The following is a 235,000-nucleotide window of genomic DNA, read 5'->3' as shown; positions in this document are numbered from 1 at the left end:
TTTTTGCAGAAATGTGAAAAAACACATCAGTGAGCCACAGTGTTGCACTGGGTGTCATGTTCCTTCATTAGCATCCGTCACATAAACACAGTCCTGCTACTGTAAATACTCACTAGAGCACCAAATGTGTATTCATCCGCAGCTGAAAATAGTCCCTAAAAATAACAAATGCACTATTTCATCCTGTTTGAGTAATGTTGGCTAAAAAAAAAGAGAAACTATATATTTGTGACATGTTTCTAAAGATGTAGGGCTTTCAAATAGCATTAAACGTATTGAGACATTTGTTGACAATAAGAAAATAGAGATGATCGGCCATTTGCCAGAAACATCCTTTAATTTAACGCAGTAATGGACATAGTGGGTCGATTTCAATTTTGATCATGATGAGGAGCAACAACAACCAAACACCACCATTACTTGGAAAAGGCACTCTGAAGTCCATTACAAAGACAATTTGTCACATTAACTGCAGGCTTTTTCAGCACAGCAGGATGCCACTCCTCCCATGATTCTGTGCAACGAGGCAAAATGAAAATCAAACCCCAGTCGCACTCATTCATAAACACTGACAAACTAAGAGTACGGTGAGTTCCTCTTACAGCGGCCTTAAGTGCAGACAGGCCTACGACTGACTGAACACTGTCTTTCAGTTTGGAATGGACCCTAAAGATTGATCGACCCAAGGATTTATTCGCATTCTGCATGCAACTTCTGTTTGTGGCTGAGCTCAGCCCAGCTCAGCTCAGATGTGCATCCTTCTACTCCTGACACTCACAAAGTTATCTATTAAAAGTAATCTCTGTGGTACGAGAGGATCCTTTTGCATAGGAGGGGTGTGAAGAAGCTCATGAACTTGGAGACACATCAGTGACACCAGCAGCTACTACTAATAATATAAAAAACTGTTTAGAGTTTGTTCCCTCTTTTTCTTTGGCCTTTAGCAAATCTTTTGATCTTAAAAATTTTTTAGAGACAATGTCGACTTTTTTAAAAGTGCTTCTTAAGATGCCGAATGTAAATGAATGCAAAGATGGTTGCAGCTCCCATTAAAGCAGCCAGCATTCCCAGAGAAGATCCAGGAGATTTGGGCTCGGGTTGTGAGCCTGTTGGTTCGTTCACATGATGGGGAAACTGCAAGACACAGAAAAAAAAAGAAAAAGGATAAATATGAAATCTGCACTGGAGCTGATATTTATGTAGAAATGCACCCGTGCTTATCTGCTTAAATCAAAAAAGTAGACAGAGGCGGAGTCGTCCACTCGGTTTGTTTGGATTACGTTCTGGTGTTGGACACACGGATAACGACACATGCAAATGAAATAAGTTCAAAATGGCCGTGCGTTAATGTTGGCTTTGGAAAGTTTTCAGGTCGTCGGCCGCAGCACCTTAATCCCACCAATGATAAGATGCTGTTGGACGATTTGACAAGCACTTTGTTTGAGGCACTCTGGCCCCTTTATTAACTCTCTCAACTAGAATTAAATACACAAAACTATGGATAAAACATACACTTGTAGGGCTTCCAGAGTGAAAATCCAAGCCTCCACAGCAAATACAGTGACGGCATAATATATGTGGTACAGACGCATCACATCACGTCAGTGGGGCACAGCAGGTTTTTTTTCCTACCCCAGAGACAGTGTGCAGCTTCGTCCCAGCCTCACTGTGTGCACTGAGTTTTGTCAAGTGTTTGGAAGTGTAGGTTATATTAAATTACTGAATTATTTAAGTGGACCGTGTTAACAGCAGGATCATGGATAAAACATTGATTAAGGATTGATTTATTTTAATGCGAAATGTAAAAACACCCACCCAGATGCCTGCATCTGGTACGATGAGGAAATTTTGTTCCGCCTTGACTCGGCCTAGCTCCACTCAACCATTTGGGACAATCCATAGGAAAGTGATTTCAGATGGTCGAGCCAATCAGGACCGCCGGGCGGGGTTTTATAGATGTGACATAGCAGAAAAACGACTGTGGCGGCCGGCATAGAGGAAGCAGGCGTCAACATGGATGCTGCTATTTCATCCGTATTGTCCAATCTAGAGAATATTTCTTCTTTAAAGGAACACCAGAGAACGGCTCTGGAGGCTTTTGGTGGAAACCATGTCGGCTGTTCTGTTGGACTTTTCCCTGCGTCGCTCTCATCAGCGTCACAGGTTGGTTTTAATGTGAGTGGTTGAAGTAGAACGTCAATAAAGAAGACGGACAAGTGGTTTATCCAGTCACTTCCCTATGGAGCGATCCCAGATGGATGAGTGAAGCAAGGCGGAACGAAATTCATTTTGAGAGAGTCAGGTTAGAGTAGATGTGCATAGAGTGAAAAAAAATAGACAAGCTAATACACAGATATAATTGGATAACATGGATGTGCTTTGTTGCGGGCGTGTCGCGTGGACTCCCCAAATCTGCCGCCGAAAGCTTTCGATTCATTCCATTAAACCAAAAGAAGATTTGTGAGTAGATTTGTCCGTTACTCATGGTATCTGTTCCACTTCCTGGCAAAACACCAGTGAACCCAATCAAACTACAACATAAATGTCATCTTCAATAAAAAAGTGAGCTTATTCAACCATTAAGGACGTGTGTTTTCATAGGTACAATAAAAACACTCGATATATACATCATGTATCCGTGTCAACTACAGGTACATCACACACACTTCTTCTCTCTCAGAATTGTCTTAGTGCGATCATAGTGTAAATATATATTTGCTCATGGTGTGGCAGTTGTAAACAAACATCAGGTGTTTATTTATTAAGTCTAGCTATTAAGCTATTCTCCCTGGCTTCCAAGTTTTCTGTTGATGTGTCTTCTTTGGGAAATGTTGGCAAGAGGAACTACAGTGGTCTGATGTAGAAAGAGGAGCTGGATGCAGGACGTACTATGTAGTTGACTGATATTAAAGTATTTGATCTCTCAGGGCTTCCCATAGTGTTTCATAGTGAAGGTGGGCCACCTCACCTGACTCAAAGACCGCCTCTAATAACAATAAACAAATTAATACACTTTCTGAAATAAACCAGTAACCTTTAAGAGAAAATAACACAAGTGTTATTTGGGTAATCATCAAAAGCCACTATATTAAGTGTGGATGCTGTTTAAGCCACTGTTTCTGAGAATTGAAGAAAACATTGGGTTATAGTTTAAACGCTTTATTCATCTTCAGCTTTACTTGCTGTGACTTGTATACAGTGAGGGTGAGAAATAAAGCTCTGAGCATCCTCACAGACAGTTTTCATATTTTATTTTGTCAGTTTGAGACTTAAAAACCAAGTATCTCTTTACTAGTGTGCTGCGATTTATACTTTGATGGTATTTCATTACTATATTTGTTCCATATCTTGCATGTTCTTGCGCTGCTTTTACATTTTTGTGAGCTTAAAGACAGTTTTCCATTGTGGTGGACTATAAAGTAAACGATTAAAACCTGCTGATAAAATAGGACATTATGATATGTAGTTAAAAGCTTTGCTACAAAAAAAAAAACCTGCTGACTAAATAGGCACAAAGCACAAAAATCCACAAAGCACTCGAACATCTGAATACCAGAACATGTTTTAAAGCTTCATGCCTCCCACCTTTTTCAGGACACGGAGCTCCACGTCCTCCCCTGCGGTCCTGAAAAGATCCACTGTGGCTTTATGTGTCAGATCCTCCAGCTTCACTCCGTTGATCTACAAAACCAACAAGGAACAAAAACAAAACTGAGGAAGCGCTTTTTCATTCACTTCCACCTTCAATCAAATGACTGAACTTCAGTGAGGGCTGCAGTTAATCTGCTGCAGTTACATCATTTCACTTCGGATTCATACAATTACTGTTTCATAAAATGTTAGAAAATAGAGACAATGACCTAAATGTCTGTTTTGTTTGACCAGTGCGCCAAACCCTGAAGACTTTGAGTTTTTCACTTTAATACAGAGAAAAGCTTCACAACTGAGAAGCTGACACAGGGGAATGGTTGGGATTTTTGCTTCAAAAACAACGTTACTACAGTTAACGGATAATCCAAACAGTTGCAACTTTCCATTTTAATAAGCAGTTCAATCGGTGGGTAAATCAGTGTGGTGGAAAGTACAATTTACTCAAGTACTGTATATTTTTGAGGTACTTGTATTTCCATTTTACTCTAATTTACTCTTTACTTTTGCTCCACTACATTTATCTGACAGCTTTAGTTACTTTGCAATTTAAATAACGATTAAAAGATATAACCAACTAATAAATTATGTGTGATTATAGTGGTATATAAAACCATTAAAATTAGCCCTACCTTTACCAGCTGCAACATTAATGTTCTTCCACCTCTGTAAATAAACGAGGTCTGGGCGAGAATCTGATATGATCATTTATCGTCTTTCAATGGACTCGTGTCGGGATGAAATCACATATCAAGATATCGTGATACACAATTATGTCTTCTAAACTGATAAAAAGCACATGCTAACTTGAGTTTGTCAGAAAATCTGATGTGAAATGTTTTGAGTTTATATTTTTGCACTAACAATCCTAGAATGAGAATGATTTTTTTAATATTAAATTCACACAGGAGTATACAAAAATAGGCTTCACCATGTGGTAATTTTATAGAGAATATGATTGAGAATAGAGATATGAAATGATTTATATCGGGATAGAAGATTTTTTAAATATTTTTTTTAAAGATTATAGAGATGACATGTACAGAGTATCAAAAACACCCTAAAAGTCAACATGTATTACCGCCAGGATCTTGTCCCCCTCTTGGAGTCTTCCGTCCAATCCTGCAGCTCCATCGTCTTTTATTTTGGACACGTATATGCCACTGTCATTCACTACATACTGCTGGTCCACACCCCCAACGATATTGAATCCCAAACCTAAAGAAATAAAAGAAGAATAATCAGGCAGTGGCATGAGATAGAGGTTTTTGAGTATAAGAGGTATACCGATGAATTGGCTGCCAACACATGAGCAGGTAAGCAGATTATCACACAGGCACATCTGCTTAGTTTATTGCACGCTCATCACATGTCTGCGCACATAGAGCGTTTGATATAATATATATATTATTTCTTTTTTCAATCACTTCCGTTACGGTTTTGGTAAAAGCTTAAAATGTTTGCAGCGCCATACTATTACTATAAATTATTATGTAACTTAGGCCAAACATTTCCACAAATTCCCTCAGTCATCTGTGTTTTTTTGTTCAAAATATGTTTGATTTTAATTTAATCATAGAATCAATCAATTAAAAAAGATTAAATACTAACCTTGTTGTTTTCTGTAGTTGTTTTTTAGTAGGTGAATAGTTGGCTGAGAAATCTACTCCCTGATTAACTGATACATTTTTGGATAATCTGTTATTGTTAAAGGTTGAATATGTAGAATGAGCAGAACACAACCATCTAGTGTCTCAAGATCGTAGTCGCAACAACAAAGAATAAGTTAAAGCAGTTGCATTGCCAGGTTGGTCAGACCCGGCCCAGTAGCCTAGAGGAGACCAGAGTCTGTTTGAGCCTGTTTGAACCTGTCCTCTCCGACAAATCGCACCATAAAAACAAGTATTAGAGGAGTTTGACTGACAGTTAGCGTTAGCTGCTACAGCTAAGTAAATATGAAAGTTAGCTTACCAATCAAGGAGAAACGTAGCTATTTCAGCGTGCGTTTTAATGCTGTTGAACTCATTTATCTCAGTCCATGGAGTGAATGCCTGGCCTTTATTGACTCTGGTTTTTGCCCGTCTCCAGTCACTCAGCTGCTGGGACAAATAACGCCCCCTTCACTGAGGCTTTCACCGGTGCCAGCCTACAGTAGCTGCACCCAACAACAGACAACCCTGGAAACCTCAATGCCGGCTGCTATTGGCTTTACAATGTAAACAGAACGTGACAGAAAGTCGTTGTCAAACCCGTCAAAACATTTTTTAAATATTAATTCAGACTTAATATATTTTTCATGGAAAGGCAATACCTTCATTCTGTACCCCTCAAAACGCTCTGGGGGTGTATTTTTATTAACTTTTATTAATCTAGCTTTCGATAAAGATTCTACATATTCAACCTTTAAACTGTTTTATAAGATGGAGGGAAATAAGAAAAATCGGTATCGGTCAAAGATAAACCATATCGGTCGACTTCAATTTCCAGTCACAAATCCAATTGTTTACCTGGACAGAAGTCGCTGATTCAATCCTGACATGTGTCTTAGTGGATCAAAGTACAGCTGGACTCATCCCTGATCATCATGGATGTTACATAAGTGTACATCAGACATTTACTCTCTCATGAAGCGAAAGAAACCGTCCAACTAACACTGGCTTCAATCTGACAGGCCGAAAAGTATCGTTACTTTTAAAGATTTCAGCAGCTCCAAAGTGCATACATTATCGTTTTTCTACATTAAAGCTAACTTGTTAGTGCTCAGTCGGCTTCCACGACCACATTCCTCCACTTGTACTACACGATAACACACAGTGAGAGGAGGTTTTGTCATTTTTGACGAGCATGTTAGCCGTTAGCTTTGACAGTGTTGACTTTTGCTGCTAGCTAGCTTAGCTGCTAACGTGCTAACCGTGCGTCAAGTTGAGCCCCGTCCTCTTACCTGCCGACCCTCGCTTCAGTTTTATGTCCACCACGCTGGGCGAGGGGTGCAGAGAGCCATTCATTTTGTTCCAGACGGAGAAGTCAGTCTTCAGAAGAAGAGGGGCGACAAACTATTTATCTGAAGGTGAACTCATTTAGGAGTTTCGATTTTGCTTCCTCCGGTGCAGTCGGTGGTTTTGTGTTTGTGCCGCCCCCTGTTGGGATGAGGCGGAACTGCAGGCCGACCTTTGAATCACAAGGCAGGGAGGGAAACTACTGCACTCCTATCTTTAGATATCCATAACACCATTTCTCCAAAAGTCAACTATTACTAGTCAGAATGATGATTAAAGATATCCGCAACGCCATTCTTACGAGTGCAAATTACGTCACCTTTGCCATTCATGTGTACTGGGTTTTCAATTCTGAGGTACAGAGCCTATAACAGGCTGTGATCCCCCTTTTAAAAGTCACCTTTTTTTGTTTTACCGCCTGAAATGATAATACATAAAAATTATATTTTTCCAGCGTGATTTACACATTTTGACTTACAACATTCAAGTGAAACTTTATTTTTCAAAATTTCTGAAAATTAATAAAAACTGAAAAACTAGAATAGCAGGATTGGAAAAGTGATGAGTCCCTTCAGAAAAACCATTATAAACATTGTCAGGTATAACCTATCACCTTCCAGATCACACACCCAGTTAATTGGCCTCCACCTGACATCAACTGTGGTGTTTTTGATTTTACTTCAGAATAAAATCAGCTGTTCTTGAGGGTTCATCTCCTAGTAGAGCACTGTAACACAAATAACTCACCATGGTTGGAAAGATGCTTTCAAAAGAGCTCCGGGATAAAGTTGTGGATTGGAACAAGTTAGGAGAAGGATATAAAAAGATAAAACCCTTGTCCCTCTGTCAGACACTTGAAAATGAGCAGGTGGTTCACCTTCAGCATGACAACAACCCAAAACACACCTCCATAAAAACAACACAGTGGCTAAAGGACAGGAAGGTGAATGTCCTAGAGTGGCCCAGTCAGAGCCCTGACCTTTATCCTACAGAACATCTGTGGATGGACTTGAAGAGTGCCGTCCATCAGCGCTCACCACAGAATCTGACTGAACTCCAACAGTTCTTCAGGAAGAATGGGGAAATATTTCCCAGTCTAGGTTCACAAAGCTGGTAGAGACAGATCCAAACAGACTGATGCTGTAATTAAAGCAAAAGGAGCCTCCACAAAGGATTAAATCTGGGGACTCATCACTTTTCCAACACTGCTATTCTAGATTTTAAGATTTTTATTATTTTTCAGAAATTTTGAAAAGAAACATTTTTCACTTGAATGTTGTAAGGCAAAATGTGTAAATCAAGCTGGGAAAATAAAAAAATATATATATTTTTTTATATATTATCATTTCAGGCTGTTAAACAGTGATAATTTCAAGAGGGTATCATGACTTTCTATCGTTATATTTCTATAGGCACTGTACACACACACACACACACACACACACACACACACACACACACACACACATTATGAGTAAATAATCATATTAAGAAGGCTGTACAGTCCATACGTTAATAATTTGGTGTGCAGCCTAATTACTATTCTAGATATCCCCAATTACATTTTAGATCTGAAATGTAATCCTTGCTAGTAAAACTGCAGTTGAACAAATCCGTAATGACATCTTTTACAAATCAGAGATTATTTTGAATAGTTCAAAATTACATTATGGATATCTGGAATGTTTTTTGACTAGTAACGGTTGGATTGTAGATATATGAAATGGGAGTTTTTCTAGTAAGAATTACATTACATATATCCACAAAGTTCATTCTAGATATCTAAAATGTAATTGTGGATATCCAGAATTGAAAGCCCAACACACATGTACTATTTTATTGTGGATGTTATTTTTGACAAGAAGGATTGAATTACACATATCTGCTTTATATATCCAGTCTAGCAATTAAATGTTAAAACCGCTCGCCATATACACCCACAATGATGTGCTGTACTTTTACTTTAAATGCTAATGTTAAATTCTCAGGTATATGTGGTTTGAGATTGCACACTGGACCATACTTTGCACTACATCTGTGAAATATGGATTAATAAGTCTTATCTGTTTTATTAAATATTCTTCTTTATACCAAGCTAACGTTGTTCATATTGCACATGTATGTTTTCTTTGTATACATAAGGTTTATATATACATAACTGCATATTCCCCTTAATATAATTACGTTTCCTTCATAATCCTTCCTTTAGTGCTATTTTTATATGCTTTACTTTCTATGGGCTTGTTATAACTTAAATATTTGTTCTTTAAATTACATTTTATTGTGCAATTCAGTATTGCATAATAGAGATACAGCTGAACCTTGAAAATCCTTACCTGTGGTGGAAGAAGTATTAAATATTGTGCTTCATAAAAGCCCAACCAAAGTGTTAAAAGCCTCCCATTACAAGAAAAATCCTGCATTCAAAATGTTACTTAAGCAAAATCTACTTTTGATACTTGCAGATACATACATCAGTTATTTTATTGGCTCCATTTTAATATTTTAGATAAATAACGTATAAACACAATATATATTTAAATTTGAATTAAATAGTTTTTACCTTATCAAGCTTTCTCTCAATTTTTTAGGTTTTTTTAATCCCGTTTCCCCTCCATTAATTTCAAATTCATTGTCAACTTTATTTTCATGATTAATTTACTTTATCTTTAATTCTCTGTCTTTTTTCTTTAAATCACTTTGAGCTACTGTCAATAAATGAATTGTTATACAAGTAAAATAATATTAATATACTTTCTACCACTGTGATACTTAAAAAAGCATTAGCACACCTTATAAAACCCTGACATTTTGACGGCTAACGTAGGATTCACTCTCTCCACTTTGGGATAAAACAAAGAATGGGAACAGGGAAACTAGTATTTATTATGTGCACAGGCAGTCAGCTCATGGAAAGTGTACAATATTATGAATCAAACAGAATTATCAGTCATTAATTGTTTGTTGCCCTTTATTTATGAGCACGTCATCTCAAAATACTGAAACACTTTTATCTTTGGCAACAAACCAGAGCCCTCGTTCCCTCCTCTTATCAACATTTGACTTACTAAGTAATTTGAGCCTCACTTTTTTTGATCATTAGATTCGACTTCAACATGAAATCATAATTCGTAAAACATTGCGACCCTCCAGTGTGAGAGCTCAGGAGGATTAATAGTGAGCAAAGGAGGAGCTCGTAGTCGGTCTATAAATACATTTTTCCAAACTTCATCTTGAGCTTACTGAACGGGGACAGGCCAGCGAGTTTTGCGGGGGGTCGGCCAGCACTGAAGTAAGAAGAGGAAAAGTTGATTTTCAGCATCACTCTCATGCATTACAAAGGCTTATCAAGATCTTGATATAAAGGATAATTAACATACACGTACTGTAAACAAAATACAGCATACTAGTGGAAAATATGTTCCACTCGGCCTACAATCTTTTCATTAGGTATAAATTAGTGTTTCCTTAAAACGCCTGTTTTTAGATGCACTTATTATCTCATTCACTACTTTGATACTGTTATGTCATAAAATATATTGGACTGTGAGTGGCAAAAAAAAGAGTTATCATCCAGCAAAAAAAGAGAGGATTATAGTGTGCAGACCTGCTATCGGGTCTGTAATAAATGACGAAATACCAGGTGGGCAAAGATTGCACTTTGCTGACTAGTGTGCCTCAAAAACTCCATCAACGTAATTGAAAGGATTTCGAACACAGCGGTAAAGTGTGACACAGGTCTCCGGTTCAGCTCTGAGGTTCAGATCATGTTCGGGGCTACACTGTGGAGGATGATGTCTCCAGTCACTCGCAGCAGGGTCACTTCCTCCAGCCCGCCCACTCTGTGCTCGTACTCCAGCAGGTGGGTACCGTCCACCGCCACTTTAAATGAGTCCTCCTCCACAAGGATCTTCAGCTGCAGTTGGATCAGAACAAACGTAATGAACAACGAGCCAAGCTATCACAGGTTACTGCAAGTGGAGCTGAAACAATCACCCTGCAATACTTTTGATGATCAATTAGAGCTGAAGTTGGTAAAAAAATACGTTTTCATATTTGCTGTTTTTGTCACTATATCCTGACAGCAAAATGAGCCGGACGATCTGCGAAAAAGTCATGTAGCTCTACCTCCACCTTCTGCTCAATGGCATCAGCTAGATTCCACTGCACCCAACTGACAACCACTGAGACTTACTTTACTGAAACACATTTACCTCTGTACTTCCCGTCCATCCCCTATATGTTACCCTCTTAAATCCACACACACAAACATGTTGCTATTACACTTCTGCCCTTACTACAAGCCTGACTCAGAAGTTGAAAGTTCCTGACAAACTGCTGTCAGCAGCATCACTAACATGGCGGCATCTTCACATCTATAAATGTCGCCACAGACAGATATTATAATACTCAGCAAAAAGGCAAGTAGATGTGTTTTCATTAGTGGGTCACATGATGGCCATTGCTTTAACTCACTCTTTGATACATAGGAAGTTAGAAGACAATTAAATAGATGAAAAAAGCTTACGGAGTATAACTTTAAAGCTCTATTAACACAGTTTGACATCTGGAAGATTAATACTCCTTTATACTCACCCAAGGGCTTGAAAACCTGTTTGTCACTGATATGAATGGGTTAAAGGTGGAGGCTAAGATTGTAGATATTTGACCTCAACACTTACACACAAACACAGCCCCTCCCACCAGTGCTCCATCTTCCCATCCCTCTCGCCCCCACTGCCTTTCTCTTTATACATCCATGACTTTTCAACTGTTCTGTGCACGAATGGAATCCCATGTACGGAGCTAGGACTGTGTTTAAACACCCGGTTATTTTTCATCACACAGAGAACAGATAGCTAGAGGAGACCGTGTGTAGAGATGTGCTGAATTTGACAAAAAATGTATTGAATTAGAGTCAGACTCCACCTTTGACATAGGTTTTACAGACCTCTGACACTGCTCCCGACAGATTAAATACGTTAAACACATGTCACAGTGTTACTGTAAATACTGGAGTAAACCTGAGCAACTACAGATAATACTTCAGATGATTTATTCTTGCTGATTAGACCTCTTCTTGTACTGGTTAATTTCAGCGTTATCACAACTAGGAGATTCCTACATGAAATAGCATTCATGACATAGAAATTAAGTCATGTCTGAGAAACGTGGTGCTTCATAATACAGACATTTCTGAAAATCAAGGAAAAAGGGGCGCCTCATGTCAGCGAAAGTGTGAGGTCCCATCCACATTATTTTTAAACCCTCAACTTGACCAAGCACCGTTATGTACAATCTCTTGAGGATGGAAAAAAACTAGTGATTCAAGAAAAGAAACAAATCAACAAAACTCCAAAATGTGACAGTAAAAGGCTCAATTGTGTATAAAATATGGCTGTTTGAGTTTTTTTCTAAATCTTAGCTACAGATCCATTACTATTACACTTCACCTCAAAACGCCGTCCCTGAACAAACGGGAACCCTGCTTCCCGCTCCTCTGGTCCCCAACATCCACCCAGGTTGGAGTTTCTTACAATAGTTTGCTCATGAAATCGAGGATTGAAGTGAAAGACGACGTCCGGACCTTTGATGAAGTCAACCTGGAACCTGCAAGAAAAAAGTCAGGACTGAGTGCTGCTGACAACTAATCATTCTTCCAATGCCAAATGAATAAAAGATAAATAAATATCAGTAATGATAATTAATTTTTGGCATCTTTCAAGCCTTTTATTAGATAGGATAGACAGGAAATGGGGTTAGAGAGAGAGGGGGAGACATGCAGCAAAGGGCCGCAGGTCGGAGTGGAACCCGCAGCCGCTGCCTTGTGGACCTTCAGCCTCTTTACATGGGGCGACTGCTCTAACCACTCAGCCACCCCGATAATTCATTTTAGAGAGAAACATAACCCGAAGTCACGCTGTTGTGGCCAATGCGATCAGACTTGTCACAGTCCTTTGAGGCGGGGTGAGATTCCCGTACAGTGAGCAGTAAACATACTTAATCAACACCGTAAGAACATTTTTAAAAACTAAGCTAAAAAAAACAAAAAAAACCACACACAAGCACTTTACCGCCCGAGAGTTTGTGTAGCAGCTGATTGTTTCCTGCAACAAGCTCCAGCACAGTCACTCAGTCCCTGCGTTTCTTTTCTTTCTCTGTGAAATGAAGCTGCCTTCCTGTGCGTCAGGAAATATCGAGATCATAGCAACGATCTGACGAAAACAACAATTGTGAAATATAAAGTCTACTTGTGCTAGATTAAGTGGTTAAAGAACACAACAGGACGTCACACAAACGGGCCATAAGTGACACTCCCAACGCCGGACGACTCTGTCACAATTTGCCGGAGTTGCCTGTAGAGTTGTTATCAGGCAAACAGTTATGTCCTTCAATCAGATAGAATCACTGACAGCAGAATTAGATGATAAGTGTTGTACATACCTGTCTGCACCAGGAACAGCCTCCCCATCTATTGTGATTACAAGTCGAGGCATAATTCCAGCGTGTAGTTGGAGATCATATGGCACCATCTGAAAGACATATTTAGATTTTAAAATCATGAAAATACAATCATCAATACCAATTTAGAAAATAGGTTGAATAATGCAAAATGAGAACTTGCGCTTGACTGTTTATTAAGCAAAAAAACACAAATAAAACAGAGTTCATGCTGTTTATTATATCACCAGTGGGCGACAGAAGTAGAATTGCTCACACATGTTATCACTAATACTCTGAACGTGGTGATATAAAAGACAAAAAAGCAAAGGGTATTTTTTAGTTAAACATTATTCAAAACTGTGACCCTGCCCACATTCCTAATGTAACACCCCAATGAGTCACCATCTCCATTTAGTTCTTATGCAGTTCACAATGACCTGTCAAGATAACGACAGAAAAACATTCTTACGACAAGTCATCAACTGTACAAACTGACTTCTGAGCAAAATGACAGAAATACTTTTCATTCATAACCGTGTACAAAAGTGACAAGCTAATGTGGCAATAGTGATGAGCATACAAACTGTAATCAAACTGTGATTTTTATCAGAGGATATAAAAGTGTCTTCAAACATTAAACAGGAGTGTAAAATCATATTGCACTTAATTTAAACAATACATTGCCCAGACAGATTGAACATAAACCCTAACTGTAGTAGATGTTTATAGTCTTTGCCACATGTAGCCTAATCAAACCATGAAGTTGAGTCTGGAAGCGATGTCCTTGTCCGACTGAAAAGTTGAGTTCATTGCTTTCAATTATATGGTGGATTATATCTGGGCTGAAAGACAAGAATACATTTTTGATAACTACTTTTGAATATTTATCGATTCTGCTTTATGTCATGCTTTGCACCGCAGCAGAGCCCAAGATACAGAAAAAGAATCCAAATGCAGCCCTCCCTGAAAGTGTACTATCCTGCAGAAAATCCCAACAAGGCAGGAAACTCTGGCTTTCTTTTTCCACCAGCAGTAGTATCAGTATTCTAGAAGAAGCCCTGTACTGAACTGAATATCTACCTGATAGCAGGTGACTGCTAAAGTTGCTAGCAGTGTAGATGGTGACTGTTTGTAATTTCCCACCCTGACTCCCAAAGACTGTGCCAAAAAGGAAGATGCTCCACTGCACACCAGAGGAAAGAAATGTAGCAAGCAAGCGAACTAATGTTAGTGTAAACAGTGCAAGTACTCACCAGCATGCCTCCTGGAGCAGCAGGCCCACCGTATGGACCCATAGGCCCAGGGCCAGGACCAAAGGGACCAGGGGCAGGAGGGAAGCCTCCACCTCCTGGTGGTCCCCATGACCCAGATGGTATTGGGGGGAAGCCTCCAGCCGGGAATGCAGGGAAAGAGCCAGGGCCAGCTGGAGGTGGGAATGCACCTGGACCACCTGGACCGTACATCCCATTGCCTCCTCCTGGCTGACTTCCTGGGTAAGGCACATTTGGATAAGGCCCAGAGGGAGCTCCAGGGCCAGAAGGAAATGGTCCAGTTGGGTAAGGAACAGGGCCTCCAGGTAGTTGCCCTGGAGCTCCCTCAGGTGGGTATTGCCCAGGGAACTGCCCGGGGTACTGCCCGGGGAACTGCCCAGGTGCTCCAGGGCTGGAGGAGGGGAACTGCCCTGGAGCTCCTGGTGCAGGTGGGTATTGTCCAGGTATTCCTGGACCAGGGTGCAACCCACCAGGTGCTGAAGGAGGTCCTGGGTATTGCCCTGGTGCTCCAGGACCAGAGGGAAATGGGAACTGCCCCGGCGCCCCTGGGCCAGATGATCCACCAGCGAAGTCACCCGGGGCGGAGGGCTGGGTGGGAGCTCCTGGAGCTGAACCTGGCCATCCTGGGTTTGCAGGCGGTGGAGGGTTACTGGCAGGAGCAGACGGGTTAGTGTTCCCTATTTTGCTTGCCTTGCTTGGGGCGTCATCTCCTAAAGCATCTGACAGCTAAAGCACAAGAGAAAGGGAAAGTGACTCTCTCCGTATACAATAAAAGATTATTTTAACCACAAAATTATGCAACCATTTGAACTCACCGAGAAATCTGCCATGATCTAAAAAATAAAGAACAAGACGAACTATTAGTTTCATTAGAAGTAGTCACACCCCATTATAACAAGCTGTCAAACACTGGAGGGCTTGTCACACAGAGGCTGTGAGTAATAGCAGAGTAAATGTTTCCATCCCCGGCTGGTGAGCAACAAAATCCATTTGGGCAGAGTCGAAACATCTTGACCAAACTTAAATATCATTACGACAAGTTACACAGATGCTACGCTGACTTTATCTGCATATTAACGGGGGCATAGAGGTTAAAATATCTACTTAACTGGTGTTACATAGTTGGCTATCGACCTAGCTAACAGCAGCTAACTGTTAGTTACCGTTTAGCTCGTTTGTTTATTTTTAGGTCCACGGTGTCAAAAGAGAATAAAACCTGGTGTTTCCTGCTACCTCTCCAGAACACGGACTCCTCTCAGACGATAGTTGGATAGCAGTGAGGGTGTATCCAGCTGTCGGAGCAGATTAGCCAGCTAATTTAGCCTGTCGGGGTGTAAACTACAAGCTAACGTTGGTTCTGCTCCCACACAACTACAACTCTGGACGAGGAAGGGCGCACACGCGCTTCACTGATGACGTATCTGAGGCGTGAGCGCGTTCCGGAGCACGAACACGCGCATCTTTATTGTGTCTTACCTCCTGGAAGGACTTTGTGAATTAAATGGTATCTGATACAACACATTTCTTTTTTATTATCTTTAATTCTTTACTTTATCATTTTTCACTATGCAGAGAGTAAAGACCTTTTCAAAGTTGTAAACATAAACATTCTAAATGTGTCCCAGTTTATTTCCTGTTCCAGTGAATGTGAATGACATCAGCTGACAGGAAGTTAACAAGGACCAAGGCTGTTGCTTAGCAATGGGATATCATTACAAATATCTGTAGACAAGACAATCGTAGGAGTACCATAACAAAAAGTGAAAAACATTAAAGAATAATATTACTATTTTTATGTCCATGTAATGTTTGAATATGATATTATGTTGTGGTGTCTCTTAGTCCATGTTGTATTTGTGAATCAAACATTTTCCATATAAAATAAATAGATTCAAAATATACAGTTTTTGTTTTACAATCAAAGTCATTCCTGGTATAACAAAACAAAAAATCTCTTTTTTCTAAAGAAAAACCATTTGAACCAGTCAATGTCTTAAAAACATATTCCATATGTAACCAAAATAATTTAACACGTAAGCATTCATAAAAACAATTGGCATATAGTCTCAATATCGTTATTACGAAATACACAGTTCCCATCAGTATCATCTCTGAATCTTTAAAAGAATCCTAAATGACACTATTGTGACTTCTAATTCAACACATGCATTCACAAAGCTAAATGCTCTAAATCAGTCTCATTTTTACAATTATTCTTAATTGAAATGTCTCTTAAATTTGTAACAAATAAAAAAGGCATTTCAATAAATAACATCCACTCAGAACTATTTACTTAAGAAGCACCGGCTGTCACCACTTTTAAAGAAGAAGAAGTTTTAATTTCTCTTTGATTTTCCTTATTTATTTATTTGTTTTACCATCATATGTGAATTTTATCTGGATGTATATCATATCCGTTCATGAATTGAGATGACATTGAGTAGTTTACTGTGCCAGACTGTATTTATGCAGTTAGGATTTAAATAAAAATGTTATGAAAAGAGGGCTCTGCTAGTGTTATATCAATATATAAGTGGAATGGTAATATCAATGTGTTAGTAGCTCATTTTATACATCATTTTGTCGGAGGTTTCATCAATACTGAGCATATATTTTCCATATAAAAACATACTCAAAGAGAGCAGAGCAGTTATTTCCCCTGTACAACAATTAAATGTACAAGATTATAATAAAATATGAACCACTGCTCAGACAATTTTGTCCGATTTTAAGTTTTGTCTCAAAATTCTTTGACAAAAATATCTTAATAAAGTCATTAAATGAAGCAAAGTTATTTTTAAATATCTGGATACTGCAAATATTTACTTCATTGGGCTACAAGTCAAAATCATGCACTTAGTATCTTACTTTAATAAAAGTACAGTGATACTTTCAGCTCAATGTACGAAGCAAAATGTGACTTGCTAGTGTTTTACACACACACACACACACACACACACACACACACACACACACACACACACACACACACACACACACACACACACAGGATGGTTAATATCAATGTGCGAGTAAAATGTTTACTGTCATAAGTATATTCTGTATACATTGGGGCTATTTGTTCTATTTGTATATGTATATATTCTTGTCATTTTGTATATGTATATATTGTTTTTTCTATCCACTTTGCTGCTGCAACAATATAAATATAGGTGAGACAATACAGGACTATCTGATTTTATCTTAGCATCCTATTTAATGCATCACTTTGTGTGAAATGTCATCAGTACTGAGCATATATTTCCCATTTAAAAACTAACTCAAATAAACTAGTAACACCCCACTGACTGAAGCTCTGTGCCGCCTCGTTAACTGCTAAATGCAGGAGGCCGTCGGACAGCAGCGGCAGTGACCGACTTTGAAAGGAGGGGCGCTTGTTTGGGATTGGCCAAACAGTCAGTCACAAGATGATGTGAAGTAGAAAAAACGCGTCTCTACCATTCAGAGCAGCAGCTGCAGCTTCAGGGATTATTTTAACTCTACAACAATGGTGAGTTGTTTGTTATTGTCGCGAGAACGCGGCCGATATTTCTCCTTTCTCCTTTTTAAACAGTGAGCTCTGAACAAATGTGGAGTCGAGCCGAGTGTTGAGGGAGAGTGAGGGCAGACTGGGCTGAGCGTTAGCATGTTAGCCTAGCATGAGGTCCGCCCTCCGTTCAGTGGTCAAGCTGCTCAGAGTGGGAACGATGGGTTTCCGGTTTACGATTTCAGAATAAAGTTACTATGGTAAAATGAAAGTAAGATAAGATGATCCTTTATTAGTCCCACAGTGGGGACATTAACAGTGTTGCAGCCTATGTACACAGTAAAAAACAATTAACAATTAAAAATAGACTCAAAAACTGTTAAAACACAAACGTGATAAATAATATGGGAACAGAGACATGTTGTTTTATTCTCTTTTCTTTTCTACTTGTTGATTTGCAGCTCATTTTGATGTTTTTCACATTTTGTTCTTTCTTTGTTCTTGGAAATAATTAAAAATAACTAATAAAAATATTGATGTTTAAAATATATATCGTTTATATTTACAATGTATTATATTGTCAACCAATTCTGAATGAACATTTAAAAAACAAATAATTTGTTGACAATTTAAAGAAAGAATTAATAAAATAAATAGCTAAATAGTTATGTATGTTTATAATCGGTCGATTGTGTAATACAAAAAAAAATATGCTATGGCCCCATTTCAAAATCACCCCAAGCAGTATTTAATGTATAATATGTTCTGTAGAAAAAGGGAAAACACGATAGAAATTACACAAAAGTGATGTACTTTGATATTTCTGTGATGGGCCAAATATATTTGATATAGCACCTTTTTTAGAGAAAAAGTCACAAAATGCTTCACATAAATAAATTGTTAAAAAATGACCCAGATAGTTAAATGAGCAAGCTACAAATAAATACCAGCTGAAATAAAGATACAAACTTGAGACAAAAGCAGTTTTAAACAAGTGATATTGTCCGATAATATTGGTATATCTGGCTCTCAAATCTTCACACGGGAGACTCTGAAACCACAGAATGGTTCAGAAATGTTGGTGCTGATTAGTTTTCCTTTAATGGACGAACCATTACAGCTCTTTGCTCCACTTCTCAAGTTCTTCAGACCTGTATATGCTTTTATTTTGAAGGCCAAGCCAGCGTGCTTCCTGTAACCGTGTAGCTCTTGCCTGTTAAACTCTGCGGTGATGTGTTTCAACATGTCTGGGTTTTGGGGAGCTGTCTCGTCTGCGTATCTCGATGAAAAATGTCTTTTTTCTGACTGCGTGTCATGACAGCTCGGCTGTCTCCAGTGTGGAGCAACATTTATCTCATGTCTCAGGTGTTTTATAGTTTAACTCTCTCATTTCCTGGTTGGAAAAGCAAGTCAGTGACTGCAGGAATTTATAACCAGAAGTCAACCTGTGGCCACGTCCGGCTTTTACTTTACTGCTCCCCATCATCCTCCTCTGCATCCTGTTTTTCTAACTCCCAGCCTCCGCAGACACCCCAGTGTCTCCTTAATCTGCACAGATCTCTCTCTGAGCTCAGTGAAATCCCGACTCCCACCCGCCATCTGTGCAGGGAGGTGTAATTATAGATCACAGACTCTTTTAAGAGTTTATGCCTTTGTGCTGAAGTTATGTAATCTTGATCCTGTGCGGACCTATTGAGCCTGCGTTATTGTAGTCTTACTGAATGAGACCTGCTGGTCAGATTGGGCTCCTGCAGAAAAAGATGAGAGGAAGTTTTTGCTTTTTTTGGTAATTAAGGATACTAACACATTGATTTACAGCTGAGCAATAAAATGCATGGAAACCAATATGTGACTGCAGCGTCTGCCTTACGTATAAACCCTCTGCAAATATCCTTAAAACACGAGGCCAAATTATACACAACTTGTATAGAATCTAGAATTACAATGAATTAATGTTATTTAAGTTTTCATTTTATGATGAGAAGCAAAAAAACAAAAACAAACGACAAATGAAATACTCCATTGCTGCTGCACTCGTATGTTATTGATTATGACTTTATGTTGGGGCTGGGCATTATATCAATATTATATTAGATTTGGGATATTGTAATATCGCATGTGTTGTCTTTTCCTGGTTTTAAATGCTTCATTTCAGCAAAGTGGTGTCATTTTATGAACTTACCAAACTGTTCTATTATGTGCCTTCACCCACCCAGTAATTATATCCACATTACTGATAATTGAACTAAATTTAAATCTCCTCTTGTAAATATTTTGTGCAATCGTCAACCCTACATTATGGATAGAGGTATAAGGTCAAAAATATTGTAATATTTGGATTTCTCTTCATATGTACCCACAATTAATTTTGTCCAGTATGATATGCTACCAGCTATTTGTACAAAAACACAAATAAAGAACATTAAACATAAATAAAGAAGGGTTTAATCGTTATACAAGTGGCCACACTGATGCATTTGCATGTTTCACCTGTTTCCTTTCACCAGAGTGAATCACTGGTGGTGTGTGATGTGGACGAAGATCTGGTTAAAAAACTGAAGCAGTTCCGTTTCCGCAAGGAGACCAATAATGCGGCCATCGTTAGTGAGTATTGGGCACATTAATTTCCCCTCATCTACATGTATTTTGATAATGTGTTCAAACAGTTATAGAGAGATGATGTGATGAGTCACAGGTACAAGTGGAAACATTAAACATCACCGCCATATAATCTGTTTAATGTGAATCTTTGTTTTTGTGGTATGAAAGTCCTTGGCAGTGTGCAGACTTACAGAAGAGGTAACATGATATTAGATTGTGCAGCTACAGTGTGTATATCTGGAGGACAGAGGGAAGAGTAGCCTCCAAATACAGCAGGTGGTGAGAGTGTAGTGTTGCATTAGTATCAAACTCAGCTTAAGCTTTATCCTCCACTGTCTCTGGATCAAAATGTCATTGCTGCTAAATTGGATCAGGAGTGTGTTAGCACGGCGTGGAGTCTGAATCAAAAGCACACACACAGGTTTTTACACAAGTATACTTGTAGTTGGAAATATGAGCAAAAATATAACTTCTGCTTAACAAAATTTCAAATGTTTTAAGAGCAGTGACGTTCTTGAAACGTCTCTGTATTTGTTCCTGGGAGCGTAATCAAGTGTGTGGTCTTAAATGTTCTTCTGTCCAATACTTGTTTATTTAAAAATTGAATTTCTTATCACCTGCATGTGAATGCTTTTGTAAGCTTTTTCATAAGCTCTCTTAATCCTCTAAACTCAGTGTTTTTGTTTTTCCCCTTCAGTGAAGATTGATAAAGACAAGCAGCTGGTTATTCTTGAAGAGGAACACGAGGTAAGTTAGCTGTTAAACTTGTCATTATAAGATCATGTACACGCTACACTTCATCAGTTTTAAAAATAATGATCTGTTGAACGTTGTGTGGTTAAACCCAGACAACCTCTCTAGATAAGGAGTAACTTAAGACATTGCACAACAACAGGGACCAGACTGAACTGCTCATTACATGCGTGTCTTTGTTCTTTTAGGATATTTCCCCTGATGATCTAAAGGATGAGCTGCCCGAGAGACAGCCCAGATATCCTTTGAATAAGTGACCTGTATTTAAATTATTTCCCCTCTTTTTGCCCTGACTCTGTTGTAAACATTGAGTCTGTGATGTTAATTCACGCCAGCAGCTCCTCTAGTTTCCATTTAAGTGTTGATATATATTTTCCTGTGTTTTAAGGTCGATTTCTACGTGCAATAGAGATTTTTATTTAAAATGCTGTCTTAAATCAGTCTTTTCGCTCTTAGAAAGTGCTGTTGTAGTTTTGTTTTCTTTCTGTCTTGAATGCGCTGATGTGAAATATGTGAACCGTCCTTAGCGCCGGGAACATTTATCGTCTACAGTTATAAATACCAACACGATGATGGACGCGTTTCCTATCCTCTCTGCTTCATCTTCTCCAGTCCCGTTGGTAAGAACACGTTTGAATTAACGCTTCATATTGTTCACTGCTCTGTTCTATTACGAAGGGCGTTTTGTTCATGTGGGCATATTTGTGTTCGGCAGGTTGCAGACCAGAGCAGCAGATGATGTACGCAGGAAGCAAAAACAAACTGGTGAAAACTGTTGAACTAACCAAGGTTAGTGCACTCTAACATTGATGCTAAGTCATAATTAAGTAGCACTGAGGTGTAATTAATGCACCACCGTAATCAAATCTTGTAAAAATCTAATTAGCAAATATTAGCATGCTTTAACACTAAACTAGGATGGTTAACATTATAGATGCTAAACATCAGCATTAGCATCGTAACTGTGAGCATCTTTGCATGCCGATGTTAGCATTAAGCTCAAAGCTTGGTTGTGCCTACATTAACCTCACAATGCTGCTATACGGCCATGCCACACTGTACGCATCCGCAGCGAGTGCAATGCCGTACCTGTTGCTTTTTGCGCGGCTGCGTGTCAGCTGCAGCAAATCTAGAGAATAGAGGTCACACCTATGTTTCCCACGACACACGAGCGGTTCACAGCTAAATGAGACAGCGAATGGTGTTTTGACAGTCATATCAAAATCATAACAGCACTTTCACTCCAGTTTCGATGTGTGTGTATATGTAGAATATGTCAAAATGTAGATATGAACTCAGCGCTTTAAGTTTCTGTGGACAGAATCTCAACCTTCTCTGTCTAAAACAAATATAAATGACATTTGCAAGGAAATTAAATGAAACGATATGTTATTTAGATATTAGTGTGACCATAGCAGCTCATGCATGCAGTCTGGCTCGGCGTTATCTAACGTCTATTACACAATTGGCTTGTAACGTGCTTTACACTAAACACTCTAAATGTTTGCTCCTTGTGATGCTTTTACAGGTGTTTGAGATCAGAAACACAGAGGACCTAACGGAGGAATGGCTCAGAGAGAAACTTGGGTTCTTTGGCTAAAGTCATCTCAGCCAGTGGTCTGGGATGTGAGGAGGATCCAGATTGCACATTCCCTTGGGGAGAACACCACAGTTAATGTTTCCCTCCTCTTTGTACCAGACCTCATTTAAATAGTGTTTAAAAAAAATACCTTCTGTACTCAGTTTCAGGCCTCTTTGGTAGAGTTATGGCGTATTACATGTTAGTGTGGCACTGCCTAAACCTCACCCATCTGGCAGCCTAAAACTGAAAATACTATTTGACGCAGGTCTGATGTCGTCTCCCATACAATCTCTCCATGTGCCAGTAATGCTTCTGTATTCAAACAACACTCCCACAGCTCTTAATAATCAGAAATTGATAATACTCATCCGCCCTTCCTAAGCGTGTTCATCCAGGAGAATTTAAAGGCATTTCAGTTTCCTTGAGTAGTTAACACTCTTTAAGTTTCACCTTTTTATGTTAAATAGGTTTTCATCATTTGAGGGAGTCTTACTTTTGTTTTTTTTTGTTTATTTTTGATGTACGTAGGGGTTATGTAAGTATGTACTTTATAGCAGTAATTTCCTTTTGTTGTGTAAAACAAGCAGTCTGCCAGAACATACACTCAGCGGCCACTTTATTAGGCTCACCTGGTGCTTAATAAAGTGTCAGTGTGGTCTTCTGCTGCTGTTCCCTCTCTGCTAGAAAGTAGGTCGTGTTGTGTGTTCACAGATGCTCTCCTGCATTCCTCTGTTGGAACCAGTGGAGATTTGAGTTACTGTGTAGATGTCTACATGCCTAAATGCATGTGGTTGCTGCCATGTGATTGGCTGATTAGATTAGAAATTTGCGTTAAAGAGCAGTTGCACAGGTGAACCTTATAAAGTGGCCGGTGAGTGTATGAACAATCAGTTTCAGTCAGTCTCTCCGTCAGTATTCATTCAAGGGCATTTCAGATGTTTAGCTGAAAAAAACTGTCATCACTCCAACTTACAAAAGGAAAATAACACTAAGACCATTTGACAAGTGGCATTCCTAAGCCGAAAACCCACCAAGCAGTGGCGAATATGAGCGGCTTGTTTTTGTATTTACAGGAGTCACAGGATTCTGTTACTGATTGGCTGCGGGTATTATCTGGCCGCACTTTGCCGACAAAGGTTAAACTATCCCCAACTTTTAGTTTTGCCGCCAGCTGCACTTTGCTGCTGCTTGGTGCGTTTGTGTCTTACCTCCTCCTTTGCATGAGTCAAGTGGTGCTCAACACACTGCAGATTTGCCCGTCGGTCCATCCTCAGATCACATCTTTTCATCTGTTTGGAGCAAAAACAGTGTGACTCGTGGGTAAAGCTGCATCCTGCCTTTGACCTGCATATTTATCTACACTCCTGAAAACATTCCAGACATAACAATTTATTACTGACAGCAAACCGTGTCCGTCTCTGGCGACCACAACAGTCTTGAGAACACTGCACACAGGGTGGGCATCACTTGCCCTCTTTTTTAATCCACTGGGCTACTCGGTATAAGTGGGTCACTGCGTCTTTAGGGAGATTGTTTGCTAATATTGTGCATTATAGTTATTGCCGTTATTAGTGTTTATGAATGTTGTGCTTTATTCTGATGTAAACGCCACTTTGATTGCTAAGTTGTCTTTGCAGCCTTGAGAATGATGGCTGTGATTTCTCCAAATGCCAGTTGTGCTTAATATTTAGAGTTGGTAGGTAAAGGACGACATCGGGGCAATTTACATTTTCCATACATAGCAGGGGTGCGACCAATATAGCTGACACTGAATACCTACAGTGTAGTCGGGAAGTAAAATAACATAAATTGTGTCACTTACAGACTCTATTGGATGTATTTGGCTATTTTTACTGCCCAAAAGTGACGGCTCTTCCTTGTTTCCTGCTGAAGATCTTCTATAAACGTTATTTAAACCAATCCAACACTAAAACTCCAAACCAGTTGTTAATACTTAAAGGATTAGTGGCGCTTAACAGCAGGGCGACAAGCCTCAGATCGTTAAAGCTACATTAAATGACCTATAAAAGCTGCATTAATTGTATTGCCAGTGACACAGGCTGATTTTTTTTTTTTATGTGAGCCAAGAGAGAAACTTCTATTCCACTTAGGGTTGATAACTCAGATTCTCAATAAAAGTGTAATTATCAGCTATATACTGGTCTGACCCTAATAAAGAAATATAGGCACAAATCAATTCCACATGCCTGCTCCTCTCTTATTAAGAAAACGGATAAGTGAGCGTTGTGGCTGATGTAAAATCACCACCTACAGTAATGTATGTCATACTAAGTCTACCATACCAATGCCTTGTCCTCATTTTTTATATTGTTATTTACGTCTCTTTAAATTGATAATAATGAGGCCGAAATGTAAACACACAAATATGTTTTGGAGAAAAAAAAAGAAGGCAAATGGAAAAGTTTTGTTTGGGGATTATGTTTTTTTAAGCCAGTTTTTTTCTCTAACTTCCTGATCTGTAAAATCCAAAAGACCTCATCATTGTTTTCTATTTAAGTGTTATCTTGGTGGAGATCTGACGCGATAAGATGTATGCACAATCAAACCATTTAAAGTGAATCGTAAAATGTCAGGACCGGATTTAATCCAAGAGGAACAATGGGGTATAACTGTAATCATGTATTTAGCTGTTTACTAATACCATCAAAGCTAAGATTTACACTGTCAGCTTGATAAACGTATAATGCTGCTGTTTGTGGGTGATTCTCATGTTAATGATAGTTTCTGTGCTTACTTGAGTTAAAGCTACTTCCATGAGCCTACGACCTGCAAAACCCTTACAAAAACAGTCAATTCAAAATTAAGGATGTCTTGAAATGTGCAATGTACTGATTTCACATGTGAATATAAAAACATATTCAGCTGTTACCTTTCTATAACAAAATCCTTAAGACCTGTGAAATGTGGGGAGCTACTGTAAAAGACACGCATGTTTTTAACGTATGTCTGAAAGGTTTTCAGAAGCCTGAAATACTGAAGGACATATTCAAGAATGTGCTGCTCTGTTGCATGTATTTGAAATGACTTTATTCACGTACAAATTCTTTATAAAAAGGGGGAAAACACTTGCATCTTAAACATCTGGTCTCGTCTGTGTTCTTACTCTATCTGAAATATTTACATATTGGCAGGACTTTCTTTTAAGAACCCCTCTGCGATTGCTATTTTCCAAGGAAATGGGTTGTAATAGACTGTCCATTGATCATGTATCAATCTCCCCAATATGTGGTCTACTTAAAACTAAGTTCCCTTTGGTTACGTCCTGTGGATCTAGTATCTTCCCCTCCTATGTGGTTAACCTGCGGTAAATTTGGCCTCTTGTGTCTTTTACTTTAATGTGCAGATGTGTCGTTCAGCTCTTGGTGTCCTCTTTGATCAAATGCTTACTGTTTTCTTTCCTTTTTTAATAAAAAAAAACACCCAAGACTTGTATCATTACCAGCTGCCTCATGGCATCAGTGAAACTTGAGATATCTGTATTTTCCCATACTTTATAAAGGTATTGTATTGTCCTGTGTCCAAATAAAATGACAGTGATGTTTACCCCCCCTGGTGTCTGGAGACTTGTTTCTAAACTGTCAGTGTGTGTGTGTGTGTGTGTGTGAGAGAGAGAGAGAGTTGGCAGATCTGGTTCAGCATTATGTAAAAGCAACACCATTCTTTATCAGAATAAATCAATAACAGAACAAGTCTTTTATGGCTAATGCATCTGCTGTACTTCTACAACAGAATCAGATTCAGCTTTAATGACCAAGTAAGTGTGAACACAAACAAGGAATTTCACTCTGGCTTTGTGTTGTTCTCAATATACAGACACGGAAATAGACATAAAAACAAGGAAAACAAAATGAACAAAGATAAACATTTGACTACTATGGTTAGATTTAAATAGAAGTATAAATATAAAACAAATGACAATGAAGTTGTAAACATACAATGGTTTGTTCCTGGAATAAATATGAGAATATTAATGTAACAGGTTGCTTTATAGTGGTTTATATTATTGTTTAGATTTACAGCCTGCTTTGAATTTGTATATTCAATTATAATTTGTACAGTAGTTGTTTTGGTAGACTTGATGGAAAAAAGTCGACATGTTATTGTACAGTATGTTATATGGGATCACTCTGGCTGTATTATTTGTTTTGTGTTTCACTGGGACCCTTTCTGCGCTGCAGAGTCAGCAGGAGAGTTGGCGAGTTTTACTGGTAAAGCCGAGATAAATGACTTAATATATATCACCATGACTGGTAAAACTGCATGTTTAAATGATATGGACTCTGAGGACTGACCCCAGAGCATGCTGAGACACTGATGTACTATATGCTCTCTTCTTGTACAAGAATACATTTTTGTTTTTTATTATAACTTGATTCTGGTTCCTAACTGCTCCTTGCGTCACAAGTTTTTCTAACAATATTTAAGTTAAAAGGACATTTTTTTTAATCTTTATTGAACACGTTAAAAAATAATAATAATACAAACTAAATAAAGCGAATGAACAGTAAAAGGAAAGCAAAAAAAAGAAAAACAAGCAAATGGGATCCTCAGAATCCTAATCGATAAATACATGACTCAAATAATATAGTTCATGTTTAAAAGGGACAGGAGGAAGTTAAAAACGTTTCTGGTCCTACCACCTCTTATTTGATTTAATAAATATTTATAATTACTAATAATAAACAAAGTAAAAAATTGAATTAATTTGAATCAGTTGGTATCTGATATTTGGCTTGTGGGTTAAAACAAATCACAGCAAAACAGTAACAAAGAAAAGAACAAGAGATGAAGAAAACAAAACAAACCAAAACAATAGAAATTCAGTGCTCCAGCTCATAAGAATTGAATGTTTTGTCTGTAAAGAGTTGTCTTAGTTTTGATATATTGGTATATTGTTTCATCATCACAGTTGGTCCACAGACTAACAGCCTTCGTCGTAACACAATGCAGTTTTGCTTTGGTTCTTATTGGTGTGTCTTTTGAATATACAGGTTCCTCTTAACTGTATTTGCTTTCTCTAAGTTGAAACAACGAGGATGCCATGAGGCAATTGGTGATTATTTGCTTCGAACATTATTTGTATAGTTTTATAGCAAATCAGATCAAGAAATTTAAGTGTTTTTAGTTCAATAAATAATGGATTTGTTGGTTCTCTGTGAGTGCTTTTATGTATAATTCGTATAGCTTTTTTTGCAGGATGAAGATTGGATGTGTATTTGCTTTGTATGTGGTTCAGTTCAATTCAATTCAATTTTATTTACAGTGCCAAATCATAACAAAAGTTATCTCAGGACACTTTACAAACTAGGTAAAGACCACACTCTATGATAAACATAGACCCAACAATCCCTCCGTAGAGTACGGTGGCAACGAAAACCTTCCCTATAACAGGCAGGAACGTCAAACAGACCCAGCTCTGTGGAGGACGGACATCTGTCTGCACCGGTTGGGAAGGAAGAAAAAGGAGAGAGGAAGAGAGAAAAGACGGACAGATGGACAGAGAGAGACAAAGACAGACACAAAGACAGAGACAGACACACTTCCAGTAACTATAATAATATCTATAGTAATGTGAATATGACTTATATGTTATGGCAGTTAATACAGCAGAATAGTAGAAACAAGCACAGCTAAGGTGATAGATTATAGCAGTAGAAGGAAGCGTCATGCAGGACCAGGGCAGCAGGCACCACCACGATCAGCAAAGACCTGTGAGACGACAAAGCACAAACAACTCCGGGGAAGAAGTTGAATGAGTAACATGCATGGATGAGACATGAATGATACAGACAGAGAGGAGAGAAGCTCAGAGGATCTGGAAAAGTATTAATCCCCGGGCAGACTAGGCCTATAGCAGCATAATTAAGTAGAACAAAATCAGCTTAAAAATAACAACATTGCTAAGGGCTCGTAAGCCCTAGCTGTAAGCTTTATCAAAAAGGAAAGTTTTAAGTTTACTCTTAAATATGGGGACAGTGACTGTATTCCGAATAACACTTGTGGTTCCCCATATCTCCACACAGTAGGTCATATAAGGAAGTATGAAGGAGTAGTACAATGTGTGTTTGTGTTCACACTTACTTGGCTTTGTGTTGCTCTCAATATACAGACACGGAAATAGACATACAGCTAAAAACAAGGAAAACAAAATAAACAAAGAGCATTTGACTGCTATGTATAGATTTAAATATAAGTATAAATATAAAACACAGGACAATGGAGTTGGAAACATACAATGGTTTGTTCCTGGAATAAATATGGGAGGTTTTTCTCAGTAGGTCTTTGGTTGGTTTGACATATCCTGATAGAAACGTTGGAATTGTTGGGAGAAAGGACTAATGCGAAGACACAGTCTGAAGGACACACACTACTCCAGAAGATGGCAGTAATGCAACAATAAGTGTACCAGGTAGCTGAATACTGAAGAAGAAGACACGCCGACAAATCTCAAATCGGTTGCGAAGCTGCCTGCATCATCTGCCGACCGAGCCAGGAGCGGACTCGCTGCGGAACCGGAGAAAAATGGCGTTCACATTCGCGGCCTTTTGTTACATGCTAGCTCTGCTGCTCACGGCGGCGCTTATCTTCTTCGCTATCTGGCACGTAAGTACAACATTGGGACACAACTTTAAAGGGAGACAGCTGGCCTGCCACTATAATAAAAGTAGACGGAAGAGGCGAGGAGGAGGGCTGGCAAATACCGGGGCTAAAGCTAACAATAAGGCCAGCTTTAGGGCTCTGGACGTTTTAAGGTCCACTCGCTGCGTATCTAGGCAACGTCTGGGACAGAACGTCCAAAGCTAAACTACCGCGAGCTCATTATACGTAAAAATGGAACGCGTCCGTTCTGGAATGAATGGCGCACACAACCAACGGCTGGTAACGGTTTGCTAAGGGGCTGAAACAGTTAGCTGGAGTTAGCTGTTAAAACACCAACACAGACACTATTTTTCTTATTATGGTTATCCCCCTTACATCGTTCACCTCTTTATTAACCTTATTCTGACTATAGCAAACGTCTAATAACGTGTCAGCCATGTCAGAATGATGAGTGTTGTTGAGCTATGAATTAGCCAGCGTGTTAGCAGGCTACCGTTAACGTGCCCATGAGTCAAAAAGTTACGTCGTTAACGTTACTCGTGTTTACCCCACAGATGACGTCATAGTTAGTTGGCGTTAGTGCGTAATTATGGTCTAATATAATACACGATTTTTTTCGAAGAAATTAGATTTTGTAGCCTACCTTTCAAACCATTTTTCAAATTATTATTGTTTTATTTTTACTTTTTTATTTGTATTTTGTCACATGATGTTTGTGAGAATTGGGAAATAAAGTTGTGAAACAAGAAAAATTCAGAATAAGTGACGTAATAAAAGTGATCATACACATTCAAACAAACAAAACAATGCCAAGTGCAGTGCGATGCGGAAACATTTATTCATTTGTTTGTCAATTAGAAAAAATTAATTCAAAACAATTTTGATAATGAATATTTGCAAAGCATTATACGGTTTCAGCCTCTAAAATATCAGGATTTGCATTCATTTAGGGTTTTAGACAAAACTTAACAATTTGAAGGCTTTTCTTGTCCTGGAAACTTTTTAATGGCTTATTTTCTGACATTTTGTAGAATAGTTAATAATTGTTTGATTAATTGAAGAATAAAAATGAAAGAGCCTGACAATGAAATAATAATTTGTTGCTGGCAAGTTAGAAACAAGGACAATATACATAACAAAAGAAATTTGTTTTGCAAGAAGGGAGTGTAACTGTGTTTTTTGATTGTTTGAAATGAGTGTATAATTAAATCATGTTGGGTATAAAGTACCTCTCCTAGTGAAAGATGTGGTATGAAAATAAAGTGCCGTACCGATGAAAGACAAAATGTACATTTCTGTTGCTCTCTGTAGTTGTGACATTGCGATCATCTTGTTCCTTCAGATAATAGCATTCGATGAGCTGAAGACTGATTACAAGAATCCTATAGATCAGTGTAACACTCTAAATCCGGTAAGTGACTCCACCGTACCCGACACACCTCCCCTGCCTCTTTGACTGCATGCAGAAATGCAATTTATTTCAGAACAACTTTATCCGCCTCTCTGTTTTTTTCAATCATTTCTCTGCACTGTTATGCTAAATAACCTGCCTGTTGTGAATTCAGTGATCTTGTCAACTGTCAAACTCTAACGCCTTTTGTTGTTTTTTTTTCCCTAATCTGCTTTTTTGTTTTTTTTTACACACTTTGTTAACGGCAAAAAAGACAGTTGAAAAGGTCAAAAAGATTAAAAGAGTCAAAATTGCAATAAAGGTTTGTACCAATCTTTAAAATGCCCGCTCAGTTCGACTCAGTCTTGTCATTTTGCACGGTGAAGTGTTTGCAAACGTCTTTTCAGTTAACTAATCTCAGAGTTAAGGTGAGAGTTTAGCTCGGGATTAGACAACATGCCACCTGTGCTTCAGGTTTTTCCCTCCCGTTGTAGATTGTTTTGAAAGGTTTTTTTCTTTTGATGGCTTTTGTGACTCAGCAGCTTTTAAGGGTTTGAGCATTGACTGAAATAATGGATTGTGCATTGACTTCTATTGTCCTTTTTACACACTTAAATTGACTATGCGTTAAGATGCTCATTTAGGTACAGGAGCCACGGCGTGTGTGTGTGCAGCAGTGGACAATATTAACTGGATAAAATATCCAATGTTATTTAATAAAAAAGGTTTAGCTGTTAACTGAAAAGACTTGCAAATGCTCAAAACATGCATGATCTTGATTACAACCTACCCTTTGTTTGCAAATAGTGTTACAGTTACTGGTACAGTTCCCAGTAAACTCAGTCAGGAAACTAGTCTTGAGTTTGACGTTACACGACTCTGTCACAACAAAACCTTTCCATTACAGCATTATTCATGGGGATTATGTTGAGTCAGATCAGGTTATCGATTTTGTAGCAAAGCTGAAGCTGTGGATCAAGGCGATGTTTGATTGGTGTTGGAGAGAACTGATTTAATGTTCCAGCTTTAAGTTAAACTTTTCACATCGTTTTCTTATGGGGTGCAGGCGGCTGCAGTTTGATTCAGCAATTGGCAAAACTGAGCCATATTATGAGTTCAGTTGTTGGCTGTAACCTCCGTCACATGTGGTTCAGAACAGATGGCTGCTGAATCCCAACACTCTCCAGCTCAGCAATATTTTGGGGGCACTGATTGGTTAGTGATTTCAGTAGTAGGAGGAGTTATTTCAGGTAAAGGCACAGATCCATGATGTCCTATCTGCAGTTTTCACCAGTGTTTTTGCGTGTGGATTGTCAGCTCAGTTGGCTCCTCTCTTATTCTGTGAAGTTGTTTTTGTATTTGGCAGCACAGTGCAGGATTTCCACTCCTCTATAGCCCCTCCCCAACCTTTCCTGCACCTTCCTCTTCCTACACACCCCTCATCTTTCCCATCTGTGGGCTGTTGGTTCGCCCCCTCCCGCCCTTTCACGCCCTCTGCTCTTTTTGAATGCATGGCTTCCATGTGGTGCCTCCATCTGCCCCCCTGAACCCCGCGCACCACATCGAACTCTCACCCCGAGGCACGCTGCTGCATCAACAGTGCTAGTGCTCACAGCATGGTCCTGACTCCAGTGTGTTGCCCTTGTCCGTTTGTCAGGGAGGGGGGGATAATCTGAAGGTTTGCCGTCACTGCATAAGACGTTGATGTTGCGTGAATATTCTCCAGAGCAAGTTGTTGATGAGTTTCCCCCCCTTATTTATTTATTTTTTTATTTGTGGTCGGATTTGATGCATGACATGTAACCAGGGTGGGAAATTAATTTCTAATCCACTTGCAACATTTAGTAGATTTCTAAACTCAACAGCCAGTCGCATGATTTACAACAATTACAAGTCAGTGGTAAAGGCTAAATGTGACACTAAAAACAGTCGCACAATGTTTTGCCACATTAGATAAAGGACATTTGAAGGTAATGCATTTGTTCGGACTAACACATTAGCGTTCAACTCGCTCAAATTTTGCAGTTGGCAGGTCAATTTTTCACCCTGTTTATGGTGTTACACCCTGTGTCAGATCAGTGCATGTTAAAGCACTCGTCCATGTATTTTACCAGCAGCGCAGCGGCTTACGAGACATTTTTCTGCACATGTAATAATGTGTAGTGATAGAACATCCAGCACAGACATTTAAGCACATTTATGTATAAAGATGCATTGTTAAAATAAGCATCTCACTGCAGCTCATTAGTATTTCACTCCCGTCTTTGGCTCTCTGTGGAGCTGACTAGAATTTTAAGATGTGGCTCTTTAAATAGCTCAGCTTTCTCTTTGTAAAAAGACCCCATTGTCTTTGCAGCTCTGTATCAAACGTTTTTGTCTTCTGACCAGCTTTTAACTTTCAGATTTATTCCATGTGACTCCACACTTTGTGATTAAATATTTTGTGGGGACAGTTAAATAAGTTGTCTGCGTATATTACTGACAGCTGGATTGATTGTGTGGACTCTGACATTTTTCTTTCTTTTTGCTCTTTTCAGCTGGTTCTCCCAGAGTATCTCATCCATTTCTTCTTCTGTGTGATGTTCTTCTGTGCGGCCGAGTGGCTCACCCTCTGCCTCAACTTGCCGCTGCTGGCGTATCACGTCTGGAGGTGGGTATCTCGTATACGTCCAGATTACCTGACACCTCTGCTTTTCATGACAGAGTAATCGGACTTAACACACCACTTTTACTGTGATGCAGGTACATGAGCAGACCTGTGATGAGCTGTCCAGGGCTGTACGACCCAACAACCATCATGAATGCTGACATCCTGGCCTTCTGTCAAAAAGAAGGCTGGTGTAAACTGGCTTTCTACCTCCTGTCATTCTTCTACTATCTCTACGGGTACGAAATATGCTTTTCTGCCTCGTTTCTTTGTTGTGAGCGCTCATGTTTTGATTGTACCTTTTTTGTTTATTTAAAAGAAAAACAAGGGATTAACTGTAGTCTTATAAGTACTTTTATGCTTAATCTGGGGAAAGCAAGTCTGGAGCAGTTAGGGAAATGGTTAACTTTTGTGCAAACCTGCCACATTTCTAAAGTAATAAGTTGAGAGCAAATTAAGTATTCTAATTAAAACAAAAAATGATGAAATCTCCTGATAATACTGACCCAGTGCCAACTTTAATATCATTAAAGGAACCGTTTGAAATTTTGGAGGTATGACCTAAACATACAGACCAGATGGTTTTTTTGTACCAGGCCATAAATAAGTTTAATTATGCTGTGAAAACGGCCTGTTTAACATGGGGGTCAATGAGAAACTGCTCTGTTATGAAACATGCCCCTAGTGGACACCTGGAGAACTGCAGTTTTGGCACCTTCTAATTGGATCAACCAGGAAGTCACTGTTGACTGTAACTCAAGAAAGCATTTGTATTTTACAGAATGCTGAACTGTTCCTTTAACGGACACTACGTATTCCAGGTCATAGGGACCTCATTTAAACCCTGTAAAATCAAGTGTGTAACTCCACTTTCTCCTCTGATTTCTAACAGGATGATTTATGTTCTGGTGAGCTCTTAATCCGGACGATGAAGGAAAAGGGACCTGCATGTACAGTCGACGACCAGACGCTATGACCTTAGTGCTGGAAACACTGGACCTGTCGGAGACCACCGTTCAGCAACACAAGACGCCATTTCAAGCGGACACACACATACACAGCGCAGAGTGACATTTCGGAAACCTTTAACCCGTTTTAAGAGAATATCGAGGTCGCAGCGTTCCTCTCATAGCACTATAGTTTAGATTTTATGGAAAATGAGGACAAATGGACAAGTGTTTATTTTTCTCCCTTTTTTTTTTTTAAATTGTGTGATTTTGATGCTTGGGATTTAAATAAAGTTTTTCTCATCTTGGTTCCCAACTTTTGAGTGTTTACAAATTTTAGGTAGACATTTTCAGGTGCGCATTATCTGTGAGTCTGAGCTGTGTGCTGAACTGCGTTAGCTTCTGCTGTGAATTAGATTCTGGGCTTTAACAGCTAATTTATACCTGCAACGTGAATTATTATCATGACTAAATCGAGCAGTTAAATGCAAACTAGACTTCTGTTAGAGCTTACAGATGCATACAGTCTTTTTTAAAATGGACGTTTGTGGGATTCGAAGGTACAGTTGAGGGCTGTAGTGCATGGGGTTTGTTATCACTTAGTGAAACGTGTTGCACAGGGACAATCATAGTCTGGTTGTCACATCAGTTTAAAAACTGTTACCATCCTTCAGACTTATCATCACATAGACATGTAATCCCTGTTGAAATCAATGGCAATATTTGTTTTAAGTGGAACTCCAGAGTAGCCAGTCCTGTGTATATGACCCGTATTTATCGCCCCTTGCAGCTGTCTATAAATGAAAAGGTAGACTCAACAGTAAAATAATATATTCAGCATTAGGGAGCATCAGAAGTTCTGCGTTGTGCTTTGCTGATGTGCTATACTGTTGAATGTATCTTTTTCTTAAATGTTTTTGTCATTTGTGTGTTTGTTCATTTCAGCACCAAATATTCCACTGCGTTAGGAACTCCAGTGTTTAATTTATTCAATGTTTTTGAATTTACTTTCTGTGTCCTAGAGATCAAGCACTCCTCGCAGTGTCGGGTCATTTTTAGGAATCAAATCTGGAAAGTGATGTTTTTTTGTTTCCTTTAGAGTCGTGGCCATTAGACAAAACATTTTCATAAACACTAGAGTATTTATTGCCATTTTCAAATGTGTACATTATCAGGGAAAGAGATGGTCATTAGTTACCACTGTGTCACATCTAGGACAACAACTTCAGTTTATTTGAATAAAACTATCCCACTCTGTTATGATGGACTGGACTCTTGTTTTGACTCCACACCTTTAAAGGAAATGGGTACGGGTGCGTGCAAAAATACACATTTTTATTAGCCATGGCACTGTGTGTTTGCAGCAGCACAAAACATTTGACCTTCCTAACAGGTTAACATCTGATCCAGTTTAATTTATTCTCCAAGTGACCTATTCAAATTCAAGTATCAATACAGCAGACCTGTTCTCATTTACATCAACATTTATGACCAAAAACATTTTAAATGTGCTATCAATGCAAACAACATTTTAAATCTATGAATAACACCCCAGGATTACAGCTGCAACATCAGTCCATTTACTAGTTGGCAATTAATCAATTGAGTCATTTTTTAAAAGGAAAAAACGCTCAAATTCTCTGATTTCAGCTTCTTAAATGTGAATATTTCCTTTCCTCCTCTAGGACAGTAAACTGAATATCTTTGAGTTGTGGACACAACATTTTCACCATTTTATAGACCAAACAACTTATCGCTTAATTAAGAAAATGATCGACAGATGACTCGATAATGAAAATAATCGGTAGCAGCAGTTCTACCCAGCATTTGATTATTATGAGGACAAAAAAAGCAACATATAGGAGTATTCTGTTAAAGTGCAATCATCAGAGAATACAATTATATCACACAACCGCTGACGAGTGAAGTTTGATCACCGAGACACTGAGCGCTCTGTGGAAGCCTCTCTGCTTTCTTGGTGGGTCGCGTACCTTTCCCGAAACTCGTGGAGGAAGTTGTATTGCTACGGGAAAGTCAAATTTAAGTTGTGAGTCAACATGTTCATGAAATATAACAGCAAAGCAATAACTCACAGAGAACTCACAGCAGATCCTACTGGTGGTGTTTCATGTTTTAGCCAAATAAATACAATTGAATACATTTCACAGTTTTTCATTCACACCTTAGAGATATAGAGTCATAATCAAACAACTGTTGAAACTTGCTTCGTATAACAATGGGTTTAATATTGTCATTTAGGATTTCATTAAAAGTCATCAGTGCATGGTAATGGTCGTCTGTGTTAATGTAAAAATCCACCACATTCAATTTCACTGACCAATACTGAATATTTTAACACCCACTTGATGTTTGAGATTTTTAAACATATATCACCCAATATGCGTTTTATTTTTCTTTATTTAAGAAACATTTTTAACAAGGGTAACTCAAATGTGGCTATCAAAAAATGATGACTAACATATGTACATTTGACAAGAAAAAAACGAAGTGGAAAGATAGATACCGTATTTTCCAGACTATAACACACTATTACACTGTCCTTTTTCATAGTTTGGCTGGTCCTGCGATTTATACTGTGGAGCCGTTTATAGTCTGGAAAATATGGTATTTATTATCTGAAATTACAGTTCTAGTGATTTATTGGCTTATATTGCGGCCATTCTGACTTTGCCAAAATTGCGTAAAACTTGATAACATATGCTACCGGGATAAGCCCTTAGCTAGCTTTACTGAGCAGGCTAACCAAACACCTGCAGAGGCAGTGAGTCAATGTCAATTTTGTCGAAGTAGCAGGAAACAGAATATGTACGTCTTTACATGATTGTCATTTCACCGTATCGGCAGACCATATTTGTTATGAACACGAATATACAGACAAGGAACCGAATCAAATGGAAGAATTTAATTTTGAATGTACCACCAGGGAAGATATTTTAAAAATGACAACTTCATTATCACTCAACACTAATGAATCATTGGTAAAAGAAAATGGCAGTAAAATATTCAAAGTTTTTTTAAATTTGATCTCATACTGGATTAAAACAAATGCCAGTCTAGAAGGTAGGAAATCCACAACAACACTTGTGATTTTCAGTGTAAAATGGTTGTCACGGATGCTTAATATGTACATGTTTAATGAGGGAAACATGCAAAGCTGCATTATACTTCGATGCTACAGATTCATAGAGAAAAAAAAGTGACCCCTCACCTTCACAGTTTGTATGGCTCCTCCTCCTCGGTGCTCCCTGAGGATCTCGATGGCTTTGTTCGCCGTCATTGTTAGAGAGAGCTGGAGCAGCAGACAGGCAGCGACTGAAACCACCAGGCCGTTGTGATCAGAGCAGTGAAATAAAACTATTTTCACAAAGGTTCAAACTTTTCAACATAAAATGACAATTAAAAGGAAAAGCACATCGATCTTAGTTGATAAATGACACAAAGCACAATAAACATAAAGTAAAATGTTCTTACTTAATCCAGAGCGTCCCAAGCCTCCGTAACAGCTGAAGGGGGAGGAGGGAAAAACACACAATACCCCATCAAAAGCTGGAAGCAAATTATTCAGTTATGTAACGAGAGGAGTCCCGAGGGTGACTGGACGCAAATAGAAGTCTCTGTGGTGAGAAGCAATGTCTGGCACTTCAAATTTTTAAAAATACTTCAAATACTGAAGAACACAAAAGGGAAGATCTACCACAGAAAGTACAGCTGCAAGGACAGACCAGTACAACCAGTTTGGTCCTGTTGGCTGGTTTATCAGCTCTCAAAGTGAAATCAGCAACACTCCTTTTACTGCTCAGGGGCCGTATTCACAAAACATTCAATCTTAGCACTAAGAGTTCTCCTGAGGAGCACTGAAAGCTCTTAGTTCACTGTAATTTCTTCAAACCCATTCCCAAAGCCTCTGAGACCAACTTTCCCTAAGGAGTGTGAGGGACTTCTAAACTAAGACTAGAGGACGGGGTTGACCCTGTTGCTATGGATGACATCATGTTCATCCCTTTTATGCCCAAAGTGGCACAGCTGCATTTTTCCGTGGTCAAACAGCGGAGAGTAGTACCAACTTTAATCTCCAGTGATATTGGGTGGTTTTTATTGGTTGATGATGTGATGCAATCTCCATTAAGGCAACCTTTTTAAAAGCTCACCATCATTTAATCTCTCCAAAATGTTGACTGCAGCAACCACGTTAGTTCACTGCTCATTTACTCTGAGTGATTTAGGAGTATTTTTTTTATACCTCCCTTGTGTTTTTGTAGGCTGCTGGAAACTCAATTCCCTTGCAGCAGTCATCCTAAAGGACCAATAAAGAGAAGTCTAAGTTTAAGCCCTCTCAAGGACTTCTACGTTTTTAAAAATTTAGGAGCTACAGTGCTAAAGTGTTTGTGAATTACACTTATCTTAAAAACTCCTACAATTAGGAGTGAAAATCAGCAAGTTAGGACACACTCTAAGCCTTAATGTTTTGTGAATACAGCCCCTGTTTGTTGTCTGTGTGTTGAGGCTGCTGCCAGTTTATATGAAGCTTTTTACACCAAAAATCATTAGAATAAAATTACTTCATGTAAACAGGTTCAAAAGTTTCGTTAAAACAGAACATCATGTTATTATTATCTTTTTAAAATGTATTTAAGCAGGCGGAGATCACTGAGAGCAATGCTCTCTTTTTCAGGATCGCCCTGATCACATTCACACCTGGAAGCTGCCCAGTACAACCGCAGACTGCTCTGCTGTTCACTGAGCAGCTCCACTGAGCGGTGTGCCACTTCATTTCCCTATCCAGATTGATCCTGCCGGTCCCAGGGATTGAACCCTCCGGTCACAAGTACGCTTCTCTAACCTTTAGACATTAAGAGAAGCTAAGCAGATTTTTTGTGCCATATAATCCATTCAAAGGATGATAATTTGCTATTTAACATCTCCGATTACTCTCTATCTTAGTAGTTAAGTTAGATATCTCAACCAGAAGGCTTAGCTTGTGTCCACTAGTTAAATTTATGTATTATTAAGTATAAATGAGCTGTATTGTATGAAAATAACAACAGTCAACTGATTGAAGAAGTATCAACATGTATAGAGATTGTGGGGAACATCAAGCCAACTGGCAGGAAAACAAAACTCACTGTCTCTCTCTCTCTCTCTCTTTCTATCATACTGCTTTACTTGCCCAAACATGAATACCTCTTTTGACAGTAATTTGGAAACTAATCATACTCTGAGTACTTCATCGGGAACAAAGAGGATAAACTGTGAAGTGGAAAATACGCTACGTGATTAATAGAAGGGTTCTCTTTGAGTGTATTTTGTATAGAATCTCATCTGTTCACTTACTGGATCACAGTCCTCCGGTTGCTCTCAAGGCTGACCTGCAGCTCCTCGAGGATCTGGCAGCACTGCTCCAGCTCAGGAGCGTCTCCGTCTGGGAAGGGCGTGTGGTGAACTGTGAAGCCTCGCTGCCGGTAGACCTCCAGCAGCGAGGGGACCCTGTACTTGCTCAGCTCTCCTCTGGTGCAGAAAACAAACACTTCCTGCACCCCCTGGTTCTGGAGCTCCTCTGTTGAGAAAAAGGAAGCCAAGATCTAAAACAACAAATCTTACAAACAGCTGCTATCTGGTTCTTGAGGATTTAAACTTTATGTTGGTGTCACTGCAAATCTATGTATCTTTTTATTCCTATTTAAAAACACATGAAAGTATTGAACCTCTAACACGGCCGTTGGACTATGACACACGCCTGATAATCAGACTGAAATACCATTTAAGTTTATTTCTGTTCCATTAATTTCAACTGAAAAATGTGAGTGAATTTAATGTTTGGAGCAAAGCTATCAAAACCCACACATAAAAGCTGTTTTGATAGTCTGATTAATTGTATTTTTTAAGGAAAGATTATAAACAATATCTAGTTTAGCTTTTTAAATGTGATGATTTATTTTTTTAGTCTAAAAAAGTGATTTGTAGATGTTTTTTTTAATTGTGAGAAATTGTAATTTTGTCTCAATTTTCTTACATTTTATGGACCAAAAGATTTAATAACTAAGAGAAAAAAATCAAATGAATGGACAATGACAATAATTTTTAGTTGCAGCCCAGGTTTTCAGACGCTTTAAGATCACGATCACCACTATTTCCAAAAAGATCTACATGTGAATGTTAATATGCCCGTTTCCAGAGTATTTCATTCAAGCACCAGTTAGGACCGAGATCGTCTTACCAACGTCTCTTGCCAGACTCCTGCGGATATCTTTGTATTTGCACCCTGAAGACAGATGAAGTGAACATGTTTTAGTGTCAGATGCACAAAACCTTAGAATTAAAAAAAAAGGCAACATTCAGAAATACTAAACATTATAAATTATGACTATACCTGGTAGTGCACATATCCCAAGAAACTGTGAGCTCTCCACTATAGACAGAGGCAACCTTAAAACCAATCAAAATATAATGTGCATGAACACAGTGATACTTGTTTTTCATTTCACCATTTAAAAAGAAACGGACTTTCGTTGACACACTTTTTTGTAGGCCAAACAAATAAAAGTGCTGAAACTTACCAGGAGATGTGGAAGGGCGTCAGCTGCTCCTCTCCAACATCCTCCTCTTCAGACGAGGAGTCAAACTCACTTGTCCTCATGGCTTCAGCCCAAAACACTGCTGAGAGAAAACAGGAAGGACGTTGAAACTCACAGAACAAACTGAGCCTTTGAAATGGCTTATAACCTACTGACTTCACATTGTGGACACTTTTATCAGCATTGACATAGAGTATATCCACTTCCCTGCTTGTACTGCTCTGTAAATTCTAATCCTTTGACATTCTTAGTCTTATTTTATTTTAAATGATTTTATTTTGCTTGTTTGCATTTTATTTGTAGTAATTCTTCTGTCTGAATGTCATTTTATATCTAAATGTAATTTTCCCTGACTGTTTCTTTCCAATGCTTTTAATGTGTTATGTAAAGCACTTTGAATAACCTTGTTGTTGAAACTTGCCTTGCCTAATGAGCTAACGTCTCAGCAGGCAGCTAGCTTACACACCGACCTGTAAACTATGAATAATCATGCTGTACTCTGCCTTTTCCCTCCACTCTCCAAAAAGCAATAATATCCAAATGAACGACAGCACGTTATTCCACGTTAGCATTAAAAAACATTTGTGTGCATGTGGATAAATACACGGTGTATCTTTGAGTTAGGTCTCACCAGTTACGCTCTGCTCAGTCGGCTGTTTTGACAGCGGCTGATTTGAAAACTCCTTGAGCCAAGCAGCCAATCAGATTCGAGCACGGCCCCTAACCACGCCCCTCACACAACAAAACAAGTGCCGGTGCGCTCGGTTTATCTGCGGGCGGATCCACGCGGGCGGAGACAACACATGTGAGAGATAAAGGGGATGCTCAAAGTGTTCAAACAATGAATATGCATAAACATGTGAAGAAAACAATGTATATCCGGCTAAATATATAGCCTACAGCACATACATTTAACTCTATATTTAATTCATTTTGAAGTGTACTGAATTTCTTATTCATATACATACACTCACCGGCCACTTTATTAGGCACACCTGGTGCTTAATAAAGTGTCAGCGTGGTCTTCTGCTGCTGTTCCCTCTCTGCGAGAAAGTAGGTGGTGTTGTGTGTTCACAGATGCTCTCCTGCATTCCTCTGTTGGAACCAGTGGAGATTTGAGTTACTGTACAGCTCCAACCAGTCTGGCCATTCTCCTCTGCCCTCTGGCTAAAACAAGGCAGAACTGCCGCTCACTGGATCTTTTCTCTTTTTGGGACCCCTCTCTGTGAACCCTAGAGATGGTTGTGCGTGAAAATCCCAGTAGATCAGCAGTTCCTGAAAGACTCAGACAAACAACCATGCAACTTTCAAAGTAAATCACCTTTCTTCCCCGTTCTGATGCTCTCTGAACTGCAGTAGATCCTCTTCACCATGTCTACATGCCTAAATGCATTGAGTTGCAATGTTTATTTGTTTTATAAATATAATAACAATTACACTTTGTCTTTTTCTCCTGTCTTATATTATTAATATTTCACTATTTCTTTTAATTACTTGAACTGTACTGCTGACAAAATTCCATATTTCCATAATAAAAACCCTACACTACTAAATAACAAAAATAATAGGCTAAATGTTTTTTGTTGTTGTTGTTTTTAGAACGTAAAGAAATAAAAAACCCAACAACCTTAACAGGAGTTGGAAAAGTAGAGTTAGTAATAACTATTATAAAGCAACCTATCCATTAGGGCACAGTGACATGTGCATGTGAAGCAGACGTCCTCAGTGATCACAGAGCTGCTCACTGAGCGTCGTGCAGGGCATCTGCTGTCTGCACAGAGCGGCGCGCAGCTCAACACAACACCAATGACTCAAACCAAGTTTCAACACATGAAGAGGAGTCACCTTTTTGGATTCACTGCATCTTTGTCAGATGGAGAAGCGATATTGAAGAGCTTTAACTGAGGTGGGTCTTTAATATATCTTGCTTCAGCAGTCAGTCTTTCATTCTCTATTTCATGTTTTTGTTGGATTCTTTGATATTTGGACACCTCTGACAATATTACATTAAGAAATATTATAAAATGCTTTAAAGTACCTAGAATCATAGTATTGCAACCTACAATAACAATGGGATTTCTGTATATTTTAAAAGTGATCAGTTATTAATCAGAGTTACAAGTTATTTTAAATGTTGCATTTGCAGATCGAAAAATAAGGCTACTGCATATTCCATATTTTTTGCCGATGCGTGCCTGTCCTTCTGTCAGCAGACGTATAAGGAGGGATCTTGGCTCCTGCAGCCATTTCCCCTGCAGGGCTGAGCTCTTTGGCTGGCGAGTCACTTCCTCAGCAGAGGGGCTGCTGGCAGGGGCAACATCTGAGCAGGTACCACAAACAAACAAGGTCATTCAATCTGGTTTAAATGATATTTTAATTCTTCTAAATGTAAAGGCTCTAAACCTCTACTCAGATAATCCCTTTTTTGTCTGTTTTCGGTGTGCATTTGGTTATGAAGAGGTTAAAGGTTCACTTTGCTGTGAAAAACAGGTTGACTTCCCTGCTTTGTCTCTATTGTGTGAATGCTATCTGATCCATGTTGGAGTGAATTACACGAACATGCTCTCTTCTCTGCATGGTGGACCTAAACTCAACTTTACCCTTTACAGTCTCTTAGCTGCGAATATGAAACGGGTCACTGCACGCTCCGCAGTTTGTTCACATTAACAAGTGAGTGTTTGCCAACAGCTCTGTTTGTGTCTCTCTCTGTGCAGGTCATGAAGCCTCAAGAGGCCGAGCTTGCCACTGAAATCTCCAAGGTACTCTGGTGCCTTTCCCTCATTAGTCAGCCCTGGTTTTGTTAAAGAGACGGTTCACTTTAAATTTAAAGCTCTTATTATTCACTAGATAAATAAACTCCCTCTGATATCCAAGAGTGCAAACTGGGATTAAAATACAGTTCAGACATTCAATGATGTTATCTCCCTCAGCTCACAATCATTAAAACTACAAATGTAAAACTCAGTGCTGCTGTTGATCTAACTGTAAATATGACACCTGCTTTCCCATCAGTTGCAATGCATGGTCTCAGAGCTGAAGGCGGGCTTCACCAGCGCCCTGCTGGAGCTCAGTCAGATCCAACACGGAGACACGTACCTGAGGGAGGAGTTGGAGGAGAACAAGAGGAGCTGCCAGAAGAAAGCTCTTCGCCTGGAGGCTCTGGTCGAGTCTCTGAGGGTGAGAGTCAAAATTAGTTCAACTGCTGAGACAAATCTAATGTAGAAACCTTGGTTAACAGTGTGTGTTAAACAGGATAATACACAGAAAATGAAGATACTCACTGAGCTTTAGTCAACGTCTTGTCCCACAGGAAGAGCTTGGGGTGTTGCAGTGTCAGATCTTACAGCTGTACAGTAACAGACCGAGACCTTCACAGGATGGAAAGAGCAACACATCCAAACACAGAGAAAGGTAAACAACAGCAACAACACCACACACATTAACTACAGAGCTGTACAGAAAATAATCCAAAGTATTAGAACTATTTAAATAAACAAGATCACAGAGTTCATCTTTCTCAAAGTTAAGACCACTGATTTGACTTTTTCACTTCTCAGACAAAGATAAACATGTTTGAGTGGATATTTGCATCAGATTTACTCATGACTTAACCAACTTTACTTAAGACTGACAGCTTTAAGTCCCCTTATATCTTGACCCCAAAGGACAAAACACATACAGTACAAGAGATAAAGTGCAAACTATGAGACTACTGAGAATAGCTATTGAAATTAAAGCATTTATGCAAAAGTATTAAGGAATTTTAATGAATAGAATTAATATATTTGCAATTTCCTTATTTCTGTACTTTGTTCTTAGGGGCCAGAATAACTATTTCCTGATTTGTGCCGTAAAAAACTTCAAAGTACAAAGTGAGAAATTGCAGAGTACAGATTCCAGTCTCCTTATGTTTTTTTTGTTTGTAACAGGAAATCCACATGTAAAATATCATAAGGCAACAGCAAACAATTACTCATAAAAAAGTTCAGAATCAACTTTAATGCCTAGTATGTGTCATATTACATACTAGGAATTTGACCTGGTGTTTTGTGAATTGCGTATACAGAAAAATACACATAGAATACACAGAAAGAATGCACTAAAAATAAAAGTTAAACACAGGAATAAGGACAATATAAATATATAAGAAAAATAACTATAACAGACATGTGTCTACTGTTGTGCAGCAGTGATCCTTCAGAATCATCCTGTGAGCGGAGTCAGTGTGACTGTTCGTCTGCTCCACCAGCCTGTCTGTCCAGAGGGAAGCTGCTCCTCCACTGTTTCCTGCAGGGCCTCAAAGCAGGACTGAGTGAAGGCACAGGTGAGCAGTTTATCTTGAAAAGCTGGTTTGAAATTGAAGTGAAAATGATGGTTGTTATAACACAATGGTGATTCAACCATCGATAAGAACATTACTGCTGCTACCAGAAGCACCTGCTGCAAGGGAACTGTTGCAAATTTCCTCACTTGGCTTCTTAAAACAGTAAAATACTTTCAAACTTAACAAAAGTGATACAAATCTTTGGACGTTGTTGTTGTTACTGAAGCCACTGGAGGTAAAGCAACTTCCTTGCAGCACTTGAGCAGTACACATAAGGCATTTATTGTTGTTAACTACATTTAGATGATCAGATTGTTGATTAAATGTGATGCTCAGTCATAAACTGTCACATTATTTGTTCAAAAATTATGAATGAAGCTTCATATTTTCTTTTTTTGCTCAGATGCAAGACATCAGGTGGCAATGCAGCTTCTGCATTCTGAGTGGGAGTATGTGTCGACCTTAAACCAGCTGTATGATAAATACAAAACACCAACAGCTCACCAGATGACCGTGGAGCCATAGTAAGTGCTAGTTTATATATAACATGGCAGAAAAACAACAGCACGTCTTTTCAGCAGCAAATTCTTCCTGCTTGTAACGCCCTAACACACATTTGAATTGCACAGATTGTTTCTCTTACATATATTCTACAACACAGATGCAAAAACTTCTCTTTCCACTGTTGAATTTCTTGTTTTTTGTGTCGTGATCCAGTCAGACATATGTGAAGTTTGTGGAGCAGCTGTTACAGCGACATCTGCTCTTCAGAAACACCTTGCAGGAGCGATTGTCTGCTGAACATTGGAAATCTCTGGTTGGAGACATCCTAGTGCAGCTTATCGGACAAAATGATGTAAGTTGATTATCTTTTAAAAAAATTATTTCAGCCCATTAACACTTAACACTGAAGGTCACAATTGCTCTTCTCTTGGGTTGTCCAGACAGCCTTTACAGATATGTACCTTGGATACACGACTACCCTGGCGTCCTTCCTCTCACTGGAGTTCAACAGACTGAATCATTTTGAGAAAATGCAGGTATTCTAAGTGTTACAGGATTAACATTATTAAGCCGTCATGTACCTGAGAAACCAGACATGCTGATGGATGTTTTCCGTTTACATTTAACAGAGCGGCCAGATGGAGAGAGAGGAAATGAAACTGCTCTCCCTGCTGTTGGCGCCTGTGTCTCGCATACACAGCTACCTGAGCCACATTCAGGTGAGGCAGCAGCCACGGGGGTCCCCTCTGTAGAGCTGCAGCTACACAAGACAAGTGACACTGCAGGTTAACACTGAACCTAAAGTGGAGGAGGTAAAACCAGACATCCAACATTATGGAAGACGAAGAACAACAACGATTCAGAGCAGAAAACAAAGACCATGAGGATGTTTCTTGAAGGACAGTAGAAAGCCACAGAGCAAAAGATGAAAAAATGTACAAAACCTTTAGAAACATTACAGGTTTATAAACATTTGAGTGGTTTTAGAAATACTTTTAGAGCAACTACAGAACAAAATACATGTAGTTACCAGCTTTTTGTTCAAATCAACAAGCTGGGGTTTAACGGAATTGCTTAATTTTCCCCTATTTTCCTTCTCTAGAACTTACTGCAGTGGACGGGTAAAGAGCATCCTGATTGCAGCCTCCTGCTGGGAACTGAGCGAGCACTGAGGAGCCTTTTGTCACGCTGTCATGTGACCCTGGAGAAAGATGTCCGATGGGAGGAAGGAGAAGGAGCTGGACAAAGGTTGATGCCTTTTATATCAGATGAGATGTTACAAAGTTTTTCTTTGTGTCTCTGGTTCATTAATAAATCCATAGATTAAAATTTACAATCATTCTTTCCATGAACAGCAGCTGCTCTCTCTCTGCAAATTGTTGCACAAGAAGCCAACACACCAGAGAGTCTCAGCGTGAGTCCAACACTGCAGCTCAGAGGTGAGTGTTACCCTCTGCTTACTTCAGTCAGAACTGCAAAGCAAAGGCAGCACCTGCAGTGCAAAAGTGACTTTTTCAGTGACATTTACGAAATGTTGCATGACATTAAATGGCACATTTGCCTTTAAACCAGCTATGGAGGGGGCAATCTAATCATTTTAGTAAACATACTAAAACCTTGGCAGGAAAAGGAATTCAAGTATCCAAGAAAGTAAGGAATGAAGGTAGGAATAAAAGAAAGTCAGAAATGACAGAAGGAAGAAATGAAAGGAAAGCAATAAGGAAAAGGACAGAAAGATGAAAAAAAAAGGTTATAATAATAATGAAAAACTATATTAATATGAGCTCATCTAATGTTAAATGTAAAATATGCAAAGTCACAAGTAACCTGGAACTGTCGGAAAAATGTATTGGAGTAAAAAAAAAAAAAAAAACTCAAGTAAAGTAAATACCTCATAATTGAACCTGAGAAAAATGCCACTACCCACGAGATAAAGTGGGGATTCTGGTTATTGACCTCCACTCTCCTTCCCACAGAGATGACATGCAGGCTGTCAGCAGGGTCGACGGCTGTCACTCGATGCGTCTCGAGTGTTTGTCCTGTAGTCCAGTAAGGAGGAAGGGCTGTGAAAGAGACCGGACCCTCCTGAACCACGCAGCCCGTGACTGTGGACACGCCTACTGCTCCCTCCTCACTCCTGACGCCGCAGCATGGGGAGAGAACAGCGACTCAGGCCAGGGCACTTACAGCCATCGCACTGGGAAAGGCACCAACGAGCTCGAGGCACCTCACGCCAACCACAGCCTTGAGGACGGCGAGACAGACCCAGATGACACCTCAGCCTTCGACTACTCCTCTGTCACCTCCTGCAGCCCTGATGGCACCCTGTGCAGGGAGATGATGGGCAGCAACAGTGGGGAGGATGAAGAGGACAGCCAGGTGCCAGTGCTGTTGAAGCCCTCACAGCAGCAGCAGCAGTCGAGGGAGGCACCCAGAGAAAGGACTGTGTGTTTGAGGTGGCAGATTCCCAGATTAACCCCTCACCCTCCTCTGAGGAACACCGCAGGGCCGTGTGTGGATGGGCCAAAACCGTGTCTTGTCAGCACCTACGGGAAAAGGCTGGTCAATGTCAGGAAGGGGTCGCCTCCTTTACATCCGAAAAGTGCCTTCAGGCCCATCTGGGATGATCCATCAAAACAGGTTTTTTGATTTTCTGTTACATACAAAAGCACCATACTCTGTCAATACACGGCCTCCTACTGGTACATCAGCATCCTTTGAAAGGAGGTCAGATGAATTAATGCCAGTGTGGTGTGGTAGGATGTACGCAAAACATGAGGAAAACGCAAAAATACTTAGGAAGCACATACCTCTGCCAAGGCTGCACAGACCTCTAAATTTGTGATAATAAAACTACTGAGTAGAATTCGAAAATGTTACTTTGGCACCCCTCTGTGGTACACTGGTACTGCAACACAGACTGCAATTTTCATTGGGAGTCTCTTTTTTTCTTTTTCACACTCAGACAGAAAAACACACATGCAAAACACACGTCATTAGAACATATATTTTAGAACCCATATTTTTCTGAGACCTGTGTGCAGTCCTGTTTGCCTGTCAGCCAGTTGCTCAGACCTGCTCTCTGTGTATCCACATCACTTCATGTACCAGGCTGATGCAGCTCCAGAGAAAGACAACAGACAAGGCTTCATACCAATTCAAACCCCAGCGAGGCAAAGCTTTCAGAATTTCAACTCGAGCAGAGAAAACCTGAGGTAAGAGACTTCAGATAGGATTAAGACAGTGCTGACACTCTAAACACAGGTACACAAATGCACTAGCTGCTTTTACTGAAATGTGAAAAATCATACTCGCATTGTGGCCATTAGTGCAGATATAATGTAAATATTAATGAAATACTTTTACCTGGTGCATCTCTTCATCCTTTCAGACCAGGCCCGTCCCAGCAGAGAGGTACCCATGCAGCAGCGATGAGCGGTGGAGGACTGTGGGACGACAGTGAGGACAGCGAGGGGCCCTGCAGCACAGTCTGACCCGACGGACAAGACGACTATCACTAAAACTGCTGCACACAAAACTTTGAAGTTACAACCAAATGTGTAAAACCAAGTTGTGATTAATCTGACTCCCCCAAAAGGCCATGGCGACAACGTAAATGCATGAATGACGAATCAGTTTTTGTTTTCCGGTTAAAGCTGAACCTTTTGTGAACATGTTCCTTTTTATTTTTTAATGGTTACATTTTGATATGTGGGGTATAAAAAAATCAGAGGGCAACATAAAGACTAAAAACTGAAGCATTTCCTTACAGATTTACATTTTATTTTTAAAAAATCAATTAAATATAACTTTACCAGACCATATTGTTTTATAGCTGTAGTGTAGGTGAGATGCTAACATCAATGTAGTTAGCTAAAGAAAAAAAAGAGAATGTTACCAAGTTATATTAAACGCATTTGCTTTATAAATGTGAGGAATAAAGTTAGATTTTAAGATATTTAAGTGAACGTTAGCTTGAAAGGAAACAGGTTGACTTAACGGCTATTTTCGCGCTCTGGTGGATACTTGGCTCAAAGCTAACTAGCTAGCTAACGTTAGTTGCCTCTCACAACTCTTCGCTAGCAACTAGTGAGCTTATAGACACCTAAGCGACAATTGTGGAAAATGCCTAGCCTGTCTCTATTCAATAGTAACAAAATCAACATACCAGCGTTTATAAAACTCTCTAATTGAAACGTTGTATCTAGTTTGTCTTAAACCCGAGGTATAAAGCTGCAAGACGGCGTAGTTTCTGTTGGTTGCCTAGCAACTACCCATAGCCAAGGAGGAATAGTCCGTTAACGTACCGTTTTACCGCGCCACCCGAGAAAATGTTTTTAGCTTTGGTAAAAAAAAAGTTGCTTGATATTGAACAAATAATATTTAACGTGAAAAATATTTTGGAAATGCGGCCTGATTGGGAAATTGACAACTAGACATTTTCAACGGAATTCCATTGCTAGGCAACAGCCTTGGTTCTTGTTAACTTCCTGTCAGCTGATGTCATTCACATACACTGCAACAGGAAATGAACTAGGACACATTTAGAATGTTTATGTTTACAAAAGTTCTAAAATTTCTTTAAACTTCCATAAAACATAAATAGACCTGGTAGTGTGAAACATAAAGGCTGAAGCTTAACCACAGCAGCCCAGGGCCCTTCTGCATGTCTGCCCCTCTCTCTAACCTGCCTGTCACTGTCCCAAAACCTTAAACTACCCCTTTATCAGCTGCTCAGTATTTTGAAATTACCATCACTTGTGGAAACATCTGAATTCACAGTAAAAGAAAAAAAATGAGAGAAATGAGTAGTTCAGTACAAAATAAGACTGGGTGATTTATTAATCTCATCAAGACCATTAATACAAAGCAGTTAAAAGGCCACATACCATCAAATAAACCGACTGCTGGATCAAGCTGTTACAGTGCCACCGGAGGAAAAACCAATCTGTTACTCTGTCGGGGCTGGGGTTTTAAAACAAAAACAAACAGAAAACAAAAAGACAAATTTTGGCAAAATAAACCCCCACCAATACTGGCTTGGGAAACGGACATGAGTGAAGACAGTGAAGTGATTTGACTTCATCTGCAGCGAAACATCCTCCTCAAAACTCCCCTTTTATCTTGTTTGATCAGAGGTTTAATCCTCCATCATCATGTGCACAAAACACAGCGAGAGGAGGAGGGGGGAAAAATGGGGCACGAGTGAGTGTTTGAAACTTTTGCTCAAATCCAGCTCGTGGTGGTTAGACATCCTCAGATGTTTGTCTTTTATACACATCATAGGGATAAAAGCGAGGTGTTAGACTCGTGTTTATCTGCCCTGATCCATGTAGAAAGTGAGTTTGAACAGTTGCATAGGACCATTGCATTTACAAACATGACCTATAACAACTGTGGCTCTTCAACAGTACAGCCTAAAGTGCACAAAGTGTGTTTCTCAGGGAAAGAAAATGTCCAATTCTTCACTATGCTCAAATACTTGCAAATGAATATAGGTCTATGTATATTCAAGTGCAACTTTAATACAATTCCAACTTGTTTAATGAGTGTTAGCATTAACAAATCTTTGAAAAGGAGAAAAGGCAATTAGTAGGATGTACAAAGTGAAGCACACGTCTAAGTAAGTGCTTGGCATATTGAACTGTATTTTTTTTTCATTGCTTTAAAACAACTAAGGGGCAGGGAAGAAAAAATGGCTTTCCTTAGTTAATACTCCCAGTGTTTCAACTGGAGATTGTCTGTAAGTAAGTTAGTGACAGTGACCTGTTTTTTTCTTGTTTTGTTTTTGTTTGTTTTTTTGTTTTTTTTATCCGACTGTAGCAGCATTGGATTATTAGGCAATATTTGACTGAACAGATGCGGATGAGGGTACAATACAACAGGGAGAAAAAAAACTTGTCACTTTATACAAATTATTTAGTTAGTGTATACATGTTATATATACATAGTATCCACAAACATGTACAATTTCATAGTGTATAGCTTTGTTCTAAACATTACATAGGCAACTTTATTTTTTAGCATTTTAAACACCATTTTGCTTATTTCTGTAAAGTAGAAAACAAAATAAAAGGCACATCTGAGCATGATGCATGGATTTTTTTCAGTCTTTCCAAAGTGAAACAAAAATGTTTTCAAGCAGAAAAAGAGAGACAGAAAGAAGAAAACAGAAGTCAGGTTAAAAAGTTCCTCTTTTTCATGGGCTTTTAGGTATTTCGAGCAGCCACTGGGGGGAGCTGCCCCTGCTCTGGTGGGAGTTTACTTGCTTCCAGTGCTGAGTTTGAATACCAATGAAGAAGAGTTGGTCATGGGGGGGGGGGCTTTTGGAGAAGAGCACAGTGTCAAGACAGCGGCGCACGTCTATAAAGGGGATCGGTTAAGACATCAGATTTTTTGAAGAGTTGGTGAGAGAGAAACACTTGCGTCTCTTCTCTCTCCTTGTCTTTGTCTTGGATCGGTGCTGTTTGATATCGTGGCAGACCTCCCTCTGTCGCACACCGCAGAGGGATATTTTCTGATGGAAACCTGCTGACTCTTTCCCGAACTCGATGTGCAAATGGAGTGTTCTCAGCTCTCATCGTCCCATCAAGAGGCCGAGAGGACCGGAGCCTGGGGGGGGGGGGGGGGTTTCAGAGGTCACCACTGTTGGATTTTAAAGGCAACGTTTTGTGGCTGTGGAGAGGCCTGTCTTCAGATAAAAAACAGTCAGACAGTTTGACTCATGTCTATACAGTCACAGTGTACAGTTGAGATACAAGGTTGGGGGATTCAGTGTCACCTCCTTTATGCGTTTCTTTTATTGTCACATTCGTTTAAAAAAAGAAAATCCCTTATCCCCCTGCATAAAATAAGACTTTGGCAACTGTTTTTGTTTATCAGTTTGTAGGAAAAAACAAGTCAATGGAAATGTCTGCTGCTCACAGCCACTGTGAAAGAGCTACGTCTAAATGGATCGTTGAGGAGGAGAGGGGTCTTAAAAATCTGTGAGCTGCAGCAGGACTCCAGATGATGTCAATGCCCAAAGAAACAAAGCATGACATTTGAGGCTACAAAGTCCAAGGCCCCCCACATTCACCCCACCCTGACAGAGGAGAGGGACGTGGGATAAGTCTAAGTTAAAGAGTGTGAGGGGTGAGAACTTTTATCGGGAGCAGACGTCCCACTCCGAACAGAACTAACAGACACAAACACTCAACTCCTTGTTGTTTATTAGCTGGCACACCGGTGAGGGTTTCTCATTGGCACAGAGGGTTTATGATGAAGGCGGAGCTACTGATCCCCTGAGAGGCACAGCGGGGTTGTAACTGGTTGATGCAGAGGGCAGGTGGGTGGAGTTAAGAGTGTGTGGAGCAGTGTTTTTTCTTTCTGATCAGTAGCTTTGAGTCCACTGTGTCGTAGTTTGCAGAGGACAGTTTGAAGTTTGCATTTCAAGATCACCTCCGGGTGTTTAAAAAAAAAAAAAAAGATGAACGCAGACTCACTGGCTGCTGTCGGTGTTCTCCACCAATGAGAGGCCTTGTAGCGGCGGCTGCAGCAGCTCCCTTTTGTATGTCTTTGGTGGGAGTTTGGGGAGTTGTGGGCTGGAGTTGTGGCGTGGCGGGACAGGTGGAGCAGTGATGGGAAGAGGGTAGAGGCTGTTCTGGCTGGCGCTGAGCGGGCAGCTTCGCCTGGGGATGCGCGGTGACGGCGTGCTGGGCGGGGTGTTGGGAGAGCTCGGGGAACTGCCGAAGTCCCAGTGGTATCGACCCACGGGGGAAGGCTGCATGTTGACGGGGTAGTTTATAAAGATCTCCGGGGGCCGCTGGGGCACCGGGGGAGGCGTGTCGGGCATTGGGTCGCGGGGTGGCGGAGGAGGAGGGCTGGGCAGGGGTCCATCCATGGGAGGACCGTTATAGACCGGCGGTCGAGGCTGGTTCCTGGGAAGAGGAGGGGGCAGCCGGGGAGGGATGGCCGGGGGGCTGTCGGACCTTGAGCCCATCTGAGACACAGAGAGACACATGGAGATCAGAAATGTGTCAAAACAATCTGTATTACTAAACATGTCACGTAGAGGTTAGAATATAGCTTGAGGCAGTGGGGCCATCCTGGGGGTTTGGACCAAGCCGCAACCCAGAGAAAAATGAAGCCAATGACGAACTGCCAAAAACTGCAGGTCCTGGAATGGCCATTTGAGGCTCCCAAAGTGAGTCAATCCCCCCAAACCCAGACATTAAATTGCCCACCTTTACAGCAGAAATAAGCTTAAGTTATGCATAATTAAGGGAATGGCTGCTCTTACTTTGGCTTCAGACATTGCGTCTTTCCTTCGTGGCGGCAGAGGCGGTGGCTTCAGCAGCTCCTCCCCGAGCTGGTGGAGGCTGCCGCAAGACACAGACTGGAACTCTGAGAAAAAGAAAAAGACACTTGTGGAGTTAAAAAGAAAGAAACAAAAAAACACAGCATCAATAGAAGATCAAGAACAGGCCCTGGTCAGTATCACAGCACACCGATCACAAAGTGAGAGAAAGTCAGGTAGAGAGCAATCAGGCAAAAACGACTTCATTGAAAACAGAAAAGCCCACACTCACTTGAAGGCGGCAGAAGAACAGGAGCAAATATGGAGTTGCTACCTGTAAAATTTAAAGAGGGAGAAGATTGATTTCACAAGAAAGGTGGGTGCTCTTACCGTCTGCATTCATCTTCTGAACAAAAGCAGGGTCTGTGGTTAAATCTTAATCTCTATTTTTCTATTTCTTACTTCTCTACAGACCTCAAACTCTTGACTGGATCACTCCTTTGTCATTTAAAAAAAAAAAAAAACATTATGCAAATATGACGCAGATACTGCCGGCATACAGATCGTTCCCTGATTTTCAAGAAGAGAAAGGAAAGTGAGATTTCTGCAGGATTCGAGTGTCAGCTGCACTCACCGCCATAGGAGCTGCTGAGATCGTGGTCCATGAAGACTGAGCTGAGGTCGGAGGAGGCTGACTGTGGAGGGGTCGGCGTGTTCGGGGAGGTGGGCACCGAGGCGGATGCCGGTGTTTCCGGCTCAGTCTCGGCAATACTCCGGAAGGTGATCTTATGTGGGGGCTCCCTCTCCAGGGGGACGGGGTGGCCCTTCAGGGTGCCAGAGGTAGACGTTCGCACAGGCCGGATCCCCGGGGATTTCAGATTGTACATGGTCTTCCTGGGCTGCACGACAAGAGACAGAAATTTATCACCAATACAACCTTTTCTATTTTTTTCTGAGAAAGAACATATTGCTCCAATGGCAAAATGTGTCTTACCTCCATAAATATGACTTAAAAGGCTTTGGGGGTAAAATGTTTACACTGCAGGGGGCAAGATATCCCCAGAAATTCACCAGTTTGACCCACTAATTGTGTATGTCTGGCTTCATTACAGAAGAGTACCCTGTAGAGTCACCCTACTTTTCTACTTTTGGGTTTGTCCACATCTCTCCCAACAAAAAGTGAGTTAAAACATGGTTTAAAATATTATCTATTTCTTAAATTGTCCCTTAGAACAACTTGATAACAAAAAAAACAGTCCCTATGAAAACTGATCCCAGTGAAATCTGTGGATTATTTAGAGTAATAGGACATTGTCAATTTTAATGTTTTTAAATGAGCACAAATAAGTTATTGAAAAATTGGGGGCAAATTAAATCTTGAAACCACTAAGAATGCAGCTTAAATTTGACTGATTGACAGTTAAACTGAAGGTACTGAAGTCTGAACAGTTGGCCCTTGAAGCCTTTTAGAGTGGTCACAAAGTAAAGCTGCCTAGTGCAGATTTCAGGCCCTTTCCTCATTCCAGCTGCTACAGAGACACACTGCTTAATAACATAGAAAACATTGCTATTAAACAGTTTTGAATGTAAATGTGTATTTGGGACAAAACAGGGCAGTCTAAAGACTTACAAATCGGGGGGCCTGCCTGCAGTTCCGTGGCTCAATGTCCAGAGACGTTTTGAACAGGTAGTCGGCAAACTCCTTCTCACTCCTGTTGCCCATCGGGTTCAGGTTCTCAAAGAACCTCTGCGCAACAAAAAAAGGACATGTTTTGAGTTCAGGATTTACGAAACGTTAAAAAGACCAAAAGAGAAAACGGTAAGAGGGAGCGCTCACCCTGATTTCGTGCTCAACCTTCAGACAGTAGGGCTGGTTCTGATACTGCTGGATCTCTCCTGTGATTTCAGCCACTTTCCTCCTTTTGCTGAAGTTGATCAGCTCCTTGCCGTGGCGTTTGAGGAAGTCTGGGTTTCCTTCCTCCGTCTTCAGGATGTTGGTTAAATAGATACCTGAGGGTGAAGATGAGTTTGATGGAGGTCAACAGAATGACACAGATGGAAATGTTGACATGCGGTAACTTAAAACTACAGGATGTTATATACACATATTTATTTGTCTCAGGTCATTTCACTTGTAGTGGATCCATAGAAACACAGTAGAAGACTTACCAAAGAAAGGCACGCAGGGTGGGTTTATTGACTTGAGTTTAGCCAAGTATTTCTTAAAGTGGTCCTGGCTCAGCTCCACTGCTTCTTCCAGGATTTTCTTTTTCCTCTCTGGTATTGCCTGAGGGTGCAGGAGGGAGTAAAAGTCCCTTAATTATCTTCACCAGTTTAAGATTAGAATCCATGTCGAAACAATAAACATCTGATGTTTTGCAACTGTTCATTATTGTGGCCGGGTTTATTCAGCAGGCTGAAAAAGCCCTAACGTCAGCATGTTAACATGCCAACAGTGTAGTAAGGATAGCTAGATACAAATAACTTTTTTTGCTAGTTGTGAAACATAAATGTGAATTGAATTTAATCTCAAAGCCATTAAGGTAAGGCTTACATAATGCTGTAAAGTGTACATGACTAAAACAACAAGATTTCAATAAAATAATAAGCATTTTTGCTACACTTAAATTTAGTTTTAATATCTTAAGACTCTTCATGCCCAATTAAATCAAAATGTCCAGTTCGGGTGTGTTATGCTAGTAGCCGCTAATGTAGCCTCCAGCTTTAAACCTAGAGCAAAGCTGAGGAGCGGGCTACAGAGGTGCTAAGAACACTTCTTTTTAACTCCACTCTTGATTTTTTTCATTTCTATGTTTCCAACTTTATACAACTTTTTTCAACACCGCAGCTTCTTGAGATGCAAGCGTGTCTCTTTGATTCATTTGTGGAATTTCATTGTTCAAGAGAACATAGAAGGTAAACCGACAGCACCATCACTGTCATGTCAGTACAATATTAAAAACATATATAGCATACATTCAGAGTAAGGGTTGTGACGAGACCCTCAACTCACGAGACGAGACACGACAGATCGCTACACGATATTATGTCCACAAGAACGCGATGAGATTTTAACACCATTTAAATATGTCAGTATTTTCTTTACAGGGGTGGTTGATTTTAGCAGACAGCTGTGGTGGTGTTAGCCGCAGTGTAGCCTACGGTACTCACTTACGGTAAATGTCTGATGTCACTCGGCTCGGGAGCTGCCGTCCCAGCGCCACTTGTAGCCTGATGTTAGAGAAGCCGCGGTGGCTTAAGTGTTACGTGTGTTTGTGTTACGGTGCTGACGGTGCTTACATATTGTTCTTGTCTTATCGGTCACTCTGTTGCTGTTTAGCCACTTACATATTGATATCCAAATCTGCATGTGCGACCAGATTTGAAACTCAGTCACACACTCTAAAATTGTGGTCGCAGTCTAGAGTCCTGAGATTGCTTTAATAGTTTTACTGACCTCGAAGGTGTGGTCGAGCCTGTAGACCGGGACAGAGTTGATGGCACTGACCACCTCTAGCACACCGTTAAAGTTGTTGAGCTCCTGGAAAACCTGCAGAATCTCTATGACCCGTGATAACACCGCCACCCTCTCTTCCAGGTTCATTGTCTCTACGATGCACCTGAGAACGACACACACACAAACACACAGTTACAGCATACAAATACTTGTTTTTACTCTAAAACCAACTCTGCATTTTATTGTGAACAAAATATTTGAATCCTTGGACTCACTTCTCAAACCACAATGTGAGGTTGGTGGTGTGGCGGATCATGCGGAGCAAGTTAGGGGAGTTCTTCTCTTTGTCTTCTTTGGTCCAGACGCTGCCGACCAGCTCGGATGGCCGGACAGCTCTGTGGAGGAAGTGGAGTTTTAATTTTTCAGACAGGCAAGGAAACAACAACAACTTGATCCAAACTTGAACACGCTGATACCTTCACTCTAGCAAAGGCCCAGGACGTTTTATTTATCTGTCTAACAAACTGAGTCTTCATCCACTGCTCTGTCACAGTGACTCACCTGTAGAGCTCTGATTCAAGCAGAGTCAGCTGACGGGCGATCTCTATAGGATGAAGGGTCATGAGGTCAAACGAGTCCACTTGGCCCGCTCTGCAGATGTGCCACTCGATTGGAGGAGGCGGGCTCTCGAAGGTGATGTTGTGGCTAACGCCATTAGACTGCGTCTGCATCTTCCTCTTGATGATCTTATTGATGGACTCAACCCACTTTCTCATAGACTTGCCTAAAAAGGAAACAAAATGCATAAAACCTGTTGTATATCGAAGCTTTTTAGACTATGTTTTAGAGAAGCAGAGGAATAAGCTGTGTGGACGTGGTTCTGACCTCGCAGCTGAATTTTGCTGGTGATGTACTCCTCTAGTCGACTTCTCAGCTCCGGATCGTTCTCAAAGTCGTAAAAATGATGTTCGACCCACTGACGGAAAACGTTGAGAACCCTGTGAAGCAAAGACATGTTTACAGTATTAACCATTGCGTGTTTTGTCTTTCACACATATTTTATTACTTTTAGCTGCAAGTATTTGAAAGGACCTTCAGAAAACTGTGCCTATTTAAGTACAATTGAAACAAAAAAGGAAACAAACATTTCCACCCTGTAAAGAGGTGGGACATATTTATATTTCAAGATAATTTTTTGGCAGTTTGCCTTTATTGGACACTTTAGTGAAGAGGCCAACAGGAAACAGAGGCAAAGAAAGGGTGTAGGACATGCAACCCAAGTGCTCGGATGAAATCGAACCATAAACATTAACGTTGTGTGCCATGCACTGCAACCATTCAACTACCAGGGGGCAGGAATTGGCCACAAAAAATGGCTGGACCCCTGACAAGGTGCAGTGATTAGGGCCTCCCCAAATCCCCAAATCATATATCAATGCATGTGCATGCTCTCTCTTTCTCCTACAAAACATACACAAACGGAGAGAGACAAGCTGAAAACACACTGTCACCACGGCATGTCAGCACTTTTTACACTGTGTTATTACTATTTTACTGAAATAAAAGTAATTTAGTGTTTGAGAAATCCCACCACCCAAACTTGTATTTTCCACAGGAAAAATCTAAATAATAGTAGGTTACCTGGCACAGAGGTCAGGAGAATCGAGACTTTCAGCAAACAAAGCCCTTAAGTGGACAGTTTTTGGCTGGTGGCCAGCGTGTATACTTAGCCATGTTGGTTAACTCTTTTAAAGAGTATTTAAAAATAGAATGAGAAGTTTTGTGCTTTAAAGGGCAAAAGAAGTGCCTGAAGAGGTATTTTCACCTGCTTTGAGTATCATGGATTTATAATAAACAGTTGGACCGCATTACAATGTTTATAACAATAGACCACCCAAACCCCAAAAAGACAGTTTCTTTTCATTTTTGTCCCGATCTACAGTACGCTAAAACCCTGTAGGATTGTTAATAATGTGTATTTGTTGCAGACACTCAAAGATGTCAGCAAACAAAGTAAAGAAACTGCCCACTTGTGTTTTAACTGTGACTAAAGTTGAAAAGGATTTTATTGCAGCTGCTCTTAACTACAGCAGTCGGATACCGAGAAGCTCTCAGTTTTTAATGGTACTTACGGGATTATTCCTGACCCTGTTCCTCCTTATAAGGATGCAAAGTCTAAAACAAAAGTAATTCTGTGGCTCACGGAGAACATTCAGGCCTTCACAGGAGAGTGTATCAGAGCCACACAACAACAGGAGAAGACAAAGCGACACGACATCTTTTGTGGTATTTTGAAAAGCCTTGTCAGGAAATACAAGAAAGCAACTAAAGATGTTAGAACATCTTTTTAAATTTAAGCTACAAGTTTAGAAACTCAAGGGAACAAATCATTATTTGGTAACCCATTATCTGCTTATAAAAGTTTGAGTTTAACTTTCATTTGAGCCCACAATTCCAGTTGACATATTTTGTCCCTTGGTGCCTTTAAAAAAATAAAATATTTTAGGAATGTACTGCTTTATTAACTTTTTCAAACAAGACAAAAACTAGAACCCCTCTAGTGGTATTCAGAGGAATCTTTGACATTATCTTTGAATTAACATATAATAAGCTAGAAATACTGCAAACTATAGCACCATGAGATCACTGGAATGCAACTAAACAGAAGTTTTGCATTTCCTGTCATAATATTCTTTCGATATCAGCGTGCTGAGTAGTCACATTCAGGAACGTAGACTGCACGTGTCAATGGTTCAAAAACACTACAATTGTGTCTCCAACGGAAGCTATTAGGAAGAGAAATGTGAATCAGGAGAATATTTCAAGCTGATGTGGATTCAGATAATAAACAGGAACACGTTGTGAACTACCGAAGCGGAGTTTAAACTATTCTGGTCACACTGCAGATTTAAGACAGTTTTTTTATATAAATATAAAGATGGAATGTCAGTTCCCTCTGACACTTGAGGTGAGTGGCACGACTATTTCATACACAAAACAAACACACAGGGCAACAAAGCAGTAATGCACAAACACAATTGATATCGTAGTTTCTACAATTCTTACATATACTAAGCGCGGTCATGGCAAAATCTGTCAATCCTGACATCCCTAGTCATGATGATATTTCGAGCTGGTATTATCAAAGCAAGTTTTGCTCTTCTTGCAGTCATTTCTCTTCCTCTTTGTCGAGCCTTACAGAAAACGATCAGCTGAATTAGCTGTGATTGGACGGTCGTCGTACCTGAGTTGAACTGGCTGCACGTATTCCTTCCGGAATCTCTGGAGCTCGGCCGCCATTGGCTGGTCGCCGTTCCAGAGCGCCTGCCGGTCTTCCTCAGTCGGTTCTGGCTCAGGGATCTCAATCCTGAGAAAAATAAAAATCAGAGATGTGATATAGATACTGTATTTCAAGATGCCAGGGCACCCACAACAGCACAGCACTGAGATGTATTCTGTATGCGATGACGAATGAAACAAGAAAACATTAAACAACCGCATCAATGAAAACACTGCTGTGGTTAACCCGTACCTGTCTATCAGCAGGGTGAGGAGCTCTTGTGGTTTGCAGAATGATCGGTATGTGGTAAGAAACGTGCGCACAAAGTTAGGATCTACAAACAGATGAAACGGATTAGATAACAGACAATTGACATCACAATGCATATTTGCAAAACAAACATTTGAGTGAGCCAAGTAATTATTAGATAGATATTTAAAATGTCTCTCCAAAGAAGATCTACGGCAGCAGCTTACCAGCATACATGTGGTAGGTGAGCCTCTCTATGAGCTTGACCACTGTGCCGGCCTTAATGATGGGGATGCCTGTTTTGCTCTGCACTTTGTCCTCAAACACAATATTCTCCTCAGAGTCCTGCACAGCAAAGCGGTAAACCTCCGGGGAGGGAAGTCTTAGAGGATGCGCCTGTTCCTCGTGCTGCAGCACCGTGTCCAACATGCGATCCAAAGTGGAGCGGTACTGCAGCGTCACCAGCCCCGCCATCCACGCTGCCTTGTCCTCTGCTGTCCGTGCACAGAAAACGGCACAATTTTCATCTTTTCCTATCAGTTCAAAGGCGTGCCGCAGCTCTGCAGAGTCCTCGCGATCCACGATGCGGATCTTCCTCAACACAAACTTCTCCTTCAGACGGTACTCCGCCCCGCTGCCCGAACCCGGGAGCCGTGAACTCTGATTGGCCTTGCAACTTATCATTAGGCCGTCAAACAGGAAGTTGTGCCTCTCATGCTTGGCGCCGGCTCGTAAAAGTGGCCCCTCCAGGATGAACTCACTGCAGCACTGACCGATGTCTTTTCCCTCCCAGCCGTCAATGCTCTTCTGAATCTCATTCATGCGTTTGATGGCTAGTTGTTTGCTACGAACCTGTCTGCTGTACAGGCGGTACATGGGCTCGCTGTGAGGGAGTAGTGAAGTTTAGAGTCAGAAAATTGAAGTGCTCAACCCATAAATTAAACATTAAACCACTGAAATAACCCATCTAACAGTGCAACATGTTTGTGATACAACGGTTTAACTGAGAACTGACTTGTAAAACAAATTTGGAACTAATTTCTGCCATTTGTTCGATAACATATAGACAGAATAAGATAATGAATATTCATTATTCATTATTATATAAACAGGTAAAGGAGGCGTACCCGGGTTTACGGCGAGGCTGGTGCTTGGCATAGATGCGCTCCACGCTACACTGAAGGTTAAGCAGCGCTGTGATCGCCTGTTTCAGACATTCTCGGTCATCTTGGTCTAGACTGCGCTCCTGAAGTTGCTGTAAAAATGGCAGAAAAAGACACACATCATGTTGCTATATCAAAACAGATAGAAGTTTCTCACGGAAAAAAATGGAGCTTTTCTTTCAAAAACCTTAACACAAAAGCTGCACTACAATATTACAACAGGGTTAAATAGCAACAAGATATAGAACGATAAGAAAAGAGTTGATATTAAAATATATTATGTAGCCTAACATGAACTTAAATTCTGTGTTGTGATATTTAGATAATATTCAGAGAAATATAATAAAGGTAAGTGCTAAGCAAACATCAAATATGCCCCATTGCTTCTTCGTAGATTACGTTTATAAGTAGTTTATTAGGGGTGTAACGATACACTTATCTTTAAGATGAGCCTATATTTTGAAATTCCTAGTTTATATTTATCCTTTTTTTAATTAAAAAGAATAGTTTGATTTTCTCTGAAATGTCTGTAAGAGCTCAGTAATAAAATTGTGTTGATATAAATGTAACTGATTGTGTTAAATAAGCAGCTGATATCTTCTCATGTCGATCACAGGCCCCTGAAATAAATGGAAATTGTACAGAGACAGACTTTGTGATCTCAGCAACTATCAACTGTAATATTGTAAACCTGTAACTAATGTTTATTAACCACTAACCAAGTATGTGATCAGCAAAATATAAAACAATATATGTATATATAGCATAGTAGTACAATATACCATAATGTATATACTATTGTTAAAAATCGTATGTTTGAATAACCGGTCCGTGCGTCAGGGCATACCTGTAGTAGCTCAAAGTAGTGCATACAGTGGTATACTGGGACCATCATCAGCTGTGGAAGGACATACTGAACTGCTTCTTTAAAGCCTTCTGCAACTGACTGGAGACACAAAGACACATAAGAACTGTTAGTGTTGGACATTATTAACAGATCTGAACCGACAGCATGTGATCCAGAGGCTCATTTAGAAAACGTTTCCAATCCCAGAGTTCATGCATTCATTGGAAAAAAGATCCAAGATCCACGTGTGATTTCATTAAAAATAAAATGATTTTTCCCCAAAAAATAAACAAAAACAAAACGTCTTTTCTCATTCAAGATACAAACCAACCATACACATTTTCATGAAACTTTAAACTTTACTTTCATTTTCACTTCCAAATTATCAGTTGGATGTGTTTAAACCTGTCTACAGCTTGTGTTTTGTGTTTTTCCCAGGCGAAGCCATTGTAAATATGCATCTAGTTTTATTCACATGCTCACAACGTCTGCCATGATGTCAATGATTAAAAAGTGATCACAACTGCCATACACAAACATAAAAGCTACAAAATGTATTCCAGATGTCCAAAAAAACAATCAATTCAGAACCAGGAAAAGGGTTTTTTCTCACTACAAATGACAAAAAGAAGAGGACTGTGAGACAAGGACAATTTAAATGTGTGTGTTTCAGAATATAAATGAAACCAAGAGGCTGCAGGGTGACAAGTGATGGAGGATGAAGGGAGGGGAGAAGCGGTTGACCGAGTAAAGGCTTCAGGGTAACCGGAGAGGAGGCCGTCATAGTATCCATTTAAATCTCCCGTTCCCCTGATAGACGACTCAGAATCAATACGCTCTACTACTCAGACTCCACAGCAGCGGCTGCACTGTCTGCGTGGGGAGGGGAGGAGACGAAGAGGGTCTGTGTGCATGGAAAAGAAAAAGACATCAGCTGCCTGACGCACACTGATGGACAGCCAGGGGAACAATGACCTAAGTTTAGATCATTATCGTTATTGATATGTCAGCATCCTGCAGGTTTACAAATTGTCTGCGTGCATTAGGGCAATACATTTAGAAGTATCATAATCAGCACTATGTATTCAGCTTGATTGGGTGCAATGCTGGTACTGTGCATTCAAGTGTGTGCTTTGGTTCAACAAATGTCATTTTTCATGCCAAAATGGTAGAAAAGGCTGTTTTCAGCCTCTCACATATGGGGATGACCTGCTTTTCTGTGTTTTATATCACATTAAACTGAAAATATTAAGGTTTTGGACTGACATGCCAAGACATTTAAATGCATCACCCTGGACTTTGAGGAACAGAAACTGACATTTCTCAATATTTTCTGACATTATATAGGCCAAACAATTAATCCACGCAAAAATTAGCAGATGAATCAATAGTGAAATACTTTTTTTGAAACACCAGCTTAATATGAATACCTGATATGATGGTGGTATTGATATGTCAAGCATCTTTTATTGCTCTTGAATATTGTTTAAATCCATGAGCTCTCCTTCAAACCACACACACATTTCAAAGTGATCTTAATGTCAAGGGCTACTTGTAAATCTGATTTGAGCAGGTAAACTGGAAATAAAGTAAAACGAGTCTCTACAGGAGCGTGCATCATTGTGGTAGCAACCTATATATAAACACAAAGTGCAGTAAGAAGTCGGTACAGAACGACTATGAGAACAACATGTTCCAATTTCAGAGGTGCAGCGCTGCTTGGACCCATGTCGTGGGTCTTTTGCCGTCTTAATTCAAAGCTTATTTTCAACATGAAACGCGCCTCGGGCCACCAGCCCCCTCCTCCTCCTCCCAGGGAGAAAAATGGCCCGCAGTGTAGCCGCCTGTTCTATTTTTAAAAAGGCGATGTAATTTACCCACAATACCAGACGCTGCAGAGTACAGGGGCTGAGTGCTCGACAGACACATCTATCTGACAGAGAGCAGGGAGGGGGGGGGTCAAGAAGGATGGAGTGAGAAAGATGAAGTACATGCAATGAGACAAGAGCTGAAGAGGCAGAGCAGAAGCACTGATGATGATGATGATACTGCCAGGAGGGGTTCGATCCACATTATAGCAAACGCGGTAACATGTGTGCATTCATACATATATATATATATATATATATGTGTGCTGTGGATGACAGCGTGCATTTAATGGTCCATGTTCGTACAAAATCGGTGAAGAGACGAGGAGACGAAAAGCCGGTAGGTCAGAGATGAAACTAAAAGTGAGAGATGCTAAAAAAAGATCAGCCAACGTTGCAGAAACAGAAGCAGGAGCAGTCTGATGAAAAAGGAGTGGAAGGTGTGTGTGTTGGGGAGGCTGGTAGAGACACACCATTACACCATCTGCCCCTGGGACCACCACTGATGGGCACGCATGCACGAACGCATTTTAGAAGCTGAAACAGACTTTTTTTGCTTAAAAGAATGACTGAAAGGATTTATTGTTTTTCAAAACTGTTTCAAAAAATTTTGTCGATCGATGGATCAATTTATCAGATTTATACAGAATAAATAAATAAATAAATGTTGTTACTCAAAGAGCCAGGCTGAGGCAACATGCTCATACAGTTCTATGGCTTTTAAGAAAAACATTAAAACAGTGCAAGGTGTTTTTAAATGAATACCTTGGGGCTATCAATACAGCGTAAAAATAAAGTGTTATTTTAAACTCCTGTGCCCTTTCCTCCACTCTCATACAATGAGTAAATGAAAATAAACAGTGGGGTGGGTAATCGGAGGACAGTGCCATCGGTGTTGATCTAAACGGTGGTCTGAGGGTAAACACAGAGAGGCCTCAACTTAAGGTACAGTAGGGCTGCAGGACGGCCAGTCAGCAGCAGCATTTATGACTTTACTACAAAACTAACGGAGCAGGAAGATATGCAGTAGGTCTATTAACATAAGATGTTAATATTTGGTCGATAAAACAACAGATTTGGTGTTTAAAACCGTGAGAAAGACAGCAGAAAACCACCTTGTACAGTAAACATTGCTCTGAGTTTAAAGCTTCATGTGCTTCATGTGAGCGGTCGGACTCGCTGGTGTTTGGCCTGAGAAAACACCAGCAAATATTTCATCTTCAAAGGCTGCCAAACTGCACCCCACTGAGCATAATTCAATGCTATTCTTGTGAGGAATGTCCAAATAAAACAATGCGGCAGCAGTGAATAAACTGTACACAGGACGCTGAATATGTCATGACATGCCCTACGATTTTTGGAGGAATTCCACCAGGTTCACTTCAAAGAAAAACAGGAACAAATATTCAAGCACTGTTTGCTTGGTGTAAACACATAAATGACCTACGTGTACATTCATATTAAAAAATAACCCCTCCTTTTCAGGTTTACGGCATTTATGTTTAATAAGAAAGTTTACATTTGAGAATGACAGGAAAGACGGGAGTGGGAAATACAACGCCAGAAAAGTGAATTTTAACACCCATAGGATGGAAATTAAATTATAATGTAAAAAATTAAGAACGATATAAAAACACAGTTCTTAATACTAAAATATTATATACTGTTAATAATTTCATTTAACAGGAGATATGATAATTACTTCCAAACACATCAGTGATGCTAAAGTTTCTCTACATCTTCTTTTGAATATTTCCTGCTGCTTCTTTGAATTTGAATTTTTTGTTCAAATTCTGTATTAGTCTTGAAGATTATAAGTGATATATCCCAAAGGATGGAAAATCCCAATCAGAGAATACTGCTTTTTGTTTCTCTCCCCCTCTTCTTTGTTTTACACTTTTCTGCATATCCCAAACATGCCCAGATCGATGTCTTCTTCTCTCTTTCTTTTGATGATGCAAGTACATTTAACCAACACAAAAAAATTAAAAACAAATAATGATAATATAAAGCACACACAAACACAAAACAAAATAACAAAATAAATAAAATGAAAAAAAACATTTAAACACAAATCACACAAATTAAGACTTACATGTTGGATAAGGGGCAAACATGTCAAACATCTTACCTGGAAGTAGAGGCCGGCGGTCGACCGTGCCATCAGGTTGTTGAAGTGCTCGTGGAAATCCTTACTGAGGATATCCTGAGACAAGGTCTCGTAGGGGTCAAACGCCTGCTCCTGTAGACGTGGAGAGAATTACTCCACAGAGAACATCGACACCTGACAATAATCTTACCCGACGATGAAGATACTCAGACACAAGCTAATTTCCTAATCAGCCATCAGTTAAATAGCTTATAAATTACACTATTCAACATTTTTAAACTGGTTTACAGAAAGTACATTCTGCAACAGTAAAAGATCTCATTTTTTTTCATTAGCCATCTACACAATTATTAAATAGTAAAGTGTTCTCATTAAAAGAAGTGTCACTCAAAGAGATTTTCCAGCATAAAATGAAATAAAAAGGAATAATAAATGTGTTGTGTATTTATTATTTCTTCTTTTTAACAGTGAGCTTCTAAAATGCCATTGAAAGTCTTGGACTGGCTGAAAAGTCTGCTGGAATGATGCATTCAAAGGCACCATAAAGATGGGACATTTTTAACATTATTAACTCAAAGCCATACATCAGATACCACCTAATATAGTTTTTCAGCTCAGGAATGTAATGCTCAACCAAAGGACACGTTAACCAAATATTTTCTGACATTTAAAGGTGTGTTGTTTTGTAACAATAACAACATTTTGAAGGATGATTAACTGATTAAAGTTGAAAATTAAAATTACTGGTAATTATAGATATATGATGACATTTTTACAACTCAGTCTGTCAAAATGACAGACAAAGAGAAAGTCTAACGCAACCTCTGCGCTCAACTCATGAGTTTGGTGTCATCAAACTAAGTAAAATCTCAATCTCGTCTTTGTAATTTTGTCAACATTTCTTTGCACTGTTGACTAAAAAAAAAAAAAAACGTTCCGGGTACACCTGGCAATTCAAGCAATTCATACTTTGATTAATACATCTGGCAACACACGTGGAACTAGTGGGCTTTTTCAGTGTTTCCAGGTGAGAAAAGCCTCTGCATACCTCTGCTAGATCTTCAAAGCAGCTGCCCACCAGTGGATGAGGACTTCCATCAGCTGTCATCTCCACGGCATCCTCGATCAGTCCGAGCAGCTTCACCGTCAGCTCGTGGATGTCCAGGATGTTGCTGAAGATCACCTCCACATCCTGCACAACAAGACAACAAGAGGCAAGTTAATTAAAAGGTTAGAGAGGCGGGAATGAATCCTTAAACCAGCAAGGAGCTGTCGGCCTAATTACCCCACTTGACTCCTTTTACTTTTAAAAAGGGGAACTACGCTGATTTTACCTATCAAAGTGTGTTTACAGGCCTTGATTTGAGTTGCATAGTGGGTTTTGCAGGTGCCAGGTTTTGACGACAAAGACAAATACATGAAATAAAAAAAAATGTCTCATGTTCTGCTACATCAATTTAGATTTTTAGAGATAGGAGGCTTGTTGTCTCCAGAATGCAAAAGACTACGTTCACACTCACACACGAAGCTGGATATGGTCAAAAATCAGAGATAACATTAACATAATGCTGCAATAACGTGATTACTCGGTCTGGTCTTTTTCTCTCTCGGTTGGAGCATTTAGACAGTGAGTCTTGACTTTTATTGGGGCCAACTTTTCCAAATGTGAACAAAGTAAATATAAAACACCCCTGTTTCTTTGTCTGAGAGAGACAGAGCGTCACACTTATGAGAAAAGAAAAAAGTTTTCTCTTTAAATGACGTTTTAGAAATAATCTTACCGACAATAACCGGGTTGCATAACACACTGAAGGTGTTTAACCATTGGAGCGTGTAGCAGTAAACAAACAAAAAAACAGTGGTGAGAATGAGCTCTAGACAACAACAGGCTCAATTTGCCCGAGGAAATCATTAGTCAAGCAGACAAGATCCCTAAAATAGCACCAAGTGATTATTGACTGCTAAAGTCTGAATAGAAGCTCAGTCCTGTCATTATTTGACCGTAACACTTTCTTGACATCTCCCACGTAATTTCAGATTACGCTGCGTTTCAACAGACATAATTGAGGTTATTTTGGCGAGGGCTGCAGATGTTGTTCCTGTCTCAGGATAATTACACGTTCTGCATTCCACTGGGCCTCACAAAGGTTTATCCTCCTCACCCAAATGATACCGCAAATTACGCAACCCAAAATATGCAAAGCCACAGCGACCCATTAAGCCCCCACTTTCCATTCACTTCTTCTCAACCCATAGACTCACTGTTCAACTCTTTACCATTACTCAATCTTTTCCCTTTGTTTTTCAGAGAATTCAGAGCACTTAATTGCCATATTGGACACGATGTAATTAGCAATTTGTTTCTTTGGTTAACCCTGTGACAGATATGAGCTGGAGGAGTCAGAGACCTTGGGTGGTGCCTCCTGAGATGGTTGAGCCTTTTTTAAATCAGGCTTGGACATACTGGCTGTTCAAAGACTGGTGAGATGTGGCCTTCTGCATACAAGATGATTACTCCGACTGTCATCCACCAAAAAAACTTCTTTAATCTCAGATAATGTAAGAATAATTTGTTTTTTGCTCTGGCTGCAGCGTGGAGAAACCTTAGACTAGAGAAGGTTTCCCATGATTGTATCAAAACAATATGAAGTACTTGGAGAGAAAGAGGAAAAATGCCGTGCTCTTTCTTCTTCAGGTATAATAACATAACTAAACACTGTAAAATCTGTTTGGGTATTTCAAAGTGTTTCCTGGTGCTGATTACCAGTTAGCCGATTACAGAGCCCCAGCTGTAATCTTTAAATGTTCTTACGCAGGATTTGGCTGAAATTACTTTGTAATTAGGTTTACAGTTAGTTGGAAACTTGACTTGTTGTTTATAAGCTGAAGCAGCACAAGTCTGGAGTGGGTCTGTGTACCTCTTAGGTTAAATAAATCTGTTGTGGGGTGTTCGTGGGTCGTCTTGGAAGGGACGATTTTCATTTTTTATCTACACTAAACAACAATATAAACACAACACTTTTGTTTTTGCTCCAATTTTCATGAGCTGAAATCAAAGATCTAAGACTTTTTATGTGCACACAAAAGTTCTATTTCTCTCAAATTATGTTCACAGATTTGTTTGAATTATTGCACAGGTGTGCCTCAGGCTGCTTACAATAAAAGGCCACTCTAAACATGTGAAGTTTCTAAACACGCTACTGACATTTCCTCTCTTTCAGTCAGTGACAGCGAGCGTGTGTGTGTGTGTGTGAGTGATGAGAGTATGAAGTTAGCAGTAAGGTTGTGAATGTAGCGGCGCAGTATGTGTAGTTTGTCTGTGAATGAGGATCAACTTTTAAAATGGACCTGCTTTTCTCAAATTAGTGACAAGCCGCTCCTCCGAGTTTTGCTCAGCACCACCTTAGTCCACTTTTAGGCTCAGTGAAGTTCCTTTTTTAAAAGACAGACCAGCCAAAACAACTTTTGTGGGGGAAACCCTGATTATCATGTAGTAAAAAAGTGAATTGTGCTCCTACTGTGACAATATGCTTATATATTACTTATATATGTTAAACATTTATAAATAAGGAAAAATTATGCACAACACCAGAATTAATGTAATAGAAACCATGAAAATATATACTAACTTCTGTGCCAACCAGTGGTTTTAGAAGTTGATGTAACTCTTTTTCAGGGAAAACAAGTGTGTGAAAACAGGACGGTAATGATTAAAGTTTACTCTGTATTCCAAGTATTTTCATCTGTTATTCTGCACACCTGCGTGTTTATATGACTGACATTTCTGAAACTATTCCTGCTTTGATCAAACGCTTATTGAGAGATAATTATTTTGTCTTGGTCTTAAGTCTTCCTCACCTGAGCCGTGAAGATTTTGGTGTTGGACAGGAAGTGGTGGCGGAACACTTTGATGATGAGGTCGAGCTCTCGCAGGTACTGCCGCTCCTCTGCGATTTCAAGCCTCACCAGGTCGTCATATGTGAGCTCCCCAGAGGACGACGGCTCCTCTGTGCACTGAGACATCAAGCCGATGTCCTCCTCTTGATCAAACATGTCCATCAACACCTGGAAACAACCAGCAGAAACGGTTTTGTCTTTAAAGATTTTTTTTCAGAAACAGGCATATACGCATCCAACTGGGCGCTGAGCACAGGTGTCAGCTTTCTTTTTTCCTCACAAATCCTCACCTTGTCTGCACACATGGACACCTTGATGTCCTGCTGGCTGATCTCATAGTGCCGAATGTTGCCGACATAGTTGCCTGCCAGTTTTAGTATGTCTGCTGATATGTATTCGAGCACAGCCACAATGTACAGGGACACATGGTAGTCCACTTTATAGCCCAAAACCTCCTGTTAAAAAAAGCAGAACAAGATATTATATACATTATATATTGGTTAAACATACTCTTGTCTGTTTGAACCTACATGAAGGACCAGATCAGTTCAGGGAAATCCAATAAAGTCTGACCTAAGCTGTCAAAAAAGTAAACTAAATTAAATTACAACTATTTCCCAGCAACTGCAGTAACTTTCTGGCACTTGAGTCGTAGCTGACTTCCTCTTATAGGAATGTGAACACTGCCAAGGCCCCGATTCTGTGAAATGAAGTATGCCTTTCAGCCTAAATACTTTGATAGGACTAAATGACAACCTTTAAGGTCTCATATTGTCTTTTTTCATTATAACACTTGTCAAGGTGCTACTGTATATAAATACTGTGAAAGCATCAAAACACTCAACCCACAGAGAAAACCACACAGCCCGTATTCACAATCTGTGTCTTTAAATGAGGTGTCACGTACGGTTGTGATGTAAAAACTAGTACATGTATTACCGCTATATGGCAGTTACAGCCATTCCACCGGCTGCAATGACGGTGCAGAGACGTCAAGAGAGCACCACAAATCAGATACACCGTGTACTCACGTGTAGTTCGTACATTTCACCGTTTAAATTTTTAGTGTTGTCTCAAATTGCACACGGCTGTAATGCATTTACCGGAATCACATCTTCTAGTTTTTAATGGTGAATCTCATACAGGCAGAGCATTCCCGCCACCGGCCAAAATATCTGCCGGCTCGTTTTCTCACTATCTCATACAACAGTATATTAGTAGTTAGGGAACGCATGTATAACTCAAATTTGTATAGTTAGGTGTTGACTGTTTTAATTGCACCATTTGAAAAGACTTTGGTGGTCCACTATGTATCAAATATGGCGACCGTTGAAGGTGAGTTGTGTCCAGCGTTCCACACAACTTTCTGACCGTACACCATCTGGGTACTTGTAGCACACTGCATGTTGCGGTCAGTGTGAACGCGCTTTTCACTCATAAGAGTAAAATGGTGGAAGTACGCGATTTGAGGTGGGGCTTAAAGAGACAGGCACTAAAACAGAGCGTTTCAGACAGAGAGTGAATACAGGTATATTCAAACAGACAGTATGAGAAGAATGTGTTTTTTAACATTAAAGCATGTAAATATGTTCAAGAAGAAACCAAAAAATACAAAAATGTCCTCTTTAAATGTTTATTTTTCCAATGTTGCTATAAGAAATCATTTTAGTAGTGTAACGTGGTTGATGGAGACACTGTTTGGTGTCTTCAGGAGTCTTTACCTTCAGCAGTGGGTGGATCTTGTCCACGGGGAGAAGTAAGGGGTTTCTCCTCTTGCGTTTCTCGATAGCTGACTGGGCGTCGGCAATCGCCCACTTATCAATCGGGTGGGGAAAGGTTTTCTGGACGCGTTCCTGGAAAGAAGAAATTACTCTCTTAACACTTGATAAATTTGGAAGCATTAAGATGACTGAAAGCTATTCAACTGGTTATGCGGTTTAGAACGTGTTTCCAAACTGCAGTTTGTCAATTAACAACATATTATGAATTTACAGTGAGATGCTCCACAGAGTGCATACCTCTACGTCCTGAACGGAGCGAGGCTGGGCCACACACAGCATGTTGAGCAGCTGTAGGATCAGCTCCTCGATGTGCTGCAGGGCATCCTCCTTTGCCAAGAGGTTTGGGTGGACCTGCTTTTGTACCTGAATGTTAGAGACAAACGTATAAAAAGAGACATTAGTGAAGCGCACAGCAAGGTGTTTGAAAGAGCATCCTGTAACTCCAAAAACTGGTAGAGGATTTTGGGGAATTTGGTTTTCATCCGAACCTCTTTCTCCTGCACAGCACACATGACGTCATGATGTTAGGCTTAGGTCACGTTTAATGACGTCAAGACAGCAAGTACAGACAATGACAGATTGAAGACAAAACACCTTCTCCCCCTTTTTTTTTAACATGTTTCGGCCCATTAACTATACGTCATTTCCATGGTAACTTTCCAAACTATACCATTAACGAGTTAGTTTCCATTTATTTCACAGCAGTGTGAAAATCAACTTGTAAAGATGTTGAACTTTTCATCACAGTGAACATTTGGTCACTTCTTTGTCAATTTTATTATTACATGGTAATACAGATCAAATAATTTGGACGATATGGCCAAAATCTTCTATCCGATGTAGGTCATTTCATATCTCGCTCCCGGTCTTTAAGTCTGATGTAACACCCTTTCAAAATACTTTTTCTGGGTCCAAACAACAATGGCCAAACCTGTGGACATTTTACGATCCTGTTTCACTGGGAAATCTATCACATTACGGAGATAAACAACGGTATTTCACTGTGACTTTGAAGACAGAAAATGACTAAATTCACACTTTGACATTGTTCCTTCTCGATTTTATTTTCCAACAACACAATTTGTGAACGCATAGCTTTTCGGCAGCTGACTGGATGCAAGTGTCCTTGAATGCACCACCAAGGCAGTATCAATTTGAAGCCAAGTAAATGTTCACTATGTTTACATCTCTCAAACAAATTTCAAGTATGAATGCGCATTGATTTACAGCGCTGAAAGTAAAAAATGGCTGCTTGGAATGTAGGAAACCAATGGACATCATATGATAGTTATGAATTGCTGGTTCTGCTGTAAGACGAAGCTAACATGATTTGTAATTTTGGGCACCACAAACCCACCAACATCTTTATATAAAATCTGGCAGCACAACAGATAAATCCACTCTCCATTAAACGCAATAATTCAGCCTCAAATTGAGCTGCAAGACATTTAAGACAAATAAATCTGTCAACAAATATCACCTCCAAATAGAGGGAAGGAAACATGCATTTAAATGGTCTGTTCTGCTGATGTATTAAGTCATCCAGGCTTTTCTTAGCAGTGGGTGGAACCAGCCTGAGAGAAGGTGTGGTTTTTAGGTGCAGACAGCAGTGTGGGTGTGGCTTCATCAGGTCTACAAACGGAAGGAGGAGGGCACCCCCCCAACCTCCAACCTCCCAAAAGTTGTCGTCATTCGGGCCGTGCCCTCTTGCAGGAATGCTGTCAGTTGAGATATTTATTATAGCACCCAAAGCAGACTTGGGGGGGGGGGGGGGGGGGTAGATAGAAAGACAGCCTAACATTGACTCTAGACTCTAAAATCCAGTCCTGTTCACATGCTCCCGATGGAATTGCCCTGGCATACAGTAAAGTGGGGTATTATGATGACAAAACATTGCCCCCGGATTAAGGAATGTGAGAGGAGAGTTAAAAGGTCAACGCAGACCGAGCTTCATGCATTCTTGAGCTCTGACTTTACAGAGATGCAGCAGGATGTCCCCTCGCTCTCAAGTCTGAGTTCATTTGTTGCATTTGAAGGTGAAATCCTCACTGAGGGGATTATTAAAAAAAGACCCCACTGTTCTCCTAGACCTGATTTGGGTTCAAATTCTGATCCATTAACTACATTCAGATGCCTCTTAAAAACAAGAGGAAAATCTGAAGCTGCAGTTCTCATTTCTCTCATTTACGTTTCTGTACGTCATTTCTGTTTTGATGCACACTCACAAGACCTAACAGTTATAAATAAGCCACAAGTATAAACTCTACTTGGTTAAAAAATATACATCAAAGCAGAAGTAGGTTATGAGATATATCCTCTCGACCGCAAATAGGCACTTGACCAAATTCCACAGGACACCAGGAGAGTGAGTCACCACACTGAAACTACGGGGGTTTCCCTTGACTCCATTCACAGATTAGTTGGCCCGTTTCTGAGAGGCTCACATCCAACAAGTGCTGTCTATCTCCAACAATGTCAGGATGGGACGCGGAGCAACAAAAACACATATCTGAATATAATTTGAATAAAAGCATAATAAAACTTTAATCCAAACACAATACGTGCAGCTGTAACACTGTTATAAGGGTTTAAAAATGAGAGGATGGATCCTATTGTTGTACACCCATCATTGCCCCTCTGTCTGGCCTTGATGCCCTCTGACAATCGTGTACCCGTCGGCCACTGCGGCCTCGGTGCCCCGCTCTCTGCCTGTTCTGTTTCTTTCCCAGCGCTGCCTCTGCCCTGCCAAGTCTTAAATGATTCTTTTTGATTTTAAGAAAAGTGTTTATTTCTCACTTTTAGAAATGGATTTGTCAACCACAAGACAATGAGGTAAAGTGGAATAATGGAAAAACTGACCCATTGTTTGAGATTACGAGAAGAGAAGAAGCGGGACCCTTCAGGACCCAACACAGCCAAAAAGACTACGGAAAGGCAGCTTGATGAAATTGAATGAATGGATGGATTACAATGCAGATGTGAAGAGTTTTAAAAATAATTATTTTACTTGATGTTTTTTTCAATTTTACTTCTGTATTAACCTGTTCACAGCTTCTCCAAGGTCAATATCTTCTGGATTTATTCGTTTTCAAAACTACAGTAATAAAATGAATTTGCATCAATCTGCAACAATTCATTTTCATATGTAAATATTTTAATTCAAGTCTTGTAGGATGAGTGCTGGCTGGCTATAACAAGACATTTAAACGTGTCACTTTGGACTCTTTCTAAACAAATGGCTGTGATTTTGACCAAATCAAATAATTAAAATAAATATAAATAAAATAAAATAATGAATATAATCGGCAGGCTAAGACTTTAATAACAGTTTTCACTGACTGAAATGAAACTTACATACGTCCTATGAACAAGCTGCTCACAGTGAATCTGTCAGTTCTGCTTGATGACGACGTCTAAATCGAGGACTGAAAGCAGAGCGGGGCCATGTGCAGGTATGACTGCTGCTCAGAGTATTTACAGTAACACTGAAACTTGAGCCTAATGGGTGATGGAGGCAACGTGCTCTACTATAGTTGGCGGCAGGCGGACGCACAGGCAAAGTGAAAGCAACTGAGTGGAAAAATAGCTGGGGAACTCCTGATTTTGAAAACCACTCAGAACATCAGAGACAACAGACACGGTTTTTCTCATGGTAGGAAAAACAACCTTTCTCTTGCAGAGGCACTACGGCAGGTGAATTCAAAACATCCCCCCTCACTTACCCAATGTGCAACAACTGAAATACAATCAGGACAACAGATCTACCAAGGATTTTTGGGTAAATGGCAAAATTATAGCCATAATGAATAGAAAAATTACCTGTTTTCTAACGGAAAGAAGCAACATCTAGTGTCGAAATGATTAAGCAATCAATCGATTAATCAATTAGTTAATGAAAAGAAAACTTTCATAATGTATTGTGTCATTACTCAAGCAAAAGATTCATTTAAATGTGAGGTTTTGCCAAATTATGACATTATAAAATGGATATCTTCTATGAAAAGATTCATCTTTCTTTCAGTGCTAATTAATCTGATTATTTTTTTCAAATCATTGTTTGGTGCATAAGTATAAAATATTTAGTTATAAATATTATTTTTGTTTCCTCTCTCAGAAGACTGAGAACACCAGCAAATATTGAGAGTTGAGAAGCTGAAATATGTGATTTTCTGCAACACCTGATGCAACTATTCCGTTAAATAAAGGAACCATTCAAGTATTTTTTCATGAAAAAATGGCAGAAAATTATGTTTTCAGCCTCAAATATGGAGATTTCCGGATTTTCTCTGTTTTATGTCGTATTAAATTGAATACCTTTTGAGTTTTGAAAAAAAGACATTTAAAGACGTTACTGGTAACTTTGAGAAACTGGGACTGAGATGTCATTTTGTAGACCAAACGATTAATTGATTAATCTAGAAAATGACTGGGAGATACATTGAAAATCAAAATAACTGTTATTTTCAGCCCTAAATCTCCTAATTATATATATTCTCATGGTTTATATTGTCACTGTTCCTTAACTGTACATTAAGAGTCCTTTGGTATTTTGACTGTTTATCAGACAAACAAACAACTTCTAAGTGTCGCCTCGAGCTTTTGGAAATTGTGACTTTATAGATGAAAACAGTTAGTTGATTAATAAAATAAAATAGTCTACAGTTCAATTAATAATGAATACTCTGTCGCAGGATGTCCCACTCTGTCTCTTCATGTAGGCAGAGACATTAAACTGAAGAGTATCTCAATCATACATAAAGCTTTCATGCACATCCTCCTGTGCCATGTTAAGGTGTTCAGTTTCATGGGTCAGCTCCATTAAGCAGCGAAAGGCTAGCGTACAGGAAGTCCCAGCGCTCGCTCGCTCACTCACTCTCCCTTTTTCTCCGTCCTCCCGCCCCCTCCGCCTCCACCCCTCCTCTCCTCCTCTCCTCCTCTCCTCCTCTCCTCCCTTCCTCCTCTCCTCCTCTCCTCCTGCCTTGTTCTCTACCCGCACAGCGCAGTCGCCCCGGGGGAGAGCAGATCATAGCAGCAGACTGAGAGGTATTGATGTGCGTGTACGAGGAGGCAGCAGCAGCAGCAGCAGCAGCAGCAGCAGCAGCAGCAGCAGCAGCAGCAGCAGCAGCAGCAGCAGCAGCAGCAGCAGCAGCAGCAGCAGGCTCATACGGCACAGACTGGAACAGAGCCAAAGCCAGGAGAGGGAAAACCAGGATTCACATGCAGACAAAAACTACGAGGAAAGAAAATTCAACTGGATGATGGTTTCTCCTCAGGGTCTTACAGTAACATCATCATGGCTATATCCGTTTTACCTGCAGTGTGAATAGTAGAACACACTGAGCAGAAACGTCATCCATGAATGTACTAAATACCAAATGCCATTTCCCTTAAAAAAAATGGACCAATAAAGCTGCACGATCACCAGAACTGCAGCACCATTATTGTTTGACATCTTGAACGTGAATTCAACTTTTGATTATTCCATTATGAATTGTTTGTAGTGGTTCTGTTCGTCTCTTACATGAGTTTATTACATTGTACGTTTTATCCCTCAAGAGTCTAACCAGAGACAAGAACTGCAAATTAGCTACAGCTAAAAGTCCAGTATATATTCCATCTCTTGCATGGTATTTAAATTTAACAATGCCGATATGTATGGTCCATGCTAAAACAAATCAAATGTATTCTCTTATTTAATTGAACAATTGATGAATTGTTTAGTCTATTAAAAGGTCAGAATATTAAAAAATGTGTGAGGTGACATTTTCAAATGTCTCGTTTTGTTCGACTAACAGTCCATAACCAAACCAAAGATATGCAGTTTACAATATCAAACTTGGAGAAGCTGATGATGTTAAAAAAAAAAATCACTTCAACAGTTAACAGATTATCAAATTAAATCTACCAATCTACTAATCAAATAACCAACTCATTTTTGCAGCTTTAATTTAGAGTGAGAGTGAAATATCAGCCAGCCGATATTGGCCCATCGCAGACTTGCGTCAATATGAAAACTATTTCTACAGAATATATAATGCAGAAACCAATGCTTGGGGTGATTTAGAAATGGCATCATATAGCCATTTATTCTTATTTATGAAATGTTAATTGAAAGATACTGAACATACAGTACTGTTAAACTATTTATTTTATTTTTCATCTATTCTTTATGGTCAGCAAAGACTGAACATGATGTTTATTTAGCTATGTATTTTGTTTTTTATTATGTATAATGATGTTTAATATTCTTTAATAAGTCTTCTGAGCACCTTCACATCAGTGCAAAAAGAAAAAACACAAAAAAGGTCTATTTTAATTTCAGCTAAAATATGTTACTATGTCAGCCGCCATATTGGTAATCCTTAGAAATTACTAAAAATCAGTATTGGTCTTAAAAAAACATTTCATTCTGACCCCAATTGTAAATAGTATTTAGGTTTTTCACTGAAGATCAGACAAAACAAGCAATGTGAACAATGGGCGCTAGGAAATTGTGAAGTAGAAATATATTTTCTAAAAACAAATCAAAGAACTTACTTAACTGTCAGAAGCAAATCCAGAAGGACTCTCTATATAGAAAATACACCATTAAATGTATTTAACCCTTTTTTAGAGAGTTGAGGCAATAAGGTGTCTGTAGAGACCCGGGTCTTGAAAGAACAAATATGACATAGATAAAAGTGCGTTTATGACATCCTGTATATTCACACAGTAGCTTAAACATAACGTTGTGAACACGCTGACATAATGAGATGTGACAGAAAAACAATGGAGCACTGTGGAGCTCACAAGTGAAATCTGATTGTTCAAGTGGAAACAGAACACGCAGCATTTCTCCTAATCTCTGAACAGTCATTTTACAAAAAAAAGGATTTTATTACCCCGAAAGTGCGACATCATCAAAACTATAAATCGTGGAAACTGACACAAATGTGATAATGCAAGGAGCTGACACATGCAGGCAACATATGAAAAAAGTAACTCAAGTGTAGCTGCAACAAAAAGATGCAGTTGACCTTTTTATTCGGCTTGCACTGTATTAAAAACTAAAATCACACACACACAGGGATCAGGTGTTGTTGTGTGTGCTGGTGGCAAAAGAACAGAAAAGTTGGAGGTAATAATAGAGGCCGGACGGTGTTAATACAGGGTTAACATTTCTAATTCAATTGATTATTCTCCTGGCTGCGTATGTGGGGCTGCATCAGGCTCAGGTTGCAGGTAATGTGGCTGTGTGGCTGTGTGTGGCTGTGTGTGGCTGTGTGTGTGTGTGTGTGTGTGTGTGTGTGTGTGTGTGTGTGTGTGTGTGTGTGTGTGTGTGTGTGTGGAAGTGGGGGTGGGGGTGGGACTTGTTATTATACCCAAGCATGTGTCACTGTTTGTGATTCATGCCATGACATCATCTGCCATTACAACCAGACTGTCTGGGGAACCATAGGCCAGAGATCAACTCTGAGACAACAGGCGCATGCGCGCGCGCGCACACACACACACACACACACACACACACACACACACACACACACACACACGCACGACAAACACAAAGAGACATAAGCCTTTGGACACACAAACAGAAACAGACACACGCGCCAAGACACACTCTAGATGACAAACAAACACACGTGAACACAACAAAGAAACACACACATACACACACACACACACCCCTGACATTTAGCTAGCCCTCCTCATATTCACGTCATCAAGAAGACAATGGCTGGATGATGTGCCGTCAACAGCACATGGCTTCACCGTGACCCCAGTCTGACCCGACCCAGTGACCCCTGCCTGCCTGCATCCACCCATCCTCCGCCTGAACCCAGTCTGAGGACGGACTGATGTTCGCACACTTGATTCAATCTCTGGGAAAGGGTGGAGAACATGTGTAATAATCAGCCCGACTCGGCGGAGGGCCCTGTTACCAGGATCATCCTGTCTGATCAACAACACATAAAAAACTCATCCAGAGTATGTCACTTACTCTCCAGCATTTTTATTAAAATTGATAACTAGGTAGAATAAGGATGGAGCTCTTGTGGTCACCTGCTGCTTCACTTCTTTTCACTTGTGTATTTATTCCTTGTTTTTCTGCAGCAAAGCTAGAGAAACACATCCACACACCCAGGGTTAAAAAGCACAGAAATATATAATATAAATCACCTTTCTGAGGTGAATACTGCATATACAGCATTTGGTTTGGTTTTTCCTCAATTTGTCTCTGCATTTGTGATCTCTTCGTCCCATCATTTCCTGTCATGATACCAGAATCAGAGGTGCATCCCTACAGCATGTCGAAGTGTTAACCTCCTACTTGAAGATATTGCCAGCTATAGTGAACTTCCTTTATCGGACAGGATGCTATTCAATAAACCTGGAGTAACTGCAGCAACAATATTAGTAGTAGATTGTAGCAGCAGCATGTGAACGCATCTATAGTAATTTCTTTCCTGCCAGGATTACAGCTCACAGCAGAGCGGCTTCAGGTCAACAGGTCCGTCACTTTCTTCAAGTGAAAGTTTCTTTCAGCTGACGACAAAGATGAGATGGATACGAGGCGATAAAAATAAAGTAACACAGATAAACATTCACAAAAAGACCGGTTTCTGGTACCAGGAACTTTATAAATGTAAAAATACTTTCTGAAAGCTTGAGCCGTATCTGTTATCACATTTGATTGGACCTCACACAGTACAGCGCCTGAGTGGAGGCTTGTAATAAGTCAATGTGTCTGATTCTAAAATGACAACTGCTCTGTCTGGCCTGGATGAAAGTGGCAGCAAAACGCCTGACTGAAATAAAAATAAAAAGAGACCTCAGCTAAGTTTTGGCCTGTTGTGAAGTCACCCTGTCAGAATTGTAACCGACTACCCACGCTGACAAGATAAAAGAGGCAACACACACATAACAACAAAGCATGCTTGTAACCCGACCGATCTCCGCTTTATATGTTGAAGCCCTGTGAACTCAGCGGCATCGTGCCGCGCTAACTCAACATGGCACTGGAATGAAACTGTACCCAGCGAAGCTCTGGCCTTTCTCTCGATGCCAGTGAAACAGCAGACCCGGGGAATGCACAGTTATTATCAACACCGGCATGTCAGAGGCTTAATGACGCTCTTGCCGAGCACCAGGCACGAGCCACAGTGATCAAGAATAGCCGGGACACGCAGACGCAGCTAGGAGACGAACGTTGAACTCCTCCTTGGTGAAATGTCAACGACAGACAGAAACACAGACGGCTGAACATGTGTGTGAAGAACTAGTGAGCCTTATGCTTTTACTGTGTGTATTTCTGCCCTTGATGACAGGAAACAAAAGACGGCAACAACTTCAAGTCTCGCATTCTTCACACCTTCACCAGACACCTCCTCATTCCAGATTTGCAGTTACGCTTGCATTTCTTACGTTAAGAGATCACAGTGCTTAAGTAGTGTCATCCAGACCTGCCACTAATGAATGCTTTCATGATCAATTAATCTTTTAAACCAGGGGTCTTCAACGTTTCTTAGGCCAAGGACCCCTTAGCTGAAAGAGAGAGCAGGGACCCCCTGATGCAAATATTGCATAAATTGAGCTGTATAATAAATTGGGCCTACAATGACGTGTAGGGCAGCCTAAAGACATAAAATACTATGATATATAAATAATAATTACTGGCATATTCATTTATTTATGCATCATGTTTTAATGTTAAACAAAGCTGTAGAAAGGCACAATAAATCAGTAATCTTAACTGTATCTGTGGAGAACTACCTGACCTGCTAGGCCAGTAAGTCTGTCATCCACATTAATTAAATGTTTGTTCTTGGATGTTTTTTCACAGAAAGGCTGATTCGTCTTTGCTAATTATATGTTGGATTCATGTTAAAAGTATATTTTCATACATATTCCAAATTTTTTTAGATCATTCTGCTAGTGATCCCCTACCAGCTGAAGGTGACACTTCTTAAAACTACCTCCCTGGTTGATCACAAAGTTAGTTCTCCTGCTCCGACTCTGTCTACCTATCAACAAGTTTTCTTTAATCTCGCCTCTAAAACAATCATTCTCTCTGGTGGAGTCATTCACCGTGGCTACTTCTGACAAGGAACACCCCCGGTGGACAGCTGTGAAAAACAGCAAGTCACAGTCTGTCAAAACCATAACAAACCTCTCTTGCGTCAATCTCTGACAGGCTTTCCCTCCGGCAGTTGTGTAACAAGTTGAGACAATGAAACCGCGGCACCACGGCTCACCACCTGCTCTCTCAGTTTCACCTGATTCATCACGGCATCTCTACTGAGCCACGGATAACTGACAGAAAAAGGACTGTGTTATTTATAAACATGGTGTTGCTACATGGCAGGTTTCTGTAGGCACTTTGTTACTAAAGTTAATGAAATTATGACAAAGACTTTTAATGCATTAAGTCCCTGTGTTACCAGGTTTAAGGCCTAGTTGCCCTAAAGGAAGGTTTTGATAATGAACAGCGTCATACAAAGTTTTTGTTATTTCGGGTGAGTTTGAATGTTACTTTGCATTAAAAAAAAAAAAAAAAGGAAGGAAGAGCAGATTGTGTGTGCCAATAACTGATCTTTGAGCGAAAGTATAAAGTAGACACTTGATTAGCTGCACTTTTAAACAAAGAGAGTAGTTAACCAACTGCATCAAAGCACGGTAGAAGATGTCAGTAATACTGGGAAATGTATTTTGGAGTATAGACGTGTATGCTTTGAAAATAAACTTGGTCTGCAGTACTTCTACATCTATTTCAGGAAGTCAAATACTACAATATGTCTCATTCCAATTAAGTCTGCAAGCTGAGAAGTTTCTACTGTGATTACAGAGTATTATAAAAGTCTAATGCCTGTAGTCTCAAGTCAAGTCTTGGGTTCAACAACCGACAGATAAATACAGATTAATTCTTGTGAAACAGATATTGGTCAAGACTCAACAGTGATGAATGGACATTTTCTTAAGTTTCTTTTTCATCAGAACAAAAAAAAAAAAAAGGATGCATCATAAATGAAGAAACATCAATAGTCCGCTAGTTGGATTATGAGGTGTAGGTCATAAATTGGTGCTGCTCAAATCTCCTACAGGTCACCAAGGTGAGCAGCACATTTTACAGTGCCATCCTAATGTGCCATTGCATTATAAGCTTGCATTACTGTTACTCAAAGCACAGCACAGGTATCCCAAAAGCATGGAAAATTAGCAAAAGATGTCCTGTCTCTAACTTGCAAAACAACACAGCTTTTCCACAATAGTCTGTGTTCCTCTTTTAACCCATTAGTGACTCCTTTGAGCTCCAACCACATCTGGAAACAGGGGTCTGTGTGTAAACTGTGCGTTTACACACAGACCCGTTACGAAGGGAAAGCAGCCTGCATCTTCCCGTATGTAAACAGTGAGGCTTTATATATAACATAATGGAACAGCAAGCCAGAGAACATTTGATAGTGAAACAAAAAGAGCTGTAATAACTTTGCGTTTTCAGTTGGCACAGAGTACCAGACTGTCATGAGTTTGCAAGTCTGAGTACAAAGGCTTCAGGAAAGCAGGGGGAGGTCAGAAAACAGAAAATAAACCTGGTGATGATGACAGGGAGAAGCCAAGATGATGCAAGAAAAGAGAAAGAGAGGGACAGTCAAAAAGGAACCGATACGGTTTAGTCCTGCTGACCAAGGACATTAAAATTACAATGTTTCCTGCTGGAAAGTTTATGAGAATTAAGTTGAATTTCTTTGGAAATAAAAAAGGAGGGAAACTTGACATGTAAGTGCATCATAAAACAGCTGCAGGAGGTCTCTGCAAGGATGAGACATCTTTGCTGTTAGACCAAATGAGGAACAAATAAAAGAGGTTGGCAGCAAGACACACAGCCACAGACACACACACACACACATACACGTCTAATGATGTTTGACAGAGCCTTCCAGCTGCAGGACCGTGTCACTCATATTTAATTTGGAGGCAACATCAGCACCCTGCAAGTTGTTAGTGTTTACCCTCAAAACTCTGATATCAACAGATCAAAACACTGTACAAACTGGTCAATACTGACCTTCTTCAAAATGAGGATGGGGTAAATGAAGTCATTATGGGGAACTTGGGTGAAGGACTTGTTGAATAAACTGTAGACATGTCAACAGCCACAGAAGATGAAGAAAACCGTTTCAACACTGACAAATGACTAATGTAATGATCAGTGATCAACAAAACATATTCATATTTGGAAGCTGGTGTTTTGGCAGTTGTTGAAAATAAGTGACAAAAAGTTTAGTTGAGTAAGAAAAAGCAGTACCTCCATACAGTATACCCCACACCACCAGTGAGTCTCCAGTTTGTGTTTTGAAAGGGCAGTTTAGGGACTTTGTGGGGATTAGTTAAGTGAAGTAAATAAAGTGTTTACCTTCCGTAAAGCTTGCACGAAGAGGCCTCTCCATTTGTGACTGTTCTCGTCACTAGAAAAGTCGTATATCTGCTGGGGCTGCATTGCTGCTGTAGCGGCTCCTGGCGTTGCCGTGATCCGGGCTGAACTGTCAGCATCGGCCCCGGATAGATAGTCCTTTGGTGGGGTGGGTCAGTCCAGGGCAGCAGGCAGGCACGGTGGAAGAGAGTCACAACTGTCTGACTTTGCAAATACGAAGAGTATCACTAAAAAAACACACTGCAAGTCCAGAGTCGAGGTTAAACCGAGCTACAACACAAAAATAAGCACATGTAGCTGTAAAGTTAACTCGCTAGCTTTGGTGGCTAACGAGGCTAACTGACAAAGCTAACGGCTAATAACAATGTTGCTAAGTGTTATACTTGCTACTTGGCGTTTGCAAAAAAGCTTGTAATAGGCACATTAAGTTCAGCGTTAAGTCACACAGACATGGGAGCCCAGTTTGCTGCCAGCTAACTACAGCTACTTTGGTTATTTGCTGCCTAAAACACCTGTAACGTTAGTAGGCTAGCGTTAGCACGACTAAGCTAACTAATGCTACAGGCTGCTGCCGTTGGCCTTGATGCGCTCCCGAGTTTTATGTTGTGGCACACGACCCGTTCAGCTCCGAACAAGGCACACTTTCTCCTGCGCTGTTTACTTCACATTTAGGCATTTTTTTCCCGGGAGTGATCAGGCGCTTAAATCCAAGGTAAATCCTCCCAAAAACAGCGATGAGTCCGAGGCATTATCTGTGGAGGAGCAGGGGAGCAGGCTGAAGAGCAGGCGAGGTGTTTTTGGTTTGAGAAGTCGAAGATGTTCGTACCAACTCCGTCCGTCGGTCCGTCCGTCTGTCTGTCTGCTGCTCTCGGAGCTGCGCGACCGCTGTCAGGCACGCACGCACGCTGCGTAATTTCAGATTTTTTTATTGGACAGAGAAGAAACAAGGCTGGACTTCTGTCTCATTGCATAATGTAGCCCCATACTGTATACAGAAGATATATAGTTTAAAAAACACACAAAGATCACGTAACACCAGCATTTACCGATCACTGTTTCCTGTTATAACACAGCTGAACACTGTGGAGGACTAAACATGACTCAAGTCTCAATAATTAAATAAGTACAAATATAAATGTTAAAATAAATAACTAAATACATGAATAAATGTATACGTAAAATAATAAATGAATGCATACGAACATAAATGTATGAATAAAAAATAATACATCAAATATTAAATAAAAATGAAATGCTTTATATTTATTTATACATACATGTTCACCTAGATTTACTTACTTATCTACGTATTTCTGTGTCCATACGAGGTCCCATTTGTTCATATATTATTTATTCGTTATTTATGTATTCCTGTATTTATTTATGCATTTATTGAGACTTAAATCATGTTTAGTCCTCCATAGAAAACAGACATTTTGTTACACAAGTATGTGCAAATAAATCTCATTTATTTCTAGCATCCTCAGTAAAAAATAAAACAACCATTAAAATCAACTAGCTTTAGCAACAGCACTCATTTTTGCACATTTGTGCTCACATTGGGACTCATACTGTGTGTTTGTTGCTGTGATTCTGCCTCCCTGTGGACAAACTGAATAGGTGCTTCATTGAAGAACTGCTGCAAACAACTGTTAAAATAAAAACATACCAAAAAGGTTTTAAAAAGACAAAAAAAAAAAACCCTTGCATATACAGATCAACTTTAAATACAATATATATGCACTATATTTTATGGTCACTATCTCACCTTCTCCCTGCACTTTCATTGGAATAAGAAAAACTCACGCTGGGCGATAATTCAATATGATTATTTATTGTCTTTGAATGAACTCATATTGTGATGAAATCATTCTGTATATTGCGATACACAGTTAAATAATCAAAACCGATAAACACGTTATTATTTTGACTTTATATTTTGCACAAATGTTCTTAAGAAAATGAGAAAATTACTTATTAAATTCACACAGTAGTCAACAAAAATAGGCTTACCTTGTGGCTATTTCATATAAACTATTTATTGGTTGATTTACTAGAGAACAGACTACATCGTGATCGTTATTGATATGAAATCATCGATATTGGGATATTTGATTTTGGCCATATCGTCCAGCCCTAAGATGACGTTCTGCCAGAAATCCTCAGAAAATGTAGCTTATATATAAAAGTCATATGGCACAGAGCACACACATTGGTACATTTGCTTTTCAAAAATATGCATTTATAATAAAAAATAGTTTAACAATCATTTGTCAATAAATGGAATAAAATGACATTTTATAGGAACATTATCAGGGCACATTTTAGCAACATGTGAAGCATTTTTAGCTATAACAAAGCAAATTCAGGCATAATTATATGAAATCAAACACACACACACACACATACACACACGCACACACACGCATACACACATATTTAATGTATATGTGACATAAGACTAGAATATTTTGTGTTGATATGAGTTCAAACTGTTTTTAATATCACAATTATTTTGGCAGACAAAATTCTCCATTGCTCAAAAAAAATCTTAATTCATGAATAGTTCTGTAAGTTCAATTGTGGGTTACATAAAGATTGAGTCTGTCATTCTAGGATCATCATTTTTATATTCTCATCTATTATTCCGTTTTTCTTTCCATCTTTTTTCCTCTGAAAACATGTTTGTAGAATATTGAACCAAAAACAGCATTCGAACGCCAATTGCTCTCAAAAAGCCAAAAACATTTTTAAAAAACACAAAACTTACACGTCAGATTTTCGCTCTTAAAATCTGTCAATTAAAATGGTCAGTTTCCCAAAGACCAGAGATTCACATTGGTGCAGATACACATGTACAGTATGTCCAACCTGACAATATAACTAAAGATAAAAAATAGTTTTACCTGAAATGTGGTGGAGTGAAACTATTATGCAATTTAAAACCAGCACCATTAAAGAGAAAAACATCTTAAAATGTGATCAAGTCGAAAATCTTACTTTCTCCCTCTAAATTAAGGCTTGACGGGATATAAAAGTGCCTTTATAACGGCAGTGATGCTGAGGTAGAGATACATAGCTTCACTCTATCACCTCAAACTTGATTATTTTGGTTTTCTCTTTTTCTTCTTGCTCTACAGCGCGAAGCGACTCTCCACCTCGTCTGCGACCATTTCTCCGATGGCTAGGGAAGAGGTGGCTGCGGGCGAGGGAGCGTTACGCACATGGAGCACCCGGCTGGCAACATCCCCGACCCCGCCGTCGAACACAAAGTCGTCCACGAGGTTTCCGTCTCGGTCGAGAGCCTGAGCACGAACTCCCGCAGGACCCCTGAAGAAGAAACAAAAACAGTACTGAACCATCATTGGTCATTTTACCTCCAGAGTCAAGTGCACCTACTAACAAACACCTGATACATGCAGTGTGGTGTGCATGCAGTTTTTTAAGCTCTTGCATTGTTGATCTACCTGAGCACGTCACTCAGCGAGAGTTCAGGGATGTACTTCTGCAGGATTTTAACCTGTGCGCCAATGAAAATGCCTCTATACATTTCTCCGATCCCGTACGTTATGTTCCTCATAACCAGCTTCTGAAGGCCTCTGCAGAATAAGACCAAGATCAAACAGTCAGCATCACCTGAAACAATCACACTGTAATCAGATCATTTCAGAATCTCTTTTGAACGCACAGTTCCAGGACATGACACAAAAGGTTGTACCTGAATGAGAGTGCGTCTGCAAAGTCACGAGCGTTGAAGTCGTACACTTTGTATCCCTCTCTTTTGAAGGCGAGAACTGCGTTGGGGCCGAGCCAAACGCTTCCATCCATCCTCGGGGTGAAGTGAACTCCGAGGAAGGGGAAACGAGGGTCAGGGACCTATGAGTATATATCATATACAAACAAAAATAAAGCAGCATCAGTTAAGTATGTATGCATTATTTGAATCAATTTAATAACAGCATCGTCATGAAAAAAAATCAGTTCTTAGCCATTTCTACCTGCTTCTGACGGCCATTTTAAAGTAAAAGCTTTAATCTTTCTTGGAGTCACTCTACTTTAATAAGAAGTTCGAACAACAGTATTATGTAATATTTAATATATATATGAAATGATCTCTGCCTAAGTCTGCTACAAGGTCCAAGGATTGGATTTGATAATCTCTTTATTATCTATGGATAAAACCTGCTGCTGTAACATAAGAATTTCCCAATTTGGGTTCAATTTATCTATCTATCATGAACCTGGAGGGTTTTATCTGCAGCCTCAATGACTAAGTATGGCTAAACATGTTAAAGACATTAGACACTATAGATAAAACACTTATTTTTCAGCGATCAGGTATGGGATGTGCTTGCAAATCTTTAACACACAGGGAATGATGGATCAAAATGTCAGAGGGAATCCAAACTTCTTATAAATGGTGGAGAATTGTTGTTATTTCCAGAAGTAAAAAAATGTTCTGGGCTGTTTGTATTTCTCGAAGCCAATCGCAATCGTCTTGAGCAGCGCTAAGTCCTCGGGTGCAGCAAAAAACACAGTGGAGATAGCAGAAGGGGCCTGTCAGGCGTTACCCACTCTGTACATTCAGTAAGGCATAATACACCTGTTGTGATTCAATCTCCAGCCCTACATACCAATAATAAAAAGGCATAGAAAGGCTTACTGATCTCATGGTACATGATATCAAGATAAAGAATTCTTTCAGACTTTAAACAATTCTCTTCCTGCCACTTGAGGCCGCCACAGTTTGAAGTTACGGAGCGCAGCTGTAAGGGAGTGGAGAGTTTATCCAGCTCTGGTATGTGTGGAGAAACATCTGCAGATCAAATGATTTATGTGGATTACATAACTTAAAGAGTTGGACATGTGGTGTTCTTCAGCAGACTTACAGGGTAGATATTTCCCTTGACCAGATAGTGTTTCTCTGGCTTCAGGACCAGATAATCTCCTCTGAAGGGGACGATCCGTGGCTCCCGACTGCAACCGGATATCTGCGACAGGCGGTCTGAGTAAAGGCCCCCACAGGTCAGGACATAGCGGCACCGCACCTCCCTACCCTGTCAAAACAATACAATGCATCCAAATATTCCTGATATCTGTGTCTAACGTAATACAGAAAAAGGCACTTTACTTCACCTCTTGTGGGACTGCCCTGTGATACGAAAGTTGTGGAATGAAGTCGTGAAATGCATTTCTCATATGAACCCAGTCCCTGAATGCCCTGATCTTTGCGTTCTTAATTTGTACCCAGAGGACAACAAGGAGAGGAAACTAACTGACTTGTGTCTAGTACAGGGTAGACGCTTGATATCCCTTTGCTGGAAGGATATTAAAAGCCTTAAGAGCAATCAGCATGCCTTGTCCTAAAAAAATGAACATACACAATGAAAAAGAAATCAGCCGAATTTCATGAGACCTGGAACCCCTTTCTTTCTTTCTTGGAGAACTGTGAACTGGGGGAAACAGGAATTCTTAAGGTGATCTATTCACAAGGAATGCTGATGTAACTTTTACGTTAAGCGTATGATGCTAAGCTATTTTAATGTCCCATTTATGTAATGTCGTTACACTTTTTAATGTCGTTACCCTTTTTGTGTTTGGTTTTGGGGTGGGCTATTTTGTTTTTCTTTAGTTGACTGTTTTATGCCTTTTTTTAATGTACTGTGATGATTTGTTAAAAATCAATAAACGTGTAAAAAAAAAACAATACAATGAAAACAATAGCACACAATCTAATCTTATTGACGTCTTACCTTTTTGTCTCTGATTGCTATTGGATATTTCATTCCTGCAAAAAAAAAAAGAAAGAAAGAGAGACACATACTGAAGTGGACTTTTTAATGAACTCTACAGCTTTTGTTTAAATATGTGCAGAAGCTGTTCATTACCTTCAGTACTCCCTGAGGGGCTCTCCTTGACCATTGAAATGTCGTCAACCTCAGCTTCAGTTATCACTGTGCCGCCTGCCTCCTGAAAGTCTTGGCCGTACCTGAGAGCCACCATCCTCCAGTCCACGATGCCGGTGTAGGGCGAATCCAAGGCCATTATACCCTGCAAGGATGACACACTGTAGACCGTCACTGCCATCTTTTCTCCCGTAGGAGCAACAACAGCGTCCATGAGACTCTTACCCTGCAGTACGGCTCTCGCTCTCGGATTCCCTTAGCGTCGACGATGCTGAGGTCACGCACATTGTTCTTCAGGCCGCGCTCATATAGAGCTTGCAGTCTGGGCACCTCCTCCTGGTCCAAAGCCACGATAAGCTGCAGAAATACAACAATCAATACCAAGACAGACACAACACAACGATCCATAAAGCAGCTCCTCACAGCAGAGTTTGTACCACATGCATATTGTAATGTGATCTGGTTAGAATACTGAGGCAAACCTTTCCACATTTCTTGTAAGGGATTCCTTTCTTGTCACAGTACTCGTAGGCTAAAGTGGCTCCTCGCACACACAGACGGGCCTTCAGCGACCCCGGCGTGTAGTAGATCCCGCTGTGAATGACTCCACTGTTGTGCCCACTCTGGTGCACAGCTGGAGACAGAGAAACAATAGAAGGAGATGAAGAAGAAAGACAGAAAACAATGCTTTGTTAATAGTATTATTAAGACTTTTCCACTGTGTAACATTACCCTGTAATATTCAATATTTATTTTTTCGGCCGCTTCGTTCGAGCTCCTCTGAAACTCAGTAGACACGTGTTTCACTTTGGTAATAGAAGATTTTGGCCATATCGTCCAGCCCTAATAAACATGATGTTCTATAATATTGTTTGTTTGTTTAGTCAGAAGTTTTCAGAAAAAGATACTCCAAATAACAAATTAAAAGAACACAGGAGTTGCTGGTCTACCTCTGCTTTGATCAGTTAGTTTGTTGGTTGGTTCCTAATCATTTAAAACACCACACAGAACAGAAACAAACAGACAGATCGAGGCTGCGGTAGACCAGTGACTCTCGTGTTCTACGATGTAAAAGTACTGTTTGTGTCAATGGAGTCTGGCGGCTTTGAAAAGAGCACGGGACGGCTTCAGGTCTTCCAGCGTAAACTTGAACTGAGCTGTCTGACGGAAAGGTTAAGCTGTGAAATATTCTAAATATGCTGTACACTTAAACTGATATGGATTTTTTAAATGTCCACAGCAGGACATTTCTTAGCATCCATGCCGGTCCTCCTGCCTGCCTCTCCAAACTTGTCGACGGCCATCTACTGTAGATAACTATACACTATAACTATCCCTTTAAAGCTAATGCTTGGCACTTTATCTTTTTCAGATGTGCTGGCGTTCAGAGCCAAATGCAACAAAAAAATGGTGTCACTTTCCATTGTAACTGTGTTTATTCACTTTGACATGCAAAACCTTTTGTTCTTTAAAACACGTCTTCCTTCATCACGACAGCTTTCAAGACTCAACCCACCAAGTTCTTTTTCTTTCTCCAGCAGGATGAAATTGAGCGACGGGTGTCGCAGAATGAGCTCTCTGACCGTAGCCAGGCCCACGATGCCGGCTCCCACCACGGCCACGTCGTACGTGCTGAAACACAGACGACGCTGACAGTTCAAATTTGAGATTGGCTACTGATAACAAATCCACATTCACATGTTGCAAAGGGTAGTGAGAAGAACTGAATATTTAGGTCACTGGTTCAATGTCCAACTGCCTGTATGAGCTGCCAACAGACCTTTGAAACTGATCAGCAGGGAAAACCATAAAAGTGTTTTAATTCACAGGCTATTTATATCTCAAAAAGAGAGTGTCCAGCTGTGTCACAAGGCTACACCAAGCAAATCCATTCATAAACATAAATACCACAGACTACTACCTACAGGGTGGACTCCGGTTGTAAAGAGCAGTTCCAGGATATCAAAATTGTCCAAGATTTCACATGATTAAACACTTGTGAAGAGTTGGAAGAACACAATGTTCAAATCACGTGTCTTCCCAAAGGCCACTGGGAACAGTCGACATCTTGTTTTCATTTCTGAATATAAGAGCCAGGCCAAGTGTTGCAATAGTACACAAGAGGAGGAACCGATAAGTCCCAGTGAAGAAAGAAGAAAAATGTTTGGGAGCATCACAGCAGCACGTACTGTCTGCACATCTGGATTGAGGAGCACATAAAGAAGCGTAAAAGTGCAAATGTTCTGTGGAAGCATTGTCTCTAGTCAGATAAGCTGCTTTTGCTTAAACGTAAAACACTTTTAATCTGTATGTAATTGTTATTTATCCATAATTTAAAAAGATACAACATGTATATTCCAGGGATCGGTTACATAACCTGCTCACCATGGCCCCAGAGTGGCCTGCAGCAGACTCTAATAGGAAACACATGCTGCAGATATGCTCTTCTAAAGGAACAGTTCACACAGCATTGGCGACCGACTGCTGCACACCGACGAAAAGAAATGTGTGTGCTTCTGAAGTCAGTCTAGTCTATGTGCTCTGACAAACACGAGTTTAAAGGCGTGCAGATGTGCATGGGGCAGCGGTGGTTGAGGAGGCACAACGCTGGCAGACACAGATATTTTTGTGTGCATAAACAATGTGGTGGTTGGAGCGTGCATATCAGGTTCTGCAGAGAGTTATGCAACCTGGTTCTTGGTGTTGAATGTCCTGACCTTGGTAATGCCTGGCTACAATAAAAAAAGTAAACAGATATCCAAACAGGGAGCAGCTTGTCACCTGAACGTACCTGTCTGTTAATGAGTAAAAGCATAAAGTGAAGCAGATCCGCCCAACTCCTCATACGTAACTGGGCTTAACTACAATACCAACCTGTGTGTGTAAGGTTAATGTCAGTAGTTACCTGTGCAGACGCCTGGTTGTAATGTCCTTTATCGGCTGCGCTGCTCCTCCGACAGCCTTAAGAGTCGCCCCGCTGAGTGTCCGGATCATTTTTAACAACGTTTATCAGCCGCTCACACTCACTTGTTCATTGTACAACTGTGTGGAAAGACTTCCCTGGGTTTGTTTTTTAGTGTTTCCTCCTCCCTGCTGCTGCTAGCCTCCCATCCTGCTGCTCTGCACTGAAAGCCGAGACGTGGCCACGCCCCCTCCGCTCCAGCCAATGAGAGGGCACGTTTTCTTTACGTCACGAGGTCAAAGGTTCCATCAATGGACGCGTCTGAAATGTAAACAGTCGTATCTGTTGGAGGGCAGGTGAGGTTATTTTATCTTCTGTGTCGCAGTTTTAGCTCACTAGTAATTATATTATAGTCATAGATAGTTGTGTTGAAGTATAATTTATTTATTTATGTAATTTTCAGATATGAGGCTTTTATCGAGGGCAGTGCAGTCTGCTGTGGGGCGGAGGGAGTGGGGCCGCAGACACCTCTGGGGCTGGCTCAATGCAGTCTTCAACAAGTGAGACAACACTATCACCCTGATTCATTACGTAGATCCGTGTGCAAACTAATGGCTGCACATCAATATATATGACAAAACACTAAACACACACTTCCGTTACCATTAACACATTTTATAGTTGTAAACATTATTCTAAATGAGTCCAGTTTATTATTATATTATTATTAATTATTATTTATACAAGGTTAATCCAACAATCATATTTCAGACATGTACTCAACATAAAAAATAGGAATTTGACTATAAATGTATTGGAAAAAAATGAAAATACATTTTTAAAAAGGAGATTAATATTTCCTGTTGCAGTTTATGTGAATGAAATCATCATCAACCGACAGGAAGTTAACCTAGACCTAGTTTGTTGTCTGGCAACTGAGTTTTTATAATGACATTTCAACTGTATTTTTTATGGTTTAAATTACAAAATAAACTGTAAATCGATGTCAATAACGTCAATATTGCTGTGGTAGTGCTATTTGTGGGAGAATTTACAGGTGAAATGTTGCTTGATAACCATTAGTATTATGTGTATGATAAGCAAACATACAATAGAGAATACGTAAATCATTTAACTCTGCTATATGGTCAGAAATGTAAAGCACCGTGACGGTACCAGTCTTTGTTGTCTTTAAAATCAGAAAATGACATTCAGGTTATATAACAACATCATGATAATCTCATATTCACGATATTGCATGTATCATTGTCAGAGAATTTCAGTTTTTTTTTATAGAAATTTAGGGTTGGAAATAGAAATTATTGTTACAATTTCATTTCTGTTTATTTAAACAAACAATTTTGGTCCATAAACTGTGAAAAAAAAAAATCTATATATAAGTATTCAGGTCGAAAAACAAGCAAATCATCGCATTTTTAGATTTTTTTGGCAGTTTTTCAGGCCTTTTTTTAGATAGGACAGACAGGAAATGGGGTGAGAGAAAGAGGGGGAGACATGCAGCAAAGGGCCGCAGGCCGGAATTGAACCCCGGGCTGCTCTTTACATGGGGTGACTGCTCTGACCACTGGTTATAACCAGCCAATTTGGTATTTTATTTGATACGTAACCAAATAAACGACTAGTAGGTGATTTGCTCAGGTTTAGACGACTGGCATGACCAACATTTGTCCGTTTGTGACCCTCTTGACTCATGTGTGACCCATAACATTACATATCATCACTTTGTTTCATACTTTAAGTGTTTGACGCTTCTCTCAGGGTGGACTACGAAAGGATCAAAGCCGTCGGTCCGGACCGGGCTGCAGCAGAGTGGCTGCTAAGGTGCGGTGCCAAAGTGAGGTTTCAAGGTTTCGATCGCTGGCAGCACGACTACAACGGACTGCCAACTGGGCCTCTGGGCAGATACAAGATCCAGGCGATAGACGCTACTGAATCCTGCATCATGTACAGAGGGTTCGACCACCTGGGTCAGTGTTACAGCGTGGAGAATATTATGTTCTTGTCCTGGTAAATTGTCTACGATCTTATTTCCATTTTTCCTCCATGTGGACACGGACACTTTAAACAAGACTTAAACCAAAAAACAAAAGTAATGGACTCGTGAAAAATACAGAAAGCTTTGCTATTCTTAGATCCTCATCACTTATGAGGTACAAAAAAACATTGCATGAACTGTGTTAACATGAGCCCGACCTTGACCGTTGAAAGTGAGTCCCTTCTTTGTTAACAAGAAAGGAAAGGCGCCAGTGAAAGTGCATCTCTCTCAGGCTGATTATCCAAAAGTGACGCAAGTGACCAGGATGTTTTACAGCGAGCGGCTCTGTGGCCTGGTTTTCTGCCAGAGTCTGCACAGATTTATTTTGGTTTCCTTTGCCTAATGCAAATTTAATCAGAAAAGAGTGTGATGTTTTGTTTCTAGATGGTCTGAAACATGTGGAGGACATCAAGTTCAACAAGTGTATCTACATTGAGGACGTCTGCCTGGAGAGGCTGAGCTCACTGGAGAACCTGCAGGAGAGTTTGTACATGATGGAGGTGGTGTCGTGTGGGAATGTGACCGATAAAGGCATCATCGCCCTGCACAAACTCAGGTGTCTATTATCTAAGAAGAGGTTTCTTTGCAAAGAAAAGTGAGGTTTAAATGACATTGATTCATGCATTTTGTTGATTTAGTTTTAATGAATGTGTTAATTCCTCACAGGAATCTGGAGTATCTGTTCCTCAGTGACCTTCCCGGGATCAAAGACAAACAAACAACGGTTGACAGACTACAGACAGCGCTCCCACGTCTGGACATATCACAGGACCTGGACTGATTGAGAAACAACTTCCTGTTTATAATTGTAAAATATGGAGAAGGGTCTTACTGCAGTCTCACTTTATTACGTTATATAAAGTCAAACTACGCCTTTTTTCGAAATCTGACAGCATAGTTTTGTTGCCTTAACGTAACCGCTCGGAGGGGCCTGTCATGTAGTAGGTGTGTCCGTAGTACTGGGCACCTGTAGATACTTGAAAATATGGACACCCTTTTTTAAGGGGCTGAAGGGTTTGCATGTCACCTTGAAGGCCGACCTCGAATTTAGCACCACCCGGGGTCCCCTTGACAAAAATCAGACGGGATTTTTCCATTGGATTTTGGATTATTGCAGAAAATAAACTCTGTGGTGAACAAAAGTTTACGATACACGTTTTGTTCAGCAAGATAATCTTCACAAATGAACTCCACTTTTTTTGATTTTTGAAGCGTAAATGCAGTCGCAAGGAGTAAAAAGCTAACGTTAGGCTGAAAACGAACTACAACACCCACTAGCTTCCAAGGGATTTCTCCTGTACGGCGTGATGACGGTTGTAGTCTCATTAAGCCACTTGTTAGCAACCGCCTTTAAAAAGACGCCTACAAGCTTCAAAATTCACGAGTGGGATATTTACTGAAATATAAAACTTTTAAACCACAGACCTTATTTCAGGCATCTAACAAAAAAACTTTGAAACGAGGGGACCGGAAATGCAACACCACAAACTCACTTCTGGGTTTTAGGACTCTATTGTCCAACATGTAGATCCTTCAGCAGAAACTTTAAGTGTATTTATTTACATGAGAACCATCGAGCTGTGTGGAGAACAGATATTCAGCCGGACGTGTCACCTTTTAGCTTTGAAGTATCATCAAGCTTTAAAGAAAACAGTCCAAGAGAAAAGTTAAAGCACTTTATGTTGACACCAGTTTCTTTGGATAGATTGAACTATCCTGTAGTTTATTTTATTCTCAACATTCACGGTGTTAAAGATTACTCAATATGTGTGTACAAAGAGAAAATCATTTGTCAAAATACAAGTCTTTTATAGAATTTCTCTTCAGATTTGGCATTTGTACAGTATCCGAGGACAGACAGATGGCTGTGAACATCCTTAGCACCAAGTTCCACAGATAATGAGAACAATGTTGTTATTGTTGCTGCTTTATGCTAATAAATGTGGGTTAAAGGAATATTCACTCCCTACGTCAATAAATAAGTTTATAGTCAAAGTTTGTGTCCTACATTGTAACTTACTCAAGATGTAAAAAAAAAAAAAAAAGATCTACCAAACTACCAAAATCATGTCACTCTTTTTTTAAGAGTCCATCGTTATATATATATATATATATATAAAAAAGACATTTGGCAAACCAGACGAGGCAGTGCGTGGTAGTTTCACCTCCATTCTACTTGAGCAGAGCAGCACAGCGCTCCTTGTCTTCACACTCTATACAAAATACAACAAAATCAGCTTGAAACGTAGGCAATGTACATAAACCAACATGTCTGAGGCCACATGTCGGGGAATAGTGCATAGACTGACATCAAGAGACACACCCCACGTGATAAAACGTTAAAGAAGTGGCTGAATCCTCTCGTGGTGCTAACAGAGTATGTCTCATTTCCTGAGTTTCCAGAAAATGCAGCTTGTTGACGGTGTCGGAGGTTTAATTCAGCTCGTGTTCAGATGTTCGGGAGGTGGTAGTTGAACCTGCGCAGGTTGTTGTAGTACTTCTTATTGTCCAAAGTTGGGAAGATGCTGCTGCTGGTCAGCTGTGGCAAATACTGCATGGAGGAAAAAGAAAAAAAAGTTTCAGGGACTATTTTGAGAGTGCATGGATACAATTTGTAAGTTAAAGTGATAGTCACAGATGTAGTCTTTGGGTGGGACAGTCACTCGTAAATGTATTATTCATAAAAAAATATATTATTACAAGGTTTTAAGATAATCTGACAATAAAGTCATCTTAAATTCCCTAATTTCTATGTAACTTCAAACTTCTGATACATTTTTTTACTCACAAAAATGCACACATGCATCCATTGTTTATCCCATAACTCCTTTCAAAGAAAACTATTTTCTTACAGATTTTACAGATGTTGACTGGAAGATTCACAATATAAAAAAAACATGACATCAGCTGTGAGTATGGCAGCAGATTGTCCTATTGAGTCTGATCCTTCATCTTCGTACAGGGGACTACTGACCCCGGGAGGAAGGTGTTTGCGAGGTAATCGTGTCCTCTTGTTGCCAGAGCGGTCTTGCTCTCGAGACGTGCTCTCGCTCTTTTGTCGCAGGCTGTCGAAGTACGGGTGTTGGAGGAGCTGCTCGCAGGTCAGCCGCTCGGACGGATCCATCCTCAGACAACCCTAAACCGACAGGAGACAGTGGAGGTCAGGGCCGGCCGTCCCCATAAGATCTAGTTTCTCTTTGGGAGGATTTACTCTGGTTATTTGGGGACGCAGCTCGTTGCACAAAGTCTCTGATTTGTTGTCACGTGAACTGATATAAGTCACACTTTTTCTGAAATATATCATTAAACAGTAGTAATGTAATAAAACATATACAAGTTTCTCTGGATTCAAATCTAAACACAAACATTCAATACTTGTATTTTGTCAGAAATGTTGTCATGTTTGATATGTTGCAATGTTGTTTCCAACCTTCATAGTATCTGTCTAAGACCCTTGTGATGGTCCATCAACTTGCAGTAAGTTTAATGACACATCTGTCGTTTCAGTGGCACAATGCAACTTCAAATTTCGGGTCGACACTTGTGCACAAAATAATCAACTGCTTTACGGTGTACGTCACCGCCCCCCAGATCCCAGAGCCCAGCTGTCTAGTGTAACGTATGTGTGATGGTCTGTTAGCTCGTACAACGTGTGTAGACTGTTTATACAGTGTTGATGTCATGGCCGAAAATGAAACTAAACAAAAGAAAGCAAAGGTTTTGTCGGAGGAGACCAAGAAAGGAAAAAGGGATAGTGACAGAAATATCATTATTGTAAAGAAGAAGAGGGATTCACCACCTTGGCTCTCCCCCTCTCTCTCTCCCTCACCCCATTTCCTGTCTGTCCTGTATAATAAAGGCTTGAAAAACTGCAAAAAAGAGAATCTTTAGAAAATACTGTTCCCCAACTACAGCGGAAGCCCGAGAGCAAACCCTACATGTTGCTTTAATTGGATGCCTTTTACGCGTTTATGCTCCTTTGCGTGTCACCACCTTACCACCAAGCTTTTTATCCTCTTCAGCTGATCTTCTTCTATTTTAAATTGATCTGTTGTTTTATTGGTCAATTTAATTAACTGACATGAGGGACGACAGTGGAAACATACATTTTTGGCTAACACGGCCCTTTCTGTCCGTAGACTCAAGTATAGGCATATTCTTATTTGTAAGGCTGTTCTTGGTCTGGTACTTCTTCTCTACAGACGTAAATCTTTCAAAAAAGTATAAGAGGCTCATGCCTTCGCTAACTAAAGTCTGTACTGAGCCGGGGGAAAAAGGCAGTTTAAGTTCGCTGCTCATCTGATTGGAACCAGTTACAAAATCTGAATCTCCAGGAGCTGGTTTCAAAGCCGTCACATCTGGCTGTAGATGTTTTGAATGTTGAATTTTGAAGACTGTTATTTCTTACTCGTTCCCATTAAATTGTTATACCGTAGGTTTGTCTAAAACTGTGTTATATATGCATCTGCCTGTTTTAATCTCAATAAGGCTTTTTCCTGGTTATATAAAGGTTAAATAAACATTTGCATTGGCACATCTGCAGTAATGCTGACGAATGTGCATAAATAAAATAATAATAAATGACATATAAAAGAATAAGTGTTGAGGTTTTGAGTGTGTTGTATTTTTTGACACAGATTATAGGATTACAGTCATGGCATCGTTACCTTCATGAGACTCAGAGCTTGATGAGAGAGATTTGGATATTTCTGCTCCAAAGGTTCCTACAGAAGAAGAAAAAAGAAATCCAAAGATCCAGTATATTCTTGATTTCACTTTTCCCATTATTTTACCTTTATGTGATGAGTTAAGGCCGGAAAAAAACTCACTGAAAACCTAATGTACACAAAGAACCATGGCAGTTTCTGAATACAACCAGTGTAGATAACAAAAGGAAGCCCATCCACATGTATTTGTGCGTACGACGCGGAGGTGTCTCACCATCTCTTGTGGCTCAGGGATGGAAACTCCACAGAAGAACTGGTTGTTGCTGAAGACCTGCTGGTGTCGAGGGGTCAGATCTCCTGCACAGGAAAAGAAAGATGTTTGTCGGGCTTCATCATGTTTTATTCTCATGTATTTTTGGTGTTGCTGGGCAAAAAAACAGAACAATCTTTCATCTTGTTGTAATTCAAGCACATGCAGATTACCGAGAGTCTTTCTGATCAGGTAAAGTTGGTCCATGTCAGACTTCCCGGGCCACAGAGGGATCCCCGAAAGCAGCTCGGCGAACACACAACCGATCGCCCAAACGTCCACCGGAGGGCCGTACTGAGTGTCTCCCACCAGAAGCTCAGGGGCTCGGTACCAGCGGGTCGCCACGTAGTCTGTGTAGTAGTCACATGGACCAGCTACGGAGAGAGACACAAGACGTAGAGTACGTTCAGAGTCATGATTGAGATGAAAGAATAGATCACACAAGCTCTCATTTTACTTAAAGATACAAAGATTATTTCAATTTACTGGTGTTAATGAATATTTGTGTCAGTGTAGCCTCTCTGATTACAACTCAAACACTGTAAGCCCTTCACAAGCACTGTTTTCAGTGTTCATCAGTATTTGTTCAGTGCAGTGGTGGAGGAAGTGCTCAGATCATTTACTTGCCATACCAAATTAATGGCCTACTGTAATCTTTAAATAGGAGAATATCTGTTAAATTGTTGTTAATGTGTGTTGAAATGCAATATTTATTAAACATTGCGGTGCTGCAGAGATGTCCCGGCAGACATTATCTTTGTTTGGTACAGATCCACAAAAAAATCACACCATTTTAACATTTTCAATGAAATTGGAAAAAAGGATGTAAAAATGATCATTCCCCCTTATATCATAAATCACAATTGCAACATCAGTCAAAACAATTAGATATATTTTCAAAAATGTAATGTTATTGAATTGAATCTAAAAAGCTCAGCCTACACTGTAAAAACACAGCTATTAATACCAAAAATGTAACCAATCCTCTTCATTCTCCTCTTTTTCCTTGTTTATACTGTAGCTTCTCACCATCCCCCTCCTTTCCCCATGTTTATGGTTATGTGTTCTTGGATCTTATCATTGTTTTATACCTTTAAATTGAACCTTGGTACCTTATCAATTACATTTTATAATGATTTTTTAATTTATATTGTCTTCATATGCACAAAAGGATGTGCACTCTAATTTTGTTGTATGCAATACAATTATAATAAAGGCTATTCTTAAAGCTGAGCATTGTTGCGAGTACTTTCTGTGATAAAAAGAGATATCTGTAAAAACATTTCACTCTTATATGCAACGGAAATAAAACAGGGATTTTGAGCCTGGCTTTATCCAATGTTCACGTCTCTGTTGCTAATTAGCACATGTATTTCACAAGATAATGCCTCATGTGCATGTTTAAAATTCATTAAACTTGTAATAAATAAAATATTTGTCTTAATGGGGAAGTTTCATGGTCAAATTTAACCACCAGGTGGCACTGTCAGAAATGTAACTGCTGTTGATAAAGTCTTCAAACTTACTGAGAATCCTTGCAAACCCAAAATCACAGAGTTTGATGACTTGGTGTTTGGTGATGAGAATGTTTTCCGGCTTGACGTCTCGGTGAATGCACTGCGGGAACAGAAATTAAACGGTGAAAGATCAATCACGGCATCAGATGCTTGTGCTTGTGACGCGCAGAGAATAGAGGAGGGAGCGAGTCGTGTCAGTTAAAGGAGAGAGAGACAGTGCTGTAAAACGGGGGCCCTCAGAGGATTTGTTGTGTCTAGGTGATACATTAACTGCTGCTCAGCCAAGGGGAAGGAATTCTTGTTAAAAAAAAAAAGAACCATAAAGCAGGAAGGCTTGGCGGGAGGAGACCGGAGGAATTCAACAACAAGCTGAAGGGAAGCTCTGACAACTGAAACATAAAGTGTTCGCTACACGATGAGACGGATGAGAGTAGAAATATAAAAAAAGGAAGTGCGAGTCGAGTTACGTACATTTTGTTTGTGGCAGAAGTTGACAGCCTGAAGTGTCTGCCAGGTTATACTTTTCACAAGGTGCTCTGGAACTCTGCAAGACGAGAAGGAAATCAACGTTTTCATTATCAAGAAACTGATCAAAAGAGAATAAGACGTTTACATTCACGCTTTTATTTACTTTAGAAGTAGTTTAGCAAAAAGATGCACTGAGTGTGTAAGACACACACACACACACACACACACACACACACACACACGCACACGCACGCACGCACATACATGCACGCACACGCACACGCACACGCACACACACACACAGTCTGCGTCTGTGTGTTTAACACCCTCTCAAAATACCATTTCTGGGTCCAAACGATCCGTGGAACAAAACAAATAACAATGGCTGAACCCGTGAACTTTTTACGATCACTTCTTCCTTCAGTGAGACACTTTCTCATCGACAGGAGAGCAAAGTTCACATCACTGGGGCATTGTAGAAATACGAGCCTTGGACCCGGAAAAAGTACTTTGACAGGGCCTTACGTCACCGTTGCTGGTAATGACATTTACAATTCAGTGTCCAATATATAATTAAAAAATAATCCAATGTTATTTGTTATCTATGAAATAAAAAAGGGCAACGATTCCAGTTTTATATAGTTTGACCATGAAAACAAGCAGAATACAACTGAAACGTCAGGTGGTTAGGTTATTATTTTTAACATTTCCCAACATGACTGTCCTCTGAAAACGTGACATCTGGTCACGCGGACAGACCTTCTTATTCAAATCAACACAGCAGGATGGTCAGAGACATGTTTACGTGTTGCCGTTGCAAAGAACTGTGACCGTTGCAAAGTGCTGAGCACCATTTTCTTCAAGAGTCCAATGACCACGACAAACAGTTCAATGTCTGTTCTACCCTTGTTCTATTTCTATGATGCTGATGTTTGACCACTTTAAGTGTTAGCACGCTAACATCTGCTAACTAGTGCTACAGCCGAGGCTGATGGGAATGTTAGAGCTGGTAGTTTTACAAGTATTTTGTCATGAGCTAAAGGAATACAATGTGAATGCAAAATTGCATGACAGTCCATGCGATAGTTTTAATTCAATAGTTTGAGACATTTAAAAATCACCACAGTCAGTAGGATTCATCCTATGGGGGGCATGAGTGTCTGCACAAAACTTCCCCACAACACATCCAATATTTGTTGAGATATAACAGAAGAAATGCTAAAAATGTTTGAAAGAAGTTTGTTTGGTTTGAGGGATTTGGGACTGAAATTTGATTAATCGATGAGAAACGATGAACTGAATAAGAGAAGCACGGATGTAACTTTGTTCTTGGGTTGGTGGAACGCTTTTTTTGTCGTTCTGCTGCTCAGACATCTCTTCTCCCTCAGACGACTCTGTGGAGGACAGTGAGCCGTCCTGTTTCCACTGTTCAACACTGAGGCTTTGTTGGTTCAGAGACCGTCATCTATCAGCGTTGCCGTGGAAATGGCTAAATCGAGCCTTGTGACCGGCAATTAATAACAATCTCCGCCCCTTCTCCCCACTTTGTTTTCTCTTCTTTTGAACCCTCTGTGCCCAGGAGGCTACAGGCCAGCAGCAGAGCGGGGAAACCAGACAGCGAAAACACTCCGTGTAAAATGTGGCCCGGGCCTAAAGAGCCCCGACAGCAATGCATTCTGGGAGAGCATCACTGTAAACATTCCACAGCGAGCAGGTCAGCCTCCCCGGAGACGAGCGGTGCGCCCGTCAGAGGTGGACAAAGCACAGTGTACGTGTGGCATATATGTAATGTAGAGATAATAGAAAGTACACAGAGCTCTGCTGAATCAAAAGCCACCTCACTCAGATTTATGCTCTCGTTATCTCCGTTTATGTCGGTACAGTAAACCTGAGCTGTGTGCGCCAACTTATAATTCAGAAAAAGTCCTTCAACAGAGAAATATGTTCTTTTTATTGCATTACTTTTAAGATTATACTGTCTAAGCTTTTACTGCAGTAAAGAGTAGCAAAAGTCATTATTGTGATATTAGTAAGAATATTTTTTCAAATATCAAAATTACTTTATTTCTACGTATATTTAAGTACCGGAAACTTTTGTTTGAGTATTTTGTTCTCATGCCACTTTTTACTCCTACTCCACTGCAATTCACAGGGGAACTTTACTTCACCACATTGTTTTGACAGCTTTAGTTACTTTTGTATAAAAACAAGTACATTAACTACGTACTAATTGGCAACTCATTTGATTGTATACATGCAAAAATATTTCATGGTTCCGGCTTCACAAATTAGATAGATTTGCTGATTTTTCTTTTATGAAATTTGATCTATTTTTAAAATAATTTTGAGGTTTAAAATGATGTTTTGGGAAATTATAACAGCGTTTTTGTGTGTGTGTTACTTCATCATTAAAGTGAACATTAGTGCATACATTTTTAAATCCAACAATGAAATAGGCCATTCTGCGTAGTGAGTACTTTTACTTTAGGCACTATAAAAATATTTTAATCCTAATACATTGTTACTTTTACATGTAACCAAATATTAACCCTTACTTAACTCAACTCCAGTCAAGGTTTAAAGCATGTAAAAAATACTCTACCTCACTGCTATGATTAATATTAAGTTTAACATGATTTCCCCACAAAAACAAAACACATCTACTCTTTTTCCTCATTGAGAACTTTCCCACCCACCGCTGCTCGCACTAAGTTGACCAGTGAAGGAGTGGCCAGCTCCCGCCCGGCAGACTGTAGCGAAAGTGTCACATCTGCTCTATTGATGCGTTTCATTTACCTCGGAAGTCAGAACTGGGAATGACGTCACACCTGAAAACCATCATGTTTTGAGAGTTAGCATAGTTAGCATACCAGCTGATGACAACGCGTTATACTGTATATGGTGCTCACAAACACTGTGTGTACGATTGCTTAAAGAGACACAAATAAGGCAGAAGGGAGAGTATTTGTGGATTCTTACAGCTTTAACGACTGCTGATGCTGGGTGCCGCCATGTTGGATTTCGAGAGATTCAGCCACGCACGTTTGAGCCTCCAGACTCAGATGAGGATTTAGAATAAAAAGTGTAGATAGCATCTTTGAGCTTGTAACTGGCCGTGGCGGACAGAGTAAGTGGTGTTGAAACAGCATGTTTTCGCCCTCTCTAGCCTAAAGACAAGTCTGCTCTGCTGTGGAAGTTTCAGGTTTCCTTTACGTTTTCAAAGTTGTGACGTATCAACTAAAGCTTGAAGTTTGAATCTCAGATCTCAGGAGAGTGCAGAGACATCTCCTCCTTCAGTAGAGGAATGTGACAAACTTTGCACAGATACAAGTCAGTATAGTCAAGGTTGGACATTTTTGAGCTCAGAAACAGAAGAAAAGCACATTTTGGAGGAAGTAAAAGATCTGAATATTGGTCCAGAGATACACCCACCCTCTGGGATGGCGGTCCAACTCATTAAGGACCGTGTGGTCGCAGTACTCGAACACGAGGTGAAGCTTCCTTTTACGCCGAAACACCTCGATCAGATTCACCAGGTTGGCGTGTTTCAGTTGCTGCAGAGATAACGAGAAACAAAGGAAGACGTCTCAGCACACACAGGGCTTTTTGTCTCGCACACTATCAGAGAAATACAGTAACATCCGCACAGTTACACTTCAATAAAACTAGTGCAGCAGTAAAGAACGCCGTTAAAGAGAACTGCAGCATCTGTGGTTTGTTCTTATCAAACAGACTAAACTGTTAACAGCTGGTAATAAACATGCTGTTGCCCCTGACAACCTGCCTCCATCCTGTCCTATTTATGAGCCCCTGGTGTCCAGCAGGCCACTAACACTCCCACCCACCGCATGACTAATTAAACCTCTAACAATTGTACCAGTGCATCTTTGGTAATTATCATGCTGCATAAACCAAACAGGGTTCAGTCTTTGGTTTAAGAAAAATAAACAGGATATTCTTAATATTTGAGATATTTTTGTCCAGGAAGGAGACTGAGAACTAACTGTTGCTGATGTTTTTGTTGTTTATTTACATGTTGGTAAAGTCTCTGCCAGCAAAGCGACACTAATCACTCAGTGGCTAAATATGAATTAACTGACACGAAAATCTAAACTAGCATTTTAACGGTCAAATAGCTAAAAAGAAGGACATAAACACGTCTCAACAAACCGGAACAATGAACTGGTGCATATTCAGTTATTATAGGATGCCCATTTTCTCATTTCCAGTTATTAAAATACATTTCACATTCGAATTTAGATACTTGCGACCCTGCAGGGTTTTTCCTTCTTTTCATTACGACCCTGTAAACCTCTTGAACGCTGCTCTTTCTCTCTGCAGCAGCAGCCACAAAAATGCTTCCCCTCCGTCTGCAGAATTAACCGCGCACTGTCCCTCCTGCTGGCTGCTTCAGCAGAGAAGGAAGACACTAAAAACAAGATTTGCGTCATGAGATTTAGTTTGACTGCATTAATATATTGTATTTCCAAAACAGCAGTGAATGAAAATGATCTCTGGCCACCACGAAGACGTTTATGTTGTACTTTCTACCATCCATGTTACAAACGGAAAAAAGTAAACTATATTTTACATTTAAAGGTTTGCTTAAATTGTTCGCTTTTTAAATGAATACAGACATAATGTCATTCAGTATAATAACATGTTTCTATTACAGTCGATATCTGGACAAGTTTGCATGAATTTGAAGTACTGCTATCCAAATAATTTCTTATAGTAAAGGAAAAAAAATAAATGAAAAGCTACTTATGAGTTTTTATCACGTAACTATGATTTTCTCTCATAATTGCGATTAAACAAGTCAATTTGTGATGTATCAATCATCATTTTGTTATGCTATCTTATGATTTGGACTTTAAATCACCATAATTTCAACTTAATAAAAAGGTTTTGACTTAACATTTTTTCTCAGTATGTCAAAATGTTTACTCTTCAGCTCATTCAGTCTCCTTACTGTGACTTAGTTAGCCACAATATGATGTGCTATCTCATAGTTTTGATGTACAACCTCAGAATTTTTACTTACCAAGTCAAAGACTGATTTTTTTTTAATCTCATAATCGGGATATATTATTAGAAATAATTAAAATAAAAATATCTAAAATATATTAGACCTTGATTTAACCTTCCACAGCCTGTTAAACTTGGACTTCATCAGTTTAATGTCAGTCAAAAAAAAAGATTTGAAGGAGATTTAGTGAGAAGAACTTTAAGGATATTAAAGTGGTGTCACCTTGAGCATCCTGATCTCCCTCAGTGCGATCTTTTTGATGATGGGATCGTCCTCTGACTCCACAAACTTCTTGATGGCGACGATCTGCCCCGTGTCTCTGTTTCTGCACTTGAAGACCACCCCGTAGGAGCCCTCTCCGATCTTCCCGATCTTCTCGTACTTCTCCATCCTCAGGCTGCACACATCCGAAGGTAAGAACTGCTTTTTTTCCCAGGAGGCTCCAAGGAGGCAGGACAGTCTCTGCAGGAGGGACACAGGAGGAGGGGTTCTCAGCAGGGGCACAGAGAAGAGCAGCGACCACCTGCTGATTTCATGTTACATTCACTCAATTAAAGCTGAAATAAATTCATAAAAAGGATCAGAAGCGGGTCCTATGAGGGTTGGGTGTTTTCTGGAAAAGATACAAGAATGTTTGCTAAAATTAAACAGATTTTGATTTATTTTGGATGTTTTTCATGTTATGATGGCAGAGTTATAGTTTGACTTATGCATCATTATTATGAATTATTATTTTAATAAAAAGGCCAAAAAGCATGCATGCATAATCATCTGAATATACTGAAAGGTGTCAGCTAATTTGTTTAAAACTATTAAACAGATGCATCCACGCTCAGATTGTGTTTAATCTCTTGGATATGGGGATAAAAACAGTGTCAAGACAAACCTCTTTAACTGCCTCCAAAAATAAATAAATAAATAAATGTAGTTGCTTAGAGGCAACATTACACCTGTCTCGAAAACATTTGCAATGCAAAGTATATTAGGTCATGTCCCAGAGGGGCACAGAGCAAAAACAAATAACCCAGAGAGAGTGAACAGCCAGGGGAGTGGAAATCAAAGCGCTGCACTTATGTTGCACATGAAATAATAACAAAAAGGGTGAAAGATCAGCTCAGGCTGCACGTTCAGAGCTGACTTTGGAGGATTTCATGTGATGTCAAAATAGTCGCTGTAATACTGAAGTCTGAGCGAAGTTGCCCCGTGAAACCCGCTGACCACACAATTAGACACATTTCTATATTTCCAAGAGACATATTTCTTTAAAGGCACTTCCTGTTCGTCAATAAATACATAAATGTGAAAACTTACTTTGGGTGAATGTCCGCAGATGTTCGTCAGTGAGGATCACGGCTCAACTGTCCCCGCAGAGACGAGCAGCGTCAGGTTTTAAAGAGTCAAGTGGGACACAACGAACCTGCACATCTGGTCGCGCCCTTCAAAATAAAACACTGAATTAGCACGCATCACTTCCTTTATAGCAAATGGTTTTTTGTCCTGCAGAGCTGGAAAAAGTACCTGGATGATTAACTTAAAATTAAAACCACAGTTTATAAACCCAATGCTATAATTAATCATTTAATATTTTTTTTTATTTCTTCTTGTGTTTGTGTCAAACATTTAACAAACACAAAAACACAAAACAAAACAACAAACATATACACAAACTCAATTATTTCAGCTTCTCCGGACTTACATGTTTGAAAAGGAGCAGGATGAAGTAAACACTCATCTCCAAGAACCAAAGTATTGACAACAAAATATAGTAAATGCACTATTATTATGTAGTTTTAACCCAGAATAATTTGTACGTTATTGGGTTATAATTGTTGATGACTGTATACATCCCATGCATGTTGCAGCCTCTTTAATGAAGTGGAGTAGAAGTATAAAGTAGCAGAAAATAAAAAAATAGTATTTGTACAGTACATGAGTAAATGTTGCTTTTCACCACTGTTGTTCTCTACAACCCATAAATTATTATTTTCAATAAGATACATTTTAATCAAGCACAACAGTAGAGTTCAAAAGTTTTAAATTCACAAATTAGGTAACTACTTATGAAGGCGTCAGTATGCACTTTATATAGAAATGAAGTTAAATAGGGCACAATTAAAACGAAAACAAAGGAAAAAGGGCAATTAAAAAAGTGACAACCTATGTTTGTGAATTAGCTAATGCCTCCACACAAACCTGGCAGTATTTTCTAATTATTTAATGTGTATTTAGAGACATAATCCGAAGCCACACACCAAAGTGTGTATGGCCTGGGTTGATTTGCAATGCTCGTCTCTAGATGGGTCTTTAAAATACGTAAAACTCAACAACAGATACGGACATTAAAAACACAAGACTCAGTCAGGATCCAGTTTAAGTTCTGCAGGTACTCTATGTTGATCCTCCAATGGCATTATTTCAAGATTTTATTTTGAAGGTGAAAATCACATGACTTCCGGTACCATCCACCGACTTTCACTCAGACTAACTTGGCACATTTCACCCTTTTCCACCCAGTTCCCATAGCCGCAGATGACTCCACCTCTTTATCTTTAAAAAAAAAAAAAGGGAAAAGTATAATCTTGTTTTTTTTTTAGATTTTCACACCTGACAGTCAGAGATGTGTTTAAAAATAAATAAGCAAGTAAACAACAGCCTCCTCCAGTCAGTGGAAACACCCACACAGGTAAACAACTGAGTCTATTCTCAGAGGAGGGATTCACCGACGCCCCTGTCTTAGTTTTATTATTCCAGGTTTGATTTCTTACTCTTTAGAGCCCAATTTAAATGTGTTTAGTGATGATCAAAGCCACTCAAATCTGTCTGACATCAGTCCACATGAGGAAAATTTAAACCTGTGGTGTCGTTCGGCCGCACTGAGACTAATTAGTGCAGGTTGTTGAAGTCAGAGGAATGGCAGACTGAACCGGGAATTAATGGAAACTTCATACTCACCCGTATTCCCCTGCCCCATCATCATCGTCATCATCATCCTCCTCCTCAGTGGTGTAACTCCTGCATCACCAGCTCTCTGTTGCATCAATCAAATCTCACAAAACAACACAGAAATAAACCAGCCCATTCCTGTTATCTTGTTAACAGCTTTTTTTATTACAAAAAACAGCATACCTTAAACATTTTGCGAAGGGAATGCGAAGATGTTAACAAAAACCTGGCATTGTCCCTCATTTTGTCATTTTAATTTTAAATAAAAAATGTACAAAAGTGCTTACATGGTGCAAATAATGAGAAGTAAAAGGTCTATAAAAGAGGAAGGTAAAGAAAAAAAATGTACATTATATCCAACTTCTAAAAACGCAGCGGAGAGCAGAAGAGATGCGACTATGTTACATAGCAGTAAAAATAACCCAAAGCTTTCTGTTCACTAGGTAGTTAATCCTCACACAGCAGGACTGCGCTGTCACTGTCTGTTAACACCGTCTGTAAATCAAACAAACCCTATCACTTAACATGAGGTTAATAAATATTGCTTAAATAACCCACAATGCTCGTGGGTTTGTGTTTAAACTGAGCTATTAGTTTGACTACAGCGCTTGTAAGATCTGCTCTCAAGCATAAGAACGTTTGAGATTATGAGCGACACGTTACAGACAAAATAACACAGTAAATCTCCCACTGTTTTGCTAATACAATCGCAAATTCATGTGAATTTTAATGGCACTTTTGTCAATAATACCTCTAGATTACTTATTTGTAACTCAGTCCAGTACAGAAAGGTGATAAAAATGCGAAGTATGGTAACAAAGTTCATTTGAGCTTTTATTCTTTCTTCCACTTTCGGCTCCTAACAGTTTTCTCGTCGTCTGTGATGAGCGGAGCAACGGGGAAAACGTTGCTGGTGTAAGGCTACTGCAGACTGAAGAGGCTCATCTTTTTTAAGATAAACCTTTTAGCGATCCACAACGATGAAATTCAGCTGTTGTTGTTGCAGCAATAGAGGAACAACTGAAATAAATACAGATGAGTCGAGAAAGTAACAGAAATAAATAATTACAGGCTGACTGACCTGTCGCTCCCGTGATCAGTAACTAAAAGCTCCAGATTAACAGTTTTAAAACAGACGTTTCCCTCGATACAGAATCTCAGATGAAAGTCTGTAGTTTTCTCCCAAAAACTGAGGCATCATCGTATCCACTTTTCTCTCAGTAACTGTTCTCGTGACCTGCCAAGATGTAGAGGTTGCTTAGAGCAGTCGGGTTGTCCGTGGGTCGGCTCTGCAAAACCACCACCCTGCAAGAAAAACACAGACCCCACAGTTGAAACATCACACACACAAACACTGAATGACCTTGTGGAAAGCTGTAACGAAAAGTTTAATGTCCAATGGCAACTTTAGAACTGAGATCAGCCCAAAACAAGGAAGTTGAGAGTTTTGTTCTATAAATCACAAGACCATCAAGGAAAGAGTCCCTACACATAAAACAAGCACCAATGGGCTCCTTTCTTCGACTTAAATTGACTTTACTACAGAGGAGCTGGTGCCGGGGCCAGTAGGTAAGTCTTTCAAAACTTAGGGATTGCCAACTACATTGTTGGTGCTTCATTTACTGTGTAGGGACTGTTCGCATGCTGCTGCAGAGGTTTGGTGTTTTCATGAGCAGTATTAGTGGTTAAAAAAATCTGTTTTAGTGCCTTCACCGTACGGCCCCGAGCTTATCACTGTTAGCTACATCCGGCTGTTAGCAACTCTCATGAATTTCTCCGTTAGTAGCTGTTATACGAAAAAAAAAACTGTCTCGATAGCTTATTTGATGTATGTAAGTGCCGAAAAAAGACCCTAGGATGATTTTGCGCCAGAATTACACTTTAACCATCCTGATATAGCTGTCATAGTGAGATCAGGGCGGCAGTGGGTGCCATGTGGTGGTGACAGGTGAGGAGGGAAGCTACAGTCTGCACTGTCCCTCCCATCAGATGAAATTACAGAGGCATGGAGAGACACTCAAACCAGGCTGGCAGTGCCCGGGCAGCAGTGAATAAAACATAGGGGGCTTCATCAGAGCACGCTCTATGAGCGTTTGTGTGCGTGTGAGATAAGGAGGTGAGGAGATAAATCACATCCTGCTATGTCTTCAGCTGAAACCAATATAAAATGAATATGCAGCTTTTGATTGTCATTATTAATTGTTTTGGTTGTTTTTAAAGCAAACGTCAGATTAATCCATCGTAAAAAATAATCGTTATTTGCAGCCCTTCATCAGTCTGTGTAGGACTAAATAGTTCCAGCTTCATCTTGAGTGATGGTTAACTGAACTTTGGGGTTTTTGCAAATCATAAATAAGTTATAGAGTGTGGGCTTTACCTACTGTGTAAAGTGTCCTGAGAACTTTTGTTATGATTGGGACTATAAATAAAATTGAATTGAACAATCGATCAGACAAAAAAAAAATTAAAATTTGATGACATCTCCTTGGGCCTAAATGGACTGTACGACTGAGGCGTCAAGCTTTTTTATTTTTTATTATTTCTTCGTCTTCTAATTTTCGGAAATGCACAACTTTGTTTGTACGCTGGCCAAAATGTAAATGCCCCCAAAATTGATACTGTTGTCTCTCACGACAATTCAGAACATTAATGTAGCAGGAAACATTTATTTTCTATGTAAATATATAGTGGAGTAATGTTAGCTGAGCAGAGAATGAAGTTACTCTCCCTCTGAGTGTGTTATAATCTGTTGTTTGTTTTGACAGACGGTCCCCAAATGCATGTGGCCCCACGTATTGGGCTGAGAGCTGTGTGGAAGCAATACCAGCCAAGTAGAGCACCTTTAAGGAAATTATGTTCTCACATTTTTTTGACTGTTAATACATTAACATTTTGTTCAGCCTTCATGTTTTAGCCACCAGAGATACTGAAGCAACAAGAAACAGAGAGACAGCGAGACAGCGAGAGAGCAAGAGGGCATTTAAGGATCAGGGGTGCGTTCAGGGACAGTAGGGCTGAGAGTACTCAGAAAGTAAAATCTAAGAACAAAGAAGAACAGAAAATCGTTTGGAAAGGGGAAACAGAGAGACCAGTGGCGTGAGAGATGAATCAGAGGCAGCAGGCGATGAGAGCTGTGGGCTCACCACACAGGAGGTGAGCGGGGTGTTTGGAGGTTTCCAGGTAATAAGACCCGAGGGAGGACATCCATAACACGAGTGTCTGATATTATGTAGGTCATGGGGCTGATGAATTATACAAACAGAGGTAGTGATGAAAATGCAGATAGACTGAGTAAGTGAGGAGGTAGATTGAGACCCTATTTGTAGTTCTGTTTGTTTCTTTTGGGGTGTTTTAGAAGTCCTTTGAGATTCTTTTGTGGTACGTGCTGCTCATGCACTTGATGCCTTTGAATACTCAAACACTGACGAAGCACAAGATGGAAATATCTCTGTACCAACCTGTCTGATCCGAGGAGGCGGAAGACTCTGCTTGGGTCACATATCTCCTGGGTCACCTGGGGATGACAAACACACAACTGACAACTTGTTTTCTGTGCATCTGAAGTACCAGGGGAGCTGAGGGGGCATTGAAAGCGTGACTTTGAAGAAATCCATCCAATCATCCAACAGCCAGATTGTTTTTAACGTTCAGGCTATAAATAAGGTGTTGTGTTCTCCTTAAACTGCGTGTCAAACAACCCCTGATCTCGAACCACTTATTGTGCCTTTAAGAACAAAAACTCTATATATTTTGAACAGCCTGTAGGTAACTGAGTGCTGTCTCTACGGACTCTGTGTTACTGTGTACAATCCAGTAGCTTACCGGCTGCAGTCCCAAGATGTAGCCTGACACTTCTGCAGTGTAAAAGACAAAGCCCCCTTCAAAACACACTCTCATGTGTCGGCATGTCATCAAAAACTTGTCGACAGATGCGAGATAGTCAGTGTGCGACACCTGCTAGGTGTAAGTCCTTGGTCCTGGGCGAGATCTGATCTGTTTAAGTCTAAACAAGAACAAGGTCTCGGGTGTTCAGAGAAGCACCCACTGAAGCCAGCACGGATCAATAGGCCTGCCCCCCTTGAATGCCTTCGCTTTTGAGAGGAATCATAACGAGACAAAGGTTGAATTATTTAGTGCTGCTCCCTGTTGCGTGACGGGTTTTGTATATGATTGAGCATGAATTTTGCATGGCCGCTGACATTTCAAAAATCCTTGTTGTGGGAGAGCTGTCAAACTGGGCTGGGCTGCAAACGGACCTTCTGTTCCATCTGAGTGCCACAGGACCAGGACTGACACGGCGAGCTTTGAAAAGGGTGGCCCCATATCATCGTATCACTTTTCATAAAAACAGAATGCTTCACCTCCCTGCGATCTCTTGAACTTTTATTCTGCTGCTGAACGCGACTCGTGATCAGGTTAACATGGAATCCCTCCGTGAAAGGAGGACAAATTCATTACCTCGGCCTGACACAAAGACACTTTGTCTGGCTCCACCTGAGGTCTAATCTCCCGGGATCACCTACAGCATGTAGCCACGCATATAAACAGCCAGCACTTAAGGTCTTTGTTGACAAGAGCCAGAGGTGTTTGTTCACGTGTGGAACAAACATGCTTGTATTCAGGGATGTGACCTCTGTAGTCACTGGGAACTTAAGAGACTTTATAGTGATATTTGGTATCAATATTGATAAAAAGCTTTAAAATGTTGAATTAGTTTGATTGTATTTTTTTAAGTCAAATGGCATCTTTTCTTGAGCAATCTGAGGTGTCTTTGTAAACATTAAATACTGTTCAAGCTTAGAATTGAAGTGAATATTCTTGACCACAGACACAATAAAGTTGCACAATATCAAAAGCGGGCACTTTTGTGAATTTGAATTTCAATGTGAAAGCCACCAAGCAGTTGTGGTCATGAGATATTTTACCTCATTCGACTTGAAGCTCTTCCCCTGCATGCCGTGTTTCCAGAAGGCCAGGACGCTGTCCTGAAGGCACACTGTGAGAAGAGAAAGGTAAGAAGCCATGTGTCATTTCACAACAGTCACTGAAACACAGTCAAATGATTAAGAGTACTTTACAATTCATTTTAAATTTACAAAAAGCGCCTTTGTAAATGTAGACCGCAACTTTACTGGATATAGAATCAACTTTTTTCTGTACATCTGCCAGCTTGTATATTACCCTTAAGCAAAAGGAAGTTTTAAATGTTTCAAGGTCTCACACAGAATTACAAGTATCTCTGTTTCTTTAAAGAACGTGTAAAGTCCAAGACTTTCTGTCTAAAATCTTACCAACAGATCCGATGCAGAAGTCAAAGCTGAGCTCAGATGCCAGCTTCTTGTTGGACTTCAGTCTGCCCTGGAGATTTACAATCTTCAAATTTTCTGGGGAGAGAAATAACAGAAGGCTGTAAGAAAGATGGATATCAACAGATGGACTGTAAAAAGCTGTTTGCACTCAATTTAATTTTGCGAGCTGGTGAAAAGAGATAGTACTTACGGTCCAAACACACCAACACCGTGTCTCTCTCCAGCTGGGTGACATGGATTGCATCCACCTGCTGATGAGCTGTTGGAAGGAAATGCACAGCATTAAAAATCCTGTTATCAAACATCCCTGTGGTAATATATTTCTTAGAAGTAATGACAAAATATATTTGTTCAACATAAGATCAGTTCATGGATAGTCCCTCTCCATTTCTGTATTAGTTATTTTATAATTAAACTTTTAGTATATCTACTTTTTATTAGACTGTTTACTGACTTAGTTTTCTGCATAAGTCATCCATTCTGCCATAACTTCACATAACACAATGTCTCTTTGTATTGACTTCAAGGTATTCGTATCCACATCTGAGTACATGTTTGACGTACTTGATCCTATCTCTGTGAACCAGGACGAGCAGGAGTTGAGGTTGATAGTCTCAAAGCGAACCACCTGACCCGGCTCGGTGCCCAGGCTGATGGCCACGCACACTAGAGGATACTCCTGCTCCGGGACCACCAGCATCTCAAACACCTTCAGTGGGCTGGGAAGAGGGAAGTCAAAGTGCTGCAGCAGAAAGAGAGAGTCGACACAGAAGTGAGTGTCAATGATGTAAAGCTAGTCTAAAGCTACACTTCTGCTTATATTTTTAGTTTATTCTGCTCCTTCTTTCCTTGCACAGATACATTTTTAAAATGCAACTACAGATGTGCCACTGAAAGATAATTATAGTACAATCTTATAGTAAAAAGTCTAGTTTTACGAGGATAATTTGTGGAGGGACAGTCATGTTTGAGATGACAAAAGAAAATAATCAATTACCTTGATGAGCATAAACCTCTGCATTGGCTCATACCACTGCAACAGGACAATCCCGGACTGCAGTGCTCCACACAAGTACTTGTGGCCTGTATATGGATTTCGCACTGTAAAGCAGAAAAAAAACATGTAGCTAGATTGAGCTTGTAACTCTTTATCAAGAGGATATGTTTTATAAAAATTGGCCTAGTACAGAGATGCTCCTCATGTATTGACAAAGTTTAATATGATGGAAGGGTGAGTAAATAAAACAGAGTGGTTGGGAAGAAAAGGCCACTCACCAATGCAGCACTTGTGACAGCCCTTTGTGTCGGGGATCTTAGTTGTCAGGGCAAACCTCCTGAGGAGAGAAAACAAGTAGTCAAGTTGTTGTGACGACAGTCTTAAAAGAGCTGATGACGTCTAAAATCAGGGAAGTCGGCCAGTGGTTCTCCTTTCTTTCTACTACCGCCGTCGTTTGTCACGATATTAGACAGTGAAGAACAAAAAGGCTGCACCGCATTAGTGTGGCAACATGTGACCATATCACAAAAGTGAGTGTTGCTGCAAATTGTGGTTAGAGAATGTTGCAGATGAGACAAAAAAACCACAGACATATTGGACTCACCGTGGTAAGATTTTGTCTGGGAAACGATGAGTCTGGAACTGAGCAGCCAGGCCGGGTTTCTTCAGCTGCTCAAACAGCCCGATGAGATTGTGAGAGTACAGCTGGAAGGTTTTCCCTACAGCAGAATACAGTATATTTAATCAGCTGGAAGGTTTTCCCTACAGCAGAATACAGTATGTTTAATTGGCTGGAAGGTTTTCCCTACAGCAGAATACAGTATGTTTAATTGGCTGGAAGGTTTTCCCTACAGCAGAATACAGTATGTTTAATTGGCTGGAAGGTTTTCCCTACCGCAGAATACAGTATATTTAATCGTTAACTTCGTGAGCAAAACCAGTAAGTACTGTAGCAGCGTTAAAGCCAGGAGTTCAAATATATTCACCTTAAATATGACAGACAAGAACTGAGTAAACTTTTCTACAAATATTTTATTATACAAATTTTTCCATTAAGCAGCTTTCACAAGTAGAAAGGTTAGATGTGAACAGGGGTAAAAACAGAAGTGTGACGATGATGATGATAAGCAAGATTACCTTCTGATGAAGCCAGTTAGTAGAATATCAAATCAAGCCAGGCGAGAGGAGGATGGACAGTGTCAAAGGGAGGAGGAGAAGAGAACAGAGGTTAAGTATACCAAGAGGCAAACTGCTGAAGATAAAACTGAAAGTAGACCTCACACTGTAATCCCATCCTCTACTGTTAAACCGATAAATGCGTCCTTGACTTGGACACTTGCGGTTTGGATTCAGATTACAGATGATTTGAGTTTTCTGACAACGGACGGCACGTCTATTTTAAAGCTGTAGTCGGCAAGGCTGGCAGATCGAGGAGACTTAGCCAGATTTTGAATTTTTACAGCTCTCACGCACCTCCCCCACTACCAGCACTCTCGTGCTCGTCAGTGCGTGTGCAGCAGATTTCTGTGAACATGCTCGTCTCTTCAGTATCGATCGACGGTATGGAGTTCACGCTACACAGTTTGGCTGGCTAACTTACTCGTAGAAAGCAAATGCTAATGTCATTTAGCGGATGCCTAGTGTGGCGTACATAACTGTTCAGACTTCTTAGATGACAATACACATTTCACAGTTTCTATGCTGATATTAATGTTGTGAAACTTACGATGTGATTAAAAGTATAGAGTATAAGCAGGTAGGTTCTAGTGATAATTACATTGTGACGTGCGCGGGGGGATCTGTGGCATGTGCACAAACTGTGATTGACAGTCAGCTCTCACACAGTCCAGAGTGGACAAGACAAAGGGGGAGGGGGATTTTTGCTCTAGGTGGACGTAGAGGTATGTTTTTTTTTCTGTTCTAAAACCAGCTGATTTATGTTGTTCTATCGGAGTAAGTGTCAGTTTCTGTGAACATGAATAAAAAAAATCTTGCAGACTACAGCTTTAATCAAGAAACAAACTACTCTTGCATTTGCAGTTACTGTACATTGTAACATACAGAGACCAATATATCTAAGTGGAACAGGCTGTAACGCCAGATATGTCGCTCATGAGTCACAGTTACACATATAGAGGCTCCCTTATTGCAAACAAAAGAAACAGTTATTTCAGGGCTGCAGATATGGAGTGACGGTCTTGCCCTCAGGGGCAGCAAGATAACACAGGACAAAGAAGCAGCAGGTTATGACAGTGGTCAGTGAAGCAGGAGGGGTGATAAGTCCATCACTTACCAGATAAAGACATCAGGTTGTTGTTGATAACGTACAGCCATGTACATTTCCTAGGAAACAGCTTAATATGGAATTATTTAAAAGTAGAAAAATCAGAATATAGTTGTCATTAGTTCTCAAAGAAGGAGAGAAGGGGTTAAAGACCATCAGTTGATAGTTTGCTATAAACATCATAAAGTCAGTCGGTGACAGTGCTCTCAACCAACTGATTGAGCTAATGTTAGCTTGACTAGCTAGCTTGCTATCAAGGACCCATTATTTAAAAAATTTAAAAAACTTAGTGTGGCTGTTAAAGCTGCCACTGTTATCAATCCAAACTACATGTGTCCTGCCAGAATGGAATGATTGACAGGCATAGCAACAGTAACCATGGGGGGTGGGGTTTAGTGAACAACAGACTCAATCACGATGCTTGTTTGCAATTACTTGTAGGTAAAGAAAAACCCTGTGAACAACTGGATATGCTCTCATCTCATCCAACTAAACTGCATGTTTGGTGCTTTCATATCTTGTGAATAACAACACTTTCAATAACGTGAGGTTGGAGACCTAATTTACCTGTTGGAACCACAGACTAAAGAGAATTAAACCCCGCAGAATGAGATGTTGCTGTTCATAACAATATATGTGGTAATCAAGATGCTTTAAAACAACACAGAACACAGCAGAAACGTCAGATGGGCTGGACCACTGTGTTTAACTATATCTTTAAATGTTACAGTTACAGCTAAAAATGACAACAGAAATGAACAAGTTTGTTGATATTAAATATATCTGTGATCTTGATTAAGCCACTTTGAGTCAAGAAAAGAGCAATATAAATGAAATGTATTATTATAATTAATATTAACCAGCACATGTCTACCCGGAAGAAATGTGTTGCTAGTACGACATCACAGTGATTCGGTCTATACACCCAATACACAGTTGAATGAGGATAAAAAAGTGAGTAATGATTTTAACTTAAGCAGGCTGTAATAATTGTTTTTTGCATTGATTTGAATTAATGTTACCTGCTCCATTGTGGCTTCATGCAGCTCATTAAGATTCAGCGTATAGATGCCATCCTCTGTCCCAAAGATCAGATACTGATCTAGAAGACAATCACAACATAAAATAAGCATGGGCTTAAATAAAACATGTTTGTGTTCCACACTTGTTGCATGAAGCTGTACCTTTGGTGTCTGGATGAATCCATGATGTGGCACAGTTGATCTTCAGTGGACAGCCATCAAAAACTTTAGAGAAACAGGCTCCCATCTGAAATGAAAAGCACCATGGCTCAGAACAGGCGGTCTCTGGCTCAGTGAAGCGCTAAAATGTCAGCCAGGGTTTAATGAGCTGAAGCAACCACAGAGCAGAAAGCTCTATGGACCCCAAACGGTCCATAGAAGCGCAGACTTGAGTTTTATAACAGTGCACATGAAACTAGGCCTGTAGGCAAGAGTGAAGACTGTGAGGGAATATGCAGAGGATTCACTAACCAGTACTTTAGGAGTGGGTGGAAGACCGTTGATAGCAGGTTTCTAATGAGAAGAAGAGGAAACAAAAAACCATAAGATGATATAGATGCAGAACACACAGACAAAGCAGCAATTATTTTCCATTTAGCGGCTTAATTTAGCTCTAGCCTCAACAATGAGAGGAACAAACAACAGTAAATTCTGTTTTCTTTTGTGTGTGGTCCGTCAAAGTGAGTTAGATGTTCAGCATGAGCGGATGCCAAAATTCCCTCTTTAACTGTTACTGTTTGGATCTGACAAGGGAAAAACATCATATTTGAGGTTTCACTGTGAGGCCAGCCAGCTAGTTGGAGACACTCCACATATAAAATAGACCCTCAGGCCACAGATGACATTTTCATCCTAAAACCCAATTAAACTTAAATTAGAAGTGTGGCTGATCATGAATGAAAAACATATTGCAACCTAATATATTGTGGAAAATCTTAAGACTTACAGGGAATTCCTTTTTCTCCTTTCGGTGCTGTCGGTTGGGGGGCACTTTGGGACTGCCTCCATTCACACTGTCATCCGAATCATTATCTGTCATGAGAGAGCCCATATGTAGCACAACTATTCACCGTACTGTCAAACATGCAGAATCTAAATCCAAAGATCAGACACATTTACATCAGGCTCCCTTACCTTTACATTCAGATTTAATGACAGCTTGTAAAAATAAAATAAGTTTTCTTTTAGCGTCCTGCTTGATTTAAGACGTATGAACAGGTCATTGCACACAAATATATATTAAAGAGAGAAATTCAGATGCTGAGACTCACCAGGATCAGAGGCGTGAGACAAAAGGCCAGGGCTGCTGACGCTCACAGAGAGGAAATCTGGAGACGAGTGCTCCCCCTTGTTGCCCAGGTTCTCAGGTGTGCTCTGTCTGCGAACCACCTGGCTCGGCCCATTCTCTGAGTTTGGGAACTTCCGAACAGTCAGAGACCTCTCATCATTAAGGCCAAGCTCCTCGGACGAGCTGTTTAATCGTGGCTGAAGGAAAAAGTGAAATCCATTTGGTATTAATTCAAAGCACTACATACACTTCTAACATTGATTCTAATTGCAAAAATCCATCCATTTTAGCCTAGCAAAATACTCAAAACCACCTCTATGGTAGTCCCCGCTGCAGTAAGGGTCTCCAGGACCATATTCTTCCAACACACACACACACACACGCACGCAGGCACGCAGGCACGCAGGCACGCAGGCACGCAGGCACGCAGGCACGCAGGCACGCAGGCACGCACGTACAAGATGAAAACAGTACCAGAGTATCTGGCATGTCTGGTTATAATTTATTATTTTTGGTCTTACCTTTGGGGGCAGAGGAGGAGGAACCCCTGGCTTCAGAGTTGACCTGAAATGGAGGTATTTTTTTCAGAAAGATATAAACTACAATAATGAATACTTTTGTGCCCATGATGAAATTTTAATGTTTTGACATTAACACACTCACAGCTCCACTTCTTCAAAGGCATCTTCAAGATGGGCGATGTGTCCCCTGCAGTAAATAAACAGTGATCAGTGTGGAAAATAAGACTCAACTGAGCTCAGGAGGGGTGTTAATGGTGCAAATGTAAATGTAGAGATAAAGAGAGGATGACTCTTGAGAAAAAGGGGGTGTATTCGTTCAAGCCATAGTGAGCATCATGGGATGGAAAACACAAGAAAATATATTTGCAGAGATGTGTTTACACTTCAAACAAACATCCTTGGAGTCTGTCATCATTGAATATGTTTACTATGACGTTTGTTTGAAAAATGAACACTCTTTATTTATCCATCCATAAAACTACATTCAAAGCCAAGTGATGCAACTTTTACCAAAATGCCAAAGATATTTAGAGGCTTTAAACCAGCAAATGGACATTACTGTACACCCCTGTCTGTGCAGGGTTAAATCTGAGCAAACAAGTCATTTTAATTAATTGCTACATTAATTGCCATTAAAGTATTTCCTGGTCTCTTTGTACAGCACACTGTTCTACCTGTCTCACACATGTATGCAGCAGTATGCAGTTTGGATCTACAGCTATCATCACACAACACACGGCGAATGTAGGGGGAGTCAAGGAGGGTGATTTGTGGACACGGTGGACGCTAACCCTCACTGCCAAAAAGGATGGGGACCAAGCGAGGGGTGGAGTGGATGACGTAGATAGGACACTAGAGCAAACACAGTGTTAGTGTTACCGTTGGAACAACTCGTCCTCAACACTTTTGAGAAGGCTCCTACGTGAGACAGGACGAGAGAGAGACCGACAGCCAAAAGAGGACAGAGAAAGTGGAAGGAGAAAAAAACAGTCAAAGCACATGGACAAGTGAGAAGGAGCCAAAACATTTCAAACTGTAGATGGGGAGAGTGAGGTCATGCACAGACACAGGTTAGCCTCAGTGGATAAGCAGGTTAATACGAAAAAACAGTGAGGAGCATCCATAGAAAAAGTAAATTATCCTCAGTGTCAACAATGGATATCAGACATATAGAACATCATATGTGCTTTCTTGAATTATACGTTGTTACTCAACACTACATCTAAGATTGTGTATCTCTGCATTTAGTGTTTTTAATATTAACAGACTCCAAATAATCAATATAAATACAGCGAGAGAGAGAGAGAGAGAGAGAGAGAGAGAGAAAGAGAGAGAGAGAGAGAGAGAGAGAGAGAGAGAGAGAGAAATATGAGCAGTTCCCGTGACAACCGTTTCAATGAATTACCTGGTTGTTATTCCTCCCTCTGCAAAGGGACTCCAGGGGGAAGGGAAGTCATTATCTTTACTCACATCCTGTGGAAAGACATGTCCAAAAATAGATCTTTTTAAAACTGCATTTTGTAATTTGCGGATATGCTTTTTCTTTGTCTACAAGCACGTGAAATGAATTGATTACGAGCAGAAAGCACTATTTAAATCCTAGTATTGATTAACCGAATATGATTGTCACCATTTCAGAATGAGCCTCAGTTTCCTTCCGGAGTGGTGGTTCAAACTGGAGCTTGTCAACTGTAAATAACAAAAAATGTGTTCAGTTTTGTTTTATTTTTTTTGCCTACACAAACACACCTTTGGCACTAGAGGGCATCAGTGCCCAACACACAAAGCCTTAAGTGTGCAGTACTCTGGTGCATTAGTAGCAGGAGCCATGGAAAACACACTTAACAGAAAATCAATCACGTGTAAGAATGAACCAAAAACAGATCGACTGCTTCCAATTAAAATGTACCTGTCAAAAAAAAGAGATCCTTCATTGATTTATTATGTTACTATGTGAATATTTGGTCTGGAGCCAAGAGTTGGTCACCAAAGACAAACACAGATTACACTTGACACTAACCAGATCTGTTCACTTTGAGGAAATATTGGTGAGAGAGAAAGAAATACATATAAATCACGGAACGGATTCCTCTTAGTTTAGGTTTGGGATCACATTCTGTCAAACAGCTGATCGCACAGAGAAGAGTGGCTTAGTATCCAGTATAAACATTGTGTGATCCTGCTGTAGTAATGAACGCTAAACTAATCAAGCAACTTTCCAAGAAATACTTCACCACATAATCAGCTTTTCATTAACAAAGAAACACTGTATTGAAGAATTCAGACCACAGATCATTTCTTTCCTGGTGTTTTTATGCTTGTGGTGTATGCTGATAATGATGAGGTGCTGCCATATTTTAAACAGTGAGGAGGTGAGTCACTAACAGACATACGAATACAACATACAGTCATTTGAAAGTGAAGTTGAGGAATCAGGTGAGAGGTACGAGTCAAACTTCCTTGTTAGGATCTGATTAGTCATCTACAATGTAATTTTATTTCAGTCAGTCAGACAGAAAACCAAGATGTTACAATGTCCAAATCATTCAACTTTATCCAAGCTAAACAAACAGTAAGTAGCCACCCCATGCAGAGGAACTCCCCTTATTAGTACCACATCTAATCTCAAACGCAATGTTCTGTTATGTGCTACGACATTATCCTATTTCGCAGAAAGTCTTGGGAGTGAGCTAGGGAATTATGCAAACACACACTGTCTCACTACACTGTCACTGACCTGCATCCCCCCTGTGTCCCTCAGTGAAGCTAGGACTTGAGCATGGCCCTCCTGGGTCTGTCCCATTGTTTGCTTCATGGAGGAGGGAAAGTCAGATGTGATTGTGAGAAATATAGATAAAACTACACAGAAAGTGCATCTGGTACGATCATAGTAAGGACAAACACAAAACACAATGAAGCGAAGCATTTATCGCTACAGATAAATACGACTAACATCCGATAAAGACACATATCTCACCACTGGACTGTTACTACATATATAACCGAAATGATGAAATGAGACAAATCAAACTACTGACACGACAGGCAAAACACAGCGTTCAGCTTTATCTACAACTACTGCCGACAACACAGACACACAATAACTTCCCTGAAGGGTTGCAAAATAATACATTTACACAATCTACGAAGCTGGATGATCTGCCAAATTCAGTATCAACACTTGTTGACTGAAAACCAAATTCCCGTGAAACCTCTTCAGCCAAGCCATTTCACATTATTCATTTGATAAAAAAATTAAGCACAGTTAACTTAATGGACTCTACTACATCCACTTTCTCTCCTGTGAATCCCCGGGCTATTTTTATACACACTACCACATGCTGTGGTCTGGAAAAGTGCCAGCCAGTGCTGTAGGATTAGTGGGATGACCCTCCGACAAGCCGCCGGACCTCTATTAACCTACACAGCCAGGCTGACGGACATGCAGGCCAATGACATGACAGGATAATGGCAGGGGGTTGGCCTTTTTCTTGGTGATGGGTTTGGGCTTTTTGTTTACTTACAGTCTATCTCTGAGCGTGTCCTCTCAGCTCTGGCTTGTTTGTTGGTGGAGCGTATGGTGTGTCTGACTGCAGAGAGGGGCTGAAACAAAGAGTGAAAGAGACAGATTTGAAGATAAGGAAATGGGTTTTGACAAGTTTCAAAAAGAAAAGAGCAGAGTAGGATGAATGTAATTAAATTATAGAACAACAAAGCTGAATTGTGTTTAATCATTTAACACAATTATGAAATATCTATTGAAGTAATAGTAGTAAGTCTGAGAATGCAGAGATACTTTTTGTACTGAGTCTATGCATCATCACATTATTATGCATCCCAGAGGGTGTTTGTTTTCAACAAGCTCCATTGCTTGCAGTCAATAGCCTTTAGGGTTTTTTCATTCATGGTGGCCAAGACAGTGCTACTGCTGTCAGGGGGAGAAAAGCACAATGGTCTTTTAAAAGGCACTGGTACCACCTCTTTGGCTGCCACATAGATGTGATGTTGATTCCAGTTGGAATAATAATGTCGATGGAGAGAATCAAGAAGAGGGGGAAGGGAAGCTTTAGGGGCGAATGAAAAACGTCTGCAAAGCTCACCTTTTACCTAGCCAAGTTGCTAAAAAAAGATGCACATACTAATATTTACATTCCCTGCTGATTAAGTCTTTGTTTGCATGAAACTCTGTTTCACCTCAAGATTTTCTATCATAAAATTCGACAGAAAGTGATGTTTTTTTCAATAATTTATTTTGTTTTTAAATGTATCTGCAACAGGGCAGTCAAAAAACATCAATGAAGGGCCACGTGTCATATTTCCAAGTATATACTTTCAAAAAAGTTTTCATTGTGTCTATATCTTCGATCACTTCATGGTAGGCTCTCTAGACAATTTCCTTCCTAATTTCTCAAAGCAAAGGCAACTTTACCACAGTCTTGGTGCTACTTTTTATATGATGCAGTGAGACATTACCTCAAGGTCATCGTCGTCCACTTCACTGTAATGCTGGTGGTTGTCTGGGTTGTTCATCTTATCCAGGAGGTCAACGGCGAGCCTCCTCGTCAAACCCGTCTGGGCCACATACACATGCTGCAGGAAACAAGACAGGACAAAAAGTTATCATAAACTTTTCCATCATTTAAGAACAACAATTTCTACTAGCGGCCTTGACATCCCAAAGCTCCATGCTAACTGGAACATCAAAATCCCTGCAGAAATTAATTTCAAAGTCCAAGTTTCACTGTTATAAAATAAATAAACTTTCTTCATTAATCATCAGATTCTGGGACCATAAGGATGAGATTCCTTTCCTCAGAGACAAGCACTGTGTCGATGATAGAAACACTCTTTGAAGAAGCTGCAGAAGTGCCTCAGTCCTGCTAGTACCTTTTCTTTAATGAATATGCTGTAACTGGATTTTAAACCACTGTTTCGGGCCATGATTTGACTCTGACCCACACAGCTAGAATTGCATCCAAATCACGCAGAAGCTTATTGGGACAACTGAGTTCCACTACTTCTTTGTCTGGCCTTCAGGATTCACAATTGGTAATGGAATAAATGCAATTTATAGTCTCAAGGCAGAATGAAGATATGACTTTTGAAACTTTGCTAACAAGCTAAATTTTCACTTTGAATCGGTTCCGACTAAAAAACTGTCTTCAATATGTCTATGAGACTAAAAAGAAATATTACCGATAAAAGTTTTTCTGCAGTGGGCCTCTTCTTTGGGTTCTTTGTCAGAGACACTTTCACAAAATTATGGAAGGCAGTGGACCTGGAGAACACAATTATTTTGTTTTAATGCAGTGATTGTGTTAAGTATCATAACTTAATCCCAGAATAGTGCACTGAATATTGTGGGGCACTCACCATTTGTTTTTGTCTTTTAGCTTCGGAGGCTGGAAGCTGCTCTTCGACATCAAAAACAAAGCCCTAAGGAAAAACAAAAAACTTTGATTAAGGCTACATCCACACTACTATGTTTCCATCCTAAGAAAATGGCGTTTCAAAACAAAAAGACATCCATCCACATCCGTATCAGAAATTATTACCGTCCATATTAACAGGAAAACGTACCCTGGGCCTGTTGGTGTTAACAGGTAGCAGATTGTCCTTCATTACTCGGCGGTTTAAAATTTTTTATTTTTGTATTAAAAATACAAAAATACTTCCGAGAAAGAACAACGGCGGCAAAAAGTAAGACCAAAGTTTTATTTGGTTGGACCTGTACTGAGTGACACATGAGTATAAGGTATAACGCCGATTGGAAAACACAGATTGGGTTGCAAAGCAAATAAGGCGACATATTAGAGTGGTATCGGGATCATTATCCATCACCATTGATAAGGGAAATGAGTACCCACACCAGAAGGATGAAATCACAAAAGGTACATGATCTACCTAAGACTGACTGACCCGGGTGTCTACGTCATCTTTCCAAAGGTCTCTGTTTTTGTCCGTCCAGACTAAAACCCAACTCTTGAGTTTTCTGACTAAAACGGGGTCAGCCATCGTAGTTTCCAAATGTCTCCGTTTGTAGGGGTTTGGAAATGCCAGAGAAGTGTGGACGTAAGATGTAATTAAAACAGATATATGTTTTTAAACAAAAATGTATGCTGTGGATGTAGCCTAAGAGTGGTTCGAAAATATACTTAAGTAAGGTGACCCAAAGTCAGCTTACTTATAATAGTCTAAACTAGGGATGTCCGATAATATCGGCCCACCGATATTATCGGCCGATATTGAGTTAAAAATGTAATATCGGGAATTATCGGTATCGGGTTTTTACAACCGATGTTAGTTCTGTAGGCTTCAGCATTTCCGAGTGTACCTGAATGCAACACGGGCCGTTTACAGGCGCGTGCTTGATGACGTATAACAACAACAACACGCTTCACTCGTAGGTTGCTAACCGTGGCTAACAAGCTTCAGCTCTCCCGGTGCATGAGATGTCCGTGGTTTGGAAGTATTTCCAAGTGAATGTGCGCTTTGCAATGACTGCAAAGCGTTTTGGTTATGAGAGGAGGAAACAAGGCGTCTTCCTTTAGAACATCACATTTGATCATTCACCTCAAGAAGAATCATGCGGAGTTATGCGCTACATCTGTGCAGCAAAGTGATGAAAAGAAGCAACAGCCGAGACCGAAAAACAAACGTTTTCTATCGTTCAGGATGCCGGATTCACCAAACGTGTGGAGTTCCTGGAGCCCCGTTATGTCTGTATAACGCCCAGTCGCAAGTATTTCTCAGACCAGTGCTGACCCGACTTGCACAGCAGTGTTTACAGTCACGTCGAGAAGCTAATTTCTGGTGCTGTATCCATTAGATCCAATACAGGTTAGCATGTTGAGCTTGACTGCTAATTTATTGATTGTATTATTTGCCAAGTTACAGCCGGTTACTCAGTCTGGAAAAAGAGGACTATGTTTGTTTACTACTCTGGACTGAAGCTATGCATCTTCCTTGTTGTGATGTTGTCTGTAGTGTTGTTTGAGGCAAAATATTCTCTCTAAAAACACAAACAAATAAATGGCACTTTTTTCAATAACTTATTTTGTACAGACTGTGTTTAAATTTGAAAAGCCGTGTTGCATTTATGTATGCATCCAGTGGGGCATCACAATAAAATTAGGCATAATGTGTTAATTCCATAATAGGTGATATGTGATGAATTTTGGTGTAAAAAGGCTGCATACATCGGTATCGGGTGATATCGGTATCGGAAATTAAGGGTTGGACAATATCGGAATATCGGATATCGGCAGAAAAGCCAATATCGAGCATCCCTAGTCTAAACGTATGATGAATTAAACCAGTGAAGTAATGAAAAGACGTGCTGAAACATTACACTAATACAAAAAGAGAAAGCGGCCGTAGAATTTTCTGAAGAAGCTCTGACTGATTATTTTTGAGGAAAGTAAAACATACCTCATCGGGTGCAGGTCAAACATTGGAGGCTGTAACTCGGCCAGCTCTATGGACGTAATGCCAACAGCCCAGATGTCACACAGCTGGTTGTAGCCACCGTTCTTCTCTACTGCTGCTACTTCTGGAGCCATCCTGCACAAATTTAGGACAAGAAAAAAAAAAAGAAAAAAAAAAAAAAGGGGGGGGGGGGGTGGGGGTAAGGTTGGTTATGCAGGCGGCCTCCAAGTGAAAACCAGTGCTGATACCAATAATGAGATATCCTGTTGGTCTGTGTAGGAAAGCTCTGCTTACTTTTGTTCCTTTGACAGTGTATTTAAAGGTTGGGCTCAGAGACAGGACAACGGCCCGGTAGTCGGTAAGGGTTCATTGTCTTAATCAAAAACTCATTGGCTTTTGTGGGAATTTGAACTTGTCTCTTTTAGGGGAAGTTAACTATTAAAAGTATGTAACTAATGCTTCTCCGAATGAGGAATGAGGAAAAAGGCTCCTTAAGCCTATTCAACAAAGCCCAGCACAAAGGCCCAATGGCTCATTTGATGAGGATGACACACTCACCAATAAGGTGTTCCAATGAAGGACTTCCTTTTGGCAATGGTTGCTGTTATTTTGGCTGCAACTCCAAAGTCAGCTGTAACAAGGTTTGACAGAGCTTTTCAGATTATGTAATTCACGTACGACTGAAAGATGCAGAGGAGTTCAAGTCCTTGAGAATTAAGATGCTAAAAGAACAACCTACCCAACTTCACATCCCCGTTGTCTGTGAGAAGTATGTTGGCACCCTGTAAAAAAAATAATCCCATAAACATTTATTTTACTTTGAGAAAACACATTTGAGAGATCAGAATAATATTTCAGTATCATGATGGAGGCTGAAAATACTAATCTGAACTAGTTCATAACAAAGTGCCAATCATGTGTTGACCTTTCTCAGTAACATCTGATCTAGTTGAAGCATTAACTGCTGGTCTTTTACTGATCCGAGCTTTTTGACAGTTCCACTGACAATGTTTCTGTTGGCTGTGACTGACAGTCTCCCTGGTGGCATCCTGCGGTGAGAGTAGAGGAAACAGGAAGTGCTTGCTGCGTAGAGCTGAGTAAAGATAATAGGTTCAGCCCTGACCTTCTGTGATAACACATGAGACTGAGGCTCCAGTCTGTGTGTGTGCAGCAGGCATGATCAACTTCAGCTCAACCGCAAAACCTCTGTACATGACACCATTGGTCACATGCTTTCAAGTGAGCACATCCCCAGCTACACTTTTCCTGTGACTTCAGTTCACACCTCTGCAGCGCTGATGTCTCAGACAGAAGTCAGACCTCTGGACTGCTTAAGGGCTTCTTTTCAGGCTACTTCTCTTTATCCGTCTCACTCCGTTACTTTTCTTTTTTAACTTCCATTCCTTCATGTTTTGAGATTTGTTTCCTACAGATTTTATTGTTAATCAGTTGGTGCTGGTAACAGGCAAAGTGTCTGTGTGTGGCACATAAGAATGGGACCTGAGCTAGATAAAACTCATGCTAAAAGAGAACAAAACAAAGTAGAAAAGATAATCAAGCTATGATATATGTACCTTGATGTCACGATGCATCTTGCCCTTGATGTGCAGATATCCCAATCCCTGCAAAGGAGATTAACGTATTTAGTAATGAGTTCCACCTAAATTCTAAACATTGAAATACTCTTTTAAAAGAAGAATTTAAAAGTGCCAATACCTGTATAGTCTCTCTGCAGACATATGCTATCTGCAGCTCCGAGAGAGGCCCAGTCACTATAATAACACAATGTCATTCAGTCATTGTATGCATGGGAAGGATTTTGCAATGGATGTACAATATTAAAAACATTTCATGACTGCATCTTACTAGTTATGAATAAGAGAAAAGCTCACCATGATAAATGTCCTGCAGAGATCCTCCACCACAATACTCCATACATATCCAAAGCTTCTCTCGACTGATAACATCAGAGAAAATTATTAAATTAGGAACTGCTACTTTGCTAGTTAGTTAGACACACTGATTATACAGCGTAGTAGCAAAACATAATTAAGCAGGGGAAACATTATACTAAAGGTTTCTTGTTGAACAAGTTAAGCTGTACAAGTCAGCAAACCTTCATGAAACAACTTCACCAGTACTTAGTACGTAGGCGGAACAATGAAAAATATTAACATTCTGGGTAAACTGGATGTCTGAGAAGAGAGATAAGTACAAAAATTGTTTCAACTCTCTGACAAAAAGCTAAAAAATAAGACCAGTGAGATTGACGAGATTCTCAATCACAACTATCCGACTTTTCACACCTTTAAGCAGGACATGGAAATGATTTTAGGCCAGGAAACAGGACCGAACGGAAATTTGAATTCCCCCAAATAAAACGGTGTTTTTTCAAATACAATTAATCTAGTTTTATAATAATTAACGCAGGGTGGGTTTTCTCATTAACGTTTTACAGTAACCATTTGTGCTCTATGTGGCAAGACTGTACAAGACATGCCTGCTGTGATAAGACATGCATCTCTCTGGACTAACAGCCATATAAAACAGATCAGAGGCTCATATTCCAGTTAAACCTGCTGGAAGTCTGAGGCAGTGGAGGGCGGACCGGCACTATTTCCTCTGAGATACCAGCCACAAAACATAGGCTCCATTAAAATATAAGCGCTGCATTCTGGCACTGAAGGGGCCTAGTCAGCACCAGTGAGCCCAGTTGAAAGGTTTGAGTCACACTTTCACACACAGTGACTAAGTAATTAAATACGTCATGTGAGTTTCAGGCAGCGGCTCTGGCTCGTTAACTCCTTTTGACAGTAACGCATGAATTCCACAAATGTTATACCTTGGGCTGGCTGTGAGAGAGGACAAAATACAGAGTATAAAATGACAAAGCAGGAGTATTTTAAGCTGGCTCTTACCAGAGGTAGCTCCCAAAGTAGGCCACAATATTGTGGTGCATGCATTCCTTCACCATGAAGATTTCCTGCTGTATGATGGAAAAGTCATCCCCTGGAAACAGAGGGAGAAATCAAACAGCCACATGGACAATTAGTTATAGTTTATGCTCAGGTTTCATTTTGAAATGTGATATTTTCTGTAAAGAAACACCTCAACATGTTTGTGGGCATGAAATAACCACAATTTGGATTATGATTCACCTACAAAATCTATAGAATAACATTTATGTTTTTGACACTAGAACAAACCTTGAATTGGAAATGTTGACAAAAACAACACTCAAGGCGCTTCAGATGATACAAAGGTTGCACACACCTTAAAGGTTAAAACTTAAAACTGTCCATTTAGTTTGCCGAACTCAAAGCCACAGAACTGACTATATGTTTCAATATTTCATGTCTGTGTAAATACAGCCTATTATAAAACAGCCAGTAACCATAGAAGGAACACCTTGTACTTTTAAAGTTTATGTGGTATCGGCGGATAGCCAGGCTGCTTTCCAGTTCAGCAAAGAAATCCAACATATCCGATCAGTAGGAAGTAAGAAGACAAAAATATGTAAGCCCAGCTGCTCCCAATTGTGCAGAGACATGGTCCTGGAATACATTAACACGAGGTTAAGATCTACCAGACGCTGCCAGCTTCTATCAACAGACTGTCATCAAAGGCATCAGTCCAGACTCTGCCAAAAACATTACATTCAATTAATTTTATTTTTTAATCATGGACATGTGTGCCAATTCTGCCTACCCATCTAGCATGTAAACAAAGGTCTTCTGATGGCTGAATTCTACAACCATCTGTGGTCTGAAAACAGAAAGAAATATTGACCTGCACTTCAGGACAATAAATATCTCCAGACGCTGTAGCAGGTGGCTTGTGGTCTAGCCTAATTAAAATGATACAGGGACATTTGAACTCTGGAAGAAAACACCTCTGGAGATACATCCCGTACCACAGAAGCATTTGTGAGCACACTAACAATATTTTTACCCAATGAAAAGAGCAGTGGTGTTTTCAGTCTGTCTGTGGGGTCAGGGGTTAGGCTCTCACGTGAGAGTCTGAATTAAAGTCGGGCTGGAATGCCAACACGTGCATAACTATTCAGCTGATGAACAACAAGCCAGAGAATTTCCTTGAACTAACCTTCAGCTACTAACTTGAGAATTTAGTGACATTAGAAGGCTTGAGATAATGTAACTATTAGACTTCGAAACTACATAAAGTACAACATCTATATATCTGCATCCCGAATGACGGTACATAAGGTAACTAGAGATGCACCGCTCCGATATTGACCAATAAGCTGGATCAGATACTGGACGAATGAGGCCGATCCAGCATTCCAATCCAGTCATTTCTGTTTAATTAATGTCATACACAGCAAGTTAATTAAGCCATTGTTTGTTGGGTTTCAGGCAGCTGCTATATTTTACAGTACATTTAAAATATCTGTTTGCAGTGCACTTTACATGGAAGTGTTATTTTGTTGCTCATCTACACTTTGTTATTTGTTGATAAATAATATTCAGTACATTTATATCTGTGTTAATGTGTTATCTTTTTCTAACACGGTTAAATGTTTATGTCAAGCCTGATGCCTTCACTCACATGGCAAGGTCTGCGGTTCATTCATTCAACAGTAGTATTGGATCGGTATTGGTATCGGCCGATACGCTCAGCCCAGGTATCAGTATCTGATTGGAAAAAACTGGATTGGTGCATCTCTAAATGTAACAACATTATCCTTTAGTGAAAGGGACAGGACATATCACAAAATATTTTGCCTTTACAGAGCTGAGATATTATGAAAAAGAAGTGCAAGTCACCAGTGGGAAATGTATTGTGTACATGCAATGCATTGGAAAGTATGTGTCTCTATATATAAAAGATGGACGGCTTGAAGGCTCCCAAAAAGTGAAGCCAGAACATCGCGATGGCCCTTGGTGGCTGGCTACAGTATAGAGCATAAACCCCAACCCATCAACGGGTCTCGATCCCGACTTGTTGCAAAAAACACAACAGGATTTTACATGGCAGCTTCGGATACTGCTATTAATATGACTTTAAACAGCTTTACTCAACTTCCAACTTAAAACCTCTTTATGAGATTTCTGTCATTTCTCAGCACCCCGCCACAGTCCTGTCTCTGCACGCTTGAGACCTGGCTTCAGTGATTTATTCTTACAACCTTTAATCCTGTCCTTTAATCCGTTTCTTGCTATAATTCTAGTTACAGATGCTTGACAAGTCTGTAAAAAGAATACACGTGTGTGCTCAAGAATGTCAACAGAGGCTATTGTAAAGTGCCAATCATTCAATTTGAACCCCTCCCTTCCATCTAACCGTAAATTAAAAGGTGTGTTTTTCACCGTTGTATGTCGTTTTTCTGTGGCATTATAGGGACGAACAGTAACGAATGTCTGAGTCTGACAGACGCTAGTGCTTCAACACACAGTTTTAATAATTTTCCACAGTCTTCTTTCTTTGCCACATAATGCTAGATAAAGGTCAACCTTTTGGGACTGAAATTACATAACACTGTAATTTCTAACTGCATTAGAAATTACAGTGTTATGTAATTTGTCATTTTACAAGGAGAACTACTGTTGATCAAACATTTTCAACATTTGTTGACAGAGAGAAAATGGTGCAGAGGTGAGGGACACCCAAACGGCCTGCAGCTGAATTTCTAATGGAAACTACCAGGAGGCTTGCGCCATCTTCTCAGGGACAGCAACAACAGAATCACTATAGAGAGCTATAGAGAGATGTAGTTATAGTGCGTAAAATAATTTACTACTTAAAAGTTTGTACACTGCAAGATGAAAAGAGAGAGAGAAAAAAACTCTCTTTTCTCCATCTTCCCTCAATAGTCAGTGAGTGAAGACCAACACTTAGTTGGTCTTAAGTAGTTGTTTACCATCCAACTAATCAGATTAACCTGCTCTGCGCCCTATAGCCCATCAAGCCACAGGGCTTCACCACTCCTATCTCCTTTCTCTGCCTGTCCCGTAATTCACAGCAGCGTCACTCCTCCTGGTCAAACCTGTTTGATTTTGTGGTCCGCCCAAAGATGTTTATCTGAAGCACAGAAAGGAGTGACTCTTGCAAAAAAAGTGGGGGTAAAGAGTCCTGCTTAAACAGGATAACATGGGCTAGGTAAATCCTTCATTGCGTCTAAAAAATTTAAAAAGTAAACATGGAACAAAGTAAATATGAAGGGTGTTTGAAGATGCTTATAGGAAAATCTGCCCAGGGCGATGCAACTAACATATATGCTCTGGAACATTTTTTGACTAGAAAATGTTGGGCTGCAACACGGCTATGAACCATTTTAACTTGATGTAAACCTTAGCTGTGCACTTAATTTATTTGTCTTTTACCATTTAAGTTTGCACATAATATATTTATTAAGATATATTTATAAAAGCTGTATTTATTCATTATTTGAGTCATTTTTAACCAAAAGCAAACCTTGGACTCTGAGGGAATTATGAAGGGACATTTTATAGGATTTATTCACGCACGCACAGATACAGGACAGGAAGATGCCACCTGATGAAAAAAACAGGTGGAGACTTCGTACAAAGCCATACCCACATCCTCTCACTCCTGCACAACACTAACAGTGGCATGATGAATGAAAAAAGGGAAAACAAACAGAAGTGAATCTCTTCTGTCACTGACTGGTAATCATCTCAGCTCAGTCTGGTTGCTGGTGGTACAAAGCCCTCATCGTAATCCCACTAATCTGGATCGCACTAACTCTGTCACTAGGTCAACACCAGCACAGACACCAAAGCCGGGCACGGTCACAGATGTCCTTTACCCTCTTCTTCATATTAATAAAGATCACATATCAAATCGCTCCTCACCTTTTTCTTTTACAAGTGATGTACTTTTTCCAGACATTGGTTAATAGACAGGCACGGTTAATATAATGTTATTTTGGACATTGACCGAAGACCATCATTTCATATAAGAAATATAAAACAACACTGGGTCTATAAGCACATAAATATCTGCAGTTATTGGCGCAGTACAACAATATTTTCATTTTCAGTCTTTTTTTAGTGCTTTTTGTGCATTCCATTCCAAACCCTGGAAAATAAAATACCACTTATTTTCCAGACTTCTTATTTTTCAGCTGACAAACACATATTATTTCTCTCACTGTGATGAAAATAGAATAATTAGAAGATCACTCTTACCTGGTTCCAACTTTATGATCTTCACAGCAGCAAGCTCCCCAGTTTGTATGTTTCGAGCCTGAAGGACAGGACAACACAAAGGTCAGCAAGGCTACATATATATAAAAAATATCACAACACTATTCCTGCTTTAATCAGAACCCGTGTGCCATGACAAGAAAAGTAGTTTGATTAGTCAACCTGCAGAAAAATAATATGCAGATATTTTGATCACTCATTCAAGTCATTGAACATATCCGAGATCAGCTCCTCAAATGAGAGGTTCTTATTTGATCCAGTTACTGCCCCTTTTCCAAAGTCAAATTTAAGCACTTTTCAAGCATTTCACTGTGCATTTTCACGCTTTTCCAGCACCTTACAGCTGTGGTAAAATACATATTTCTATATATACAGGTTGCTGATTATTGCACAAATTAGAGGTTATCCAAAATTATGTTTTGTGACAAATCAGAGGAAATGGGTGTAGACTTGTTATCCTATATAACCTAAATGTGAAGCAGTTCCAATCACATTATTCATTTTCAGCACCCATAAGAACCCTGTTGATTGTAAATGTATTATTTTTACATTTTGGACTGTCAGCGGGACAAAACAAAACATCTGATGACATCACATTTTATAGACCAAATGATAAATGGATTAATGAGGAAGATAATTAGCAGGGACTGTTTGGGACTGTTGGTCAGACAAAACTTTTCTGTGATTTTCAATTCCATTTTTTTAGCTTAACATTAGATTGAAAAAACAAACAACAGATTAATCAATAATGAAAAGAGTTGTCGGTTGCAGCCTTGAACATTACATAACATGATACTGGGACAGTTAGTTTTGGCCTGCACAACCGTTAAACCAATAAATGTCATTTTGGATGGTCCTTTCGCCTTTGAGAAAAGTGGAGCGGAAACATTCAACTCTGGGATACAAATGCCAGCACCCCCATCAATCAAATTCAACATCATTACATTCTTGAGTGAGATCAAACCTAAAGTCTGCTTTATCTCATTGCGCTTGTACTAATGATAATAAAGACATTTTGTTCTATTTTAAAGGAAAATCATCACCAGAGGTCATGCTGGACAGTGTTAACCTTTAAATATCCCTGCTGTAGACAACTTTAGATTCAGCCAATCTTAAAGTAACATAATTTCCCTCATGATATTCTAATAGTTTCTTCTGTAAATTTGTGCAGAACCACTTCATAGTTTGATATTTGATTATGGCAATGGCTACTTCTCAATGGCATTAGCTTTAAATACATACCCATCATTCTTCAAATTTATATCTTTCTATCTTACACTGACTTCTGAATCTAGGTCAAGAAGGGATGCTCCCTAATCCGTGGGAGTGAAGTGATGGGACTGGCGGCTAAATCAACTGTATACCATAAACCCCTCCAGCATGGCCGGTGACCGGTGCTGGTGATTCATACACATAAACATACCCAACACCGTTTACAGTTGTTCTGCAGCTGACACCGCAAGTGCACAGACACAAACAAATAAAACTATTCAACAACAAAAAAATATCTCATCGTATGGTTATTCCACGGTGCACTTACTGCACTGAGGCACATTTCTTCAGCTTTCAACAACAAGTCAGTGTGCTTGCTTTACAGCATGTCTAAGTAATGACCAAATACTGGCTTACAACCTGTGTGTCTATCTTAATGTTTCCTGGAGTCAGCCTAAAGTCAACCTGAGAACTAAACCCAGAAAGGGGAAGTTCTCAACTGACCAAGCTTTAACAACCTTAAACAACCTTTGACTGGAGGAAGGAGTAGTCTGGCACGTAACAGACCAGACCTGACACGAGGTCAGCTGTCAGACAAAACAGGTGTGCCTGATGGCTCAGATAACTGTAGTGAGAATGTAGAGACTGACTAAACAATAAGAAAGAAAATGTTTTGTTACATCCAAAGTAAGGAGTAAAAAGTCTTTAAAAACCTCTTAACCAAAAAAAAACAATGTTTACTAGATCCCAACAGCCCTTACGCCAAATTTGGCCGGGGGCCGAAAGGTGGGTGGTGGGCTTGCTTGGACCACACCCATCTTTGAACTTGACCTTCATTTTGATCTTCACTACACACCAGTACAGTTTGGTGACTGCATCTTGTACGGTTATCGGCCCAGGGGCTTAATGTTCGGGAGCCCAGGCCTCGTCCCTACTTCCTACCCCTCTACTTCCGGCGCACTTACTCGGACCACACCCATTTTCGAACTTGACTTTGATTTTTATCTCAACTACACAACTGTAAAGTTTTGTGACTGTATCTTACATGGTTAATAAACTATCACAGCCACAAAATCTGGGGGCAGACACCTAGCAAAATACTCAAAACCACCTCACAAGGTGAAAACAATACCAGCGTCGCAGGCGGCTGGTAATTAAAGCTACAGTCATCAAGTCTGGCAGATCGAGGCGACTCAAACTTTGAATGTTTACAACTCACTCCCCTCCCCCACTACAAACGAGCTCCTCCGCTCTCCTTGCATGCTCGTTAGTGCGTGTACACCAGATTCCTGTGCACGCGCCTGTCTCTTCTCTAATTGATAAGCGACATGGAGTATGCGCTACACGGCGGTAAGCTGGCTAACTAACCCATAGATAGAAATTGCTTATCTCATTTAGCATATGCCTAGCTTGAGGCGTGTGCATGTGATATTGTAACATGCGCAAGGGGGGATCTGTGGCGTGTACAGTCAGCTCTCATAGCCCAGCGCTGAATGGACAGGATGATGCGGGTTGATTGATTGATTGATTAATGATTTATGTTGTTCGATTGGAGCATAGTGTCGGTTTCAGTGAATATGATAAAAAAATTGTTGCCAACTGCAACTTTAAGTAAGTTTAAGTAACCGGCAGCGTGCAGGATTTATTGGATCCTTCTTCGTCATACAACTCTGACACATCCAACTGGTACACAAGTATGACATTGTAATGAAGAATGAATTACTATCACCCGTAATAACAGGGAGCAATATGTGATTCTGAAATTAATTTAATCAGATGTAATAAATCAAGCAAGAAATGCTATGACCATTAAAAGCCCAGCAGGCCAGAGATGGGCTTTTCCCAATTTGAGGTGTTTCTGGTGTCAGTGCGACCCAGAACACACCCATAGTGAAACGCATGTTTAGACAGGGGCCTGATCATATTTCAGCCCACTGCAGCCCTCAGCCTCTGAGCTGTGGGAGAATACCAGGCGCAGCATTCCACCGGTGGCCTGTCAAGGGGTGGGGGCTAGCCAGGCTTTGTATGGAGAGGGACCATGACAGGCCGTCTGAACTATAACACTCTGGATCAGATGGGTCGCCTGTTTATCTGTGGCAGATGGATAAACAAGAAAATTCTCCAGCAAAACTGACCTCCTTCCAGCCGATAGACAGCGGGGAAAATGCAGTTAAATAATCTTGTTTAGCTAGACTGTTTCTATGTCGACTAAATCCTTTTTTTCATGTCTCATTGACAAAAAAATGGTAATGCAGGAGCACGGTGCCTTCTATCTCTCTAGCACATCTCAATTTAGACTTTACAATCACTCAGTCAGTCATTACTTTCCATCAAAACTGTATAAACTTGATACCAATACATCCATAAAGCTGGGCTCGACGGTAACAGTTTCCAAGTTGCCATTGGCAATCATTTTGAGAAATTGGCAACCAATTCTTGGCCTATGTGAATTGGTGCGTTTACTTGCGTGTCATCTGTTTTAAAGATAACGGCAAAGCAAATTAAATTGTTTGACTGTGGACATAACTTAAAGAAAATACTTTTTACTGTACTAAAGCTTATTCTTTTATTTCACATGTTCACTATTAAGTTGACAAATAACATGTATAGTATCTTAATTACTCAAAATGTAAGGTGACTAAAAATGGCAACCACATTTTCAGTTTTGGCAACCAAACACTGCAGCCTGGTTTCCACTATTAAAAGTTAGTAGTGAGCCCAACAGAAAGCAATATTTTCTTTGGATTGTATGTAGTAAGTTTTAACTCTTTCAGGTTGAAACTTTCAGACAGTTTCTAAAGTGCTATAAGATGCAATGAGACAAAGATGAATCCTTCCTTTCAACAGGAAGGTTTTGACTCTGGATTTTGGCAGTTCAGTCTGCTTGTTCGACTCTTGAATTATTGTAAATGTGAACATGTTGCTCTCTTAATGAAAGAGACTGCACTCTTACCGAGTGTCATCTGAGTCAACTAAAAATAATTGGGTCAAACAGGAAGGGCTTCTAGAGGCAGCAAATAAATATAGTATATGAATGGCTGCTTTTTTTCTCTCCAATAACGTTGTTGAACGTTGTCAAAATGCTGTAGCTGATAGTCTGGCAACGTGTATATGATTATGGCAGAATCGCCTGCACCATCATAAAATCGATATTGAGGCCAATTTATAGACCTACAGATTATTTAAATTTATTTCTGTTCAACATACGTGTTTCAAAGAAATAGACTAGGGATGCATTACATGGTCTGCACCGCTACAGAAAAACTGATGTGGATAGAATGGACAAGCGGGTTCACTGTTCACCTCACTAAGCCTGAACAGTCAAACAGGGTTAGAAATATATATATTCTTGTCGCTAAGTGTATTTTCGTATCGGAAGGAGACGATAGGAAGGGATGCAGAACTTTCATTAAACAGCTACTGCCAGATGTGTTGGCTAAACGTCGTTATACATTACAAAACAAACAACACTCTGCCTTCAATTAAATTGATTGGTCATGTGATGGTAATCCAAGATATCTCCAGCTCTAATGACAGGCTGTGGGAACCAGTAATACTGTACCTTGTACACGTCTCCATATGTACCACTTCCCACCCTCTGAATGAGCTCAAAGTCATGCTGAGGGTTCCTCCTCTGGATTTCACCGCTTGGCCGGGGAAAGATATCCATAGTAGCTTGAACCAAACGATCCTTTTACATTTAGTTGATCAAATCTGCCGGCGGTGCTTTAATGAGGCGAAAGTCCTGGATATTAAAAGTTAATCACAGTTACTCAGACGGTTCTTCTCCGTGCCCCATGTCCTGATAGAGAGAGACAGACATAAGAAAAGTTTTGGAAGAAAAGTGTTATTAAAACCTGTATGTGATGTTACAAAAATGGGTATAATGGTGACACAAGGTTGACAGTGATTTAATCTGTGTCGCAACAGAATAGATGAATGTAGAAATACTCTACTACAAGTCAAAGTCCTGCATTCAAATGTTACTTAATTAAAAGTACGAAAGTATTACCATTAGAATGTACCTAAAGTACAAAAGGCAAAGTACCCGTTGTGCTGAATGGCATGTTTGAGAATATTATATTATATTATAATTATTGACAGATTCATGTAAATACCACTATAATGTTGCAGTAAAGGTGGGGCTAATTTTATCAACTTCATATACTAACGTGTAGCTTAATCTAAAACATAAACTATATACAATATTTTTATTAATAATCTTAATCTGTAAAGTAACTAGAAACTAAAGTTGCCAAATACATGTAGTGGAGTGAAAAGTACAATATTTCTTCTGAAATGTAGTGGAGCAGAAGTTTAGAGTAAATTAAAATGGAATAACTCAAGTAACGTTAAAGTACAAATACATTAAAATCGTACTTTAGTGTACAGTACTTGAGTAAATGTACTTAGTTACTTTTCCACCACTGCATAAACTAATGTTACCGTGACATCTGTCACCCAACACCGACAGCTTAACCTAGGCAACGATATTTAATTTCTCTTAGACTAACACTGAAATTTAAGTTATTTTAAGCTCTTCCTGACCACTAAAATAACATTAGCGTGTGTACATAACGTTTGCATGGACATTGGGGGTCATTCCAGCAAATAGCCAGAGCCCATTTTAACATAACTCCTTTATATGGTGAGTTAGGGGGCTTGTTAGCATTTAGGCAGCTAACAGCTAATGCTAACTAGCAACTTAGCTTCGCCGCTGGTTCTAACTTCCAACTGTGCCTACCTTTAACAATGCAAACACCGTGGACGAGCACGTCTTGCATTTTAAATCTTTTCGACGCCGTTAACCGTACGATGGCGTCGAGTAATAGCCACCTAAAAAGGAAGAAAAGCGTCCCCCTTTGTTGTCGAGGAAACAGTAATAAACTTCAGTTGGCTGCTTCAGTCTCCTTCAGTCCGTTGAGTTCGGTCCTTGCATTAAGTTTAGACGTTGACATGTCATTTTCCCTCTGCTGACAGTTTTAAAAAGAAACCTCGCACTGATATGTAAAACCATTAACAGTTAAACTATATTAATAATGTCAAGTATTACTCTTGAATTTATTCCACCCCCCTTAAACTCAGCCGAAAAAGCAGCAACACTCTGTTGCTAATCTCTGTGGAGTCGCAGTTACAGGATCCTGATGCTGCGTTCAGGAGCTCCTCGGAAAATCTACTGTCCTGACACAGAAAAACAATACAATGCAAAAATGTCTGGTGCCAAAACCACAATCAAGCATTAAATAATACAATAATTACAAAAAATGGCCACATAGCAAACGTAGTTTTGATTGATCAGCCTTTCAGTAAACAAAACGATTTATTCATTGTTTATACTGCTCTTTAACTTCTATTCTTTTGACATTCGTGGTTTTATTTGATTTCAAATGTGTTTTTTGCTTGTTTTTATTTTTTGTAATACCTTTTTCATCTGTTATCGCATGTGTAAATGTAATTGTGTATTTGTTTCTTTCCAATGCTTTTAATGTTTTATGTAAAGCACTTTACCTTGTTGTCGAAAGGTGGTATACAAATAAACTTGCCTGATAGTTCGGCAGCACTACACTATTATATATTATTAATATTAATATTAATTCTATTTATTTTAAGTTATTTTGCACCAACTTTTTGCACTCAACGAATACTGTTGCTGTGGGGGATTTGTGTTTATTGGGGACATTTATGACATGCACTGTAAATAAGTACATGTCATTTTTTACTTTATCTGAATGTTTATATTTTCTGCTACATACAGTATACTTAAACTCCATACATCTCTTATATGATATAGATAACATACTTTTTATTTCAATTCATTTATCTGACAGCTATAAATTATTGTATTTAACTTTCCTTTTCTTTTTTAACTTGCCTTTTGACTTTATTATTTTACTGTACGTTATGATTGGCAAGTTATATTCCTGCATACATTGTACATTTGGAGAATAAAGCGATTCTGATACTAATTTAACTGTTTTTTTACACGTGGATGCATTGGTAATACACTAACATAAACCTGCAGTATAATATAATTATAATAATAATAATAATAATAATAATAATAATAAACAAATGTTTACAAAGTGCTTTGACAGAGCAAAGAAAAAAAAGCACATAGAAATTCATATATATTTAAATATACTGTATATATATGTATATATATACAGTATATTTAAATATACTGTATATATATGTATGTATACATATATATATGTATGTATATTGATATATACATATATCCGTACGCATCAACAAGGCGAGGTAAACGGTAGGATACTTTTACTGGCAGTAAAATCGACAAATGAACAACAAGAGAAATTAAATGAACCGATGAAAAGATAAGAAGACAGAGACTATTTTGCCTTCATCGTGGGTGCTATTTCTGTACTGTCATTTATTTAAGTTAAATTTTAAATGCAGTGCTTTTACTTATACAGCTGTACTTTTTACTCCTTATAGTTACTAGTTATTTTTTATTTAAAAAATGATATGACTTTATAGGGTACTTTTGCTTTTGATAAGTACATGCAGATAATGCTTCTGTTATCTTATTTAAGTAAAATTTTGAATTCAGGAAGTACAGGATACTTCTACCACCACTGTTAGTCACACACTTTAGCCTCAGTGTGTATGTAGCTCAGTTCTGTAGGGGGATTTACGACAGTACGCGAAGGCAGCACGTGTCCCATTGTCTGTGCCATTACCGCCACCTGCCGATGAAAGCTGTGCATTTATTTTCACAGCAGACTCAATGAAAACCACTTGAATCCGACTTCAACAGCTACATTAAACATACTTAGTGGTTGCACTCACTCCTACGCAAAGTCCGCTGAACCACATTCATTTTTTCCGCATTAATAAGCCGCCACATTACACTGAGTTCGCAACAACAGACACCAGCGCCCCCTGGCTGCGAGTTTGAGTCCTGCATCACGCTGGGAATAAAAAGCTCCATCATCCTCCTGCGATCCGAGCATCGTTTCGGTGGACATAGGGCATCCTCCCAACCCTTCGACACCCATGACTGCCGACTAGGGTGGCTCATTAACGGACACACATAGGGCTAAAAGGACAGTATTATGGCGAAACACCGCAAAGACAGAGACAGCTGGGGTGAGTGTACGTACAATATTTCATATATATTTCATGCTTTCCTTGACGCACAGACATTTTTTTCTTCCTCATATTCCCGTCGAGGCTAAGGGTGTAAGCAATGCAGCCAATTAGACTCCACCATGATGAAGGGCTTGTTTTTTCTTTCGACACAATAGTAAGCAGTGTGTATTTATTTTGGATCCTCACATCTAATGGTACCCGTGGTGAGAAATATTCCCACATTTGTTTTAATGTCACTGCATGGATATCGGCCTATCAAGCATAAGCGAACAGACATTTTCACCATTAAAAACCTGTAGTGAATTAATGTTATCATTATTTCAACAATCATCATACATGAAAGAGTCTGTTGGGGCAGTTAAGGCCCCGAAAAGGCCTAAAAATACCCTTCTGTATTTATCACACTGAGCCTCCTATGATGACCGTGGTGCATCTGCCATCAAATTATGTAATACTGCATCAGTAAATAGCTTGTCAGTCTTATTACCATCATCTTTATCATTACTGCTATCATCACCTCCGCCACCATGATTGTGATGATAACCTGCATCCTAATTGTCACTGACATCACTCTTTGGCTCAGGTTCACTTTAAATACAGGCCTGCAAGGGGAGAGAAGAGGGACTGGACGACTGTATCAAGGTTGAGGAGAAAAAGGGGAGGAAATGCTGCTGAGTTTATTTGATTTGACCCACTTTAAGCAAACGGTGCTTCTGACGTCTTTTGGTTTGTGTTACGAGCAGCAGGAACATGATCAGGTTAACCAGGCAAAGGCTTGTGCCGCCCCGGGTGAGGCCTTTGCAGAAGATGTGAAGTCAAACCGACAGTCTTCTTCAGGCCTGACAGGAAACCTTGGTTGATTCCTCCTTAAATTATTCACCGTGCATTCTTGGCACCCTGCATTAATCCTTTAGCATGCTCCCAAATTTTCCCTGCTACCCTTTAAATGTGTCACAGTGCCTTTGTACGACTTTAATTATAAATTCCATCCTCAAAAAGAACATCAGAACCACACAGATTGGAGTGAGTGTCGTGTGTGGATTTTCTTCTTCTCTTTTTAAACCTCGGAAATCCTTTGGTGCTTTGCAGAACGTTCATGGTCAGACACAGGTTTGCTGTACCATTAAGCATACATTGACAGGTATGGGATTTGGAAGCTAAAGTCCCTCCAGTCTGTGCATCGGGACGGTCCTGCAGCTTGCACACTCTACGTGAGGCAGCAGAGATTGGAAACACACTGAGTCACTGCCTGGAAAGCGCCAGAAGAAGCTCTGAATGCACATGATCTCATTGGACACAAACAGATGGGATGGGTGGCATGGCATGATTCATTATTAGGATTAACAAGCTGGCAGGCGATGCTATTGATCTGGCCATAACAGGAAGGAATAATGGAGTCTATTTCCCTATTTCCTCGTCTTAATGGACCACTAAGTTTGGTTCTCATCACTGTGAATGAGTTCTGGCTGATCACTCATTCATATAATAACATTTTAGTTGACTTTCCAGTAATGATTACAAGTATTCATTACAAGTAATCATGTAGGAAAATCTAATCAGCATTACTATTCTCTGAATGCAAGCATATACAAACTCAAAAATCCTCTTTCAGGGTCATTCCCCAGAGCACCACTCCATCATTGGAATCTTTCCCCCCTTTTCTTGTCCTGCAGGGTCGCTCAGTGACAAGCAAGTCTACGACTGGAGCTCAGAGGAGGAGGAGCCGGATGGACGAGCCCGGCCTGTGCAGGTGCTGCTGGTCAAAGACGACCACACCTTCGAGCTGGATGAGGCGGCGCTGAGCCGCATCCTGCTGGCAGAGGAGGTCAGAGACAGGGAGGTGGTGGCCATCTCTGTGGCCGGAGCTTTCCGCAAGGGCAAGTCCTTCCTCATGGACTTCATGCTGCGTTACATGTACAACCATGTAAGTGTCTGAGTCTGTGCTGGTGATGGAGTGGCCCTTCTATCTTAAAAATGCAACACAAATACGTTTTTCCCTTTGTTGTTGTTCAGGATTGCAATTAGACTTTTGCATACTGAGGTTTGACCAAAAGCAGTATCGATCATTTTCTGCAGATTCGTTACTTGTTTTTCAGTGACTGTCACAATGAACAATAAGTGAATTTGTGTAGCAAGAAAACATAGGATGCTGTACATGCCTATTCTGATACTGATGTAAATACATCAGTATCAGAATAGGCATATAAATAAAGAAATGGTTAGGAATTAAAAAGAGAAATGAAAAATAAGTATAAAGTAAGGTTGTGGACTGCGTTGTTGTAGTGAAAGGGATGTTCATCAGATTATTTGTACTAGGATGGGTGGGCTTGCATGCACGTATTTATAATATACTATATTATTACAAGAACTTTAAACCATTGAAGTACCATTTCTGATCCCATTGTGCTCAGGCATCTGAAACGTGGCTCGGAGATGCAGACGAGCCTCTTACCGGCTTCTCCTGGAGGGGAGGCTCAGAGAGGGAGACCACGGGGATCCAGATCTGGAGCGAGGTCTTCCTGGTGGACAAGCCAGACGGAAGAAAGGTGAAATCCTGTGACCGCATACCATTCTCTAGAGTAGATGAATACAATGCAAGGTGTAATGAGGCCTAATGAAATCTGACACAGATACTCTGCTTACCCTTTTCTGTTGTTTTTTTTACACATTCCTTTTTATATTTCTATCTCGGCAACAGGTCTGCGTTATTCATTTCACTTCATTTCATTTATTTATTTAAAGAACAGTGCACATTGATCCACATTTCTGTAAATGTGCCAGTGTTAGCAGGAAGGCACACAAAAACAGATAACAACAGTAGAGCATGTCATCGATTGACAGACTCCTTAAGACATACACATAGCCAAACAAACATGGGTTAGACAGGACGGCTAAAACAATAACCATACAATCAGATTAAATACCATCATACTAAACTGTTAAAAGTGGTCACATTTTTGATTGCTTAAAAGACAATTTTTAAAAATTCAGAGGTGCTGTTCCTTAGCTGTATTGGTATTGTCATTGAGAGTTTAGAGGCCCTCACACACCTCAGAAACAGTTTACCAAAGGAACTGGCCCCAAGAAGGACTACACAATACCCTCTCAGGGCAGACCTTGTGGTTCTGCTGCTTGAGTTTTTATGCTGTATGAAAGTGCAGAGTGGTTAGCGTTTAAACCACACTTGAAGAAAAGCCATTTCTTGCATTTAGGCACTTCTAACTAGCTTCTTTTACGCACATGCATCGGCCAAATGTCTCCCATTTTTAGTCTGCACAGAAGGCACCAGCAAAAGCCAGAGTGTTACTGGTAATCAGCTTTGAATTTATTGTATCATACTGTTGATTTTTCAGCTCAACTAGCTGGTTCCTCACTCATTTTTCTTGCCTATATTTTCCCTGCCACTCCAGCACTTGTCTTATCCCTCACACACATACATTCAGACTCTCTTTTTCTGAGCGCAGTAGAGGTGTGTAATGAATACCTTTCAGCAACAGGTCGGCCTCTTCGTCTGTTTAATTTCGCAGGTCGCTGTTTTGCTAATGGACACGCAAGGCACGTTTGACAGCCAGTCGACGCTGAGGGATTCAGCCACTGTGTTTGCACTGAGCACCATGATAAGCTCCATGCAGGTACTTTCACTCGTACTGACACATCTTTTCTTTCAGTGAAGACTATTTATATTTATATTTATGTGTTTGTATATTCAGCCAAGCTAGCGGCGTGATTGTAGGGGTGGTTGGTCTGTACATCACTTTGGTCCGAACTGAAATATGCTGCTGCAATAAACTAGTGGATGGATCGCCATTAAATTCACTAATGCTTCCCTGAGAATTATTCCTACGCTGCATTCCAATACCAATACTACAATATTTCTATTTGTATGCCAGAGAAACATTGTGGGTGTCCAAATGTCAAAGAAATGCGCCAAAAATACCAGGATGTCCTACCACATCCGGTTGGATTTTTGCAGTAAGAAAACCAGCATGCTTTTCTGGCTGTGCTGACCCACAATCCTTTGCATAGCAAGAGGGTCAAAGTGGCAGTGTAGTAGTATAAGTAGTATGTCTTTATTGCATGCACACTGCTTGCAGCACTACATACTTTATAAGGGCAGCTGCAGTTTGTACTATAAGTAAAAAGAAAAAATATGCGCTTTGGAAGTTAGCACTATTGATTTGCTAACTTCCAAATGCGGACCTGAAACTGCTAAACATTAGCAGTTAGGTTACTTTATTGATACCCAAGGTTAAACTAGTTACGACCAATAAAAACGACATAAAACATAAAACAAGGAATAGATTAGAATCAACAGAAAGTTCTGCAAAAAATAAAATAATAAAAACAAATAATTGAAAATATAAAAATGCCAAAAGAGCGAATTTCCTACATATATAGGTTAAAAAAAAAAACACTGAGACAAAAAACACAAAAAACTGAGAATAAAACAATGAGATAAAACACGAGTCGATCTATAAATAAAAATTTAGATACATGCTCCAAAGCATGGAGCAAATGTTCACTCCAATGTTTTTCTTTAGGTGGATCCTTTAATTTAATCAAATTGGCTTTTGACATTGATATCTCAACAGTGGCTGAACAGATTTTTACCATTTAAACTGCATTTGAAACGTCTGTCTCGCTTCGTTCTGTTGTAATTTAAACTGCAAAGACAGCTCTTACCAATCACATGGAGATGATCCCCAGCATTTAGCTCAAAACCCTGCCACTCACAGAGCCTCATGCTGTTGTAGACTTTTAGTCTTTGTTTGTTCTTTGACTGTCTTATTAAATTGTTGTACTTTATACTTCCTTTTAAATATATAAAATGGTCTTTTTCAGGTTTACAACATCTCACAGAACGTACAAGAGGACGACCTTCAGCACTTGCAGGTAACGCTGTCTTAGCTCAGAGCACAGATTTGAAACCTGTTAGCAGCACATTAGAATTTGTCTTTATGATTTAGTTTACAGCACAAACTAATCCTGTGAGAGAAATACCGTTGAACCCAAATTCTGAATTAATGTGCCCCCAGAGAATTTCGGATTTCCTGTTGATCTTTCATAAAAAATGTTTTTTTTCACACATTCACTCATTCAGTCTTCTGTGTCTTGTTTTAGCTCTTCACTGAGTACGGCAGACTGGCTATGGAGGAGACTTTCCTCAAACCATTCCAGGTACTGTAAATCATTTTCACTGGCTGGATGGATTTGCAATTGAGGTTTGTTATGTAAGGAAATGAAACTGAATGAGTATTGGAAAGTTTAGATAACTGCTGAAGGGATTCAAAAGTGAACTTATTTGCATCAACCGTTTGAACATAATGTATTAGATCTTGTTGTCACACGGCTTTTTTTGGTCTTAGTCCATGATTTTCCTCGTTCGAGACTGGAGCTTTCCATATGAGTTTCCCTACGGACAGGAGGGAGGCATGAAGTTCCTCGAGAAGAGGCTGAAGGTCAGTGGGCATGAATTCATGTTTCACTCCTCCATCTTTCACAACATCTCTGCTGTGATGTTGAACTAATGCATGTCTAAAAACCTGATGTATGTGGTCGTGTTTGTGGTTTAGATCTCAGAGAACCAGCATGAAGAGCTGCAGAACGTGCGTAAACACATCCACTCCTGCTTCACCAACATCTCCTGTTTCCTGATGCCCCACCCCGGCCTCAAAGTGGCCACCAACCCACACTTTGACGGAAGAATTATAGGTACACTTCCTCTTGTCTTATAACAGTTTCATTCAGTGTTTCATGAACACAGACTTGTTTCTGACTGTGAGCAGTCTGTCTGTCTGTGGGTCGGTTAGTCCATCATTTGGGTTCACACTATAATATCTTGACGACTTTTGGATTGACGTGAAACTTTATACAGACATTCATGTTGAATTCTGCTGATTTTAGTGATCCTCTGATTTTTCCTTTTAGTGCCACCATGAGGTCGACAATTCAGTTTTTTTTCTCAAGGAAATGTCTTGGAAGGACTGCCATGAAAGTTAGCCGATACAATAATGTTCCTTCTAGGATTAATTGCAATAACCTTTCACCTATCATCAGGTCAGAATTACTAACTGTCCAATACTTAAATTCATGACTATAATTCAGCAAAAACAAAAGATAATCCTATCTGCGTCAGCTGTAGTTTGTGTTTAGCACTAATTAGCAAATGTTAGAATCTGAAGTAAGACGACTAACAAACATCACCTGCTAAATGTCAGTATTATTGTGAACATGATGGCATGGCTGTAGACTAAAAGTGTAATTCCGGTGCAAAATCATCCCAGGGTCCTTTTCAGCACTTACATACATCAAATAAGCCATCGAGACAATTTATTTCATGTATAAACTATTAACAGAGAAATCCAGGAGAGAGTTAACAGCCCGACGTGGCTAACACTGATTAGCTCGGGGCAGCACGGTGAAGGCAATAAAACGTCTTTTTTAACCACTAATACTGCTCAAAATAACACCAAACCTCTGCAGTAGCATGATAAGAGTCCCTACACATAAAACAAAGCACCAATGGGCTCCTTCCTTTTGGATTGACTTTGTTAATCGACTTGAATGGACTTTACTATGAGAGGAGCTGGTACAGGGGCCATTTGGTAAGTCTTTAAAACACCCTTTTAATAAACTCCGGGTTCACTAACTACGTTGTTGGTGCTTCGGGTAATATGTCAGGATGTGATTTTAGGCCGGAATTACACTTTAATCTTGATAAAAGGTCAGATATGTAGACATTTTAATTAGGTAATTTAGAGAGTAGGTGAGTGCAGGTGGGGCATAAACGTGCTATTTACAAAAGCATTCACATAAATGTATGAATATTGTGTAAGAAATACAAACAATATCTGAGTTAGGACCCAAAATACATGAGGCATTAATAAAAAGAATCCTAAACATAAAGCTTCAAATCTAAACAATGTAACCCTGCAGCCAGTGCAGACTTTTTATAAATTGTGCAGGAGTTTTTAAGAAACAGCGCTCGGGAAAGAAAAAAAACTGTTTGCTACTCTGAACTGTTGAATCTTTCCCACTTATTTACTGGACTACCACACATACCACCAGAAGCTGAATATATCAGAGCAAACACTGTTGAATTTCAGCACATACTGTTCATAAACACTCTCTCCTCCCCCGTCTAGAGATCGACGTCGAGTTCATAAACAACCTGAAGGTTCTGGTCCCGTGGCTTCTCAGCCCTCGCAACATCGACGTGAAGGAGATCAACGGCAGCAAAATCACCTGCAGAGGCCTGGTGGAGTACTTCAAGGTCAGGACAGAAAAACATGTTAATATGAAACACACAAACCAACCAAATATTCACATATTTATAAAAATCATTATAGCTTAAACTCTGCATTCAGATTATCTAAAGCTAAATCAAACTGTCCCTGTTCACTGGACATGAAGTCATAATGTCCTTTTATGACGTTGTATGTATTATTATTATTATTATTAGTAGTAGTAATATCTATGAAACTGAGTATGTTTCTGCAGATGACTGTGACTAATTCCAACATATTTACATGACTTTATTTCTGTTACTTTTAATGCTTTTTGTAATCCCTTTGTTTACTTCTTACACTGCGGTTATACTGCACAATAGTTCATTTTCATAGTGTCATAGTTTATTTCAGCACTATTATTATTTAGACTGTTGTTTATATCATATTGTTGTATACGTATTCCATAGTAATATGATTGCACATCATTTTATTGATCTATTTCTTGCTCCTATTTACACATGCAAGTTGAAACACCCCCCCCCCCCACACACACACACTGTTTACCCCTGGGGATCGATAAAGTATTTCTAATGTTCTATTTCTTTTATATTCTTTTTCAGGCGTACATTAAAATCTACCAAGGTGAGGAGCTGCCACATCCAAAGTCCATGCTGCAGGTATACTTTCTCCACATTATATTATAATTCACTTTATTTATTAACTATTTATTTGGGTGCATATATTATTTTGTATTGTTTCAATTGCATAAACTATAATCTACGTATATACTGTAGTATTCCAGCTTTTAAAGTTCTGCTGCTGTGACACATTTCCCTGTATGGGTGTTCTTATTTGATCTTGGTTTACCTTAAAATAAATGATCTTTTGCTTCCTCTCAGGCCACAGCAGAGGCGAATAATCTGGCAGCAGTAGCAGCCGCAAAGGATCTGTACAACAAGAAAATGGAGGGGGTAGGTGAAAACAGGATTTTCGAGTGGATCCCCTGGTTTGTGTAATCCCCCTTCACTGACTCTCTCCGTTCTGCTCCCAGGTCTGTGGGGGTGACCGGCCCTTCCTGGCCCCCAGCGAGCTGCAGGCCCGACACGGCGTCATCAGAGAGGAGGCCCTGCAGGTGTTTCGGGGTGTGAAGAAGATGGGAGGAGAGGAGTTCAGCCGCCGCTACCTGCAGCAGCTGGAGGGAGAAATCGACGAGGTGTTTGTCCAGTACATCAAGCACAATGACTCCAAGAACATTTTCCACGCAGCCCGGACACCGGCCACCCTGTTCGTGGTCATCTTTGTCATGTACGTGGCGGCGGGCATCACAGGCTTTGTGGGCGTGGACATCATTGCCAGCTTGTGTAACATGATCCTGGGTCTGGCATTGATCACTCTCTGCACCTGGGCCTACATCCGGTACTCCGGGGAATACCGAGAACTCGGCGCCGTCATCGACCAGGTGGCCGGTGCGCTGTGGGACCAGGTAATTCAACAAACACATAAACATTAAAAAAAGAGACTTAATCATTATGTTATTTGAATCAATACTCACCAAGTTCACTTTATTATAGAATAGAATAGAAATACTTTATTGATCCCAAGCTGGGAAATTGCAGTGTAACAGCAGAATTACACACAGACACATCACAACAGTAATATATGTATGTATAAAAATACAGTATAAAAGATACCTAAAAAATAAAAATGTATAAATAAGCAGACTAATTGTAGTTCAAATGTAAACATACAATAATCTAAGGAGCAGTGGACAGATTATGAGAAAAACATAAGGAGCTTCTGATTGTATTGTTCTGAAAAGTTTAACTGTTATTGAACAGTGAATAATGTTATAATTAATACATCATAATTGTAATAATTAATAATGCAAAATAGCCAGCAAGAGTCGGTGCACTGCAGAAAGATAAAAAAGCTCTTTGTATGTGCACAGCCACATGCACTAAATGTCCACATACAGACAAACTAGACATGGATACACGTAATATACAGAATAAATCAGGTTTTACCCTCCAAAATATGAATTTGAGGACAAACCCCTGTTTTCAAGGGGTTTCCTCAGATACAAAACCATGGAAATGAACAGAAATGAACATATCAACAGCATCAATAAGTGACACTGGTTAACTACCTGACATGAAAAAGAAGATTACAGAAATGCACAACATGTTAAACTAAAAAGAGAGGGAATACATGCTTTAGGAATGGATTTCAAATTTAAAATCCCCAACTGAGCCAAAATCACTATAATATTATTAATGCATAGTATGTTGTATGTTCAGCACAGAGCAACGGTTTAATATCAGGTACTCTCTGTATACACAACGGTGCAATGATCTGATGGCAGCGATCTTAGAAATGATCTGAAATGGTCAAACACCTTCAACGTTAATCTGACTGTTTCATTTTAAACCAAAAAAACCTCAAAATTGTAGAAGTATAATCTTTTGATTAATTAATAAGTCTAGTCTATACCGTCACAAATTTCCAGAGCTGACTGTGACTCCTTCAAGTTGCTTGTTTTGGCGAAAAAGCAACGGTCCGAACTTCACCTTTCAACAATATAAAACGAAGACCATTTGAGAAGCTGAAACTAGTGAATATTTGGCAGTTTTGCTCGACAAATGACATAAACAATCAAGCAAAAGGAATTTTCTGCTGACCAATGACTCAACTTATCATGTCAGTACTATCTGGACGTAATAATTGAAAAAATTTAAGCATTTGCCTCCAAAAAATGAACAAATCCTGGGTTTACTACTGTCGGAAGAAATCAGATCGTGAGTCCTCAAAGTTTACGACTGAGTAAAGGTCATTGCAGTGAATAGTCATTGTTTATTTCACTGATTACTTTCTCAATCAGTCAGTTAATGGCCCTCATTCTTTCCCAATACCCAACTTCACTTATTTAAATAAGTTGCTTTGTCCAACCAGGAGTCAGAAACAAAAACAGATCGCAGTACAAACACTTTTGAATAAGAAAAAAGACTCGACCTCTTATTAAAATTGATGCAATTAATCAGCTTTAAAAAATAAACCACTTTGTACACTCGTCTTATTATCTAACATCTTATCATAAATTAGGTGATACTACTTAAAACCACCAGAGGGCAACAATCACCTTTCCATCCGAGAGAAGAAGACCAGATCTATTTACAGCAATTATGACTTGTTATTGAACAGGCTTTATGTTATGTATGCATATATGTGCTCACACTAGTCTTTCTTTGTCATCTAATGCCTCTGCAGGGGAGCACAAATGAGGTAAGTGGAACAATCTGATTATTTTCCTCAAAATTGTGGATTTAGATGCTCAGAGATATGCAAATAAATACGCCGGTACACATTTTAATGTTTTTTTTTTTACTTTTATGTGTCATTTTTTTATATTGCTCCCAAACTCACCTACCTGACCTTAACTTAACCCTTAAAAACACTGTATGAAAATAACAACTGCAGTCTTCCATATATCGACATATTGGGTTGACTGTTTTCCAGTGATATACATCTCTTTGATTTTGACGCTAGAGATTATTTTGACCAAAAGATGTTGTAATTGTTACAAGCTCCCAGGACAATAAAAACAGATGGCTGTAACTTACTGAGAAAAAGTACTTTGCACCAAACTTCAACTGGAGCTCCAAAACACCTGAATACAACTTTTCAAATTGAAAAAAAGAGAAAAATGCCCTGATTGACTATAGAGTTATTCCTCAAAACACGTTTTTCCACTGGGTGTTTAAAAACAAAAAAAAGTCAAATACAGTATTTTCACACAAAGGTAGTGCAGGATGGTGACTTTATACTGCACCAGAAAGAAAGAATAGATTCCCCTGACTTATATGATGCAAAACCCTCGCTACTGACTGAAAGAATAATCTCAGAATTGGCAAAAATATAAAACTACCTCCAGGCGTTTCTCTGTATACGTCAGCTTTAGAGCGACCTCAGGGAGTCAAATCCTCCGCTTGTATAACCTCCACCTCCTTCTCATCTCTGCTCCACAGGCTCTCTACAAGCTGTACAATGTAGCGGCCAATCACAGGCACCTGTACCACCACGCCTTCCCTGGCGGGCCTCAGGTGGACGAAGCTGCGGAGGAGGAGGACAGGAAGAGGGACTGATAAGAAAAGACAAGAAAAGAGCACAGCAGGGACTTCCTGGTGATGGACAGAAGGAGGCAGAGGAGGAGGCACATCCTCACTCATCAGGCACTCTTTTATTATGGTATTGGCTGGCGCTGCCCACCAGTACGTCCACTACTTTAACCCAATAACGAACTGTGCAATGTTCATGTATAGGCAGTGTCAGAGCATCTCGGGTGCCTGTTTTCAAGCGATGGATGCCATTTATTGCCATTGTCTCACTTTTTTGTCTGTGATAAAAATATCACCTGTACAGATACCAAAGGCTCTTCTAGAGGAGACCTCGGCATATCCAACATCCAATCAGCTGTCGATTTCATGTCAATGACGCTCTCTTTTTCTCGCTCCATCATTTAATTTGGCACCGACAATGATTTTTCAAAGTATAGCCAAAATCGGTGAACTCCCCCATTTGTGACGATCGTTCTGTTCTTTGAAGTTTAGTGCTGTTTATAAGAATCAATATCTATGATCTGCGATGTTTGAAAGCCAGAATATGTACTGTATGTTAAATAACGAAGCGTTACAAGCACCATTGGCATGGTAAGTGGTTAGTGTCTGTCATCTTTAAGCTCTTAAACCAGGTATACTTTATGAAAAGAATGAGTTTTAATGGTTGTGACAAAGTGGTATATTGTGCCATAACATGTAAAAAAGGATTTCACACCTACTGCAGCTTGACTCCATGCAAAAACACTCAGTGGCACATTTATTAGTTGTATACAGTTTTGTTTGGTTGATTTCTGCATCAGGGATTTGCTTTGTGCACAAAAATGCACTGGGTGGAAAGACAAAAACACAATAGTTCAAAGTTTACACAACATAGCTGACATTATCGCTCACTTTGTAGTCTGCTTGCAGTTTTGTAATTATGCAATGATCCTCTCTATATGTGCGTTTTTAGTCTTTGAGGTCGAGGGGGGAAAGAGTGTGTTTGGTTTCCATTGTGATGTAGAGGTGGTGGGTGAAGCCATTGTTGTGTTTCTCACTGAATGTTCGAGCAAATCCGAGGAATGTAGCTATTCTGTGGCCACTGAGGAATCAAAGCTCGTTGTTATTAGGCGGGGCGACAGCAGGCCTGCTTTTTTGGAAAACGGATCCTCATTCCACTTCTCTTTCATCATCTTCACACACTTAAGTTGAATCATCTGTGAAAGAAACTGTTGCATGGTGGAAGAAGCCCGGCACCAAAAACAAGCTTGCATTTGTAAACAAAAAGGCTTACATTGTTGGCAGCACTTTTTGGTGTTTTAATACTTTGACTTTGTAGACTGTTACTGTACATCTGTATAACTGTGGTTATTGTTTTTAGCTCACTGAATAACCCCGAATCATAGAGCTCACTGTAAAACGTCTGCATCACATACAGCTGCAGCATTGAAATGTTGTTTTTTTTCTGTTCACCGACAGTACAGGAACACTGTCATGCATATTTAGCAAGTTTATACTGAGGTTTGACCTCAACGGTTGGAAATTTAAAGGCACTGCAGCAGAGTGGCTTCTTGAGTCTTCCACAATGTATAATCAACATCAGCGAGGCCGTCACACAAAGAAACCATCTAAGTCCAGTTTAAGATCCCTGAGGTTTTTCGAAAGCCCATTTCTTCATGGCTGTGTTGGAGTGTGCATTCTTACGTCAGAAAAGTAGCATTTGTTTACATTGTGTTGCGTTGACGCTCCAAAATTAACCGTTAAGATAACAGATTTTATCTGTTAAAAAAAGAAAATGTGTCACAATGTATTATTCTTGGATTTAACAGTTCATTCCTTAAGCCGCCCCCGCCGACACTTAGATCATCTCCAGTTATGGCGGGAGTGTAACGAAAGGTCAAATGAATCAACCTCTTCCAAGTCAACACTGCTAAGTTTCCGCACACACACTACAACATTTCAGTTGCAATGAAATTACTAATAAAGTTGGACCAAATTACTGAAAACCAGACTTGAGTTATTTTTTTGAAGATTCCCTCCAGACATGTTTTAAAGGGAAATTGTGCTCATTTTCAGGTTCATACTTGTGTTGTGGGTTTCTGCTTTAAAGGTGTACTCCGTACGATCTTCATCCATTTAATTCACTTTTAAGTTTAATATCTATCAAAGATATGAGCCACTACTGAAAGCACTTCTACTTGCCTTTTTATAACAATATCAGCAAAAAGGCTGTTGGTGGCAACATTTGCGGGCTAGATGTAAATAGGCCGCCATGTCAGTGACGCTGCTGACAGCGGTTGGTCTGTCGGCCCAGATCTTCACTAACGGTTATCCTGCGTTTACTTGTAATCGGAAATCCTGACCTTCCAACTTGTGAGTCAGGCTTGTAGTAAGGAAAGAGAGAGGACAGAGATTAGACAGAAGTCTAATAGGAACGTGTGTGTATGGATTTAGGAGGGTAACATATAGGGGACGGACTAAATAAATAGTCAACACACAGAGTGACCGTGAACTTGACAAGATGGAGGCTCTGAAAGAACAGGCAGTAACATCTTTCTGCCAAAGAGGCCACCAGAAACAAGATATTTTAATTACATTTCTAATGTTAAAATTTATTTTTTTTCATCCTGTCTGTCTGAACATACCTGTATCCATCCTGTGTGTGTTTTGGCGCCTGTCTCTTTAAGACCCCCTCCTGAAAAAGTCCAGTCCGCTCTGATTGGTCAACTGCATCTGCACTCTCTGCACGTTACTGCAGCCAGAGAATGACTGTAAAGTCACTATAGCGGCACTTTCTGCCTAAATAGCATCGTTCCCCCAATCTTCTTCCCCCTCAGGTGTTTTCTTGCACACAGGCATGTCACCGTGCGGAGCAGAGATTCAAACACTTGACAGCTTAACTTGTTGCTCTCGCTACTGTGGTGTTCTGACAGGAGATGACTTAAACAGAGTAACGTTAAGAGTAGAGGAGCTGAGTGACACACAAACTATGCAAAAATCATTCTGTGCCATGAATGAAATGAGCAGAGTAGCGGTAGGACACAGCTGCTTATTAAAGGGATGATTTTAACCAGTTTTGTGACATCACAACCATACAGGAACTCCTGACGGCTCGATTAAAGGCAGAGTTTTCATGAGTTTCACTGTGGAGTGAGTTTTGATACTTTCACAACACTTCAACCTACTTTATAATCAAAAAAGACATGGAAATCTCACTCACTACAATATGGGACCTTTAAGACATTAACATACTTGTGTCTGATACGTTTGTTTCATCCACATGAGTGATTTAATTTGTTGAATATTCTTAAAATTACATCCACACATAAAGGTGAGATTTATGCTTTAACTGAAGCGTTTCCTAACTATTGCTGTGGTTTAACAATAAAGTGAACTCTACGTGAAAAAGAACAGGTAGTAAGAGACAACAACTGTATAAGCAGAAGTGTATTTTTCTTCACTGCAGACTTTATTGCTTATGTCCTGTATTTGCAATCCATAAAATCAGATATGTACAAACTGATGACAGCATTCGTAAAAAGATGTGATTGAGACCTTCTTGCATAGTGAAGAGAGGCTCTTTAGAAACCTATTCCACCGTTTCCTAACCAGCTAGCCTATTAGGACATTCAGAAATGTTTAGATTTGTAATTACTCTTTATTAAACACTCCCCCCTCTTTATTCTACTGTGAATAGTTTTTGTTGTAACTTCTGAAAGTAATGTCAAAACAGGTCTTTTTTTTTTTTTTACTTTAATGAGAGACTTGATTGGAAGTTAGCACCAGTCTCTACAAGACAAAACCTCCAGCATAAAAACATTTCTGAGTCTCCGAAGAGGGAGTTAAGCTGATTGATTTGTGGACCGATTTTTCCAAGAACCTGAACTTCTTCCACAGAAGAGACGTGTCAAGAACATTAAGGCATTACCGAGGCAAGAAAAATCCAGAAACAACAAAACAAGAAGTTGAATTGCATTCGTTTGGCAAACTTAAGTGTGTCTTCTGATGTGTTTTTATAAAGTTCCAGTAGCTTATTTATGTTTCATTATACACACACAAACGAATATTCCTGACTTACAGTAATGCCAAGAGCCACGAGATGCTCAAACCGCTGCATCAAACGTGATGCTTCATCCAACAAAGGGTCTTTAAATAAAGACGTGTTTCATATCAAAACTTAAATATCTGTGAAAGTGTTGGATTGTCTTATAAAGGATATGCCATAAAAACAAAAGAAAAATGCACTTTTTTTAATGTAAAGAGGTTTCGGTTTATGAGTGTATCAAAGCAAAAAGCAAAAAATAGTCATGAAGTATTTCATATAGAAACAAATTAGAAGAAGCTGCCTGTCATTTTCTCCTGCGGGAAAAAAATGACAGAGTAGCTGATATATAAAATTGCTCCGTTTTGCTGCATTTTATTTTATGCAAAAAGGCACAATCTCAGGATGTTTTTGAACAAATATCCGACATATTTCAGACTCTGTTGTTGTCCTCAGTGTTAAAAACTGAAATCCATACAGCAATTCAGTTCTCAGAGCAGTGGCTGTAAATGGCACCACAAGCTGTCTCCCCAGACGCGGCACATTATAGGTTCTTCTTCTTCTTCATTGGAGTGTTTTCAGTCACATGGTCATTCAGAAATTGAGTGTCTCGTGGTGGGGGACGGGGGGCCCCGGCCTATGTGTGTCTTGACTTCCTGTCTGGTATATTTGGATCAAGCGAAGGCACAGATGTGTTTGGTAAAAGAGGCAATCGGGAGTCAATCGTGATTTCAAAAGGAAGCCCTGACCGCTCCCTAACTGTGGAAACCTCAGAGAGGTGTGGCACGTCACATGTTCCCAATGAAGTTCTTGTTGGGCTGCTGGGCGTACCACTGCTGCCGCTGCTTGCGAGCCTCCACCTCGGACAGCAGCGCCTGCCGGTACGCCTCGTAGGATTTGACAATGTGCTCCAGCTCCTTCATGAAGAGGAGCTTCAGCATGCCCTGATACGTGTCCAAGTCTGCAAGCTGAAACAACTCCCACTTCAAGATGTGGTCATACCTGATGTAAAAGGGGAGATATTTATTTTACTTTAAAAAGGTACTTTGAGAAGTTTTGGACGAGAAAGCCTGTATTATCTATACCTCTTATTCTACCAAATATCGTTACTGGACCTATGAGGCGGATACTTGATGTTGTTATTTGACAACAAACAATCTTGATACAGATCCTTATTTGTGTGTGACATTTTACAGTTGAAAAATAAACTTGTCAGTGCTTTCCAATGGACCAATTAAGTAGTAGTGTCGCTGTCTCTAAATTACTTAAAACACACCAATATATCTGCAATAAGCTAATATTTGGCTGATATGGCTGGTATTTGTCTAGCTGTACTACCAACACCCATAAAAGGCACCAGTAAGTGCCAGTAACACACACACACACACACATTTCAATTGACTTGGGGAGGTGGTAACGCATATTAAAAGGTGATAATATTTCAATAAGAGGAGGAGAATGCATGCTGATGTGCAAGTTTCCATCAATCAAAATAAAGGTTTTTCAAATGTTTTACAAAGGAGGAAACGCATTCAACATATATTTAAGGACTTAGGAATGCACACAATGTGCTTTGCATTTGGGTGAGAAACAAACTGGCATTTGCAAAAAACGAAAACTAAACTGCGTACGGTCACCATCGATTAGGTGAGACGTAAGAAAGAGCCATATAATGATGTAGAGTTAAAAAATATTGGCTGCTACATTAGTGCCACCCATGACTACAGTGTAGGACAAGTAACAGAAATCATTTTGAAATTTCACACTAAGAGAAACACAAGTGTAAATAATATTCAATTCACTGTCACAAGTTACAGAGACGCTAAACTATAACCATCGCTAAGGTCATCTGTGCTTTTTGCTTTAGTTTTTGACCAAATGTCTCCCCTTCTGTTCCTCAGTTATGAAACATTATGATGGCACAGTGAAGTTGACCTTTTGGATATAAGATGTCATCACTTCAATCTTTTTATCTTTTTATTTAGACATTTATGTGAAATTACAGTGACCTTGACCTCCGTAATCTGATCAGTTAAATTGGTTTGTGGACATTTGAAGACATTCCCTTCTGAGATATGGGACGTATGGGCGGATGGACAACCTCAAAACATAATGCCTGCGGCTGTTGCAAGCATGGAGTCAGAGTTAGGGACAAAAGAAGCCATTTGAAGACCACACATTGGCCTTCAGGAAATTGTATTTATATTCATTTATAGAGCAATCGATTATTCAGTGATGAAAATAACTGTTCCTTTCAGAGATAATTATACTCACTTGAGAGGGGCACGGGCATACACCTGCAGCCAGTCTGGGATCTCCGCTGTGTGGTACGGGTTAGCTGGCACCAGCACAGGCTGGTTCCTCTCTGCAGGACGCGGCTGATAGGTCACAGGAGGTGGTAATGGTGGAGGCTGATCATAGCGAGGCACACTGGAACAGACAGAGGTTATATCGTTTTTATTATTGATTCTATCTGGTTGAAACCAGTCTGGACAACTCAAAAGACTGTGCTAATAAACCCAGGTCAAACCTTTTATGAGGAGAAAATATAAACTGATGAGAACTTTAAGAAATTTTCTAGCAAGTTCATTGCCCCATTGGTACTGTAGCATTAAGGGCTGTGAGGAAGGGATAAATAAAAGTGGAATTGAAAAAAAATGCAGTTTTATAAAGACACAAAATCTATATCTTCACTCTGGTGACATACCTGGGAGCACAGGGGTGTCGATACTGTGCCCTCTTGCTGATGTGATCCACATAGTAGACCCCAAACTCAGCTGACTCCACCTTTTCCCAGCCTGGAGGGAGCCCTTCCCTCTCCAGAGGATGGCTCCAGTGTGTAGTGTTCGTGTTGTGGTCGATGTAGTACTTCCTGCCACGGATGGTCCAGTCAACGGTCCAGCCGCCCGGAAGGGGGAGGTCCTCTCCCGTTAGACACGAGAGGTTCCCAAGGGACTTGGCCTGTATTCGACCTATGCCTGAGGAAAACAAACATTTCTTTTTAGAAACCTAGAGGGAGAGATGTCTGAACAAACATACAGCAGAGCAGCTGCCAGCTAACAGCGCCGCTGGGAAAGACAAAATATTTAGGGAGATTTCTTAAAAACAAAATGCGTGGGAAAATGAAATTTAAAGGAGAGGGTGTAGAGCATTTAAAAAGATAATTCTGATGTGGCAACTGAACATAGATTGGGATAAGGGAGGAATGTGATGAATCACTACTTAAGGCTTGATGCAGTTTGAAGTATTGCAGTGATTGTAGACAGCAGTGCTCGATCCCTTTGACTCTGTTGTGACAGAGCATCTTATTCTGACCGACATCATTTGATGAATGCTAGGAAATGGGAGTGCTGTTAGGTTTGGACAGGAAGGCAGAGATCTCTGCACGGCCAGACATACACACTGGAGCTTTCACCGGAAGAGAGCAAACCACTGAACTTCCAAACACTCTCTGTAAGAGCAGACAGCAGAGTGGTTTCATTCAACATGTCCTGTACTTTTACTGGTGAATAATGTCAGTGAGGAATGTTGAGCCAACAGCTGTGTGGATGAGTTCGACAGAGCTGGAGCTATTGTGACTCAAAAACCCAGTGAGCCCGGAGGGACCCAGAAAGAGTTGAAAACACAGCAGAATGTGCGGGGAATGAAGTATCGCAGCAAAATGGCGGCTACAATCTGATAAATTCTGCACGAGAGTGACAGCAACAGAGCCGGAGCTCTTTGCCAGCTGCTGAGTGAAGGGACGGAATGTGCGAGCGCTCCGCAGAAATGCACTCCTCCTCCTCCTCCTCCTCCTCCTCCTCCTCCACTTCATCATCATCATCTCTGCCCTTTTCCTCAGAAAAATGGCAGAGAGCCACACTCACTGCAGACCTAAAGCTCAATGCATCACAGGAATTTCACAAGATACAGTCGAGAGTAGACTAGTATATTTACAACTGGTCATGCAGTAGTTGTACTGAAGAAATGACGTGGGTCACCTCGATGAAATCGAGCCAATACATTTTACAAATGATTCCTAACATAAAAGTTTTGTTTTGGTTACCAACTTTCCCCTGAAAATGACCCAGATGTTGTTTTAAGAAAAGGTCCAGATGAGGGTAAAAATGTATTTCAACACAGATTTTAGGTTTCACTTGAATCCAAAAGTTGGATTTTTTTTCCACTGCAAGAAAATGTTTTCCCCTGCAGTTTCCAGAAACTGTTTTACTCTTGAGCACATTTTTAAACTAGAGACCTTTTTACAACTGGATCACAAGGCCCCTTCCTTACTTTCTACCATCCAACTTCCAGCGTCCCTCGCTCGAAACACACTATTGTCCAACTTGACCTTTAGTTTGATCTCAACGATGCACTTGACGCAATGTAAAACCAAAACCTGTGAAATGATGCTGATCGTGTCACAAATGCTTATGATTATTTTGTGTGATCAAACTTTTTAAAAGTTGGGTTAAAATGTAATAGTGTCAAACAGTATTAAGGTTTTTACCAACATTTTAACACTGATTATTGGCCAATTTATCTCTCCTTCTATTCAAAATACACTTGTAAATTGATGGTTTTATTAAATGAAAGTGAATATATATACTGTATATATATATATATATATATACACATATATATATATATATATATATATATATATATATATATATATATATATATATATATATATATAAAGAACAACCAAAAAAATATATATAGTATATTATCAAATGGCATCTTATTTTCTTTATCACCATTGTTTGTGAAAGCTGAATTTTAACAGCACAAAAATAATGCCGTTCCTGTTAAAAAGGACACGTCTGCTACTTGCAGGTAGAGGTCTCCTTCAAAACAACTCTGCTTACAGTGCATTAACCTTACGTGTGCAATGTAACCGTACTTACAGATAATCAGATGATTCATAGAAGCGAGCAGTCTGGAGCTGAGACATTTGACTGGGGGCGGTCTGCAAATTGCTAGTTTGCTGGCAGTAGCATTCAGCAAACAGAGAGGTGAAAAATGCAGCGCCCCTAATGCTTGTTTAAGTTCACGCCAAACAAGACTCTGTGATATGCGATAGGCGGGTCTGACATAATACTAAACCATATACACGACGCTGACAAGTCAGCCACATAATAAAAGGTTGAGAGGGTTGGAAAATTCCTGCGACCCCTAAGCATTCAATCTCATGGAAATTACACACCAACATCATTCTAATGTTTACAGTGTAGAGCACTAATTTAAAATATTTAATCCCTCAGGAAAACTGAAAATTGCTCTTTTGAGCTTTTCAGTGACAACCAGCAGCTTGCATTCCTCATTCCTTTCACAGTGGCCTACAGTATGTATGATCCAAAACCAATCCATTTGACTTCCTTTGACGTTTCAAAACAGCGATCATACAAGCGATCATTCATTCCCCAAAAGACAAATCTCAAAAGTTGTAGACAAGCTGGTGACATCCTCAAACATGACTACTCCACTCATATCACAGAATTTGCAGGGGAAAAAAGGGCATAAAACAAGTTTTAGTCCCCCAAGAGACTATGACTGCCTGCCATGTACTTTCCAAAACCACGTGTGCAGTTCAAGATTGCAATTTCTGACCTTGGTCACATTTTAAACTCTTTCTTTGCTTCCAGTTTCTTGTCACTTGTTTACTTTCCCTTAAAGCAATTCTTACCTTTCTGGCGTTTTTACACTTTCTTTTGTAATCTTAAAATGCTCCTAATAAGTGTATGGCACACTAAAACCACCAAGTGTTTAAACTCAAAAATATCAAATTCAAAAATATTTCTAATAAAAATCTGACCAATAATTTTATTCGATCTGAATAAGATTATTTTGCAGGGCTCCCTGTCTGTCATTTATTGCTCTGTTTCACTTGAGCTGCTCATGCTGCGTTCAAGTGCCATGGGAAATCTGACGTTTCGGACCTCCTAGGCAAAATGCACTGGAATGCCTGTCAAAGTCAACCTTTTGTTGATTTCCCTGGAAAGAGGATGGGACTTTGGAGGGAAGGGCTGAGTGCTCTAACTGAGACATGCAAGAAAGGTAAGAATTGCTTTAAAGAAGAAATATCTAAACCAATACTATAAAAAGCGAGTGACAAAACACATTTCATGTTTACCTGAAGGGGGTCTGCTTGGAGCTGGGGGAGTGTGCTGTCGTGGAAGTCTTTGGAAGTTGTGTTCATTGTGCTCATAGTATCTATAGTCCTCAGGAAAGCGGTCGGGAACCCTCCTGGGCTGGCGCTGCTGATGCTGCTGCTGCTGCTGCTGCTGTTGTTGTTGGTGCTGCTGGTTGTCATAGTAAGGTTCAGAGGGGTAATAATAGCGGGCAGCGTCTCCATTCTCAGACATGGGGCTCACGTCTGTGAGGAAGGACTGTGAGGAGCCTCCGTACTCGTGGGGCAGGTCTCCCAGACTGCGAGGCAGGTACGGAGGTGCTGACATTCGGTGGCTTTCTCTGCGGGCCACCTCGTGAGGAGGCCTCTGCACAGGGGCACGGAGAAAACTCTTGTTACGGGACACCACAGGCTCCCGGGTGGGTGCCACAGGGTAGGCAGAGGGCGCCATATCTGGCAGAGGGACCTCTGCGCGTCTGGGAATAGTGGGTCCATGACGGATGAATGAGGGCATAAGATCTGCAACAATGTAAACAAAGCAAGTGCAACTGTGAATATCAGTCAACACGATAACACAGAAGTTGTACCAACAGGCAGGGAAGAGCTCTAACCAAGTACGCTATTTACTCGAGTATTTCCTTACTCCTCTACATGTCATTGTGAATACTTTATACTCCATGACGTTTGGCAGGTAAAAAACGTAGCATATAAAATAAACATGTTATATAATTATTTATAATTCATATTATTGTTATAGTTTATAACAGTATATAACGGGATATATGTTGAAGAAGTTGAACTACAATATTAAAATGCTACTTCCATGCATCAATAATTATAACAATAATATGGTACATTACACTGCTAGGGTCATTCAGTATGCATAATAACTTTTACTTGATACTTAAGTTCACTTTGTTTCTAATACTTCAAAAAAATTTTTACAGCAGAGTGCTGCTAATTTTCCCACCACTGATAATAGTAAAGTAAGTAATAATACTAATAGGTAAGCGACACGATATATAACGCAAATGAGTTGTTAGTTATAATGCACTTGGATTTTTTTTCATAGTAACAGTCTATTAAACATCAAAGGTCAAGTCAACAACAGATGACACCATTCATCACATTTATACAAACAGACAACTAAAAGCTAACTAGCACCAAATATGTCTTTTCATCAGTGGTGGAAGAAGTACTCAAAGCTTTTAAGTAAACGTAGTAATACCTCACTGTAGAAAAACTCTGCTACAAATAAAAATCCTGCATTCAAAATGTTACTGAAGTGAAAGTAAAAAACTATCAGCATTAAAATTGAGTACAAAAAGTTAAAATACTCATAACGCAGAATGAACTGTTTCAGAATAATATATTATTGGATTAGAATTATTGAGGTAGGGGTAATATGAATTACTTTATATACTGATGTATAGCTTAATCCATTACAATATATCCTATCTAATTTGTTGAGAATTTTGTATTAATAATCTGAATATGTAAAGATCCAGTTACCAAATACATGTAGTGGAGTACAACATTTCCTCTGAGATGTAGAGGAGTAGATGTAAAAAAAGTAAAGTACAATTGAACTAAAGTACATTACGTGAGTAATGTAGTAAATGTACTTAGTTACTTTACACCACTGCTTTCCAGTACACTTTCCGCTGAATATAACATCAGGAAACAGTTACAAATAAAGGAAACAAACCAATCAAACACTTCTTTTGTTTAGTGGTTTTGTATTCTTGTTATAAATGTAAGTAGTTAGCTCACAGCTTTTATTTTGACACTGCAGCGGATGTTAATGTTGCCAGCTAGCTAGCACTTTAACTATGTTAGCAATTTGTTTACAGTGTACAAAAACACAGTTAAACACTTGTTTACAGACTTATGAGGCACAACAATGTGACATTGTGTTTCCACACGGTCACACAGGCATGTTTGTTATTATATCTCACTACTTATTGTCTCAACAGTGACCTGTCTGAACTGATGCTAACTGTGAGCTAACAGATGCTAACTTACTTCTCAGCAGCGGAGACGTTTCCTTCTTCACATATTTCCCGTGGACCTCGGCTGGTTTCGACGCTTCGTTTTTACTTTTCTTTCGTGAGAGCATAACTCAACGGCTCGGGAGAAAAGAAAAGCATCAACAACAAATGTCATGGTGGCACAACAACCCTTCGAAAGTACACATTTCTGAAGTATGTTTTAGATTAGCTGGCAGCAAGTTAGCCAGCTAACTTGAGCTAACGTGACTCTGGATGAGCGCTTTCCTCCCGTTGGTCCAGTCCGCTCTGAGCAGCTGCTCCACTCCCACCGCCGGTCCTCCTCACGGGGGAACGGATCACTGTGCAGCCCTGCCCACCTGGAAACGAGCCCTCTGCGGAGGACTCAGCATGACTCAATACATATAAACAGGAATAAATGCATAAATACATGAGACCTCATTTACATATGCGCACATTAAAAAAAAGTAGAAATAAATCTAAAGCATTTATTATTTTAATTATTCACACATGTATTCATTCATTATTTTTTTCTATTTATTTGTACATTTATTCATGCATTCATTTATCTTTTAACTTCTGTATTTATTTATGCATTTAGATTTATCCCTGGCCTTGTATGATATATATAAATAAATAACATAAAATACAAATATGCAAGTATTCAAAGTGGTATTTATATTACTTTGAATTTCATAAATATTAGAAACAGAATGTAATAAAATTACTGTTTTACAGAATGGTCCATGACAGTGACGTGTAACTACATTTACATGTAAACTCAACTTTAATGTTTAAATATTATAATATAATAAAATATTATTTAATATTAAAATATTGGGGAGTGAAGTGAGAGTAAAAAGTAAAATGTGTACTTGAAATGTATTGTAGTTTTTATTTATTTTAATTTTATTTACCCACATAAGTCAGTTGAGAACAATTTCTCATTCTCAGTGTCAACCTGACCAAGAGGTAGTGACAGAAGACACGCTGATACCAGACAAAAACATAAATACAGTTAGTGCAAAAACACATCACCACACATACAGTAAGTATAAGGTAACGTGAAATACAAATATGCATGAACAGGTACCAAAATGAAAGTGAAATACAGTACTTCATTAAAATACACTTAACAGTCCATTATAGACTGATACAAGGCAGACAAATGAATCCAGTAAAAGATCAAACCAGACATGATTCATGTGTTTTATTTACACCTGAAACACAAAACATTACCCTGTTTTAATCTTTAGTGTTTAGGCTTCATTATAAAGATAAGGTCCTTTATTCAAAAACATTCATAATGGCACAGCTTTACATATTGCAACAGTTTAACAAGACTTTAAACAAATGTATTTAAATAGCAAGTATTACCACTTGACATTCACTTGTGTGACTTCAGGCAGTGAAACATGAAAGCAAACACCTTGAAAAGGTCACCGGATTATTTGACTGTTCTGTTTACATGATTTTACCACTGACAGGTTAGTTTCTTCTTTACATAAGGGCTTTAAAAAGGAAAGACGGATTAACACAATTAATCTCTTTGACAACACAGACAAAGAACACTTGTATGAAAAAGTGAACTCCAGTATTGCTTTTCTCTTCCTCACAAGATAAATACACACAGTACAGTGTCATGGTAAAATATTACTCATTTCCTAACAACAACTACTGCTTTACAGCTGTAAAATAGCTCGTTTTCTTTACAGCCTAACCTCACGTTTGGTTCTTCAGAGGTACAAAACACAAGCTTAGAAGAAAATGAACAAATATAAATACTGCATATTTAAACGCAGTCAAATTTTAGGCATAAACAAGATAAAACACGCCAGTTGGCATGCAACGGAAAGGCCTTTTTTTGTGCATTTCGCTGCATGTATAGATTTTAAAAGATCATAATTACAATGCACTTTATGGTTGACTTTGGACAAGTGCTGTTCATGTCCCGAGCAGCTGTAGGTGTTTCACATTATGTGCATTTATAATGGTATGGTAGTGAGGGAAGGGGCGAGGGGTTTAGGTCACGCACTATCTTGTTCAGGCTGGAGATCTTCTCCTCCAGTAGGTAGTTCTTCTTCTCTGCGATTTTCTTCCGCTGCTCAGTTATCTCCAGAGCTTTCAGCAGCTCGGTGTTCTCCTCATACAGGTTGTTGATCAACACGTCAGCTTTGCCATTCTTGTGCAGCTAGAAAAGCCAGAGAGAGCAGATTATAAAAGCTTAAATAAGTCAATATATAATCTTATTTGATGTAGGCCCCATGTAAAGAGTCAGCGACCACGGTTTCGACTCCAACCTGCGGCCCTTTGCTGCTTGTCTCCCCCTCCCTCCCTCTCTCTCTCTCTCACCCAATTTGTTTGTCCTAGATCATAAAGGCTTGAAAAACGGCCAAAACATAATCCTAAAAAACAAAACAAAACTGTATGTTGGCTGATATGCAGCAAAGAGGCTGCAGTACAGAGAAGGAAAAGATACGTCTGCAGCAATTTAAACAGTGTCACCATTAGATTAACTATAAAATGTTACGCCCAGTACATACAGTATCTTGTTAACAGTTCTTTAATAACTACATTTAAAAAGGTATGCTTATCAAACTGTGCTTTGTTGGTATTGATGTGGTTGACTCTTCTGGAGGAAAGTGGAAGAGCTAAACTATATAACTGAATATGTTCAGTATATGCTTCAGCCTCTGAATTCATTCTTGTTCAGTTATTTTGTTTGTGTGAATATGTTTTTGGAGGTCGCACTGTCACCTTGAGATTATCCATTTTGTTTTCTTGTGTAACTATTTCAAAATATACAATTTCACTTTGATAATAATGCTCATATAACATTCATGTGAATCTTATTGGACTGTTATTTTGAGAATTACATCAAAGCTGCCCTCTCAGACACTTAATAGATCTACATTTACTTCAACAAATATTGGTCTAGATTTAAGCTCTACTTGTTAATTATCTTGATAATTTATCTTGGTTTGACATCTTATTTGCCTGATAAGGAAGATTTAATCGATCTTTGACATGGCATGCGTCTCCAGATATGTGGATCCTACGTTTAAAGATCTGGTTTTCCTTTTAGTCTGGTTGTTACAACCTGTGGCCCTGGGATCAAGATGTTTCTTTATATAATGATTTTTAAAAACGTTGTTGTTTGAAATAAACAAAAATAATAAAAGTTAAGATTTTTTTTCCACTGAAGTTGATGCCTGATGAAGGTCCAGTGCCAAAATGTTTCTCATATATAAATATAAGCCCACTGTAACTAATACTGTAAAGCACATCTCCCCTGAGGAAACACAAGTCAACACTGTTTGATCCACTTTAGAATTAATTTAGAAAAAAAATGTGGACATTCATGCAAAACATTTCAAAGTTCTACTATTTTGGCCCTCTTGATAACAAAAGTATATGTAGGATTTGGTTTTGATAAGGAATTATTGGTGATGAGCTTTTTGAACTGACCTGATCTTTCAGCTGAGCAACCTTCTCTTTGAGCAGCAGTTTGACGTTATGCAGCGACAGTTCAATTTCCCTCATACGCTCCTCCATATTCTTCATCTTCCTCTCCCTTTCATCCTGGTGAGAAGACAGTGAGGGATATCAACAAACCGCTGCAAATGTCATGATGAAATCTGAATTTTCTTCCTTTTGAGCCGATGTAAAAACTGAGACGTGTAAGTAAGAAAATCAAAACCACGTGCAGTCGACATTCTAATGAGCTAAAAACTTTATTTTATCTTCATTTCAGCAATAAATGATTCCTGGTACATTTCTAAAGGAGAGGACAACACACTAGAAAAATAAATAAAATATAAATAGGTATAAAATTATGCCATGTATTCCAGATACCTCTACAAAAAATAATTTAATGCATAAATAATATAAACCCTAAACACAAATCTATTAAAATAAATAAACAAATAAAATATATTTGAGTCTATACATGGTGCAAAAAAAGGAAAGAAACATTCACCGAATGACTCAAAAACCAAACACAGATATGACAGTAATAGATCACTACTGGGGACAAACAATTATTTGGTTTCTAATAATAAATACCAGATAAACATTCAAAGTTGTGTGACGTGTTTGAACAGAAAAATAACCCAGAAAGATGTGATTCACTTTGGTTGTGCAGCAGCAGAAACACAAACATTAACAGGTAACTTGAAGAAACATTCAACTATGTAGTGTCGAATAATAGACACGGGCATAAACAACAAAAGACAAACAAAACTCAGTACCTTCATTAAGAAATCTCATATTGGACAATTACAGGTCGCTTGATTGTTAGAAAAGGCTCAGGAGGCTGTTAGGCATCAACCTCGCCTCAACTTAACACTCCTCGATGATCATAAGGCAAGCTGTCGCACAAAAACATTTAGCCTCTGAGGATGTACGTATATACCCTGTCTCACACAATGATAAACGGCACAAGTGCATAACAGAACATACAACCTGCGTTAAAAAGATTCCCTGCATTCAAACTATGAAATGTTTTAATGTACCGAGAATCAGACCCTTAGAAAACTCAAAAGTGGAAGTTAGATTTGATATGGCGTGTCTGACAAACTTTAATGTCATTTTAATCAAAATCCCATTGGGAAGAACCTCAGGAGCCTTTTTTATGTGTTTTCCTGCCACCTAGCAGCAGGAAAATACAATTACACATTCAGGCCTTTTTGAATCAGGCACCACATTTGTTCACAATCTCCTATAAGGATGCAGGAAGGATGGCTTCACGTGCCACAGTCAGATTTTGGCTCCAAACATAGAAGAAGAGCAGGACTGAGAGGAAGAAGAAGAAGGTCTTGGAGGGAAAGAAATAGGCTAAAATGAAGAGCAGGGAAAGACGCTGGTGTTACAGTCCACCGATCCGCCGGTAGCTGTCCGCGTGAGCCGCCCGCTGCTCCGGCATCGGCCCCTGGAGAGAAAAGGCAGGTACACTTCACCACAGCTCGACCCTCTCCTCTAATCCTAAAAACCTACACAAGCCTGGTCAGTTAACACAGGTGTTTATGGCTGAGGGCAGGTTAACAAGCAGATATTAAAATAAAACGACTAAACTGACATAAATCGTAACAACATAAATGTAAAGTATACACCAGTCGTTCCCAAAGAGTGAAGTGTGTGGGCCATGAAGATACTGCAGGTGGCCGCGAGAGGTAATTTACAAAATAAAATAATTGTGATTATATATTTACATTAAAACATTTTTTTAGAACTATTTATGGGATTTAAATAATGTGTTATTCTTCATTTATCTGTCCCATTTTTGATCATGAACTTATCGTATTTATTCTGTTGCTCTACAAATTGTTACATGTATGTGGATGGATGATTCATTTGTACGGCATAGAACTGCTCTGTTTACGAAACAAAAAATATGTTGGGAATCTATTTTAGTCTTATGTTGATCAAAGTTGGGCTCGAAGGTTTGAGTGAGCAGGAGTTTTTCAGATTTGAGACTGGGCCGCAGCATTCATCAGTTTGGGAAGCAAAGGTATACACAATTATATTATATAAGAAAAGTCAGATGCTATTAAAATACAGTGAGACCACACCATTTGCAGAAAAAACCTGGACAAACCATCTCCATCTCGTTGGGGTGAGACAATTTATGATGGTGATGAAAAAAAAAGGTGACAGATGGAGAGGAAAAAAAACAGCCACCAGGACCGCACCCAGATGATCACACAACTGCGGCTACTTCAGTCCCGAGATGGAAAATTAAGTAAACGCCGGCGAGTTCAGAAACACAGGCACCACAAACTAAACACCAAACCCAAAAAGTAAACACTACACACACGACATAAGGAGGTGAGGACGGGTGCTGAGATGGATCTGTGACAAGAACCAAAACAAGGAGCTTTGCAAACAGCAGCGTTCAAATAAAAAGTAATGGAAAATAAACATAAATGAGGATCACCACAACTACTTGACACTCAGCTCAGGTGTTTTGAGAGATGACACTTTAAAATGTGTTATTAATATTTGCGTTTGATGCCGAACATTTTAGTGATTTCAGGCCGGATTAAAAATATGTAAAACAAGTTTTTCAGCACCTGAATTGAGTGATTAACGTGGACACAGTTTCTACACTGAAGTGAGGGTGAAAGAAATACAATGGGTGTCGTTATATTAAACTCCCATTGTATCCAAAGCATTTCCCAACATGAGCTCTAGTTCACAGTTCCCATCTTATAGCCATTGATGACACATTTATGATAATCGTGACAACAGATGGCTGTAATGTGACGAAAGAAAATGACAGTGAGAGAAAAATGGCAGGAAATGAATGTAAAACCAAACCGTGCAATGATGCAGTGGCACTAAACTGCTTGTTCTTTGGAAATGATAAATTCAAAGCAGACTCAGGAAAAATGTAGTCTACTACTAACAGCTCTCATTAAGCTTATGGATTTTTGTGCATGCATTGGCCTGAGTCTGCTACCAGGGAAGGGTTCAGACTGTGAATGTACCTGCATGTTGTCCGGATCCTCACCGCGATGCTGTCCCCTGGGCATCCTGTGAGGGGACGGAGGCAGAAGTCCGACCAAATGAGCCTGAAATGACTGGACACAGTAGAAATATAAGTAAGACGAGAGAGTAACAGTCAGCAGTGAAACACATACACTATGGGGTCATTTTAATCGAACAGTAAACTATTCACAACTCTAATTTCATTCTTCTAATAAACAAAAAAGTAGGTTGAAGGCAGGTTTATTATTGGTCCAGACACACCAAGTCGATATTAGTGGCGACCAGGGCCGACTGTTCACGTCGCCTGTGTCTTTCCCACAAACGTGCACCTGAACACACCGCAAAGACTAGAGCCAACTGCCAATGGCCGACTGTCATTCTGCTGTGTCAGGGATCTAAGAACGAAACTTAAACCAGCTGTGAAAAAACAATTAATTATTATTAACTGAAATTAAAATAGTTTCCAAAAACTACAATGAACAAGACAAATCAAAGCAAAGTCAGTGTCACGGTTGCTACTGAATCCCACTTTGTCCTGTTCTGTTTGACGTCGATGACACAGTAAATTATTCCAGAAGGTGGCAGCAATACAATATAGTGGGTGCTGTAAAACCCTCCATTCCTTGTTTACTTTGCACATTATTACAGTACTTTTGATCTGTATGTATTACTATTGTAAATGTTATGATTAGATATATAGATCGATAGATAAAGTACTTCTGATTCCTATTTGATGTCATGCATTCATCTTACTTTTTTAAAGCTACTGAAAATCAAGGCTTCCCTCATAATACTTAAAAAACTGAAACTAAATTAGTCTAACTAAAACTAGTCAATTCCTCAAAATAAAGACCCCTGCTCTCTGACTAAAACCAAAAACAAAGACTGAATGAAAGAAAACTTTCAAAACTATAACAGTATGCAGAAAGAAAACAAAGCGAAGGTTCTCTGTGTATTAAAAAAAGAAATTGAAATAACACAAACCAATACTAGACTAAGAGGAGAAAAGTTGGTACCTCTAGCAGCTGTGTAGACAGTCCAGCCATTTGGGCCTGGAGTGCCACATTTTCTTGTTGAAGGCGCTCCAGCACCATCTGTCCTTGTCCTGCTTCATGGCCCTGAGGCACAAAAAGCACATGTAATAAGAATGTAAGCCACATAATCAGCATGTCTAGAGAATAAGAACAAAGATTATCTGGCTGCAAATTGATATAGAATTGATTTAACCAGGAAAGTGTCACTGCAATTAAACATCTCATTTAAAAGAGTGTCCTGGCTGAGACAGCAGAAGCACAATATACAAAGTTAGATAGATCAGTGCACAGGAGAAGCAAGCCTGAAGAGCCTTTTTTACCATTTCAAGACAGACGTTTCTGACAAATTCGCAAGACTTACTCTTGCCATCTGTCCCAGAGTGGAGATGGTAGCTTCCAGCATTTTTCAGATGTATAAATTCCAAAACATGAAGGAAGCAAGTTTGCAGTTCATACCTTGTTGAGCTCCTTTTGTGCGTCGAGCTCCTGCTTCAGAGAGGCGTTCTCCTGCTCCAAGGTCTTCACCAGGAGGGACTGTCCTTGTTTGTGCTGCTTCAGGGAATGGACGGTCGCATCGAGCTGACGGACCTGCAGACACAAGATTAAGGGCTTTTAGATGGATGACAGAAAATTGATCACTAATATGACTGTAGAGTTGTTTTTTTGTTACAGTTTGCTATTGTCCGCAGCTCACCTTTTCTCTCGACTGCATGAGGTCTCCTTTGACGTTTTGCACTTCAGTCTGAAGACTCTCGTTTTCCTGTCTCAGCAGTGTCTGCTCCTGGTCCACCAACCACATCTCATCTCTGTACAGCTTCCTGCTCGGACTCTGGAGATCACTCGAGTGCAAGGCCATCTCCAAAACGTGGTTCTGTGTTTAACAAAAGTTAGAAAGGTCAAGTCTACTGAAAAGAAAGAACAGAATCGTGCTTCCTTGTCTCTACAGTTGAACATCTTCAAACATCACTTTCAAAATAATCTAACTTGCTCCGTCTGGTGCATTTAAGTGTGTTTTTTCCATATTCTTTTTCTGTTTGCCAAGTGAAAAACATAAAATAAATCTTACTTTTTCGTTGACATTTTGCAGCTGTTTTTTTAGCACTGCAACTTCATGTTTGAGGGAATCCCTTTCCTGCTGCAAAACACGGCGGTCCGATTTAAGACGAGCACTTTGGTGGTTCACAGCCTGAAGAGTCTCATCAGCTGTCTTGACCTGGAGTGGAGAAATGAATAAGAATGAATTAGGTCTGAATAACACTTTGTCATGGTTAGACTTGTTCCCTGACTACAGTACAGGGTAGCCAGTTACATATCTGTTTAATTACTATGATAATTTCTACTGTTAAATGCTTAGAAATAATACTAAACAGCAATTGATTGCTACGTATATTACAGCAGACTCTTACCCTCTCTTGAGATTTGGCTAGCTGGTTGCAGAGGCCCTGAGCCTCTTTATCTGCGCTCATCCGCTCCTCTACCAGGTGGCTGAGCCGACTCTCCATAGAGTCTACTTTGACTGCCTGAGAACCACAAGACGAGGAGTTGTATTAAACAATCCTTTATGCTTAAGTTTGACCACACCACAGAATCTCAGCAGATTACATTTGCCATAAGGACAAAACATATTCCTTTAACTCTTTCTTTTGAGATGTTATTATTCATATATACTCAAATTCACTAATTAAATTGTCTTTCCATTCTAATGGCAAGAGTAGGTGTTGTTGATGCTTTATAATTTTCTGTCTGTGTCGTCTCATATAAAGCCCATCAAAGTGTCCCAGGCTGATGCTCACCTTCACTCTGAGGCCAGAGAGCTGCTGTGACAGCTGAATATTCCTCTGCTTCAGGTGTGCAGTGTCCTCCAGAGCTTTGGTCAGCTCTGTCTCCAGAGCACAAACACAAGCTGCCAACTAACACAAAACAGCCACCAATTAGCTACCTGCTACCACCACCACAACAACCATCCGTTTGTAATAAAAACTCTGTTTACCTTGTTTTTCTCTTCAGCGGAGGACGCCTCCCTCCTCTCGTTCTGGTTTATCAGTTCTGTCAGCTGCTGTTGTAGATTCTCCATATCAGAAATATTTTGAGCATTTTTCTCTGACAGCATCCCGTTCTTGTCCTCCAGTTGCTGACTCTGCAAACGCAGCTCTGAAATCTTTCAGAGAACAGAGATACATTAACTTGTTATTATCATTGGATTTTATTGTGTAGAAAAATTGTTTCTAAAGACTTTTTTTGTGGATGGCAGAGACGCTCTGTCACTTTGCACAGACAATACTGGTCCCCAGTGGATGAATTCTAATAGTTTGGTGATCCCCTAACTTTTCCTCTAGCACCACCATGAGGTTAACATTTTTTTTTTTTTTTTTTTTTTTTTTTTGAGTATTGTCTTGACAACTACTGGATGCATCGTCATGAAATTGGTACATTCAAGTTCATCTCAGGATTAATTGTAATAACTTCAGTGATCCTGTGACTTTTCGTATGGCACCATCATCAGGTCAAAATTGCTGTGTTTCTCTGTTTGTGAGCAAATGTCGAATGCATGCTTCCACGCTAAATTCAGATGATGAACATGCATGACAAACATTACACTTGCTTAACTCATATCAATAAGTTACTTTAGTACCTGTTTCTTGAAATTCTCTGCTGCCTTTTGAGCTGCAACCTTCCCTTTTTTAAAGTGCTCCATTGTTTGTCTAAAAATCAATCATTAGAAGAAAACGTCAGCTTACATGGCAAAACAAAACAAATGAACAGAGTTAAATATATGTTTTAAAGTTTCTTACACCAACTCTTCCTGGGCCTCTTTTAACTCCTCTTCCTTCAACGCAGCAATTTTTTGTCGGAGGACGAAGTTTTCTTCAGCGAGACGACTGGCCTCAGATCTACAGGCAGACAAAACAACATTAAAAACTAGATTCCAACCAGCTATAATTGATCAAATGTCAGAATATACATTTTTACTTAAGTGAAATGTATAAGCTTGCTATATATTGATCTACAGGGATCCAAGCAGCAAAAGTGTTCACGATCTGTTGCATCACACAAAGGATTAAGGAACCTAATCACGGGTCGGAGAAACATCACTGTGTTGTGCTCGGGAACAAAAGGAGGAACACTCTAAAAATCAAAGCACCATAGGGATGGGACAACGAGAAGCCACAGGAGACATGGAGGGACGGGTTTTTCTCCACGTTACCTATGAGCCTGTGTTGTTTCATTTATTGACTGCGACTTGTCCTGTAGCTCAGTGATGGCTCTGCGAAGTTTTGTGTTCTGCTTCTCAAACTCCTCACAGCTGTCCCCCAGATCAGTAACCGCCTGAGACTCCTCTGTGAAGCTCTCCAACTGTCCATTGTCTGGGTGTACAGCTGTAACAATCTGTCCCTGCTCCTCAAATTCAACGAACAACTCGGAAAGCTTCCCGTTCTCCTCTCTCATCCTGCTGATCTCGTCCACCAGTGCAATATGCTGATCTTGGAAATCATGGAAGATATTCATACTGCTTTCAAGGCTCCAAACTCTCCTTTCAAGTTCCTCGTTTTGGTCCTTCAGTTTGGTGTTTTCACACAAGCAGTCTTCATATCTAATCTGAAGATCTGTCATCTTTAAGACCTTGACCTCCAGCTCTTTGACATGATCCATTAACAGTAGCACTTTAACTTTGAGGCTATAGTTTTCCTCCATCACCTGGTGGCCAGTTTTTATCTTTTCAGTGTTATGAGCTAGAAGATTTTCTAGTATTTCTGTTTTCTGTTGAAGCAGAGAAATCTTCTCATGCAAGAGGATGTTTTCTTCTGTGGCGGTGTTACACAAAGCCTGTATATTCCTGACCTCACAATAAGCATCTTCATCCAGACTGTCATGTGTGCATTCATCATTTATTTTGGCGGTTAAATGTTCGGAGTCTGAAAGAAGTTCCACTTTCCGTCCCCGATCATGAGAATTATTTTGTAAACACCTAACCTCAGAATCCACTAGAGACAGTTCATCTGGGTCACCTGTGTCCTCCAGCGCTGAGGGATAAACCACGGTCTCATGACATGGCTCGTCTTCGCGATAAGTGCTTTCACTGACCAACATTTGTGCATCTTGAGGTTTGTTCTCCTCCTCACATGATTCAAGAGCCACTTTATTCTCACCTTCAAATTCCTCAGGGAAAGAGACCTCCTCACGCAGCATCTCTGGGGAAACAACTGTGTTTCTGGATTCAACATTTGAATTATTTCCATTGTGAACTTGGGAACCTGGGACATCACAGGATGTTGATTGTGGGTTTTCATGTGTGGGACAACAGCCTACTCTGGGGTCTCCATGGGCTTTCTCAGGGCTTGAATCTTCATTTTGGTAATCTTCCGGGATAGCAATACCTTGATTTACTCTGTGATCATCACTGATAACAGCATCATTTTCATTATCAACAGTTTTAATACTTTCTGGACCTTCACCACATGCATCAAGAGCCTCTGTTAAAGTTTCTACATCAATATCTTGTTCAACCAGAAATGGTGATTCTTCCTCAATTAAAGTGTTTATTTTATTTGATTCTTTAATTTCTTCCTCCTTAGCCTTTTCTACAGAAGACAAAACCTGATTGAATTCCACCTCTAGCTCTTTAATTCTGATTTTGAGCATATCTCTTTCTGCTATAATCTCTTCTCTGTCATTCTCTCGATTGTCTTCTAACTTTTCCTCAAGAATGGATGCATGTTCCTGTAGCTCCGTCCTCTCAAGCTCAAAGTCCTCTGCTGCCTGTTTAAGGAGCATTTCCAGCTCCTCGATCTTCATCTTCAAATCATCACGCTCGGTTAACAGTTCAATCCTCTCAATAACCTGCCGCTCAGAGATGGAAAGCATCTCGTTGTATTTTGCCTCAAGTTCTGACTGGCTGCTCAGAAGATCTTCCCTCTCGTGTTTAAAATCTTCCACTGTTTGATTTAGCAGGAGCTCAGTCTCAAGCGCTTTCTCTTCAGACTGAGCAAGTAGCCCGTCTTTGGTTTCCAGGCTTCCTTGAAGCCGGTTATGGAGGTCATTCAGCTGCCTACTCAGCGCTATCTCTTTAGTCTGAGCCATACTGATGAAGTCATCTAGCTCATTTTGCAGTTGCTGGTTTTTCATCAAAAGTTCTTCCATTTCCTCTTCATGGAGACGTTCAAGCTCACGTCGTTCTTTTGTCCACTCTTGATCCAGACTTTCTTTTTCACGCTGTGTGGCCTCCATAGTCATTCTTTTTTGTTCCTCAGCGTTCTCCAGCGCCTCCTGTATCTGTGCCTCCCAGTGGCGCTTCTGCTCGACGTGTCTTTCTGAGAGAGCATTTAGCTCACTTTGGTAGTGCTGTTCAAGTTTCAAAACATCAGCCTGAAAACGCTCTGCAACAGATTCTTGATCACCTGAGAAACGACTTTCCACTTCCTTGATTCTCTGGGTGAAGCTGATCTCGATTTCCCTCCTGTACATGGTTATTTAATGAACGTTACAGCAACTCTTTTGAACTCTTAATAGTAGTTAAGTTAAAACAATTAAAAACAAATGACTTTTTAGCATATTAGATCATTTAAAAGTGAAGCATGTTAAAGACAAAACAAGTTTCATTAATAAAGAACTTACTGTGATATAAACAATTAAAAAGCACTCACCTCTCCTGAGCGACGTCATCTTGCAGTTTGCCCAACATGCTGCTGAGCGTGTCTCTCTCTCTAGAGTGCTTTCCAGCAAGCTCCTTCATGGCCTCCTGGTGGCTCTCCTCTAGACGAGTCCTTTCCTCTGCCATTAAGCAGTCTATCCTCTTCTCCTCCTCCTCTTTCTCAGTCTCAAGCTTCTCCCTCTCTTCATTCAGCCTTTCCTGGAGCATCCCTTCGTAATCCTCCTCCAGTTGCAGTCTCTCCTTCTCCCACTCTTCCTTCAGCTTCTTCTCCCTCTGCTCAAACCTTTCTTGTATCTGCAACCTTTCTTGCAGTATTCTATCGAGCAGAGCCTCCTCATGACGCTCCTGAAGCTGGGCTCGTTCACTCTCCCACTGCTCCCTGAGCTTGCCCTCTTTCTCTTCTTGTTCCCTGACAAGTCTCAACATCTCTTCCTCCAGCACCACCTGCAGAGACTCATTATTCTCCTCTTCCAGCTGAGCTCTCTCTTTCTGCCACTGCTCTGTCAACCTCTGCACAATCTCGTCACGCTCTTCCTCAAACCTCACCTTTGCCTCCTCTAATCTGGCCTTCAGTTCATCCTCATGGCTTTGCTGCAATATCTCTTTCTCCCTTTTGCAACCGTCTAAGAATCTCTCCTCCAACTCGGTGTGTTCTTCCTGCAGTTTCTTTCTCTCCTCTTCCAGTCTGGCCTCAGAAAGCTCTATGTGCTCTTCCTTCAGTTTCTTAATCTCAACGGTGTGTTGTCTCCTCAGCTCGTCAATCTCACTAACAAGATTTTCATCGGTGTCCGTCTGCTGGGCTTCAAGAGTATTCATCTGCTCCTCCAGGTCTGCAGTGTAGGTGTGGGCCTCTAGCAGTTGTTGTCTGAGAGTTCCCGCTTCCTCCTCGTGCAGATTCTCGAGCTCTTCCTTCTCCTCGGCCCGCTTCTGCTCTAGATAAGTCCGCTCCAGCTCCGCCTGTTCTAGCTGGCTCTGGAGCTCCTGTGCATGGCTCTGAACGCTGGACATCTCCTCCCTCAAAGCCTGGACCTCCTGCTGGTACTCAAGGGTTAAGGTGGCCTTCTGGTCCTCCTGGGCCACCCTTTGCTTTCTAACCATCTTATCAAATTCATTGATCTGTGCAGGATATCAAGAATGTTGAGAAATTAAATAATAGTTGTAAATAATAATTGACTTTTAATAAAAAACACATTTTTAGTGCTGAGAGTTGGATGAGAAGATCAATATCAGTCTCATGTCTCTACGCTAAATGTGAAGCTACGACCAGCAGCTGGTTAACTCAACAAAAAGACTGGAAACAGGAAAACCTAGCACGACTCTGTCGAAAGTTACCAAAATCTGCCAACCAGTTGTTAACAAGCTAGCAATATGACCCTGTTTCCAGTCTTTTTTCAAAGCTAAGCTTATCGTATAATTTGTTGACTGAAGCTTCATATTTACTGCAAAGATGAATTGATCCATCTTCACATCCAGAGAGTCACACCTCCCAGCAGTTTTTAATAACAAAAAAAACACACATGTACGTCAAACATAATGAAGTTATAAAAAATGTATCTACTACACTAACCTTGCTTTCCAGCTGGTTTCGCAAATCCTCAATTTCCTGAAGGTGTTGCTCCTTCAGCTGCTCCAACATCATCTCTGCCTCAAGGCTCATGCTGAAAGGCTGCACCTCCTCTGAACCAATGCCTGCATAAAGTCAAGTAAGAAGTTGGTGAAGCTAGTTTCATATGACACAGAGTTTCCTTGTTTCTATGCAAAATGTTTATGTGCTGATTGTTGTCATGTACAGATGTAGTTAGGGCTCTGTAATTAGCTCTCCGAGGACTGTATAGTGTGTATGTGTGGTGTGTGTGTATGCATTACCTGGATCAGACTCCATACCGGGGCTTTTACTCTCCAGCTCTTCAGAGAGAGGTTTGTGGCAGGGCTGATGTACTCGTCCAAGACTGTGGTAGTCCTGCAACTCTGACTGCAGCTCATCAATACGATCCTGCAGCTCCTATCAAATGAGAGCACTACAAGTTAAACATATATAACATCAAGTCTGTGAAGACAATATTACAAACGGGAAAAGAGAAAGTGTTTTTGTGATTTTGATGCAATTACCCTGTACTGAGACTCGTAACTGCTGCGTAGTTCTTTAATACGTTCCTCTTGGAGAACAAATTCTGCATTGTCAGGGTCCGTGTCTCCAAACTAAAGAAAATAAGATAATTTAGATAGTTTGTTTGCACAGAAACCATAAAATAAAAACAAAAAAATCAAGGCAGAAGGAGTGGTGAATTAGAAAATCAACAAACAAAAACAAAAAAAATGCAGAAAAAGCACACTAAACAAAAGTTGGAAGATGTGTGATTTTCCAATTACACTAAGTCTATATTGAAATTATGGAGAGCCATGAAAAGTTTTTGTACCTTTTCTTTCATAGCGTTGTCCAAACCTGTCTGGAGTTTAGCATTTTGGCTCTGTGCCTCCACTAGTTTTTCTGAGATGTCCAGCAACTCCATTTCAAGGCGTCTGTTTTCCTAGAAACAGCAACATACGTTTACAATTATTAACCATATTTTCTTTTTGACGATAATGTAACGTCTAGTGAGAAAAATCAATCCATGTCAAGGTTCATCAGAGAGTGCTTTGTGCGTCAATAAACCATATTAAAAACACATTAAGTCTTTTTGGTACCTTCACAGAGATGGAGAGGTGGTCTCTGAGGAAAGATTCATCCTCCCTGACTTTCTCGACCTCTGACTCCAGTTCCTCGCGCTGCAGGCCGGCCTGCTGCTGAATCTGGTCGATCTCCTTCATCAGCTCTGATCGCACTGCTGCTAGCTTCTCTTTGTGGTCCTGTTCAAGCTTCCTGTAGAGGTTCATGCACAGAGAAAACGAGGTGTAACACTTAGAAACCACACTATAATACTGACTGTACCAAATGTTAGGATGAGGCTGGTTTAAAATGCACCACATGTAGATAGATCTATAAATGTAATGTGAAAGTTTATACAGCTTGTAATCAGCTGCAGTCTTTAAATCCACCACAGGAATGAGGCCAAATGTAGGGAAGGAGACAGACTGAGACAAAACAAAGACGCATCAATCACATTATTCTCCACGCCTTTGCGGACGAAAGCCTCTTGCTGCAATAAAATTAGGAGAGTAAACATCTGGTGTAATCTCATGGGTAAATTACCTGAGATTGAGGTTATTCGTGTGCTCAATTGCAGAGTGATGCTCATCCACCTCAGTGGCAAGCTGGGTTTTTAATTTCTCTGCTTTTTCCAGGTCAGATCTGATTTTCTCTTTCTCCCTGAGTTCTCTGTCTACGCACTCTCTGAAGAGAAAAACAACAGGGTCAGTAATTGTACAAAGATTTACCCATAAGAGCAAAAACAAGCAGACAATAATCCTGCAAGCTTAATTAATGTTTTTTTATTTCAGAAAACAGATGAAAAAATGATTGCAAATGTTTTTGTCAAATATAAACAGAGATTAAGATCTGAATAAGCTACATTATAGTGAAGACTCATACTCACAGAAGATATCTGATCTCAGCTTTGAAGCTCGCCAGTGCCGCTTGGTGAATCCCATTCTTAGTAACGAGTAGCTCATTCTCAAGTGCCATGGTGAGATCACAAAGGCTCAGTTTTCCATCTAGGCTGAAATTCAAAGCCTGCAAAAAAATAATTTAAATAATAAAATTCTTTACTTATTTGAATCATGGAGTGCTCTAAAACTGCACAAATCCAACTTCCTTTCAGTCATCAGCTGTCTGACTGGTTCACATTTAAAATGCTGATAATAATGAACACTAATGGCCACAGTCACACAAAAAGTACCTGCAGGATCTCAATGCTGTTTTCTATTCCCTCTTCCATCCAGGCATCCAGGATGTATTCGACTGGAGTGAAACCAGAACCGTCATCAAGGGTGGAGAAGAGGCGCGTGCCAATGGTGCTGGTCAGAGCAGAAGGAGTGGCTATCCTACGGCCGCCCTCATCAAAGGGCTGTACAGGTAAAAATGCGTCTTTTATCAATCAACAATTTGCTATTACTTATTATGTATTATGAATACCTGCCATTAATAAAGCTAGGAAAGATAACAACAACAAAAAATATATAATTAAAATAACCCCATAGCTTGAGGCCTCGGCGAGCTCAACAAACAAATACCTGAGTGGAGTGATGTCGCTTAAGCTGTCTGTAGGGTGTGGAGGCAGACGGTGTCGGGGGTTTGTTGTGGTTTAGAACCCTGGAAACAAACTCCTGAACATTCATCACTCCGTCGCCATTTAGACTCTGGAGCACATCCATATTTATCTGAAAATAAAATGTTTTTTTGTAGTAACTAGATAGACTAGGTAATACCTAAAACTTTACGGTTTTCAACATTTTATAGATCAAGCACTTAATTGATTCATTGAGAAAAAAGTAAATTAATGGAGGTTAGAAAACACACTACAATTGTTTTGGACACCAACTGTCTAACATGTAATGTAATCAGAGGAAAAATATAAACTTGTCAAGATTTTAAAAGCTGCCCTAAAATAATCAGTCTCTTCATTCACTTTTAATCTCACCTCTGGGCCGAGGTGTTCACAAAGAGCGAGCAGTTCGGTGTGACCGGCACATCCGTCCCATGATATCTCCAGTTCGTCACAGGCTTCTCGCAGTCTATCCTCTAAACAGGTTGATAGAGGAAACGGTGCTCCCTGAGGCGTGCTCGGCTCATCGGGGTTCCAGAGATGCAGCTGGCCTACAAACAAGGTAAAAAAAAGGCTGTGATCATTTTGTGACAAACTTGCATAAAGTGAATTTTCTGAAAATAATGCGGCTCTGAAGTACCTTCTGCCTCGTACTCCTCTGTGCTTGTTTCGTGAGCATTCCAGCGCTGTAAGAGACAAAAACACAGAAATTAAAATAACCTACCAACATGGAATTGGTGTCTCTCAAATAACCACATTAAAATATCCCTGCAGCTCGATGTTTTCATGTGACAATCAGCTGTTTATAAGTTCAAACATGTTTTTAAATTAGGCGAGGTTGAGTCTGGGTGCAAAAGGGGGCAGGAGCGCACAAAATAGCTTTTGTGATGGCACATGGGCGTCAGGCATCAGCAGTGTGCATATCAGGAATGGTGACAATAATAGAGAAATGAGCCATTACCAGACACTTTTATGGACCTGCAACTTTTAAAAACTAAGATTAAAAATTACGTAAAATGGGAATCTGTTTCTGAAAATGAAACTTTCACTCAGAGAATAGTTCAACATTGCAACATTTTGCAGCTTAAAATCAAAGTTATTTTCTTACTCTTAAATGTAAATTTGAGTAGCAGTAGACTTTAAAGATTTTAACATAAACAACGTCTTTGTACGTTTCTTGTACTGACCCACTGTGCTTCAACCAAGCTAGACCATCTATTGTTTGGGAAGCAAACAGTGAGGGAATGAAGAACAGATGGGATTCTTCAAGAGGCGTTTTGATACATGGTGTAAAGGCATCCAGGCGGGTGGGGGTAGTGGGGCTCATTGTTCCTCTGTCACAGTCCTACACCCTCCTCCTCCTCCCAAAGCACCAGGCCTGTAGTCTCTGTGGCAGAGCCCCCTGACCCATCCCCATCTGCTGGTCCCCAGGCCGGACATTGTAGCATTGTTGCACCCCAGATTACTCAATACAGAGACACGCTTCGGTTCAATGTCTCCAATAGTGTTTGTCTTATGCTCGCAGGCATCTGGGGTGGAGTCCGGAGCGCAGACAATACACAGAATATTAACAGTCTTCAAGTCTTCAAATGGTTGCTTGTTTTGTGCAATTAAATAGTTCAACCCCAAAATATATGCAGCAAATTCTCACAGCTGAGAAGATGGAACTGAATGTTTTCCCCCTTTCTTGATATTTGGATTGGACTATTGATTATCAAAATAGTTGACAATTTAGTTTCCATAACTCGATTAGGTACTCGAGATGTTCAGGACAAATTGGGACCTCTTTCTGGTGTGGCTGCAAATTTCTGACACTGATTTCTGTTGCAGGGCGCGGACGCGCAAAGCATGAGCTTAGACCTCTGTACATATGTCTAACAACTCTCTGTCACCAGTGAGAGCAGGATAATCCAAGAAAAGGATCTAGAAGATCAACCAAAGGAACCATGCGGAGTGTTCAGCTGTGCGTGGCCGTGACTGAACTAATACTTTGCAACTCTAACACAGACGCACAATACAGACAGCCCTGTGCAGACAATGGGAGGCATCTACTGTCAATCTCTAATAAAGAAAAAGGACATTACTGAGGACTATAAATGCAACAATCAGTTATCCGTTTGTGACATGATGATGTGAAAGACTAAAATCACTGCCGTTACCTTGACTACCACATACCAGGCAGCAGGTACACTCGGGGCAAAGTTCAACTCAACACAGAGTACACACAACAAATCATATCATGACAACTGACAACACTGTGGGACGTTACACAAACATTGCGGTTACACCCCGACCACCGGAGGCTTATTAAACACTAATTATGCCCACAGTGTTATTTACAGACAGGGCTGCGTTGTTATGCAATGAACAGTGCCTTGTGAACCCTGCGTTTAAACGTCTATATTACATTTCAGGATCTGCCCTGCATACCACTAAGCTGATTAGCTAAGAATAACGCCTCAATGACGGCCAGTAGCTGCTGAGAAACACAGCCAGCACATGCAAGGACAGGATGTGATAAGGATGGCATCCAAGTGCCTGGAGGTTCATAAAGTCAGAGAACATCAGTCTGAGCCTTTTACCTCACGCTTCCGGGGAACAGCAGAGTCATAGTTGTCCTCCAGATCCTCCCCATCCTCCAGGTTTGCATTTGTAACTTCAGAGGAGTCTGAAATAGGCTCTATGAACTCCGGTGTGGAGCGGCGGCCATAACGTTTACTTCCCTTCACAAACTTTGGTTGGATCTCAGGAGATTCTGAGGAGACACAGTGACACAACACTTTAAAATCAAATAAGTAGAGTTATGATTACTGGCATAGCACTTGTGAAAAATGTTGTGGTAATAATGCTTCCACCACATAGGATATTATTAAATACAGAAGTAAAAAAATGTTCAGTGACTAATACATGCTGCAGCAGCCACTTCTCTAAAAGTGACAACAACTAGTGGTAACTACAGAATCCACATGTTTCCATTTGTTTGTACGACAGACATGAAACTACAGTCGACAGTGTTTCAGGTGCACACTACAGAGAAACTCACTGGGAACTCTATAAGCTTAATATACTTTATGCTTCATTGACAATAAGACACAACAACATCTATGAAACAACAAACCATGCCAGTGGTCCAACCATGTTGTCGGCTAATTGGCTTTGGGTCTGCACTTTTGGCCTTTCTACAGTATGTAGATTTACAGCTGACTCAGCATATGGGCTGCTCAGCCTTTACAGTAACCTTATCCACTTGGTTGACTTTTTGAGTAGAAAAGGTTAGCTTAAAAGTTACATTTTAAACTGATATGGACATAAATTACAGATTGGTTAATGATACTTTTAATGCATTTTAAAAGGCATTTGTCTTTGTGATAGTTCTTTTAAAACTTAACATTACCTGGTTTTGACAAGGTCTCCTGTTCTGCTTGTGGCGGCTCAAAAGTCGAAGACAATACGAGAATCAGTGCATTCTTGAATTGGTCAAAGTCAACCTGAAACAAGAATAGAAAAAAAGGGAGTCTTACATAAATGTGAGAAAATGCCAGCAATGCCAAGCATGTGAAGCACAGTAAAAACGAAGCAAAAGTTGGTGAAATTCCTTAGACTGGATGTAACTCCCAGTGTGCCGGGTGGAGGCTGGGTGTCCCTGGTTGTCTGGGTGGAGGAGGGTTTGCTGAGCTGGAGCAGTGAGGTCACACTTCAAGAATCAACAGCTGCTAACCCTGAATATGGTGATTTTCTTTGTGCGTCAAGGCTGGCGGCTGCCGGCTTTATGTGGGTTTTTTTCTTTTTTGACTTTATTGTTGGATGCCATGGGCAGGCAATCAGTTCACTTGCCCTCTGCTAACATTTTCCCCGCCCACACACACACACACACGCACCCACCCACCCACCCACCCACACACACATGCAAGACAATAGCCATCCGTCTGTCCACACACTTATGCATGCACGCATATAAACAACTTGATGCAAAAGTGTGGAGGTAAGTTTAGGTTGAAAACTACATACTGGAGATCTTCCGAATGTACAATCCATTTTCCAAGTCCAATTATAGAAATTAGACCAGTGTCCTTTCTATTTCATACATTTCCACATCAAGCACCCTCAAAGAAATGCATCTATGAATGGTGATTAGCCTGCATGGTTGTCCTGACGACAGACACCTGGGATCAGGACTGATAGGGGGGCACATTTTCTCCTCAACAAGACAGCTAACAAAGCACCAAAAAGCCTGGAGACACAAAGGCCTGAGAGCTGGAGTGGCTCAACATGGGTGCCTGCCAAATCAAAGGATGCAAGGACCCTTTGCACAGCAAAGCCAAAAGGCCAAGACTCACATGTGCATTAGAATAGGAATTATATTAATTCTGCAAATACAACTTTTCTGAGCAAATTACGGCACACTATAACATACCAGTCAGACAAAAACAAACGTACCCTGGCAGTGAGGCGGTCACGGCTCTGCAGCAGTGTGTGCAGAAGAGCTGGTGTGGCATCATCCAGGTGCAGGGACTGGCAGAGGTCAGAGAGTTCCTCAGGGCACAGTGAGCCGCAGCCGCTGGCATCAAAACTGTTGAAAACTTCTTTTAGGCGCTCCTCATACTGGTCCTGCTCTTGGGTGTCATCCATCCCACAGGACAGCACCCTGTCCTGAAAGACACAGAGGGGGAAATCCTTATTTTATCACACTTTCCTTCACATTATAGCAGATATGTCTATCAGAACTATCGCAGGATAGCCACTTTGATCACTGTTAGAAAGCAAACAAATCTAAACAAGTAGTCAAAATCTGTCCACTCTAAATTAACATAATTATATATCCATTCGCTTTTAAAAGATACTCACAAACAGGGTGTAAACATCTATCTCAGCAGCATGCGTTCCTGACAGCTCCTTCATCTGAGAGTATCGCTGAGCGACTGAGCTACCTGTACACTGCTCCAGCGTCATTTTTGGTGGAGGCTTTGGCTAATCCAATTAGAACGGTTAGACAATCAGGTAAATTGATAGAGATGGCCAAGTCTGACACTGACCATGACTCTTTTAACACCTTCAGCGTTATGTTCAGTTCAAACTTAGGCACGTGAGAAAGGGGAAACTCTCCTTCTATACACAGTTTAATGTAGTCTAAACACATTTCAGTATTCTATAAATAGTATCAATTAATAATAATAATATAAATGTCAAAATGTAAGGGTGTTTGATCGTAAAGGCTAATAAATTAAAAACACAGAAAGTTAACATTTTTACAAATGATAAAAAGCAGCACGTTTGTAGTTTTTAAGATTAAATACATCAAGTACTTCAAACTGGTAGTAAAGCTGAAGGACAAAAAGAGCAAAGTGGCGCTGAACCAAGTTGAACCAGCAGCCAGGAACTAATTGGGAAGGTTACACCAGAAGCCTTGATCCAAACATTGACTGGCTGACAGCATCAGTTACAGAGACACGGACAAAGCTGTTACACTTTCTATTTGGATGCATCAATGCTGAAACTGAACAACAATAAAAACACGGAGAGCACGGCCCTTCTCTGGCCCCGAACTAAAGTCTGGAGTCAGTTTGGCACGATTCAGCAGAGTTTGTCTCAGGCAATAAAAGAGATGCAGACAATGAATCTTGGGTTTTTATTTAGGAAGCAAATCTTTTATTTTAAAGAGAGATGAATACTAGATATAACTATGCGTCCAAAAAAAGAAAAAAGATGGAGTCTGACTGACTTAAGCAATGACGTAACTCATGGTAGGTCAGCCACTTGAAGCTTAAGTAAGGTAAATGGCAGTAACCATGACTCGAAATAGCTTTGCTGAGCAGGGTAAAACATCTACTTCTATTTTTATACTTTCCACGACTTTTATGTCTGGCCATTGATATACAGTGCCTCTATTGTTTAGCTTTTGCTTTTCTTGTTTTCAACTAATATTTTTGCACATTTAACTTTCCTTGAATGTCTTTGATTGCTTTATTGTGAACTTTTTTCATGCTAAACATTTTATGCTGTTGGAGCAACTTAAATCTCTTTCTTCTTCACCAACTTACTGCCTCTTTGTTCCCCAAATCCCTGCACAGCTTGTGACTTTATTTTTCTTATCTTTATTGTTGGTGTTGCAGTTTTTGTTATCTTTATCACAGATCCTTTGTTTTTATTCTGAATTGTATATATAGTACAGCACTTTTAATGTATTCAGATGTCTTTCTTGGTGTTTTACTACTGGTTTGTGTTTCATGTTTAAATGTTTGTTTTTCTTGCTGCAAAAATAATTTCCTCCTGTGAGACAATAAAGATCTGAAGTTTGTTCCATCATTAACTATAACATATGTACTGTGTATAAGACCTTCTGAATTCAGTTTGAAATTTAGAGCATCTATTTAGTGATTGAAAACCTAGTGTGTGCCTAAATGTCTATACAAAGAGCACCCTCCTGACCCCTGCTTTTCCAGCTGCTCTCAGTGAGATCATCAAGCGCTCAGCCAGGTGTCCCCCAGAGCCCAGACTCAGGGTACCCATTCACCACAGACAATAGAGACAAAAACCAAATCAGTATTCTGCATCTGCACATTTGAGCTGCCTATGAAATGCAAGAAAATCATGGCTCAGCATTATGGCACCTTGTCTAAAGCTGTAGCATCATCGAAACAAAATGTAGGAAAATAATAATTTATAACAGAAATGGCCTGCCCTCATTTAAAAAGGTAAGTTTCAGTCAACACACTTTGCTTTCGTTTTCACATTTGTGTTTCCCAAGCAGCCTCTGGGCCAATTATCCCGGTAGCCCTTCCGGTCGACCACAGTGGCTCACGGTGGCCGTGGTTTGACAGCTGCTGCAGCCAAAGACTCACTCTAGTCCAGAACTAAGAAGGAGGTTAATCCTTCACGGCATCCCAGCATCCACTGACACTAATTATCACAAACGGATGTCAATCTGAAAAAGTAAAAATTGCAAAACCCTTTTCCTCAAAGCTGGCCTAGTGCAGTACTGATGGATCTACTACGTTTTTGTTGGCCATTTTGGGATAGTAGATGAGGATGACTATGGAACAAAAGGAAGTTTCCTGCATTTCTATAATCAAATTATTATGTAGAGGGAATAACAACATGAAGAAATATCTCATATCAGCTAAAGCAATTATACAACTGCAACTTCATAATCACAAGTGACTATAAAAAGGCGAAATTACATAAAGATTAAAAAAATGAAATCAGAAAACGTTTTCTGGAGAATATTTGGGGAATAACTCAGGATGATTATTAAAATTTGATCTAACTTTTTTTAAAACTCATATTTTTTCAATAGTGTTTGTTGCAATCATCCACTTATGTAGGAGTGAAACACCATATCGCTTCGAAACAGTTTTCCTCAGGTCTGGGATTGCTTTTTTTCACCACAAGTTTTTGACCTTGATTCAGGGTAAAACTCCTGTTCTGACCTGCAACTTATCATCATCATCATGCAATATATTATTAAATCACACTGCATTCATTTTCTCTTTTGCTGTGCGATCAATTATCAGTGTATTTGCCCTCACTGCCACAAAGTTCTCCTGACATTAAACTGAAAATACCATCTACTCACTTTCAACACTTTCCTAGTCCAAGTTTATGAAATTGGGAGGAAACATCTGCATGTTTTGGAGCTATGCTGTGAAACAAATCAAAACTGAAACCTTAAGTCTTATTTGTAAAAAAAAAAAAAAAAAAACAAAAGCTGTACAGCAGCATCAAAGTATTGTCTTTGGGATGTGAAATCAATATCTACAAGTTTAAAATAAACTATATTCAAGTGCACATATAATTTAAAAAAGGCTTTGTCACAAACTTTTAAGGATTTTTAAATCAACTGTGAACCCAGCTAACAAGGCAAGGGGGCAAGTTTATTTCTATTGCACTTTCAATAAGAAGGTAATTCAAAGTGCTTTACATAAAACATTAATTAAATGTTAAATTAAATCCTTAGTTAATGCATGTTTTTCCTAACTTTTTTGTGTATTTGCTTTTTAAGTGAGCCTGTTTTAACATCTGTCCAGGGACTGCATGATGAAAACTAGCTTTCTGGCTAAATCTGGCATAGTTACAGAAATGTTTATTAATATGCACCGTCCCTGTCAAAGATAACAAAGATGAAAATAGAAAAAAGAAACACATATAAAATGACATTTAACTATAAGATGACATTCAGATTAAATAATCACAAAAACAGGGAAGAGTGCAGTCAAAGGGACGAGAACTACAATGTAGCCTAAAGTGTCTCACATGAACAGCTCCATAGTAAATCAATAACATTTAGCATCACTCAATGGAAACAGTGTTGCCTAGTTACGTTATATCTGAAGGGCTGCGCCTGGGTAACCTTTAACGTCTGTTAGGGGCATGATAAAACCGTTAATTATCTGTGAAGTAGTTTAACTAAGTTAACAAGCTCACCTAGATAAAGATACTCGTGTAGGAGACGGGTCAGCTAAGCTAACAGGGCTAATTTATCTGCAGGCATGTTGGGAGGAGGCGGTTTGGTCGGGATTGCCGTTGGCTCCAACTTCATCCTAAAAATTTTAAACAAGTTTCAAACTGAAAGAACACGGTTGAGGAAGCGACGATTGAAGTATTGCGTTAAAAAACACTCACCAAAGTCTCAAAACTTGGACGACAGTTGGCTCCTTCTCCAGCTGAATTTTGCGTGATAAACGTCACTTTTAAACGCGGGTGTATGAAAGAAAAGATACACTTTTACAACATGTCTCCCGTAGTCGCGTGGCGGTGTCCGTTAAACCGTTAAAAAAATCCTTTTCCAGAGAAATAAATGAGACGTTGAAGATGCAGTCGGTTTGGTTGGGACTCAGTGGCAGATGTTTTATTCCCAAACAGCATCTGAGAGTGTGGAGGTCGCTTTGTGTCCTCGGCTGTGCCTCATCCTCCTCTTCCTCCGGCTAGTAGCGGGTTTTGAAAAGCGGCTGAAAGAGGAAGGGGCGGTGACCGGGAGCCTGCGACGGCCTGACTGGCCAGGGTCTGAGAGTCTGGCCCCCTGTGGACCAAGCTAACACTGCTTCATTACTATAATCCGTCCCTACCAGAAGATAACTCAATACTCTTACAGTCTCGGTTTTATTCGATGCTATGTATTCATTCAGCCATAGCCTGCAGCATAAACTGTGTCATATAACTTTATTTGACACCTAGCTTAGCCTACATGGGCGGATTATGAGACAATGGGTCCCTGGGCACAGGCATGTAAAAGCCCCCCCCCCCCCCCCCACCCTGAACTAGACACCCAGGTTACCTTTACAGGTGGCCGGCTATTCTTATAAACCTGACATTTCGCCGCCTCTGTTTTCAAAAATAACATTGTGAACACCTGTTGGTTTTCAGAGATTTTTTTCCCGTTTACGCTAACCCGTGTATATATGCCGTCAAGAGTATCCCAAACCTGTAGGTGGCAGTGTATAGAGAAACTCAAACCTACGTTAGCCAATGATCCCTGATCACCACATCCAAATGAAAATGTAAACATATGTCACACAGCAGGTGCAAGTTTTGGGGACTGGAGTTTTTCAAAATCTCCACTCAGGCTGGAGTTTTCAGAAAGAATCTCCATTTGCGTGTACACCGAGGGCAAAAACGCAGAGAAATATCTCTGCTTTTAAAAATACCTGTGTATGTGTAAACAGGGCCCCAAACTCAAAGTCTACTTTCAGTCATTTTACACCTGCTTGTGGTTATTTTATGATTGTTGTGCATCTGTTTTTAGTTATTTTGTCATCTTTTTGTGGTGTTTTGCATTTGTGTGTTTCTTTTTAACTATTTTAGTCGTTTTGCATGCTTCTGGTTGTTTGTAGTCATTAAGAGTATGCTTTTGATCCATTTTTGTCAATCATTTAGCATCTCTTCCTGCTCAATTTGCATCCCTGTAGTTATTTTTGGGTCGTTTTTAGTTGTTTTGTGTCCGTTCCTTGTCATTTAGCATCTTTTTGTGATTGTTTTCAGTGTTTTTTTCAGCAACATTTTTGTGACTAAGGTCCCATGACCCTATGGGCACCTGGGCCTGTGCCCGGTAGGCTTGTTCAGTAATCCATCCATGTTAGCATAGTAGCCTTTGGTTGAAGTTCAAACTAGCATCCACCCTTGGCCATAGCTACCCCTATGTTTTGCAGAATCTTTCACAAGAAAGAAAAAATGTGACCTCATATAGCAGAGCACAGTGTGTGTACACTGTCTACAATGTTTTCTGCCAAACCTGTAGGCTATTTACTCAAAAATATTACACATTGTATAGTTTCATATTTTGGGATAAACAACTGCAATGCATTTGAGAAAATGTTTGTATTTGGTGCCATTCTTCTGTCCCTGGACCACACTGGTCTGAAGGGGGCGCTACAATGAAACCCTAAACCCAGTGGTGGAGTGTCACTAGTAGGCTACATTTACTACTGCAGACTACTTTATGCTGTTGGCCTACTGCAATTTAAGGTAGTCTGCTTAGTATAGTATATCCATTTTCTGCTCCTTTATATAAGGCTACTTCTACTCCCCTGCATTCGAGCACCTGCAGATGCTTTACAGATGAAGATTTTACACAAAAAAATCATAGAATCAACAAATAAAATATGCATGGTTATAAATTAGATTACTAAAATGTAGATAGCATACTTAAAATTAACTTCACCTCCACTGCATTATCATTTTGCTTGTATATCAATGCATCAATTATTTGAATCCAGTTATATGATATATTATAAGGGCCAGTCTGGATTATGACTACTTTCATTTTTGTTACTCAAAGTACATGCTTTTACTTTTAATTGCAGGAACTTTACTTGTAATTTTCTATGTCAAAGAACTTCAATACCCAGAATGCCTTGCAGTGCACTGTGATGCCTTGTCAGCTGGTGTCTTCCGTTTTGTTGTTGGCAGTGTTTGAACCACACAGTCTATGGTTTGAACCACTGTATGAGATGGGAACCAATAACAGCAGAGGAAGTGATTAGTTTCAGTTGAACATTGACATCTTTTCTTCTGTATTTCGCAGCACACGTGCTGTCTGCAGGAGATTCTCCCTCAGGTCAGCACTGAATCAAGGAAAAGGCAACGCGCCGATTGTGTTGCTGCAGAGCGGAAGTCATTCCACCTGACGCAGGCATGAAGAGAGCTGTGTTATATCTGATCACCGCCTACGCATCAGTGCCTGTCATTCTCTACCTGTTCCCCTGGATACTGGGCCATGTCATATTTTCTCACTTGTGTAAGTAATGTGTTTCCAGTCACTATATTTTTAAATGTTATAAAAAAAAATGGCCGTAATGGTAACTCAATGTCAAAGTGCTATGATGTAATATCCACAGTGTATTAAACTGAAATAGATTAAAGTTATATACAGTTATAAAATGTGTTTAATAATATTATATAATATGATAAAATATAATACGATATGACTTGACACGATATGATACGTTCCAATATGATAATACGATACAGTCTGATACATTATAATGTGATAATACAATCTGATACGATACGATATGATGCATTACAATTTAATAATATCGTGCAATATGATATAATACGCTACAGTGTGATAAAAGGATTCAATCTGATACAATACGATATGATAAGATACGTTACAATGTGATAATTGGATCAAAGTTGATTTGATGCATTACAATGATGATGATGCAAAATAATACAGTAAAATAGAAAAAAATAAAACAATAGAAATATGTTATATTACAATGTGATAATAGGACGCAATCAGATATGATAAAATACAACATTAATATGATTTGTTACAATGTAATATTAATGATACAATCTTATGTGATAGGATACAATACTATGTATGTTAAACTATGATAATACAATCTAATATCATGCAATACAATCTGATGGGATATGTTAAAACACCACTTGAATACAAACATCAAACTGACCTTGTATGCTCTTGCCTGTCGCAGTGAGGTTTCCATTATTTGTGGATCTTGGTCGACCTGAAGACGTGCTGAACCACACATGCAACTTCTACCTCAACACAGAGGACGGTGTCTCAGTGGGTGTCTGGTAGGTCATATTGTGACATCCTGTTTTGTCCATTGAAGTGCATCAGTACTCGAAAAAACCAAGAACCCATGCATATTAGGTACAGGTGGCTCATGAGCGAATGGGACCACAATCTACTCATTTATCTGCAGGAGACCACTCGAAAACCCCCCTAACTGAATATATGAAAACTCAAGTGCATTTGTTCCTCTTTCTCCTCTCTCTCGCTCTCTATCTGTATGTCCCATAGGCATACACTCCCTGCCAGCCAATGGGAGGAGGCCGCTGGGAGAAGCCGTGAGTGGTACCGGGAGACTCTGGGAGATGGCCGTCCTGTTATTATCTATCTCCATGGCAACTTAGGGACCAGGTGGGATGAGAGCAGCAGGATAGGGACCCTTGAATTGATCCTAATGGAGTCTAGTGGGTATTATATGCATGCTCAGGCCCCTGGGTTTATCCACAGGCACAATGAACACAATGCATTGTGGGTCAGTAAATAAGTCTGAACGCTACTTGTTTGTTTGTGTTCATTGCTTTGATGTCATTTCTCATCACATAGGGCCATACATCACAGAGTGGAACTGGTCAAGGTATAATTTGTTTTAAAGCATTTTTATTTTTGATCAGTTTTAGTTTCAGCTTTAGATCAAATTTGATTTTTTGTGTGTTGCAGATCTTAAGCGCTGCAGGGTATCATGTCTTATCTTTAGACTACAGAGGTAAGATGCTTACTGTTGCTCTGTAAGTGATCTTTTTTGCTAAATAGAACCCGTTGCATTATTTTTGGGGTGATATATTTGTTGTAATTTGATAAGGATTACTCAAGAACACGACTAACATGATTCAGAAGTCTGCTACAGAAAACCTCTGCTGTAAAACATACTTAATACAACGGATTTTCATATTCTCTATACGTGACAGTAGTGCCTTTTTTACGCAGCATTATCCCTGCTAAGAGCGTTGGAATTTCTGTTTTATTAACAGTTTTATTCACAAGAGGTCTAGCTAACATATTGTACTTTGCTTTGTCTGGGAATGAGTTTTTGGCAAACAAAATGCATATATATTTGTTCAGTCATAGCCCATATAACATATAAAACATGAAATATGTCCTTATTTGATGTAATAACAGCACTTACGTGGCCCAGCATTCTGTGGTTAGCACTTTTCTACATATTAATCAGAAGAAAAGAAAAAGACAAAAGAGACAAATGCAATCATCATTATTATTGCACATGCAGGAAGTAAATAGTTTATTCAAGACTAAGATGGAGCACATTTGTATTGTCCCGTCAGTCAATAGACAGTATTGTCTTTGTTAGAATCATGATTTTGAAGGTTTGTCTCTCTTCTGATGAGGTTTTGGAGACTCCTCCGGGGAGCCAAGTGAAGCTGGATTGACCAGCGACGCCCTCTACCTGTACCAGTGGGTAAAGAAACAAAGCAGAGGAGGTCCTGTCTGTCTGTGGGGACACTCGCTCGGCTCTGGGTCAGTTTCTCTCCAGACTCTCTAACCAGTAACATCCAATGTCCATGACAAGATAAGAATTGTGTAAAACTTTTTTCTCTTTTCTGCTTTTTCTTGTAGCGTGGCAACAAATACTGCAGTGAAAGTACAAGAGCAAGGTGGGCTAAGTTTTTAAATGTATTAAAACCTTATTGAACCCACACAGGTTAAGATTTTAATCCTTCCTCTCATGAGGACCATGTGGTTGTGAAGAGACTGATTTGATTGACATCTCACTCTCCTGTTAGTTTGTCTAATTAACCAGAATAACTCCAAACACCTGTGTGGGTGTTCACTTTAAAATTGACTGAAAAGATGAAAAATTAAACAGAAAATCACAAGCTATAAGCTGCATTTCACCATGAATTTGTCAAACATTGACGTTATACGCATTTAAATTCAATACCCTATTCATCCATATTTTTTTTGTTTATTTAATAATCTGTTTTAATGATTCTGTTACTGTCTTTAATATCAGGGTCTGTGGTTGATGCTTTAATCCTTGAAGCTCCGTTCACGACTATTGGAGAGGTCGTGGCCATCCATCCGGTCACTAAGGTGAGTGTTTACCAATCTATGAAAACACAGTTGTTAACATTTAAATCTGGTTTCAAAAGAATGTGCAAATACTAAGATATTAACTGTTTTAGTGCTAAAGTAAATAAGTGTGGTAAAATAATTTAATTGTATTTTTAATTAGACAATTGAGGCTGTACAGAGACTGGGAGATGTTAATATGACTCAACTGATTCATCTGAGTCCCAGTTTAAATGAATAAATACAGTAATAAGGCGTCAAATTAAAACATATATATTTAGACACAAATATCAATACATGCTTTCCATGCTGAAATAACTCAATGATGAAAAAACACACACCTTCTGTGTCCATACTCTCCTGAGTAAGTGATCTCCTTCAAGTCCCTTGTTAAAACATGGGAAGCCTTTCCTGATTTTATTTGAGTTTGTCTTTTATTTTCTTCAAAAATGTTTTTCCTGTTCGTGCCTACACTCAATTTAATACACCAAATGGGGTTTTATGATTTCTTTTAAAACCTGATTAGTCTGTTTTATTTTGCTTATAATGTGGATTATGAAAAGTGCTTTATTATTATTATTATTATTAATATTATTATAACAATTATTATTTTTATCATCACTGATTTGTATACATTAACGATGTAGACTTATGTTCACCGTTTCCATTGGGTAAGTATTTGTGTTTTTATTATCACTGGACACAGGAAATTGCAAAGCATTTTTACACACTTTGTTCCCTGTGCTCTTACAGATGTACATGTTCCTTCCAGGATTCAAGAGTTTGCTTACGAACATATTAGAAATGAACAACATTGTGTTTGCTAGCGATAAAAAGTAAGTACACTTTAAAAAAACAACCTTTCTCTACTTCTTGAGATTTCTCACCATTGGCGTGTGTTGGTAAATGCAGAGAGCAGTGTCCAAAAGATTTGAATAAAATCAATCAATTCAATAAATTTATCAATTTCTGATTGTTAATATATATTTTACCTCAACATCTCCACAGTTTGAAGTCCTTGACCTGCCCACTTCTTATCCTGCATTCAGAGGATGACGATATTGTACCTTATCACATGGGTCTGAAGGTACAGTCGGTCTTCACGTATGCCTTATTTATTGCTATTATTGGATATTGCTGCTTCCTCATTGAATTGCTTTCGTCACCAGCTGCACCAGATATCACTCCAGGCTCAGAAAGAATATAACACAGATGTTCAAGTTGAAATGATCTCCTACGCTGCAAATCTTGGATTCTCCCACAACAACATCTACTTTGATCCCAATCTGTCCAATGTGGTTGGGTAAGTTCGTCAAACTCGGCATGAATTTGTGCAAAACACAAGGTTAAAAACTTTGGATTACACTGACCACTGATGCTCAGCCTCCGTCTAACAATTAAAGTAGAAATCCGTAAGATTTTCATCTATTTCATTGTCTTTTAAGTTCCTCTCCATAAAAAAGCGAGTTAAAAATCATAATTGATAATGAAAGCGCTTGTTGCCTTTTTGCTGAGTATTCCAATATTTGTTTGTCTGTCTCTGTGAAGACATTCCCTCCCTAGATGTAAATGCGCCGCCATGTTAGTGACGCCGCTGAAAGCAGTTGGTCTGCAGGTGGAGCTCGTCACTGCCAGTTTTGCTGCGTTCACTCGTAATCAGGAACATCCAACTTCTGAGTCAGGCTTGTAGTAAGGGCAGGGGTGTGTGTGTGTGTGTGTGTGTGTGTGTGTGTGTGTGTGTGTGTGTGTGTGTGTGTGTGTGTGTGTGTGTGTGTGTGTGTGTGTGTGTGTGTGTGTGTGTGTGTGTGTGTGTGTGTGTGTGTGTGTGTGTGTGTGTGTGTGTGTGTGTGTGTGTGTGTGTGTGTGTGTGTGTGTGTGTGTGTGTGTGTGTGTGTGTGTGTGCGTGTGTGTATATTTAAGACGGTAACATATAGGGCACAGACCGGAAGTAGAGAGGTGAATGTGTTTCAATAAAGTTTACTAAAGAGCAACAACACACATAGCGACCGTGACAAGATGGAGGCTCTGAAAGAACAGACTCACCTTTACATTTTACCGCCAAAGAAGCAGCTAGAAACAATGTGTCTCAAATCTTATGGATTATGACTTTAATGTTCCTTTTCATGTAAGTTTTTTCCCCTTGTAAGCCTTAAAATCGCTCAGGAGACTCAAATAAATGTAACATTTCATCTGTTGTGGTTGCAGGAAATTTCTACAAAAGCTGAGACGGTAGATGGTGTCTCCCTCCTCCAGAGAAGACCCAATAGATTCCAATATACAGATTTATTTTTGTCAAAATGTGTGTGAACAAAACAAAAACAAAAGCACTGATTAAACATATTATATTACACTATATGTTTTTATTTAAACACTAGGACAAAATACAGTCAATCACAAGCGAAGTACTTTTGTTTCTTTAGCCAAGTGATACAGATAAATCTTTGTTTCAGTCTGCCTGGAGCATAGACAGGCTTTATCACTCAGTGCATACAGTGTAAAGTTGCAGGAATGTAATTCAAAAGTTAAACATCCCTGAACTCCAGGAATGTGCAAAATGAAGAAATGGTTTGACCTAGATCTCCACACTGAGTCTTGGTTTTCTGTATGTGTTGGTGCTAAAGGACTGTAACAGTCATTATTTTGATGCTTTGACTTGGGTGCTTCCACAATAAAAAGTGTTCAGAAAATGAAAAACACGTGCAGATGTGATTTCTGAAACAACCACAGTTCTTGAAAAAGTTCAGTGATGTGTGAGTCGCAGGTTAAAAGCACGGAGGGAAAAGGCACAGTGAATGATGTGTAAACATGAAGGCAGCCCTCGGTGGTGAAGCAGAATCACATTTTCTTCAGAGCTCTGGCCGTCTCTTCGATGGCCTCTCTCGGCTCGTTCGGAGGCGGGATCTTCAGGTCGGTGGGCTCGACGCCCCACACCTCAGTGGCGTACTCTGCGATGGTTCTGTCGCTGGAGAACTTTCCTGTGGCAGCGATGTTCTTGATCACCATCTTCGTCCACTCCTTTGGATTCTTTTGGAGAAAAATAAAACGTTTTTATTTTAAGTTTTTCATGTACTGTTGTATTTCTGCTTCTGTAGATTTGCTGTCTTTGTGACAGTTCTTGTTGTATTCAGTTGATTCCTCCTGCTTGACCATTTTGAAGTTGTTACTAGTTCTCTATAATCATTTTGATCAGTTTTGATCTGATCATCTGGAGGTTGGCCGTGCACCATAGGTTACCATGGTGATCTACTTCAATTAAATTAAGCCCAAAGATAGCTGTCTAACCCACTAATCTCACTTCCTGGTACACAGGCCCCAGATCTGTTATGCTGCATGGTACAGCATCGCTTTACTCAAAACTCGCTCTTTTTTGGATTTCCATTAACAAAAGTTGTGGATAGTACCCGGTCCTTTTTTTGGTACCACCTCGGTCGAAGTTCCAAGTGAGCTAAACCGATTCTAGAAGGGGGAGTTAAACACTGCAGACCACTGATTCTTCAGAGAGAATCGTCTAAAGCGTGACATGGGACAACGCACTATGCCGTTCACTACTATGCCGTACATTATGGTGTACACTACTACGCCGTATACTACTACGCCGTTTACCACTACGCCATTTACCACTACACCGCATACTACGCCCTACACTCCTACGGCGTACACTACTATGCCGTACACTATGCCGCACACTTCTACGCCGTTCACCACTACACCGTACAGTACTAAGGCGTACACTACTACGGCGTACACTACTACGCCGTACACTACTACGCTGTACTAGAGCTTTGATTATCTGCCCAAACCAGGGGGAACCAGACCCAACTTAGGCTCTTGAATTGGATTGGGCTTGTGCAAATATCTATTTAACTTACACACATGGATAAATTAGACATAGAAACATAAAAAAAATCAGGTTTTCAATCGGGCTCAGGCCTAAAACTGCCCTGGTTTGATTTGTTGAGCTTGGACAGAAAAGGTTTGGGTTTGTGTCTAGTCGAGCCTCATTTTTCGAGCCCACTCATCGCTCTATGTCGTATAATACATTGTACACTACATCGTACAATTTATCGTACATTATTCTTTACAATTATCAAAGTGCAAACATCGGCGGCGATGACAAGATCCAAAAGAGATCCAATTAGAGCGAGAAAGATGATGTCACAGCAGTTTCATGCAACACCCCTCTGGCGATCAGCTGAGAATCCCGCCTACAATGAGTGGTTACTGTTACGCAGTCTAAAATGAAATAGAGAAAAGAATCCTGGTCCCAAAAGTGAGTCGAGTAAAGTCGAGCTGAAGCATGCTGTGTAAATGAGGCATTAGAAGGAAACGTTACCTGGTAGAGCTTGTTGACTCTCTCTTGGGCTTTCATGTAGTCTTCAAAGTCTGCAAATACTTTGAAACTGCAGAGAGACAAGGGAGGGAAAATACATCAAGTCCGACAACCTTAACTCTACAAAAAAGCTATAAATAAATAAAAGTGTAAAGAAGACATCCATCATTAGAAGAAAAATGTTATGACAATATGACCTGTGCTTCTCATATGAAACAGTTGTGGATATGGTAATAACTATCCTTAAGTAACTTGAGCTTGAATGGAAAGAAAACAATGTTTATAATGCATTGCTCACCGGTCGTGTTTAAAGAGCATATCAGTGAGGTCTTTGAAAAGCTCTGGATTTTTGGGGCTGAAGTATCCACTCGTGATCTGGTCCATCACATGTTTCAGCTCCGGAAGGCTCTTGTAGTAGGACATGGCATCATATCTAAAAAAAGAAAAGAAAGAAAAAGACGCAATTTAATTTACTTCTTTCAACAAAAAAGTTCTATAAAACACAAAATGTAAACAATAAAACAGACTCCTATACCCCTTTTTGTCCATTTCAGCCACGTCCTCCACCTTCATGCCAAAGATGAACAGGTTCTCCTCTCCGGCCTCCTCGGCCATCTCCACGTTGGCGCCGTCCATGGTGCCGATGGTCAGAGCTCCGTTCAGCATGAACTTCATGTTACCTGTTCCTGAAGCTTCAGTGCCGGCAGTGGAGATCTGCTGTGACAGATCTGTGGCAGGTATCACTGAGGAAGAGGAGATCCTTTTTTGGTGAACTTTGAGGAAGTTGTTTCCCCCCAAAATTGATAATATTTTAAGATGAAACCTTTCAAAATAGAATTTTTGCACATGCACTCTTTGTGTTATGGAAACCAAACAACATATGCAGGTGTTAGTCTAAGTGGTCTGGATGGTACCTTTTTCTGCTAGAGAGACCCGGTAGTTCTCCAGGAAGATGACCTTCAGCTTGTTTCCCACCACAGGGTCATTATTCACCACATCCGCCACAGATGTGATCAGCCTGATGATCATCTTCGCCATGTGATAACCAGGAGCAGCCTGCAGAGGGTGACAGGGGAACAGACTTACTGTAAAACTAAACTAATCTGTTTATTGACCTTCATCTGTGCTGTTTGTCATGTCTGCTGCGGCTGAGCTGCTACCTTTCCCCCGATGATCACTGTTCGTGGTACAAAGGGTGCGGTGGGGTTCATTCTGATGCCTTGGGAAACAAAAGACATAAAGTCATTAAAAGTGAATAATAAGGAATATAAACTCATTATAGTATCATTTCTCAGGTCTCTGCATTGACTTCAAATAAGTCAGGGGATTGATTCTCTGCAAATTACTCAATCAGTTAGTACAACATGGCTGCTGCTTGTGATAGATCTGTCCTTAATTATTCATTTATGTCTAATGTTGTTCTTTTATGCAGTTTAAGGACCCTGAATTCAAATATTTGCTGGTAATATTCCCAAGTAAGGAAAAGGCTTTAGATGAAGGATCAGAATGAAAGTTAAGTTGTATGTTGCACAAAAGAGAACTGCTGATGAAACGGATTCCCTGTTTATCACAGTCTGACGATTGCATGGAAAATTCCCACACTTGATTCAAAAGGCAGATTCATTCTCGGTGTTTGTCTTAACTTGTCAGACTTGCGTGTCAGACTGTGTCATGTAACTCAGCGCTCACAGAAGCCCTGTGGTGGCTTGTGAAACCTCCTGACACTTCATAATGTCTTTTCTTTTACATACGGTTGTACATGACGATGATGTGCAGGCAGTTGAGGATCTGCCGCTTGTACTCGTGGATTCTCTTCACGTGGACGTCAAACATGGAGGATGGGTTTATTTTCACCCTGTACTCATTCTCCAGGTACTGGGCGAATTTCACCTTGTTGTCCTGTGAGAGGAAATGAGAAATATGTGACTTGGTAACAATGGAGTGTTTCGTTGAGGTGAAGCTGCAGAACCACAGGCCTGTCCTGACATGTACAGTACTGACTGTAAAGCTGCAAAATGCAATGATGCAATGCACCAATACATCTGTTCTGCTGCAATTATGTGCAGAAATTATAAACAAGTATGAGATGGTTTTTACTGCACAAATAGGCACAAACTATTCATGCTGGTGTGCATTAAGTCATAGTGTAACAAATATGCATGTATGACAACATCATGCAATATAGTGCAACATAAAAACAGGAACCAATATGCTATGAAAGACTTTATTTAGCAATCTATCAGTAATTCAACTACTTTTGTTTGTGATAAAGCTACTAACTCTATTGATACATAGTGGAATAGAGGTATAAACTGGAAATACTAAGTAAAATAGTTACCTGTTTCACTTTAGAGACGTCACGGATAAGAGTAGCATCGTCAACGAAGTCATTCAGCTTCTGCAGCTGGCTGAGATCCTTCACATAATCCTCCCCAATGATCTGAAACAGACATTAGAGGCGACAGTAGTATGTGTGCAAAACAAACGGACTACTTCCCTTCATATATTTATCTATATTCATATATTTATCTGTAAAAGACTCAGGAGAGAAAGCTCAGATCACAGGACAGCTAAGGAATATATTGTTGAGGATTCAGGGGTCTCGGCCACTATAAAATCTCTTTGCACTCGATCATTTATTTATGTTTTGCTCAAACAGACCTCGGCTATGAGCTCAGCCAGTCCGGGGTTGCAGAGCAGCAGCCAGCGTCGGGGAGTGATGCCGTTGGTTTTGTTCTGAAACTTTTCTGGTTCTAGTTCACTGAAATTACGGAAGCTGTAGAGGGAAAAAATGGGAAATGTTTATAACTTTATTTGATCCATCATGGACAAAATAATTATCAAGATATTGAATATTGAAATTATTTGTCTTTTTAATGCCCAATAGAGTTTTGTCTTGGTAGCCTCCAGTATTTCATTATTTTGTACACAGATTTATGTAGTGGCGCTGTGTGTGTGTGTGTGTGAGAGAAGTGGCTTACACATCAGTCTTGATGATGTTGGAGTGTATCTCAGCAACTCCGTTGACAGCGTGAGATCCCACGATGCACAGGTGCGCCATGTTCACCCTCTTGCACCCGTCTTCTTCAATCAGAGACATTTTCCTCAGTCTGTCCATGTCTTTTGGAAAAAGAGCTGCGATCCTCTGCCGTAACAAAACAGACACAGACACACCTTTAGGATACCAGAGTCATGTGTCACAGGTTTGTTCAGTCAATAAAACACAGTCGTCGCAGTAGGTGAGCCACGGCACGTACGTCGAGGTGGACCTGGTTGATTTGGTAGATGATCTGCAGGTGTCTGGGCAGCAGCGTCTCCACCAGGTCCACAGGCCAGCGCTCCAGAGCCTCAGGGAGGACTGTGTGGTTGGTGTAGGCAAACGTGCGCCTGGTGAGGTCCCAGGCCTGCAGGGGAGGAGGAGGAGTTATTTTTCTTTGATTAAACATCACACTTGAGCTTTACTTGCAAACTCTCTCCTTTAACTCTCTCCTGTTTTCTTTATATCGTCCCTTCTTAATTTACTTCACAAATGTTGCATCAACCAACATCTGCCTGATTTTATTTCTTAACCTGCCACACTTTTTATTGCACATGAACATTTTGCAACACAGGGATAACTGTTTTATTTGTCCTGCTCTGTGGTTTTAACCTCCTTTGTGTTAACCGGCTATGATTTCCTTGAGTCACACTCATGAAGCAAAATGCTCAAACTCAAATCTGACTCAGATTGACTCACCGTGTCCCAGTCGAGCTTCTCAATGTCCACAAAGATTCTCATCAGCTCGGGGATGGCCATGGCCGGATGAGTGTCGTTCAACTGGATGGCGACCTGGAAAAAACACATTCTGCACTAAAACCTCCTGATTGATCTGACCTCCTATAACGGCTGCTGAATAACAGGAGATTAAAGAAGCAGCAGGTGTTTCATAACTGAATCAAAATAACATAAAATTTGCCACATTTTTGCACAATATATTATATCTGCAGGCTTTCTAACTTGTTGATATGAAACACATTATATTAACAGGTTTAAATTTGTCCGGCACCGTGCCGGATTTCAGGCTCAGACCAGTTTTAAATGAATATTATTCACATTTCCTCCTGGACGACTTTTCAGGCTCACAAATCGTTTCTTAATTTAACACATTTTGTTTTCAGGCTGATAAAGCATTCAACAAAGTAATGTCACACTTCATGGAAATGCATTAACTCTGCTCCATTTCACCGTTTTCTAGTTTGACACAGAGGAAAAAGGAGTAAGAAGGAAGGAAGAATATGCAGAAGAAGAAGAAGAAAAAGAAAAAGGCAGAAGAAGAAGAAGAGGGGGCGGACGGTGGCACGGTGGTTAGAACAGTCGCCCCATGTAAAGAGGCTGAAGGTCCTTTAGGCAGTAGCCGTGGGTTTGACTCCGACCTGCAGCCCTTTGCTGCATGTCTGTTTCCTGTCCGTCCTATCTAATAAAAGGCTTGAAAACTGCCAAAAAAATCTTCAAAAAAAGGGAGAAGAAGAGGAAGAGGGAAGGAAGAAGAGGCAGAAGCAGAAGAAGAAGAAGTAGTGGAAGAAGAAGAATAGAAAGAGGGAAGGAAGAAAAAGAAGAAGAAGAAGAAGAAGAAGAGAAAATCACAGCCACCCAGATCGCCTGTGGTCAATAACTGAGGTCAAGAAAAAAAAAAAATTTGATTGCAGACAATTACTTTTTGTAATAATAACAATCATACTAATAATATATTATTAGTATTATTAATATTATTATTATTGTTGTTGTTATTTTTATAATAATAATAATAATTATTAATAATAATAATACATTCAATTTGTTTCGCGCACTTCTTGAGCTTCTCTGCTCCTTTCTTTTTGCATTCATCAATAACTTTCAAAGCTTACTTTGTCTGGGAAGCTCTCAAAGTTGGTTCGGCCAGGGGAGCCCTTCTTACTGGTCTTGTAACGGCGGATGATGTCTTGGAGTGTGGCCGCCACAACAAAGTACTCCTGCTTCAGACGAAGCTCTTTTCCTTCAAAGAACTACAACATAAAGAACCACAGAGAGTGTCAGGGCCCTGCTCCTAGTACAGCAGACATGATCAGTGTGTCGAATACAAGAAAATATGGTGTTATGATACAAAATGCAAATGTTCAGGCAACAGTGTGTATTTTGTTTATTGCTGCATAAACACATCCGCATGTGCAAATGACAAAATATTCAGCTTACATTGTCATTGGGGTAGAGAACACGGGAGATGTTCTCTGCCAGATTTCTGTCCAGAACAGCCTGGATGTAATCTCCAACATTAACTGCAGACAGGTGACGTGCATTTTAGTTTGACACTGACACTATATTATGTACATCTTGTATATTATAGCGTAATCTAAAGTCGCAGATTAAACTCTGCAGGAGAAGAAACATTTGAGCTATTTTGAAATCTTTTTGTAAGGTGCCAGGGTTGCAGCAGTTTCCCTTTTCTTGCAAAGTGTTTCTGTTGAAAACGAAAAGGAAATGCACACACTGTTTTGCAAAAGTGGGTTTTTTACGTTAGAAATAGTTAAAATTGCCTCCAGCACTCACAGTCTCTCAAGTTAAAGTCGTTGGGTGCACGGGCGGACCACAGCCTCATGGTGTTTACAGTGTTGTTCATGTAGCCGGGGATGGGTGTGTCGTAGGGCATCGCCAAAACCACCTGCATGAATAAAAGTGCAGAGAGTCAGCAGGAAGAATGAAAGCATGTTATTTCACCCAGGTGCAAGTTTAGAGACTTTTGAAAAAAAAAAATGAGAGTAAACATGACTTGCGTATAAAGCCCTGGTTCTTTGCAATAATAAACAACTACTATAACATTTGTAATATGAAATAATATCAAAAAATAGCTGCTATTTGTAACGCCAAGTAGCCTAAAGTCATGAGATCATTATAAGACAATGAAACCCCTGGACACAGACATGTAAAATGTCTCTTTGAAGTTGTTTTGTGTCTTTTTGTAGTCAGTTTATGTCTGTGTGTGTTAGTTTTGAGTCTCTTTGCATCTGTGTGTAAATGTGTGCATGTCTTTGTAGACATTCTCTTTTTAGTCGTTTTATGTATCTTTGTAAATTATTTGTGCCTCTGCTGGGTTGTTTTGAGTTGTTTGGTTTTCTTTCCAACAAGAATAGTTAGTCATTTCCTGTAATATAAACACATCTTCGGTACCTGGGTGTCGACCCATTTGGAGCCATCTCTCGTCTCTTCTACTCGTCCATAGAAGTGAACTGGCAACATGTACTCTGGACGTGCTTTCTCCCACGGGTTTCCATGCCTCAACCAATCATCTGCCTCCTCCACCTATAATAGATTAGATAATATAGAAAGATAAAAAGATTTATTATGATATAACATAAAGCAGTAGCAGGAGTCCATAGAGAAAGAAAAGCCATTGAGAAACACACTAAAACTCTATCTTATCTGACCTCTGACCTCTTTATGCATTAGACTGGGATTTCTTTCCTTTTGTGCATTAGAAAATGATATCAAGGCCATTCAGGTACACCATTAAATTATATTTTGTGTAAAGTGCTGAATAACTAGCAGCAGGGATTACAAAAATAAGTTCATGCACCCAAGAGAGAAAACACTGATATTAAATCTAGTTCAGTGCTCAGAAGTACACAGAAGTCAGAAGTAGACAAACAACCAGTCCAGTTGTTTTTGACTGAAATTGCTTTGAGGATAACGATGACCTGGACGAATGAGAACATTCACAGGCTTCAGAAGTACATGTTTGCACTGAGAGTTTGAACAGCAAATAACCAGCCGAATACAAAAGGGCAAAAGCCTTTAGTTTGGGGATCGTTTTTTTTAATCTAAACCAACCAACACCAGCTCTGCCAGGAGCTTGCTCCACTGAAGTGTGTGTAAATGACTGTTAATTATTAGCTTGTAATGTTTTCTGACCTAATTAAACCTCTACTCTGGCCCCGCTGCCCTTTGACCCCTAACAGCATGAACATGGACTGACAACAGAATCCTGAATTTCAAAGTAAAAGATAAGAAAGAATCTATGATCTCTGGAAAGGGAAACTGGTGTGTTTGTAGGGAGACGTCTATTAAATTAAGTTCATAAGACTGTATTTTAATGATTAAAGACAGTTTAAGAGCAAATCTGTTTTAGCTGCAGTTACCTGCCAGCCGTCTCTTATCTTCTGGTTAAAGATTCCATATTCATATCGAATGCCATAACCGTACGCTGCAAGACCCAAGGTTGCCATTGAATCCAAGAAACATGCTGTGTGCAGAGACAAAAAAAATTCATAATTAAACATAAAATCCCAATACAAACTCCAGACTGCTGAGTTGAGACACAAAATGACGGTTCATGGTGTAATGCTCACATGTGTTGCAGCATTTCTGTGGCTGCAAGTTGCTTGAAACACAGATGTATTTGTCGGACAACTGCCAAAATAGCCTTGAAATTATAAAGGAGTATTTTTGCACTAAAGATTAAGTGTTTGCATGCAAAAAATGACCGGTCTTTGACTCGTTCAGTGTTTTCTCCCTTTCCCCCAGCACTTTGAATTGTTTTTGAAGAGTGGAGGTATAATAAAATGTTTCCTCTTTTTCTCTCGGTCTCAAACATTTGCAGCCTTTTACCTGCCAGTCTGCCCAGGCCTCCGTTCCCCAGACCAGCATCCTCCTCCATCTCCTCCAGCTCCTCCATGTCCAGGCCGAGCTGCCTCAGAGGGGAACATATTGTTTACATTTTTAGGAAATGGCACACTCATTATGAGTGTTGAATATGTGCTTTTGAGGTTTCCACTATTTCGTTAAAACTTGTGTCTGACCTGGTAGATGGCTTCATCGCAGGCGTTCTGCAGCCCCAGGTTGATCATCGTGTTCTGGAGCGTCCTGCCCATGTAGAACTCCAGAGACAGATAATACACCCTCTGGACATGTAAAGAAAAGAAAGATGTTTAGTGCACAAATTCTGTCTTCACTTTAAACATCAAAGATTAAGGTGCAGATAAGGTACAACATAGAGCGGAGCAGCAAATGAACGAAACTGGAACAAGCAAATATTTTCCTGGCAGTGTAAACATGACGCAATGACCTAGAAACACTGCAACTCTTAAAGATCTGGAGAGTTTTATGGAACAGAAAAACATTGCACAAGACTACTTCCCATAAAAATGTATAAAAACATTTTGAAGAATATTCTCTTTCTTCCAAAACGAACACAAATCATGTCAGTATTTGAAATGCAGTGAAAGTGAGTTGTACTTTAAGAGGTTCAAATGTCATCTGCATGGGAAATATATTTTATTGTTGGTCAGTTTTTAGACAGTCTGAAACATATATGAAAGCCTAGTTTCAAGTGTATATGAAATGTATTTTTTGCAGTGTATGTTTTCAGTGTCTCATCACATTTTAGATGACTGTAGTGGTTATAGTGTATATTCACAGTATGAGATGCAGTTCAGTTTCACATTGACACTGATCTTTACCTTTGGGTCTGCTTCATAGTAAAACTGCTGTGTTCTGATCCATCTTCCCACCAGGTGATCTCTCACAGTGTGAGCCAGGGCAAAGTAATAATCCCTGGGTGTTGCAATGTTTCGGTCTTTCACCAGGGTGAAGTGCAGGTGACGATTGAAGCCCTTCTTCAGCTCTGCAACATTCTCCACTCCCACAATCCCCCTGATGCTGATCTGCTTGCGCTTCTCCTGGTCGGTGAGAGGTGTCGCCATGCTGGATGGGCAGGTCTGTCCTGTGAGCCTACTGTAGTTGTCCTCCTGGCTAGAAGTGAAGTTGAAAGGTAAGATGGTGGCAGTTTTTCTTGCAGAAGTCTCCTCCTTTTGCTGCTTTTCATTGGTGAGTGCAGGGGGAGGGTGTTTTCCTGGCCGGCCCCTGCTGAGCTGCACAGTTCAGACCAGGAAATGGTGCACAGAGAGACTACATATAAGAAGGACTGGAAGTTTTGTGGCATATTTAATGGTAATGTGTTTCCCCTCAAATGAATATGTTCTCCCCCGTTTTGAGGTGGGGCTACATCCATTCCTATGAAAGTTGCTCAGTAGCACATGAAGCCAAAAAAGATCAACTGTTGTGTCTAAAATGACCTGGATGATCTGCACTACTTCCCCCACAGGACAATAGAGACTTCCTCTCTGCACTTGCTCTGCAGCTCTTCTAGAGTTTCCAAATGGATCAATTTCTGATACTGAAACAAATCATTTTGCAGGGGTTGTGACACTTTAGACGTCCCTGTCATCATGTAATGTAATGTTGGATCCAGAGGACATCGGATGACGGACCATGACACAGAGTCCGGCACACTTCCTGCGGGCCAGGGAATGACTACAAGGATTCTCTAGCGGCACTTTCTACCTACATATAGTATAGTTGTGACATCACAACAGTACAGAAGTCCTATGGCTCGTTTAAAAGGCAGAGTTTCTAAATACAGGCTCAGTGCATTTCTCTGTGGATTGAGGGTTTTGATACGTTCACATTATTTATATAGCACCTCGACCTGCTTCATAATCAAATAAGACATGGAAATCTCACTTTTTGCAATATGAGGCCTTTAAGTATAGATTTATTAAATATTTTTTTATATTTTATTAATAATTAGAAGAATTCACTCCCCTCAACAGGGACACGTAAATAATTACTGGTACAGTCAATTGGTTTTTAAAAGCCACAGCCTTAGTTCACCTGCAAGTAGTTGAGGGGGTTACATTTGAAAAAGCCTTATTAAATCTACTTTGATTCACTTTTGTAGGATTATAAAACTCAGACAGTCAGACAGATATAACAGGCAACAGAATACCTCGTTGACACCTATTTATTGAATATTCACACATACAAAAAAAACACAGAGGCTCATATTACACTTCAGATCATCATAATAATAGCAGTTATATGGTAATGACAGACGTATAATTATAACAATCATAATAATCATACTGTGTTAAAATCATAGTAATAGCAATGTTTAATAGTCATAAAATTATCCAAACATATATTTCATTGATGATATTCCACCTCGGATCAAACAGGCCAAAAATAAAAACAAAATCACATCAGAGTTAAAATGAGGGTATAATGCAGGTAAACACACACTCACACACACCCCCCCACACACCCCCACACACACATGTATGTACATTTGGATATATAACACCCAATGTCGCCCAGCGACTGCGTGTAAGTTTTTAATAATTCATAAAAGTTTGACTTTAAATCATCCCCGGGTCAAAGTTTAATATCATTAAAGTGTATTTGGCTGGTTTAGAAATGATAAATGTTACAATCACACACTTGTTAACATCAGTACAGAAACACACATTTATGTTATCTGTCAAACACAGATATAACTTTGTGTTGAAAAGTAACAGACATGTGTGTAATCTACTGGACATGTGGAAAAACCCTTTAATGAGCGGTTTTGCTGAATTAAAGCCATTTTATTGATTTGACCTGGAAACTGAGGTTGCGTGATAACGGCTGCACTTGTCTCTGTCTGGGAGCTCACGCTGCTCTGTGACCCTCTACTGAACGGGCTGCTTTTGTACTTTATTATTATAAATACGGTTACCTTGAAGAAAAGAAAAGAAAACATCAATTCAATGTTGCTTTAGTCAAAGCCTGGCAGCAAAGGTCATGCACCTTCTTGAACGTTATCTGTGTGCAGCCATTTTAGCAGCCATACATCAGTCCTGGTTGATTTACAATCAACATTAATGCGAGGGTTTATAAAGTTAAGAAAGACACCTGACTGTAATACTCCCTTCAATACTGTGGTTATTATATCCATAACAAACATGTTTATTGTTGCCCTTTTGCCAATAGAAAAAATATGTAGCAGCAGGTGAAGTCAGGCATCACAGATGTTATAGTCGACTCCTTGAAGCAATGAATCTAGTTTGTAGCAAAGTTTCATAAATATTGTGGGTATTGAAGAGGGGAAAAGGCACAGCCATGAAGCTCAAACACAGGATAGCACCTTATGTGTATGCTAGACATGTACGGTACGTCTCAGGGCGACGATGCACTGGGAACAGTTTCTGGGCAACACTTTAAACTAACCTCTCAACTGAATGCAGTTACTTTTTTTAGCCATGCTACTGACATGTTTCTCTAAGGACCGCCATGTGGATCAGTCGGTCCACCACAGACTGGAATATCTCAACAACCATTGGATGGATTCATTAAACCTTTTGTACAGATATTTATGGTCCCCAGAGGATGAATCCTAATGACTTTGTTGATCCTCTGACTTTTCCTCTAACGTCACCATGAAGTTCACATGTGTGGTTTCGAGTGAAATATCTCAACAACTATGTGATGGATTTTGTACATATATTCATGGTTCCCAGAGGATGATTAGTACAGTCTTTTCTTAATTCTCTGGCTCTTCCTCTAGTGCCACCAGCAGTCAATGAAATATCTCAATACCTACCAGTTGGACCAACACAATCGTTAGCACAGATATTTATGGTCCCCAGAGGATGAATCCAAATGACTTTGATGATCCACTGAGCTTTCTTCTAGCGTCACCATGAGGTTCACATTTAAATTGTGATTGTATTTGGTACACATGTTGTGGGCGTTTTTTTTGTGCCCTTGAGACACAACATGTCTTTTTTTCACTTATGCTTTTTGTACGTATTAAACAAATGACATGTGTTTTAATAAGTGAGCTTTGATATTTGGTACATGCATTCGTGGTCCCTTCATGATGAATTATAATACCTTTGTTGATTGTTGCACTACTTGTGTAAATACATATATGTATATACTTTCTATTTTTATGGTTAATAGTTTATTCTGCTTAGGTTTACTTTATGCTTATGTTTATGCCTGTTTCCATGTAAGCACTGTCAAATCAAGGCAAATTCCTTGTAATGCAAATTACTTGGTAATAAACCTGATTCTGATTACTTCATTTCTCTAACTCCGTCATCAGGTCAGCATTTAAATGTGTCAGATACTTTGATTTATGACTACCTGCACCTGTTCTGTAAATTTGTAATATGCTAACATGCAAAATATAATGGTGAACATTATTTTTTTTGCTCACAGAGGCTCAGTCTTTGTTGAGGAGAAAGTTGCCCACACGTGAAGCCACAACAACATCCCAGTACATCGTCACCTTTCCTGTTTGCTTTAGTAGGACATAAACTGATTTGAGAACAAATTCCAAACTACATTTTTCAAGCGACAAAAAAGATTCAGTTTCTCTCCTTTTGTAATAACCACACATCAAATAAAGGAACACTGATGAATTCTCATTGGAAAAACTCTGAACATCAATAACTTATTTAGCTATACACCTCTTTGCAATAGATCATTTCAGTAACAGTATTACAAAACTACCAGGATCCAGTCACCTACAGTAAAAAAGCCAGAATGAAGCGAGCTGCTGTAGCACCTTCTTGAAAGAGCTTCACAGTCCTCATCTTTAACCCATTCACAACACACTGCACAGAATCGCCCGCTTCTTGAAATAAATTACACCAAATTCCTGTTTTCAGAGCTGCACCACAGAGAAGGCTGCATGAAGGCCTCACTTCCTGTTGCATTTTAGATGCAGATGCTGTATTTTTTTTAATACAGACAATACAGAAGAATTACACGAGCTAAGCCACTAAGAAAAGCATCTCATGTACAGGAGGATACGAGAGTCTGACTATAATTGCTCTTGTCCAGGGATCATTGCAGCTCCTGACCAGTCTCGACCCATTAACCCCCCCAAACCCCCCAACACACACACACACACACACACACACACACACACACACACACACACACACACACACACACACACACACACACACACACACACACACACACACACACACACACACACACACACACACACACACACACAGATGACCTCTCATGCTCCCCCTGGTGTTGTAAGGATGTTCATGATTAACGGCAGGAAAGAAATATACAGCATATTGTGTTTGTTTATGTAGAATAAGACTAAGATATACTGAGCTGTATGTTGATTGGGGGGACTTTTTCCAAGTCACCTCATTAACAAACCAAACTCCTTCCTTTTAAGGAATAGTTAAATAATTTAGGAAACATGCTTATTTGGTTTCTTGCAGAAAGTTAGATAAGATGGTGAATACCACCTTCATGGCAGTATGCTAAATTTGATGCCAGTAGGCAAGGGAGTGTACCTGTTCTCCAGGTCCTATGTTCCCCGCTTTTCACAGAAAGGGTCCTATGTTCTCTGTTCACAGTCTGTTCTTTTTTTCAAAACCGAATTCCACGGCAAATAGGCCTGTGTAGACCCTGACCCTGACCCTAACCGTAACCTCTAACCCATACAAAATTCTAAATTAAATCCGAGAAGGCAGAGGCTTATGCGACTATTGAACATCCCTGTTCCTCGGGTCCCCCGAGAAACAGGGGGAAACAGCTAGCCTGGCTCTGTCCAAAGGTAAAAAAAAAAAAATCAATCATCACTTCTCAAACTCACTAACTGACATTTCATATCTTGTTTGGTAAAAATCAAAATGTAAAAACGAGACGTTGTTGTTGTTTTATGGGCTGTTAGACCATTTTAGTTACATTAGTTTATTATGGTTGGTTAACATATTTTTGAACTGTAAACGGAGCCAGGGGTAGTTGTTTCCCCCTGTTTCCAGTCTTTATGCTAAGCTAACTGACTACTACCCATAGCTTCATTAAGTGTACAGACATGAGAGTGGTGTCAATCTTCTCATCTAACTCTCTGCAAGAAAGGAAATAAGTGTACTCTCCAAAAAACAGATATTATGCACATAATTTCATCATCTTGAGATTGTTTTTAAACAGGATTTCCACTTCTTTAACTGTCTGTAACACGTCCAAATACAAGGTACATACAGTATTGCAAAGCACGGCCCATCTTTGTCCTGCAGATGGTCCATATGTCCAAAGTTTAGGCATGATAAAGGCATGGCTCAGCGCTGGATGGGGCCTTGAACAGAGAGTCATGGGGTCAGTCGGTCAGGGGGACAACAGGAGGTGAGGGTTGGATCATAGTTATCGACTGGCAGGATGAACCCTGGGAAATCCTGGAGAGGTTTGCCCCGGCGGTGTGTGTGAGTCTTTAGCACACAGAGCCGGAGGGATCTGCCTCCCCGGGAGTGTAGAAATCAGGGATGGGTAGACCAGTGTGCAGTGTGATCTGAAGAAACATTTACATGCAAATATATGGGTTAATAATAAATCCTGGCAAAGACATTTGATTTATTTTGCTGCCTGCAGGTGGAGCTGTTGAGCTGTTTTTTCAGTAAGTGAGTGAAGTGTGTTTAGTCTTGGAGGCACTTCTCTTTTATAACCCAGAGACGGCTTAAAAATGAGAAAACTGGCTGAAAGCAATAAGAGATTCAAAGCTACTAACTGTTGCTGAGTCTTTGAAGCTTCCTCTTTCAAGGTTTAATCCTCTGAGCCCATATTTGTAAAACTTGCAAGAGTCGTTTTAATGAATAATAACTGTACTCGTATGATACTTTATTGATCTACAAGTAAAAACCTCTGTTTCTGCCTGCAGCACTGGAGGGGAGGGGGAGCCAGGCACAGCAATAATATAATAATAACATAAAAATAATATAACAGCACCCCCTGGAGCTGTTTCTCCATTCGATAGAAGGATGTATAAATAAAAATAGTTGAGTCTTAGGTTTGAAGATAGCTAAGAATAATATTTCCTCAGGTCATAACAAGTGTATAAATAGCTACACAGTGTGGAATAAGTATATTTGAACAATCTTAAAGGAAAAGTTTAATATTGATTTACTTTTTTGCTCAATGTTAAATGAGAAAATTGTGTGCTTAATAACGAGCTTCTCTCTGCAGCCGGCTAACTTAGCTTAGCATAAGGTCTGTATACAGGGGGACACAGCTAACTGTCATGTGTTTCATTTATACACAAATGGATGAAAGGAGTTTTTTTCACTCCACTTTTTGTTACCTTTGGACAGAGCCAGGCTGGCTGTTTCCCCATGTTCCAGTCCTTAAGCTAAACTAAGCTAAGAGGCTGAATATCACTCTGTACCTGGACATTTCGGTTGAGGCTAATAGCAGGGTAATAGACGCCCTCCAAGCTTTCAAAAGCCACGGGACCCTGCTGCTCATCGTTGATGAGGAAGATGAGGATCCTGCGTGAGAAGTCCAGTAGAATGCCTATCGTAGATCCTTTACCGATGCCACCGTCCGTCCTGCACGATCACACAGAAAGAAACAAAAGACAGATATGACAGATAACCTGGTGCTTCTGTCAATAACAATATTTGCCCTCCAATCCCGTAACCGTACTGTGTTACAATTTTGAGGAACTTTAGTGTTTTATGTTTCTACTTCACTACATTTACTTCTTTATTAAAATGGCATTCTGGGACCTATAGTAATAAACCACATTTGCCATTAGAAGAGGTCAGATTTTTTTCCAGTACATATCACGCATAATAATCTGGACAGACGTGACTCTTTACCTGTTGGTGTGCGAGTTGTTGTGCATGAACCAGGACCGGTTGTTGTCCACGTACATGGCCCAGGCCTTGTCATCCTTCCCCAGCATCACATCCTTCAGCACGTCGCCCCGAGCAATCCCGAAGGCCGGGTCTGGGTGGTTGTCATAGCGGTCGACAGTCATTTCCCAGTAATGAACGCCACGGGAGAAAGCAGAATTCCCCATGACCACCCTGTCGTCGTAGCTGTTGCACGACACGGTCAGGTTGTCGTTGGAGAGGACGATGTCGGGGTGAGCGGAGGCCGGGTCAAAGGTGAACCAGGCGACTGTGCGTGCACACACACACATATACACACACACAGGAAGAATTACATTTTTGTTGAGCATCAATAAAATCACCGACTGCAAGACCTGATGTAATGACGATGACTTTACAAAGGTGACATGAGTCTAGAGGCTGGAGGTTAGATGAGGTGGAGTTACACTGTGAAACTTTAATGAAAAAAGGTGAGGAGAAGAAGATTCACTATAGCTATTGTGATTAACAGTTCTTAGCATCCCACTCTATAACTTAACTCTATAACTTAATCTTAATAATCTTAATATTTATAATAAAATCACATTTGTGTCAGACAGTCTGCAAAAGATGATTGGGGTTTGTTTTCACTGACTTGGAACACCAGAGAGATGGATAATAAGACATGTAGATAATAAGTTCATTGTTAAGAAACTCACTTTAAAATACATCTCTTGATATTTTTTTTATTAATTTTTTTAACTCAAAGTCCAAATTTACGAGCTTCATGACCTACATTCACCAGGGGGACAGAAACACAACTCATAATGATTATAATGCGGTTCTGAGTCTACTGAGTGTGTAAATATGCAAATAGCTGCTCATTGTTTGCCATATACATTTTATAGGCTAATAATCAATGTTGTGCTGCCCCCAAGCTTGATATCAGTCGGGGTTGTTTTTGTGTTTTCATTTGGGGGAGCTGATCCTTTCCCTTCCTGTCCGCTCTCACCACACATTACACTGCAAGCAGGCTTAATTAAATAACTTTGCAAACTGTTTGACTCAGGGTTGAAAGTATACAAACCTATACTCTACACAGAGAAATATGGAGTTTAACAGATGGATGTTTGCGCTTTATATGGGCTCCACTTGACTGTTTTTCATTGGCATCACTATATCCAGTAAAGTTTCATTACACTACTTTATTTCCCAAAGGAAATAAAACAAAAGACATTTATTAGAAGCATGTATTGAACGTTTAATAAGTGCAGCCCACAGAGCAGCAAACTACCCGTCTGCTAGTTTGAGAGTGAAGCACTGCACCGATGACACAGGCGACGAGGGGGATTAGAGTGGAAACAGTCAGCAATGAGAGCCGTCCATACCTGTGCCTATAGATTGAATATCGCATGGAGGGAGTCCAGCTGAAATGTGAAATAAAGGGGGGAGCAGAGGAAGAGAGGGAAAAGGGGAGAAAGAAAAGAGGGGGGAGCGTGTCCAAGCAGTGAATCAGACAGTGTAGAGGGGGTCGGGAGGAGTGGAGGAGAGGGTAAAAAAAAGCAGGTTTGATCAGGAAAACACCAAAGAGTAGATCCTAAAATCAAAAGCAAAGAGTTCCTAGAAACAGATCAGGGGAGACTTAATAAGAATGGGCATGGAAACAAAGAGAGAAACAGTTCTTTCCATGTGGGAAATAAAACTGACGAAATCAAAAGCTCAGTCCAGTCCAGGGGAAGGATGTCAGGTCTCTGCAAAAACACTGAATGGTTAGATAACTTTGTGCAGCCCCCAACAGCTGCTGAGTGCTCTCTCTGTCACATACAGGGAGGCTGCCTGAGCCTCTCAGGTCCACTGATGGATGACACGCTTCCCTGTGTGCAGAGCAGCATTAAACTAATGGGAAAGCAAGCGCATGGGTGGATTATACACAAACCTGCTGCTACCGGATGTACCTGCTTTTAAAGCTCAAACACACCCTCAAACAGAACTCCCATCCTACTTTGGAGGCTTTTACTGATTGTTTTTGAGCTACGTCAAAGATAAAAGAGGATGAGGAAATCTGATGGCCCTCAGATCTTTGAACTGCATAATTAAGAACTCAGTTCTCAGTTTTAAAACTGAAATAAGAAAAGGAAGTTGTTAAATAAGTTATATTTCCCCCAAAAACAAATAAGAAGTTGCCTTTCTGAAGATGCAAGGATTCAGTCTGGCAGCAACAATTTCTTATTCTTAAGATCTTCATGAGTTCAGTCACAGTTTATTTGCTGTTAATGAACACTTCAGTCCCAAAAGAAGAAGGAAACTGAGCCGAGACTCTAGTCTGTGATCTCATGAAGAGACAATAACTATGAAACTAGACCTATGGTAAAAATACCTGCCAGCTTTTTGCTAGAGCAGAACATCAGGGACAATCAGACTGGATTCATCAGGGCATTAATCCAACAAGATATAACCAGATTGTAACCAAGACTCCTTTTGAACATCTGATCATGCAAAACAATGTGTGTCAAACATATTTGGGCACGATAACAACACCAAAGAGTAAAAACTGTGTCACAACAACTGGGAAACACAGGGATGCAGTGAGGGCACTGATTTCCTTTCAACATTCAGAGGGGGGCACAACGGTGGTGTGGGGATCCTTAATATCCTGAATTTTGCATGCACCCTTCATATTTTTTAAGTGTCTAAAGGAAAGTCACACAGGTGACAATTTAATACAAAAATGGAAATAATACAATTCAAAGCAACCTATATTTTTAAGGTTTTATTCTCTAAATATTGCAATCTTATTTTCACAATATTATGACCTCAAAATCTGTTTCACAGGCCCTGATACTCCTTTGTAGTTGAAAGACTATAATTAAACTTATTAGTTATTATTCTCACTCTAATTTGCATTTGTATTAGAGCAGCTTTTGCCATGTTTATTTCATCTATTGTTGCTTTTCAGGTTGCATACTGCTCCATACTTTACCCGGGGCATTGTTGCATCTATGAGTCAATTGGGGACAAGTACACATAATGTGTCGCCTGCGTCCCCCCTCCTGGGATCTGCACCCATGGGTGCAGGAACAAACATGTTGTAGGCATTTGGAGAGGCACTTTGCTCTTCTGCACAACTTTGAAAGTTGCAGAGAAGCTAAATCAGTGCACATTCTGAAATAGCATCTTGAAATGGGCTTGTTTTCTTTATATTTTTCATAACTATGTATTTTGTTCAGACTATAACTTAGCTGATACTGGAATTTTGAGGCGGTAACTGATTTAGGAGTTCTGATAATGATACGTGAGCAAATAGTATGTTCTAACATAAACAAACAATGCTGATATGGATAAAGAATTGTGACCGAGATGAAGTCTGGAATCACCAGACAAATCACAAATGCTTATTAGTCTGGGCGCTCTCACACTAATATCTGTTTGCTAGTCTGTACTGCAATTTACTGGTAGATATCGGTACATGTACATTGATATTGATATCTACAATAAGCGGATTTTGATCAACCTGCTGCTTTGAAAAGTGTAGATACATATTGCGAATAAAGTGTACTTAAAGCAATTCTTACCTTTCAGGCATTTTTACACTTTGCTTTTGTAATCTTAAAATGCTCCTAATGCTCCTACATTTGGCACACTAAAATGTAAAAGAAATCCACCAGGTGTTGAAACTCAAAAATATTCACTTCTCATATATTTCTGATAAAAGTCTGAGCAATCGTTTTTTTTTCGGCCCGCATAAAACTATTTTCCAAGCTTTCTGTCTATCATTTGTTGCTCTGTTTTACTTGCGCTGCGCTCATGCTGCGTTCAAGTGCCATGGGAAGTCCGAAGTTTCGAAACTCCAACAAGGCAAAGTGCACTGTAATACCTGTCAAAGTGGAACCTCCTACTAGTGAATTCGGGGTAGTAGGAGGTTCCACTTTGACAGGCATTCCAGTGCACTTTGCCTAATTGGAGGTCCGAAACCTCGGACTTCCAGTGGCACTGGAACGCAGCATTCCTCTCTCACCGCATGTGTCGGGGGAGGAGGGAGCGTCTGAGGTCAGGCAGGGGGGAGAGGGTGGGACTTTGGAGGGAAGCGCTGTGAGACATGCAAGAAAGGTTCAAATTGCTTTAATTACAAATATATGAGGGCGGCTGAGTTCAGTTCAACACAGACATGAGTCTAGGCTCTTTCTGGACTTTGATGAAAAACTGACAATTATTTCAAATACTGACTGAACGATCCAAGATCAAAAGAATAAATGAATGTTTTAGGAGTGTGTTTTTTTCCTTAAAGACATACAGACATGTCAGTAGTAGGAGGAGGAAATGATGCTTAACGTACTCTCAGAGGTCTGCATGATCAGTGTCTTGCTGTACTGGCCCACTCCGCTGGCGTTAAAGGCCTTCACTCTGGACTTGTACGTGCTGTTGAAGTGGAGCCCGTCCACTGTGCAGATGGTCTCCGTCCCCACATAAACTTCCTGTTAAAGACACACAAATGCTTCCTGTTAAAATGGCAGATACATCAAGTGCGTAATTATGACAGTCTGAGTCCTTATTCTTTTTTAACCCACACGGCTCTGCCTCTGAAGGAGCATCCCGTTTGTATTTTTTGGCAGTGAGTGTAGTAAGCTCGAGTGTGAGTTTGTACAACTGAGTGTGGGCGAAGCAGCCCACACAGGAGTATAAATAGACATGGGGACACACAACTTGCCAAGCTCAGTGTGGCGCTGCGTTGGCGAGCTTCAATGAGTCAGAGGAGAAAGAGAAAACTTCCCTCGAAATTAGAAAACTAAATAGTTGTTTGTTTTCTATCTGTCAACTAAAACAACACTTTGACAGGTAACACACACACGTCTTTTGTAATACAGTAAACTTGAACATAAAAATCATATAAAGTCCCTAAAATGTGTTCTGAGATGCAGTTGGTGAATCTGTTGGAAGATTGGATCTAAGTCATCGGCCTCTTCTGCAACAATTGTGATTAAGATATAAGGATGAAGACAGACAGCTGACTTCAGAGAGGAGGGCATCTGAATGAAGGTCAGTGGCTGCTTTTTCTAAATTAAAACACTGGATGCCTCTACAAACAGCTGCTGGACCATTCACATTACAGCGGAGTGTGTGGCCTCCTTACAAAGCAAACGGTTCTAAAAGTCAATAAGACAGTTATACAAACGAATATGCAACCAACTGTGTGTTTGAGTGGAAGGATCTGGTTACTTCTGTTGGGTGTGTGTACAAATCAAACCATTTTAATTATGCTGCAGCTGTTTGGAGGAATCTGATGGACATGTTTGGCTTTTTCAGGAGCAATGAGCAGATGGCAACAGTTTGAGAGAAGGCTGACATGAAATATGGCGGCTAAATTTATGTTTCAAACAAACAGCAACTTCTGGGACTAAAAAATGAAGCCAATGCAAAAAATCTGCAGTTCCTCAAATGGCCACTTGAGGTTGGCTCCAAAAATGAGTCAATCCCCCGGGTAAACAACTGGCAGTTGATTTACATTGCAGATGCATGCATTGACATGAGATGTTGTCATTCTCAGCTATGTGACGTCTCTAGTCTGCTTATTTTTATGTACTGTGTTGTTTTTCAAGCGTCTTTGTTAAACCAAATCTAGCGCAGGTTGGATTAACTGCTAGTGCTGCTTGGTGTAATGTTCTTCAGTCGCCCTCTTTTGCTCAGCGCGGTCTGGTATAAAAAACAGTTTTGTTCTCTATAGCTAATTTACTTGTTCATGACAACTGTAAGGGGGGTGGAATTTTTTACAACTCACCCGTTTAAATTATATCAAGGCTTAAAGGTAAAAGGTGGGTGCCGTCACAGGTGGGCAGCACAGACTGTAGGCTTCTTCCAGCTTGCCTCAGCTCAATCCACGCTCCACCTCTTTGCCCATTTTTTGATTAAACAGAAGTCACACACTGCCAAGATGGCGACGCCCGGAGCCACCCAAAATGAGCTTCACATCAGCTCTTCAAAAACCTTAAGTATTAGTGATGTTAGAGTGACTACATCCATATTTTTTACAGTCTTTGGTTTCGAGGCTCTATCATCCCTTTAACCCCTGATTACTCCCTTTTTTGGAGGATTATGTCATCTAACTGATCTGAAATGAAGGCATCTAAGATTATCTCAGCTACTTGGCAGGGAGCTTCACCCCAAAGTTCAACACCACGTAAAGAAAGTGGAAAGACTGACTGTTGTGAGAGTCCACAGGCCAACTGTACGCTACGGAAGAACTTGCTCTTCCCGGGTTTAGAGGTCAGACTCAGATATCCTCTGCCATTGTACTGAGTGTATTGTTCAGGGGGTTTAAGTTGCCATTATAACAAAGCAGGCGCCTCAATGCAAAGAAACCTGGGGAGGGTCTTAGCTGGATGGATTACATGGTGAACCTCTGAATACGGCTTTGATCCCAGATCACACTTCCTGTGGGATCATCTCAGCTGGCAGCTGCATTACAGACCCTTTCTCCTGACGTTGTGTCAGTGCCTCGCTACAGTGTGTCACATGACCTGATCTCATATCACTCAGAGCTGTGCGGTACGGGAGGGAGAGCAATTGTGGGGTTTCAGCGACAAAGCTTTGCTTTCACATTCCCCCGGCTGAGCTGGTGTCGTCCCAGGCACCAAATGAAGGAGTCTTTGTTGAGAGAGAAAGGTGTGGTGATCTGTAAAGGTGAATTATTACCCCAACTGGTCCTGGTTTTCACTTTTTTGTCTTGTAATCTAAATTTAAATCCAACAAAGACTCCCCTGTTGAGCCTTTACGAGTAAAAGTAATGTTTGTCCTCTGTCTAAAGTCAGCAGATAAATCCTAACGGGCGGAGACACAAAGAGTACCTGCAGAGGGAAACCTACCCTAAATGGCCCCATGTTTCCATCGTCCAGCTCCAGGATGTATCCGTCCACGGCGATGGTGGAGAGCGGTGGCTGTTTCCATGACAACGTGGCGCTGTTGTTCTGAGTGCAGCATTCCTCCAGCTGGAGCATGGGAGCAGCTGGGACTGAGGGGGGAAAACAGGCCAGATTACAGCCCAGTGAGATATGAAAGGCAGATATGATAAGACTAGTTCAATATTTATAGTTTATAAATCCAATGATGAATACATGTGTCCATAATCAAAGGCTTCCAAATCACATGTATAAACACAACATTTCTTTGACTTTCTGAGTATTATAGAATATTTTAGCAAACACTGCAGTGTGTCAGAGGTCTCATTCGGTGTAAAGCAGGTACTAGGGCTAATTATTCTTATTATCACTTAATCTGTCAATCATTTTTTCAATTAATCGATTAGTTGTTTGGTCAGACAAAATAAACTGTTTTCCAAAGTTCAAGAACACTTCCTTAAATGTCTGTTTTTCTTCCACAACTCAAAGATATTCAGTGTATTGTCGCATAGGAAAGAAAACAAAAAATGTTCACATTTAAGAAGCTGGAATCAGATTTTTTTTTTCTTGTATTAATTAAACAGCTTGACCAATTATCAAAATAGTTGATGATAAATGTATTTCCATGTTTAATTGTAAAATAATTTTAAAAGATAAAGAGGTCATATGCAAGAACAGGCTGTCTCTAAATTACAACTGCAAAGTCAAGGGACTGTTGCTGCAGAAAAAGAGGACACTTCCTTAAAAATACACACCATAGTGTCCATAATACAGTTTAGAAAGAAACACCACAGTATAAATATGTTAAGAGTCATATTTTAACAATTCTCTTGGTAAAATTAGTAGAAAACCTTTTCTGTAAACCAGTGACTCAAATTATTATTGAACTTTCATTGTAACAGAAATTAGTGTGACTCCTCCGCAGGCTTTCAGGATTTACTGTCTTCAGTAGACATTATCTTTTACGCATTTACAATACTAGCATCAGAACGACTCTCGCAGTCTCTCTATAAATCCCTCAGGTGTCTGTTCCCATTATCGCCTCTCTTTTTACCTTTCATCTGGACAAAGTCCAGCTGGTGGATCGTCTGCAGGAGGGGGCCGCTGTCCAGAGTGAGGTCGAAGTCGCTGGTCATCCTGGGGGTGAGGGTTCCCTTCCCCCACTGGCCCTCTGTCATGTGGACCCTCCGGATCAAAGCATCAGAGATCTGAGGACAACAAATCAATTCACAGTTCAAGCTCAAAAACAAATACTGTACTGGGAACAAGAAGATCCCACGGATTTAGATATGTGTCTATGTTCAACTGGTGTTTAAATCATCCTCTACTTAACACGTACATTTTGTATTTTAATTAGATTACTTGGACAATTTTCAACCATTACAAAGAGAACTTGAATGCCTGAAATCTACATAGTCTCTTCATATTTGCATTGATATCCTATGTTTTCTCATCATCTCAACAGATCCAGCTCTTCAGTTGCAAAAAAAAACAATTTTTGGCCGTGGCACAGCTGAACAAAGTTGTCTAAGAAGTTAGATTTTAACAAGGTGAAATTGCTAAGCAAAGTCAGCAAAACGTCTTGTCAACAAACAAACTGTAACTTTAACTGTACCCATCCATTTAGTTTTGGTTGTACTTATTTTTCACTTTAAAGTGAAGTCAACTGATTTAATATAAGTTTTCTTCCCTAGAGATGTGTCACTAAACTCACCACTAATGGGTGAAAACTGCAGCTTTAAAAGCACAAAATTCAAAATAGATTGTCACCACTACATTTACTTTACATCAATTTCTGTGAGTTTGTTCCAGAAACGTGATGCATAAAAACTAAATGTTGCTTCTTCGTGTTTAGTTTTGACTCTGGGCACAGTTGCCGTCCCAGACCATCTGAGCTGTCTGGATGGTTCAAAATGGAGCAGAAATAAACCAGTAGAATAAACATAACACCAGATAATAAACAGTATCATTTCAACGTCAATTCACTGACAAACAGGAAGCCAGCACAAAGATTTGAGAAGTATACTGATGTGATCCACTTTACTGGTCTTAGTATCCGCTACAGTCGCTTGATTGACTTTTTAGAGAAACCTGATGCACTCTAGTTTTGTGAATACACACTTCCTGGTGACCGACAGTCACTTTAACCATTTCAACCATTCAATTCCTGACCTTAACCATCTTGCAAGACTTTCTTAAATCTTGGGTTACCATCTAGACACGGCGCTGTAAATACGCTACATTAGTCGAGCTTATTGAAGGTTAATGCATGGAGTTTAATGAAGTCATTTAATTCCTGATACATTCTTAATGTTGATTTTGTTTCTGTCTTATTTTAATGTGGAGGGTCATGACTACACCAAGATTTGTGGCTTTGTTAGCGATTGAAGATAAGCGCTCACTTTTTATTTTTCTTCTTTGGATCCAAAAGCAATTGTTTCTGTTTTATCTTTTTCTTTTGTGAAAGAACATTTTGGCACATCCAATTATTCATTATTTGTTGAATGACTTACTACGGTTACAGTAAGATATTTTGTTTTCTAAAATATGAGCTTACAGGAGCATGTAGTAGATGTTGAACATTGGCCCGAGAACGGAGCTTTGGGGAACGCACAAAATTGAATTAATTCCTGACTTTTCTCAAATCCTTGCCCCTTTCTCGTGAATTTATGGAAGATTTTCTACTTCTTCAGAACTTAAAAATAATAATACAACATAGCGATGGCTAGAGAAATCACCATAGACTTTATGCAAAAGGTGTCATTGATCAAAAAAGTTGGGAACTGGTTTTCTGCAAAACATATTGCATCCTGCTCCACTTCATTGAAAAAGCATGATCTGCAGCTTCGAGTGGAAAAAGAGACTTGTGTTGTTACGTATCTTACCTGCAGGAAACCACTGGGGTCATTCTCTTTGATGACCTCCAGACAGTACTCCATCAGCCCTGTGGTCTGACGCAGCTTCACCGTGCAGTGGGAGATCTGATCCCGAACCACCTGAGAAGAGAAGGGGTAAAAAATGAGGGATAGTGAAAGAGAAAAGAAGAAACAGCCATGAGGGGATCAAGTTTTGCATGTATAATGCAACAACAACAACAACAACAACAAGCACACAGAATATAATCATATGTTAATCATCACCCTTTTCCTGTAATCACTCTAGAGTGGAACATGAATTAAATGCACAAAGAGGGATTAATATGGGAGAGAGCTGTAGACTCTCATTTATACTCTACAGTCTAGAGTATAAATGAGGCAGAAAAGAAGAGGAAAGATGCAGAGACTCTAAGGGGGAGTAAATATGCAGAAGGTGGCAGAAATGTTGATAAATGAAGGAAGAGGGGAGACAGAGGAGAAGAAACATGGAGTCAGAGAGAGCTATGGGCAAAAAAATATGTCGGCGCTGAAAGGAAGAAGGACAGAGAAAGAAAAAAGGGTGGAGAAACTGAACGAGACGACCAGCAGGAATACCGATAATGAGATTAGCAGCAGTGATTGTCAAAGTGATTGATTTAAGTAATGTATTTCCTCTTGAGGCTCGCACACAGATTAAAGGAAGGAAGACGAGGCTGTAGGGGACATCGGCAAGTAATCCTGCGATTGACGTTAACAGAAAAGAGGTGACATTTTGTCTTCGCACGTGTGAGCGGCCGTCAGCTTCGCCGGTTACATCAGAGATGAGTCGACACTCCTAGAAAACATTTTCTGAGCAGTGTAGAAGTTTTTTGAAGGATCTATGCTAATTTTTTTCTCTCTGAAAACACATTGACATCAGATAAATATTTTTTTAAATCAGTTTTTATTGCTGTCCTTCACACATTCATAATTTATCTTCCCACAACATTATCTGGATACAAGAGAGCATTTTTAGATAATTGACAGAAAACGTCCATATCGCACATACAAGATATTTGATTGATTTGATTAAAATTTTGATAGACTTGGGAGATTCCCTCTCCGTCCGCAGACACTATTGATGTCCACAGAGCCTCCTCGCAACAGTGTGAAATAACCGGAGGTGCTGGACTGAGGGTTGCTAGGTAACAGAAACTTCACTGTTGCTATCCGAGGGGCTCCAAGGCTGAATGGAGAGGAAAATCCTTTCTGCAGACCGACAGAACACATGAAGATGATTTACTGATGACTGCAGTCACAGCGCATCGAGATGCAAGTACTGTACCACTGCTGACCAACAGTAGAGACATGTGGCATCACTGTAAGACACAGTAGGCTTTAACATAAGCCCCCTTTTCAAGGCTGTTATCAGAGCATTAAGACGTTTGGGTAATATAGATGAAATATTACTGAAGCAATATATATCATAATTTATTATTTTCTAAAACTAATAATTGGTGCAGCCTGGACACTGTCCGTTCACCAGACTGACAGGCCCGGAGCCACAAAACGCACAGCCTGTGCATGCAGACAGTGTGTGGGCCGAAATGTGGGATGTAATAACCTATAAGAACTGCTGAAAGGTGGAGTTTAGTGATCTTCTGCACATGTGCTGCATATTGTCCATGTTGTCCAAATCAACACACAACATCACAGATGTCAAAGGCATATCTATTTAAACATCCAGATACATTTCTACTGGTTGTCTCATGCTGTATACATTGACAGATTATGAGACAATGGGCCCACGGGCACAGCTATGTTTGCCATTTTACATCTCTTTGTAGTCATTTTGCATCTCTGTCACTGTATTGCATGTATTTAAAGTCGTTTTGCATCTTGTTGTGGTGCTTTTGCATCTCTATTTGTGTCATCGTGTTGTGTCTTTTTGTGGCAACTTTGGATCCTTTTTATGATTGTTTTGGGTTTTTTTTCCAGCTATATTTTCTGAATCAGAACCCCCTGGTCCTTTCCCGGTTGGCTTGTTCAGTAATCCATGCATGTCTGTATATTGTAGCTTAAATGACAGCAACATCTTCAGGCTCAGATCGGTGCTTTGCCCATTCAGTTTCCTTTAATTTAAATTATCTTGTTTGGCTGCACAGCCTGAGTTTGTAATTGTGTTATAATCGTTTTGTTTTTCAGTTTTATTTGTTCAGGGCACCACATCATGCTTGCCATGTTTTATTCAAACCTCAGTGCTGAAACTTTTCTTTCCAGTTTGGTCTGTTTTGGCAGCTGAAAACAATTTGAACCAACTTTGAACAAAGAAAAGTGTGGATTTTAGTTCTGAACCGGTAAAGAACATCTTGTCTCCTCATCTTCAGCTGTTTCCTCATGTGCTCTTATCTGCTGCAAACACTATCGAAGGTAGATTTAAGATCCGCAAATAAGGGAATCATGTTTAGCTGAAGTAACAGAGTCTGAAATCACATTTGTTTCGTCCTCCTTCATTCTGCAGTAAAGGGCTGAAAAAGGACTGAATACCTTCTAAGTCTTGGTCCATTTGCACTAAAGACAGCGTGAACTGAAATGAATCAAATATAAAAATGCAACTCATCCTCCAAGATTCAGACAAAATAAAACAAATTGCAGACCTGAGTGCACTCTAAGAGGAATAAATATTAACTGCAAGCAGAATAGTTTCAATTAAATAAATATATTCAGATGCACAGATAATCATATTCTAATCATTCCCCTTTTTATGCTGTAATCAATGAGCCAGAGAAGGACCGTGTTTAACCTCTCATCCCACAGTGAGGAGAGGAAATCTCATTCCAGCTCTGATGATTCGTTCTATATTTCTCTGGCCGAGGGCCAAACCCTCCCTGCTGTGTCAAAGCTTGAACATCCACACCCCTGCAGTGGCCTGGCAGGGCTCCAGGAGGAGTTTCTCACTGCCTGTTCAAAAATCACACTTTCTGTCACTCCTCCGTACGCAGCTGGAATCACAATCGCTTAAGAGGACAATACACGTGGAGGAATGTTGCAGACAACTTTTATCACATGTTGCCTTTTACCTCGACACTCGCTGATAACCAAACAGCTTCTCTCAGCATTCCAGTCATCTTTCCTGAAATCTGCTTCAGAATAAGATATAAAAGCTGCCACCGACAATACCGCTCTACCTGCTGATCAGCGGATAATCATTGTGAGGAAGATTCATTCACCTGAATGTAACACAGTATGAAGGGACAGCAGCAGCTTGAGGTGGGAGGGAATGAAGCATCTTGAGAGAGGAGAGATGTGGGAGTAATGAATTAAGAGAGAGAGGGGGGAGTACAGGACAGTGACAGAGGGCAGAGCAGGCTGTGTAAGTGGGACACAGTTTCCGCAGCATGCAGAGATGAACAAAACTCAGAGGGGGAAACAAGCCCTGTCCTCTCAGACAGCATGTAGTATCTTTCATGGTGATAAAACACAGCAGCTCGACAGTGCTCCTAAAACAATCCCAAACAACAAGAGGGCAAAATTAATTTGCAAAAACTTTAGTTTACAGCTTTTTTTCATATTCGGAACAGCAGGTTTTCATTACATTTCTTCATCCAATGAGAGAAATGCATTCTCTCGCTTATTAAAACACATTATTACTCTCCATCCAGAACACATCGGCTGTTCAGGCCAAGACGTCCTCTTCTTAGCCCCAGTCATTGTTTAGGGTCTGACTATCAACTTGAGACGCAGGAACAGAATATTTGCATATGGATGCAGATAAATTATAACAAAAAGCTATTGAAAAGCTAAATCGTCATCACATCGTAGCCGTTTCTGCGACTGTATGTTTGCCTCTTTCGCTCTCAACACGGACTGTTTACCTGCATGCAACCAAAGCATGCTCAGACTACAAACGGAAAACCAGATTACTTTGATCATCCAAATCTTGTCCCGTTGCCTACAGATTCTATATTCACATGCAGAATCTGTTTATAGAGATCATTATTTTTGTTATAAAAAGAGCTGCAAACAGCACAGATGCTTAAAAAAGTTTTATATATATATATACACCAGCAGTAGCTATTTTTTTGGCCACTTGTGGGCAGTAAAACAAGCTGTAAACCCAAAACTGACATATTATGAACTTGTTAGCAAAACCTGGTCAATGTTAGTTCAACATTAACTCTTTTTTTAGCCGTTTCTCTTGTCTCCACTAACTCATGCGGGAAATAGCTCTGACTCTGAATAACTCTGTTCACCAGTTACTCTCTAGTTTATGTATCTGCTGGGTCGTGGACAGAGGGTTTTTAGAGTTTTATCGCTATAAGCGCCTGTCTGCTGCAGTCAAAAATGACCCCATAAGAGAGTGTGAACCAAAACAGTAAAGTTGCGTGTCGTAAAACTCTAAGTGATAACTTTAAACTTGTGCACCAGCAATAAATACAACCAAAGAAGGCTGGACATATTGTTCTGTGAGCGGGTCTGCAGAACATGCTGCCTCTTTGTAGAATAAATTACCTTCCATCTGTTTCTGTTGTAATTATTAGGCCACTGCAGCATTTTTGGCCTTGATGAGATACTGTGGCTGCAGTCTCCTAACCTAACCTGTCCCTACAGCAGCAGCACAGACTGGTATACAGTCAGTCAGGACCCAGGAATAAAATCTATGCCGGTCTGACATCACGGAAGTGCATGAAGATGATTTAATGATACTGACATGACGTAAAAGAGGGAAAGGAGGGACGAGAAAGGAAAGAGATGGAGACAAAAGAGGACAGGAGGTTAAGGAAAAGGGGATGTAGTAAGAGAGGAGGAAGACAAAAAGAGATACAAGAGGGATTGTGATGGACTGTTACAGGATGAAAGGAAGATGAATAAAGGGATTCAAATCACTTCCTGCTTTGCCTCCTGTATGTTACTTGCTGCAGTGACGATCAGAGAAAGTGACAAGTGGCACTTCCAACAGACACTCAGCTGTCAGCCAGGATCGAGGCGCTTCCTGCTCGACATTAATGTGTCTCGTACTCAGACAGACGCAGAGAAAATGCAACAGAAGGATGAGCTTCACTTTCTTGATATAAATATAATAAGAATTTTTTCAATGCTAAGAAGGATAGCACATATTGGGCTGCAACTGAGCACTAGTTTCATTATTGACTGTATTATTTTTTCCTTTAATTGTTTAACAATTTTGTCTATAAAATGTCTGATTATCACGAGAGACCAAAGTGATGTCTTTAAATTGCTTATAA

At 39.9% G+C, this 235,000-nt stretch overlaps 17 protein-coding genes across 30 annotated transcripts in view; 6 read left to right on the top strand and 11 right to left on the bottom strand.

Moving 5' to 3' along the window:
- Positions 1 to 6,753, bottom strand: part of LOC310955190 (deubiquitinase DESI2-like) — a gene marked incomplete at its 3' end in the record, with an annotated part of 19,354 nt that extends 12,601 nt beyond the window's left edge. The window contains exons 1-3 of the mRNA XM_083924963.1: positions 6,590 to 6,753; positions 4,730 to 4,866; positions 3,586 to 3,681 (exon numbers count right to left, since the gene is read on the bottom strand). Coding sequence (XP_083781089.1) covers positions 3,586 to 3,681; positions 4,730 to 4,866; positions 6,590 to 6,653 — 297 coding nt within the window. The 5' untranslated portion in view covers positions 6,654 to 6,753. The remainder of the gene's footprint in view (positions 1 to 3,585; positions 3,682 to 4,729; positions 4,867 to 6,589) is intronic.
- A 2,767-nt stretch (positions 6,754 to 9,520) lies between these two features.
- Positions 9,521 to 15,732, bottom strand: lgals3a (lectin, galactoside binding soluble 3a). 3 transcript variants are annotated; one of them, XM_083924226.1, is made up of 6 exons: positions 15,523 to 15,732; positions 15,175 to 15,192; positions 14,342 to 15,085; positions 13,089 to 13,177; positions 12,098 to 12,254; positions 9,521 to 10,560 (listed from the first exon to the last, which is right to left on the bottom strand). In XM_083924226.1, the coding sequence occupies exons 2-6, from the start codon at positions 15,187 to 15,189 to the stop codon at positions 10,405 to 10,407; spliced, it is 1,161 nt and encodes a 386-aa protein (XP_083780352.1). In that variant the 5' UTR covers positions 15,190 to 15,192; positions 15,523 to 15,732; the 3' UTR covers positions 9,521 to 10,404. The 3 variants fall into 3 exon arrangements, with proteins under 3 accessions (XP_083780352.1, XP_083780351.1, XP_083780350.1); XM_083924225.1 differs by having other exon boundaries at positions 15,576 to 15,732; XM_083924224.1 differs by having other exon boundaries at positions 15,593 to 15,732.
- Positions 15,733 to 17,792: 2,060 nt separating this feature from the next.
- On the top strand, positions 17,793 to 26,346 carry gmfb (glia maturation factor, beta). The gene is made up of 7 exons (XM_083924659.1): positions 17,793 to 17,870; positions 20,354 to 20,450; positions 21,145 to 21,194; positions 21,389 to 21,440; positions 21,740 to 21,820; positions 21,916 to 21,989; positions 22,729 to 26,346. Exons 1-7 carry the CDS (start codon positions 17,868 to 17,870, stop codon positions 22,798 to 22,800), a joined length of 429 nt encoding a protein of 142 aa, XP_083780785.1. The 5' UTR covers positions 17,793 to 17,867; the 3' UTR covers positions 22,801 to 26,346.
- A 2,926-nt stretch (positions 26,347 to 29,272) lies between these two features.
- On the top strand, positions 29,273 to 34,703 carry cnih1 (cornichon family member 1). The gene is made up of 5 exons (XM_083923675.1): positions 29,273 to 29,406; positions 30,746 to 30,814; positions 33,331 to 33,443; positions 33,536 to 33,679; positions 34,333 to 34,703. The coding sequence occupies exons 1-5, from the start codon at positions 29,326 to 29,328 to the stop codon at positions 34,358 to 34,360; spliced, it is 435 nt and encodes a 144-aa protein (XP_083779801.1). The 5' UTR covers positions 29,273 to 29,325; the 3' UTR covers positions 34,361 to 34,703.
- A 1,182-nt stretch (positions 34,704 to 35,885) lies between these two features.
- Positions 35,886 to 41,751, bottom strand: cdkn3 (cyclin dependent kinase inhibitor 3). The gene is made up of 8 exons (XM_083923674.1): positions 41,612 to 41,751; positions 40,963 to 41,062; positions 40,776 to 40,831; positions 40,623 to 40,667; positions 39,740 to 39,962; positions 37,880 to 37,911; positions 37,617 to 37,720; positions 35,886 to 36,410 (listed from the first exon to the last, which is right to left on the bottom strand). Exons 2-8 carry the CDS (start codon positions 41,040 to 41,042, stop codon positions 36,321 to 36,323), a joined length of 630 nt encoding a protein of 209 aa, XP_083779800.1. The 5' UTR covers positions 41,043 to 41,062; positions 41,612 to 41,751; the 3' UTR covers positions 35,886 to 36,320.
- Positions 41,752 to 43,167: 1,416 nt separating this feature from the next.
- Positions 43,168 to 49,317, top strand: LOC310954925 (uncharacterized protein; the record flags this gene model as incomplete). The annotated part of the gene is made up of 14 exons (XM_083924614.1): positions 43,168 to 43,308; positions 43,695 to 43,739; positions 43,993 to 44,157; positions 44,291 to 44,391; positions 45,168 to 45,304; positions 45,708 to 45,828; positions 46,022 to 46,160; positions 46,249 to 46,344; positions 46,438 to 46,527; positions 46,911 to 47,056; positions 47,164 to 47,247; positions 47,785 to 48,448; positions 48,920 to 49,023; positions 49,200 to 49,317. 14 exons carry the CDS (start codon positions 43,168 to 43,170, stop codon positions 49,300 to 49,302), a joined length of 2,136 nt encoding a protein of 711 aa, XP_083780740.1. The 3' UTR covers positions 49,303 to 49,317.
- Positions 49,318 to 52,131: 2,814 nt separating this feature from the next.
- sos2 (son of sevenless homolog 2) lies at positions 52,132 to 85,987 on the bottom strand. Of its 2 annotated transcripts, XM_083924952.1 has the most exons (23): positions 85,136 to 85,987; positions 72,976 to 73,101; positions 72,679 to 72,810; positions 71,248 to 71,412; positions 70,919 to 71,125; positions 68,109 to 68,252; positions 67,082 to 67,192; positions 63,083 to 63,181; positions 62,200 to 62,327; positions 61,300 to 61,955; positions 61,076 to 61,157; positions 60,788 to 60,910; positions 58,429 to 58,541; positions 58,105 to 58,327; positions 57,819 to 57,938; positions 57,544 to 57,706; positions 56,256 to 56,373; positions 55,924 to 56,096; positions 55,717 to 55,833; positions 54,721 to 54,985; positions 54,379 to 54,420; positions 54,090 to 54,193; positions 52,132 to 53,789 (listed from the first exon to the last, which is right to left on the bottom strand). In XM_083924952.1, exons 1-23 carry the CDS (start codon positions 85,217 to 85,219, stop codon positions 53,289 to 53,291), a joined length of 3,996 nt encoding a protein of 1,331 aa, XP_083781078.1. In that variant the 5' UTR covers positions 85,220 to 85,987; the 3' UTR covers positions 52,132 to 53,288. The 2 variants fall into 2 exon arrangements, with proteins under 2 accessions (XP_083781078.1, XP_083781079.1); XM_083924953.1 differs by lacking the exon at positions 54,379 to 54,420.
- A 1,165-nt stretch (positions 85,988 to 87,152) lies between these two features.
- Positions 87,153 to 94,130, bottom strand: l2hgdh (L-2-hydroxyglutarate dehydrogenase). Its single transcript, XM_083924861.1, has 10 exons — positions 93,965 to 94,130; positions 92,576 to 92,691; positions 91,542 to 91,693; positions 91,285 to 91,416; positions 91,042 to 91,204; positions 90,907 to 90,941; positions 90,043 to 90,210; positions 88,872 to 89,029; positions 88,621 to 88,752; positions 87,153 to 88,483 (listed from the first exon to the last, which is right to left on the bottom strand). The coding sequence occupies exons 1-10, from the start codon at positions 94,051 to 94,053 to the stop codon at positions 88,288 to 88,290; spliced, it is 1,341 nt and encodes a 446-aa protein (XP_083780987.1). The 5' UTR covers positions 94,054 to 94,130; the 3' UTR covers positions 87,153 to 88,287.
- Positions 94,131 to 94,263: 133 nt separating this feature from the next.
- dmac2l (distal membrane arm assembly component 2 like) lies at positions 94,264 to 98,388 on the top strand. The gene is made up of 5 exons (XM_083924070.1): positions 94,264 to 94,317; positions 94,425 to 94,521; positions 95,741 to 95,949; positions 96,402 to 96,573; positions 96,684 to 98,388. Exons 2-5 carry the CDS (start codon positions 94,427 to 94,429, stop codon positions 96,796 to 96,798), a joined length of 591 nt encoding a protein of 196 aa, XP_083780196.1. The 5' UTR covers positions 94,264 to 94,317; positions 94,425 to 94,426; the 3' UTR covers positions 96,799 to 98,388.
- A 47-nt stretch (positions 98,389 to 98,435) lies between these two features.
- Positions 98,436 to 109,353, bottom strand: cdkl1 (cyclin dependent kinase like 1 (CDC2 related kinase)). Its single transcript, XM_083924069.1, has 10 exons — positions 109,320 to 109,353; positions 108,231 to 108,470; positions 106,412 to 106,533; positions 102,983 to 103,055; positions 102,521 to 102,611; positions 101,168 to 101,368; positions 100,959 to 101,041; positions 100,685 to 100,741; positions 98,992 to 99,153; positions 98,436 to 98,568 (listed from the first exon to the last, which is right to left on the bottom strand). Exons 2-10 carry the CDS (start codon positions 108,396 to 108,398, stop codon positions 98,467 to 98,469), a joined length of 1,059 nt encoding a protein of 352 aa, XP_083780195.1. The 5' UTR covers positions 108,399 to 108,470; positions 109,320 to 109,353; the 3' UTR covers positions 98,436 to 98,466.
- A 1,755-nt stretch (positions 109,354 to 111,108) lies between these two features.
- map4k5 (mitogen-activated protein kinase kinase kinase kinase 5) lies at positions 111,109 to 142,000 on the bottom strand. Its single transcript, XM_083924975.1, has 32 exons — positions 141,765 to 142,000; positions 136,973 to 137,030; positions 132,719 to 132,809; positions 131,693 to 131,757; positions 131,517 to 131,572; positions 131,375 to 131,422; positions 130,540 to 130,582; positions 130,359 to 130,431; positions 129,804 to 129,935; positions 127,746 to 127,808; positions 127,569 to 127,650; positions 126,846 to 126,962; positions 125,897 to 125,975; positions 124,003 to 124,061; positions 123,778 to 123,845; positions 122,515 to 122,559; positions 122,373 to 122,415; positions 121,835 to 122,048; positions 121,510 to 121,595; positions 121,035 to 121,076; positions 120,726 to 120,810; positions 120,564 to 120,643; positions 119,551 to 119,611; positions 117,862 to 117,976; positions 117,536 to 117,594; positions 117,258 to 117,361; positions 116,825 to 117,002; positions 116,451 to 116,519; positions 116,243 to 116,335; positions 115,877 to 115,947; positions 114,410 to 114,465; positions 111,109 to 112,256 (listed from the first exon to the last, which is right to left on the bottom strand). Exons 1-32 carry the CDS (start codon positions 141,870 to 141,872, stop codon positions 112,169 to 112,171), a joined length of 2,631 nt encoding a protein of 876 aa, XP_083781101.1. The 5' UTR covers positions 141,873 to 142,000; the 3' UTR covers positions 111,109 to 112,168.
- Positions 142,001 to 145,281: 3,281 nt separating this feature from the next.
- Positions 145,282 to 156,916, top strand: atl1 (atlastin GTPase 1; the record flags this gene model as incomplete). 3 transcript variants are annotated; one of them, XM_083923602.1, is made up of 14 exons in its annotated part: positions 145,282 to 145,315; positions 146,992 to 147,242; positions 147,730 to 147,864; positions 148,846 to 148,950; positions 150,161 to 150,211; positions 150,440 to 150,496; positions 150,685 to 150,777; positions 150,892 to 151,030; positions 152,464 to 152,591; positions 153,168 to 153,224; positions 153,447 to 153,518; positions 153,599 to 154,030; positions 155,812 to 155,826; positions 156,570 to 156,916. In XM_083923602.1, 14 exons carry the CDS (start codon positions 145,282 to 145,284, stop codon positions 156,684 to 156,686), a joined length of 1,686 nt encoding a protein of 561 aa, XP_083779728.1. In that variant the 3' UTR covers positions 156,687 to 156,916. The 3 variants fall into 3 exon arrangements, with proteins under 3 accessions (XP_083779728.1, XP_083779729.1, XP_083779730.1); XM_083923603.1 differs by having other exon boundaries at positions 145,282 to 145,321; XM_083923604.1 differs by having other exon boundaries at positions 145,282 to 145,325; positions 147,002 to 147,242.
- Positions 156,917 to 160,119: 3,203 nt separating this feature from the next.
- On the bottom strand, positions 160,120 to 169,082 carry sav1 (salvador family WW domain containing protein 1). Its single transcript, XM_083924973.1, has 5 exons — positions 168,818 to 169,082; positions 166,796 to 167,311; positions 163,388 to 163,658; positions 162,955 to 163,110; positions 160,120 to 161,682 (listed from the first exon to the last, which is right to left on the bottom strand). The coding sequence occupies exons 1-5, from the start codon at positions 168,909 to 168,911 to the stop codon at positions 161,469 to 161,471; spliced, it is 1,251 nt and encodes a 416-aa protein (XP_083781099.1). The 5' UTR covers positions 168,912 to 169,082; the 3' UTR covers positions 160,120 to 161,468.
- A 1,694-nt stretch (positions 169,083 to 170,776) lies between these two features.
- On the bottom strand, positions 170,777 to 194,826 carry nin (ninein (GSK3B interacting protein); the record flags this gene model as incomplete). Its single annotated transcript, XM_083924739.1, has 28 exons — positions 194,796 to 194,826; positions 190,614 to 190,826; positions 189,571 to 189,664; positions 188,759 to 188,931; positions 186,817 to 186,862; positions 186,552 to 186,727; positions 186,145 to 186,291; positions 185,811 to 185,978; positions 185,508 to 185,644; positions 185,165 to 185,305; positions 184,660 to 184,834; positions 184,392 to 184,502; positions 184,084 to 184,173; positions 183,841 to 183,976; positions 183,542 to 183,663; positions 181,967 to 183,090; positions 179,117 to 179,215; positions 178,957 to 179,026; positions 178,315 to 178,482; positions 178,118 to 178,234; positions 177,731 to 177,844; positions 177,391 to 177,537; positions 177,019 to 177,195; positions 176,781 to 176,912; positions 176,307 to 176,408; positions 175,290 to 175,382; positions 172,270 to 172,383; positions 170,777 to 170,992 (listed from the first exon to the last, which is right to left on the bottom strand). Exons 2-28 carry the CDS (start codon positions 190,803 to 190,805, stop codon positions 170,777 to 170,779), a joined length of 4,581 nt encoding a protein of 1,526 aa, XP_083780865.1. The 5' UTR covers positions 190,806 to 190,826; positions 194,796 to 194,826.
- A 2,266-nt stretch (positions 194,827 to 197,092) lies between these two features.
- On the top strand, positions 197,093 to 202,578 carry LOC310954518 (lysophosphatidylserine lipase ABHD12-like). Its single transcript, XM_083924010.1, has 12 exons — positions 197,093 to 197,406; positions 198,116 to 198,218; positions 198,448 to 198,567; positions 198,760 to 198,790; positions 198,874 to 198,919; positions 199,560 to 199,689; positions 199,789 to 199,826; positions 200,186 to 200,265; positions 200,998 to 201,080; positions 201,253 to 201,331; positions 201,414 to 201,547; positions 202,450 to 202,578. Exons 1-12 carry the CDS (start codon positions 197,304 to 197,306, stop codon positions 202,475 to 202,477), a joined length of 975 nt encoding a protein of 324 aa, XP_083780136.1. The 5' UTR covers positions 197,093 to 197,303; the 3' UTR covers positions 202,478 to 202,578.
- Positions 202,579 to 202,596: 18 nt separating this feature from the next.
- pygl (phosphorylase, glycogen, liver) lies at positions 202,597 to 213,327 on the bottom strand. The gene is made up of 20 exons (XM_083924006.1): positions 213,044 to 213,327; positions 212,384 to 212,485; positions 212,193 to 212,271; positions 211,724 to 211,827; positions 210,756 to 210,887; positions 210,138 to 210,249; positions 209,784 to 209,866; positions 209,459 to 209,596; positions 208,311 to 208,403; positions 207,832 to 207,978; positions 207,556 to 207,719; positions 207,236 to 207,350; positions 206,913 to 207,014; positions 206,326 to 206,473; positions 205,735 to 205,793; positions 205,489 to 205,630; positions 205,110 to 205,317; positions 204,873 to 205,007; positions 204,578 to 204,644; positions 202,597 to 203,268 (listed from the first exon to the last, which is right to left on the bottom strand). The coding sequence occupies exons 1-20, from the start codon at positions 213,284 to 213,286 to the stop codon at positions 203,080 to 203,082; spliced, it is 2,562 nt and encodes an 853-aa protein (XP_083780132.1). The 5' UTR covers positions 213,287 to 213,327; the 3' UTR covers positions 202,597 to 203,079.
- Positions 213,328 to 218,579: 5,252 nt separating this feature from the next.
- trim9 (tripartite motif containing 9) overlaps positions 218,580 to 235,000 on the bottom strand; it is a gene marked incomplete at its 5' end in the record, with an annotated part of 36,162 nt that continues 19,741 nt past the window's right edge. For 2 of the 9 annotated variants that reach the window (XM_083924987.1, XM_083924988.1), the window contains 7 exons: positions 218,580 to 218,730; positions 219,601 to 219,763; positions 220,037 to 220,340; positions 224,364 to 224,502; positions 226,888 to 227,033; positions 227,975 to 228,128; positions 229,806 to 229,916. In XM_083924987.1, coding sequence (XP_083781113.1) covers positions 218,653 to 218,730; positions 219,601 to 219,763; positions 220,037 to 220,340; positions 224,364 to 224,502; positions 226,888 to 227,033; positions 227,975 to 228,128; positions 229,806 to 229,916 — 1,095 coding nt within the window. In that variant the 3' untranslated portion in view covers positions 218,580 to 218,652. Of the gene's footprint in view, positions 218,731 to 219,600; positions 219,764 to 220,036; positions 220,380 to 221,418; positions 221,458 to 224,363; positions 224,503 to 226,887; positions 227,034 to 227,974; positions 228,129 to 229,805; positions 229,917 to 235,000 lie in introns of all 9 variants that reach the window. The other 7 variants (XM_083924989.1, XM_083924991.1, XM_083924990.1 and 4 more) reach the window with 5 other exon arrangements.

The sequence above is a fragment of the Echiichthys vipera genome, assembly GCF_963691815.1.
Source record: "Echiichthys vipera genome assembly, chromosome: 12".
Taxonomy (NCBI): Eukaryota; Metazoa; Chordata; class Actinopteri; order Perciformes; family Trachinidae; genus Echiichthys; species Echiichthys vipera.
The sequence above is the reverse complement of the archived record's forward strand: the minus strand, read 5'-3'. Positions and strand labels throughout refer to the sequence as shown.

Bases quoted from the DNA above. Each gene is read 5' to 3' on its own strand.
- cdkn3 (XM_083923674.1), bottom strand. From the start codon at position 41,042: ATGAGGACAAGTGAGTTTGACTCCTCGTCTGAAGAGGAGGATGTTGGA. The intron at 39,963-40,622 runs GTAAGACGATCT...TTTTCTCAACAG, and splicing joins GAGTCTGGCAAGAGACGTTG to AGGAGCTCCAGAACCAGGGG. The intron at 37,912-39,739 runs GTAAGTGAACAG...CTCCCCCTTCAG, and splicing joins AACCGGAGGACTGTGATCCA to CTGTTACGGAGGCTTGGGAC.
- gmfb (XM_083924659.1), top strand. The intron at 21,441-21,739 runs ATCCTTTGAATA...CGCCGGGAACAT, and splicing joins GCCCGAGAGACAGCCCAGAT to TTATCGTCTACAGTTATAAA. The intron at 21,821-21,915 runs GTAAGAACACGT...TGTGTTCGGCAG, and splicing joins CATCTTCTCCAGTCCCGTTG to GTTGCAGACCAGAGCAGCAG.
- LOC310954518 (XM_083924010.1), top strand. From the start codon at position 197,304: ATGAAGAGAGCTGTGTTATATCTGATCACCGCCTACGCATCAGTGCCT. The intron at 199,690-199,788 runs GTCAGTTTCTCT...TTTTTCTTGTAG, and splicing joins GGACACTCGCTCGGCTCTGG to CGTGGCAACAAATACTGCAG. The intron at 200,266-200,997 runs GTGAGTGTTTAC...GTGCTCTTACAG, and splicing joins CCATCCATCCGGTCACTAAG to ATGTACATGTTCCTTCCAGG.
- dmac2l (XM_083924070.1), top strand. From the start codon at position 94,427: ATGAGGCTTTTATCGAGGGCAGTGCAGTCTGCTGTGGGGCGGAGGGAG. The intron at 94,522-95,740 runs GTGAGACAACAC...CGCTTCTCTCAG, and splicing joins CTCAATGCAGTCTTCAACAA to GGTGGACTACGAAAGGATCA. The intron at 96,574-96,683 runs GTGTCTATTATC...AATTCCTCACAG, and splicing joins ATCGCCCTGCACAAACTCAG to GAATCTGGAGTATCTGTTCC.
- cdkl1 (XM_083924069.1), bottom strand. From the start codon at position 108,398: ATGGAGAAGTACGAGAAGATCGGGAAGATCGGAGAGGGCTCCTACGGG. The intron at 100,742-100,958 runs GTGAGACACCTC...CTTCTTCTGTAG, and splicing joins TCCCTGAGCCACAAGAGATG to GAACCTTTGGAGCAGAAATA. The intron at 99,154-100,684 runs GTAACGATGCCA...CTGTCGGTTTAG, and splicing joins AAGCTCTGAGTCTCATGAAG to GGTTGTCTGAGGATGGATCC.
- cnih1 (XM_083923675.1), top strand. From the start codon at position 29,326: ATGGCGTTCACATTCGCGGCCTTTTGTTACATGCTAGCTCTGCTGCTC. The intron at 33,444-33,535 runs GTGGGTATCTCG...ACTGTGATGCAG, and splicing joins CTGGCGTATCACGTCTGGAG to GTACATGAGCAGACCTGTGA. The intron at 33,680-34,332 runs GTACGAAATATG...GATTTCTAACAG, and splicing joins TTCTTCTACTATCTCTACGG to GATGATTTATGTTCTGGTGA.
- sos2 (XM_083924952.1), bottom strand. From the start codon at position 85,219: ATGCAGCCCCAGCAGATATACGACTTTTCTAGTGACGAGAACAGTCAC. The intron at 71,413-72,678 runs GTAAAGACTCCT...TTTTTTTAACAG, and splicing joins AGATCCACCCACTGCTGAAG to GAGGTTTTGGGCTATAAAGT. The intron at 53,790-54,089 runs GTAAGAGCAGCC...TCTGTGTCTCAG, and splicing joins ACGCAATGTCTGAAGCCAAA to ATGGGCTCAAGGTCCGACAG.
- lgals3a (XM_083924226.1), bottom strand. The intron at 13,178-14,341 runs GTGAGTACTTGC...TATGTCTTTCAG, and splicing joins CTGCTCCAGGAGGCATGCTG to ATGGTGCCATATGATCTCCA. The intron at 12,255-13,088 runs GTATGTACAACA...TTTTTCTTGCAG, and splicing joins GCTGTTCCTGGTGCAGACAG to GTTCCAGGTTGACTTCATCA.
- sav1 (XM_083924973.1), bottom strand. From the start codon at position 168,911: ATGCTCTCACGAAAGAAAAGTAAAAACGAAGCGTCGAAACCAGCCGAG. The intron at 163,659-166,795 runs GTAAACATGAAA...TGTTTTCCTCAG, and splicing joins TCCAAGCAGACCCCCTTCAG to GCATAGGTCGAATACAGGCC. The intron at 161,683-162,954 runs GTGAGTATAATT...CTTTTACATCAG, and splicing joins TATGCCCGTGCCCCTCTCAA to GTATGACCACATCTTGAAGT.
- l2hgdh (XM_083924861.1), bottom strand. From the start codon at position 94,053: ATGATCCGGACACTCAGCGGGGCGACTCTTAAGGCTGTCGGAGGAGCA. The intron at 89,030-90,042 runs GTAAGTCTGCTG...ATATACTCATAG, and splicing joins TCAAGGGAAATATCTACCCT to GTCCCTGACCCTCGTTTCCC. The intron at 88,484-88,620 runs GTAGATCAACAA...TTTCTTCTTCAG, and splicing joins TCGCTGAGTGACGTGCTCAG to GGGTCCTGCGGGAGTTCGTG.
- pygl (XM_083924006.1), bottom strand. From the start codon at position 213,286: ATGGCGACACCTCTCACCGACCAGGAGAAGCGCAAGCAGATCAGCATC. The intron at 207,979-208,310 runs GTGAGTCAATCT...CCTCCCCTGCAG, and splicing joins AGAAGCTCGACTGGGACACG to GCCTGGGACCTCACCAGGCG. The intron at 205,318-205,488 runs GTACCATCCAGA...CCTCTTCCTCAG, and splicing joins GGTCTCTCTAGCAGAAAAAG to TGATACCTGCCACAGATCTG.
- map4k5 (XM_083924975.1), bottom strand. From the start codon at position 141,872: ATGGATATCTTTCCCCGGCCAAGCGGTGAAATCCAGAGGAGGAACCCT. The intron at 117,362-117,535 runs GTGAGTGGCCTT...TCTGCTTTACAG, and splicing joins CTGTCACAAGTGCTGCATTG to TGCGAAATCCATATACAGGC. The intron at 117,003-117,257 runs GTAATTGATTAT...TTTCTGCTGCAG, and splicing joins AGAGGTTTATGCTCATCAAG to CACTTTGACTTCCCTCTTCC.